The sequence below is a fragment of the Heptranchias perlo genome, chromosome 4 (assembly GCF_035084215.1).
Source record: "Heptranchias perlo isolate sHepPer1 chromosome 4, sHepPer1.hap1, whole genome shotgun sequence".
Lineage (NCBI taxonomy): Eukaryota > Metazoa > Chordata > Chondrichthyes > Hexanchiformes > Hexanchidae > Heptranchias > Heptranchias perlo.
Genome location: NC_090328.1, coordinates 82,998,522 through 83,267,143, shown reverse-complemented (window position 1 = coordinate 83,267,143; position 268,622 = coordinate 82,998,522). Strand labels below are relative to the sequence as shown.

The 268,622-nt window shown below is 43.0% G+C and overlaps 1 protein-coding gene and 1 long non-coding RNA gene across 4 annotated transcripts; one reads left to right on the top strand and one right to left on the bottom strand.

Annotated features, from left to right (window-relative positions):
* Positions 1-41,578: 41,578 nt before the first annotated feature.
* On the bottom strand, positions 41,579-112,509 carry LOC137321071 (uncharacterized). The gene is made up of 3 exons (XR_010962706.1): positions 112,369-112,509; positions 78,566-78,644; positions 41,579-42,253 (listed from the first exon to the last, which is right to left on the bottom strand). It is a non-coding gene; the product is annotated as an uncharacterized lncRNA (long non-coding RNA).
* On the top strand, positions 104,944-253,670 carry cdc42se2 (CDC42 small effector 2). 3 transcript variants are annotated; one of them, XM_067983249.1, is made up of 5 exons: positions 104,944-105,250; positions 214,763-215,050; positions 243,245-243,349; positions 249,250-249,370; positions 251,710-253,670. In XM_067983249.1, the coding sequence occupies exons 2-4, from the start codon at positions 214,997-214,999 to the stop codon at positions 249,349-249,351; spliced, it is 261 nt and encodes an 86-aa protein (XP_067839350.1). In that variant the 5' UTR covers positions 104,944-105,250; positions 214,763-214,996; the 3' UTR covers positions 249,352-249,370; positions 251,710-253,670. The 3 variants fall into 3 exon arrangements, with proteins under 3 accessions (XP_067839350.1, XP_067839352.1, XP_067839351.1); XM_067983251.1 differs by lacking the exon at positions 104,944-105,250 and adding an exon at positions 214,251-214,412; XM_067983250.1 differs by lacking the exon at positions 104,944-105,250 and adding an exon at positions 214,419-214,537.
* The last annotated feature ends 14,952 nt before the right edge of the window (positions 253,671-268,622 follow it).

Genomic DNA, 268,622 nt, shown 5'->3' with positions numbered 1-268,622 from the left:
TTAAAAAAAAAGCCTTTATGAAGGCAGTGTGAGCATGACTTCTGTACAGATCTTTTTCAAAATCAGCACTTCACAACTGAAAACTCTGAGGCTGTGATTTCATCTTGGAAGAGAAGAGGCCATTCTCAGTGGCTCTACTACTAAAAATCCAGACTCTTTTGCTGTAATCGGTTTTACACAAGCAGTTATAATAAAAATGCCTTAATAACCTAACTCCACTTTTCTGCAGGTCATAATTGGATAATGTTAACCAAATTATATCATTGAGTCAGCATTAAGGAATGATAAGTTTATTTAAACTGTAACAGCTAAAGCATTGTTAATAGTATCTAAAACAGTTTTTTGGAAAAAAATGTTCAAAAACTTTTAACTTGTGGCAATTAGAATTTTCAGGGAATGTTTTTGTAAACGTTGTTTATGTTGTTTTCATCCGGGTTCATACAAAATAAAATATTGGGGGATAAGTCACTGTTACCTGGTGGTATTTTTTTCACTTTTTGTCCATTCATCTGTATATTTCCATTATTGTATTGTTTAAAACATTCCTATTTCTTGAGCGAGATGTCTGTTACAGGAATCTTTGGAGCACAAGCGAACTAAAGTAATCTTTACTTGTATTTCAGAACTAAAATTGTTGATTCTACCTCATGTGACCAGTACCCTGTATATGTATTACAGGCGCTAAATTGGGCCGTTTAGAGCCTGTTGTTTTGGCACTATACGGCCTCTCCGACATCCAAGGTGGCATCTTGGATGCGCACGCACGTTTCCAGCATGACGTGCGCCAGACGCCATCTTGGTATAAGAGTTACCGCACTCTGGAACCATGTAAAGTAGGGAGAAAATGGCTTCAATCAGTTTGCAACGCTGATGTAAAGTGATAGACATCATTTTGGTACTTAACGTTCAATTCAATGCACAGTCTTAACCCTGACCATCTGAACGTGTCTTAGAGTGCCAGGAGGGCCCCCCACCAGCGCTATTTAAAAGGACCATGCAGGATTTACAGGTTAGTGGCTGGATTATTGCTTCTGGCTGCTTTTGGAGGTCTCCTACACTTGAATACTAGGACGGGGGGACATAGCCTAACATTTAGAGCCAGGACATGCAGGAGTGAAGTTAGAAAATGCTTCTACACGCAAAGGGTGGGAGACGTTTGGAACGCTCTCCTGCAGACGGCAGTTGATGGTAGCTCACTTGTAAAAGTTAATTCTGAGATTGATAGATTTCTGTGAATGAAGGGTATTAAAGGATATGGGGCTAAGGTGGGTATATGGAATTAGGTCACAGGTCCACCATGATCTCATTGAATGGTGGCGCAGGCTCGAGGGGCTAAATGCCACTGCCACTTGCTGCCTCCTGATATGCGCCACCTTCTCCCGCAAGAAAGCGGGACGTGTGTCTGGGTAATTTGCCTGTCATGGTTAAATAGCTGCCAGTGTGTATGGCCTGTGAGTTGTGGGTGGGTGGCTTGAAACAGTGGTAATGTGTAAGGGTGAGAGGAAGCATCTGGTTGGAAGAATTGAGTACTGATGGAAAGAGTTTGTTGGTATGTGGGTGATGGGGGGTGTGGTGCGTTGGGCAGTTGGTAGGAGACGCCACTTGACAGTTGACCTCACTCACCTTGACCACTCATGTCAAAGCATCGAACTTCTTCCTGCACTGTATCCATGTTCATGCTGTGCACCTGGCATTGACTTCGTCCCCCGCTGCCTCCCACTGCCTTTTGGATATATGTCTGAAGGGCCTCTTGCCGCACCCCCGCCTCCTGCAGATATAGAATGCCCCTCCTGCTGTCCATCTCTTGCACCAAGGTCTCTAGTGCATCGGCAGAGAACCTTGGTGCAAGCTCTCTCGCAGGCCTGGTACCAACTCAGATCGGCAGATTAGTGAGGTCTGGCGTGCAGATTGGAGGATGTGGGATTTAGTACTGCGCAACCTTTATTCAATATTTTAACATAACTCATCAGTGTGTAAACATAGGGATGGGACCTGCATCTGTGTTTTACGTGTGCAATGTCTGATCTCTGTTCAGACTCCGTGCAGACAGTAGACTGTTATTTTCAGCAAATAACAGATACCAGCTCCCTTTAAGAGATTTCTAAGAAACATACTCCCTTTAAGAGATTGTGCTCCCTCTGTTGGTGGAAAGTGCAAATTGTATTGATTCCATGTACAAGGCCTGGAATGGAATGCTGATTGCAGGTAAGTCCTCTTGTGGGCTGAAACTTGTGTCCTGACTGTGCAGGGGCCATTGGGTGTGGGGTAATAGCACATCACACTACCTACGCCCAAAACTGGCCCCTATCCAATTTTTCCCCCTACATGTTCTAATTTATGATTACTTGCTATACAAAAGTACGACTGATTATTTTTAACTGCAAGATCTTTTTTCTTAAGAAATTTATTTTAGTCAGAATTTCTTAATTTACCTTTCAACTCTGCTTGCACCAACATATTATGCAAAGGGATGCCTTTTAGCTGCATTCTTTTTGAATATAATTGCACATTGGCCCAGAGTGCTTTCCTTTGACATCTGTAACTGCTGTTATTGTGTAAGCTGGAATGAGACCTTTATTGTAATATCCAATACGTCACTGAAGTATTTAGAAGCCTTTGGATATGTTGTGCCCCTTCCACCTCAACATGCAGAGCACAAGTCAGAAAATATTTTTATGCATTGGGATAAGCTGTGCAAAATAAATGTTTATAACTGGGCTAACTTGCTAAGAATTATTTTGATGTAGCAGTGAATGGGAGAAAACCTATATTTCCAAACAGTAAAGGATGCGAAAAGGCCATTGATTCAATCAAAGCCTGACTCTCTAATACTCACCCAGCCTCGCACCCAACTTCTTTAACCTTTCCAAATAACTTAAAATCCTGATTCCCAGAATTGTCATCATTGCTTGCCTCCTTGAGACCAATATTTTTTTCATCAGGTGACAAGAATTATACACAGTACTGCAAATGGGATCTGTTCATTGTGTTATACAGCAACAGTTGACTTCTTTAGATTTGACCTCTACTATGCAAATACAACTAAGTAATTTATTTGCTGTTTTTACTACAGCTGAGCACTGTAGTGACTTTTGTAGATTATCCATTATAAATACTTAAATCTCTTTCATGATCAACAAACTGCAACACCGATCCATTTAATACAAGCACTCCCTCATTTGATTCCTTGCTCAATTCCCTGTGTTGTTAATCTGTGATCATCACTGATTTCCAATGATTGGCTAGCTTAAAATTCTGCCAAACCAAAAATGAGACATCATTGGCTTGATGGGAAATTAATGGAGTTAAGTGTAAATCTGTCCAAGTGCTGAGCTTTTTTGGCAAAATGATCACTGAGAAAACTGGAGGGTGAATTGATGTGAGCAGCATTACAAGAAAGCAAGAAGCACGATTCAAGGTTAGTCCCTTTGTCAGCAGAAATGTTGCGGACAAAGCAGTTCAGGTTAAATTTAAAAAGACCATATATAGTGTTGATTTGCAGCTTTCTGTGCCTACTTTCTAAATCTCTCCTTTGATGCTTTAATTTTCTTGGCTTTTTTGTTCTAATAAAGCAATAGAAGAACATCAAAAGCTGCAACTCACTGATTTCAAGAGCTGGTATGTCTTGGGCTAGTTTGCAGCTTCAAATTCATGTGAAAGTTCATTTCAATGAGTTGCAATGCACCAAGTAATCTTGGATTTACCATGAATGAGCAAGTATGTAATATAATTTATTATGGAAAGCTTTAATTTTTTTTTGTCTAGGTGTTTTTGGGAATGGTTTTGAACTAGAGGATGCTGTTTGATTTTAAGCAATAGACAGTGTAAACAATACACTGACCTGGATTCAGCTAGTTCCAGCAAATTGTGGAGCCAGGCGCTAACTCTTGCTATAACCTAGAAAAATCTACATATCAAGACTGGGTCATGTTTATGTATTTTAAGTGTGCAGAAGATACATTATGAAGCACTGTAAAACTTGATTTTTAAAACATTTTGTACAGAAGAGTAAACAGCCAAGTAACTTTATTACTAGTGTGTTTTCAGAATGTTTGTATAAAGACACTTGGGGCACACACCCCCAGTTCACAATTCTTGTCATGGTTTTTGGTCACACCTTTCAACTTTTCCCATTGTAAATTGAAAGATCAACATTACCAATTCAGTTTTCCTATCCAGTTGCAGCATTCCCACCACTGGTGGCGCTGTAGCACCTCCATCACCCAGTTTCTTCACCAATGGCGGTGCTGAAGACCTTGATCTGGCTTGTTTCAGGTGCTCAGAAAAATAACCTCTTTAATTTAAAGTAGATTTTACACATTATATGGATATTTACGGTGGTTCTGTCTAATGCCCTCTCAGGAGTTTCTAAAAATGATTTTCCCTGCAGCCCTCTGTTGATTGGAAAAAATGACACTACTTTTAAAAATAAATACCATTGGCCCCATATGACAAACAGCCTTTGTGGCTCTCCAAAGATCAACTTTGTTGTAGCTTTAAAAAAAAAATCCGCCCATATTGTTCTCCTTTCCACCTCAGAAACTTATAACCTTTGTCTCCCAGTTGATATTCTGCTGCTCTGCTCTGTGGTGTGACCCAGCTCCCATCGCATTTCCTTCATCTGGCAACTCCTGCTTTTTGCCTCTCTTCATTTCCTACCCAGCTCTTTTTATCCTTCCCCTTAGCTCATTTCCCTTTTTTTTTCAGTTTTCAAAGCTCTTACCTCCCTCATCTTATTTGCCTCTCTCTTGTATTTCATTTACCAGCCTCAGTTCTTAACCCCCCCACCCAGTTCACAGTGGTACTCGACATCCATGATGTGCTCTTCACTGCTCATCTTGGCACAGCTCATATCTGATGCTGTTTTCAATCTGAGAGCAGACTCTGCTGCAAGTGGGAATTCCTGGAATTTTGTGTGATGTGGAGGTGATGGTGCTCCTTTGCACCTGCTGCCCTTGTCTGAGGTGGTGGATTTGGGAGGTGCTGCTGAAGAAGCCTTGGAGAGTTGCTGAAGTGCTTCCTGTACATAGTAAGCACTGCAGGCATGGTTCTCCGGTGAAGGGGATGGAGGTTTAGACGAGTGGATGAGATACCGTTCAAGCAACTGCTTCTTCTGGCCTGTGTTGAGCTCCTTTGTGTAGCTGCATCCATCCAGGCAAGTGGAGAGTATTCTATCTCATTCCTGATTTGTGCCTTGTAGATGTTGGAGAGCCATGGGGAGTCAGGAGATCCATTCGTTACAGAAAATCCAGCCTGTGGCCTTCTCTAGTAGTCACTACATTTATGTGGCTGGTCCAAAGTCATAATAAGAATAAAACCGGACGGACCACCCGGCATCGGACCACTAGGCACCGGACACGACAACGGCAAAACACCAAGCCGAGTCGACCCTGCAAGGTCCTCCTTACTAACATCTGGGGACTTGTGCCAAAATTGGGAGAGCTGTCCCACAGACTAGTCAAGCAACAGCCTGACATAGCCATACTCACAGAATCATATCTTTCAGCCAACGTCCCAGACTCTTCCATCACCATCCCTGGGTATGTCCTGTCCCACCGGCAGGACAGACCCACCAGAGGTGGCGGTACAGTGATATACAGTCAGGAGGGAGTGGCCCTAGGAGTCCTCAACATTGACTCTGGACCCCATGAAATCTCATGGCATCAGGTCAAACATGGGCAAGGAAACCTCCTGCTGATTACCACCTACCGTCCTCCCTCAGCTGATGAATCAGTCCTCCTCCATGTTGAACACCACTTGGAGGAAGCACTGAGGGTAGCAAGGGCACAAAATGTACTCTGGGTGGGGGACTTCAATATCCATCACCAAGAGTGGCTCGGTAGCACCACTACTGACCGAGCTGGCCGAGTCCTGAAGGACATAGCTGCCAGACTGGGCCTGCGGCAGGTGGTGAGCGAACCAACACGAGGGAAAAACTTACTTGACCTCGTCCTCACCAATCTACCTGTCGCAAATGCATCTGTCCATGACAGTATTGGTAGGAGTGACCACCGCACAGTCCTCGTGGAGATGAAATCCCGTCTTCGCACTGAGGACACCATCCAACGTGTTGTGTGGCACTACCACCGTGCTAAATGGGATAGATTCAGAACAGATCTAGCAGCTCAAAACTGGGCATCCATGAGGCGCTGTGGGCCATCAGCAGCAGCAGGATTGTATTCCAGCACAATCTGTAACCTCATGGCCCGGCATATTCCTCACTCTACCATTACCAACAAGCCAGGGGATCAACCCTGGTTCAATGAGAAGTGTAGAAGAGTATGCCAGGAGCAGCACCAGGCGTACCTAAAAATGAGGTGCCAACCTGGTGAAGCTACAACTCAGGACGACATGCATGCTAAACAGCGGAAGCAACATGCTATAGACAGAGCTAAGCGATTCCACAACCAACGGATCAGATCAAAGCTCTGCAGTCCTGCCACATCCAGTCGTGAATGGTGGTGGACAATTAAACAACTAACGGGAGGAGGAGGCTCTGCAAACATCCCCATTCTCAATGATGGCGGAGTCCAGCACGTGAGTGCAAAAGACAAGGCTGAAGCGTTTGCAACCATCTTCAGCCAGAAGTGCCGAGTGGATAATCCATCTCAGCCTCCTCCCGCTATCCCCACCATCACGGAAGCCAGTCTTCGGCCAATTCGATTCACTCCACGTGATATCAAGAAACGGCTGAGTGCACTGGATACAGCAAAGGCTATGGGCCCCGACAACATCCCAGCTGTAGTGCTGAAGACTTGTGCTCCAGAACTAGCTGCGCCTCTAGCCAAGCTGTTCCAGTACAGCTACAACACTGGCATCCACCCGACAATGTGGAAAATTGCCCAGGTATGTCCTGTCCACAAAAAGCAGGACAAATCCAATCCGGCCAATTACCGCCCCATCAGTCTACTCTCAATCATCAGCAAAGTGATGGAAGGTGTCGTCGACAGTGCTATCAAGCGGCACTTACTCACCAATAACCTGCTCACCGATGCTCAGTTTGGGTTCCGCCAGGACCACTCGGCTCCAGACCTCATTACAGCCTTGGTCCAAATATGGACAAAAGAGCTGAATTCCAGAGGTGAGGTGAGAGTGACTGCCCTTGACATCAAGGCAGCATTTGACCAAGTGTGGCACCAAGGAGCCCTAGTAAAATTGAAGTCAATGGGAATCAGGGGGAAAACTCTCCAGTGGCTGGAGTCATACCTAGCACAAAGGAAGATGGTAGTGGTTGTTGGAGGCCTATCATCTCAGCCCCAGGGCATTGCTGCAGGAGTTCCTCAGGGCAGTGTCCTAGGCCCAACCATCTTCAGCTGCTTCATCAATGACCTTCCCTCCATCATAAGGTCAGAAATGGGGATGTTCGCTGATGACTGCACAGTGTTCAGTTCCATTCGCAACCCCTCAGATAATGAAGCAGTCCGAGCCCGCATGCAGCAAGACCTGGACAACATCCAGGCTTGGGCTCATAAGTGGCAAGTAACATTCGCGCCAGATAAGTGCCAGGCAATGACCATCTCCAACAAGAGAGAGTCTAACCACCTCCCCTTGACATTCAACGGCATTACCATCGCCGAATCCCCCACCATCAACATCCTGGAGGTCACCATTGACCAGAAACTTAACTGGACCAGCCATATAAATACTGTGGCTACGAGAGCAGGTCAGAGGCTGGGTATTCTGCGGCGAGTGACTCACCTCCTGACTCCCCAAAGCCTTTCCACCATCTACAAGACACAAGTCAGGAGTGTGATGGAATACTCTCCACTTGCCTGGATGAGTGCAGCTCCAACAACACTCAAGAAGCTCGACACCATCCAAGATAAAGCAGCCCGCTTGATTGGCACCCCATCCACCACCCTAAACATTCACTCCCTTCACCACCGACGCACTGTGGCTGCAGTGTGCACCATCCACAGGATGCACTGCAGCAACTCGCCAAGGCTTCTTCGACAGCACCTCCCAAACCCGCGACCTCTACCACCTAGAAGAACAAGGGCAGCAGGCGCATGGGAACAACACCACCTGCACGTTCCCCTCCAAGTCACACACCATCCCGACTTGGAAATATATCGCCGTTCCTTCATTGTCGCTGGGTCAAAATCCTGGAACTCCCTTCCTAACAGCACTGTGGGAGAACCGTCACCACACGGACTGCAGCAGTTCAAGAAGGCGGCTCACCACCACCTTCTCAAGGGCAATTAGGGATGGGCAATAAATGCCGGCCTTGCCAGCGACGCCCACATCCCGTGAACGAATAAAAAAAAATTGAGTTTCTCGTCAATGGTTGTTGTTTTCGTTTTTTCATACTCTTCCCTTGGAGAATAGTGTGAGGTAATGGAAGGATTCGTAGATGGGTGAACATTTCTGACAGGCCGAGAATGAATGCTTCTTCCATGGCCGTAACCATGATTATACCAGCTGATAGGGTGGTTAGTCCTATACCGTGGGAGTGTTTTATTATGGGCTCCCGCAATACATACAATGGGGGGGGTGGCACCCACACCCATCCCACGTGAGTATTCCCACTGCATGTCACCCCAGAATTCAGACCCAGAGTTCCGGTCTCCACTCACCAGGACTGTCTGGAGCAAGGTACTACTAAGCCAATGCCTTGGTCCTGGTTGATGGTGAGCAACTCGGCAATGGTGATGCCATTGAATGTCATGGGGAGTTGGTTGCATTCTCTCTTGCTGGAGGTGGTCATTGTCTACCACTTGTGTGATTTGAATGTTACTTGCCACTTATCAGCCCAAGCTTGGATGTTGTCCAGGTCATGCTGCTTACGGGCTGCTTCATTATCTGAGGAGTTGCGAATGGAGCTGAACATTGTGCAATCATCAGCGAACAGCCCCACTTCTGACCTTATGAGGGAGGGAAGGTCATTGATGAAGCAGCTGAAGATAGTTGTCCATAGGACACTACCCTGAGGAATTCCTGCAGCAATGTCATGGGGCTGAGATGATTGGCCTCCAACAACCACAACCATCTTCCTTTGAGCCAGGTATAACTGCAGCCACTGGAAAGTTTTCCCCCTGATTCCCATTGACTTCAGTTTTTCTAGGGCTTCTTTGTGCCACACTCGGTTGAATGCTGCCCTGATGTCAAGGGCAGTCACTCTTACCTCGCTTCTGTAATTCGGCTCTTGTGTCCATGTTTGGACCAGGGCTGTAATGAGGTCTGGAGCCGAGTGGTCCTGATGGAACCCAAAATGAGCATCGGTGGGCAGGTAACTGGTGAGTAAGTGTTTCTTGATAGTGCTGTTGAGGACTCCTATCACTTTGCTGACGATTGGCAGTAGGCTGATAAGGCAGCAATTTGTCGTGCTTTTTGTGGACAGGACATACGTGGGCAATTTTCCACATTGTCAGGTAGATGCTAGTATTGTAGCAGTACTGGAACAGCTTGGCTTTGGGTGCAGCTCGTTCTGGAGCACAGGTCTTCAGCACTACAGCCAGAATGTTGTTGGGGCCCATGGTCTTTGCTGTCTCCAGTGCACTCAGCCGTTTCTTGATGTCACATGGAGTGAATTGAATTGGTTGGATTGGCATCTGTGATTGGACTTCAGTGATTTGCATTCTAACAATTGAATTTTTACCCAAGGGGATGAAAAGTGTGCGGATTTATGTTAGACTGCACATGCCTAGCTGAGCTGTTGCTCTGTTTCGGGTGTAATGCTAAATCACTTAGATCACTTTGCAAGAACTGGGCAAACATCCCATGTCATGTAGTGTTGTCTTGTGCCAGTAAATGGAACTATTATGATATCGCTGGGGTGCACCCTGAGATAATTAAAATGTGCGAACACTTTAAAGCAAGCCAGTAAAATATCCTTCATTGTACCACGTTGCTTCGTAAGTGATTCCAGCTATTGGTCAGAGTTTAATTTTCAACAGCAGATGGCACTGCTACATTTAAGAAACAAAATGCACACTGGTCCCACTGCTATCTGAGCCATGGGATCATTTTTTACCTGGAAATTATTCATTTGACAACAGTTGACTTTGAATCACCTTGGATGATTTGTATCTCAAAGCAATTTGTATTTTCATATTATTTATATCATGATTTATTTATATTTTTCTGAGATTCGTGTAGACTTCGAGTTACCTGGAGGCATTTGTATCTCAAACTATATTTTTATACTTTCTTAAGATTTTTCGAGATGTAGAACAAAACAAACGATATATAAATGACTGTTGAAAATTAACCCCTCCCCCCCCCCACCTTGCAAAATTGCAACTGCATATCTCCACCCATACTCTGAATGTGTGTGTGGAAGGAGAGGATGAAGGTCACATAGACAATGTCATTCAAAAGATTATTGTTTTTGTTTGGTAAATCTGTGCACAATGTTTTATTTGAAACTAAAATTATAAAGGGGAGGGCAGAAGTTTCCAAAATAGAATCCTGACATCAAAAGTCTGTTTTCAAAACAGAACCTTTTTTTTCTCTACTTACCACTGTGTCTTATGATGTGGAAGCATTAATTACTCAGCTACAGTGACATCATCATCAATCATCAATCATCTCCTTTGCCATGCCGCCATTTTGTTTGGTTCTGGATTTAACAAAAGATGGCAACCTATTTTAGAGAACACAATTCATTGTGGGGCAGATATAATGTATAACATGAAAAGCTGAGAAATTTGTAATAGCTTATTAAAATATTTAGATTAAGTACATATTAACATCTCCACTATTTGGTAAGAATTTGTGCCCAATCTCAGCAGCAATGATCTTTGAATAAATTCCAGTAGCATGTTATGAGGAGAGAATTTTTGTCAGACCGCAATTTATGAGGTTTCACTGCAGCTTTAGGTTAGTCTGAAGCAAGTTTTGTTATTAAATGTAAAATTATATCTGTTTCTTGGAAAATGTTTCTTGTAATACAAGTAGTGTAATCTATGCTTTGCCCAACATATTTGAAGTATGTTCAAGTTTTTGAAACCACAGAAGTTTTGTCCTTGAGTGAAGGAGATTATCAAGCAGCTGTCTTCTGTTGTACAATAACCACTATGGTACCAATTTTCAAAACTGCCAATGCTGCACAAGAGCATTTACAACTCATAAGTTATCTGCAAGTTCTTTCACACTGAGGAATTATGACAGCAAGTGTGATGCTTTGAGGAAAAAAATCACAACTTTATTTTCCCAGAACTGATATTGCAAATCATTCCTGTCTCCTACCATGTACTATTTTCAGATTTGTTTTTTCTCTGCAAATCGAAATTGAAGATGATTTGCGACTATGTTAACTTATTCAGAAAATGTGCAAGGGAAATATATATGGAAGGTACAGGATAGGGGCCAGTGGTTTACTCAGAACAAACCATAAAATGTGTGAGCACTGCAAGTGGTACAAATGGCATATTTCAGATAACCCATCAGTCCCCAGCTTCCCAGATAGTGTGCAATTGAGCCATACAGACCTGCAAAAGGAAGGAGCAGGGACTATCAAGGAAAAAAGCAAGTCTCCCCTTCTCCATTTCCCAGCAGCAGCTATTTTTGAAAACACAAACCTTTTGTTTTAATATATTTGTCCAAATGTAGGACATTCTGTACGAATGAACTGGAAGCCTTGAAATAAATACTGTTAAGTGTTTCGTAACTAGTTGTTAATCACAGTTAATTTACACTGCAAAGCACATTTAGTTTCCGATTGGGGTACAGGTTGCAAATTGTTAATATTTTTATTTTTACTTTACTTAACTTTTGTTTCAATGATGTTTTACAATTAAAATTCATGGAATAATGAACTACTCATGCAATGCTCAACAGACTGTATTTACCAAAGTAAGATCCTTACTTTTATTGGCATTTCACAGTACACAGGGAAGTTTGGTTAATAGTGATCAGGAGTTGCAAGCCTGTTGGAGTGCCATTGGTAAACACTTGAATTTTTTCACAGCTCATTCCGAAAGAGAGTAAAGTTTTACTGGTAGAAACTGAGATACAAAATATTGTGATCAATTTATTAGGCTCCAGAATCTTAATTAAATTAATTAAATTTGGCCGGCGCAGACACGATGGGCCGAGTGGCCTCCTTCTGTGCCGTAAATTTTCTATGATTCTAAATCAAATTGTTATCTTATAATTTAGTTACAATTGTGTGACAACTATTGTTGCTGCCAATGGGTGAATGAAAATAAATAGCAATGCTGTTCCTTGGAGGTTGTGTGCACCACCAAAATGGCTTCCCTAGATGCCACCAAAGGCCACACCACCCTGAACAGCAGCATAAATGGAAGCCTTGCTTGCTGTTGTAGGCAGAGTTGGCCTTGCTTTCTAGCCACTGACTGGCTGTGCAGGTGACTCAGACCACCCACACAAGCCAGCAAAGCAGTTTTGCATTCATTATCATGTAAGAATCTTGCCCAGCTATTCAGGAGGATACAACAGCCAACTACAGTCACTAGTTATGACTTTAAAACTTCATGTGTAGGCTTGCACATATGTGACCTTTTGTGCTGTTCTAAATGATATAGGAACAGGAATAGGCCATTTGAGCCTGTTCCACCATTCAGTTAGATTATGGCTAATCTGTATCATAACTCCATCTATCGCCTTGGTTCCATATCCATTAATACCCTTGTCTAACAAAAATCAATCTCAGTTTTGAAATTTTCAATTGACCTCGACTCAACAGCTTTTTGGAGAAGAGATTTTCAGATTTCCACTACCCCTTGTGTGAAGAAGTGCTTCCTGACAACACCCCTGAACGGCCTAGCTATAATTTTAAGGTTATGCCCCTTTGTTCTAGACTCCCCCTATCAGAGGGAATAGTTTCTCCACCAGAAGAAACAGATTCTAGGAAATAGGAAATATGGAACTCTCCCTGAAATATAATCTGGACAGTTTCTATAGTACCCAGAACTAACACAGCATTAGATTATTAATTTTGAAAGGAGTATTTACATGATGGGTATTCACATAAATCATTTGATGATAATTGACTGCGTACAGTTCTGGTTGCCCTGACGTAAGGGAGCCATCCAGTCCTAGATACGTTGCAGAGGAGAGCAATCAAGCTGATCTCAAATGTTGGATGGAAGAGCTATGAGAAACAATTTGATAAGCTGGTTTTTTTCAGTTTTGAAAAAAAGACCTTACATTTACATAGTTACTGTCACATCCTCAGGACATCCTAAAGTGCTTCACAGCCAAGTGTAGTCACTGTTGTAATGTAAGAAAATTTGGCAGCCAATCTTCACGTGGCAAGGCCCCACAAATAGTAATGAGGTAAGTGACCAGAATTTTTGTTAGTGCTGTTGGTTGAGGGATAAATGCTAGCCAGGACAGTGAGAATTCCCTTACTCTTCTTCAAATAGTGCCATGGGATATTTTATGTCCACCTGAGAGGGCAGATAGGGCCTCGGTTTAACATCTCATCCAAAGGATGGCACTTCTCACAAAGCAGCACACCCTAAGTAATATGTTGGGTTCAGAATAATCCTTATCCTTAACTTTAATACATACTCATGGACTCAAGAGATAGACAGCTGTCTGATTAATGATCTTTATTAATAAACACACCAATACAACCCAGCACAAGCAGTGTTTGAGATCGACATTACTTATATTTACAAATAACTCATTGGGCTTTGTGAACTGTATCCATTGACTGTTCATGATAGTCTCATCAAAACTACTTACAGTTCCTAAAGTGCAACGGTGTGATGTACCTTTCTATGGCTGATTACCTATGGTAAGCGTGATGTTAGTACATAAGTGCATTCTAAATACGTGCAATTAATAATTAAGCATGCAGGGTTAATACATAAGTGCATTCATGGTCACACAGACCACTTCCCCCTCTTGCACATGCTCGTTAATTTTTTTTAATTCATTCATGGGATGTGGGCGTCGCTGGTAAGGCCAGCATTTATTGCACATCCCTAATTACCCTTGAGAAGGTGGTGGTGAGCCGCCTTCTTGAACCGCTGCAGTCCGTGTGGTGAAGGTATTCCCACAGTGCTGTTAGGTACCTTGCCAGTGACACCCATATCCCATGAATGAATTTTTTTTAAAAAGGTAGGGAGTTCCAGGATTTTGACTCAGCGATGATAAAGGAACGGTGATATATTTCCAAGTCTAGATGCTGTGTGACTTGAAAGTGAACATGCAGGTGGTGTTGTTCCCATGTGCCTGCTGCCCTTGACCTTCTGGGTGGTAGAGGTCGCGGGATTGGAGGTGCTGTCGTAGAAGCCTTGGTGAGTTGCTGCAGTGCATCTTGTAGATGCTACACACTGCAGCCACGGTGCACCGGTGGTGAAGGGAATGAATGTTTAGGGTGGTGGATGGGGTGCCAATCAAGCAGGCTGCTTTGCCTGGATGGTGTCGAGCTTCTTGAGTGTTGTTGGAGCTGCATTCATCTAGGTAAGTGGAGAGTATTCCATCACACTCCTGACTTGTGCCTTATAGATGGTGGAAAGGCTTTGGGGAGTCAGGATGTGAGTCACTTGCTGCAGAATACCCAGCCTCTGACCTGCCCTTGTAGCCACAGGTATTATGTGGCTGGTCCATTTGAGTTTCTGGTCAGTGGTGACCCCCAGGATGATGATGGTGGGGGATTCAGCGATGATAATGCTGTTGACTGTCAAGGGGAGGTGGTTAGACTCTCTCTTCTTGGAGATGGCCATTGCCTGGCACTTGTGTGGCGCGAATGTTACTTGCCACTTATGAGCCCAAGTCTGGATGTTGTCCAGGTCTTGCTGCATGCGGGAACGGACTGCTTCATTATCTGAGGGGTTGCGAATGGAACTGAACACTGTGCAATCATCAGCAAACATCCCCATTTCTGACCCTATGATGGAGGGAAGGTCATTGATTGAAGCAGCTGAAGATGGTTGGGCCTAGGACACTGCCTTGAGGAACTCCTGCAACGATGTCCTGGGCTGAGATGATTGGCCTCCAACAACCACTACCATCTTCCTTTGTGCGAGGTATGACTCCAGCCACTGGAGAGTTTTCCCCCCAATTTCCATTGACTTCAATTTTACTAGGGCTCCTTGGTGCCACACTCGGTCAAATGCTGTCTTGATGTCAAGGGCAGTCACTCTCACCTTACCTCTGGAATTCAGCTCTTTTGTCCATGTTTGGACCAAGGCTGTAAAGACGTTTGGAGCTGAGTGGTCCTGGCGGAATCCAAACTGAGTTATTTTGTTTATATATTCTCCAAAAACCCCACACACATGAACAATTTTACTTCAGAATCTTCACTTCCCTATCTCTCTAGATATTTATTACAGAGAGCCTTATTCTTCATTCATCCTCCCATACTGCTCAACAGACACTCTGGCAACCGTCCAGCAATTAACATTCCATTCCCAAACCAGCCTACTACTAACTTCTTGGTCTTATATCTTTGTGTGTCCAGAATGTGATTTAATCTAATTTAACCCTTGCCACTATCACAGCCTCACCCACGTGTCCACATGATTCTATCTATTCTACCTAGCTTACTGATCCTTACATATTGTACTGAAGTGTCAGCTTAGATTACGTGCTCAAACCTCTGGAGTGGAGCGTGGACTCGTGACCTTCTGATTCAGAGGTGAGAGTACGACCATTGAACCAAGCCTGACACCTAAAGGCACCTCAGAGTGGCTCTATAGAGGTCCATTAGCTACTTAACAGGATAGAGAAAGTAAACCCAAAACAATACTTTCAGATATGCCAGGGTGTCAGAACAAGGGGCACATGTTCAAGTTTGTGAAGAGAAAATTTAGGACAAACGTCAAGAAGTATTTATTTACAGAGAAGATGATCAGCATTTGGAATGAGTCACCAAGAAAGGTAGTTGAGGCCAGGACACATTTAAGAAACCGATGTTGTAATGAGGAGACAGTAGGGTTGGGCTGAAGAGCCTTCTTCATCTGACCCTCTCTTGTGTTCTTGTGGCCTGGTGTCCATTTTGGATTTTATTTAGTCTTCCTACCTCTTTTCAAAACTAAAATACATTTTCATCAGTAGAAGTCAGATATAAGATTTGGTGATAGCAGCCTTAATGTCATTGGTGGTCAATGTTCTTATCTCTTTTTTAAGTTTAACCTTATTGTATTCAGTTTCCAAATTACATTTTTATTCTGATTATATTGAATAGATTTGAAGATAAAATGGAAACCGACAGATGCTGTAAATAAAAACAGAAACTTCTTAATGTACAGCATGTCAGTTAATATCTGGGAGAGATAGGTCAATGGGGTGACCATGCCTATTGTGATGAAGGGTCACACCTGAAAAATTAACCTCTTTCTGCTGCTAATGGACCTGCTGTGCATTTCCTGTATTTTCAAGTTTTGGTCATAATTGACAAAGCAATTTCAGTGTTTCTGCAGTCAAAAAACTGAGCATGTTACAATGGTCCAAATATACACTGTGCTTCTACTTGATCCAACATAGTACCAGCATGTTTGTTATATTTATTAAAACTATCAGTGATGTTCTTCTCATAACCAATTTAAACAACTGTTTTAATCACCAATAACTTACTTACCGATGCTCAGTTTGCAGTCTGCCAGCTCAATTTCAGACTTCATTACAGCCTTGGTCCAAACATGAACAAAAGAGCTGAATTCCAGAGGTGAGGTGAGAGTGACTGCCCTTGACATCAAGGCAGCATTCAGCCGAGTGTGGCACCAAGGAGCCCTAGTAAAATTGAAGTCAATGGGGATCGGGGGAAAACTCTCCAGTGGCTGGAGTAATACCTAGCACAAAAGAAGATGGTTGTAGTTGTTGGAGGCCAACCATCTCGACCCCAGGACATCGCTGCAGGAGTTCCTCAGGGCAGCAACCTAGGCCCAACTCTTTCAACTCCTTCATTGATGACCTTCCCTCCATCATAAGGTCAGAAGTGGGGATGTTCGCTGATGATTGCAGTGTTCAGCTCCATTCGCAATTCCTCAAATAATGATGCAGTCCATGCCCGTATGCAGCCTGACCTGGACAACATCTAGGCTTGGGCTGATAAGTGGCAAGTAACATTCACACCACACAAGTGCCACGCAATGACCATCTCCAAGAGAGAGTCTAACCACCTCCCCTAGACATTCAATGACATTACATCATCGAATCCCCCACCATCAACATCCTGGGAGTTGCCATTGACCAGAAACTTAACTGGACCAGCCATAAAAATACCGAGGCTACAAGAGCAGATCAGAGGCTGAGTATTCTATGGCGAGTGACCCACCTCCTGATTCTCCAAAGCCTCTTCACCACCTAAGAGGCACAAGTCAGGAGTGTGATGGAATACTCTTCACTTGCCTGGATGAGTAGAGCTTCAACAACACTCAAGAAGCTCGACACCACCCAGGACAAAGCAGCCCACTTGATCGGCAGCCCATCCACCACCCTAAACATCCACTCCCTTCACCACCGGCGAACTATGGCTGCAGTGTGTATCATCTATAACTTGCACTGCAGTAACTCAATAAGGCTTCTTCGACTGCACCTCCCATACCCACGACCTCCACCACCTAGAAGGATGAGGTCAGCAGGCACATGGGAACACCATCAGCTCTAAGTTCCCCTCCAAATCACACACCAGACTGACTTGGAAATATATTGCCATTCCTTCATTGTCAGTGGGTCAAAATCCTGGAACTCCCAACCTAACAGCATTGTGGGAGAATCTTCACCACATGGACTGCAGTGGTACAAGAAGACGACTTACCACCACCTTCTCAAGGGCAACAAATGCTGACCTTGCCAGTACCACCCATATCCCATTTTAAAAAAAAACTCCTGTTGTCTGTACAAGACACAAGTCTCAAATTGCTGACACCTGCCTCCAAACCCATTTTGTCAAAAGGAATGCTCAGTCTCAATGTTGCTGGCTATGTATTCTGTCACTTAGCAACCCATAAACATTACATCTGTTGTCTTTCATTCTAAATTGAGGACAGGCACTGGCAAGAATGATTTGTACTGGGAGGGAGGAGTTGCAAATTAAAAGAAACAATTATAAAGAATTTTTAACATTTGTTGTGGGACCTCTAATTTTGGGAGAGGATTTAACACTGCATTCAAAATAGAACAAACTACCTTAAAAATCTAATAAAATTATATGTAATCAGAAACAGAAGATTAGTAGGTCTAACACTGATAATAGGTTCCCAAACTGCAAGGTGATGATCCTTAACTGTCAAGTATGAACAATTATGTTGAGTTTTTCATTAGGTTGTGTTTATCGGTTTTACCTTGTTATCTTGAAGCAGATTCCATTAATAGTTTTCTTCTGACATGTATGCCCAATATACACAATGCCTCATCAAAAAAACTTTAAAAGAAGTTGTGTTCAATGCATTTTATTCAAAAGTTAACTGTGATGCATCCACGTGGAAGTGATTTTATTATTGACATTGAATTATCAATGTATTCAGAAAATAAAAACGTGGTCTTGATATTAGGGACCACCGCAGGAAATGAGAAACACATTTTGCATCTCTCATAAAGCCCTTGGTGCACCTTGGTACAACCTACACATTCTGCCTTTATTCTTGTTGCATTGCTGTTTCTAGCAGATTAGAATCTGATAATCTACAATAATGTTATCTAATCATGCCACTGTAAAAGATTTTAATGTCTAAGACTTGCAAGAAATAAATTCCATTTCAAATAATTTAATTTGCTGATGTATGTTATAATTACTTTAGCATGAGAAGAGCAATATTATGACATCTGGTGCTAATTGTCTAATTGGTAGGAACACTGAAACTATTTGCCCTCACCATCTGCAGAAGAATGTTCTACACATTAAATGTAAAGTCCCTTGAAACTTTTGTGGCAAACAGTACATTAACACAACTGTGAGTTACATTTTCCATTTGCTGAACTGTCAACTGGCCAATTCAGTGTTACCACATTTAGGGGATCATTGATCTATTCTTGATCAGCCCTTCATCTTTCTGTAAAAACTACACTGCAGTCGTGAGAAGTTAACTCAAACAACCAATAAGACATCGAAGCAGTTCTCCCTGTCCTCCTTTTCCAACCACAAATAGGTCTGAGATTGGGGAGGAAGAATTAGGTAATTCTTCATGACTAAACCCACAGGGCACCCATAAGCAGACTGCTTATTCAGCACAAAAACGATGCGCCTAAACCATATTTTTCTAACATAAAGAAAAGCTGACTCCATTCTACCCTATTGACTGTTGCTTCACATCTAATGGTATAGCTAATGCCATGTATTGGAGGCAGTGTTATAAGATAATGGCTAAAAACATCACGCTAAATATATCGGGCTAAGAGCTGACTCTGACCTTGTCTAATTGAATAATGCAACCTATTGTTCCAGCTCATACAAACTGCAGCCTAGCACAAATTAGCCATTGGCTTCTAACGAGGAAGCAAGATAACAGATATTAGCAGAACCGAGAACTCAACAAGGACGACTCTTAACCTCGTTAACCTCAAGGCAGACAGCTGCCTCGCAAAAAAGATACACGTGATACCCTCGGCAACTAAGATATAATTGGGTCAGCATAACTATGGGTAGAAGGACATCTTGGAGCTACCAGGAATACCCAAGAGCACTGAGTCTGCTTAACGCACGATCTAGGTTAGAAGCGCCAGGTTGTATATCTGCTTGCTAACTAAAATATAACTGCTTGATAATCTGTACCATACTGCAATACACAATTGGCTACTGATTTGTGCCATGTTGGAGTATCAATAAACTCTCATACCCCAAAAGGAAACTCGTTGTCCAAATCTGTAAATCTGCTACAAATGCTGAGCTTTTATTTCCAACTTTCTCCTCCTCCTCATAAGGCAGTGGACTTATCCTTGGATAAAATTCCAAAAGGGGCAACTGGTCTCCATTACCTCTTCTGAGTGGTCATTTTGAATGTGTGAGGCTGAACAGAGAGTGTTGGGCTTTTCAACATTGATGCCATTATAGCCAAGTCTGATCCTGTCCTTCCCTGGTATCCACTCACAAGCATTTCCAGCAGGGTACTCTAGATGCCAAACAGGAGCAGGAACCCTATCTGATGACTTTCCCATTTCTCTAACCTGGGAATAGTGAGGCCGTTTGTAGCATCCTAAATGTCACTTTGCCTGAAGCTGCCTAATTTAGCACTGACCAGAAATCAATCCCAGCATCTTCACCATCTGACTCCGTAATACACCCCTGGCCAATTGGGGATTCAGCAATGAGCTCTCTTAATCTTTTCATCACCAGTTTCTTGTCACACATATATCTCCTGATGGTACCAGTGATTAAAAACATTGAGTTAAGTACTCACTGTGGCACCGAGGAAGCCAGCTGAAATGTACTTAAAGACGTGGGTACTATATATACTTTTGTGAGTCCTGATTGTGAGATCCTTTTCAATGTGTTACCAGCAGCTTATCCAAGGTGTTACAGTTAGATTGGAGCAGGCACTGCTGCAATGTTTTAGGTTTTTCCCCTTAATATGTGTACCTGTCATCAATTCAGAAAGCATCTTAACAAACCATTATGTTCCATAATAAAGGGCTGATCTTGACCAAGACCTAATTATAGAGCCCACATGTAAACATGTCTGTATTGAGCACTCCCCAGCATATCGTAAATTGTAATTGTATTTCCAGCAGATCCCCCAAGGTATTCCTCTGGAGATCATACTGTCTGAGAATAATAGGCCATTAAAAAGTGTTGGTAATGGCAGCTGTCTGGCTGCATAATCTATCTGGAATAATATAATTCTTTGAAAGGTGTCTGAAGGAAATTTCCCTAAATTAGCGATTATGAAGCTACCAGACACCACCCCTCCACCCACGACAGCTGAAGTTGCTTGAAGTTTGAGCGCTGTTAGTGTCCTCACAATAAGTTTGCTTATACAATGCTTCCCTTTTCTCATAGCCCTGTCCCTGAAGACAGTCCAGCTTTGGCGGTGGCACTATGTGATAAGTAAGTTTTTATGCTGCCTTTTAAGATGCTGAGGCCCTCCTAGAGGTGGTTTTTAGCAGTGATTCCAGAAGTAGCAGTACTCAGTGACAAATATAAATACTACTGCCAGAGGCATAGAGTGTCATTTTTCTTATAGCTGCCTGCCCTATCGGCCACTATTTCATTCTTTTCACTGCTAGTCCACACAGACCTTTTCATATCCATTGGGAAAAATCCAATGGCCAAAAATTAAAGTCACGAATCATGACTTTCAAACATACACACTTGTTTGTCTGTTGCCCCAGTGCTGTGGAATCCATACGATATTACAAATAGGGAAGATTGCACTGTTCTGACAGCCCCTAAGGTATGACAGAACCAATTCGTCTTGAAGCAGTTTTGTAATGTACCAAAGGTATGAGGAGTGTATGAGCTGGTGTCTTGGCCAAAAGTTTTTGATATATCACTGAAGAATGTGTTGAATTATATTCCAATTCAAGTTCAGCAAATCTATTGAAAGATACTGCAGCTTTTTGAGTGAAGGCCTAACTAACAACAATGCTCCATAGTGCATTCCAAAGGTGGTTCTGCTGCCTCCAGAGGTGCTGACACCCACCTAAAGTGGTAGTTTTCACCAATGATTTCAGAAGCACCAGCACCCAGTGGCAAATATAAACATGTTTGGTCAAAACACCAACAAAGCCATCTCTCATTTTTCTGAGTTATTGTTGATGAATGAGCACTTATCCACTGTACTACTGTCAGAGCAGAGTGAAGAACCTTTAGTTCATGAATAGGCTTAAATGTTTAAAAAAATATGCTTTCAATAGAGTTGCTGAGCTTGAGCTGCAACATAATTCATAACATTGTTCAGCAATATATCAAACAAGTTTGGACAAAAAAACAAGGTCATTTTTCCCTTTGCTAGGTTATTGTTGATTTATGAGTATTTATTCACTGTATCAATGGCCCTAGCAGGGAGAAGAACATTTGGTTCAGGAGTAGACTTAAACTTTCCAAACAAATCTTTTAATTTCTATGAGAGGCATATCTGTAACCATCACCAGGGCATGGTCAGAGATGAAAATAGATTCAAATGAAAAATCAAAACATGCTGTTAACTTTTCTTCACACTCTAAATTATTGATGTCTAAATATGAGATGTGGCAGACAGAATAACTCTTTACCAATTGGATGCTATAGTCACAAAATGTCTCAATTCTGTAACATGATATGTAGACCCTGTTTGTACCAGCAGGCTGTATCTGCATAGAGCAGAATATATCAATATAAACTTGCATCATGAGGCATTTATCTTTGCATTGAGTCCACTATCTCATGGAAGAGATATAATCGTGGTGATCGGTGGGTGAACGAAATGTCGCATTTGTTTTGGTCAAAACTTCACTATCTACTTGATACTCTATTTCCATCAAGGTGACATCTGAAATCTTAATTTCTCTTTCTCTTTCATATGCTGACAGACCTGCTGTGCATTTCCAACATTTTCTGTTCTAATTCACAATTTTTCTTCAGCCTCCTCAAACCTGAAATGACTCAGCCACAGAAGCACATTCTGTATTACACAAAAAAATCTCTCTGTAAGGATAGCCTTGTAATGCTATTCTGGACAGATAGCATTGGGCTGGAAATTGCTTTTAAAAATATGGTCAGCCAAACAGCACTCACTGTTATTAAAGGCGAAATCGAAGAGAAATTTCCGGCGACTGCACATGGGCAGTCAAACGCGGAAATCCGGATCTTGCTCTTCCTGGTTCGGCGGCGATGTGAGAGCTCTGCGGATTGACAGCTCACCAGCTGACTCTCCATTGAAATCAATGGAGGAACAAGAACTCGCTGCTGGACGCAGTAAGTACCCACTAAAATAGACTAAAAAAAGGTACACTGGAATATATCTGATCTAAACTAAGTTTTAACAGCGTGGTAAGTCTTAATGACTACCAAGCAACTCTTCTGGCACTGAAAATTAAATTTTAAAAATGTGGAGTCTCATTCATTGCAATTTTAATAATTGTTGGACATTTAAAAAAATAGTTCAAATGTTAACTTTTTTTACTTTTTCTTTCTGTCTCTTTTATCTCTGTCTTTTAATTTGATATTTCTTACCTTCTCTTTATTTCGCTGTCTCTAACTGTTCTTGCAATGATTTTGCTGTTGTAGCTTTGACTTCACGGTTTTGACTTGTAGCTTTCACTTCCTGGTTTTGACTTGTAACATTCACTTCCTAGTTTTGATTTGTTTTAGCTCTCACTTCCTGGTTTTGACTTGTAACTTTGATTTCCTGGTTTTGACTTGTAACTTTCATTTCCTGGTTTTGATTTGTTGTAGCTTTCACTTCATGGTTATGACTGTTCGTGGCTTGTCAACGATACTGCAATCTGATTGGATGAGGGGAGAGCGAGCTCCTCTTGTCAGCCACATAGGTCCTAGCTTTGGGGGAGTTAAAGCTGGACTCTTTTCAGATTCGCATTGGAGGAAGTTTCCGCAGTAAAGACCACAGATGCAATATGGATAAGTTAGTATGTAAGGAGCGGCGAGCGCAGGTCGTTCACCGCTCATGGCGATTTCGGGCCCATAGCCGTGGTTTTAGATGCCATTAACGGTGTGGTGAACATACCAAGAAGTCCAGCAAGTAGTGTTTGTCACATCACGTACCAAATTTGTATTTTTTTCATTAAATATGTTTTGTTCCCCCCCCCCCATTTACATTTTATTCCCAACTGCTGGGTACACTACTCAGTGGGTAATAATGTAACAAGTAGTAGCTTTCAATTGGGCTGCAAACAAGGTAAACATACCAAAGTGAAGATACAATATACGTTGACCATTCCCAGAATGTTCAGGCTAAACAGATTTGAAATTACGTACTTGTTTCTGATTAATAGCATAGATTGAATTGTTCAAGTGTTTCATTAATCGAATACATTTAATTGAGTTCAATTAAGATTCAGAAGAAGTAGCAACAAATAATCAAAAACCTTTCAACATGGCAATCAGGCAATGAAACATGTAATGATAGAGCTGATTGATTGAAATGATGAATTTTAAAGATTTTTTTCAAATAGCACTGAAGACTAATTTGTAGTATTGATTTCTGCTCATGCATTGTTTTCTGAGCAAATCAAATTACATCACAGAGCAGTGAATGAGCAGAATTGAGGCTTCTCGTAGGACTAAATCCTCAGTACTTTTAAATTTAATTTTGCAAATATAATGTCTAAACAATGCTTTATGCAAAGTCAAATACTCATCAAAAGTAATGCTTTAATATTATAAAGTAATCACAATTGAACTTCAATTTATCATTTTTCTTAGGTTTCACGCTACATTGTACACCATTCCGCAACCAAAAATGACTTGCTCCCAAACTTCTTCCATTGGTGCTTTTGAACTAATACTTTTAAATAAACAGAAATAGCTGGGCTCATTTTTCTCTTTTTCTGAGGAAGTTATACTCCAAATTCAGAACTGGCACCAGAATCGATGTCTAAACACCCATTGCTTTATAAAACTGCCCATTTTTGTATTAAGCTGCTGGAATAGGAAACAGAAAAAAGAGCAGCTGCTTTAAAAGTTGCCAGTTTGGGGCCTGATAGCTTCTATCCTTGCAGCTGCCAAGTGGTCTAGTGAAAGAACTTGCTTCAGTTTAGACTGCAGCCATTCTATCAAAGATGAGTCCTGTTTATCTAATTTAGCTATGAAGCAGGGAAATAACATCACCATAACCTCTGAGAAGAAAGGTTTACCCTGAAATTATGAATGGATAAATAATGTCTCTGAGCAGTCAATTACAACAATAAAAAAACAACAACTTGCCTTTATATGCGCCTTTAACATAGGAAAATGTCGCAAGGTGCTTCACAGGCGCGATCATCAAAATTTTTTTGACACCAAGCCACATAAGGAGTTATTAGGCTTTGGTCAAAGGAGGTAGGTTTTAAGGAGCATCTTAAAGGCGGAGAGCGAGGTAGAGAGGTGAAGAGGTTTAGGGAGGGAATTCCAGAGTATAGAGCCTAGGCAGCTGAAGGCACGGCTGCCAATGGTGGAGCGATTAAAATCGGGGATGCGCAAGAGGCCAGAATTGGAGGAGCAAATGGTCATACTTCCTTTCTCCTCTATATCTACGAATAGGTCTTGGGTTGCTACAAACATCAGAAGCGTATTGTATTTGTCTCACTCTCAGATATGTTGAACTTATTTTGTTACAATGCCAATGCTTAATATTCTCTATTTGCTTCTGCAAGGAGGCCCAGTAGGTGGTAAGAAATATTGTCTGGTCAGAGGAATGTTTCTACTGACAACATAAAATGTGGTAAAAGGGTTTTGATTCATTGCTCGTTTCCTGTTCGGCTCTTTGACTATTTTTAATTTCTCTGATCTCTGCGCTATAATTGTAACTATTTAATATGTATTGCTGTAAGGCTTTGTCAATAGCTTGCTCATCCTGTAATTGTGATGTTTCTTTGCTTGACTTTTTATTTAAGATTGTCTGTGCCAGTGACACAGTGGGGTGATTCTTGTCTCTTTATCATCCTGTTTGCACTCAAAAATGGGGCAATAGCAGGCAGAAAATAAGATGTTTGTTCCTCCTGCCCACTGACCACAGCTTTTACCGCAGGTCAGGTTTTCCCCAGAACAATGCAGGATCTGAAAACCTTGGGGCCCTGCTGAAGTTTGTATTGCCCACAGACATCTTTTTGCTGCTCTGTGGTGTTGCTCCCGTGTTTTGCTCACAAAAAAAAATCTCCCCTTTAAGCTGCTACAGCCCCTGAAGTACCCATTGTCCCACCTCCTAATCCGGGAGCTGTCTACAGGGAGCATGTTTTGCGCTGACAGCTCACCTCCACCATACAAATGAAACTGAGGCAGGTCACCTGCCGATTCCTCCAGCTGGCCATTACCTCTCATCCTGCCCCCCACCCCCCCAACACAATTTCTCACTGGGAGACCAAAATCGGCCCCAGTGTATCAGAGCACCAACCTATGGTGGGAAATAACATCAAGCTCCAAGCTCAGCTGAGTGCTTGACCTCAACTGCACTGCTATGGGAAAAATGCTAGAGGCCAGGCACCACTCCTGAAAAGTTGTAGACTCTTGATCCTGGGCCACTCTGGGTCACTTCCCAAAAGCCAGACTGCAGTAGCGTTGATGGAATCTGGGGAGCAGACAATGCACAGCCTCAGGAGACCTACGAGAACTGAGGATCAAATACATTCATACCTTCAAAAAACTGGATGCCAGTGTACCATGATAATCCAACATTTTGGTGCTACATCATACCAGTGATTTCTGATTGTGAGCACTTGAAATGAAGTGTGTTATTAGATACCAGGATAGTCAGGAGGCTAGGCAGTTCCCTAGAAGTAGAGAAAGATAATTAGCGAAGAAGTCACTTGAGTATTGATCTCATACACATCCTAGTGGCCTGCTCAACAAGGTCATTGACAGAGGGATATTGAAGCATAGTTACCCACCCACCCTCTCATTAAGGGAACAATGCATAGCTTTGGAGGAAGAAACAAAAAGAGCAGTGAAGAAAATAATCAGTGGGAGAAGAAATGTCTCAAAGCTACTAAACAGGTTTATTTGCCAATAAATATATGAAAAGCCTGTTTATTATTGCAGCCTTTCTCTTTACCACCTGTTCACTGGCAGCAGCTCCAGGTGAAAATAAAAGTTATCTCCAAACATTTTGGAGTGATCTCCCAGCTGGAATGCTGCAAATCTCCTTCAAATTTTAACATTCTAGGAATAGATCTAAAAATAACAAATGGAATGAGAATAACAGCCAAGATTATTAAATGAAAAATGCCCCTTTTCCTGTCTGTCAGTGCTCTACTGAATGTATGCTCAAGGATTCAGCCTCAGACTCAGATAAGAGGTTGTATATTCAGACTCAGTTAGAGAGTATTTATTTGCCATTATCCTCTGGTTTCTAGGATATATAGATGTGATGTGAAGGTTTAGAACTAAATTTCTTTGTTATAGCATAAATCGTTTTGGAATTTACTACTGAAACATATACGTTATGTTTTTATTTTTAATTATTTAGAAAAAAGACATGTTTTAGTTACTCTAAGCAAAAAGGCTGAGAGTTATGTAAAGAAGTTCTTGGGGAAGAGTTCCAGCTTGTTTACTCTTGTTTTTTAAGTGCAATCCAGGTGGAATCGGCCGAACCAGCGCAAAAGATCAGGGAATTTTAAACCTAAGTGAGTTATGCCTAAAACCACTTATGCTCATGTTTTCCATGATCTTTTACACTGGTTCAAGATTCAATTCGCCCGGATCAGGCCCCACCCACAAAACTGACCACGCCCCCAGGTCAACATTGCGAGATTCCACCAATTGCGCTGGTTTGGGAACACTCTTCAAATTGGGCTCATTTTCTTAGGCACACAGGCACCAGTTGGCACATTTTAAAAGTATGTATACCAATGAAACTATTAAATAGTTCAGTATAGTTTTTTTAAGTCATTTTCAGCGATTTTAAATCAGGTTACTCACAGGTGGATGATTGGACACACTTATTAAAAAAGCTTATTTTTGACGATAAGCCTATTTTCAGCTGCACTAGGTTGGCACTCTTAAAGACACCAAGGAATATTTTTTGTTGGAAAGAAGAAAAAAAGAAACGATTAAGTTCTATTACGCTGCCCAATTGCTTTGGTTCGTGGAAGATTTTATGTTTGTAATTATGCAAATAAATTTTAGCAGCAACTTGAACTGTAACCTAACCAGCACTATTTCGAGTGCATTTTGGACACAATTTCCCGATTGCGCCCAAAGCGGAAACTCTACCCCCTTCTCTTTTAAGGTGTATATCTTAGGCCTACCACTGCTCGGACTGAAAAGGTTTGGCGATGCAAGCTGTTGGATTTGAGGCTTTTGCAGTAAAGGCTTGTTTTTACCATCTCTGCTGATTCTATGTCTTTCCTTTGGTGGTGCTGTCGAAGTTCAGGTTCAATTACCAGAAATAATGAATCTACCTACTCTTCCCTATCTCCCAATGATCTTTTGACCCACAAAGGTAACATTTCAAACCAATGCTGATATTGACCCAGGCTTTCCCATCCATCCTGCAGGATTTCCAGTCACTTTGGGCAAGTTGGAGCCATAAATGTGCTTGGACCATGCTTCGCTGACTCGCTACCTCTCCCTTCTTTTTCGAAGACCCGTCCCGGCAGCATGCAATTTGCCTGCCCATATGTGGGAGGGTGCATGCGTATCATATGATAACGAGGGTAATATAATGTTTCCCGTATTTGTCCAGTTCGAATGCTGGATACTGAGACGCCCCCTCCATCAACCTTTGAACGCCACCTGTTAGGCCCAGGCATCCAGCGTTCAAAGGTTGATTGGGGGGGGGGGTGGGTGGAGAGTCTCAGGGCTTCAATTGAAAAGAGGCCTGTGCAAGCATTCACAGAGCACAGCCGTGCACGGCTCCCATCAGCAAAATTAAAAATTTCCAATCAACATTTTTTTTTCTTCAAGCAGCTCACAGGCCTGCTGCAGCACATTTCCACTCGTTTCTGGTAAAGCTGCCCCGTGGAGGCCAGGGAGCCTGTCTCCTAAATGTAAATTACCCCAGAGTCACAAATACAGCCCAGGTCGGGGAGCATCTCAGGGGTGGGGGAATGTCCCACCCTGCTCCAAATGCCACCTCATGGGAAACCCTAAACCAACAAATCATCTCTTGATGCAATTACTTTCTGTATTCAATGACAACGTAAACGAAGAAAACCATTCGGGATAGAAAACTCTTCAAATATGTTGTTAGATCTAGTCAGTCATGTTATTGGCTAACCCCCATTCCTCTGTCACAGAAACAAAGCAATTTAAAAGAGATTTATTCTATCCATCTAAAGTCCTGTGAAACATACTACAAAAATCTCCCCATTTTGTGACACTGTAATCTGTGCAATATACAAAAAGCCATTCCTCAGCCAAGACCCAAGAGGGAATCAGGCAGTATTCTCTCAAATGTCCTTTTGCGGCTCTTTTGAGTTGTAACAAATATCTAACGACACAGCCAGGGATGTCTGGCCATTTGTTTTTATTTTATGTCCTTCCCTGTAGAGAAGTGCCCGGCCTCAAGCCAGCATCTTCCCCGATGCATAGTTAAGAGCAGAAATTCATCTTCTGAGGAATTTCAAGCATGGACCTGTGTCCTAGCATTCTGTGACACGACAGATTGGCATGTTAATATCTGGTAACAACACACCACCATAAGCAACAAAGTTTTGTGTGCATCATGTAGATCTTGTGTGGAATAAGTAGCTAAAATGTGTATTATGTTTACAGCAATAATTTGAAAAAGTTATTTTTTTTTAATAGTTTTATTAATCGTTGGTACCCTGCTGATAAGCACTGTCTGGGCTCACATGAGCATTAGCAGTAGCAGAATAAGTGGTTACAGAAGGTCAGTAGAAGAGAATGCTGTGGTATCCTTATAGATGTAATGCTATAGTCCTGGGAGTATAAGCTGGAACTCCAGTATGGGATTTCTGGGCACTGACCAGCAAAAATATTAACCACAAGATAAATATGCATGCCACTAAGACTGGACCTAATGATGATAAAGGAGGTGTGAACTGACCAATACCTAAAAGTGAAGGGAAAAGAAGGAACCTAAGATGGAGATAAAAGCAGTATCACGGTGTAGATTTTCCACCAGGGTTCTCTTGATTACCTGTCGTATTTTGATGGAAGCTCCCAGAGAAATGGCGTGAACGGCCATTTACATTGTTTCTCCGGGGTTTCCACCAATCCTCTGCTGAAGCTATAGAGGATGATCCCCCGCAGAAATTCTACCCCATTATTTAACTTTTTTATAATGGAAGAGTTCTGTCATCCAGATTACATTGCACTGGTCTTTGAAGTCTTATAATGCTGATATACTTGTGAAAGCATAGGTAGGCACTTCCAAGTTTAAATTGCAACTATCCACTACAGGAAGGATGTGATCGCTTTGGAGAGGGTGCAGAGGAGATTCACCAGGATGTTACCAGGGCTGGAGCGCTTCAGCTATGAAGAGAGACTGGGAAGATTGGGTTTGTTTTCCTTGGAGCAGAGGAGGCTGAGGGGGGACATGATTGAGGTGTACAAAATTATGAGGGGCACAGATAGGATGGATACTAAGGAGCTTTTTCCCTTCGTTGAGGGTTCTATAACAAGGGGACATAGATTCAAGGTAAAAGGCGGGAGGTTTAGAGGGGATTTGGAAAGAACTTTTTCACCCAGAGGGTGGTTGGAGTCTGGAACTCACTGCCTGAAAGGGTTGTGGAGGCAGGAACCCTCACAACATTCAAGAAGCATTTGGATGAGCACTTGAAATGCCATAGCATACAAGGCTACGGACCAAATGCTGGAATATGGGATTAGAGTAGACAGGGCTTGATGGCCGGCGCGGACACGATGGGCCGAAGGGCCTCTATCCGTGCCGTATAACTCTATGACTCTATGACTCTATTGCCTATGTGCTGCATTTAACCACAACATAAGCCATTTCTCTCTGCCCCTCTTTTTTATTCAAGTCACTCAAAATTACAATCATAATGGAAAGGTTTTCAGCTGAACAAATTGTCGAGTCAAACTATATATCTTGTTTGAAAATCCTTTTACATTTTTAACATAATTTTAGTTCTCATTTCATGAATGGATTTATTTGTTTTACTCCATTGCTTCTGTACATTGGATATTGAAGTGAATGGTGTTCTCAGATGTGTATTGATGTCACCTACAATATTTTTGAATGTAGTGTGATTGTGAACAGTTAGCGAAGGTTAACCTTTTTTCTTACCAGTGAAGAAGGTCCTTTAAAGAACCATCTTTTGGAAAAATGAACAGCAAGGCCTCCCCTTCTTTCACATTCCACAATTCGACTAAAGCAGAATTTGTCTTGTGATGTAATATCCATTATCTGACTTGGAAAAATGTTTTACACACACACAATCACTACAGAGGCCTATAAGCAATAAATTCTGACTCAATCCTAAGGTTATTTCCAATACTGTCAAGTCAGAAACAGTTCAAGAATCAGGCAGCAGTAGGCTGATGAGATTTATTGAATCAGCTAAATTGCTAAGTAATTTTGATTTTTAAATATTTTTTTCATATCTGTTTTCAGTTTTAAGAACTCAGCTGCAGTCTGTCCAACAGAATGAACTGCAAAGTCTTTGTAATTATAACTTCAAACCATTGAATTATTGTTACATGATAAAATTGATAATAAGCTATCCGTATATCATAATACCATAAATGGAAATTTGTTAGAAATATTCCTTTCTATTCATTATTTTATTTCTCCTTTCCCTTGCCGTATAAGGCACCATGAGTACCAGCCAAACCTTGCCAAAGTGTCTGTTTTTCAGATAGCAGCCTAAACACCGAGTGCAATTCGGCTATTCAACCATGGAGGTATCACAGCTGATCACAATCCAATACTTACCCAATGTCAATATGTTCCACCAGGAGTCACTGCCTAGCAATCAGGGACATGGACTTTGATTGAATTTCTTCTTCCCCAGCCAGGGATACTGTGGCCAACTGTAACACCCCAGTGTTCAAACCTGGAACCTTCAGGTCTGTATGGTTTAGTAGCACACCAGACTATGCATTTACCCATTAGACCATTGAGGAACCATTATACTTTATAATAACTCAACAAGCCATTCTTTTGGCTCAAAATATGAAAACTGTAATTACTTTTATTCATTTAAATTAGATTTAGCAAGGGAGGGGTTAAGACACACATAAATTTACAAACAAAATGTAAAAAGAAGCAATATTGTTCAGTTCAGAGAGGAACTGGAAATAAAAGGTTTAAATAGGGATTAGGGGCTGCAAGCTATACTAAAAAAAATTTACATTAATGCTAGGAACATTAGGAATTAACTATTTCAACTGTATGCAGCCAGTAAAAATATTGACTACAAGCATAATATGGACAACAAATGAATCTAAAGTCATAAAGAATGTTTCATAAAGATAGACTCATTAATCCAGTGAGAGTAATATTGTTGGTAGGGATGATGAAGCAGCAATCAAAAGGGTATATGTGACAGCAGAAGGGGAAATAAGAATTATTAAAGGAGGGTACATGGAATCATAGTTTTGATAATCAGTTAAGGATTTTAGTACCTTAAAGGCAAAATAGACAAATCAGAAACAACTGAGAAAGTGAAGTATGAACAATTTCATGGAGGTAATAAATGGTTGCTTAACAAAACTGTGAGCAAGATGCAGCCCACCAGAAATTATTAGTATCTCAAGAAGCTGGTCTCTAGTAATAGATCTGATGGGCAACTGAACTGGATTTGATCAGATGATGCAAATATCAATGGGGAAGATTTGGCCTCTGTGCTAGATACAGTGAAATTATAAATATATTTACAATCTCTCTGTACATAGCAGGCAGGGCAAATCACCCCCCCCCACCCCAGGTATAGATAATTGCGTATTTGTTATCTTATCACCCCACCTATGTTGGGGTCCCTCAGAGAAACATGCTTGGTACTACTGTGTTCCTTATCTTCATCAGTGAATTGGTGAATGCCATCAAAAATTTTCTTTGCTGTGATCATCATCCTCTGCAGAGTAATTAGCTCACCAAATGAAAAATAATGACAACAGATTCGATGCAGACTGGATTGAACAGTGAGTGGCCAAATGTGTTATCTGCAATTCTGAGAAGACCAAACCAATAGGTCTGTCAAGAAAGAAGGACCAACAGATGTAAACCACCCACCTCGTTCTATAAGTAATTGAGCAATTAGATCTTATCAAATATGGAGCAAACATAGTTTGGAAAAGTGGTAGAACGGTAGGAATAAGTATTCCACAAAGCTCATTTCTGCCCAATGTTGCAATATTGCCACCCTGTTTGGCAGCTACAGAGCAAACCAAACTTTTACATTACATAGAATGTACTGCATAGAAACAGGCCATTTGGTCCAACAGGTCCATGCCGTTGTTTATGCTCCAGACGAGCCTCCTCCTACCTTACTTCATCTAACCCTATCAACATATCCTTCTATTCCTTTCTCCCTCATGTGTTTATCTAGCTTCCCCTTAAATGCATCTATGCTAGTCACCTCAACTATTCCTTGTGGTAGCAAGTTCCACATTCTAACCATTGTCTGGGTAAAGAGCTTTTCCTGAATTCTCTTTTGGATTTATTAGTGACTGTCTTATATTTATGGCCCCTGGTTCTGGTCTCCTCTGCAAGTGGAAACATCTTCTCTACATCTGCCCTATCAAACCCTTTCATAATCTTAAAGACCTCTATTAGGTCACCCCTCAGTCCCTCAGTCTTCTCTTTTCTAGAGAAAAGAGCCACAGCCTGCTCAATCTTTTCTGATAGATATAACCTCTCAGTTCTGGTATCATCCCAGTAAATCTTTTCCAGTGCCTCTATATCCTTTTCATAATATGGAGACCAGCACTGTGCACAAATCTCCAGGTGTGGTCTAACCAAGGTTCTTTACAAGATAAACCTAACTTCTCTGATTTTCAATTCTATCCCTGTAGAAATTAATTCCAGTGCATGGTTTGCTTTTTTTATGGCCTTATTAACCTGCATCACTACTTTTAGTGATTTGTGTACCCCCAGATCCCTCTGCTCCCCAAACCCATTTAGACTCTTACTACCAAGCAATATGTGGCCCTCTTATTCTTCCTACCAAAATGTAATACCTCACATTTATCTATATTGAAATTCATTTGCCAATTACATGCCCAGTCTCCAACTTTATTAATATCTTTCTATATTTTGTCGCAGTCCTACTCGGTATTAACTATACCCCCTATTTGGTGTTGTCTGCAACTTTTGAAATTGTACTTCTGATTCCCGAGTCCAAATTGTTTATGTAAATAGTGAACAATAGTGGTCCCAGCACCGATCCTTGGGGAACACCACTTCCCACCTTTTGCCAGTCTGAGTAACTACCTTTAACCCCTACTCTCTGTTTTCTGTTTTGTAGCCAGCTAGCTATCCATTCTGCTACTTGTCCCCAACTCCACATGCTCTGACCTTAGTCATGAGTCTACTATGCAGTACCTGATCAAAGGCGTTTTGAAAATCTAAATATATTGCATCTACTGCATTACCCTTATCCATCCTTTCTGTTACTTCTTCAAAGAATTCAATAAGGTTGTCAAGCATGACTTTCCCTTTCAAAATCCGTGCTGACTATTCTTTATTATATTTTTGGTTTCTAGATGTTTTTCTATTACATCTTTGAGTTAGAGTTCCATCATCTTTCCTGCCACTGACATTAAGCTAATTGGTCTATCGTTCCCTGGATTGGTTCTATCTCTCTCTTTAAATATAGGAATCACATTAGCTGTCCGCCAGTCCACTGGCAATATCCTCTTTTCTAATGAATTTTTATATATATGTAAAAGTGCCTTTGCTATCTCTTCCCTAACTTCTTTTAATATGCACAGGTGCAATCCATCCAGACCAGGGGTTTTATCCTCTTTAAGTTTGATTAGTTTATCAATTATCTCCCCCCTTTCTATCTTAAATGTCTTTATATCTTTTTTGATGTCTTCTCCTAATGTCATGCCCACCATGGTAGTCTCTCTGGTAAATACTGAGGCAAAGTAATTATTTAATATTTCTGCCATTTTGCTGTCGTTACCTATGAGTTTATCATGTGTAGCCCTTATGGCCCTATCCCTATCCTGATTGTTCTTTTGTTATTTATGTGTCTGTAGAATACTTTACTCTTTCTTTTTATATTCTTTGATAATTTAATTGTGTAGTTTCTTTGCATTCCTAATTGTTTTTTTAACTTCTTTCCTAACTTTTTAATTTTCCCTTTGTCATCCTCTCCTTTGTTGTCTATGTACTTAGTGTATGCCTTTATCTTTAGTTTCAATTTTGCCCTTATTTCTTTATTCATCCGTGATGTTTCATGACTGGCTAATTTGTTTTTGCTTTTACTGGGATATATTTCTCCTGGACTCTATTTATCACTGTTTTAAATGTTTCCCACTGCTGTTCTATCTTTTTGTTTATCAGTAAAATTTTCCAGTTTATTTTCCCTAGTTACATTCTCATCCCCTGAAAATCAGCTTTTCTCCCAAATTATTACTTTGATCTTTGTCTTACTTATGTTCTTCTCAGTCTTTACCTTAAACATTATTATGTTGTGATCACTATTGCCTAGATGTTCCCCTACACTTACTTCTCTTACCTGTTCTGGTTCATTTCCCATTACTAGAACCAGCAGTGCTTCCTCTCTTGTTGGGCTTTTTACATACTGGGTAAGAAAGGAGTCCTACACACATTGTAAAAATTCCATTCCCTGTATCTCTTTACCTCCCTCTTCTTGCCAGTTTCTTTGGGGATAGTTAAAATCTCCCATGATTATTATTCTATGTCCTTTACTCATTTCACATATTTGCTTACATATTTCTTCCTCCACCTCCTTTCCACTATTAGGTGGTCTGTAGAATACCCCTATTAGTTTGATCGATCTCTTCTTTTCGTTTATTTCAATCCGTCTGGATTCTGTTTCTATCCTTCTGTTATTTATGTCCCTTCTTTCTATTGCCATTATGTTATCTCTAATTAGTACAGCTACTCCACCTCCCCTTCTTCCCTATCCTTTCTCCATACGTATATCCTGTAATATTTAATTGCCAGTCCCATTCTTTATGTAGCCATGTTTCAGTTATTCCTACTACATCTGGTTCCTCGCTACGGATTATTGCCTCCAGTTCCCCCGTTTTATTTTGTACATTGTTGTACAGGCAGTTTAATTCATCTTTAATAGTTGTTCCTTTTTAAACAGTCCTTTTATAGTTCTGTATTTGTTCCTTGAGCATTTATGTTATCTTTATTCCTTACCCTGGTCTGACCTTTACACTCATCTCCTGTTTCTTTTATCTTTAAGCTTTGTTTATTGCTACCAATTACCTTCCCCCATCTTGCTGGTTTAAAGCCTATTTATCCTTTCCGCTAGGACTCTGGTCCCATTCCGGTTCAGGTGGAGCCCATCCCAGGGATACAGCTCCTTCTTGTCCGAGTACTGGTGCCAGTGTCCCATGAAATGGAACCCTTCCTTCCCACACCACTCTTTCAGCCACGCATTCACCTTTCTGATCTGCCTATCCCTATGCCAATTAATACATGGCCTGGGTAATAATCCTGAGATTACCACCCATGAGGTCCTGCTTTTTAATTTAGTTACTAGCTTCTGATATTCCCTTAGCAGGACCTCCTTCTTGTTCTTCCTTATGTCATTGGTGCCGACATGGACCACGACAACTGGATCCTCCCCCTCCCTTTTTCAGTTCCTCTCCAGTTGCTCCAAGAGGTCCTTTTATCCTTGCACCAAGTAGGCAACACACCCTCCTGGACTCTCGGTCGTGACTGCAGAGGACGTTATCTAGCCCCCTGATTATAGAATCCCTTATGACTACAACCTTTCTATTCTGATCCTCCCCTCCTTGGACTGCCTCATGCTCCACAGTGCCGTAGTTAACATTCTGGCTGTCCACCCCACAGCCTACATCCTTATCCTCACAGGTCTCAAGTACCCTGTATCTGTTGGATAGGACCAGTGTCTGCGGGACCTCCTTCGCCACCTCCCCCTCCCTTATGTGACGGAGTGTCTCTAACTCGCACTCCAGTTCAAAGACTCTTAGCTGAAGGTCTCAAGTCAGACACATTTACTGCAGATGTGGCAATCCGGGACAGTCTCTGTCCACAAGCTCCCATGTATTACAGTCATGACACACAGCCTGTACTGCAATTTCTAGTTTTTATTTATTTATTTAGTAAATGGGTTTAGTTTGATTTCTGAATAGCTAGTAATTACTTAATCTTTTTTTAAATTTTATGTATTTTTTATTGAAAAGTTTATAGATTAGTTTATAATTCCTTGGTTTAAATCATTTAGCACCTATTTCCCTCTCTGCATCTAATTCCCACACTCACCCAAATTCTCAGTTGAAAGTCCTCACACTGTTAGCAGTTCACTCTCTGTCTCTACCAACCTCTTGCTCTTGGACTCAGTACAGTCCAATGCCATATAAAACAATGAACCCAAGGAAAGTGGTCTATTCCTGATGCACTTTCTACAGCAACAATTAAATATGACCAGTCTACCTTTCTTGTACAAAGATTATGACTGGAACAGGACCAAAAGAGTTGCTCAAAATTCAGTATCAATACAAAAATCCAGCAGCAAATCTTCACTCAATACTTCGATCTGTAAAATCTCTCTTTTTGACAGTAACATCACCTGAAACTCCATACTTTCCATTCAAATGCACAGTAGCCATCACTTGCAGAACCAGAGTGCTGAATTTGGCTACAGTAAACCTATTTCCCATTGGTACTGCAGTACAATTTCTAACAAAGTATTCCTGAATTTCCAGCAATGACTTGGAATTTTTGTCATGCTACCTAATATACAAAAATCAATAAGATTGAATAAACACTTAACTTAATTGTCTAGAATAGAAATAATTATAGCTAAGGCCAAAAGTAATTATATAAACATTCAAGAAGAATTTTTGAAAGTGGGGGGGATAAGAAGGAGAGCTCAGGGATAATTAAGTGGGTGATAGCACTATAAAATCATGGATTTTATTTTAGAGCTACGACATGTGAAAAAAAAGTACACTCTATGGAGAAAAATTAAAATAGCAAAATTAAAATAGCAAGATGAAGGCCACATTACCTAAATAAGGTGGGCAAAAATAATCCAAAAGCTAAGATGAATTATTTCAAAAATGTGTGGCATCAATAAGGTACCGTAGCATAGTGGTTATGTTACTGGACTAATAATCTGGAGTCATGAGTTCAAATCCTGCCACGGCAGCTGGGGAATTTAAATTCAATTAAAGAAAATCTGGAATTAAAATACTAGTATCAGTAATGGTGGCCATGAAACTACCGGATTGTCATAAAAACCCATTTGGTTCACTAATGTCCTTTAGGGAAGGAAACCTGCTGTCCTTACCCGGTCTGGCCTATATGTGACTTCAGACCCACAGCAATGTGGTTGATTGTTAATTGCCCTCTGAAATGGCCTTGCAAGCCTCTCTGTTGTAAAAATCTCGCTAAAAAAAGTCACAATAAGAATAAAACCGGACAGACCACCCGGCATCGGGCCACTAGGCACTGGACACGACAAAGGCAAAACAAGCCCAGTTGAGCCTGCAAAGTCCTCCTCACTAACATCTGGGGACTTGTGCCAAAATTGGGAGAGCTGTCCCACAGACTAGTCAAGCAACAGCCTGATATAGCCATACTCACAGAATTATACCTTTCAGCCAATGTCCCAGACTCTTCCATCACCATCCCTGGGTATGTCCCGTCCCACCAGAGGTGGCGGTACAGTGATATACAGTCAGGAGGGAGTGGCCCTGGGAGTTCTCGACATTGACTCTGGACCCCATGAAATCTCATGGCATCAGGACAAACATGGGCAAGGAAACCTCCTGCTGATTGCCACCTACCGCCCTCCCTCAGCTGATGAATCAGTCCTCCTCCATGTTGAACACCACTTGAAGGAAGCACTGAGGGTAGCAAGGGCACAAAATGTACTCTGGGTGGGGGACTTCAATGTCCATCACCAAGAGTGGCTCGGTAGCACCACTACTGACCGAGCTGGCCGAGTCCTGAAGGACATAGCTGCTAGACTGGGCCTGCGGCAGGTGGTGAGTGAACCAACACGAGGGAAAAACTTACTTGACCTCATCCTCACCAATCTACCTGTCGCAAATGCATCTGTCCATGACAGTATTAGCAGGAGTGACCACTGCACAGTCCTCGTGGAGACGAAGTCCCATCTTCGCACTGAGGACACCATCCAACGTGTTGTATGGCACTACCACCGTGCTAAATGGGATAGATTTAGAACAGATCTTGCAGCTCAAAACTGGGCATCCATGAGGTGCTGTGGGCCATCAGCAGCAGCAGAATTGTATTCCAGCACAATCTGTAACCTCATGGCCCGGCATATTCCTCACTCTACCATTACCAACAAGCCAGGGGATCAACACTGGTTCAATGAGGAGTGTAGAAGAGCATGCCAGGAGCAGCACCAGGCATACCAAAAAATGAGGTGCCAACTTGGTGAAGCTACAACTCAGGACTACATGCATGCTAAACAGCGGAAGCAACATGCTATAGACAGAGCTAAGCGATTCCACAACCAACGGATCAGATCAAAGCTCTGCAGTCCTGCCATATCCAGTCATGAATGGTGGTGGACAATTAAACAACTGATGGGAGGAGAAGGCTCTGCAAACATCCCCATCCTCAATGATGGCAGAGTCCAGAACATAAGGTCAAAAGATAAGACTGAAGCATTTGCAACCATCTTCAGCCAGAAGTGCCAAGTGGATGATCCATCTCGGCCTCCTCCCGATATCCCCACCATCACAGAAGCCAGTCTACAGCCAATTCGATTCACTCCACGTGATATCAAGAAACGGCTGAGTGCACTGGATACAGCAAAGGCTATGGGCCCCGACAACATCCCGGCTGTAGTACTGAAGACTTGTGCTCCAGAACTAGCCACACCTCTAGCCAAGCTGTTCCAGTACAGCTACAACACTGGCATCTACCCGACAATGTGGAAAATTGCCCAGGTATGTCCTGTCCATAAAAAGCAGGACAAATCCAATCTGGCCAATTACCACCCCATCAGTCTACTCTCAATCATCAGCAAAGTGATGGAAGGTGTCGTCGACAGTGCTACCAAGCGGCACTTACTCACCAATAACCTGCTCACCGATGCTCAGTTTGGGTTCCGCCAGGACCACTCGGCTCCAGACCTCATTACAGCCTTGGGCCAAACATGGACAAAAGAGCTGAATTCCAGAGGTGAAGCGAGAGTGACTGCCCTTGACATCAAGGCAGCATTTGACCGAGTGTGGCACCAAGGAGCCCTAGTAAAATTGAAGTCAATGGGAATCAGGGGGAAAACTCTCCAGTGGCTGGAGTCATACCTAGCACAAAGGAAGATGGTAGTGGTTATTGGAGGCCAATCATCTCAGCCCCAGGACATCACTGCAGGAGTTCCTCAGGGCAGTGTCCAAGGCCCAACCATCTTCAGCTGCTTCATCAATGACCTTCCCTCCATCATAAGGTCAGAAATGGGGATGCTCGCTGATTATTGCATAGTGTTCAGTTCCATTCGCAACCCCTCAAATAATGAAGCAGTCTGAGCCCGCATGCAGTACGACCTGGACAACATCCAGGCTTGGGCTGATATGTGGCAAGTAACATTCGCGCCAGACAAGTGCCAGGCAATGACCATCGCCAACAAGAGAGAGAGTCTAACCACCTCCCCTTGACATTCAACAGCATTACCATTGCCGAATCCCCACCATCAACATCCTGGGGGTCACCATTGACCAGAAACTTAACCGGAACAGCCATATAAATACTGTGGCTACAAGAGCAGGTCAGAGGCTGGGTATTCTATGGCGAGTGACTCACCTCCTGACTCCCCAAAGCCTTTCCACCATCTACAAGGCACAAGTCAGGAGTGTGATGGAATACTCTCCACTTGCCTGGATGAGCAGCTCCAACAACACTCAAGAAGCTCGACACCATCCAGGACAAAGCAGCCATTTGATTGGCACCCCATCCACCACCCTAAACATTCACTCCCTTCACCACAAGCTTCTTCGACAGCGCCTCCCAAACCCACGACCTCTACCACCTAGAAGGACAAGAGCAGCAGGCACATGGGAACAACACCACCTGCACGTTCCCCTCCAAGTCACACACCATCCCGACTTGGAAATATATCGCCGTTCCTTCATCGTTGCTGGGTCAAAATCCTGGAACTCCCTTCCTAACAGCACTGTGGGAGAACCTTCACCAGACGGACTGCTGCGGTTCAAGAAGGCGGCTCACCACCACCTTCTCAAGGGCAATTAGGGATGGGCAATAAATGCTGGCCTCGCCAACGATGCCCACACCCCATGAACGAATAAAAAAAACAATAAGGACTGGCCTAATGATGGATTACCCAATAAATGCAGGCAGTGATTTTCGAGGGATACACAGAATAGACTGTTATAAAAATCGATTAATGTTATGTTGAATACTCCTTTAAAAAGGAGCCTAACAAAAATTAGTTAAGAACATGACTGAAAGTGTAATTACAGATGATGAAATACTTCTACAGGTTCACTGTGGTTGTAGTCCTGTTGGTACTAATTGGAATGTAACCCATGTAGGTAACTGTGTAGGATTTAATCATTTTGATTGATATGGTAGATTTACCACTCAGTTACTTTCAGGTACTAGGGAGAAATTTCAGAAAGTATTATTTGTTGGTTATTCACCTCCTTCAGGAAACTGTATAAGATTTCAAGTGGACCATTGATAATAGTTAGAAGATACTGACTCAGTGGATCTAATAGCCGTTTCTTGTTTTTTACCCTTTGATCTGCTTGTGTCATCCTCAAACATTACAAGGGTAAAGTAAAATAAAGCTCTATTCAATTTTTTCTTGCTGGGATATATTTTTTTCGACCAAAATGAAGTTTTATTTTTGATTAATTATTTCAATTAGTATGCTTTGTCAATTGTAAAATACAGAACATATGAATTATCACCAAAGAAATTTTATCATTTAAATAATCTTTATTCAATCAAATTGTACATAACGCAATTGAAGGATTCAAGAAGTAAACATTCATATTATAGTCATGAAAGTGGTGTCGGACAAAATACAATGATTATCTCTTTTGGTACTTCAGATGGGAAAAGTAATTACAGTAGCATTCAGGTTATTGCACAGGTTATTGCACAGGTTATTGCAGCACCAAAGGGTCAAATTTCCAAATCTGTGCACCTGGCAGAGCCTTGCTTGCCAGAAGCACCTATTGGAAAATCACAGGCACACTCCCCTTGATTTTCTGTCCATTCATTTGTAATTAATGAAAAATCATGGGGAGCCATCTGCGAATTCCCAATATGTGCTCCCAGCAGACAAGGCCCCACGAGATGAGCGTGCCTGTGGAAATTCAATCCTTTAGTGCTGCAAGGGCAAAATGGGGACTGGCTCTCCCCTAAGCAACCCTGAGCACATAGTCTTGGCCCTTGGAATGTGCAAATCTGTAATAAGCAATCTCGGATATATTCATGCTGTTAAACTGGTAGATTTCAGACAGATTATACAACATCCTCGACCAAATGATGATTTCCAGTTGCAGTCACTGTTGTTTCCGAGTTGTCCCAGGTAAAATATCACATAACGCACATCTGGAGCATGGAGGTTTCAGAAACATGCTTTAATAATCGCTGGTCTATTTTGCTCTGGACTTCATCAGGATTTCTCAGTCATGGTATTCCATCCATTGATAATGCTGAATTGCAAAGTAAAAGTTGTGGATTAACTATCTGTTTCACCAAAGATATTCCTTACCCTAAGGGTCTAGGGGACTTCATGAGATTACCTGCACTAGGAAAGTAAACAATCTGTCTTAAACCCTTAGTATAGTTATGGTCTATTAGTGAAATTGTCTTCCCTTCTTGAATTGTCCTAATGGGTGTCCCGATATGCCATGTGATGATAGAATGAACAAACAGACAATTTCCCAATATTACATCTAATCCTTTTGTGCTGTTTACTTTCCAAATCTAGTCCTGTTTCCTGTGCAGAATAATTTTCTTGCTTCCCATTGGATACTAACCCATATTTACACTGGAGCAGATATATGCCAGTGGGAATGTAGGCAAATAATAGGCTTAAAAAGCTGAGTCATCTAGTTCTCAGTAATGTGGCTTTAGGAAACTCACAAAAGCTTCCATTAAGCCAACTCAGACTTTTCTAGATCCCTTTGAGTATGTTATTTCCTCTGTCAAGCAGAAATTGCTTTCACACCCATGCTTCTGTTGACACTTTGTGCAAATCTCTCAGATATAAAAGTAAAGTCCAGCATTGACTAAACACTCTAAGTCTGAGAACACTGAAGGTACCTAATATAAGATTTACAATAATCATTATCAGAGGGTAAAATAGTAGGTGTTAAAATCTTGCTCCACGCCACCGATTGACAGCAAGGCAAATATCAGCAATACTAAAGTAATGCCAAAGAAGCTACTTCACACCATGTAGACCATATCAAATAAATGCCAATTCCCCGCTGGAAATTGAACTAGCCATTTATCAGCTTTCCAGATATGTCCAAAATTGTACATGTTCTGTATGCTTCTCAATAAACAGCAAATTATACACATTAGACTGTTTTCTGCTACCCAAGGTTTTTGACGAAGGATATATAAGTTTATGTTTTACTGGAGTAAAAAGACCCAACTCCCTGAGCCTATCATAAGAGCTAAGGGTTTTTAAACTAGGTATTAATCAAGTGGCCCTCCTCTGATGTTTTCTAGGGCTTCACCATGTGAGGGGACCGGAACTGGACACAGTATTCTAACCAGGTTCTTGTACAAGTACGCTATGGTGCTCTTGCTTTACATCCTAATACCCTATTTGCTTTCACTATAGCGACTCGATACTGAATGTGGACCTTTAAAGGGTCATGCCCTATAACACCCAGGTCTCTTTCCCTTTCAACAGACTTTAAGCGAATAGCATGGTCCTACACACAAAACACAAGAAATGGGAGCAAGTATAGGCCATACGGCCCCTCGAGCCTGCTCCGCCATTCAATAAGATCATGGCTGATCATCTACCTCAACTCCGCTTTCCCACCCAACCCCATATCCCTCGATTCCCCTAGTGTGCAAAAATCTATCGATCTCAGTCTTGAATATACTCAACGACTGAGCATCCATAGTATATATCACACTATATTTATCAACATCGGTATATATCACACTATATTTATTATTATATTTATATCTTCAGACAAGTGCCAGTCTTCGGCCAATTCAGTTCACTCCACGTGATAGCAAGAAACGGCTGAGTGCACTGGATACAACAAAGGCTATGGGCCTCGACTACATCCCGGCTGTAGTGCTGAAGGCTTGTGCTCCAGAACTATCCGTGCCTCTAGCCAAACTGTTCCAGTACAGCTACAACACTGGCATCTACCCAACAATGTGGAAAATTGCCCAGTTATGTGCTGTCCACAAAAAAAAGGATAAATCCAATCCGGCCAATTACCGCCCCATCAGTCTACTCTCAATCATCAGCAAAATGATGGAAGGTGTCATTGACAGTGCTATCAAGCGGCACTTACTCACCAATAACCTGCTCACCGATGCTCAGTTTGGGTTCCGCCAGGACCACTCAGCTCCAGACCTCATTACAGCCTTGGGCCAAACATGGACAAAAGAGCTGAATTCCACAGGTGAGGTGAGAATGACTACCTTTGACATCAAGGCAGCATTTGACCGAGTGTGGCACCAAGTAAAATTGAAGTCAATGGGAATCAGGGGGATAAATCTCCAGTGGTTGGAGTCATACCGAGCACAAAGGAAGATGGTAGTGGTTGTTGGAGGCCAATCATCTCAGCCCCAGGACCTTGCTGCAGGAGTTCCTCAGGGCAGTGTCCTCGGCCCAACCATCTTTAGCTGCTTCATCAATGATCTTCCCTCCATTATAAGGTCAGAAATGGGGATGTTCACTGATGATTGCACAGTGTTCAGTTCCATTCGCAACCCCTCAGATAATGAGGCAGTCCGTGCCCGCATGCAGCAAGACCTGGACAACATCCAGGCTTGGGCTGATAAGTGGCAAGAAACCTTTGCGCCAGACAAGTGCCAGGCAATGGCCATCTGCAACAAGAGAGAGTCTAACCACCTCCCCTTGACATTCAACGGCATTACTATCGCCGAATCCCCCACCATCAACATCCTGGGGGTCACCATTGATCACAAACTTAACTGGACCAGCCACATAAATACTGTGGCTACAAGAGCAGGTCAGAGGCTGGGTATTCTGCGGCGAGTGACTCACCGCCTGACTCCCCAAAGCCTTTCCACCATCTACAAGGCTCAAGTCAGGAGTGTGATGGAATACTCTCCACTTGCCTGGATGAGTGCAGCTCCAACAACACTCAAGAAGCTCGATACCATCCAGGACAAAGCAGCCCGCTTGATTGGCACCCCATCCTCCACCCTAAACATTCAGTCCCTTCACCACCAGCGCACAGTGGCTGCAGTGTGTAAACATCCACAGGATGCACTGCAGCAACTCGCCAAGGCTTCTTCGACAGCACCTCCCAAACCCACGACCTCTACAACCTAGAAGGACAAGGGCAGCAGGTACATGGGAACAACACCACCTGCACGTTCCCCTCCAAGTCACACACCATCCCGACTTGGAAATATATCGCCATTCCTTCATCGTCGCTGGGTCAAAATCCTGGAACTCCCTTCCTAACAGCACTGTGGGAGAACCTTCACCACACGGACTGCAGCGGTTCAAGAAGGCGGCTCACCACCACCTTCACGAGGGCAATTAGGGATGGGCAATAAATGCTGGCCTTTCCAGCGACGCCCACATCCCATGAACGAATAAAAAAAATCACGCTATATTTGTCACTATATATAGATATCACACTATATTTATCAACACCAGTATTTATCACACTATATTTATCATTATATATATCACACTTTATTTATCAACATTAGTATACATCACACTCTATTTATCATTATATATCATACTCTATTTATCAACATCAGTATATATCACACTATATTTATCACGATATATATCACACTATATTTATCAACATCAGTATATATCACACTATATTTATCAACATCAGTATATATCACACTATATTTATCACGATATATATCACACTATATTTATCAACATCAGTATATATCACACTATATTTATCAACATTGCTATGTATATCACACTGTATTTATCAACATCAGTATATATCACACTATATTTATCACGATATATATCACACTATATTTATCAACACCAGTATATATCACCCTATATTTATTATTGTATATATATCACACTATATTTATCAACATCACTATACATATCACACTATATTTATCATTATGTATATCACACTATATTTATCAACATCAGTATATATCACACTATTTTTATCATTATAGATATACCACACTATATTTATCAACATTATACATATCACACTATATTTATCAACATTAGTATATATATCACACTATATTTATCAACATTAATGCTATTTGCCAGATGTGGGCCCATTCCCCATTGCACCTAGATCGGAGTGCAATCTTTTTTTCTCCTCAAGGGTTCTGACAACAGCATAGATCTTAGTGTCATCCGTGAACTTGCAGACATTACTCCCAATGCATTCATCCTGAACATTGATGTATATCATGAAGAGTAATGGCCCTAACACTAATCCCTGTGGGCCTCCACTTGTAATCGGTCTCCAGGTGGAGCCATTATCATTAATGACAACCCTCTGTCAATTCCCTATCCCACCCAGGACCTGCTCTCAATCCCACAGGACTCTATCTTATAAAGCAACTTATTGTGAGATACCTTATCAAAAGCTTTTTCAATGTCCAAGAATCCAATATCTACCAAACTGCCTTCATCCATCAACCTGGTAACTTCCTCAAAGAATTTCACCAGCTTGGTACAACATGTCCATCTTTTCCAGAACCCATGTTATGTGTCCCTAATAAGCCCTTCTCTGTCGAGCCCCTCCAGTAATTTTCCTATAACTGATGTCAAGCCAATGATCCTATCAGTTCCCAGTTCTGACTTGTTTCCCTTTTTGAATATCGGTATAACATTAGCCTCCCCTAGTCATTAATAATGATCCCCGATGCCAGTGAAATATTGAATATACAAGCAAGGGGTTCACTTAGCACAACTCCCATTTCTTTAAGCAACCTCGGGTAAATGCTATCTGGATCAGGATCTGATTTAAGATCCCTTATTTTCTTCAAGAACAGATCTGCATCTACTTTAACTGTAATAAGTTTCATGTCAACTACAGACTGCATTAATGGTAACTGAGCAGAGTCATTTAAAACCTCCGCATGTTCTGGGAGACTACCTGAATCTGCCCTGAGGAACCCTTTCATGGCCCTATTTAGCCGTTTATCACCCAAATATAACTAACAAAGATTTTACTATTGCTACTGCAGTTATCTGCAATCTTCCTCTCCAGTGACCTTTGGGTGCTGTGATAGCAGCTTTCATTACCTTAAGCTGAGCATGATACTTATCCCTATTCTCTTGAGGGTTATTTACTTTTAATCCTTAAAAGTATTTCTACTTGAGTCTGATTATTCCTCGCACATGACAAGTTCTGGGTCAGGATCGGTTTCCTTTTATTTATGAAGTGCTTTGAAATGTTTTTTTTATCTCAAAAGGTGCTGTATAAATGCAGGTGGTCATTATAGAACAAAAACAAAACAACAGAAACAAAGTTTAAAAAATGGAAAAGAATTCCCAACTGGTTTAAGGGTATGCCGAATGAAGGGAAAGTCAGGGCTCCTGCTACGTTTTGCCCCTAAGTTCTTCCTGAGGACTGTAGTCACCTGTGAACAGAAGTGGGAATGCAAGAACATTATCGTAGCAACGATATTGTTTCATTTGGCAATGATGCGCTTACATCAAATCATTAATTGTTCATTGCAATTCAAAACATTAAAAAGTTTTCAGACTTCCCCTGTCCCCAAAATCTGGTGAGAATAATAGTCCACAGTCAGAAACACTGTGGGAGGCTTTAAAAAAAACATTAAGACTAGTGGACACACAACCATTGCGGTTGCTATACCAACATGTTTTGGAATGTCAACCAGAGCATTTAGAATGATCTGTAGTGTAATGTTGGGAGGAGCCTAAAAGATGTATTTTATTCGTTCATGGGATGTGGGCGTCGCTGGCGAGGCCGGCATTTATTGCCCATCCCTAATTGCCCTTGAGAAGGTGGTGGTGAGCCGCCTTCTTGAACCGCTGCAGTCCGTCTGGTGAAGGTTCTCCCACAGTGTTGTTAGGAAGGGAGTTCCAGGATTTTGACGCAGCGACGATGAAGGAATGGCGATATATTTCCAAGTCGGGATGGCGTGTGACTTGGAGGAGAACGTGCAGGTGGTGTTGTTCCCATGTACCTGCTGCTCTTGCCCTTCTAGGTTGTAGAGATCGCGGGTTTGGGAGGTGCTGTTGAAGAAGCCTTGGCGAGTTGCAGTAGTGCATCCTGTGGATGGTACACACTGCAGCCACAGTGCACCGGTGGTGAAGGGAGTGAACGTTTAGGGTGGTGGATGGGGTGTCAATCAAGTGGGCTGCTTTGTCCTGGATGGTGTTGAGTGTTGTTGGAGCTGCACTCATCCAGGCAAGTGGAGAGTATTCCATCACACTCCTGACTTGTGCCTTGTAGATGGTGGAAAGGCTTTGGGGAGTCAGGAGGTGAGTCACTCACCGCAGAATACCCAGCCTCTGACCTGCTCTTGTAGCCACAGTATTTATATGGCTGTTCCGGTTAAGTTTCTGGTCAGTGGTGACCCTCAGGATGTTGATGGTGGGGAGTCGGCGATGGTAATGCTGTTGAATGTCAAGGTGGGGTGGTTAGACTCTCTCTTGTTGGAGATGGTCATTGCCTGGCACTTGCCTGGCGCAAATGTTACTTATTTTGTCAGACTTGCTGAAATAATACCTGCTCTGTGTCCTCTCAGTTATGGCTAGCACATTAGTGTCAATTATGCCGCAGCTTATGCCCAGAAACAAATTGACTAATGCCCATTAAGAAATGAAGGTCTCAAAGCTACTAGAACCAAGTAATGTGCTACAATAATTGTACACATTTATGCACATCAATAGGGAGTGTCAGATACTCACATTAAAAGTATTACTTGAAATATAATACCATTTGACAGCACTTCCACATTCTAACAAGGCTGTTATTCAATTCAGCAATTTTTATGATGTCATAAATGTTTATGGATGCCATCATAACTCTGAAAGAATTATCACCTTAAACTCACTGCCTAACATTTGCTATTCTTCTAAATTATTGAATTTATATTATAAAAAGCCTTTTACTTTAATGGAATAAATTTCTTTGACACGCCTTTTGTTTGGTAAATGAATAGAGCCATGTATCATTCTCAATAAGAATAATATTTCTTGAGATCAGCCATGATCTTATCAAATGGCAGAGCAGGCTCGAGGGGCCAAATGGCTACTCCTGCTCTTAATTCGTGTGTTCGTACATCCAATGTGATGTATCGCATTGTATTGGCTGTTGGTACAAAAAGATAATCAAACAGTTTTTTACCAATATAGTGCCCTTTTTAAATACCAAAATTGTGTTTCATCTTAGCGATTGACTAGTTATATTGAGTGTGGTAGAGTAGTGTTTTCCAAACTTTTCTGTTTGAAAGCCCCCTTGTAAGAATATTGGAAATAGGGATGAATTGACATCTTTTTCTTAAGGCTACTAACCATCATGCTCTGCAGGCTGCGCTGTGTATTTTGCTGAGTATGCAGCTTATTTTGCCGAATTGCAAACTGTTACCCTTTGATTAGAGACTGACCCACACCACCCTCCTTGCTATACATGGCAACTACATGATAAAAAGAGGAACAATGACCCAAAAAAGTGGAACAATCATCCAAAGATAGCAATTAGACCAGGGCCATGGCTAGATAGCTAGACAATGTGGTCACACAAGCTGGCCACCTTGAAAGCTACATTGAAAAGGGTCTTGTGGTTAAATGAGTAATGTTAAAACAAACTGACCATCTTGAATTCTTTAAAAATGACTTTGCAAAAGGGTCTTGTGGTTAAATGAGCAATGTTAAAACAAGCTGACCATCTTGAATTCTTTGAAAAACAACTTTATTAATCCATAAGGGTCTTATGAGTGTTGTTTCATAATGGTGTGAGTTTCCTGCCAGAGGGGACATAAAATCCCAACGTCTTTTGAGCTCAGGGCAGAGGAATCAGCAAAGACCATCAGCTGTCGAAAGAACACTTCGGTGTCTGAAGATGACACAACTGTCAGAAGAACACCTGACTATCAGAAGACCACCTCACTGTCGGAAAACCCGAAACGACCACATTGCCAACTTAATTACGACCTCTGCCCAGAGATCAAACGGGGCAATATTGTTTTGATTTTTGTTGTCTAAATATTTGAAACATTTACATGTTTGATTTGACTATTAATAAATGAGACATCGATTACCAATTGGTGTCACCTCCGAATCTGTTACACCCTGCAAATATTGACTCCTGGGGACCTCCTGTCGTAACTTATGAAGACAGTGTCAGCTACCCGAAGGAAAACAGTGCTATCATTGCAGAAGGTTTTTTTTAGTAGTATACAACAACAGAAATAACGGGGGCAATTTTCAACTTCACCGCTTGGGCGGTAACCTGGTGGAGTGTTTCGCCCGCCCATTATACAACCCGCCGGATTTCATTCCATTGATTTCACTACCACCAACCTCTCCAGATTGCAACCATTTCCTCCTCTTTCCTCCCCATCACTTAAGTGGTCCTCTCTTATCTAACCCCACAACCATCACACTTACATTGAAAACAACAGAAAAACTGACTCACATAAATGTAAAATTCTATTAATAATTTATTATATCATTTATATACAAAATACTACATAGAAATGATGTATGACTTTAAAATAGGGACTTTATTAACTCTGAATTCCCTGGTTCAACTATTCCTGGCCTCTAACCTCACTTTGCCAAATATACACACATAAAGTAAGGATGCTCTTCAAGTTTCTGAGCACAAGTAACTAGGGAATGTGTCTAGGGTCATTTTTATCTTTCAAGAAACAGGAGAATTTAATTAAGAAAAATTTTAATTGGAATAAAGATATATTGTTATATTTAATACAAAAGGGCTGGTAATTAATGTAGCAAGAGCATGCTAGCCATGTGATATCTTAAACATATTCAGTCCACAAAAGATAATTTATTTCTTGTATTAATGTTGGATTGTCAAGTACAATAGATGTGATAATTACAGTACAGAGGGTAGGAGCCATTCAATCTTTAGAAAACTTCATTTTCTGTGAGTTGCATTGTCACTCAGACCCATTCCTTTAAAATAGATGCTTTTTTTTCCTGAAAACTAACTTGGGTTAAGACAACAAGACAAGTTATTCGTGTCATTTATGGGTACTATTTGTCCTTCAACACAAAACATTTTATGCACCTAAATAAATATTCCTTCTCTAATTTAAATGCAATCTGAGAAAGACACTGATAATAAAATGTATTTACAACACATGGCACAGATCAATTGGTCACCTTTTTTCAGAAGATTTTTTTAAGTTACAAGTATATAAAGAAAAAGAAACTTGTGGATACTTAGCCCATTAGAGGAAGGGAAGAGTAACTTTTTAAACTAGATTTTTATTTTTAAAATAGGCTGTCAGTGCTCCACAGAGGAGTGTAGTATTGTGCAGTATGGTAGAGCTACCACCTTTATATGAAGTGTAACACGTAGGCACCACATTACAGTGGGCTCCTTCCTTTCCTTCATAATGCACTACGAAAGACCTGCATTGCAGCAGATGAGGTGGGGGGCAGGGCAGAATAACACATTGGTCGGGAATTTCCTTAGATCTGATCCTGCTCCGCTGCCATAACTTCGCCTGAAGAGCGGCTGAAACCCCATTTGCGAACTTTAGTGGGGTTTCAGTCACACTTCCAGTGAAGTTACAATGGCAGAGCAGGTCTTGTTCAGAGGAAATTCCGAGCCATTATTTACACTAGTGAAAAATCCATTTGTCACAAAATCTAACATGAACACATCAGGAGGCAACTCTGGTGGAATTTTATCCAAAGTTTTTCAAGATGCCCAAGATAGACTCATGGAGGTTCAATCTTTTTTCAAAAATAAATCCTTTTAAGTAAAGATACTATTTGTGTTACCTTCCTCCCTTCCCATCCCAAAAAGCAGAGACTCAAGCTGAGCTACAGTTCGATAAATTCTTTCCTTTACAAGACTTTTACTTCCCAATTTTTTCTTACAGTTCTCTTGCTGGCAAGTGCAATTTAAATTGCAGCAAACAATTGTTCACGGCGGGAATTCTTTTGGAGCGGAGGTTCCAATTATGCTGCACAATTTAGATGATGAAGATGAGTTCACAAGTGGACCAGAAAGGCAAGTGCAACTCCACCAGCAGATGTGCCTGCCACCATTTTTACTGCGGTGAGTTGCGTGACATGTCTGCGTCCCGTCTTGGAGAGGCAGGACACTTCATTATCATATTTAAATTAGGCTCCCACAGTGCAGTTGGAAGCCTGATTTAAATTTAACAGCTGCCGGTCGGATTTCCCAGGGCTCGGGAAACTCAGCATCAAAATGGAGGCGAGAGCTGCCGTCTCCGGCGGGCGGAGCACTTTTAGAGCACTCCTTGTGGGCCAGGAGGAGCAGGAGTGTTCTCCCCAGCCTCCCTTCTGCTGATCATGGCCTCTCCTCGCTGCCATGATTGCCGATCCCAAGCCCCAATCTTTCCCGGTTGACAGGGACCGTCTCCAACGGGAACCGGAAGAAGAAAATGTTAATGAGGTCCTGCCGTTAATATCAGCAGGACCCCCGCGTCCCCAGCCTTTCCGGGTTTTAGACGTGCTACAGCACTCCCCTCCACCCTCCTCTCCTCCTCGTAAATATCTTGGCTATTATGTCTGTAAAGTATCAGCCTTGGCTCAGTGGTAGCACTCCCACTTGAGTCAGAAGGTTGTGCCTCTAGAGACTTGAGCACATAATCTAGGCTGACATAGTACAGTACTGAAGGAGTGCTGTACTGTCAGAAGTGTCGTCTTTCAGATGAGCCCCTATACCAAGCAGGGGAGTTCTCCCTTGTGGCCTCAACAACATTGATCCCTCAACCAACATCACTAAAAAACAGAATATCTGGTAATTTATTTCATTGCTGTTTGTGGGACCTTGCTGTGTGCAAATTGGCTGCTGCATTTCCTACATTACAACAGTGACTACACTTCAGAAGTACTTCATTGGTTGTAAATCGCTTTGGGACGCCCTGAGGTTGTGAAGGGTGCGATATAAATGTATGTCTTTCTTTCTTTACTTTCTGGACCCATAGGACCCACATTTGCAGACCCAGATAATCCTATTTGGGCATTTCACCACCTCCATTCACTGAGATTGCAGAGCCTTTTTGCACCATGGAGCTGGACATTCTTGCGTGTCTGTACACTAAAGACACTGTAAGGCCAGCAATTAAAACCCTTTTTGATATTGTGAATTAGGAATGTTGGACATTCAGGGAAAGGGTTAATTTTGTCCCTTAAACCTGCAGAACAAGTTTTTGGCTTGTAAAAGGAACTTAGCCAGGACAATGAAGGCAGACAGCTCGGCCCTAATCCACATTTGTAAACAATTTCACAACACCAAGTTATAGTCCAACAAATTTATTTTAAATTCCACAAGCTTTCGGAGGCTTCCTCCTTCCTCAGGTGAATGGTGTGGAAATGAGATTTTCGAATCCTTCGCATTTGAAAATCACAGAACAATGCCTGGTGATTACTGCCCGTTGCCAAGGCAATCACAGTGAGCAGACAGAGAGGTGTCACCTAAAAGGCCACCGAATATACAAACCCCCCCAAAAAAGAGAGAGAGAGAGAAGGAAGACAGTCAATGACCCGTTATATTAAAAACAGATAACATTTGTTCGCTGGTGGGGTTACGTGTAGTGTGACATGAACCCAAGATCCCGGTTGAGGCCGTCCTCATGGGTGCAGAACTTGGCTATCAATTTTTGCGTTGTTGTGTGTCTCGAAGGCCGCCTTGGAGTATGCTTACCCGAAGGTCGGTGGCTGAATGTCCATGACTGCTGAAGTGTTCCCCAACAGGGAAAGAACCCTCCTGTTTGGCGATTGTTGCGCGGTGTCCGTTCATCCGTTGTCGCAGCGTCTGCATGGTCTCGCCAATGTACCATGCTCTGGGGCATCCTTTCCTTCAACGTATGAGGTAGACAACATTGGCCGAGTCACAGGAGTATGAACCGTGCACCTGGTGGTTGGTGTCCTCTCGTGTGATGGTGGTATCTGTGTCGATGATCTGGCATGTCTTGCAGAGGTTACCGTGGCAGGGTTGTGTGGTGTTGTGGACGCTGTTCTCCTGAAAGCTGGGTAATTTGCTGCGAACTATGGTTTGTTTGAGGTTGGATGGCTGTTTAAAGGCGAGTAGTGGAGGTGTGGGGATGGCCATAGCGAGGTGTTCGTCGTCATTGATGACATGTTGAAGGCTGCGGAGAACATAGCGTAGTTTCTCCGCTCCGGGGAAGTACTGGACGACGAAGGGTACTCTGTTGGTTGCGTCCCGTGTTAGTCTTCTGAGGAGGTCTACGCGATTTTTCATGTGGCCCGTCGGAACTGTCGATCGATGAGTTGAGCATCATATCCCGTTCTTACTAGGGCGTCTTTCAGCGTCTGTAGGTGTCCATCGCGTTCCTCCTCGTCTGAGCAGACCCTGTGTATTCGCAGGGCCTGTCCATAGGGGATGGCCTCTTTGACGTGGTTAGGGTGGAAGCTGGAAAAGTGGAGCATCGTGAGGTTGTCCGTGGGCTTGCGGTAGAGTGAGGTGCTGAGGTGCCCGTCTTTGATGGAGATTCGTGTGTCCAAGAAAGAAACTGATTCTGAGGAGTAGTCCATGGTGAGCTTGATGGTGGGATGGAACCGCCAAACAGACGAGGCAATGGAACTACGCTGCCTACATGAAAACCAAGAGCAGGAAGCTTGAGAAACTCGGCATCACCACCAGCATCGACCAAGCTTCCCCTGGTACCACGGTTGCAACCACAGGGAAGTCTATCGTCAATTTGTCCGACCACACCCTTCAACCAGACGAAATCGAAGTTCTCAGCCGAGGGCTCAATTTCTGCCCCACTACCAAAATGGACCCCACTAGTCTCGCGGCAGACACAGAGGAATTCATCAGGAGAATGAGGCTCCGGGAATTCTACCACAAACCCCAAGATTTCAGCAGCGAACCCAATGAGACAATCAACAATCCGGAACAGCAGACAGAGGGATCCGCGGTACAGCAACCGAAGAGGAAAGAGTCTCACTGGACTCCTCCAGAGGGTCGCTGCCCTCAGCTTGACATGTATGCTCAAGCTGTCAGGAAATGCGTCTATGCCAGATTCATCAGCCGCACTCGGAAGACAGTCCAGAATGTCACCCGAGCACAACGCAACGCCATCAAAGCTCTCAAGACCAACCGCAACATCGTCATCAAACCAGCGGACAAAGGAGGAGCCATCGTCATACAGAACAGAATGGACTATTGCAAAGAAGCATACCGACAACTGGACAACCAGGAATACTACAGATGGTTACCCACAGACCCGACCAAAGAACACACCCATCAGCTCAATAAACTGATCAAGACCTTCGATCCAGACCTTCAAAACATCCTACGCACTCTCATCCCACATACTCCCCATGTGGGAGACTTCTACTGCCTCCCAAAGATACACAAAGCCAACACACCCAGACGTCCTATCGTATCAGGCAACGGAACCCTGTGTGAGAACCTCTCTGGATACATCGAGGGTATCCTGAAACCCATCGTGCAGGGAACCCCCAGCTTCTGTCGCGACACGACAGACTTTCTACAAAAACTCAGTACCCACGGACCTGTTGAACCAGGAACACTTCTCACCACGATGGACGTCTCGGCACTCTACACCAGTATCCCCCATGATGATGGCATCGCTGCAACAGACTCAGTACTCAACACCAACAACAGCCAATCTCCAGACGCCATCCTACAACTCATCTGCTTCATCCTGGATCACAATGTCTTCACCTTCAATAACCAGTTCTTTACCCAAACACACGGAACAGCCATGGGGACCAAATTCGCACCCCAATACGCCAACATTTTCATGCACAAGTTCGAGCAGGACTTCTTCACTGCACAGGACCTCCAACCAACACTATACACCAGATACATCGACGACATTTTCTTTCTATGGACCCACGGTGAGGAATCACTGAAGAGACTACACGATAACATCAACAAGTACCATCCCGCCATCAAGCTCACCATGGACTACTCCTCAGAATCAGTTTCTTTCTTGGACACACGAATCTCCATCAAAGACGGGCACCTCAGCACCTCACTCTACCGCAAGCCCACGGACAACCTCACGATGCTCCACTTTTCCAGCTTTCACCCTAACCACGTCAAAGAGGCCATCCCCTATGGACAGGCCCTGCGAATACACAGGGTCTGCTCAGACGAGGAGGAACGCGATGGACACCTACAGACGCTGAAAGAAGCCCTAGTAAGAACGGGATATGACGCTCGACTCATCGATCGACAGTTCCGATGGGCCACAGCGAAAAATCGCATAGACCTCCTCAGAAGACTAACACGGGACGCAACCAACGGAGTACCCTTCGTCGTCCAGTACTTCCCCGGAGCGGAGAAACTACGCCATGTTCTCCGCAGCCTTCAACATGTCATCAATGATGACGAACACCTCGCTATGGCCATCCCCACACCTCCAATACTCGCCTTTAAACAGCCACCCAACCTCAAACAAACCATCGTTCGCAGCAAATTACCCAGCTTTCAGGAGAACAGCGTCCACGACACCACACAACCCTGCCACGGTAACCTCTGCAAGACATGCCAGATCATCGACACAGATACCACCATCACACGAGAGGACACCAACCACCAGGTGCACGGTTCATACTCCTGTGACTCGGCCAACGTTGTCTACCTCATACGTTGCAGGAAAGGATGCCCCAGAGCATGGTACATTGGCGAGACCATGCAGACGCTGCGACAACGGATGAACGGACACCGCGCAACAATCGCCAAACAGGAGGGTTCTCTCCCTGTCGGGGAACACTTCAGCAGTCATGGACATTCAGCCACCGACCTTCGGGTAAGCATACTCCAAGGCGGCCTTCGAGACACTCGACAACGCAAAATCGTCGAGCAGAAATTGATAGCCAAGTTCCGCACCCATGAGGACGGCCTCAACCGGGATCTTGGGTTCATGTCACACTACACGTAACCCCACCAGCGAACAAATGTTATCTGTTTTTAATATAACGGGTCATTGACTGTCTTCCTTCTCTCTCTCTCTCTTTTTTGGGTGGGTTTGTGTATTCGGTGGCCTTTTAGGTGACACCTCTCTGTCTGCTCACTGTGATTGCCTTGGCAACGGGCAGTAATCACCAGGCATTGTTCTGTGATTTTCAAATGCGAAGGATTCAAAAATTTCATTTCCACACCATTCACCTGAGGAAGGAGGAAGCCTCCGAAAGCTTGTGGAATTTAAAATAAATTTGTTGGACTATAACTTGGTGTTGTGAAATTGTTTACAATTGTCAACCCCAGTCCATCACCGGCATCTCCACATCTAATCCACATTGTGTGTGGAAGGGATCGTATTTTCTTCTGAGATGTGTTAATACTCGGGACTAGTCGGAACAGTGGAGGGGCAGAAACTGGAAGATAGCTTTTCAACGTTACATTTGAACAATTAATTTAAAAACTGCAAATAGAAACTACCAGAAGTCCTCTAATGGGTTTTCCATGTGCAAAAACCATTGATGAGATAAAGGGGCCACAGACCACAAGACTATAACATCAGACCAGGCAATCAATAGACTATGGAGATAGTCAAGTCTCCATCACACAGAATGATTAGACAATAGATGTGTGAAGCACTAACAGGACACATTGAAGACTAATTGTCTGCCATATGAGATCATGGCATCTAGTTTTAATCGACTTAACTGTCAATCATTGAGGTATGCTAATGATCAAAGCCTAAACTGTCAATCATTGAGGTCTGCTAGCGCTCGAAGCCTAACAAGAGAAGCGATTAGACATGGGTGATGCCTCCCCCAATTCTACATCACCTTGTTCTGAAACAACATAAAAGACAACCTCATAGCAAAAGCTTGCTCTCTCTTACTATGTCGCAGTCAAAGAGCTACAACATCAAAGAATCATCAGCAAAGTGATGGAAGGTGTCATCGACAGTGCTATCAAGCGCAACTCACTCACCAATAACCTGTTCACCGATGCTCGACTCCACTCAGCTCCAGACCTCATTACAGCCTTGGTCCAAACATGGACAAAAGAGCTGAATTCCAGAGGTGAGGCGAGAGTGACTGCCCTTGACATCAAGGCAGCATTTGACCGAGTGTGGCACCAAGGAGCCCTAGTAAAATTGACGTCAATGGGAATCAGGGGGAAAACTCACCAGTGGCTGGAGTCATACCTAGCACAAAGGAAGATGGTAGTAGTTGTTGGAGGCCAATCATCTCAGCCCTAGGACATTGCTGCAGGAGTTCCTCAGGGCAGTGTCCTAGGCCCAACCATCTTCAGCTGCTTCATCAATGATCATCCCTCCATCATAAGGTCAGGAATGGGGATGTTTGCTGATGATTGCACAGTGTTCAGTTCCATTCGCAACCCCTCAGATAATGAAGCAGTCCGTGCCCGCATGCAGCAAGACCTGGACAACATCCAGGCTTGGGCTGATAAGTGGCAAGTAACATTTGCGCCAAACAAGTGCCAGGCAATGACCATCTCCAACAAGAGAGAGTCTAACCACCTCCCCTTGACCTTCAATGGCATTACCATCGCCAAATCCCCCACCATCAACATCCTGGGGGGTCACCATTGACCAGAAACTTAACTGGACCAGCCATATAAATACTGTGGCTACAAGAGCAGGTCAGAGGCTGGGTATTCTGTGGCGAGTGACTCACCTCCTGACTCCCCAAAGCCTTTCCACCATCTACAAGGCACAAGTCAGGAGTGTGATGGAATATTCTCCACTTGCCTGGATGAGTGCAGCTCCAACAACACTCAAGAAGCTCAACACCATCCAGGACAAAGCAGCCCGCTTGATTGGCACCTCATCCACCACCCTAAACATTCACTCTCTTCACCACCGACGCACAGTGGCTGCAGTGTGTACCATCCACAGGATGCACTGCAGCAACTCGCCAAGGCTTCTTCGACAGCACCTCCCAAACCCGCGACCTCTACCACCTAGAAGGACAAGAGCAGCAGGCACATGGGAACAACACCACCTGCACATTTTCCTCCAAGTCACACACCATCCCGACTTGGAAATATATCGCCGTTCCTTCATCGTCGTTGGGTCAAAATCCTGGAATTCCCTTCGACCACTCTCTACTCTGAAAAGGTTATATGAACTTGTACCAATCATTTAAATAAAATTGTGTTTACTCTTAAAGCGATTTGTTCGTGTATTTCTTTTCCAAAATTTACCGTCTAGAGTTCAACAACCCCTGGACACCAATAGAGACCAGTGTTTGGATTGTGTAGTGACAAACCCTACAGAAATCTGGCAACCAAACAGGGACTCTAACGGATAACTTTGGAAAAGAATAATAGCAGTCACCTCATATACTTAGCTGACGTATTTTGACTGTGCGGTGATAGAACAGAGCTTGTGGAGTAAAGCCAACCCGCCGGGTATGTAGCAGCTGATAGGGAAATAAAATGGAAGAGACCATTAAAACTTATGTGACAAAACATATCAGGAACGATATAACAGAATGTCTCGACCTGGGACAGTGCGAAGGAACGGTTAGGTGACAGATAATTCAAAAGAAACAAGCCAAAGCAGTATGGTTATTAGTATTAAGTAAAAGAAATGTCGACAAGGATAAGCAATGCCAGGACCTGGTAGAATCAGTTAATCGCCTACGCAAGGAACTGGAGGAAGCCAGGGAGGGTGCAAACAGAATAGATGTAGTATTAAAAGAGCAATGTACGGAAAATGGACTTTAAAAAAAGCTGTTAAAAGGTCATACCAGTCACAAGCCCTGGTGAAACACAATTAGAGGAACTAAAACAAAAATGTCATGATTTGGAACATAGGTCTCACCAAAGTGAAGAAAGAGATGACTTAAAGGCTGTGGTTAGAGTACAAATTAATATAAACCGAGAAAATCGTAAGGAAAATGACACAACTTCCCATAAAGATTGTAAAAGTAGGATAGCAGAACTAGAGAAGGAATTAATGGCCAAACAAGGTATCATATGTGCCATTATACAGGTAGAGGATAGTGATGAAGGGGGGATGAGCCTGGACTGGCCAGGCATGAACTATAAGGCCAGCCAATACCGCCCAGGCAATAGTACAGGAGATGGTTTCCATCCAGAGGCTGGAGATCCACCTTGGTGTCCAATGTGCCAGGTAAGGTATGCGGTGGGAAAGGATGATGTACAGGGCGCAGCTGATTGTATATTCTAGGTCCCATGTGGCTATCCAAGATCCCATATGATAGTAAACAACTACAGGAAATGGCAAAGCCCATAGCCAAGTTTGACGGGAAGGGGGATGGAATGAAGATGTTAAACAGGTAGGATCTACTATCAGCGGAATGGATGAGAGAGAGAAAGTGAAATTATTGCTGTGGACACTGGGATCTATAGTGTTTAGTGCCCTTCCCGAGGATAGAAAGACGGGAACGGCCACTTGGGCTCAAACACAGGAGTCAATGTTGACAGCAATAGGGTTTAATAGAGGGGCTCCAGTGGAGAGCCTGACTCGGTGCCGTCAGGAACTAAATGAGCACCCAGAAATGTATGCCAATAATTATGGCAGCATTATGACTATGTATCCGGTCCCAGTCTTCTCCGAGGAGACATGCATGCGCAAGCTAACCCTGCCCATCTGCAATGGCTCAGGACATTGATCAACCATGTACAACCCTATCTACAGGCAGTATTAGAAGGGTCTGATGTAGGAGACAATACAGCAAATGAAGATAGGATAAAACGAAAGATGATAATCAAGCATGATAATAGGGAATTGGTGGGAATGGGCAATCCCATTTGTACCATGGAAGAGCAAAAACCGCAACCACGGAGAAATGAGGGACCACTCAGGGGTCCGTCCATATCACAATATAAGATGTCCTGTAGTTCGGTGGTCCTGTAGGTAACACCTCTCTGTCTGAACACTTTGATTGCCTTGACAACGGGCAGTTGGAATGATTATCTGTAATCACCAGGTATTGTTCTCTGAATATAAATGCGAAAGGTTCAAGGATTTCCTGACATTCACCTGATGAAGGAGGAAGCCTCCGAAAGCTTGTGATTTTCAAATAAAATTGTTGGACTATAACTTGGTGTTGTAAGATTGTTTACATTTGTCAACCCCAGTCCATCACTGGCATCTCCACATCACAATATAAGATGAAATGCTATAGCTATGTAAAGTTAGGACACATAGCCCAGGATTGTAGATTACAACCCAAGGAAAGCCCAGGGGGCTATCAGGGTAACCCAGGTTTACAGGGAGGAGGAGAAAGGGAGCAGGCTGAGTTTAAAACCTTACATCCTGATCTTCAGAGATCAGCCCAAGAAATGAGAGAATGAATAGCCGCTTGTAAAAATGGAGAGTCCAACCCCTCAGCGCCCCCATTAAACTGAGATAGTATCAAACCCAAGCCTCTCTGCCCCCTACTGTATGACAGATATGGGCGCCCGTGTGTGCGCATAGGGATGAGAGAAGAGATTAAAACATTGTTGGTGGATACAGCAGCGTCAAGAACCATAGTGTCAATAAAAGATCCAAGGGAAACCCCCTGGTCAACATGGGAGCCCTCAAGATTAAGTGGGTTCACAGGAGACTCGGAGAAAGGATGGGAATCGATATCCATAGCCCCAAAAATAGGAACCCAACTAATACCATGGTGTTGCGTCCTCATGGATCTCAAAGATAGTGGAGTTTTGGGGGCAAACTTAATAAAAACAAAGGGGCTCACAGTAGATTTAAGTAACCACATAATATGGCAAATGCCAGGTGAACCGGATGAAGAAAAAGTGTTATGCCTCCCCATCCGGGGAAAGCTATGTTGTACCAGTAGTGGAGCTAAGCATAATATGAATGAAATATTTGAATCTAAATCAAAAGTGATTCAGGACATATTGTGGAAAAATGTTGAATCATTTGCAAAGCATAAACATGATTGTGGAAGGACAGCTACAGGGGTAGAAATGAGTGGAGAAGTATTGCCTGGACCAATCCGACAGTATAGATATCTAGGCAAAGCTGAACTGTATCTAGAAAAGGCTATAACCTCTCTACTCCAACAAGGAGTCCTGAGGCCAGTAGCCACGGGCATCAAGTCATCAATTTGGCCAGTTAAAAAGCCAGATGGGTTTTGGCGATTAACAATCGATTACAGACAGTTGAATAAATGTATGAATAAATGTGCCCCAATGGTAGCATCAGCTCCGGAGGTGCTGACGATGACCATCCCCCGAATCACAAGTGTTCACAATGCTAGACATATCAAATAGATTTTGGTCAATCCCGCTGGCACAGGTTTGCCTTTACTTTTAAGGATCAGCAGTACACTTGGACATGTCTGCCCCAAGGGTTTCACAAATCACCGTCGATATTTCACCAAATGATGGCCAGAAGCCTTCGGGATTCGGGAGGCCGGAATATTTGGTGCAATATGTGGACAACCTGTCGGTATATACCCCAGACATGACTTAACAACACATTCGCCATTGTTAGATGAATCGTTGGCTCTGTTAAGGGAAGAAGAGTTTAAGGTAAACCCTAAGGAAGCTCAGATAGCTCAATCAGCAGTAACCTTTTTGGGAGTAATAATCAGTGAAGGGGGACGAGGCATTGTCACAGCTAGAGTAAAAGCTGTAGTAGATGTACCACTCCCTAATTCTGAGTGGAGTCAGTTCATTTTTAGGATTCATAGGGAGATTTTGTAGAAGATTTTGCAACCCTCAGTGTCCCGTTATATGCACTGTTGAAGAAAAATGTGGAGTGGGGATGGATGTGCTTGTACGGAGACAGTCACTAAACTAAAGGAGTCCTTACAGAAGGCACCAGTGTTGTGCGCAGCAGCTGGAGGCAAACCTTTTTATCTGGAGGTAGCAGCTTCAGAGTACGCCATATCGGCAATACTCACCCAAAAGACTCATGACAAACAAAGGCCAGTGACCTACACCTCAAGAGTACTCACCCCCATGGAAGTAAATTACTCCACATGTGCAAAACATCTTTTGGCAACCTTTTGGGCAGTGAAACGCTTCACATGTAAAGTAGGGCTAGTGTCCCTGTACCTGCTAACAAACCACACCCCCACCGAGTTGTTGCTCGATGGACGACGGATCAGTATCAAATGTTCGTCTAGCCCAGTGGACATTGTTACTACAGGGAAGAGATTTACAAGTTCACCATAATCTAGACCCGCCTCAATTGGCAGGGAACTTGTTGAACCAGGGAGAGCCCCACAGCTGTCAAGTATAAACAGGAAATGAGGGGCTTAGTCCAATACTAGCAGGGGAACACACCTCGGAACAAACTATGGATATTTTTATAAATGGCTCCAGCCATATAGAACAGGGAGAAAAGAACTGGCTGCAGCATCTATCGAGAGGAGGGGGAATGTGGAGGACTAGAGATCGCAGTTAAATAACCCCCGACTTTGTTTGCACAAGCTGCTGAGCTTGCGGCAGTGGCATATCTCATAGGTCACCAAGCTGAGTTCCCCACACCATACACCTCCCATTCAGATTCAATGTATGTGTGCAACTCACTCAGAGTACCAGCCTATTTGGGAGAAGTGAGATTTTATCTCAGCAGGTGGGAAACCGCTACCCTCAGCAGGAATGTTGGAGTATATAATGAACCAAGTTAGGGAAACGCCCAGAGTCAGAGCAGTGCACAAGGTCAGAGCCCACACCAAAAACGAACCATTACGGGAAGGGAACCAGAAAACCGATGAATTAGTTAAGAAAGGTGCAGAGAAGGGTATGGAATGGGACCCCAAAGAATTAACACAGTCAGCAGGAATTGTGTGCCCAATCTAATCTACCCAAGGACCCATAAATTTGGAATAAGCGCAAAGGGAGGATAAGGAGTTACGGGAAGCAAAACAAGCTCTAAAGGAGAATAGGCATCCACCAGAAGAGTATGCACACAAAAACCAAAATTGGAATTAAAAGGATATATGAAGGTGGCCTGCTGTGGGAGCATCATGTACCTGATATAACATTTGATTTCTTTGTTCTTTGGGAACCACCTATTTCCCTTCATATATCCTTTTAATCGATTAAAAGACATAGCATGGTGGCCAGGCATGAAGGGGAATATTGAGCACTATTGTCATAATTGTCTAATATGTGTCCAATATAACCCAGGTGCCAATACCAAAAAGGCACTATTGCGTCACACCAGGCCGATGGTAGCGCCATGGACAGACCTCCAAATCCATTATATGGGACCATTACCACAGACGGGCAGGGGGAATCAATACGTATTGGTAATAGTTGACACCTTTTCAAAATGGGCAGAAGCATTTCCCACTACTAGAGCCACAGCACAGGCTACGGCCAAGATATTAGTAAATCATGTGTTCACTAGATAGGGTCTGCCTAAATCAATCGACTCAGATAAAGGAAGTCATTTTACTGGAAGAGTTATGCAGCATGCTAGGAATCAAAATCAGTTTCCATATATCTCGCAATCCCACATCTTCTGGGATTGTAGAAAGAATGAATCGTACCCTGAAAATGAGGTTGAAATAATTAATTAGACAATCCCCAAAAACATGGGATCAATTGTTACCATTGACATTAATGGTGGTTCAATCGCAAGAGAGTTGATCAACCAAAGTAAGCCCACATGAAATCATGATGGGGAGAGTGATGAGGATGCCAGAGCATTTGATGCATGTGGACCTCACCTCTCCGGAGGCATAAGCTCTCACACAGGAGAACTATGTGAAACAATTAGTGAAACAGTTGTGAGACATCCATATGTTTGCAGCAGCGAATATTGGGCATTCTAAAAAAGCAAACAAAATGTATTTTGACACAAAGGTCGAGTGCATGAGTGGGAAGTGGGACAGCAAGTGATGGTAAAACCTTACCAACAGATGGGTCCATTTGCTGCTCCATTGATAGGACCTCATTCCATTGTGGACAAAGCGAGTCCCTCTGTATATTTGGTGCAGTTGCTTAAAAAACCAAGGTGGTTTCACATTAATCAATTAAAAGAATACAAGGGGATAGACCCATGGGGTGGTAGAGAGTATGAGCCAAGAGGCTCTACGCCCCATTGTCTGGGATGACGACGATGATGATGACAAGGACACATCATCCATCCTGCGTCACCTCATAGGAGGCACAAGATGCAATTGAGATCATCACCTATACCAGAACCCCAAATATACAATAGTGCATATAGCCAGCTGTCCCTTACAATAGTGTAAGGGACGGCTGGCCACACCCAAGCATACACAAAGGCCCACGCCCAAAACCAGGAAGGAGAGGCAAAAGACCTTATCGTTAAGTAAAAAGTCAACATTGAATGACATCAATACAAATAACAGATATTAACAAAGAACAGATACTACCCAGGTGTTTTGTTTTCTTGTTCCTGGATCCAAATCGCATATGAAACTGGAACCAAACATCAAGGAAAACAAACTGCCAGAATCAAAAACTGTTGTGATAGATGTGTGTATATTACTATTGTATGTAAGGGAGACTAGTACAGAATGGGACTGTAATTTAACGGCATACCAAGGTAACGACAGAGAGGGTGGTGCACCAAGCCCCTCCCTGGTCTGATTGAAGGGAGAGATCCTGAGATCCTGCCTTGGATAGTAAGATTCCTTAAGACAGGAATCCTTATTGGACCAAGTAAAAGAGTGGGGCAGGTAGGAGTACCGTACTCCACAGATCCCACCACTAATGAGGAGGGTAACTTAGAAAGCGATCTAAATTGGCCAGTGTTTAACAAAAGGCATGAGGAATGGTTTGGTGGTAATACCCGTTCTCAGGTGACTCAAGGTGATAAGGGCAAGGGAATGATGCTTATCAAAATGAAAGTGGAAATCCTGGAATCTCAAGTCCATTATAAAATGCAACTAGACAATGAGAACATATAAAAAGTGATCCACATGCTGGGAGATCACAAATGGTGGGAGATGGTGTATAATGCTGGGGAATCACCTTGGGTCTGCTTGACTTCACATGCATTTTGAAACTGGTGAAGAAATTAACCCAGAAGGTGAAGGATAAGGAATTGATAAGCTTAATGAAAGAGCTGATTTTAAATCCAGGTACAGTAAATCTGTTTTGAGCAGGAATGTGATCAAACCCAGGGGAGTGTGTGGGAACAAACAAAGGCTAAAGAAAGGTGTCACGTTGGGTACTATTAAAGGGTGAACCCTGAGGGGGCATGACAAGGCAAATGCTGAGAGGTTGTTTCCTCTGGCTGAAGAGTCTAGAACTAGGGGGCATAGTCGCATGATAAGGGGTTGGCCATTTAAGACTGAGATGAGGAGGAATTTCTTCACTCAGAGGGTTGTGAATCTTTGGAATTCTCTACCCCAGAGGGCTGTGGATGCTCAGTCATTGAGTATGTTCAAGGCTGAGATAAGTAGATTGTTGGACTCTAGGGGAATCAAGGGATATGGGAATCGGGCAGGAAAGTGGAGTTGAGGTCAAAGATCAGCCATGATCTTATTGAATGGCAGAGCAGGCTCGAGGGGCTGTATGGCCTACTCCTGCTCCTATTTCTTATGTTCTTACGTAATGATCATTTCCCTGTGTATGCTACCGAACAAGACAGTGAGTTGGACATCCTTGTGTGTCTGTACACTAAAGACACTGTAAGACAGGGGTTAAAACCCCTTTTGATATTGTGAATTCGGAACATTGGACATTTAGGGAAAGTGTTAACTTTGTCCCGTAAACCTGCAGAATAAGCTTTTGGCTTGTAAAAGCATTGGAATTTAACCGGGACAATGAAGGCAGACAGCTCGGCAATAATCCACGTAGTGTGTGGAAGGGATCCCATTTTCTTCTGAGATGTGTTAATACCAGAGACTAGCCGGAACAATGGAGGGGCAGGAACTGGTAGATAGCTTTTCAACATTACATTTGAACATTTGGACAATCAATTTAAAAACTGCAAACAGAAACTTCCCCAATCCTACATCGCCTTGTTCTGAAACAACCTAAAAGACCTGACAGCAAAAGCTCGCGCTCTCTTACTACGACGACAGTCAAAGAGCTGCAACATCATTGAAATAAAAAAAAATCAAAGAGGCAACAACCTTGAACGCAGCAGATTGATCACCCGGTAAATTCAATGACCAATCTCTACTGCAAAAAGGTTATATGAACTTGTACCAATCATTTAAATAAAATTGTGTTTGGTCTTAAAGCGATTTGTTCACGTATTTCTTTTCCAGAAGTTACCGTCTAGAGTTCAACAACCCTTGGATTGTGTTGTGACAAACCCTACATCACAAGGGAGGCTGTTACAGACCTGAAGTTGACAGCTTCTACCAAAGGATTGGCTTTTCCTGTCGCTGTGATGCTCAATGTTGCATTAAGGTTTTATGCCACTGGATCCTTCCAGCCACTGCAGGGGACATATACTAAATGAACTAGTCTACATGCTCCAAGGTGCACAGCCATTGTATAAATCTGTCACGCTTTTCTGGAGAAAGGTTAGAGGTGCACTGTTTTACATTCTCATGCAGTGAGTTCTGCGCAGTCTCAAAACTTGTCGTAAAGATCTTTTGCTCATCGCACAACTCGCTTCTGAAAGCAGGTCCAGTAGGAGACCAATCCCTGGCTTATCCAGCCTGGGACTGGAACTCACACAACTTGCTTCCTGGTCTTCTGCTACCACCTCCACTTGCTCTTCCTCACTTGTGATCAGTGCTTCTCCCAGTGCTCCCTCCTCAAATCTAAATTCACTATCTTGCTGGGCAGTGGCACCACACCTCCAAACTCTGTCTCTCCCCTATTCTTTCCACAGACTCAGGACTGAACATGGATAACATCACCTCCTTGAACCTGGACAGCTGTTTGGTGTTGCCAGGTCCACATCCCATACAAGTTCTCACATAATGGTTATGCGCAGCTTCCTCGTGAGAGCACACAGATGCCTTCTCGTGAGCCCATTTCAATGCAGCATGCACATAAGGGCTGATTTTAACTCCCGGCAGGATGCCAGGGAGAGTGGACAATAATCCCGTATGGGAGTCTTTGTCAGAGACCCGGCAGATTTTAACTGCCAGCCCTCATTTGAACGCCACTGGTCAGCTGCTTGCCTGTTTCAGGCGGGAGAGGGGACTAAAGATCGGGTGGCCCAGACGAGTCCCTCTGGCACCAAGAGATGGCTGCCAGCAGCAAGGGAAGTCCAGGAAGGAGTGTGTGTTGCCAGGATCTCGCGGCTGGAGAGGGGGTAAGCCCGGGGCAGCAGAGGCCTGTACTTTCCTTGTGGGTCCTTGGGGAGGACTCCTACTTCCCCTGGCTCCACTAAGGAATTTTATTTTACCTTACATGGCCTTGCTGGCTTCCCGACAGCTTTACCTGGCTGTGTAAGAATCTGAGAAGACCAGCCCTCTGTGCTACTGGCAAAAGCCCATTCATACCAATTTAGCAAACTTCCAAAAGCTGAAAAACAGCTTTGAAAAGTTGACAAAGCCCCTAAAGAGACGAGAGCTCAAAAATAGCCCTGAAAATAAGCCAAGGACCTAGGCTACAGCTTCAAGGTGACTGAATAAGTTAAATTCCCAATTTTTTCTTATATGGCCTTTCAACATTTTTGGCAGTGTTTTGGGAGCCAATTTCTGCAATTATCCATCTGAATGATGTGGATGAACAGAGACCTAGGGGTTCAATTACACAATTCCCTGAAAGTGTGAGTGGAGAGAGATAAAGCCATAAAGAAGGCCATTAGCATTTTGGGTTTTATAATTAGGAGAATAGAGTTTAAGAATAAAGAAGTAAATTTGTACAAAATATTAGTTAGACAACAGTTAGAGCACCAGATTCAGTTTTGGATGCCCCATTGAAGAGAGGACATTAAAGTCGTTGGGGGGCTAAATTGGGAGCATAGCGCCCATTGTGTAGGCATTACACAGACTCCTAAGCCCTGAAAATGGCATCCGTGATGCGCGCAGACACTTCCGGCGTGACGTGCGCAGGACGCCATCTTGGTAAAGGCATTTGCGCACGCGCACCTAACGAACGCCGGCAGCATGTAAAGTAGGGAGATTATGACGTTAATCAGTGTGTAACACTGATTTGAAGCAGCCGGCGGCATTTTCAAATTCCCCCCATCAGCCAACGCACTGTCCTAACCCCACACAGCTGAACAGGAGTTAAAGGGCATGAAGGATCCCCCACCAGCGCTATTTAAAGGGATCACGCAGGAGTTACAGGTTAGTTGCTGGATTAGTTTCTCTGGCTGCTAGTAGAATTGTGGGTGTTTGTGGAAGTTTCCTAAACTTGGAGAAAGTTGCAATATTCTATAGAGAGTGGTCTGGCTGGTCGTGCAGTGTTAGTGGCATTTAAAATAGTGTGCTGAACAAGATTGCTGCCAAACATGGGTGGCCTGTTAGGGCTTTTCTGGGAATTGAACATGACTGGGAGCATGCAGAGAGGCCACGCAGAGCAGGACAAGCTGCCAGAAGAGGGAGGAGGAAGAGGCAATGCAAGGCACTCAGCAGGAGGCCATATCCAACGAGGGCCTTCAGGGACGAAATCTCTTACCTCAGCTTCACCGACGACCAGTGCATCTGACAGCTGCGGTTCACGAAAGAGGTCATGACTGAGGTTTGTCATCTGCTGCAGCCACAACTGCAGCCTCAGAGCAGGGCAAGGGCAGCATTGCCTGTAGCTGTGAAGGTAACTGTGGTACTTAATTTTTACAGCACTGGCTCCTTTCAGGCTGCTGCTAGAGATATAAGCAACACCTCACGGTTTGCAGTGCACTGCTGTGGAAGGGAGGTCGCGGAGGCTCTGTATGCACTCAAACAGATTCATCACGTTCCCTCTTGACAAAGACAAGCAGCAGGAGTGAGCACGAGGGTTTGCTCACATCGCAGGCTTCCCTATAGTGCAGGGTGCCGTTGACTACATGCATATTGCCATGCGCGCTCCATATCTGAACTCGGTCATATTCAAGAACAGATAGGGATTCCACTCCCTCAACATGCAGCTGGTATGCGACCACACGCAGCGCATCATGAAGGTGAATGCCCGCTATCCTGGCAGAAGTCATGACTCCTTCATTCTGTGGCAGTCCAACGTGCCACCTATATTTTAACCAGCATGGCAAGTCAAAGGCTGGCTACTGGGTGAAAAGAGTTAACCCCTGAAGTGGCTCATGATTCCGGTCCGGATACAATGAGAGCTATGCTGCCACACGGAACATCATCGAGCACACCATAGGCGTCCTCAAGCTCTGGAGGAGCCTTGCAGTACTCAGCTGAGTGGGCATCAAGAATTGTCGTTGCATGCTGCACAACCTGGCCATTATAAGGGAACAAACCTATCCGGCAAGAACCTGAGGCAGAGGAGGAAGAGGCGGAGGAGGAAGAGGCAGGGAGACAACAAGGTGCACAGACCCTGTCTGCCAGGTCCCTCAGTGATCAGCTGATTAATGAGTGATACCAGTAACCTCAGCGACACCGCCACATTCACCAACACTCCCACATGCCTGACCTTCCTGCTCCCACATGACCATTAAATCGTCCTCCTTCGGGTGTAAGGATAAACCCGGCAACTACAGGCCAGTCAGTTTAACCTTTGTGGTAGGGAAGCTTTTAGAAACAATAATCCGGTACAAAATTAATAGTCACTTGGACAAGTGTGGATTAATAAAGGAAAGCCAGCACGGATTTGTTAAAGGCAAATCATGTTTAACTAACTTGATAGAGTTTTTTGATGAGGTAACAGAGAGGGTTGATGTGGTGTATATGGACTTTCAAAAGGCTTTTGATAAAGTGCCACATAATAGGCTTGTCAGCAAAATTGAAGCCCATGAAATAAAAGGGGCAGTGGCAACATGGATACGAAATTGGCTAAGTGACAGGAAACAGAGTAGGAGTGAACGGTTGTTTTTCAGACTGGAGGAAGGTATACAGTGGTGTTCCCCAGGGGTCAGCATTTGGACCACTGCTTTTCTTGATATATATTAATGACTTGGACTTGGGTGTACAGGGCACAATTTCAAAATTTGCAGATGACACAAAACTTGGAAGTGTAGTAAACAGTGAGGAGGATAGTAATAGACTTCAAGAGGACATAGACAGGCTGGCGGAATAGACGGATACATGGCAGATGAAATTTAAGGCAGAGAAGTGCGAAGTGATACATTTTGGCAAGAAGAATGAGGAGAGGCAATATAAACTAAATGATAAAATTCTAAAGGGGGTACAGGAACAGAGAGTCCCAGGGGTATATGTGTACAAAACTTTGAAGGTAGCAGGACAGGTTGAGAAAGTGGTTAAAAAAGCATTCAGGATCCTGGGCTTTATAAATAGAGGCATAGAGTACAAAAGCAAAGAAGTTATGTTGAACCTTTATAAAACATTGGTTTGGCTGCAGTTGGAGTATTGTGTCCAATTCTGGGCACTGCACTTTAGGAAGAATGTTAAGGTCTTAAAGAGGGTGCAGAAAAGATTTACTAGAATGGTTCCAGGGATGAGGGACTTCAGTTACATGGATAGACTGGAGAAGCTGGGATTGTTGTCCTCAGAACAGAGAAGGTTAAGGGGAGATTTGAAAGAGGTGTTCAAAATCATGAACGGTTTTGATAGAATAATAAGGAGAAACTGTTCCCATTGGCGGAAGGGTCGAGAACCAGGACACAGATTTAAGATGATTGGCAAAAGAACCAAAGGCGACATGAGGAAAAACTTTTTTACGCAGCGAGTAGTTATGATCTGGAATGTGCTGCCTGAAAGGGCAGTGGAAGCAGATTCAATTGTGGCTTTCCAAAAGGAATTGGATAAATATTTGAAGGAAAAACATTTGCAGGGCTATGGGGAAAGAGCGGGTCAATGGGACAAACTAGATTGCTCTTACAAAGAGCCATCATGGGCTCGATGAGCTGAATGGCCTCCTGCTGTTCTGTAACCATTCTATGATTACACATTGCTTCCTCCCTCAGAAATGAAAACCAATACCAATACAAATTCAAATCCACATTTATAAATTAACACGTAATAATTCAAACAAAATGAGACTATTCACCCTTGTGCATTCCCTTAGTGCCTGTCGTTCATGTGCTTTTACCTTTCCTAGTGCTCCTATGAGGTGCATCCCCAGTGGCTGGAGCATGGGTGGTGGAAGGCTGATGATCTTCAATTGAGGAGTGTGCGGATGACCTTGGAGGTCGACTTCGAGCAGCTCTTGGCTGGGAGAGCCCGGCTTCAGACTGCACCAACTCGGCCTGGGCTGCGGCAGTATGGCCTGGCTGGCTGACAGGCAACAGCAAGAGCACTGGTGGAGTGGCAGGGGTGGGAGCAGGAATTCTGAGAAAGGACAGCAGGTTCATCCTCCATGGCGCCACTGCCACTCACCCAGGGCAGCGAGTCAGCAATCCTGGCGATCTGCTAGAGAACAGAGTGCTGGACTGCTGTGATGCCCTGTTAACCCCATTACACAGTGGAAACCAGAGCCACAATAGCAGCAGTCTGAGCTTCCAAACACAACAGTCAGAACTCGGATGGCAGATGTTGTGCTGCAATGGAAGCTGTTTCATGGTGGGTTCCACAAGTGTGCTGATGGAGGTGACCACCCGTTCCATGTGGGAAAGGTTGGGCTCCAAGCTCTGCGCAAAGCCCTGTGCCAAGTTGGAGCTGGACTCCTCCATACTCCTTGACATTGTGATCAGGCTTTCCGGCAGGCTTTCCAGTGCACCAAGCATTTGGTTGTGTATGCCCATCAGCCATCTTCTGTAGCCTGGCCTATTGAAGTCATCATCTGATTCCTCTGCAGTAGAACTCATGTGCGACCTCACCCTCCGGCATGCTGGCACCTGCGGTATCCCTTCCCCTCCCCCCGTCTCACTTGTGCCCAGTGTCGCACCAAGTGCAGATCCCTCCTCTGTCCTAGTCTCTAAAGTACATGCAGTGTCAATATCTGAACTGGTGGCTGTGAGTGTAAGATCGAGTGACAGCGTGTCTGCATCATCACAGTCATCTTCCTCTGCTTCCTCTGACGGTGCTGGTGCCAGTTCTTGGGTATCTGCAATGACAAAGAGAGCCGGGTTGAGTTGTGGTGTGGGGAGAGGAGAAAGTAAGACGTGCCACTCACACCATCTGTAGTAGGTGAGTCAGAAAAGATTGTGGGATGAGGGAGAAGTGGGAAGTGAGAAGGAGGATTAGGTATGCAGAGACCCTCATCATCAATCCCTCCAGCACCGCCAGTGGTCACAGCGACGGAATGCACAATGATCGCCAGCATGGTGCCCTCCATGGGGGTGAGGACGTGTAGATGTGCCTGTCCCCCCAGGTCTTTCCTGCTGCCTGTTGTTATGCGCCACCTTCTCCTGCAAGAAAGAGTTTGTTGGTAGGTGAGTGATGGAATGGGGTATAGTGCATGGACCAGTGGATAAGGCTAGTGGTACAGTTGGTAGGATATGCCACTTGACAGTTGAAATCACTCACCTTGACCACTCGTGTCAAATCATTGAATTTCTTCCTGCAAGGCATCCATGTGCATGGTGCGACACTCCTGGCATTCACCTCGTGCGCCACTGCCTCCTCAACATGTGCCTCGAGGGCCTCCTGCATCCGCCTCTTGCACCAAGGCCTCTAGTGCATTGTCCATCAACCTTGGCGCATGCTCTGTCGCAGGCCCAGCCATTCTTCAGCCACATCAATTCCAGATCTCCCTGCAGCCACTGTGCAACCCCCCCCCCCTCTAAGAGGGGCAGGCTGCCTTTAAGTAGTGCTAGTCACTCCTGCTATAGGAGACCCCCTGCTCACGTGTGCAGTCAATCAACAGTGCAGGCTGCACACAGCAATCACCAGGCAGGGATTAACCAATTTAGCCCCAGAGAGTGTACTGAGTAGATTCACCAGGATGGGAAACTATAGTTATTAGGACATATTAGCAGGCGGTTAAGAAGGCATGTGGAATACTTTCCTTTATTAGCCAAGGCATAGAATATAAGAGCAGGGACTGTAAAAAAAAACTGGTTACGCCACAGCTTGAGTACTGCGTACAGTTCTGGTCACCACATTACAGGAAGAATGTAATTGCACGAGAGAGGGTACAGAGGAGATTTATGAGGATGTTGCCAGGACTGGAGAATTTTAGCTCTGAGAAAAGATTGGATAGACTGGAGTTGTTCTCTTTGGAACAGAGGAGGCTGGGGGGTGATTTAATTGAGGTGTACAAAATTATGAGGGACCCAGATAGAGTGGATAGGAAGGACCTATTTCCCTTAGCAAAGAGGTCAATAACCAGAGGGCATAGATTTAAAGTGATTGGTAGAAGGATTAGAGGGGAGCTGAGGAAAAGTTTTTCACCCAGAGGGTGGTGGAGGTCTGGAACTCACTGCCTGAAAAGGTGGTAGAGGCAGAAACTCTCAACTCATTTAAAAAGTACCTGGATGTGCACCTGATCTGCCATGACCTACAAAGCGATGGACCAAGTGCTGGAAAGTGGGATTAGGCTGGGTGGCTCATTTTTGGCTGGCACGGACACGATGGGCCGAATGGCCTCCTTCTGTGCCGTAAATTTTTTATGATTCTATTCTATGATATTTGAGATACTAGGACTGATTCCACTGGAGCACTGAAGGCTAAGAGGAGATTTAATAGGTGTTTTTAAAATTATGAAGGATTTTGATAGAGTGAATAGGGAAAGACAATTTCCTCTGGTTGGGAACTTAGTGACGAGGGGTCATCAATTAAAAATCAAATTAATCATCAATTATTCATCAATTTAAAATAGAATTTTTTTAATACAGTGCATTGTTGGAGCATGGAATGCTTTGCCACAGGGAGTGGTTCATGCAGAGGTCATTGGATCTTTGAAGGGAAAATTGAATAAATATTTGAGGCAGAGGAAGATACAGAGGATTTGTTTTGAATTGCTGTAGCAAAGAGCCAATACAGTCACAACTGGCCTAATGGCCTCCTGTTCAGTAAACTTATATGGATCTTGGAGCTAGAATACACATGAAGGGCATGATTTTGACTCCAGGTTGACACGGCTGGAGGGGTCGGGAGTCAGTCACCGGGGTAGGGGGGGGGGAATCAGGAGTCAGTCACGGAGGGGGGGATCGGGAGTCAGTCATGGAGGAGGAGGATCGGGAGTCAATCTTGGGGGGGATTGGAGGTCAGTCTCGGGGTGGGGGATCGGAGGTCAGTCATGGGGGGGATTGGGTGTCAGTCACAGGGGGGATCGCGGGGTTCTGCGATTGTTGGGGGGAGAAACTGAGTTTGGGTATCTGCGATCTTCGGGGGTGGGGGGAAATCAGGTTGGGCGATTGTCGGGGATGGGGGGAGTACAAATCAGGGTTGGGGGTCCGCAATCGTTCGTCAGGGGCGGGATGCTGCATTTCTTTTTTATTCGTTCATGGGATGTGGGCGTCGCTGGCGAGGCCGGCATTTATTGCCCATCCCTAATTGCCCTTGAGAAGGTGGTGGTGAGCCGCCTTCTTGAACCGCTGTAGTCCGTGTGGTGATGGTTCTCCCACAGTGCTGTTAGGAAGGGAGTTCCAGGATTTTGACCCAGCGACGATGAAGGAACGGCGATATATTTCCAAGTCGGGATGGTGTGTGATTTGGAGGGGAACGTGCAGGTGGTGTTGTTCCCATGTACCTGCTGCTCTTGTCCTTCTAGGTGGTAGAGGTCGCGGGTTTGGGAGGTGCTATCGAAGAAGCCTTGGCGAGTTTCTGCAGTGCATCCTGTGGATGGTACACACTGCAGCCACTGTGCGCCGGTGGTAAAGGGAGTGAATGTTTAGGGTGGTGGATGGGGTGGCAATCAAGCGGGCTGCTTTATCTTGCATGGTGTCGAGCTTCTTGAGTGTTGTTGGAGCTGCACTCATCCAAGCAAGTGGAGAGTATTCCATTACACTCCTGACTTGTGCCTTGTAGATGATGGAAAGGCTTTGGGGAGTCAGGAGGTGAGTCACTCGCCATAGAATACCCAGCCTCTGACCTGCTCTCGTAGCCACAGTATTTATATGGCTGGTCCAGTTAAGTTTGTGATCAATGGTGACCCCCAGGATGTTGATGGTGGGGGATTTGGTGATGGTAATGCCGTTGAATGTCAAGGGGAGGTGGTTAGACTCTCTCTTGTTGGAGATGGTCATTGCCTGGCACTTGTCTGGCACGAATGTTACTTGCCACTCATGAGCCCAAACCTGGATGTTGTCCAGATCTTGCTGCATGCGGGCTCGGACTGCTTCATTATCTGAGGGGTTGCGAATGGAACTGAACACTGTGCAATCATCAGTGAACATCCCCATTTCTGACCTTATGATGGAGGGAAGGTCATTGATGAAGCAGCTGAAGATGGATGGGCCTAGGACACTGCCCTGAGGAACTCCTGCATCAATGTCGTGGGGCTGAGATAATTGGCCTCCAACAACCACTACCATCATCCTTTGTGCTAGGTATGACTCTAGCCACTGGAGAGTTTTCCCCCTGATTCCCATTGACTTCAATTTTACTAGGGCTCCTTGGTGCCACACTCGGTCAAATGCTGCCTTGATGTCAAGGGCAGTCACTCTCACCTCACCTCTGGAATTCAGCTCTTTTGTCCATGTTTGGACCAAGGCTGTAATGAGGTCTGGAGCCAGTGGTCCTGGCGGAACCCAAACTGAGCATCAGTGAGCAGGTTATTGGTGAGTAAGTGCCGCTTGATAGCACTGTCGATGACACCTTCCACTTTGCTGATGATTGAGAGTAGACTGATGGGGCGGTAATTGGCCGAATTGAATTTGTCCTGCTTTTGTTAGGCTTGTTGGGCCTGGGGGAAGCGCTCCTGCTCTTCCAGGCCCACAAGCTGTGCCAGACTTCCCCCCCCCCCCCGCCCCGTCCTACCCCGCCCTATCCCGCCCGTGTCTGACCCCCGATTTCCCCCCCCATCCCCCCCCCGTCCCGTGACCTGTTAGTCACAGGCCTTCTCGCGTGGCATGAAAGGGAAGGCCCGGGAATCCCGACCCCCGGGGGTCGAAATTGGAAACTGTGGGAAAATGGAGGCCCGCAGCTCCTTGAAAGATTTTATGGCCCGACCCACCTCCTGGGTGAAAACCGGAAATGGGCAGGTTGGGGTCGGGTCTGAAATGGTTGCGATTTTGAATGCCCCCCACCCACAACCCACCCATTCTTCACTTTTAAAATCTTGCCCAAAATCCTAGATTTGGCCATGTGCCCCTACATCTTCCAGCTTCTTAAATGACTGCTGCGTGAGCCAATGGATTGAGAAACTTAGGAAAAACATAATTGAGTTTCCCCTGAGTCTTATGACACTTAGCAAATTGCATATAAAACCACAACCTGCTCCACACATTCCTCCTATTTCTTTCTGGTTACTATCTAGGCATCCAGAGCATCTAATATGCATGCCACAACAAGCCAAACAATTATCTTACCAGCCTCTGATAGCAGCAAGATTCCTCAGTGAGATTCTTCAGCAGTTTTCAAACTCACTGGGGTCCAGCTTCTTGTGACTAGAAACCACAACTAGACAATGGAATGCCAAAAATATGTGTGTCTCAAACAGAATCCTTTTCACTAGCCTTAAAAGGGGCAGCTGCAAGGTGACTTGGTGGTTCCTAGCACAGTTCTACAAGATCATCGCCATACCCCCTTCACACCACTGAGGGTACCTGTCAAACAATGATGATTGGCGTGTATCTATTGCTGCCCTGACTACGTTTCAAACCATTTGTGCCCCAGTATACAATGGGGTTGAATTTCTGCAGAGTTCTCCCTCTCCTCCACTGTAACTTTGGTGGAAGAGCCACGGAAATCATTGAGAAACTGTAAATTCATCTCCTTTACACCAATCTCTGCTGTATATCTCTTCTTGATACATTTTCCAAGTACAATTCTCACGATCTGTCTGCATTGTATCTCCACCTGAAGACTTGACGTACTTGGATTCCGCTGGGTGCCGCTTAATCACAAGTTAGCGCTGAAGTCACCTGATATTGGCTACTGCACATGTGCCAATGATATTCCTGCAGCATTCAGGAGTGACCTCAGGGCAATAGCCAGGCAGTATGGCCCCTATCGGCCTTTGCAAGCAAATGTTGACTTGCCGATGTTGTGCAAGAAATTCTCACTGTCAAGTGTAAAACACTGTCAAGAAGTCAAAGTTTTCAAGTAACTGTGATAAACTTTAAAATCCTTCATTTATGTCCAACCTTGTTATAGAGTCATAGAGTCATAGAGTCATACAGCACGGATAGAGGCCCTTCGGCCCATCGTGTCCGCGCCAGCCATCAGCCCTGTCTACTCTAATCCCATATTCCAGCATTTGTTGTGATGACTTTAGTAGAGAAGTGGATTGGGGAATTTCTGAACCTGACATTACAAGACAACCTGGATTTATAAAGCCTTTCACACCCTCAGAATGTCCTAAACTGCTCCACAGCCGACGAATTACTTTTCCCAAGTGTAACCCCTGTTGTTCTGTAGGCAACTGCAGCTCAGCAGTGTCCCAAAATCAGCAATGAGATAAATGACCAATTAATTTGTTCTGCTGGTGCTGACTGGGGAATAAATGTTGGCCAAGGCAGCAGCAGAACCCCACAACTTTTCTTTGACTAGTGCAATGGAATCTTTTACGTCCACCTGAACAGACAGATGGGGCCTCGGTTTAACATCGCATTGCCTGGCAACAGCAATTGATCAGGACATTAAACACACTATTCACTTTACTTACCTGCTGTTGGTTCTGATAATGAACCAGTAGAGGAATCACCTCATCGTGCAGCCACATGTGTAGAAAATTCTGGAGCAATCTAAAAGGAAGAACAGGCAGGGTGGGGAGTTCAAAAGATGCACTGATCTTTGTCAGCAAATATTGACAAGCAGACAGAAGTTTGGGAAACACTACTGCCAGTGTGAAATGCTGAGATTTTGCATAAATGCAAAGCTGCCTGTGCGAGCAGTTTTTCTTTATTTAAAATTTTGATGTCACTGGGGCAATCCAGTGTCTCCTTACTGATCAATTAAGAAGAGTAGACTTTTTTCATTTTGTGTGTTTAGGCCCCCTTTTACAAGAAGGGGGGGGGCGTTAGGGTGTGTTTTTATTTTTTAAAAACCAAAATCAAAACCAAATAATAAACAAAGTCAAATAATAATTTTATTATATGGATCGAGGATGCACTCCAGTCTCCGTGGTGCTCACCGGTCACAGAAAGCCTCAAGCGTACCGGCAGACACTGTGTGCTTCATCTCCAGGGCCACCCGGGCGCAGAGAATGCCGCGGAAGAGAGGCAGACAGTTGGAGCAACCGCCCCAAGGGCCGCGTCTAGCCTGGACCTGTAGATGGCCACTCCTGTGCTAGCAGTGAGGCTGACCCCAATCACATCATCAAGACTAATGAGTTTTAGCAGGCTATTTACCCATGGTGTATCACAGCTGAACCCAATCCTGCCATTTACACATTCCAACAGGGACCACTGGTTGGCGATCAGTCAGGCAGTCCGGTAGAGGTTTCCTCTCCCTAGCCCAGGGATACCGAGGCCAATTATAATGCCACATCACTATCCCAATTGACCACTGACGTCAACTAACTCAGCACAGACCAGGGATCAAGTCTGTAACCATTCTCAGTACTACAACAAGTTACCTACTGAGCCACCAGGAGCACCTGTATCCCTTTTCAATGTATTTTAAGGTGTATTGTATGGTGTAGTGAAAATGGTGTAGATGTTATTGCCATTTTCATTAAAGTGTAATTAATCACCAATACCCATAGAATAAAAAGTTCTGCAGCACTTTAAATTCAGAAACTACATTGTTTCTAAGGAAAGGATACTCGGTGAGTAACTTCTATCTCACAAACAAAAAAAAACATATACAGTCTACTCCTCTTAATGCAAGGTTGCTTTATTGGAATTATCTGTTAGTTTGAATTAAACTCATGCATAAAAGCACCTCCCATTGAAAATGTATTGTTTAATTAAAACCTCTTAATTTGAATCATTGGTTAATTCAAACTCAAATTCCTGCCACAATTAAGTCCTCACCAGTAAAATCTGATGCTCAATTCAAATTCAACCTGATTTAAGTAGACCAGAGCAATTAAGCGTCCTGGGCTATCCAGTCTTAACTTGCTGGAAAAAGCAAATTAATTTGTCAAAGAATTTGGAACTGACCCTGTTTCTGCATTATGGATCATGCAATCGAATCTGGGTCCACATAAGGGGAGGCAAGCAGGATTCCCACAGAAAGCATCAACTACTGGATGTGTAATAAAAATGCCTGAACCTCTCCAATCAGATTTCCGCCCCTGCCACAGCACTGAAACAACGCTAATCAAAGTCACAAATGACATCCTATGAGACTGTAACCATGGTGCACCATCCCTCCTCATCCTTCTCGACCTGTCTGCAGCCTTTGACACAGTTGACCACACCATCCTCCTCCAGTGCCTCTCTTCCGTTGTCCAGCTGAGTGGGACTGCCCTCACCTGGTTGCACTCTTACCTTTACAGTCGTAACCAGAGAATCTCCTGAAGTGGCTTCTGTTCCGGCCCCCGCACCGTCACCTCTTGAGTCCCCTAAGGATCTATCCTTAGCGACGGCACCTTCAGCTGTCTAGGTCCTAAGCTCTAGAAATCCCTCCTTAAATCTCTCTGCCTCTCCACCTCTGTTTTATACTTTAAGACACTCGTTAAAACCTACCTCATTGATGTCTCCTTCTTTGGCTTGGTTTTTTCTGAATATGCCTGTGTGAAGCGCCTTGGGACGTTTTGCTACATTAAAGGCACTATATAAATGCAAGTTGTAGTGGGAGTGAGAATGAGGGAGAGGCCCAAGCGAGTGGATCCAACGAGCAGACAGATGTAGAGGAACCAGCTCCCACCATGACAGCAGTGCCTGATCCTGTGTGATTGCTGAAGAAATATCTGACAAAAAGCCAGATGTCATGATGGAACATTTCTCCGCGTTAAGTATTTTGTGGATGAATGTTCTGTTAGCAGGAAGCAAACCACAATCACAGAGTATCATGCAAACTGATTGAGTGTTGCGTGCGTAGATGACACAGTGTTCTGGTTACAATCATGTGCATGCATTTCAATAGATGTTTTATGGGCCCCGATATTTACAGGGAGGAGGGTAAGGGGTTGCGGGGGTGGGGGGGGTGGGGAAGTGTAGCAGCTGGGAAACTCGGAAATGCGGGTTTCCTGGAGGTTCTTGCAAATTTAAAGGCAGGACCGCGTTTAAATTTTTTGAGTCCATTTCCTGGCCAGCAGCCACCCAGATTGAGATGCTGGCTGGCTGTCAGGCAGAAAGGCCTGCAGAACCCGGCCACAGCCAGGGAGCGGAGAGGAGGGAGGGAAGGAGAAATCGTGGGTCAGGGGGACATTGTGGAGGGCTGTGGAGGACATGGGGTGGGGGGAACGGAGAAGATCACGGGTAGGAGGACATTGGGAGGGGGAGCCAGAGAAGATTGTGGGTTGTTAAGGACATCGGGGCAGGGAGGAGGGGAGAATGGAGAAGATCATGGGTCGTGAGTAGAGGGGAGGCCCGGATCATGGTGGTGGGGGTCTGATTGAGGGGTGGAGGTCCAATCATGGGGAGGGAGGCAGATCGCGGGAAGGGAGTAGGTTATCCTGAGGGGCTGTGGGGAAGCACTCCTGCTCCTCCTGGCCCACAAACAGTGCTGGAAAGGCACTTACCTGCTGGATTCAGCCATTCTCGCCCCCCTTCAGCTGCCACATTTCCCGAGCCCTGGGAAATCCGGCCCATAGCCATTAAATTTAAAACTGTCCTAAAATCTGAGGTACACAGCCTCATTAAAATATTTAAATGATGGACCCGCTTCTGGAGAGCAGGTTAGTCACCCACCCCTCAACCCACCTCCGTTACAACCAAAAGTGAGTACATTGGAGACGGGTTGGGTTGGGTTTCCCATTTTTGAATTTTTAAACAGCCCCCCCGCCCCTCTCCTGCCCATTCTGGGGTTCAAAATTTCCCCCATGGTGTTTCTTAGTGTTCCTGTGGTGTTTTAGTGTTTCATTAAAATTGTTTAATAAATCTGGTGGATAATTCATATTTCTTCCAAGTTAAAGTGGCTTTGAACTAACAGGAGCAGGGCACGAGTGACGAAATGACAAGTAAATTGAAGGTTCTCCACACTGTTCTAATACCCATTGAATATTCAATTTATATGACTCATTTAAAAACACTTGCAAATATTGTTTGAATATTAGTTGAGATTATTATGAGCTTCACAGAGCACTTCAATAGTCCCCAAGTTTATGTGAGGCATCTTTCAGCCTGTCTTCTGATTTTAATCTGCTAGGAAAACAAAGAAAGCTGTAATAGCCCTTAAATAAAATATATTTTTATAGTCGTTCACACAGAGCCAGCTAACACTTTAAGTTCCGAGGCTCAACAGCAAATCCGATATATGAAAAATGAGTGTGTTTTGCTGTGAAATATTGATGCGGTAAATGTAAGTATAAAATCTAAGATTAAATTTTGTTTAATTCTTAACCAAATTGCTTTACTCTTGAATCCATTAGAATTAAGGTAGACTGCTATTGATGGTATTAATAAGAAAACTGCCTGGGATTTAAGGAGATTGGCAAATGAACCAAAGGTGACATGAGGAAGAACTTTCTTACACGGCAAGTGTTAGGATCTGGAATGCACTGCTGGGGCTGGGGAGGGGTGGGGTGCGGTGGAGGCAGATTCAATCATGGCTTTCAAAAGGGAACTGGATAAGTACTTGAAAGGAAAAAAATTGCATGGCAATGGGGATAAGGCAGGGGAGTGGGACTAGCTGGATTGCTCTTGCATAGAGCCAGCACGGGCTCGATGGGCCAAATGGCCTCCTTCCGTGCTGTAACCTTTCTATGATTCTACGATTTTAGAGGTTGGTTTTTTGAAGATGATGGGGTAATTTCCAACTTTAACAGGAGCGTAGCACTCGCAGTATCGGATCGACTGCCCATTATACACCCCGACCGATTTTCCTTTGCACTGAAATCTAGTCGGGTGTATAACCGGCAGCCAATCCTTTACCACCAATCTTACACCCCTAAAGAAGTTAAAAGTTACCCCCAATGTGTATTCTGTCAACTTTGTCTCAGTGCTGGATATACTTATCAGATCTCCTGTGGGGTTACCCATGGTGAATTACAGGATATGCTAATGTGTGATGTTGGATGGCTAAAATGGGACAGGAAGTATGTGTGACTTACAAATTTTGGGTCTGCACTAGATAGTCAGTCGGATTCAGCATCGCCAATCTCCCCCATAAGCGGACACCGTGTCCCCAATGAATCTTCACTCCCTAATATTGAGCATGGTCCAGCGGTTGTAACACTGAAAACTCACATTATATGATCTGGACGCTGTAATCTCGCACATAACCCCACGTGCATTTCTCCTATCTTCCAGAAGGCGGACTGATGAATACTCTAGTGAGACAAGGCCAATTATTATGAACCAACAAGCTGATTTATTTTACATATGATATGTGAACAATCAGAATCATATTTACAGTGAATTTTAACTTCTTTATAAATCTCCTCAGAACGTAGAAAATAATGGATCATGCCATACTGCCCCTGTTAGCAAGCTAAATACACTTTTCTGATTAGCAAATTCTCCAAAACTAGCTGGCATTAAACTTAAGAAGCGAGCTCTCAATGTCTATATCTGATTTCCTTTCAAGATCTCTGCAGACTGTCTCCTTTCTTAACTGGGCAGGAAGCCAACGAATTGACCTCTGACCCTTCCTCAGTTCTCTATGCATGGGGATTGGCCATTCAAGCTGAAAATTAAACCAGCTACCATGTCCTGGGTGTGGGATCCTGGCCGCCAACCCCCACTGAGTTCATTCCAATGTATTATTTGTGAATATTTACTGTACTATCTTAACAAATCTCCATTGTCTCAGGCTGATGTGGTATGCGGTTGGCACCACCCTGGATGGATGCTTCATCTAAATTATAATCCACATTCCCAGAAGCTGTATGTTTTGGATTTAATCCATCATAAGCTGAATCTAATTTAAGAACAACATCTTAATATAAATTACCCAAAATTCCTCCTGGGTCAAATAATCAAAATCTTGAAATGTAACAGTGATAATCACAGGAAGTACCTGCTATCCGCAAGATTTTTAAGCCCTGATTTCCCTTCCCCATTTGCCAAGCATAATTTGAGCGGTACGTTTTTTACAAGCTCTATACTTCACCTTGGCTAAAGCTGATCATATTTCTGACAATTTTTTTGGCCTGCTGGCTACTGCCAGAAACAGCAGGTGCACGGCCTCCACCTCCAAAGTGCAGCCCTGAAGTTTCACAGAATGACAGTTACTTCTCTTTAGATGAAGGGGCAGCCCTGCAATATCTAATGCCCAGTTTCCAAGGGTGATCACTATGACGCCACTCCCACATCATTTGTGTATAGTGTTGAAATGCTCCCACCTGATTCAAGTGGGAACTTCCCAACCATGTCAGGGATGCCTCAGGAAATGTACGTCAAGTGCAAATGGGATGGGGTCCTAGTTTTATGGGTTTCCACTCAGCAGTAGACGGGCTGAGGCATGGGCAGAGGCGGTTGATGTTACAGCAGTGGAAGTAGGCAGTGTTTGCGACAGAGAGGCAATGCGGTTGGAAACTCAGCTCGGATTCAAATAGAAAGCAACATGCACGCTGATTGTGGTGGCAGTATTCTTGCAGAGGACATCTTTGAATAGTTAAGTATAAGGTGTTAGTGTGATTTACAACTATTGTGCAAAAAAAAGTGAAAAGGGGACAAGTTATCTCCATGAGGTAAAATTACATTGCTGTACATATTGTGGCTCTTGCTCCTGCTGTGTAAAATTTTGCCTTGTGGTGATGACTCAGAAAGCGATTGAGGATAGGAAAGTTAATAATAAATGCATGCTATCTCCCTGAGGATGCAACAGCTCAACATTTACATTTCTACCATACTTCCTGTGCCCCAACAGTAATAATGTACACAAAGGTGGCTACATTTCCTTTGGCACTATTCCTAATGCTAGTGACAGACCTGAGAGACTACATTAACTTGTTGCACCATCTGTACCCATGCGATTTATACTTATGTTTTAACAGGAAGGTAATCTTCTGCTTCAAAGAGGGCTACCCTCCTTTGCGGCATCATCTACAGCAGGCATTCCAGAGACTCTTGAGTTGTCTGCACTGCCTCATTGCACACATTTTCATACAAAATTTGACCACTCCCTATCCTTTCAAGGTAACAAACAGTCTCCTCCCCTTTAATGGCAAGCAGCAGATGCCTTGCTGGATTTTGCGATCCCCTCCACAGCCAATTGCGCTAAGACCAACCTCCTTGGACTTGTTTTCCACATGCAATGGAAATTAGAGCAGGGGTAGCTTTGCAAAAATCTGTTAGTCCGGCCCTACCCACTGCCAGCCATTGGTGAGCACAGCCCCAGTACAGCTGCCTTTGCAGTATTGAGGCTGTATTCTTCCTTTATCATGTTTTTTCTCTGTACAGGCTACTCTCCTCCTCCTAGTGGCTGATGATTGGCCATTGAACCAATCATCCGATCAAACCAGGTAACCTTTGTTCCCACTTTCCTCTCCCCAGGAATTTTCCACTTTCCACTCTCCAGCTGGCAGAATGGGATTCTTTGGAACAATCTGAGAGGAACAATATAAGTGGTCCTTTTTTACATAGAATTACATAGAATTTAAAGCACAGCAACAGGCCATTCAGCTCAACAGGATTATGCCGGTGTTTATGCTCCACACGAGCCTCCTCCCACTTACTTCATCTAACCCTATCAGCATATCCTCCTATTCCTTCCTCCCTCATGTACTTATCTAGCTTGTTAAAGATTCAGATCCTTTAAATGCTATCAATCTCCATTATTCTCATCACCTGGTCATGTAGTGTGATAAGCAAAGTTTATAATATTACAGAAAATCTTGTCCTCATATGACTCATGATAAGCATGAATAGCAGGAGCCTGAAACAGACCACTCCAGAACTCCACTAATCAGTGCTCCCCCATATAGAGCATGTTCCATTTATCGTCTTTATCACTGAGCCAGTTTTCAATCTAAATAGCTAAGTTGCCATTAATTGAACAAGCCTTAACCGTATTAAAGTCTTGTATGTGAAGCTTTATTAAATGCCTGTTGGAAATTTAAGTGAATCTTATCCCGTGGATCCACTAACTTAATTCAAAGAATTCCAGCAAATTTATGAGGCATGACCAATTATTTATAAAACCCTGCTGACTGTTCCTTGTGGCCTCATGCTCTTTAAATGAACATTACATCATGCATTTTCTTTCAGCAACACAATTTGTGACATGCACTCATTGTGATTTCCTAAGAATGTGAAGCAACTTGGAATACTGGTGATTTATTAGAAGTCAATAATTTCCACAAGTCAAAATAATGGGCAGGAGAACTAAAGTCAGTATTATAATCTCAGACATTATAAATTGCTTAAGCTTTATTCTCATGGCTTATGATATCATCAAAATCCCTATATTGTATTGTACATTCTTTGTAATTCCCTCTGACCATTTCATTACTCTGTATGCGACACACAGGCTCAGTGCTTTTATTCTGCACTGCAAAGACCTGAATATCCCATCCAAGTGAAAACAATTCTCCCAGTTGCTGCCTCCGTAGAGACATTACATAATTCCGCATAAATGGGCACATGCTGTAACAGTGAGACATAGTATGTAATGCATATAGACAGTTGTCAACCTCACTGTTCTTGCTTATTGATTCAGCGGCAACAGCTCCATCTATGTCCAGTGGTCCTTTTTCTTTATTCAGTTTTCAAGTGTAACTAATGAAAAAACTAAGGGCTGGATTTCCCTCTTGCTGGGCATTAAACTTTCTGGAAGTAATCAACAATTGTCTGATTTACCACCAAAGTGATAATGATGTACTTTCCAGTTTTGTTATACTGCTAAATCTGCAACCTTAAAATTTGGACATCTCCTCCTAATTTCTCCTTTCAAACTCGGCGTCCGTCCTGCTTACACCTATTTGTGAATTGGTTTTCTTCTTTAAATGCCGTATAAATGTGAAGGTTATTGTTAACACCAAAGTGAGGGAAAAAAAAGGATTTTTATCTTTTGAGATATGTAAAATTGTAATGGCTGTTCAGAGACAGTCTGCCTACATCAGAGCCCAAGAAAGCTTTGATTCAGAATTAGTCAACTTAAAGGTTACTTTTAAAGGACTAGGGGTATGATGATAATTCCATGATCAGCAAGCAGACAGGTATATTGTTTGCAATTGGTATGCCAATAATGTTAGAGGAGGGCAAGAGTGAGGCCCAGCTATGAGTTAACTGCTGGAGCTTTTGTTCCATAGTTGCTAAGCAAATGGAGATCCATTGTAAATTGTGGTTTAGGATTGGCATCATTGTCGCAGGGCAAGGTACCAATGTTGCATTGATGCTTAATATAATCAAGTTGATGAGTAATACCTCCTTCAGTTTGCTTGAACTTTAAAGAAGAAACAACCTTATAACTAAGAGACCTTTTCTTCAGTCATTTATTTGTCATTTTGCTACACAGGAGGGAAGTGGATAGAGCACCATTAGCACCAGAGGCTGAGTCTTTTTAAGGATGTACTAAGAGAGGCTGGAAGAACTATCAACTATTTTAAACAGACAACAACAAAAAAGAGAGACTTGCATTTATATAGCACCTTTCACGACCTCAGGACATCCCAAAGCGCTTTACAGCCAATGAAGTACTTTTTTGCAGTGTAGTCACCGTTGTAATGTAGGAACACAGCTTGCATGTAGCATGTCTGATGATTGTGCTGTATACAGATCTGTATATTAGAATCATAGAATCATAGAAAAGTTACAGCACGGAAGGAGGCCATTCAGCCCATTGAGTCCATGCCGGCTCTATGCAAAAGCAATCAAGCTAGTCCCACTCCCCCGCCCTATTCCTGTAGCCCTGCAAATTTTTTCCTTTCAAGTACTAATCCAATTCTCATTTGAAGGACATGATTGAATCTGCCTCTACCACCCACTCGGGCAGTGCATTCCAGATCCTAACCACTTGCCGTGTAAAAAAGTTTTTCCTCATGTCACCTTTGCTCCTTTTGCCAATCACCTTAAATCCTCTGGTTCTTGACCCTACCGCCAATGGGAACAGTTTCTCTCTATCTACTCTGTCTAGACCCCTCATGATTTTGAATACCTCTATCAAATCTCCTTGCAACCTTCTATGTTCCAAGGAGAACAATCCAACTTTCTCCAGTCTATCCACGTAACTAAAGTCCCTCATCTCTGGAATCATTCTAGTAAATCTCTTCTGCACCCTCTCAAAGGCTTTTACATCTTTCCTATAGTGCGGTGCCCAGAACTGAACATAATACTCCAGCTGTGACCGAACCAGTGTTTTATAAAGGTTCATCATGACTTCCTTGCTTTTGTACTCTATGTTTCTATTTATAAAGCCCAGGGTCCCGTATGTTTTCTTAACTGCTTTCTCAACCTGCCCTGCCACCTTCAACGATTTGTGTACATATACCCCCAGATCTTTCTGTTCCTGTACCCCTTTTAGAATTGTGCCCTTTAGTTTATATTGTCTCTCCTCGTTCTTCCTACCAAAATGTATCACCTCGCATTTTTCTGTGTTAAATTTCATCTGCCACGTGTCCACCCATGCCACCAGACTGTCTATGTCCTCTTGAAGTCTATCACTATCGTCCTCACTGTTCACTACACTTCCAAGTTTTATATCATCTGCAAATTTGAAAATTGTGCCCCGTACACCCAAGACCAAATTATTAATATATATCAAAAAAAGCAGTGGTCCTAGCACCGACCCGTGGGGAACACCACTGTACATCTCCTTCTAGTCCAAAAAACAACTGTTCACCACTACTCTCTGTTTCCTGTTACGTAGCCAATTCTGCTACTGCTCCTTTTATTCCATGGGCTTCAATCTTGATGATAAGCCTATTATGTGGCACTTTATCAAACGCCTTTTGAAAGTCCATATACACCACATCAACTGTATTGCCCTCATCTACCCTTTCTGTTACCTCATCAAAAAACTCAATCAAGTTAGTTAAACACGATTTGCCTTTAACAAATCCGTGCTGGCTTTCCCTAATCAATCCACACTTATCCAAGTGACTGCTAATTCTGTCCCAGATTATCGTTTCTAAAAGTTTCCCCACCAATAAGGTTAAACTGACTGGCCTGTAGTTGCTGGGTTTATCTTTAGACCCTTTTTTGAACAAGGGTGTAACATTTGCAATTCTCCAGTCCTCTGGCACCATCCCCGTATCTAAGGATGTTTGGAAGATTATGGCCAGTATCTCCGCAATTTCCACCCTTACTTCCCTCAGCAACCTAGGGAAGTATCTGGACTGGGTGATTTATCTACTTTAAGTACAGCTAGCCTTTCTAGTACCTCCTCTTTATCAATTTTTAGCCCATCCAGTATCTCAACTACATCTTCCTTTACTGAGACTCTGGCAGCATCTTCTTCCTTGGTAAAGACAGATGCAAAGTATTCATTTAGTACCTCGGCCATGCCCTCTGCCTCCATGAGTAAATCTCCTTTTTGGTCTCTAATTGGCCCCACCCTTCCTCTTACTACCTGTTTACTGTTTATATGCCTATAGAAGACTTTTGGATTCCCTTTTATTTTGACCATGAGTCTATTCTCATACTCTCTCTTTGCCCCTCTTATTTCCTTTCTCACTTCCCTTCTGAACTTTCTATATTCAGCCTGGTTCTCACTTGTGTTATCAACCTGACATCTGTCATACGCCCCTTTTTTCTGCTTCATCTCACTCTCTATCTCTTTTGTCATCCAGGAAGCTCTGGCTTTAGTTGCCCTACCTTTCTCCCTCATGTGAATGTACCTAGACTGAACCTGAATCATCTCCTCTTTAAAGGCCACCCATTGTTCAATTATAGTTCTGCCTGCCAATCTTTGATTCCAATTTACCCAGGCCAGATCTGTTCTCATCCCACTGAAATTGGCCCTCCTCCAATTGAGTATTTTTACTTTAGAGTGGTCCATGTCCTTTTTCATAGCTATTCTAAACCTTATGATACTATGATCGCTGTTCCCTAAATATTCCCCTGCAGACACTTACTCCACTTGGCCTGTCACATTCCCTAGAACCAAATCCAGCAATGCCTCCTTCCTCGTTGGCCTGGAAATGTGCTGGTCAAGAAAGTTCTCCTCAGCATACTTCAAAAATTCCTCACCCTCTTTGCCCCTTGTATTATTACTATCCCAGTCTATATTAGGATAGTTGAAGTCCCCCCTTAATAATTAAATATTATTTAATTTGTAAATAAATCCAGAATGCTGGTCTAAACTATGTAAGGCCAACTTCAACAGGATGAGACAGAGACTGTTCACAGTAAACTGGGCAAATCTGTTAATACGTAAAACGACAGAAGATCAGTGGGAGGTGTTTAAAATAGAATTTAACATGATATAGAACCAGTTTATATCTCTAAGGGGCAAGAGCTCTACTTGCCAAAAAAACAGCAATGGACAACAAAAGAGGTAAGGGACAACATAAAACTAAAAGAAAAGGTGTACAAAAATGCAAGTAATAGTACAGATCCTGGCGACTGGGAGAGATACAAAGAACAGCAAAGGGTGACAAAACAGATAGTAAGAGCTACAAAAAGGGAGTATGAAAAGAAACTTGCAAGGGATATCAAAATCAGCACAAATTTTTTTTACAATTATATTAGGAAAACTGATAATGGTGATATTGTAAATGAAAATAAGGAAATGGCGGACATGTTAAATAATTACTTTGTGTCAGTATTTACAGTAGAGGAAGAGGATGGCAGGCCAGACACCCCAAGGAAACTAATTTTGAATCAGGGACGGGGACTCACCATGATTAACGTAAGCAAATTAACAGTAATGAAGAAAATAATGGCACTAAAGAGTGACAAATCCCAGGACCAGATGGTTTCCATCTCAGGATTTTAAAGGAAGTAGGTGAGAACATTGCAGATGCTCTAACTATAATCTTCCAAAGTTTTCTTGATTTAGGAACCGTTCCTTTAGATTGGAAAATTGCACATGTCACTCCGCTATTTAAGAAAAGTGAGAGAGAGAAACCAGGGAATTACGGATCAGTTAGCTTAACATCTGTCGTCAGGAAATTACTGGTGTCTATAATTATGGATAGGGTGACTGAAAACCTTGGAAATTTTCAGTTGATCAGAGAGAGCCAGCATGGATTTGTAAAGGGTAGATCATACGTGACGAACCTGATTGAATTTTTTGAAGAGGCGACTAAAGTAGTGGACTGGGGAATGTCTATGGATGTTGTTTATATGGACTTCCAGAAGGCATTCGATAAAATCCCTCATAACTAAAGTTGAAGCTCATGGAATTGAGGGCAAATTATTGACCTGGTTAGGAAATTGGCTGAGCTGCAAGAGACAGAGAATAAGGATAATGGGCAGGTACTCAAATTGGTAGGATGTGACTAGTGGTGTCCCACAGGGATCTGTATTGGGACCTCAACTATTCACTGTATTTATTAATGACTTAGATGGCAAGATAGAGAGCCACATATCCAAGTTTGCCGGTGACACAAAAATAGGCAGCATTGTAAGCAGTGTCGATGGAAGCATAAAATTACAGAGAGATAGTAATAGATTAACTGAATGGGCAAAACTGTGGCAAATGGATTTCAATGTAGGCAAGTGTGAGGTCATCCACTTTGGACCTAAGAAAGATTGATCAGAGTAGTTTCTAAATGGTGAAAAGCTCAAAACAGTGGAAGTCCAAAGAGACTTAGGGGTCCATGTACAAGGATCATTAAAATGTCATGGAAAGGTACAGAAAATAATCAAAAAGGCTAATGGAATGTTGGCCTTTATATCTAGAGGACTAGAATACAAGGGAGTGGAAGTTATGCTCGAGCTACACAAAGCCCTGGTTACACCACACCTGGAGTACTGTGCTCAGTTCTGGGCACCACACCTTAGGAAGGATATATTGGCCTTGGAGGGAGTGCAGCGTAGATTTACTAGAATGATTCCTGGACTCCAAGGGTTAAATTACGAGGCGAGATTACACAAACTAGGGTTGTATTCCCTGGAATTTAGAAGATTAAGTGGTGATTTGATTGAAAATTTCACGATATTAAGGGGAACTGAAAGGGTAGATAGAGAGAAACTATTTCCGCTGGTTGGGGAGTCTAGGACTAGGGGACATAGCCTAAAAATTGGAGCCAGAACTTTCAGGAGTGAAGTTAGGAAACATTTCTACACACAAAGGGTGGTAGAAGTTTGGAACTCTCTTCCGCAAACGGCAGTTGATGCTAGCTCAATTTTTAATTTTAAATCTGAGATTGATAGATTTTTGTTAACCAAAGTTATTAAGGGATATGGGGCTAAGGCAGGTATATGGAGTTAGGTCACAGATCAGCCATGATCTCTTTGAATGGTGAACAAGCTCAAGGGGCTAAATGGCCTACACCAGTTCCTATGTTCCAAAATGTTTTGGCAGAATGATATTTTCCATCATCAGAATTGACAGTAGAACCTAATGGACATCCTATGCATTCTCCAAAAGCAATTTATAGTGATCGGGGTTAATTGTTAGATCAGGGATTTTTGTTAACCAAAGTTATTAAGGGATATGGGGCTAAGGCAGGTATATGGAGTTAGGTCACAGATCAGCCATGATCTCATCGAATGGTGAACAGGCTATGTCAGGGTTAATTGTTAGATCAGGGATACAATCCAAAAATGGTAGACAATAATGATCTAAGGTTCAGTTCTTAAGGGACTCAGTCTGCTTATGGAAACTGTTATTGAGTCATTTATGAGTTAAAAATGTTTACTCTCAATGCAAGTTTAGGCATATGGGTAAAAGTTAATGGCCTAGAAATTTGTTGGCGCATGCCCGCTCTACAGGTGTAAAATGGGCGCCTAAGCATCCAATATGGTGGGTGTCATGCATGTACACATTCTACACTGGAAATGCGCCACCCCTCATATTGATAAAGGCTTCAGTATAGGCATCCAGGGCCTGTGCCTGAAACAGATGTTAGGCCCTTTGCCTATTCAAGTAGGATGCCTGACACCTGTTTTAGGATTCTGTCCCGAAATTGGGCTGCCCTGAACACAGCTGGCACCAAATCTCCACAAGGTCTAACCAATGGTCATTAAACGGACTACTAGAGGCCATCACCAAAAAGGTAAGTTTTGTAAAACTCCTGCTGGCCCCTGCTCAGCCCCCTCTCGATCGCTTCCCCCCACTCCTTTGCAGGACTTAACCGAGGGCTGCTGCCAGCATTGCAGCAGCCCGAAATTGATGTCCACTTTGCCGGCGAGCTGCCTGGGGACGCTCAGCCGGTCTCAATTAAATGAGGCCAGATCGAAATACTTGTTCCAGCACAGGGATCGTTCCTTGTACCCAGTTTGCGCCGGTTGGCCGGCACTATCCAATTTCCCCCCCATTGTTTGCTCAATTGATGCCAGATTACAAAATTAAATCTTAATGCATAATTAAGCATCTTTGCTTGCTCTAATGCACAGAGCAAATTAAACCCAAAGGTGTCAGATTTACTCTCTGATTGTGCTGAGTTCGCTGATTTTAACTAGGGTGGCAGTAAGGATCTCAGGGGTAGAAATTCAAGTGAGCCTGTTTTTTGGTTCCAGACTCGGTGTTGCATAGGCAGTCCGCATCCCAACCGAGAGGCCCAAGGCCAGACTGAAATTCGGCCTTGGGCCTCATTTACATTTTATGTGCTAGCTGCCGGCACCTATTGCATCTATACAGGCAGCTTGGGCATTTGAAGGGCACAAATGTCAGGTCGCTTGCCTTGCCAGCAGCAGCCCGGTTAATTCATGATGGGGGGTTGGATCAGGCAATGGTCGGGGGTGGGGGGGCATAATTATGACAACTGTGGAGCCAGGGGAGCACTCTTACTCCTCCTGGCTCCACAGGAAGGTTTTTTAAAAAAATATTTCTCAAAACCATACCTTAAGAATCCTTAGCGGAACAGGCTCGACAGCTGCTCCACTCATCGCAATTGAATTTCTGTGAGAGGACCTAAAACAAGCTTTAGAACCTTCCGTTACATATTTAAGGGACCTAATGTCTGTTTTAGGCGACCGTCAGGGAACGCCTGAAAATGGCCAATCCAATTTCTGGTCGGACGTTTTTCAGATGTCCTTGGGGTGCAGGTTGTTGGTCCCTGAAATTGGTTCTCGTTGCGCCTCTTTTATGCCCATAAATCGTTCAATCAAGGTCCAATTTCTACCCCTGAGTCTTGAGCTAGAAATGGCTGCCTCATACATGACAAGAAAATTATCTTTTACTTATTAACAAAAGACACTTACAAACAAGTGAGCTTTCTTGTTGCTTTTCTGTAATAAGAGAAAAAAAGTGAGTGGGCAAAACTGTGGCAAATGGAGTTCAATGTGGAGAGGTGTGAGTTATCCCACTTTGGATCCATGAAAGACAAATTGGAATATTTTCTTAATGACAGGAAACTATGAACTGGGGAGGAGCAAAGAGATTTGGGTGTCCATGCACACAAATCATTAAAAGCTAGAGGACAGGTACAAAAAGTAATCAAAAAGGCTAATGGAACGTTAGCCTTTATCTCAAGGAGATTGGAATACAAAGGGAAGAAAGTTGTGCTGCAGTTATACAGAGCCTTGGTCAGACCTATCTGGAGTACTGTGTTCAGTTCTGGGCACCGTACCTCAGGAAGCATATATTTGGCTGTGGAGGGGATACAGTGCCGATTCACCAGAATGATAAAGGGTTAAATAATGAGGACAGATTGCATAAACATGGCTTGTATTCTCTTGAATTTAGAAGGTTGAGGGGTGATATAATTAAGGTCTTTAAAAATAATAAAGGGATTCAATAGGGTAGATACAGAGAAACTATTTCCTCTGGTGGAGAATCCAGAACAAGGGAGCACAATCTTAAAATTAGAATTAGGCCTTTCAGGAGTGAAATCAAGGAGCACTTTTTCACACAAAAGGCACTAGAAATGTGAAAATCTGGAACTCTCTCCCCCAAGAGGCTATGGATGCTGGGTCAATTGACCTTTTCAAGACTGAGATCGATAGAACATAAGAACATTAGAAATAGGAGCGGGAATAGGCCACATGGTCCCTCGAGCCTGCTCCGCCATTCAATCAGATCACGGCTAATCTTCGACCTCAACTTCACTTTTCTGCCCGATCTCCATATCCCTTGATTCCCCTAGAATCCAGAAATCTCTCTATCTCAGCCTTGAACATATTCAACGACTCAGCATCCACAGCCCTCTGGGGTAGAGAATTCCAAAGATTCACAACCCTCTGAGTGAAGAAATGTTTCCTCATCTCAGTCTTAAATGGCTGACCCCTTATCCTGCAACTGTGCCCCCTAGTTCTAGACTCTCCAGCCAGGGGAAGCAACCGCTCAGCATCTAAACTGTCAAGCCCCCTCATAATCTTACATGTTTCAATGAGATCACCTCTCATTCTTCTAAACTCCAGTGTATAGGCCCATTCTACTCAACCTCTCCTCATAGGACAATCCTCTCATCCCAGGAATTAATCTAGTGAACCTTCGTTGCACCGCCTCTAAGGCAAGTATATCCTTCCTTAGATAAGGAGACCAAAACTGTACCCGGTACTCCAGGTAAGGTCTCACCAAAGCCAATTATCGTAAGACATCCTTACTCTTGTACTCCAATCCCCTTGCAATAAAGGCCAACATTCCATTTGCTTTCCTAATTGCTTGATGTACCTGCATGCTAACTTTTTGTGTTTCTTGTACGAGGACACCCAAGTCTCTCTGAACACCAACATTTAATAGTTTCTCACCATTTAAAAGATATTCTGTTTTTCTATTCTTCCTACCAAAGTGAATAACCTCACATTTCCCCACATTTTACTCCATCTGCCACCTTCTTCCTAACTTAGATAGACATTTGTTAGGTAAGGGTATCAAGAATATGGATCAAAGGTAGGTAAATCAAAGTTTTAAAGTTGAGGTACAGATCAGCCATGATTTAATTGAATGGCGGAACAAGAATAAGAGGCTGAATGGTCTACCCCTGTTCCGATATTCCTGTAAAACAGTGCAGAGAAGTACAGACGAATTTCTGCCTTAAATCCACCTGCATGCATCTGCCTTGACAGCTGGCTGTGTACTCACTACTTTGCTATGATTATTGACTTAATTGATTTAGCCAGTCACTTGTTTTAATTACACGAGGCCATTCAGGAATCTTTCAAACTGATACACATTATCAATTCCCTTGTACCAGCACAAATTGTTCTTTCTATTCCAAAAGTACATGACACTGTTTTGAAATTCATAAACATCCACTAAAATAACTAAGTTACTGATCACAGAGCTTTCCTAGTGTGAATATTAGAGTGATGCTCTCCTAGCCCTGGAAAATTCAGTTTAATTAATAGGAACTTAAGAAAGTAAAGGTCTAGAAAAGACTCTGTAGTCCAACAGACCAGTCCCAAATACTAATACATCTCAATTGTCCTTTCCCTCAAATATCTACCCAATTCTCCCTTGATCTTTTCTGCTCTATCTGCCTCTGCTGCCTCTCATACATTTGCCAAATAAAGTAGTCAGGGCTGATATTTGTCTTCAGGTCTAAGTCAGTTCTAAATGGGTTAGAACTGGTGTTGATGCTGCCAGAACGATCAAATGTAAACAGTATCCATTCTCTTTGAATAATTTGAATAATTATTTACAACTCCAGGTGCAAACTGAGATGGGTCTAGGAATGACATTAGTGTGGTGGGCAAGGAAAATTGCATGTAAGTGAAATTTAAAGGGATGGGGGCAATTAAAGAAGAGTATCACAAGAATTCAGCAACCTTTTAGAGAATTTTACAAGACATCTCAATCCATCAAGGCTGAAGAGGGAGGAGATTAAGAAATAGCAGTCAAAAATGTTGGGAAAAGGAACTATAGGTACAGATGTGAATCTGCAGACAAGTGACGGAACAGCCCGGCCCACAGCCCCCTGTGTGATCACTGAAGTTCAGAACGTGCTGCGTGAGGTGCGTGTCAGGAGGGTTGTCCTCGGTGCCACTCCATGGCAGCACCCATAGGTTAGCAAGTCTGCATGGAGGTGAAGCCAAGTTTCAGGCCACAGCTGACCTTTACAACTGAGAAATTTGAATGTAAGGAATCTTACAACACCAGGTTATAGTCCAACAGTTTTATTTGAAAATCACAAGCTTTCGGAGCTTACCTCCTTCGTCAGGTGAGTGAGTCACTAACCTGACGAAGGAGGTAAGCTCCGAAAGCTTGTGATTTTCAAATAAAACTGTTGGACTATAACCTGGTGTTGTAAGATTCCTTACATTTGTCCACCCCAGTCCATCACTGGCATCTCCACATCAGAGAAATTTGAAGACTGATACTTCTGCTTTCTCCTTCTTCTCCTAGGCGATTGCTCCCTCACCTTTCTTTCTCTGTTCCAACTTTTCTTGTCTTTATATCTTATCAATAAAACTACGGTCAGTGATCCCGGGAGGGCCTTGCACACGCCAGCAGAAGGACAGAGTTTTTTGCGGGGGCCAGGGGGAGAAGTCCTGCTTGTCCTCAGCCCACAGAAATAAAAGTTAAGAATTTCTTCGGCAGTTTTATGAGCGGCCTCCAGCGGTCCCCTGAAAGGCCACTGTTTAGGCCGCTTTGCACCTGGTGTAACTGGTCGCAGCCTGCACAGTGCAAGCTCCATCCATTTGCACCTGATCTTTGCAACCAACAACAACAAATTGCATTTATATAGTGCCTTTATCATTGTAGAACATCTCAAGGCACTTCTCAGGAGTGTTACCAAACAAAATTTGACACTGAGCCACATAAAGAGATATTAGGACAGGTGACCAAAAGCTTGGTCAAAGAGGAGCGTCTTAAAGGAGGAGGGAGAGACATAGAGAGGTAGAGAGGTTTAGGGAGTGAATTCCTGAGCTTAGAGCCTAGGCAGCTGAAGGCACGACCGCCATTGGTAAGGCGATAAGAATCGGGGATACACAAGAGGCCAGAATTGGAGGAGCGCAGAGATCTCAGAGGGGTGAGACCATGGAGGGATTCAAGACATTGCCTGACCGGAGCCAATGTAGGTCAGTGAGCACAGGGATGATGGGTGAACGGGATTTAGTGCAAGTTAGGATACAGGCAGCAGGGTTTTGGATGAGCTCAAGTTTCCGGAGGGTGAAACGTGGGAGGCCGGCCAGGAGAGCTTTGTTTAGGACCCCTATTTTCATATTTAAGCAACATATTAAGCATATTTCAGGTGGCTAGGTAGCTCACCAATTTACAGTCCTGCAGCATATTGCATCAGACAGGCCTTATGCGTCAAAGGGTGGTCGAGGTACCCCCCTGATTTTCAACTTCCGGCTGCCTGTTTTTCAGGCCGTAAGTTGAATTTCTCACCCACACTGTCCTACATGTCCTTTCTTTTCCCTGTATCTTCACTGTGTTGAAATCAAAACTCATTACATTGTTTCAAACTCCAGCTTGTTCTTACCCAGGATCTAGTTCCTGAGGAGGAACTCCTTCGACCACAAGGCCGTCAGGCAGTGGTCGACATGGAACGTTCTGAGAGTCCTACAAGAAAAGGAGAGGGTGGATCCGAATGGGCAGTTCCCCGACCAGATGGTCAATGCCATTTGGCAGAATGTCTTGTCACTGGAACTGACCAACAGGCACCAGGATGTAGCCTGGATGGTGGTGAGAAGGGCCCTCCCAACACGCATAGAATCGCAGCGCCAGCGTGAGCTGCCCTCAAGGTTGCAGCGGGGAGGAGACTGTCATCCATCTCTTGATGGACTGCCCTTTCACACAGAGGATGTGGAGAGAGATGTGTTGGTATCTGTCCAAGTTCATCCCCAACAGTTCGGTAATGCAGGACGCTGTGCTCTATGGGCATTTCCCCGGGACCCATAACGAGACAGATATCAACTGCGGCTGGAAGACCATCACCTTGGTGAAGGAGGCCCTTTGGTCTGCCCGAAACCTGCTGGTCTTCCAGCTAAAGGAACTGTTCACGAACGAGTGTTGCCGACTGGCACACTCCAAGATCCAGGAGTACGTGTTGTGGGACACACTGAAATGAGGTGCGACCTACACTAAGGCCCTGTGGGGAAAGGCCACCATGTAAAGCCATCCCATCTTGTATTGTACAGCATGTATAATAAGATATGTATTGTGTTTAAATTGTAATATTGGAACCATATTCTGTATGATCCGTGTTGTATTGTTTTGAATTGTATCACCTTGGAATTGTGGTATCTTTAAATTTTATGAAATGAAGTATATTTTGAAATATTAAAAAAATCTCAAAACTCTGAAACTCCTTAGCTCCCTCAGTCATTTCTCCTAGATCATCAGGCTTTCAAAGCTTCATGCGGGGCAGAAGAGTTGAACATTGCAATTTCAACTAAAAGAACCATTACAACATACATAGTCATGAAAGGTATAAATCAGCTTTGGCTAAGCATGTGATGCAGAAACGGCAACAGCTAAAATGGCACAAAGTCAGGCTAATTGGCTCAGAACATAAACATGGAAAGCACCTTTGAGAAACATATGGACTCACCAGAATGTAATCAATAGAAAAGACTGTGATCAATTTAGGGTAAATTGGAATCCTGTCATGAACAAGATTTCATCCTTGGGACATTGTTGTTTTTATAAATTGTTTGATTTAATGTTCATTTATATATTCATTTTAAACTTATTAAAATGGAATGTCACTACCTGGTCAATTAGTTTCTTGCAAGGTCAAATACTAATCAATCAATTTTAGATAGGCAGTTACTGATAGCATTTAAGGCCATTTTAAAGCAATGACTGGTACGTATCGCACTGAAGGTGGAAGAGATATGTCTTCCAGTAGCTTGAGCAGTGTGTTATAATACCAGTACGAGAGAAAATCTGCCTTTTTTATGCAGTTGCATATTCTGTGGTGTTTACAAACAACAATTTCTATTATACAAGATGCATCCCTTTGATTTCTGGTGTTAATGTATAGTCTGAGAAAATTGTTGTACATCTCCACTTCCCTGTCCTAGTTTTGATAAGTGCCTGAGTCCTCAATAGTATAATGACAATGTTTCTACTATTGCACAGCCTATTCAAAATTTAAATTATGGTTGAGGATTTGCAGAGTTCTGGTCTTGGACTCTATTTATAAAGTCCAAATATATCGGATTGCTCGCACTTACTAAATTCATGCTTACATTAAGTATCCAAACAAAGATTGAGGACAACAGTTTATTTGTTCAATTTATAAGACCGTATAGTTACATTCAGAATGCCACTAATTTATTTGTAGACACCACTGTCTAGGCAAAGTTAAATGGTGTTATTGTTCAACATGATGATTCCAATTTGGAATACTGAAATTCATCATGTAAGACTGTGGAATCTACTAGAAAAAACTAAAGAAAAATTCCCTGAAAGCAGCGACAAGTCGTATTCTCTTAACAATTCTGTTGTAGCAACTTTACCCCAGGATCCTTGGCATTACAATTAACAAGTTTCAATGAAAGGAAGACAGTATATGGTCAATAAATCTGGCTGGGATAAATAGTTGGAAATCTCAGAAAAGCCTTTACTAAAATAATTTTATGTAGGAAGCAGGATCTAAAGTTATATTACTAACGAAGGAATACATTTCTATTCACTTAGAATCTCAAGGTACACAATTCTTCCTTTTCTGTCTTACCTCCAACTCCTTTGCCCTTGTCCCCTCAGATCCCATATGGCAACACTCCCCCGATATAATAGCCACCTCAGCAGCCTCAAATCTGCAGACCATAAACTTGAACACATTGGTTGTTTATCTGGCCTGGCTGTGTGCATTCAGCTCTAGCTGGACCAGGTCAAAGTGTACTGTAGTTTCCTCTCCCTGGTCTAACCGCTTCCTAACTATCAGTTGACCCTTGTGATCTGAAACAAGTCCAAACTCCTTTCTTCCATCACAAACTGCTTCTTTGGAGAGAAATGGCAGCGAACAAGAAAGCTGAGGTATGGTTACGAAAAGGGAAAATGGGGATGGTGGGAATTTTGAGGAGTTGGTGGGAGGTTGGGGCAGTCAGCGGAGACAGTTGTCGCTCTGCAGGTGGCCTCGCTTTTGGACACAAAAAAGTTCATAAGCGCTTTGTGTCTGAGGTGAGGATGAGGGTGAAGTCGGGGGCGAGTGTAAGGAGGCTTTAATGATTTGTGTACATGGATACCCAAATTCCTTTGCTTCTCCACAGTTCTTAATCTCTCACCATTTAGAAAATATTACGATTTGTCATTTTTGGATCCAAAATATCAGAAGAGTATCCCTGCTGCACAGTACGACATTTCCATTTCTTACACCTACCTTCCTTGACTTCAATACACAAGAAGATCGGGCACCATGTAAAACTGGCTGCTGAACCGCCAAGAGCATGTTTTGCATTACTGGCAAATATTAATTTTACCCGCATGGAGCCGTGATGTCCTGCTTAAACCTGAGCTCAGCTTCTTTCCTCAATTCTGCTCTATTATCAACATTGTTTTCTTCCACCTCTACAACATTGTCCCTATCTTCCCCCTTCTGCTGCCAAAACTTTTGTTGTTTTCAAATCTCTCTATGGCCTCACCCCATCATACTTTATTGATCTTCTCCTGCCTTATGTCCCCACTCACACCCATCACTCTTCCAATTTCAAACTCCATTTCATCTCTTGCTCCATCTACCCCACCATTTGGAGCTGTTTATTCAGCCATTGTGGTCCTGCCCTCTGGAACTCTTTAACCAGTTCCTTCCACCTTGCCACCTCCTCCCCGCCCCCACTTTCTCAAAATCCTCTTCTTTAACTATGCTTTTGGTGCATCATCATAGCCTCTCCATTTTTCCCTACTCGCTGTCCATCATAGCCTTTTACTCCTTATTATAAAGCACTTTGAGTTGTCTTGCTACACATGAGGAGTAAAGGGACAAGTTGTGGTTCTGTCAGAGACACTTCCTATCCACATTTGTCCTTTTTAAAGTAATTTTCCGCCTTATAGAAACACTTTTTGCCAGAGATTTATACTTGTGTGAATTTGTGTTTGCATTTCTGGTTTGTCCTTTTTGAATTTTTTGTGATTGTCATGTTATGAGATGTCAATGTTAGGGAATGAAACATTTTTCCAATTCCTCAGGGTTAATACGAAATAATCTCTGGTCATGTATATTATAATTAGATACAGAATAAAGCTCCTGCTACTCTGCTCCAACGATGTATATGGGAATAAAGGAACAGGAGTCGGCCATTCAGCCCCTCGAGCCTGATCCTCCATTCAATTGGATCATGGCTGATCAATACCTGAACTTCATTTACCCACCTTTGATCCATATCCCTTAATACCCTTACCTAACAAAAATCTATCGATCTCAGTCTTGAAAATTTCAATTGACCCAGCATCCGTAGCCTTTTGGGGAGAGAGTTCCATACCCTTTGTGTGAAAAAGTGCTTCCTAATTTGATTCCTAAATGGCTTAGCTCTAATTTGATGATTGTGCCCCCTTGTTCTGGATTCCCCCATCAGTATCTACCCTATCAAATCCCTTTATCATTTTAAACACTTCAATTAGATCACCCCTCAACCTTCTAAACTCAAGGGAATACAAGCCAGTTTATGCAACCTATCCTCATAATTCAGCCCATTAAGCCCCGGTATCATTCTAGTGAATCTATGCTGTACCTCTTACAAGGCAGGTATATCTTTCCTGAGGTTGAGTACTCAAAACTGAACATAGTACTCAAGATGGAGTCTGACCAAGGCTCTGTACAGCTGAAGCATCACTTCCTCACTTTTGAATTCCAACTCCCTTGAAATAAAGGCCAACATTCAATCAGCCTTTTTGATTACTTTTTGTACCTGTGCACTAGCTTTTAGTAATTTCTGTACATGGACACCTCAATCCCTAATCACTTGCCATGTAGAAAATATTCTGATTTTTCATTTTTGGATCCATAATATCAGAAGAGTACCCCTTCTGTAGCAGCAAGGTATTTCCATTTCCGACTCCTGCCTTGCTTGTGGCAGCTCTGAGTGAGATTGTCAATTTAGATTCAATCTGCGGGCAGTTTTGTGTTCTGAACCACATTCATTTAGAAATGGCATTGAAACTGCATATGTATCAAATCTCATAATTTTCAACCAAGCCCTACGCTGTCAAGTTTACATATTGCAATATGAAGTGAAAAGGTCAATGTGGTATTGATGCTTAGGGGAAAAAATATTGGGTCAACCATAATACATAATGTTGAGCGAATCAGGTCAGTTGCGAAGGGTCATGTTTTGAGATTGATGCTGTGTTACATATATACACTGCTGACTGGTACTATTGAAAATAGGCCTGATAGCAAAAATGGCCATATTTTGAGTTTAATGCACTTTGCTTGTGCAGCATTGGAAAAATTGGATCCGCTCAGATAAATCCATATTTTCTAAAGCTGTATCTACAAAAAAATTCTTAACATTTGAGATGTTAAAAATAATAAAACAAAATTTCCTGCATTGAGATAAAACATGGCTTTCTCCCTCTCGTCAGTCCTTCACTCCTTTCTGTCCTGATACATTTTCTGATTTCTGTGGATGCCATGCTGGCCATTCTTGGAAGTCCTCAAAACCTGAGATTTATAGAACTGTCCAAACTCATTTCACGTAAGGTGCTGTTAGCAGGCAGGGAAATAAGACATTCATCCAGGTCCCAAAGATGAAAGGACAATACATTAACATGAAATGACATTATGTATGCAAGCCCAAAGTGCTATACAATCTCTAGTTTAAGTTTATTTTCTTCCTCCATTCTCCAATCTACAAATAATAACATCTAATAGGCAATATTGGCACAGAGCTGTTTGAATTGAAGTGATGTAACTGTACATTGCAACTGGTAAAAGTGAGCAAGCAAAAGTTTAAAAATACCCTGTTGTGCTGTCCCAACTGAGACCATCAAAGGCAAAACAAAGGAAAACATTAGCATTTGCTCTATATACAGGTGTAAATATATGCTATCCATGTTGTAAAGGCTCTGATGACAAATATTTTATTCAGAGAAAACTGTTACTCAGTAGACAATATTTCCATCACCAATAAGGCTAAATAATGCCCACAGCTAATTCCAAATTTTAGATAACAGGTATATGTAATTGGTTCATTATCGGGTTGCTGACCTTTCAGTTTCAGACGGGACAATCTGGTTTTTGAATGGAAAATTTGTACCATGTGAACTGGACACCCGAAGTTTGACTTTTAAAAGATGTTCGTCTCCCCCCCCCCCCCCCCCACACACACATACTCAGGTGGAATTGCAGCGACTGTAGTCCTAAACCCACCTTGGGGTCATTTTATTGTCCAGGTTATAATAACAAAGTTTCTCCCGGCCTCGTGCCATACCATTGTGGCGCAACCTGGCACTGGCTGCTGAAGATTTGAAATTCAGAGGCTTCGCCTCATTTCGACATCATTCCTAGCAGCCTCCGAGGAATGAAAAGCGAGTCTGCAGCAGGCATTCAGCCAGTCTGGTTTTGGACTTAGCCACAACAACAACAACAACTTGCATTTATATAGCGCCTTTAATGTAGTAAAGACATCCCAAGGCACTTCACAGGAGCAATTATCAGACAAAATTTGGCACCGAGCCACATAAAGAGATATTAGGACAAAGGTAGGTTTTAAGGAGCATCTTAAAGGAGGTGAGAGAGGTAGAGAGGTTTAGGGAGGGAATTCCAGAACTTAGGGCCTAGGCAGCTGAAGGCACGGCCGCCAATGGTAGGACCAAAGAGATCAGGGATGCGCAAGAGGCCGGAATTGGAGGAGCGCAGTGATCTGGAAGGGTTGTAGGGCTACCTGGTATTGGAAGGCAACCATTCACATTGGCTCTTCTGGAGTCTTAGGTCCCGCCCCCCTCATCCTAAGATGCTATCTCTCATCCCTCGATTTACTGTGTTTGGCACTGGTAAAAGTGAGCAGGTGAAGGTTTTAAAACACCCTGTGGTGGTGCTGTCCCAAGTGAGACCAGTAAAGGCGCTGCTCTCCCTCCCTCCCTCCCTCTCTCTCTGTCTCTCTCTCAGGGAGGAGGGACTCTCAGTCTCCTCCTTTCTTTCTCATTATTCGCCGTTTCGGTTTTCTTTCAAAGCAGCGGAGCTTTTTCCCAATCTTTTCTACAGTCAGCCCCGAGTCGCCATCTTCCTCTTTAGAGCAATGATTTAACTCTGAGAGGGGAAATAGAGAGAGAGAGAGAGCGATACTGGGAGGAGAAGCACTGTGTGGTTGGAGCTGACAGAAGCGAGAGGGCATAAACCGCACGGATTTCAGCAACGTCCAGAGACCAGAGACCAGAACAGGAGCAAAGAGCAAAAAGCCCGCAGGCTGAGGTGTGTGAGCTTCGCTTTATTTTTCCGACCTCTTCTTTCCAGCGGCTTTTAAAAAAAAAATTTGTTGCAAATTGTCGGCGTTGCTTTAATTGGGTGAGTGATGTGGGGGGAGCGGGTCTGCGGAGCATTCATTCACTTCCAAATCCCACGTCTCCTGCAAAAAGGCGGCTTGACATTCCCAGCAATGGAAATGTGCTGCTTCCCCCCCCCCCCCTTTCCTTTAGAATGAATGGGTGATCTGATTTCTGGTGTCCATTATGGTGACATTACCAAGAATCAACATTTTAATTGGCATTTCGCGTAAAGGAATATTTGCATGTTGCCAGTGTAGACATTAAGAGTCTTTCTTCAGATTTACATGTTTCTTATTCACCAGATTTTTTTTTGTGTGTGTGAGTTTGGGGTCTGATGGAGGTATTTGCATTCATTCTGAAATGCTGCTTCCTAAACTGGACTAAGTATTTCTGCTTTTGATCCTGTAGGGTGGTATTTGAAGCTGATGAATTGAATGCATGAAGGGCTGATGTTGCAGATGAACGAGGGGGGTGTCTGGCTGGCTGGCTAAGCAGGCAGGCATCCTTCCCGAGATCTGTGGGCCTGGGATCAGCCCGGGTTTCAGAGCACGAAACAGACGCGGGTGTGAGATGGTGCTGCAGATTTGTAGCGTTTGGGTCGAGCCTGACTTCCCCGGAGCTCAGACCCCAATTCTCGGGGCTCGCATTTGCACTCCACCCCTCAGTCTTGGGGTGGGATGCTGTGACTTCTTGATGTGCAGGACCGTTAACTACAGAAGAGAAATGCACATTTCCTCATTTGTTGATTTCAGGTCACATATCTTTGGTACAACATGTTTTATTCTTCGTCAGATACAAGGTGATTTATCCAATTTTCTAATTCAATTGTTTTCACCAGCCTAATTTTAAAGAAACATTTGGTTTGTTGTAAATCTCAAGACTGATGTAAATAGAGCGGATTTGATGTTTTAGTTGCTGATGATTGTGAGTGTGTTAGAAGGAGTCCTGAACTCCTTTCTCTCCAGTGATTTATTGCCCAGTAATTAACAGGTGACCCATTCCCTAATTCCACAGTAGCTCAGAGCACTCTGGTGACAGAGATAAGCTCCGATTTTCCGGTCACTGCTTCCTATTATCACTACACCTGCTTTATTATCCCCACCATATATCTCGCTCCCATCCCCCTCAACTTCAGTTTCCTTTCCTATATCTGCTGCTATCCCTGTTAGCTTACACAGACAGTGATTCCCTGTTTACACTAGGGATCATCTAGACCTCTATTATCTCATTGGGATGATTTAAATGTCTACTATCTCATTGTTAAAAGTTGGTCTTAAAGCATGTTCCTAATATGTACATACATACGTCTGTTCCCCATCTTACAAGTCATTTTTAAGTTCAGCCTCTTGACTTTCGAAACGAATGTGGCAGTAAATGGTTATTAAGCTCTGTTGCTCGTGTGCTTCCAAATGTCGCTCGCTGATTGACTTGGGATGTGAGTTTTCAAATGTTTTATTTAAGAATTTGTTTCTTGTACAAAAACACAGAATTCCAAGTATAACAATGAAATTGACACTAAAGGCCCAATAGCAGTAAGAGAACAATAACATGATGATGGAATCTGACCAAAATGATGCATCAAAAATACATGCATTACCCCAAGTCTCCAGGTCCTGATGGACTTCATTCTAGGATCTTAAAAGAAGGGGTTGCAGAGATAGTAGATGCATTGGTATTAATTTTCCAAAATTCCCTAGATTCTGGAAAGGTCCCATCAGATTGGAAAATAGTGAATGTAACTCCTCTATTCAAGAAAGGAGGGAGACAGAAAGCAGGAAACTACAGGGCAGTTAGCTTAACATCTGTCATAGGGAAAATGCTAGAATCTATTATTAAGGAGGTTATAGCAGGGCACTTAGAAAATCTCAATGCAATCAAACAGAGTCAACACGGCTTTGTGAAAGGGAAATCGTGTTTGACTAATTTATTAGTGTAAGGAGTCTTACAACACCAGGTTATAGTCCACTGTATGGACTATAACCTGGTGTTGTAAGACTCCTTACATTTGTCCACCCCAGTCCATCACCGGCATCTCCACATCATAATTTATTAGAGTTCTTTGAGGAAGTAACAAGCAACGTGGATAAAGGGGATCCTGTGGATGTGGTGTACTTGGATTTCCAGAAGACATTTGACAAGCTGCCACAACGAAGGCTACTACACAAAATAAGAACTCATGGTGTACGGGTAACATATTAGCATGGATAAAGGATTGGTTAGCCAGCAGGAAACAGAGTGTAGGCATAAATGGGTCATTTTCAGGTTGGCAAGATGTAACGAGTGGAGTGCCACAGGTAGCAGTGCTGGGGCCTCAACTATTTACAATCTATATCAATGAGTTGGATGAAGGGACCGAATGTATGGTTGCTAAATTTGCTGATGACACAAAGGTAGGTAGGAAAGTAAGTTGTGAAGAGGACATAAGGAGTCTGCAAAGGGATATAGATAGGTTAAGTGAGTGGGCAAAAATTTGGCAGATGGAGTATGATGTGGGAAAATGTGAACTTGTCCACTTTGGCAGGAGGAATAGAAAAGCAGTATATTATTTAAATGGAGAGAGACTGCAGAACTCTGAGGTACAGAGGGATCTGGGTGTCCTAGTACATGAATCACAAAAAGTTAGTATGCAGGTACAGCAAGTGATTAGGAAGGCAAATGGAATGTTGTCATTTATTGCAAGGGGAATGGAATATAAAAGTAGAGATGTTTTGCTACAGTTGTACAGGGCATTGGTGAGACCACATCTAGAATACTGTTTGGTCTCCTTTATTGAAGAAAGGACATAATTGCTTTGGAGGCGGTTCAGAGAAGGTTCACTCGACTGATTCCTGGGATGAGGGGGTTATCTTATGAGGAAAGGTTGGACAAGTTGGGCCTGTATGCACTGGAGTTTCGAAGAAAGTGAGGTGATCTGATTGAAACATATAAGATCCTGAGAGGATTTGAAGGGGTCGATGCTGAGGGGATGTTTCCCCTTGTGGGAGAGACTAGAACTTGGGGCCACAGTTTAAAAATAAGGGGTCTCCCATTTAAGACTGAGATGAGGAGAATTTTTTTCTCTGAGGGTTGTGAATCTGTGGAACTCCCTTCCCCAGAGAGCGGTGGAGGCAGGGTCATTGAATATTTTTAAGGCTGAGTTAGATAGATTCCTGATTAACAAGAGAGTCAAAGGTTATAGTAGGTAGACGGGAAAGTAGGGTTGAGGTCACAATCAGATCAGCCATGATCTTATCAAATGGCAGAATAGGCTTGAGGGGCCGAATGGCCTACTCCTGCTCTTAATTTGTATGTTTGTACACAAATAAAGTCTATGGCCAGACAGCAATCAATCACATACAGCGCTGAAAAAATCAACTTAAACACTAGAATGGGGCTTGCAGCAGATCTGGGCCAGCGTGCTTACAGGGAGGGGTAAAAATCACTCTCGGCAAGCAAATTTTCTCGACCTTAGCAAGAATATCATGGGGGACTACCGAGAGGATTGGCAACACTTTGTAGGCACTCGGGCAAGAAGGTGTAGCTTCTCGGTGTGAAAACTCTGCAGTTTCTCGGGAGCATTTGTCAGCTTTGGGGCCAGGGATGTCCTTCATCTAGGTGTTGTAGACTGTATTCCAAGAAAGGGCCCAACTCTGGAGCAATTTGACTTGCTGAAGATGCAGTGAGTACATAATTTGCTCCATTTGAGGTATTGTCTATAAACTGTGCATTTAGTCAGCTATAGATAGTTGCTAATTTTAAAATTCTCATTCTTGTTTTCAAATCCCTCCATGACCTCACCCCTCCCTATCTCTGTCACCTCCTCCAGCCCTACAACCCTCCGAGATCTCTGCGCTCCACCAATTCTTGCATCCCCGATTTTAATCGCTCCACTACTGGCAGCCATGCCTTCAGCTGCATAGGCTCTAAGCTCTGGAATTCCCTCCCTAAATCCCTCTGCCTCTCTACCCCTCTCTCCTCCTTTAAGACGCTCCTTAAAACCTACTTCTTTGACCAAGCCTTTGGTCACGTGTCCTAATATCTCCTTATGTGGCTCGGTTTGATAATCGCTCCTGTGAAGCGCCTTGGAACGTTTTACTACATTAAAGGCGCTATATAAATGCAAGTTGTTGTTCGCCCCACCTAGAGTCAGATAGCTGGTATACAACAACGAACAGCACACACTGTCACTAAAACAAGCTTTGCCAAAATTCAGAGGTATGTCCATTGACTGCCTCAGAAGGCAGTGCCGTGGGGTGTATTCAGTTATGGCCACAATTCACTTATGAGCAGCTGGCCAGTAAGGTTGAATTGTTTGAAAATTAGTATGCAGTTTGAGGAACTGAAAATGATCCACGTGCACATATATATTGGTTTTCATAATTTCTCCCCCGATTTCTGTTCTGAAAGACTGATTTATGCTGGGGTAAGCATCCAGCTCTATCTCACCACCACCTCTCTCGACCCCTCTATTGCCTCTGTGTTGTCAGGCGGCTTGTCCAACATCCAGTCCTAGATGAACTGAAAATTTCCTCCAATTAAACATTGGGAAGACCAAAGCAATCGTCTTTGGACCCCGCCACAAACTCCGTTCCCTCGCCACCAATTCCATCCCCATCCCTGTCTCAGGCTGAACCAGACTGTTCACAACCTCAGCGTCCTATTTGATCCTGAGCTGAGCTTTTGACCCCACATCCTCTCCATCACAAAGACTGCCTACATCCACCTCCGTAATATCGCCTATCTTTGCCCCTGCTCAACCCATTTGCTGCTGAAACCCTTATCCATGCTTTTGTTACCTCCAGACTCGACTATTCCAGTGATCTCCTGTCTAGCCTCCCCTCTTCCACCCTCCATAAACTTAAGCTCATCCAAAACTGTGCTGTCCAAATCCTATCTTGCTCTAAGTCTCATTCACCCATCACCTCTGTGCTCGCTGACCTACATTGGCTCCCAGTCCACCAACACCTCGATTGTTAAAATTCTCATCCTCTTGTTCAAATCTCCCCATGGCCTTACCTCTCCCTATCTCTATAACCTCCGACAACCCTCTGAGAACTCTGTGTTTCTCCAACTCTGGCCATTTGTGCTTCCCCCACTTCCTTCATTCCACCATTGGTGGCGTGTTTTCAGCTGTCTAGGCCCCAAGCTCTGGAATTCCATCCCTAAGTCACTTCACTTTGCTCTCCACCCCGCCCCACCCCTCCCTTAAGATGCTCCTTAAAACGTACCTCATTGACCAAGCTTTTGGTCACCCGTCCTAACGTCTCCTCTTTTGGCTCGGTGTCAATTTTTGCCTGCTTATGCTCTTGTGAAGTGCCTTGAAACTTTACGTTAAAGCTGCTATATAAATGCAAATTGTTATTGGAAGTGACCAGTTGTTATATTTGTAGTGTTAGCTCCAAGGGATCTGTTTGTTCAGCACAACAGTAGCATTGTAATTCTCAAAGTGCTGACCCAATACTAGTTCCAGATAGTGACTCTTTGTAAGTGAAGCTTCCAAGGTTGGATCATCTTTATTGGTCATTCTCGCAAATATCTGCGTATCTATTTTTGTTGCCTCTTCACAATTATGTATGCATGTACAAGATCTTCTCTCAAACCTTGTCCGCTGTTGATTCAGGGTTCACTGTTTACTCTAATTTAAAGCTCTTACCAAAAAAGATGAGTACAGAAGCAAATACCTAAATGTCAGCTGAGGATGAAATAATTTACCATTGAAGCTTGGGGTGTATATGCACCATGACATGATCATAAAGTACCCGGTGGTTTATGGAGGGTAAAAGTGGCATGGAGAAACTAGCTAGAAGTTATAAATGGCATATTGTTAAATTGTTGTTTGCACTCACTAATATGAGTTTCAGATGCACTTTAGCACCAGACCCAGAAATGCAATTTAATGGGTGCAAAGTTTTACAGAAACATCTTGAAAAAGGGAGCATTAAATCCAACAAGTATACCATCTCTCTATAGCTGCATGTTTTTTTTAATATCAGATTTTAACAAAGAATATTTCAAACTGGAGATAAATGTGGACATTTAGATTTCATTTTCTTTTGAGTTATTTTCTTCGCTCCTCTCTCTCAAAAACCCAGCAAAGAGGGCAGTAGGCACCCTGCCACCAAGCGTCTTGCAATGACGCTCTGAAACTTGTTGGTGGGATTTGCCCGAGAGCGATCCAGACATACACAGGCCTATTTTTAACTGGCCAAAATTGGCGTTAATATGGCCTCAAAATGGCGTCATAGACTTATCGTCCGTTTACGCTGATGCTCTGGCCACTGCTATTTTGAAAAGGGCTTCCCTTGGGTGACCGGAGTGCCCGCATATATAAGACGGGAGGCCTCTTGATTGTGCAAATCGGTGACCTATGACGTAGTTGAGCATGCCTTAAAGAAACCACTGTTGACTGTCCCAAAAATGACCAACGTTTTTTCAATGTTACATTTTTATGGAGACAGAGGGAGCAGGAATGCTCCTCCTGGCTCCACAGAAGTACTGTGGGCCATTAACGACCTAGTGTTCCCCCCAGGACCGGCTGAAATTCCTTAGGACTAAAACCAGCAGGCTGCATTGGGACAGCTGTTTGGTATCTGCAGCTTGCCAGCCCCATTTGACTGAGCCCCGGGCCTCAATGGCTCCGGCCTCTTTGGTGCTGGGACAGGCAAGCGGCCGGTGCGTTCCGCCAGTTGGCAGCCTAAAAGCTAAAATCCACCCGCGCTTTCCAAATTTCCCTTCCTCCTGATCAGGACGTGCTCTGTATCCACCCCGCTCCTCGCAGATACATGGCTGTAGTTAGGTTACGCTGAGTGGAAAATCACAGGCATGAGCCCAATTCCCTCTGCTCAGTAGAGCTGCACCACCATGGCGCTCTAACATGTGCTGGTACTTTAAAATGACTTAACAGATGAATTGAACCTGGGCAAATGACAGTGTATCACTGGGTTGTGTTTAGTACCAATCTCAGTTGTGTAGTCTAAACAGGAATGTACATTGGAACTGGATTTAAATTCAGATCAGGAGCTTGAGTGTTTTAGTCAGAACTAACATCCGCAAATAAATTCTCACCTTTCAGACGTACATTGCAATCCCGAGCAGCTGTAAGTTCCAAACTGATTTGAATTCACAGCTGAAGTATAACATAAGGGCTGAAGATTATCCCCTGTCATCTGTGAAACATTTCTTGTATAAATATTATTGAAATCTGCATGTTCCATTCTGATGCACAGAAAACTTTTGACGGTGTGAAATGAACTGTACTGTGCTGTTGGTTTCACTTTCAGAACAGTTTATACTGAACTGTACAGACAACTGATTGGAAATTGTAAAGAACTAAGGCTATCTTAATTGTAGCCAGTTAGTTAATGAGTAACAGGGTGAACACAGCACCATTTCATTTCCATGTCAGGTCATGACATTGGACAAGAGAATTTTGTAAAATGAAAATGGAAGAAAATTGGGTTTACAATAAACTGTGATTTCCCCCCCCCCCCCTCAAAAAATAACTAATTGCTAGAAATCAATCAAATCAAGTCTTTTATTTTTATTATTTTAACCCGATTATTCCTTTCAAGTGGCAGGCTGTCAAGGGAAAAAGTTAAAAATAATGAAAATTGTGGCTGTTTTGGGCCCAGCCATGCCAAAAAGGATTAACAATGGATACAAATCAGCAGATGAAGCAAAATTTTCTGAGGTAATGGAAAATAAGGATGAGTGTTTATCACTCAGATTGTGGAGATTCTCCCAATGCTCCTAAAATACTTTTTCCCCCCCCCCCATTCTTTAGTCAGTCTTTCTATTCCTACTGGATTAAGTATCCAATCCCGAGTTTATGTCTTGATTTTTTTTGTGTAAAGAATAAACAATAGCAGGTCGCTTTTAAAAAAAAACGCACATCCCAGGCTGTTAAAAAGCAGGAGTAAAGAATGGGAAATTAAATTTGAGTGGTTGATTGTGTACAATCTGATGCCAGAGTGAGCTGAGTGGAATGAACTACTGATCCACAGCTCCAGTGTGTGTTAAAAAGCTAGCTTTTACTATTTGGTTTTTGAAGGATATTTCAATTAATCCTGATTGCTAGAACAAAATTCCCCCATTTTCCCCTCACCTTTTCTGAAGGTGCTGACATCCAGTTCCATGTGACCATCCTTCATGTGTGAACCTAGCCAGTGAGCGTCAATGGGTTGTTCGACAACATGAGGCATCACTGCCAAGCCCAATCACATCCTCTATCAATTTCTACAGCAGCACACATTTTCCAGCAAGGGTCAATTAATAGTGACCAAGAACTGAAGCTCAGTTTTATTCTCCCCCACCCCCAACCCAAGGATGCTGATGTAAATTGTAGCACCTCAGCTGCTTCTCTGGCTGAGATCAGCTAACTCAATACAGAGTAGTAGTAAAACCTCGAATCTTTCTGGTCTGTATGGCTGAGTACCATACTGGTGGTGCAGTTAAGCCACTGAGCATCCAGGGCTAAACCATTTTTTAAACTCTCTATCAATCTATTTAAAATATACAGTTGACCCTCTCTATTACAATGCTTTTGGGAGCCATCATAAGTGTATGTTGAGAAAGGCCGTTTGTATGTTGTTGCTGTATTAATGAGGAAGCCATAAACTCCAAATGTTATGTTTGAGGTGCTGGTATATGTAAAGCTACCAGCATTAGGGAAATTTTAGGACTGAGATTCATCTTCAATCATAAACCGATTTAAACACGAAGCTGTGTACATTTTTCAGAGTGAGATACATCAAAATGCATTAATTTTTTATATAGATTGTTAAGCACATAAATATGCCATTCGCCCCAACTGGTCTACAGTAGCGTTTATGCTGCACACAAGTCTCTTCCCACCCCTGTTCATCTAACCTTGTCAGCATATCCTTCTATTCCTTTCTCCCTCATGTGCTTATCTAGCTTCCCCTTAAATACATTGATGCTATTTGCCTCAACTACTCCTTGTGGTAGAGAGTTCTACATTCTAACCACTCTTTAGGTAAAGAAGTTTCTCCTGAATTCCCTATTGGAATTATTGGTGAGTATCTTATACCTATGGCCCCTAGTTTTGGTCTCTTCCACAAGTGGAGACACCTTCTCTACGTCTACCCTATCAAATCCTTTTATAATCTTAAAGCATAGGGAACATGATTGCTCTGGATGAGTGAGACTTGGTAGGTCTGTAAAAGATATGATTAAAGAAAATAATCAAAGATTGAAATCAAGGCCAATAATGAACTGTCCTTCCATATTCTGCTGTAGAATGGGCAGTTTATTATTGCCTTCAATAACTACCCCGTAAGTTTCTCTTGTTTGGTTGAAAAGGTTGTCACTGTTTAAATTTAGAAATAAAATGACAGAGGTATAATCAAGATCGTGGTCACCATTGAGGACATTGTTGTTGTTCCTCCTTTGACGTAACAGTTGTTGCTGGTCAGCTGTTATTCTTAAACGTTTTCAGAGAAAGTCCACTTTCAGCCTTTGGCCTTCGGTGTTTATAAGATGATTTCTCGGTTTGCCATCTGTTTTATTTTTTCCAAGAGAAAGGGGAACAACTGTGAGGAACAAGCAGATGGAGAATCCTAGTTTTTAAAAAAGACAAGCCACCTACCCTGCTGATCACGACCATGTGTGCGCATGAAAAGAGGTAGAGCCTGATTCAACCCGGAAATGGCTGTTTGTGTGACTGATGGCTAGAATTAAACCTGTCTCGTTATTCAACAGGCATGAGGAAATGGTTCAAGCAAGAAGTTTCCATAAAACTTAAACATGAGTACTCAACGTGGGATGCACGTGGGGGAAGTCCAATGTTTTACAGGAAGAATTCCTGCCCACAGAGATATCAGTTACCAAAATTACTGTCTTGGGAGTCATGTGTGAAGTGTTTTTCTAAAGAAGCGCATATTGCAGAAAAGCTATGGCATGCTGTTTGTGTTGATCAGGAAGCCATAAACCACGTGTTACGTTAGAGCTGATGGTAGATGCACCTTTACTGTTACATCTTTGCTGTTCAGTACAGAAGGTCTGGTTATAATTAGAGAACAGTCATCACTTTGCTCTAAACTTGCCCCTGTCCTTATGAACACTTGGCTCATCTGACATTTCTGATGCAGCACTGTTGAAAATGTGTTTTGGACATGCTGCAACCAGTAAGATTCAGGCTTGTTGTTACATACCTGAAAGGTGAGGGGATTTGAAACTAGTTACAAAATCTGTAGATTGAGCAGTATCTTTTAAAAAAAAAACTCAAGGGCTCATTTGGCAGCTACATTAATATTTTCAAAGAAGAGTTTTCTTGGAATGATAACCTTAGGATTGAGATTCTTTAAATAATAACATTTGATTTTTAGGGATTCCTGCTTTGGACATAATACACAGAATGTACAGCACAGAAACAGGCATTTGGCCCAACAGGTCCACACTTGTTTATGCTCCACACGAGCCTCCTCCCTCCCAACTTCATGGCAAGGAATATCGGGCTGAGTGTAGAACAGGCGGCCAATCCGCAACTGACCCCTTATGTTTGTGGACTAGGTGGTGAGGTGAATTGGCACTCAGCCTACTGCCTGGGACCCACACGGATGCAATGAAAACCCAATCTCCACCAGCAAGAAGGCTTCTACATAGAATCAATTTGAGCAGTCTCATCTCAGATCTCAGTGGATGTGTCCACAGCAAAACAAATCTGGTCATTATTTGCCATTAATTGGCATAATAGCTCATCTCACTTGAGACTAAGGATGACTACTGGGCAAAACTGGAACATTCACACTGTTGAGATAGGGCACCTAGAATGGAATAGCAGTGAGGGCAATTAGGGATGGGCAATAAATGCTGGCCTTGCCAGCGACGCCCACATCCCGTGAACGAATAAAAAAAAATTAAAAAAAATAAAAAGAAAAATAGCAAATGCTGGAAACGTGAAATAAAAGCAGAAATGCTGGAAAGACTCTTGGGGAGACGGACTGGTTAAGGTTTCAGGTGTGACCGTTTGTCACAACTCAAAATGAGTAATTTTCGCTTTCAGCATGGGTGGAAAACTGGCCGAGTGGATCAGACATCCGTTCTGCACCCCGCCCAATTGACTGCAACAGAAAGGAAGATCAGGCGGAGTGTATAACGGGCAGCCAATCCACAACTGCTAGTTTCCACCTGCACCAAAAGTGAGGATGACCCCATAGGTTTTATTGGAGGGTCTTGCCTTCAGTGTTCACCTGATTTTCTCTCTCAGACGCTGTCTAACCGGCTGTGTATTTTCAGTACCTCCTGCTTTTCTTTCAAAGTGGAATAGTGTTCTATTCTCCAGCACTAACATCCCTTAGCGTGAAAAGCAACTGAGATGTCCAGCTGTCAACTGTACTGCCCCTTCCTATATCCCGAAACCAACTGAGGCAAAAACTGTACTTTGTATCTGATGGAATTTACTCTGATGGAGATGATGGAATTTACTCTGGTAGAGGAGCAGTCCAAATTGGCACATTTACATTTGTTTTTAAAAAAAAAAAATTGTATTGGGTGTAGCAAATTTATTAAACTCCTCTTCCCAAAATTGTGATGGTTGTAAATATCCTAGAAATCCTTTAAACTAGTTGAACTCCCATGGTGATGTTCACAGCTAGTCTCCATGGTTGTAATCGCCTCCAAGTTCCCCTCCAAATGACACACCATCCTGACTTGGAAATATATCGCCGTTCCTTCATCGTTGCTGAGTCAAAATCCTGGAACTCCCTTCCTAACAGCACTGTGGGAGAACCTTCACCACACGGACTGCAGCGGTTCAAGAAGGCGGCTCACCACCACCTTCTCAAGGGCAATTAGGGATGGGCAATAAATGCCGGCCTTGCCAGCGACCCTCACACCCCGAGAATGAAATTTTAAAAAAATGTTTAGCTGCTGTTCGGCTAGCTTATCTCTGAGGCCGCTGCTTAGGTACTCCCTTCGAGGAAGTGGTCTAAATAGGTAAATACTGCGAACATTTAGAGCCTAGTTGAGGGATGTTTTTCAGCTCAGTGGCTTTTTGTAAAACCCTGGCTCCTGCCCTCAGGAAGGGGCCAAAATATCAAAGCTTGAAAACCAATGGGAAATATATATTTTTGAAACTTAAGTGTGATATACAAAACTTTTGCTTTTAATAGGTATCGATAAATAAATAAATGTAGATTCTCTCTCAAAAATAATGAAAAGGAATTGAAATGCTGTACTTAACTAGAATTTCCAAATTCTGAGAAATGCTGGTTAATTCTGTGCAACTTTTATTTGGGGTAGAGTGTGGAGGGAGGAAGTTGGATCACTTCAGTAAACTAAATTTGAGTTTTTAAATTTATTTTTGACTAGCACCTCATGATGTCCATTGTAAAAATCAAAGGAAGCAAGGCTTTTAGTAAGTGTTGCAATGAGAGATTTATAACTACATAGGCAGGCCAATGTGTACTTCTCCTTTTGGTTAATTTCCGACACCACCTGTATCAACACTATTTGGATCCTTTTTGTGAGAAGTAGCCATTTTTCTGGTTGTGGCTTTTTCTTGATTCAAGAGAGCAGCTTGACTCAGTCCTTTGATAAAGAATGATGCATAACAGAAACTTTTGTAGCTGTGTAGATCCCATGTCCGGTGTACAAACATGTTACTGAGCGCTGATATCAGAGATGCTCGCTTTTAATTTTGTCTATTTTTATAAGAACATGAGAAATAGGAGCAGGAGTAGGCCATACGGCCCCTTGAGCCTGCTCCGCCAATCAATAAGATCATGGCTGATCTTCTCCCTCAACTCCATTTTCCCATCCTATCCCCGTATCCCTTGATTCTCTTAGTGTCCGAAAATCTATCAATCTCAATCTTGAATATACTCAAAGACTGAGCATCCACAGCCCTTTGGGGTAGAGAATTCCAAAGATTCACAATCCTCTGAGTGAAGAAATGTTTCCTCATCTCAGCCTTAAATGGCTGGCCTCTTATCTTGAGACTCTGACCCCTATTTCTAGACTCTCCAGCCAGGGGAAACAGCCTCTCAGCTTCTACCCTGTCAAGCCCTCTAAGAATTTTATATGTTTCAATGAGATTACCTCTCATTCTTCTAAACTCCAGAGAAAATAGGCCCATTTTGCTCAACCTCTCCTCATTGGACAACCCTCTCATCCCAGGAATCAATCTAGTGAACCTTTGTTGCACCCCCTTAAATCCTTCTTTAGGTAAGGAGACCAAAACTGTGCACAGTACTCCAGTGTGGTCTCACCAGAGCCCTATATAATTGCAGCAAGATCTCCTTACTCTTATACTCCAACCGCTTTGCAATAAAGGCTAACATACAATTTGCCTTCCTAATTGCTTGCTGTACTTGTTAACTTTCTGTGATTCATGTACAAGGACACCCAAATTCCTCTATATACCAACATTTCTTAGCCTCTCACCTTTTAAAAAATATTCTGTTTTTCTATTCTTCCTACCAAAGTGGATAATTTCACATTTCCCCATGTTATTCTCCATCTGCCACCTTTTTGCCCACTCACTTAACTTGCCTATATCCCTTTGTATCCTCCTCACAGCTTACTTTTCCACCTAGCTTTGTATCGTCGGCAAACTTGGCTACATTACACTCGGTCCCCTCGTCAAAGTCATTGATATATATTGAAAAAAGTTGAGGCCCAAGCACTGATCCTTACGACACCCCACTAGTTAAAACCTGCCAACCTGAAAATGACCCGTTTATTCCTACTCTCTGTTTTCTGTCTGTTAACCAATCCTTAATCTATGTTAATATATTACCCCCAATTCCATGAGCCCTAATCTTTTGTAACAACCTCTTGTGTGGCACCTTATTGAATACCTTTTGAAAATCCAAATATACTACATCCACTGGTTCCCCCTTATCTACCCTGCTAGTTACACCCTCAAAAAAACTCTTAATAAATTTGTCAAACACGATTTCCCTTTCATAAGACCATGTTGACTCTGCCTAATCATATTATCATTTTCTAAGTGCCCTGTTATCACGTCCTTAATAATAGGTTCTAGCCTTTTCCCTACTACTGATGTCAGGCTAACTGGCCTTTAGTTCCCTGTTTTCTCTCTCCCTCCTTCCTGAATAGCGGGGTTACATTTGCTACCTTCCAATCTCACAGCCAGATATTTTGTAGCAGTTTTCATTTGCATAGTACTGTGGAATTACCCAACTTTTTAAAAAAAACACACACACACAAATCTTCCAGTACTACTGGCCCTGTCACATGATGCTTTAATCCTTCAGGCTAAATAACTTAATTAGGTTTAATACTTTTTCTGTTCACCACAGCTTTCAAGCCTCCCACACTAATAGGAAAATTAGTGTGCTGGTTGTCATAGCTCAAAGGGCCTACTTTACAAAGTTCAGTTTTTAGTGTTTTATTTATTTTTTTCTTAACTACTGTTCAAAATTAAATTTTTGCACCACATTAAAATGAATATTGAGCCATTTATCTCACTCTCAGCCCAATTGGCTTGGTATGCACTCAGTGCATTTATTTAATTTCTCTCAATATGCTTTTAATTGTTTCATGTTGATATCACTTCTGCCATTTAACTATCTACTGTTTCCCACTTAAGCACTTTACAGGTCATTCTGATTATTTTCCTGCCCCTTTCCTTTGTTCTCTTCCCTTTTCAATGCTGTGTATTTGCGATATCTTCCAGTTTTGACGAAGGGTCTACACCTGAAACGTTAACTCATCTGTTCTCCGCACTGATGCTGACTCTTTCCAGAATTTTCTATTTTTGATTTTCAGCAACTGCAGTTTTTATTTTGCTTTTTGATTACAGTAACGGGCGTCTTTACAGTGTACGGATCAGATAACTACCAGCAACATTTCAGGACGTATTAGTTATTCTCTCATAACTAGTTGTTTATAAATTTAGATGGATTGCCTCTCCCTGCTGCTGGTGGTGATATTCAGCATGTTGTGATCAGAATTGGAATCTTGGCTGTCTCCTAGCTTACGACCCCATCTCAAAATCTTTCAACTCTTTTTCTCTCTTTCGCTGTTGTTTTAAAGTTCCTCTTCTCTATTCCACAGCTGTATTATGGACTGTTTTGTTGTATACTTATAATTTTTCTGTCCTGGTTACAATCCTGCTCTTTCCATTTGAAATGTTAAAGTTGATAACCCAGCAGGCCATTTTCTGCATATGTTTTAATTGTTGGGGGAGGTGGGGCCTTTGCATGTTGAAAATCAGCTGGCAATTTTGTACATATTTCATAGATGTGGTAGTTGCTGTGAAGTATAATATTTAAATTTTATTTTTAGGGATCTATAGTGGCACTCTCATGGCAGCTGTATCTCACATTTTGTTTTGCTGGAATGTAATGGGTTAAAAGGTTTCCTATCATATGATTTGTGACAAAGAAAAAGTGGGTAATAAATATCCAATGAAAACTGCTAAGGACTTTTGAAATTAACCAATCCACAATGATCAGTCAGCAAAAGCTACCTATTAAAGGAGAATGTGAACCAATTAAATCGAAATATTTTTTGAAAATCTTTTCCACTGCCACCTTGTACTCTCTGGAAATTAGGTTTGTAGCATAAAGACATAAAAAGTTATATTTACAAAAATATGCATAAACATAGTGTGGGGCTAAACATTCTGTCAGCTCAGAGGAAGCCCAACAAGGCATACTATAGATCAAACCATACCTTAATGTGACTATTTGTAAGCAGTCTGTAGAGAGAACTTGCAGTTTAAGGCTGTCTTCTTCCTGAGGCTCGTGAGCACAGCCATATTTTGGTGCTTGGAGATATAATTCTCAAGACTGTCGATTGACAGAGCATGCAGATTGTGAATGTTGACCCTTCCCCAACTTCTAATGAAAAATTGTTGTGAACAAAAACCCCCAGGGAAACCAATTTTAGGAATAGTGATAGTAACTGGAATTATTTTTTGAGTAAAATGTCAGAACAAAGTCAAGTATAAAGCCTTAAAACTTTTTTCTGAAGTAACTTTCCTTGAAAAAAGCAGGTTACCACATTCAAGGGATTGTTTATTTAGCAATTACAGCATGATACATGTGTAACAAATGAAACTTCTACACTTTGAAGTTTGGTATTGTTTAATCTTTAGTTTTTGTAATTTACTTTTAAGTGTTTACCAGCTGCATTTCTTTTATTTGTGTCCATCTGAGACCTCAAAACAAAGGGATTAATCAAACAGCAGATGGCTGGAAGAACTGTACTAATATATTTAAGTTTATAGAGAGATTCTGAATAAAAATCCTGAATTCAAACATCTATTATATATTAAAAATCTTATCTGTGCATACTTCCAGCTAACATTTTCCATTGTAATGTCAACGCTGATAATAGAAACTCTCTGTTTTATCACTCACTGGAATCCTGGAACTCCCTGCCTAACAGCACTGTGGGAGTACCTTCACCATACGGGCTGCAGCGGTTCAAGAAAGTGGCTCATCACCACCTTCTCAAGGGCAACTAGGGATGAGCAATAAATGCTGCCCTTGCCAGCGACACCCATATCCCGAGAATGAATTTTTAAAAAAACTCCTGGTACCTGAGACAGCCACAAACAGCAGCAAAGTGCAGATACAGTGAGACTCGTGCAGCCCTCAGAATTTATCAAACACACTATAGGCATCTTGAACAGTGTTTCAGAGACCTGGGCAAGACAGTGGACGTCTTACAATACAGCCCACTAAGGTCTCCAAGATCTTTGTAGTTTGCTGCATGCTTTACAACTTTACTATCCAAAGAGGCATTAACAAGAAGCAGGTGGAGGAGGACAGCACCTGCTAATAACCAAGCGCCGAGCAAGATAAAGGCAAGGAGCCAGAAGAAATTCCTGTTGAATCATCTTTATAGGCAGCAAGAGCTATATGACAGACTCTCACTGATAAGACCGTCACCCATTCACCCAGTGCATTAACTGTCTTCCATATGTGCCCAATTCAGTGGACAAATGCAGCCTTGCCAACATTGGCTTCTGTACTAATTAATTTGCCATGGATCTCATTTCTTTCTTTTGCCATGACTTTATTCCTGGGCATTCCAAGAAAACTTTGAATACAGTTAACATCAAGTGCAACCAGATTTAATACCGTATCAATGATTTATGTGTGGCTAATGTTTTTTGGCTTAGTGCTTCCCTGGGGTTACTCCAGAACCTATCCTAGTGCTACTTCTAAGTGCTGCCATGGTGGAGGAGTAAGTAAACTTAGTGCTGATGGGATCCTCTTGGGATTGCACTGCCTTCTGTTGCTGGATCAAGAGATGGCTTTGCAACTGCTTGTGCCTCATCTGGTGAGTTGGTTGCCTTCTGCTACCTGCTTTCTGCCACATTTAGGTGAGGGAGAGGCTGCAGGGATTGCAAATGATGTTGCTTTGAGCGACATCACCCTCTCTGTGCTTATTGAAGCCATAGCCCTGCTGCTGGGCATTCCTGTCAGGATGTCGAGTTGACCTCTGGGCAGCAATGAGGACAGTTATGGCTCTCACCCAGTTTTAACATGTTGGGTGGAATTGGAATAAGACAGTCTCTTGGAGATAGTTCCTAAATCCAGAGTTACCATCACTAGGGCTGTGCAGAAGATGGCTGTGGAGTTGCCTCACATTCCAAGCTGCACTGCAGCTCCATTAAATGGACATGAACAACTGCACAAATGCAGTTAGTGGCCTCCTCCATAGCTGCCAGCAGACCTCACAGGCTGCTGGACCCACCCATTAATGACCGATGAAAATGTTGGTGCTCTGACAGCATCCTTTTTAAATGCTGGTCCATGGGGTCTGGATCCCAGGGCTCTGCAGCTGAGGAAGGATGTGATCTTGCTGTCCAACCAGTAAGTTCCAGCTGCTTCTCCTCCGTTGCCTCTACCGCCTGCACCTACTGTAGAACAGTGACTGCACTTCAAAAGTACTTCATTGGTTGTAAAGCGCTTTGGGATGTCCTGAGGTCATGAAAGGCGCTATATAAATGCAAGTTCTTTCTTTCTTTACTCATTTATGCTTTGCTTCGCTTGGTGTACCCACCCTGAACGATCTAAATCTCCTGGGTTGGATGTATTTGTAGAAGTGCTGGCTATGGATGGAGTGAGTGACACTGTGTGCGTTTGATGTGCTGATTCCAGAGGTGCCAGTTTGTTCTTTGGTGATGTTTTTAAAAACAGAAGAAGAAAATTGTTGGACGGTGACTGAAACGCACCCACTGAAACAGAACTTGCGTAACTAATCGTGTGTGTCATAGTGGTTTGCTGTAATGTATGCAAGTGGATGAGTAATGGGATGATAAATATGAGACATGGATGATTTACAGGCCCTGAACTCCAGGGAGTCCTTAACCTTCACCATGGCCCACTCCCTGTATGTTCTCAGGTACCATCATAGCCAACATGGACTGTTCCTATTGACTGGGGGACTTTCTCCTCCAGTTTGAGTCTTGCTCCCTCCTGTTATGTGCCATTTAGTCTTGCAAGCAGAGTAGTAGTGCTGAGATGTTGGAAATTTGAACAACACATCATTGAGCGAGAGCCAAATGGCCATTCTGCCATTCTCTTTTGGGTGAGTAAGTGACCATGCAGCATGCAGGTTAGATACATTATTGCTTGCTTTGCAAGGGTACTTTTTCAAATGGTCAAGTAACAACCCTCGCAATGTGAAGGTGTAGTAATAAAGTGGGTCCTGCTGCAGTATGTGAAGCTTGGCAAGAGATTTTTGGTGATGACTTAGAAATCAAACTCAGTCAGTGTAACAGGATGTGAGGAAACTGAATGTGCTGCACGCTTTGCCCATCTACTTAATGAAGTGCAGTGTTGCCCAGCCTTACCATGGCCTCATCTGCCTTCAGGTCCTCTAAGTATTGAAAACAGTACATCCCCTGACAACCAAAGGAGGAGGGTGCTCGGGGATGTCAGAGGGTACCTTCCTCTACTGCACTTCGTTTAAAGAGGACTCGCCCAAACATGTATCCAAGAATAGCGCTGATCTGCTTTTTCCATTCCTCTTTTTTTGCCCAGCAACAATTAATCTGCACTTTAAATACTAGCTGCAGCCTTTAAGAGTTGCAGCTGCTTGCAATTTCCAGCCTCCTACAGATAGCAAACTCCTGCAGGAAGGCCCAATCGAGGTAGGAAGCTTATTGTGGATATAGAGAGAGTCCGACCTCAGGCGATCTCACCACTATGTTTAGTGGTCAGTGGATGGCAGATTGTTGGAGGCTCCCAATTCTCAAATTAGTGAGATGGAGGAAATATAAAAGCCATTTTCCCCCCAATTTTCTCTTCAATGTGATTAGGCTTCAAGAATGGCAGCAGCCTTTGGTCATATTGTCCCATTGAGCATTCTTCATGTGTGGTCTGAGACAATGAATGTCGACAGTGCATTTGAATATGGGGAACATCACAGTCCAACCTGAACAAATGTGCATCAAAATCTTTTAGTCTGAGTTAGAGTTATCAGACCTGGATCCAATTTAAATTTCTGCAGGATAATGTTACCAAATGGGCGACCTCCATCAGAGTCTTCAAACTGTGAACGGTCTGTATTTATATAAAAAAAATGAAGAAAGATGTAGCAAAGAGTTAAAGTTTGAATGGACCGTGCATGGGGCTACAAGTTCTCTTTATTACCGATTTTAAAGACTTCAAGTTTTGAAGCACTGCTGATCCTGAGTGCTAGACAACTCTTAGCAGTTCCATTTAGAGATTCCATTCAACCCCCTCGACTCTGGTTTCCTATCTGTACACATCAGTGTTTTGCGTTTATTTTAAAGTTACATCTGTAATCTAGAGGCAGCATATTTGCTTTCTCCTCCACTCTTGGCAGGCAAGTTTATGTGCCCCATTCATAAGATCTAGATTGGTGTACTTGCCTAATCTTTGCCATTGATTGCATGCTGTGTACAGTAAAATTCTCTGCCTTGCCCTCTGAGCAAAGAAATGCAACACCAGGCAAAAACCTTATCCCAAGCTAGCGATCAATGGAGGGCTGCACAGCAAAGAATGCTTGAACCATTCAGGGCCATAAAATATCACCATGCAATGAAATAGTGAAAAATAATTAAGAGCTCATTTCCAGAGATAAATATAGTGATCGTTATTTTCCTTTTTTAACCAGACATGGGGCTTTGATTACACCAAGGATGAAGTTACTTACAGATTAGCACAGGCCTCCAAATTTAATGTGATGGTTGAAGTAAAGTACACTAGAATTCAGAATTGTTTAGATTAATTCGTGAGTGTTAAGATTTTGACTTGAAAGTTTTAAATATGATTAAAATGGGAGTTTTAGATTTTGGACCATTCTTTTCTCAGGTTTACAGTTCTGCTCTCCATGTGACTGTGCCAATCTTGAAAATGCAACCAACTCGGGCAGATTTCCTTTGTACTGAATTCTTCTGTTTGCAATTAAAATGGCTTCCATGCTCATAGAACCTGTGGGAACCTTCCACATAAAGTCACCTGCCTTTAATTAACCTTTCAGATGGCTTGGCCCTGTTACAATATATCATTTGAGTTTAAGTACTGCAGACATTTTGTTTTGGTGCTGGTATGTACCCCTCTTTTTTTAAAAACTTATTTTCTCCATCTACTCGTCCTTGGCACACTGATTTCTGTGCCAACTGCAGGTGAGGTGGCAGGTGGGCAGGCTGCTCCCATGCTTCTGTCAATGCGGCATTTGGCTGATATAGCTGGCAACTGGGAAGTGGGCAAGAACATCTTGTGACGACGTGCCTTGAGTTTTGACTGTGCCGGTGGGAAGACATCTGTCGTCTTCCTACACAAAGTACCCGATATTAAAATCTTGTTGAAGTTGAGGTTCAAATTTCTAACCTACTCTGTGCTGCTACATTGTAGGGACTTCATCATATAGTGCCACCATCCCTGCAAAGACCCCTTTTTATTTAACATTGAATTGTTTTTTTAAAAAAAATCATGGTGTGGGAGGCAGAAGCCCACTGCAATCTTTCTCCGCAGCAAATTTGAAAGGGTTACACTAGTATGTTGGACAAAAGGAGGCTCTTGCATTTGCTGTCTACTAAGAATTGATCGCCAAAGATTTTACAGTCTCGAATTGCAAGTCCCATTGGGGCTGTAGAAGTACAGGTACAGTGGCAGATGTGACAAAGGGATAAAACCTCAGTACCTTAACTGAATGGCCTTGTAAAAACTATTTACCCCAGTTATGCCGCACTTGGAGAACTAGAACACCTCCCAAATCCAGCTTGCAAATGCTGGATAACATCATGTTTTGTTTGTAAAATAGCCGAGGCTAGAGCAAGATAAACTGTCAGAATGTGCTGCTTTTGATCTGATTTGGCCAGCATCTCGCTGTAGTACAACTACAAGGAGGTCTGGGTTCTGATTGTAAGTCCCAGAATGCATCATGCAGTGATGATCTCATTATATTTTGTTTTGCAGTGCAAACTGGGTAATTCACACATGAACCACAATATTAGTCAACATTTCAATGTAGGTTATATAACTGCCCTGAACTTTAAAGAAAGAACTTGCATTTATATAGCGCCTTTCACGACCTCCGGATGTCCCAAAGTGCTTTACAACCAATGAAGTACTTTTTGTAGTGTAGTCACTGTTGTAATGTAAGAAACGTGGCAGCCAATTTGCGCACAGCAAGTCCCACAAACAGCAATGTGATAACGACCAGATAATCTGTTTTTAGTGATGTTGGTTGAGGGATAAATATTGGCCAGGAAACCGGGAGAACTCCCCTGCTCTTCTTCAAAATAGTGCCACGGGATCTTTGACGTCCACCTGAGAGGGCAGGCGGGGCCTCCGCTTAACGTCTCATCCGAAAGATGAAAGAATCTGTGATTTTGAATGTTGGGTAAAACATGACTGGTGTAACAATCTTGGATTCATTATAACCTGGTTTTAAGTGGGGTAGCATTACATAGCCCCTTCCCCAAAACCTACCCAGCTTGCAATGCTATCCACTGCATAAAAATGATTGCAGTTGAATTGCTGGTGCCAATTGAGCTTGTGCCAGTAATATGTAACATTTAAAATGTGTTTTGTCTTAGTGCTGTGAACATTTTGGGAGTAAAACTACACATTTGACAATTCCTGTTGTCAACCTCTTGAATCAGAGAACGTTAGGAGCAGGTGTAGGTCATTCAGCCCCTCTGGCCTGCTCAGTCATTCAATTAGATTATGGCTGATCTCCACCTCAACTCCATTTTCCAGCCTTTGCTCCATATCCCATGATACCCATACCGAACAAAAACCTATCGATCTCAGTCTTGAAAGCTCCAATTGTCTTATTATCCACAGCCTTTTGGAGGGGAGAGTTCCAAATTTCTATTACCCTTTGTGTGAAAAAGTGTTATCCTGTGTTATTATACATGGCACCTATCAAGGGGTTGCCCTAATGTCTCTCATGTCTTTAATTGTTTGTATTGTGTCCTGGGTTGTAGACTTATGACAAAAAAGATCCTTTTTTAATGATATGAGTGGAAAGATCTTTTTGTTTTGTTTCCAGGCAGTTAGCACAGAGTAGGTCTGTAAGCCCTAAAATAGTCCTGATGTATGGAATTAAAAACTAATCCTTTACAGAACTGGAAGATGGATATAACTCCTATCATTTGTGGGGCAACAGATGCAAAAATAAAAGCCAATTGCTTCCACAGGCTGTAATTAATTGACCTACTTTTTCTGCAATCCCCTCCAGCCTACAACCCTGTGAGAACTCCTGTGTAACTCCAACTCTGGTCTCACACATCTATTCGCCACACTATTGGCGGCCATGCCATCAGCTGCCTATGCTCGAAGTTCTGGAATTTCCTCCTAAGCCTCTTTGCCTTTCCACCTCTCCCCCCTTTAAGACCCTCCTTAAAACCTACCTCTTTGATCAAGCTTTTAGTCACCCTCTTAATATCTGCTGCTTTGATTTGGTGTCTATTTTTATCTGACAATAATCCTGTGAAGGGCCATGCGTCCTTTTACTATGCTAAAGGTGCTATATAAATGCAAGTCGTTGTTAATTTATCATTTTTAATTGCTATTTAAAGGTTCAGGAAGTATATTTTCCAAATATGCTAGGGTTTTATTGAGAGACTTTTACCATATAAGTGCAAATAATGAATTTGGTTCCCCCCGCCCCCCAACCCCCGGCCCCCAGTGTATTTTACATTCAGTCTGGCATATAGATAGATTAGGAATATTGGCAATGTGTGTTTGCCTGTCCATAAGCAGCCATATGGTTAATTCTTAATTGTCCTCTGAAATGGACTGACAAGCCACTCAGTTGTACAATCCTGCTACAAAAAGTCATAAGAAGAAAACTGGACGGACCAGCAGGCATCGGACCACGAGGCACCGGACACGACAAAGGCAAACCCAGCCCAGTCGACCCTGCAAAGTCCTTCTCACTAACATCTGGGGACTTGTGCCAAAATTGGGAGAGCTGTCCCACAGACTAGTCAAGCAACAGCCTGACATAGCCATACTCACAGAATCATATCTTTCAGCCAACGTCCCAGACTCTTCCATCACCATTCCTGGGTATGTCTTGTCCCACCGGCAGGACAGACCCACCAGAGGTGGCGGTACAGTGATATACAGTCAGGAGGGAGTGGCCCTGGGAGTCCTCAACATTGACTCTGGACCCCATGAAGTCTCATGGCATCAGGTCAAACATGGGCAAAGAAACCTGCTGATTACCACCTACCGTCCTCCCTCAGCTGATGAATCAGTCCACCTCCATGTTGAGCACCACTTGGAAGAAGCACTGAGGGTAGCAAGGGCACAGAATGTACTCTGGGTGGGGAACTTCAATGTCCGTCACCAAGAGTGGCTCGGTAGCACCACTACTGACCGAGCTGGCCGAGTCCTGAAGGACATAGCTGCTAGACTGGGCCTGCGGCAGGTGGTGAGTGAACCAACATGAGGGAAAAACTTACTTGACCTCGTCCTCACCAATCTACCTGTCGCAAATGCATCTGTCCATGACAGTATTGGTAGGAGTGACCACCGCACAGTCCTTGTGGACTTCACACTGAGGACACCGTCCATCGTGCTAAATGGGATAGATTGAGAACAGATCTAGCAGCTCAAAACTGGACATCAATGATGCGCTGTGGGCCATCAGCAGCAGCAGAATTGTATTCCACCACAATCTGTTAACTCATGGCCCGGCATATCCCTCACTCTACCATTACCAACAAGCCATGGGATCAACCCTGGTTCAGTGAGGAGTGTAGAAAAGCATGCCAGGAGCAGCACCAGGCGTACCTAAAAATGAGGTGCCAACCTCGTGAAGCTACAACTCGGGACTACATGCATGCTAAACAGTGGAAGCAGCATTCTATAGACAGAGTTAAGCTATCCCACAACCAATGGATCAGATCAAAGCTCTGCAGTCCTGCCACATCAGTCTCAGCCAGAAGTGCCGAATGGATGATCCATCTCGGCCTCCTCCCGATATCCCCACCATCACAGAAGCCAGTCTTCACCCAATTCGATTCACTCCTCTTGATATCAAGAAGCGGCTGAGTGCACTGGATACAGCAAAGGCTATGGGCCCCGACAACATCCCGGCTGTAGTGCTAAAGACTTGTGCTCCAGAACTAGCCGCGCCTCTAGCCAAACTGTTCCAGCACAGCTGCAACACTGGCATCTACCCAACAATGTGGAAAATTGCCCAGGTATGTCCTGTCCACAAAAAGCAGGACAAATCCAATCCGGCTAATTGCCGCCCCATCAGTCTACTCTCAATCATCAGCAAAGTGATGGAAGGTGTCGTCGACAGTGCTATCAAGCAGCACTTACTCACCAATAACCTGCTCAACGATGCTCAGTTTGGGTTCCGCCAGGACCACTCGGCTCCAGACCTCATTACAGCCTTGGTCCAAACATGGACAAAAGAGCTGAATTCCAGAGGTGAGGCGAGAGTGGCTGCCCTTGACATCAAGGCAGCATTTGACCGAGTGTGGCACCAAGGAGCCCTAGTAAAATTGAAGTCAATGGGAATCAGGGGGAAAACTCTCCAGTGGCTGGAGTCATACCTGGCACAAAGGAAGATGGTAGTGGTTGTTGGAGGCCAATCATCTCAGGCCCAGGACATTGCTGCAGGAGAGTCTCAGGGCAGTGTCCTGGGCCCAACCATCTTCAGCTGCTTCATCAATGACCTTCCCTCCATCATAAGGTCAGAAATGGGGATGTTTGCGGATGATTTTACAGTGTTCAGTTGCATTTGCAACCCCTCAGATAATGAAGCAATCCGTGCCCACATGCTGTAAGACCTGGACAATATCCAGGCTTGGGCTGATAAGTGGCAGGTAACATTCGTGCCAGGCAATGACCATCTCTAACAAGAGAGAGTCTAACCACCCCGCCCCCATGACATTCAATGGCATTACCATCGCTGAATCCCCCACCATCAACATCCTGGGGGTCACCATTGACCAGAAACTTAACTGGACCAGCCACACAAATATTGTGGCTACAAGAGCAGGTCAGAGGCTGGGTATTCTGTGGCGAATGACTCACCTGACTGCCCATAGCCTTTCCACCATCTACAAGGCACAAGTCAGGAGTGTGATTGAATACCTGGATGAGTGCAGCTCCAACAACACTCAAGAAGCTCGACGCCATCCAGGACAAAACAGCCCCTTGATTGGCACCCCACCCACCATCTTAAACATTCCCTCTCTCCACCTCCGGCGCACCGTGGATGCAGTGTGTACCATCTACAAGGTACCGTCCAGCAACTCTCCAAGGCTTCTTCAACAGCACCTTCCAAACCCAGGACCTCTACCACCTAGAATGACAAGGGAAGCAGGCGCATGGGAACACTACGACCTGCACGTTCCCCTCCAAGTCTCACACCATCCCGACTTGGAAATATATCGCAATTCCTTCATCATCGCTGGGTCAAAATCCTGGAACGCCCAACCAAACAGCGCTGTGGGAGTACCTTCACCACACGGACTGCAGCGGTTCAAGAAGGCGACTCACCACCACCTTCTCAAGGGCAGTTAGGGATGGGCAATAAATGCTGGCCTTGCCAGCGGTGCCCACATTCCATGAATGAATTTTTAAAAAAATACAGTAGTACAGTATGTGATGGAGTATATCAGGATGAATGACCGAGTTGATTAGCCGGATGGAATATAACCGAATGTCTAATGCAATCATACTAACTGAGACAGGTAAAAACTGGCACTTGGTAACTGTTTGTTTACACTAAACATCCAAGCTGAATATGACTTTGTGCATTTATTAATCTAGTATTGAGGTTATTCCTGTCTTCAAGATTCATGAAAACTGCTCTGTGTAGAAAGAAACTCTTCACAGTACTCATTTAGAATTTAACAATTATTTTTTGTCTTTCACTGAGTTGGCAAACTTGCATGTTTATGTGATATTTAAATTAATTTTTGATTGGAGGGTCTCAAATTACATAGTCGGAGTCTTTTTTTTCCCTGTCTGTTTGTTTTGTGAGCTACTGAATTTGCTTTAGGGTGATGAGCTAGTCTGTTTGTACAATGTTAAGGTGTGGTCATACTGCAGCAATGAAACCTTTCCGTGACAAGTCACCGCAAAATCTTTGCAAACCTTTTATCATGGAATTGAAAGGTATGTGGGCAAGTCAATTAGCACAGAAATGAGATCAATAATCATATGTTGGTGAAGTCTTAAGCAGCATTTTTTGTGAACAGACTAAACAAGGCAGCAGGTTGAATGGTAAGATACGAAACAGTCTTCGGGTATTTCTCTTCATTGATTTTAGAGCTTACACAAAAGCTCTTGTTACAACATTTAAGATCAGTATTTAAGAGGGATTCTGAATGTGACTGTTTTCTGATTTTCCTAAACATTTTTGATAAAAATCTTGTTAAATGCATCTTTTTGATATGACTATCAGAAATAAAATGCCACATAAATGACACCTGCAAACACATGCTCATCCTCGAACTGTACGTACACACATAATGAGTTGGGTACCTTCCACGATGGGGCAAATTCTACATGGCCTTTAGAGGAAACAGGCACTAAATGGCCTAATCTTGTTGCATTCTTTATCTTTGTACACTCATATACCACTTCATACGTGTATTCTATTATACTTACTCATACAGTCTCACTCAAACATAAAATTCAAACAGATAGCTTACCACTGCTGTCCAAGATTTCTGTAAAGCCTGATGGTGGGCAAGTGAAGTTTTTGTACTATGTCAGGTGGAACTGAAACCACCTCATCAGTACAGTGATCAATTTTGAAGCACTGTTGGTTAACTTCTGTTAACGATGATAGCAGTGGGAACAATTTAAGGTTGACAATATTACATGGAAAGTATATTAACATTACAGTTTATTAGCTTAAGTGAGATTTATAGAATATGAATACCAGTACACGAAATGAGTCTAGTGATGACAATCTAATCTGAGAGAGTAAAACTCAGATAGAAAAAAAGAAATAATTTTGCATTTGTATAGTGCCTTTCACATCCTCAGGATGTCCCCAAGTGCTTCAGTCAACTAAATACTTTTGAAGTGTAGTTACTGTTGTTCTAATGTAGGGAAATGCAGCAGCCAGTTTTCATACAGCAAGGTCCCAGAAACAGCAATGAGATAAATGACCAGATAATCTGTTTTAGTGATGTAGATTGAGGGATAAATGTTGGCTATAGTTTATAAAAGCCTTTTGAACTTATGCATTAGGTCATCAACCAATTCCTGGTATATCGTTATTGTAATATATAATCGTTCTTGTTTTAATTTTGTTGCAATTTTCTGGTGAGCTCTAATCTCTCTGTGGTATTGCATATTTATGTCATGACTGCTGATTCATAAAATATACTGGAAATTTCTGTACATAATGCACATATCAGGCTTAAATTCTAGATTTGCTTGTGGTCTTGAATTGACTTGGGTCTCCTGTGCTTTTTACCTTTTTTAAGACACGTTTTAAATTCATTCCAGGAAAGAGAGATGAGCTCCAGGGTTTAAGTTGCTGCAAGCTGAATGCTGTGCTACAACATTGAAACATAGCAGTGTCAGATTTGGCCCCAGTGGACTAGAGTGCACGGCATGTAACTGCTTCTGAATTCAGCAACTCTTTTGGCCATCGCAGCTTGAAGGGGTACAGCAGTAAGAGAGTAATAGCTGAGGAGTGCTTAGTACTTTCTGTAATGCAGTGTACAGATATTTTCTTCAGCACTGCCCTCTTCCTTTACTCTGCAATAAAACACAGATACTTCTAACCCCATGACAACTTGAAGGTAAGAGTTGTACTGTTTTAGTCCTTTGGCACAGCCAGAAGATCCTGTCATATTTATTTATAATCGGGCACGGAAAAGGTTCTTTTCAAGTTCTCAAAGAGGACACTAATTTTTCTGTCAACTATCCATAACACCAAATTTCATTGGTTCACTCAAATTTTGGTTCTTTCATTATAACCATGGGCCAGAATGGCCTCTAAATTAGGTTTTTCTCATCTTCTAGCAAAAACATTCACATAAGTTTGAGGGCAGTAAATCATAACCTCAACAGAGATGAATGGAGAGAAATAAAGTTGATTTTAGAATTCAGTCAATGCAATAAGCTTGAAGTGAAAAGGTTTATTTAAAACACTGAATTCTAATGCTGCTTGCTTGCAGATATCCTCTTGTGAAGGGTCCCTACACACAGCCTTTTCACCTTCAGTATGAATGCATTATTTTAAAAACCTGTAGTTTATATTGAGAATGCTTGTTTGAAAATGCATACTGATTTGCACTTGCTCTCAGAACAGACATCAGTCACATTGTTCATGATCCAGAAGCAGGGTCACTTATAGTATCCGTTACACTCCAACGCAATGGAATGAGTGAGCCTGTTTCCTGTTTGTAATAACTATCAGGAAAGCAGTCTTATAAATCGCTGTTGTATTTTTGGTTGGAGAATCTGGCTTATTATAATAATTTTTAGAAGCTGTTTATTGATAATTAATCTGACACCGCGTAGTTTAGATTTGGAGGTTTCTAGTTTTGCTGGGTACGGGCGCCTGCACGTGTTTCTGTATTTCGAAAGCACAGGCAGCATATTCGAAATACCGAGGAGTGGAGCCATGTGCATCTTGGGCATCGAATCGTGTGTTTGGACAGTGGATTGTTGGGTCCAGATATGTAAGCCCATGTATGAATTTTTGCCAAAATCTGTATTGTATTGTGGTTTGAAAGAGATATTTATATATAAAAAATAATGTACACCTGCACTTTCTCATTTCAAACCCAAAATGGAGATACACAAAGACTTGTAAAGAATTCTGAACATCTTAAAATTAATTAAATGATTAACTTAAGTTGCAGGCAAGAAACAGTGTCTGACCTACTTGCCCTTTTTTCTCTTTCTCTTTTGTCTACTCAGTCCATGCCATATCCCAGGTAAATCCTCGAAGTGTGGCGAGGTTGGCTGTGACTACAATAACAAAACTTGACCATTGCTGTACTGTTGAAAGATTCCAATACAAGCTGTGGGTATCATTTTTGCAGTTTGTTCACTGACAAGCAGTGTATTAATTTTTGTAATTATGTGCCAGTAAATATATTGGAGCACTGGCAGAGGCTTGTTCCCTTTTCTCCATCAAAATGACTTTCATGTTGCTTGAATTGATCTTATATATTAAAATTGCTGAATAGATCACAACATTCCATTTGAAAATACATTGGAAAGTTATATATCATCTTGGCCCACTGGAAAAATGTATTATAAATGTATCAACATTAACTGCAGAACACCTGTAGGTGCTACGATGAGGTTTCCCCATTATTAAATGTCACGTTAGCCATGAAATCAGCAGGCATATTGTGCATTGAGCGGTAAAACCAAAAATTTGGTTGAGTCTGCATACATTTTCATGCTGTGGCCACTGAGTGCATCTGTGGAACAACCTAATTTGTTTTAGCCAACAGCTATGTCGATGCAGGTAAGGAAATGAAGTTTTAAAGTTTGTAACTTCTTCCCTGAGAATCATTTTGGGGCCCTTGTCCATCCCGCTTACACCCATGCCTGCCGACATGATCACCTGACCCCTCCACCCTGCTGAGATGCCCCCTCGACCACCCAGAATTCTCCTATTACTGGCTCTCCACTTTCCTCTGTCCCACCTGCCTTTTGATAGGACACTCGCCTAATCGCAAGTCATGGCGAGTCCAAGGGCAGTTTATAAAAACTCCCTTTATCCTCTCATTGGCAGTCGCTGTCATGCGCCCCCACCAGCACGATTAATGGTTAATGCTTTCTTCATGGTTCATTTCAGATTTGGCATTCTCTCCACGACACTGACGTCCGTTGTCCCCCTCTCACCTAGTAGAATCTTGGTGTCTGCCTACTGGCCCTCCAGTATTTGTAGCTGCTTGTCCATTTAGTAGTCTCATTTTGTAAAGCAAAATACCAACTTAAATTTCCTTGATGACTTGCAGGGTTGCCCATTGATTTGGTCTGTTGTCGGTTACAGCTGTTGTCTCTCGGGCACTTAAAATGTCACGGTAAAAGGGGAAAGGATAGTCTCTAACAAAAATGACCCTTACATTGTGTCTCAAAAAAATCCAAGCAAAAATCCTTACATTCTAATTTGCAGGTGCAAGACCTTGTTGGCTAGGGGCTGCAGAAAGTAACCTGAGACACAACCTTATCACCTAGAAAAGAAGGTTTGCTGTATGGGTTATTTTCTGTTGTTTATTTAAAAGTTTAAATTTAGTACTAGTGGCATTCAGGTATTTTACATTTGAAATGGTCAATGTTATGACGTTTAGTTAAAAATCTGGCCTGGGGTAGAAAACTTGGGCCAGACAGTCGCTTTACAAAAAACAACTTCTCCCTAATCGCAAAGTAAATGAAGATTTTGGAGTCGTGCCCTACTTGGGAATTAGACTCCAACTAATACCTATTTTTTGTTTACGACGTCAACTCATGCTGGGATACTGCGCCAAATGGCTGTTCTTCAGAGTGAGCCTCGACAGTGGAAGTCAGCGGGCCAATCGGCTATGAGTGGCATCAAAGATGAACTTGATCCCCATGTACATGTGTGTACTTGCTGCATGGGCAATGGGTAGCATTTGGGGAAAAGGACTCGTGCTGATATTTGTTTTCATCCCCCTGCCTAGCCCAGAAACACAGAAGTCAATTATAGCACTCTCATCACCACCACATGTGATGACCGAAACTTTGCACTTGTAATTCTGCACTGTTTGTTTATTTTGTAACATCTCCTGAGCGGCAGGATCTCTTTCGTTCATATGTATCTGTGTCTATCTGAAAGATGATGCTTAAACAAGAACGTCAGAGAAAGGGTTAATTTAAAGGAGGGAAATCCTGGATAGACTGTACTATCATTTGATAAGTGGCAAGTAACATTCGTGCCAGGCAATGACTATCTCCAACAAGAGAGAGTCTAACCACCTCCCCTTGACATTCAATGGCATTACCATCGCCGAATCCTCCACCATCAACATCCTGGGGGTCACCATTGACCAGAAACTTAACTGGACCAGCCATATAAATATTGTGGCTACAAGAGCAGGCCAGAGGCTAGGTATTCTGTGGCGAGTGACTCACCACCTGACTCCCCAAAGCAAAAGTCACTGAATAGTGATCAGGAGTGGGAACCTTGCCTGATTTTCTTTCCCCGCTCCTCCACACTGAGGCCAGCTGTAACATTTTTAGCACCAATCCAGATGAGATCAACAAACTCTGTGTAGACTAGGGATTGAACCAGGTACCTCCTTGGTCTAAGTGGTTCAGTGCCTCATTGAGCAGTGCATTTATTAACTGAGCCTGGAGAAAAATCTTTTGATGTCTTAAAACATAACTGTGAGAAGAAAAATTTACGAGTACAGCTCCTTGTGTATTTGCTCAAATATTTTGCACAGAGAAAAAAAGAATTTGCATTTATATAGCACCTTTCACATCCGTAGGACATTCCAAAGTGCTTCACAGCCAATGAATTATTTTTGAAGTGTCAGTTATATGGACAAGCGTGGTAACCAATTTGTGCACAGCAATATCCCATTAAGTCCCACAAACAGCGATGAGATAAATGACCAGTCTGTTTTGGAGATGTTGGTTGAGAAAAAAATGTTGAATAGGACACCAGGATAACTCCTCTGTTGTTTGAATAATACCATGGGATCTTTTATGTCCACTTGAATAGACAGGCAGGACCTTGGTTTAAAGTTTCATCCGAGAGGTGGTACCTCCGACAATGTAGCACTCCCTCAGTACTGCCTGCACTTTGTGCTCACATCCTGCACTGGGGCTTGAAACCATTTCCTTCTGAGTCAGTGGCAAGATTGCTACTACTGAGCTGACACTTGCATGAAAAGCTATGATGTATGTAAAAAAGAATGGAGACAGACAGATCACTGAAATATTTACCGTTGTGTTGCTATCAAGCAATATCCTGTAAATTTTTACCAATGCAAATTCTCATCCTTCAAAGCTGCCAGTTCTATATTCAGCCTTTCGAACTTAACTAGCTCTTTGAATAGCATATTAATTATCATTGATCTAAATGGCAGGAACATACACACATGTATTGTTTTATTATATTTGAGTTGAAGGGTTTTCCCTAAGAGAGACCAGTTGACCTGACCCCCAGTCTCTTTTGGCTTCATGTCATCATGCCTTTGAAGGAATCAAAGCATCAGATAGTAATAATACTGGCACTATGGAACATTTTGTATTCGACCTGCACTAAGTGAGACACGTTCAGGCTGATGACCACTGCCGGCATTGTTAACTATTTTTAGTACTGCTGGCCTTTCTGTGCTTTCAAAATAGAGGCATTTTCCTTATCCTAGCTGTAAATATTTTACTGAAAAAATGCGATTGCAGCCCTAGAAAGGTTAATGTACCTTTTGATCTCCTTTTATAAATATTTGCAGATAAAGCAGCAAATCTTCCTTTTTATAGCCTATTAGTAAAAGCTGATTGTATGGGTCTGTATTCATACGAGCCTGTTGCTGAGTAATTTGATTCTGCCCACTCCTGTACATACGCTGAACCACGAGTGTAGCCCTGTAAGATTAAGCTGCTGGCTTCGGGGAACAAAACTATTCCATACTTCACAGCACTAGTTGAATATTTATTCATAAGAGAGCGAGTCAACGAAATAGTCTGTGGATTAAGCTGATGGATACATTGCTGCCAGATAGTTTCTGGGAAAAAACAAAAATAGCAATATTCCAGTAACTGGAATAGTTCAGTTAAATCTAGATATTATTAATGAATATACAACCTGGTAATTCTGTACCAGATAAATAAAGGACACGCCATGGAATTTATGGAGTTCTTGTGGATTCAACTTCATATTAAACAACTTCGTACACAATGTTCTAGTTTTGCAGTGTACGTCCACTAATTTTTGTGTGGGATAATTAAAAATTAATACTAAACTTACTTGGTAGGAGTTTTCTTCCAAAATGGTAAAGTATTGTTTGTTGTCTGGGTGCAGCCAGAATGCTTTGGTGCTTGTGATGTTATCAGGTGCTGTTTGCTCAGCAAAGAGGACACCGTGATGGAGGAATGGATTTAACCATGGCAGAATTTGGTTTTATCATATTTAGATGGTTGTTGTATACGTAATTAATGGGTCAGTTGTGTGCTGCATTGAGTATTTTATTTCTGTACTTTTGATATTTCAGAATGTTTGGGGCAGTTCTAGTGGCAAATTTACCATGGTTATATCTAATACCTTCAGGCTGGGAATGAACTTATAGCTATGTGATTTATTTTCCAATTGCTGGTAAATGATGTGAAAGAGAATGAGCTGTTGTCTTGTGTTCATGGAATATATTTCATATCCGTCTTTCGGATGAGATGTTAAACCAAGGCCCCGTCTGCCCCTCAGGTGGACATAAAAGATTCCATGGCACTATTTCGAAGGAGAACAGGGGAGTTCTCCCGGGTATCCTGGTCAATATTTATCCTTCAGACAACATCACTAAAACAGATTATCTGATCATCATCACATTGCTGTTTGTGAGAGCTTGCTATGTGCAAATTGGCTGTCATGTCTCCTATATTATAACAGTGACTACACTTTTTTTTAAAAAGTACTTCATTGGCTGCAAAGCACTTCGGGACGTTCTGAGGTCGCCAAAGGTGTTATATAAATCCAAGCCTGTCTTTCTTTACCATAAATTTTAAGATAAATAATGTACATCGCATACAGTCATGGCCCAACATATGCTTATAAAAGTGTGTTGTTAAGCCATCTCCATAGCTCAGTTGGCAAATGCACTGCCCAGTGTGAAACTGAGCCATACAGATGAGGGAGGTCTCAGGTTTGATCTTTTATTAATATTTTGATAAGTCATTGAAGTGTTATTATTGATGTTTCTACATCTACCCATATTACCAGGGCATACCCATAAACAAACCTTTGTATCACACTACTGTATCTCAAACGTTGCATTGTGCTGATTTGACCATAAAATACTGTTGAATTAAATCTTTAGTCTGATCTGCTGAATTTTATTCAATTATGTGGATTCATTACTCACTTGAAGGGGTGCACTGTGCCGTACAGACTGTTTGTTTATTTTTTTATTTTGTCTTTTTAAAATGTAATTTTATTGTGATTTTTCTTGCAATAAGATTCCTCCTAAAAAGCTCACTGGTGTAACCAGAAATAATATACTTTATTAAGGAAAAATTTTGCAGACTGAGAAAGCCATCAACTTCAGTTTAAGGAGAATGGATGACTTTGGACAGTTCATTCACTTTTATCTGTGTAATTGGCCATTTATTGGATTTTGTTTGTAGAGGCATAAGGAGGATCTATCCGTTTTCTTTCACTCACGCTGTCCTTCATTTGAAAAGAAAGCTATGCAGCCTTCCTACAGCTCTGAATATGAATTTAATGCCCTACTTACTCTGAAGAGATCACCACTTCATTAAATCGATGAAAGTGGCAAAAGTGAGTGCTTTGAAAGCTGGTACCGTTCATCTTGTTTATACAGAGACTTAAAACAGTTAATGAGAAGTTTTTAATACGTTTGCATGACGTCAAACACCACCGAAATATACTTGCTGTCTTTAAACTGTTTAATCAATCTGGTTGTGCTGTGTCAATGAGGTATTCTATTGTTTTGTACGATTAGTAGCATTCTGTACAGTTGCTATACAGCGGCATGGAAACCCTATGAACTTGCATAACGTACAGCTATTACAAATGTCAGCTACCCTGCATCACTGCTCTTCTATGATTTAGTTGAACAAATCCAGCTGCAGTACAATAGTGGATCAGAAGGAAACAAAAAAGGCTGTCTGTTTGTTTGGCAGCAAAAGCAAACAGTCTTAGTGATTGTTTGCACTGTGAGTGACAAAAGATGTGCTTTGGCACTGGAACGGCACAAAAGACTAGTTAAATTTTTTTTGCAGATAAAATATTGCTATTGCTGCAGGGTTTCCTCAGATACAATTTTAGGCTCTGAACAGTTTGTTTTCAAACTTATACCAGAGACATTAAATAACATTCTAAATTTCAGTTAAGTCTGACAATATTACAATTAAATTGAAGCATTGATGTTGACTATGATGACAGGATTTCTTTATTTTTCTTGCCAATTTCTCCCCATCTGTCCTGAAGACATTGACTCCCTTGTTGAGGTCAGGTTCCACACACCTCAGCCATCCTCTAGTACCCTGCCCAAGTGGCCATTATTAATGTGAGCCTTGACAGTAACTATTAGCAGGATATCCCAGCATGGTGTTGGGTCACTGTAGACAAGCTAGCTCCAGTACTTGGAAATGATGCTCAGAGATAACACACGTGATGATGTGAAGGCTGAGGGAAACCTCACGCTGCAGTTGCTGAGCTCAGTAGCAGGGTGGTCAATCCTCGATTTTTTTTTTTTCCTAACTTCACATTACAATGGTCCGGTTATTATCCCCAGTTTCAGGCCATTACATCATAAGCCTTCCCTGACCTTTACCCTCAGTTTACATTAACTTCCATTGGCTCAGCATTCCAGAGACTCACTGTCTCTAAGGTAAAGATCCACGGCCTTCACTCATAAGCTGCCTGTCTAACCATATCTCGGGGAATGGGTAAAAGCAACTCCCTTTTATATGGTTGCAAGACAGATCGATTTATTTACCAGAAGGTCAGAACTACACAAAAATCAAACTTATCTTTTATGACTCCAGCTTGTACCAGCCACTAAGGGGCTTTGAGGGTTTGAGCTGATTTGGACATGTTGCAAATACTGCCTGCTTCAGCATTTTTCTGCAGACACTGTCTTTTAATCACAAAATAGACTCCTAACTAGAAGATGGCACCCAAACACAATCTCACTTAGTGTACAGCTTCTCTAACAAGGTCACTGGAAAGGGATTGGGAACGAGAACCAAGACTAATTTCTGCCCCTTAATTCAGGGTGCTGAGGCCAATTGTAGTGCCTCTATGGTTGTTACATTTTTGGGTTTCTTTATTCTTTTTCTTCCTCCTATGTATATTTTTGGCTTCCATGTTTTAGATTACTCTCTTGCTCCCTATGACCCAGAGAATCTTTTTTTCACTCTGCCAAAATATCTTGGTAAATTCATGGTGTGCCCTAGGAACAAGCAGAGAACCAATTTTTAATTTATTTCACTTAGTGATTTTATCATCAACAACAACGTGCATTTATATAGCGCCTTTGCCTTTACAGGAGCCTTATCAGACAAAAAATGACACCAAGCCACATAGAGATATTAGGACAGGTCAAAGAGGTAGGTTTTAAGGAACGACTTAAAGGAAGAGAGGCAGAGAGGTTTAGGGAGGAAATTCCAAAGCTTGGGCCTAGGCAGCTGAAGGCACGTCGGCCAGTGGTGGAGCGATAAAAATTGGGGATGCGTAAGAGGCCAGAATTGGAGGAGCGCAGAGATCTCTGAGGATTGTAGAGCTGGAGGAGATTACAGAGATAGGGAGGGGTGAGGCCATGGAGAGATTTGAAAACGAGAATGAGAATTTATCACATGATCCTCCTTGTCTTTGGAAGGCAACAGAGTAACACAGATTTAATAAACCAGGTTAGAATCATTGAACCTTACAGCATGAAAGAAGGCCATTTGGCCCGTCGTGCCTGTGCTGGCTCTTTGAAAGAGCTGTCCAATACAATCCCACACCCCTGCTTTTTCCCCATAACCCTGCAAATTAGTCCTCTTCAAGTACATGGCCAATTGCCTTTTGAAAGTTCCCATGGAATCTGATTCCACCACCCTTCCAGATCTTAACAACCTTCTGTGTGGAAAAACTTTCTCCTCATTTCCCCTCTAGTTCTTTTGCCAATTATTTTAAATCCACGACCTCTGGTTACTGACTCACTTGCCAGAGGAAACTGTTTCTCCCTACTTGCTCTATCAAAACGCCTCATAATTTTGAATAAATAAGGTTGATAAATATTTTTTTTAAAATGACTTGGATTGAGCAGATTTAAGTAACAGTTAAATTCAGAAAACCTACCAATCAAAGACATATTTGAAGAAATCCCACAAGATGTTTGAATTTAAATTGAATGACTTGCCAACCCCTCGCCACCCCCACCCCCCATCTTTCTCAGATATTGGGCACAGATAAACCAACTAAAATCTGTTAACAATTAAGATGAGCTGGGCCATGATTTCTGTGAATGAAACAATTTTTAAACTTTTTTTTAAACAGTGCAGTGACAGAATTCAAGCAGTCAATACCGTGCTCAATGTCAGAAAAAAAATATTTAATTTTTGTCACACAGCTAACTCAGCATAGATTGAGGACCAAACTTGAGATCTTTCTAGTTTGTACAGCTCAGCTACTCGCTGCATAAACTTGCAGAGCCATCAGGGAAGCCAAATTGACTTGAATTACTCCCGCGCACAGTTCAGCAGGGAAAGATCTGCCAGGCATTGTACTTAATTATACAGAGCTGGTCCGATCCCCAATCTGTGCTGAACTAGCTGTTCTCAGACAGAACAGCAATAGTTTCACTACAATTGGGCTCAGTGCCCATGGATTAGATAAAGGAATGGTCAATCAGGGTTCTCACTACTGATCAACATCCAGTAACCCCCTGCTCCTATGTGCGGACATCAGGTGTCAACAAGGTCAGGTTGGCAATGGTGCCTGAATAGTCTGGTAGCTCACTGACTTGGTTCACACATGAAAATGGCTGGCCGCTTGTTTATCATACTGAATGACTGCTGGCCCCTGTGAAACTGTAGCCCAGAATGAGTCAGCTCCTTCAGGAGAAATAGGGAGGAAAATGAGTGGGTTGATATTTGCTGAGTGTCAGTAGCATTTATAGAGACCTTAATTATTTTTGAGTTTGGGAAATTTGAAACTACAGTACAAAACTCTACCTTCACTGTTTAAATCTTTTTTTTTGCCTGTAACTGTCTTTCACTTGAAGACATTACATTTTCAATGTACAGTAACTCCATTGTATCCCCTTTGATCAGTGTCACCTCACTTCAGACCTACAAGATTTAAACAGTATTGAGTGGAGTCCAGTTTGTGATTGCTGATTGACTTTAAGGGTTTGATAGCAGTCAGGATAATATTTTCCCCTCCTCTGGTGCCTCGCACACACATTGTTTAAATGAAAATACGAGTCCATGGTAACAGTGATTGCTGCAGACAATTCCTGCTTCTCTCTGTTGTTTTTACAATGGGGAGCTGGCACTGGGACATTCCAAACATTTGCTCCTGGAGCTGTCGAGGAATGTGCCCGGGGGCTTTTGCTTCATCCAAACCGAATGTGAGGAAGACCATTGAATTAACCCCCTCCGGGCTTAATTGGAGGGTTTTTTTTTTAATAAAAGGGAATTCCAGTCACTTTTGGGAAATCTGTTAACCTTTTGAGGCACTTGTGTTAACTTGTGATTTGATTTAACTTTTGACTTAAGTGGCAGTGACCTGGTCACTAAGGGAGACAAAATGGGAAATTCACAGACCATTTATGTCATGATAACAAGCCACGTAACAACAGCATGCTGTTTTTGTGATGTGCTACATTTTGATGTAAACTGTACAGCCACATCGCTGTGTAAGAAAGGCTTTCCAAACACCTTTTGAGGATATTTCCCCATTGAATAATTGCTCTTAATCTTCAATCGGGCACTTAGTCAGAGGCATTGTACAGAATCTGTTTGTCCTTACGGAGGTAGAAAACATTAATTGGCACACTGCAAGTTGCACAGAATGTTCATTCCTCCAGGGAACAAACAGGATGATGGTGATGCTATTCTGCCATGGCAGTTGTTGCAAGAGATGATTCTCTGGGCATTGCTCAGAGAGCTGCAGCCTGAACAGCTCGGAGAATTTTGCATGCTAATAATGTTCGTCAATGAAGAGAAAACCCCCAAGCGTTTTTGTTTACTTTTAGAACATTTTCATTACCCTCCCTTTGTGAACATGCATTCCACTTCAGATTGCAACCAGCTGGCTCCTAGATCTTCCACTGCGGTTACTGGGAATTAAGCCCTTCACCAGCTTATTTTGTTCAAATCGAGAGCCCTAGTCCGACCACTAGATTGCGGTGAGAGTCTATTATGCTTAAAATGGGGTCCTCCTGGGAGAGCATGGCTTAAATGGAAGCTTGCAGCACCTGTGTGCTGCTTTCCCCTATTTGTCTTGTTCCCTGCCATTGCTGCAAATTGAGGCCTGTGGAGGCCAGGTACCTATCATTGATGGGGAAGAGGAGAGTAAAGTCTTGATTGCAGCACATGAAATTCTTGGTCTCTGTTGAAATTGTGACTTTGGAGATTCCCTGTTTTGTCTTAGCAAGTGTGGTCGCAGTGGGATTACCTTACCATCAGCATGAACCCTTTCAGTGTAAAAGTCCCTGTGCATTTACTTTTTGAAGTTCACATTTAATTGAATAATCCTTTTTTTAAAAAAAAAATCAAAGTCTTTATAGAATTGCATATGTTTCACATTTACCCTGCTTGGGGTTAGCCTTAGTTAGCTTGTGCAGGGAGTCATTTTTGACTCCCACTCCCAAATCCCTCTGGAGTTTAGAAAAAAGAAAAGTCTGACCTTTTTTATTTAAAAGAACAAGAGGGGGGGTCACTAGTCTGGAGCAAACTTCAGAAGCTGCGACTCTTTGCCAGGATCGGGACAGATATTTAGCTCACCCTGATCGTTCTGTTAACATTTCAGTGTCTTTGGGGTGCTCGCAGGTTAATTTGTTATTCAGACCTATTACGGCTGTTTGACAGATGTAATTGTTTTTGTTTTATTTGTAGTTTGTATCATGCATGTCTCAGGTTTGCACTACTTGCAAAGAGACTGTTGAATCTCTAATATCATGGATAAGTCCCTTTTGTAAGAGACTGTCCAGAAATAACCTGTGCTGCATTTCCAGTTTCACTTTCTGCAGGAGTTTGCATTCCACAGACACAAGTTACATTCACTTACCACTTTTGTAACTCTTGACTTTATTCTCTCTCTCTCTCCAACTTTTTCCCTCATCACTTGAAGGCACTGATGCATGCTGGGGTAAGGTTCCTTGTTTCCATTGGTACCAGCTGTGCCAATGGCCCAATTTTACCCCCCCCCCCCCCCCCCCGTTATTCCTGTCGGGTGGTGGACATGCACTACGGTAATGAGGCCCTGAAGTTAAAATGGCCTGGGCTGCTTGCTGAACCCTTGTCCCGAGTTAATATCGGGGCTTGATTATCAGCAGCTTAATTGACCTTGAAGGGTAATCACAGCAATCCAGCCCTGTCCTCCACCGAGGGATGAATTCCTGCAAGATTCTCCCGAGCGCCTCCCGTAACTTCAGCGGAAAACCTGCGGTAACACAAAGTTACAGCGGAAGAAGCCCCACAGAAATTCACCCCCCTTCGATGTCCATATTCGTGCATTTTCAAACTGGCGTCGTTGAATGGTAGTCAGGAGCAGGAACCCTGGCTAATCTTTTTTTAGGTGCAGGGTATTGAGGCCATTTGTCGCATCTGCCACCCTGGGCAGGATCAGCTTCTCTTTGGCACAGACTGAGAACTGAACCTGGGACCTTCTGCACCTGAATGGCCCAGTTGCACGCTGCTTTAACCAACTGAGTCTTTGCGGGGGCTCTGTCTTAATTGCTATGAGGTCTGTCTGTTAATAATTGACTTAATTGTTGTGGTTTGGTTAACTGGTGCTATTCAGTTGAAGTCTAGTTATTAACTTTTGAAATCTTTGACTGATGGGTCCATTTTTATGAATCTTGTCAAGTATGTAAAATGGTGAAAGTGGAGCAAAATCGCAAAGAAATTCTGGCATTATTCTTGCAGTGTTGGGCAAAATTTGGAGTGTTACATCTGTACATTCTTACGGGAAGAAAAATAATCAAAGAATATTTTTTCTTTTGAGTATTTTGGCAGCTTTGGAGATGCTGCCCTCTCTTTCCAATAACTCATCAGTTTGATTGTTAGAAAATTAGATTTTATTTTTGTGACTGTTCAGATTAGTTCCATTCAACAAGGGGAAGTTATTGTAAAGTCACTTTTCCCCCTTGAATTTCCCTCTCATTGGGGGAAGAAGCCCAGGGCATGGGAGGCCCAAGGTTTCTTTGTGGGACCCAGAGGAGCACTCCTGCTCTTCTTGGCCCAAAAAGAAACTTTAAAAAAAAAATGTTTTAAAACTGTACTTTGCTGGACTCCTTTTGGCCTTGGCTACTGTTCCCAGCAGGTTTTGCATGTTGAGGAACCCACCCCTGCTCTCCTGCTCAGGCCGCAGGTTAAAATGGCTGATCGGGCCCCGATGACCTCATTGAAGCCTGATCTGCATATTTAAAGAAATCGTCGCCGGCTTGATATTGCAGTCGGCCAGTTTAGGGCGGGAAAGGAGTGGGTAAGTCCCCTGCCCCATTTTAACTGCCCCTTTGCCTGGTTTCTGCCACGTGCGGGGAATTAAACCCCTCAGATAATGAAGCAGTCCGAGCCTGCATGCAGCAAGACCTGGACAACATCCAGGCTTGGGCTGATAAGTGGCAAGTAACATTCGCGCCAGATAAGTGCCAGGCAATGACCATCTCCAACAAGAGAGAGTCTAACCACCTCTCCTTGACATTCAATGGCATTACCATCGCCAAATCCCCCACCATCAACATCCTGGGGGTCACCATTGACCAGAAACTTAACTGGTCCAGCCATATAAATACTGTGGCTACGAGAGCAGGTCAGAGGCTGGGTATTCTGCGGCGAGTGACTCACCTCCTGACTCCCCAAAGCCTTTCCACCATCTACAAGGCACAAGTCAGGAGTGTGATGGAATACTCTCCACTTGCCTGGATGAGTGCAGCTCCAACAACACTCAAGAAGCTCGACACCATCCAAGATAAAGCAGCCCACTTGATTGGCACCCCATCCACCACCCTAAACATTCACTCCCTTCACCACCGGCGCACTGTGGCTGCAGTGTGCACCATCCACAGGATGCACTGCAGCAACTCGCCAAGGCTTCTTCGACAGCACCTCCCAAACCCGCGACCTCTACCACCTAGAAGGACAAGGGCAGCAGGCGCATGGGGACAACACCACCTGCACGTTCCCCTCCAAGTCACACACCATCCCGACTTGGAAATATATTGCCGTTCCTTCATTGTCGCTGGGTCAAAATCCTGGAACTCCCTTCCTAACAGCACTGTGGGAGAACCGTCACCACACGGACTGCAGCGGTTCAAGAAGGCGGCTCACCACCACCTTCTCGAGGGCAATTAAGGATGGGCAATAAATGCCGGCCTTGCCAGCGACGCCCACATCCCGTGAACGAATTTTAAAAAAAGCCCGCTGTGCCCGACTTGATGGGACAGTGAATGTTAGTGCACAATGGAATTTTCAGTGACCAGGCCACCAACTGAGTCATTAAGCAAAGCCCCTGCAGATAAATTCTTTCCTGATTCAAGTCCAAATATAAAATCTCAGATTTCTGGTACATTATACGTTTATTTATTTTGCATGGACTACGATGCACTGTTGGTAATTTCTTCCTTTTTAAATAAGTATGTTTATTTATTTTTGCATGGGCTGCTATGCACTGTGTATTTTCTTTCTAACTAAAGCAATGAAAGAGGTTGCTATCAAATGAAACCTCATTTAGTGTGATTTGGATCTTGTTTACAAAGCATTTCCTACATATTCAATGGACACTATTAGCTATCAGGTTATTGTACTTGGGTGGGTGTTGGAAGAGAGCCAGATTCTGAGTACACTTAACTTTCTAAGTGCTTTCTTGGTCAGTTATCACTGTTTGTATATTGGCTGAATGAAAGAACTGCCCTTTGCTAGTACAGATTAGAGCAATTGGCTTTGAGTTCCTGCGAATACTTCATACTATTGCTGGCTTGGAGACCTGAAGATGGTATAACATAAGAAAGTTCAAAGGTGAAAAAGAAACGTTGGGACCACAGAAATTTATCCCTCCAATTTCCTGCTAACGTCCGATGGTGTTTTGCAGGTCCCTTTCCATCTTTTGTTGAGATCTAACTTGATGTAAATAGTTTATATCACAAATGTTGACTCGGGCAAACACGTCTATGGGGAGTGTTACTAATTCAATTGGTGCTCAAAATCTTACTACTTGAGAAGGAGTTGGAGGCAATCTGACATATCAGGGAGGGAGAACGGTTTTTGGAGTGAGAATTTGAGAGGGTAGTTGGGGAGGATCAACATTTGGGCCTACAGTCAAATATGGGGACCCTGCCAGGGAGCAGTTTCATTTAAATGAATTATATTGTGATTTGTTTTATTATTAATGTAGGGGTAGACAATTGTAAACAATTTTACAACACCAAGTTATAGTCCAGCAATTTTATTTTAAATTCACAAGCTTTCGGAGATTTTCTCCTTCCTCAGGCAAATGTTTCAAGATCTCCTTGAAGCCTACGCATTTATACATATTGAACAATAATACATGGTGTTTACAGACTGCCCCTGCAACTGCCCGTTGCCAAGGCAATCACCGTGTTCAGACAGAGAGGTGTTACCTGCAGAACCTCCGAATACACATTCAACAAAAAAACAAACAGGGAAAAAAAACAGAGAAAAAAAAACACAGAGAGAGGCAGAAACATCCGGAAGGCAGAGAGAGCCAGCAAATGACCCATTATATTAAAAACAGATAACATAGGGGTAGAAATTGGTATGTGTTGTCCAGGTTTTTGGGCGTAAAGCATACCAATTTAGCAGTGGGATGGCCTGTGTAGGCTTTGGCCCCAATGCTAAATTCATCAGGACCATTTTATGTCCCGGACGGCTGTTTGAATGGTTGTTTGAACCTTTGAATATGTTAATTGTGGGCCTAACTCCTTTTTAAGAACCCCTCTACAAAATTTGTTACTGGTGAGCGAGGCAAGTGTTGGGAGTTTAGGAGCAGGGTGATAATCTCAGGATTACTACCTTAGCCATGTGCCAGAATCGGGAAGGACAGGAAGATTAGGGAAATCACTGCATTGGCACCAATTATGGGACAGATGGGAGCTATTCTAAAATTCTGAACAGGGAGGGTGCTAATATATTGGCAAAATGGTGAAGCAGGGGGAGTGCCGAGGTATTTAAACTAGGAAGGGGGGGTGCTGCAGGGAAAATAAAAACAAATCAGCATCAGCCAGTCGAGAAAGGGGAAATAGATAAGGATAATATTTATGCAGAAAACAAGTAAGTAAAAGGAATGTGGAGTAGAGGGATTAAAGCAAATGGGCTAGTTATAAATGGGGAAAAGACTAAGTAAAGATTGGGCAAATGGAATTTCTAAAATGTGTACATGATTTCCTCCTCAAACAGTATGTCAGTACAAGGGCAGATCTGGTTATGAGTAATGAAATAGATCCAAGTAGATGAGCTGAATGTGTGTGTGAACACGTAACCACAATATGATAAAGTTTAAGATCCAGTACAAAAGGGAAAATGTCAGTACAAAAACTAGAACACCAGACTGGACTAGGTCAGATTTTAGAAGGATGAGGAGCGAGCTAGCTGAGGTAAGGTGGAAGGAGAAATTGGCACACAGGACTGTAGAGCAACAGTGGGCTGTTTTTAGAAAAGAGATTGCAGAGGTGCAGAATAAGGATATTCCATTTTAAAAAGAAAAGCAGAAAAATACTAGTAGTTTTAGAATGCTACAGATAAATAGAGGTCAGAAACCAATTAAAATTGAAGAAGAGGGCCTTTAAAGACTGTAAGAATAATATTGAAAAAACTAGAGGAGAATATGAGAAAATAAAAAAAGGTGTTAAAACCAGGATAAGAAAAGCTAAGAGGGAGTTGGGGGAAATAAATTCAAAAAACATCAAAAGGAACAGTGAAGTATTTTACAAATATATCATCAAAAAGAGAATTATTAAAAGCGAGATGGGATCCCTGAGAGGAAAGGATTATTAATTTGTAGCTGGTGATCAAAAAATAGTGGAAGTATTTAATAAGTACTCATAATAACCCTTTACTAAAGGGAGAGGAGGTGAATTCTGAAGTGGTTGAGAGTGAGATGAGTAATAATATGATGGATAAATGGAAAAGTTTAGATCTGTTAACTAGACTAAGGAAGACCAAGGCCTGATGGGAGATGTCATAGGATCTTGAGAGAGATGAGGGAAGAAATTGTGAGGCCCTAGAAATGAATTGGCCCTTATTTTAACCCGTGCCGCCTGATGGGCGGGAGGGGGTTAAAATATCAGGATAGGGCAACCCGACCCCATTCCCACCAATATCAGGATAGGGCAACCCGACCCCATTCCCACCCTGTTAAATTTTTAAAGTGCAGGAATCAGGCCATGGACGATGCTCCTGCAAAAGGCAGGCAGGGGCCTAATTAACATACCAAAGTCGCGGCCTGATGACATAATCGGTGCCATGACTTAATTTTAATAATATGTGAGGTGGAGGCGGGAGCTGCTGACTCCCCAAGGTAAGTGGCTCTTTTATCACTCCTTGTGGGCCAGGAGGAGCAGGGGTGCTCCCCTCATATGCCCCCTAAGGAAACCTTCAGCCTCACCCCCGCCCCCCCAGCCCTCCCGATTGGTGCCCGGAGCTGATGCTTCCTTCCTAGTGCCAGGGACCGTCCCCGGCTGTGGCCTTCTGCCGCTGGTATTCCCTCCTGCTGGCCAGGCTGTCCTTTTGGCTGGCTGCCGGACCGTAGGCAGCCCTATAATATGTTAATGAGGCCCTGCTGTCCTGATTGGCAGGGCCTCGCCAGGTTCTTCACTCTATTTTGGCCTCCCCTACACCCTCATTAATATCAGGGCTAATATGCCAGGGCTCTATTGAGTGTGAGTATGCCAGAGGACTAGGTTGTGGCCAATGTAGTATCCATTTTTACAAAAGAAGCCAGAGTTACTCCAGGTAATTCCAAGCCAGTTAGTTTTACATCTGCAATAGAGAAAATTTTAGAGTTTCTAATTACCATTTATCTAGATAGATATGTAGATAGAAGTAGTTAGCACGGATTTCAAAACGGACGAATGTGTTTGACAAACCTCATAGAATTTGATGAGAAGATAATAAACATGGTAGTTGGGGGAAATGCCGTGGATGTAGTGTTTGTGGACTTTAGGAAAGCCTTTGACAAGATACCACACAGGAGATTACGAGAGAAGTTTAACTAATATGGAATTGGGAGATGATAGAAAACTGGATTAAAAATTGATTAGGAGGGAAAAAGTGGAGAGTCGGAGTTGAAGGCAGTTTTGCAGAGTGGTAGTGGTGTTCCTCAAGTTTTAGTTTTGGGGCCAATTCTGTTTACCGCATATATCAATTATTTGAATATAGGCCGAGAGGAAGTGGTGTGAAATTTGCAGATGATATCAGAATAGGAAGAATAGTTACATTTTAGAAGAGCATAGGAAACTGCAAAGGGTATTACTAAAAAGTGGCAGATTGTATTCAGTGTCGGTAAGTGATGCGTTTTGGTTTTAAAAAAAATAGTAATTATCCTCTGAATTGAAGTAGGCTCAGTGCTGTGGAAGAGCAGAGGAATTTGGGATCACAGGTTCACAGGACAACAAAGGCAGCTGCTCAGGTTGATAAGGCCATAAAATTCTAGGTGCTAGCATAAGAGGTATAGAGTATAAAAGCCGAGGTAATGATGAGCCTATTATAAAACCTTAGTCGGAATTCTGTGTGCAGTATTGTTTTCCACACTATAGGAAGGATACTGAGGATTTGGAGAGGGTATAACGCAGATTCACTAGGATGCTGTATGGCATCAGGAAGTACAATACGAAGAAAGACTCAAAAAAAATTAGGGCTTTTTTCTTTAGAACAACGCAGATTACAGGGTGATACGATGGAAGGGTTTACAATTCTGAAAGGATGGGACAAGGTAGATAGAAGCAGACTGTTTCTAGTAGTTGAACGGTCTAGAACAAGGGGCCATAGATTCAAGATTAAATTAAATTTCTGACAGAGAGCAAGAAAAACTTATTTACACAGAGTTGTGAGACTGTGGAATTCACTTCCAGGTTTAGTGGTTGAGGCAGAAACTATGTCAACATTCAAGATTAGATTGGATAGGTGGATGAAGGGACAAGGGAAAAGGGTGAGTAAATGTGATTGGGACATGGATGGGTTGGGTCGAATGGGCTGTTTTTGTGTTGCATTACTATGTTTTTGATTTTGCGTATCCTTTTGTTAGATGCTGCAGTTTGATAGTTGGAGGTTAAGGTTGGCCGAGTGATCAGTTAGCTCTTTGCATAGAGTGACATTAACTGTTAGCGTGGATTTTGGACTGTTGAATTAAAGGCAACGATGAAGTGACTAATGGGTACACGACAGTGGTATTTACCCAAAAACCACACTGAAATGCGCTTTGTGTAGGTTAGTCTAATCTACACAAAGCGCATTTCAGTGTGGTTTTTGGGTAAATACCACTGTCGTGTACCCATTAGTCACTTCATCGTTGCCTTTAATTCAACAGTCCAAAATCCACGCTAACATTAACCATTTAAACATTGGTCATGCAAAGACCAAATATGACCATTGTTAGGCCTTGGGGCTGGCCTTGTGTTTGTTTAAATTTCTAATTTTACTAAAAGAAATTTGGGAATAAAAGAGGAAATGCCAGCTTGTCTGGTAAAATGATCAAACAGAGGAATTTCAACCCCCCGCTCCCACTCCTGATGTATAATAAGTCAGCCTAGTTAAGCACTGATTGCCAGGGCCAATGTGAATAAGAGTTCTCTTGACTGCTTCTGCATTCTTGTCTTTTATTTTGTGGCAGACTGAGAATTTTGGATGGAGGATGGGTCCCATACTCAAGTATTGTCCTATACAGGCTTTAGGCTAGTATGCCTCTCACTATGTCCTAATTTGTCTGAAAATACACCCATATACTCTGGAGAATGTGGGTAGATTCCAAACCCCTAGTTACGCACGTACCAGAATTATTTAGGCATTCAGACGTAGATGGCATGCTGACGCAAGAAAAATAGACTGCTGTGGGGCTTCCTTTCTGAGCACATTCAAATGAGGGCAACCCCACTTAATCCAGTGGGATCAAACAATGGGACAATGGCATATTGTAGGATTGGAATTTAGTCCGCCCTTTTCTTTCAAGGTGTCAGCCTTGGCTCAGTGGTAGCACACCCGCCTTTGAATCAGAGGTTTGTGTTTAAGCCCCGCTCCAGAAACTTGGATGAGATGTTAAACCAAGGATCCATCCTCCCTCTCGGGTGGATGTAAAAGATCCTACGCCCCTGCTCTTTTTCGAATAGTGCCATGGGATCTTTTACATCCACCTGAGAAGAAAGATGGATCCTTGGTTTAATGTCTCATCCAAAGGACAGCACCTCCGATAGTGCAGCGCTCCCTCAGTACTGTACTGGAGGGTCAGCCTGGATTATGTGCTCAAGTTTCTGGAGTGGGGCTTAAACCCTACAATATGCCATTGTCCCATTGTTTGATCCCACTGGATTGAGTGGGGTTGCCCTCATTTGAATGTGCTCGGAATGGAAGCCCCACGGCAGTCTATTTCGCTTGCATCAGCATGCCATCCACGTGCTTTATAAATGCGAGTTCTTTTCTTTTTTTCTTTCTTTTTCTTTCTTTCTCCCCAGCCTAGTCATAACTAGAGACACTCATACAGCAGGGTGAGCCGGCAGGTTATAGTTTGAGTTCAGGCTTCATGCTACTTGTGGTAGTTGGCAGGAAACTCGCTTCTCCCCCCGCAGGGCAGGATTGCAATTCGTAGCCCATAACCCACTTGTGGCAGCTTTTCGTGAGTTACTGCTGAAGCCGAATCTGTAACTAGAGACATGTAAAGAGATTCCTGTAAACATCTCAATGCAGAGCTACTACATTTTGAACTTCTTCAGTGTCTTCACATCACAGCAGACTTTCACCGTGGAGTCATAGAGGTACACATTTGATGCACTTTTTAAAATTGCTGGTGTTTGTATTCTTTGAATTACAACTAGGCTTCAGAAACTATAGGTAATGTGCTGTACATTTTAATTTTTATTCTCTGTCTCTATGCCGTTCTCGTCAGTTAGGGGAAAATGAACGAACCATGACTCCCACTGTCTCATGAATTCGGCTAATCCTGCCTCTTTGGTTGATCTGCTAGGAGGTAGACTTGGGTGGTGTGGGAAGGATTCTCACTGTCCATGGTCACATTTCCCCTCTCTACCTCGCATGATCCATGTGTTAGTGGGAACCTGGAGCTGGAGGGAAAATAAACAAAAAACAAAAAAAAGCGGAAGCTGAAATTCTGAGACACGAACAGGAAATGCTGGAAACACCTAGTGGGTCAGGCAGCATCTGTGGAGAGGACAGAGGAGTTAAGGTTTTGAGTGCGGACTCTTCGTCCGAACTGACCAGGGGTCCTCGTCCAAAACGTTAACTCATCTGATCAATCCACGGATGCTGTCTGACCTGCTGAGTGTTTCCAGCATTTTCTGCAGGAGAGAAAATATTTGATCTGATTAGCTGCATGAAGCTGCTGCCTGATTACACATCCAAGGCGCTCTTATACCTGCTTAAAGGTAATTGTAAACAATTTTACAACACCAAGTTAGAGTCCAGCAATTTTATTTTAAATTCACAAGCTTTCGGAGGCTTCCTCCTTCCTCAGGTGAACATTGTTGGAACAACAACGTTCCAACAACGTTCCAACAACGTTCACCTGAGGAAGGAGGAAGCCTCCGAAAGCTTGTGAATTTAAAATAAAATTGCTGGACTATAACTTGGTGTTGTAAAATTGTTTACAATCGTCAACCCCAGTCCATCACCGGCATCTCCACATCATGCTTAAAGGTAAAATTACCTCTAGTGTTGTGATGTTTCTGTTTTGTTTTCTGATGGGGCAATGGTTATCCTTTTTTAATTGGGGATTGTGGGATCTAGATTTCAGTTGTCCACATCCTCAGGAGTTTTTTGAGGTAGAGCAGAAGTGTATGAATGTCACATCCTGTTGATGTGTTTCTGTCTCTTAAGGTTGAGGATTTTTTTTAAATGTTGACTTTTTCCACTCCTTTTGTTTTATTATGGGCATTTGGTTCTCAAAGAAGATCTTTATCCAGCTCATTCAACATTTCCTTTAAGTACTATTGATATGGTTTTTCTTTTCTCAGCCAGGTTTATAGAGAACAATTTGAAGCAAACTCTGATAAGTTGAATCAGAGCAAACAAAATGGTTCTACTTCACTTCACTTCCTCATTTGCACAAGGAAGCAAACTGTGGGAGGGTTGTTTACACAAGAGGTGCAATTTCATTTTGAATCCTATTGATCTGGACTAGATCCCACCTGTCATTGTGACACTTTCTTATCTCTTTTCTCTCCATACTGGGTCTGGCTTGCATGTAGCATGGAGATTTAAACTGGGTAGTTTTACACCAGGTTGATTTGAATCCAATTGCTTTGCCAGCTGTTTGAGAGCTGTCATTAAGAAGCAGGTTTTCCTTTGCTCCTCATTTCTGCTACCCTCTTTTAGGTACTCACTATGCACTAATCCTCAAACAAGAGGATGGATTGGTTATCTGCTGCCAGCCCTCTGCCAGTGCTACTCTGTAACTGAGTGCTAGAAGGTGTGCAGAGTGACCTGAGTTGATTTCAATGAACCACACAGCACAGAAGGAGGCAATTCAGCCCATCGGACCTGTGCTGGCTCTTTAAAAGCGCAATGTTAGGCTTTGTTTTCCCCCTTTCCTTCTCTCCACCTCCTTGCTATGTGGGGAATTGTAGGTTTCAGTCAGCATACCACACTTCTGTAACATAATATATTAGTCCACCAATATGTTGTACACCTAGACTACCCATAAATTTATTTTTTGAACTCTGAAATAAAATTTGACTAAATAAATGTGCTCTATTGCACATGATGCGCTTCCTTACCATTCTTCTCTTTGTTTAAAGTGGTGCACTGTGGAAGTGGACTTTGGGCTGCAGACCTCATAGTTACACTTCACAGCACCATCCTGACAACATACTCTAAATGGAGAAGTTAAAACTTCTGGGGGAAAATAGTTGTAGACAGAAGTTTTAAGGGAATAATCGGCACAATTTTTTGTGCTTAAATGTTTTTAGAGCCAGTATTGATTGTGCTGGAAGAGATATGAGCTTTGCTTGATTTTGTAATTTAAGAGTAGCTGAAAATTAAGGAGAATCCACATGTGAAGCTGCGTTGTAAACTGAGCAGAAATGAGAATTAGAATTGTGAAACCTGGATCATTGCATGATGCAGGAATGAAATGCACCTAGCAAGATTGGGGGAGGCAGAAACATTGAACCTGACTTTCATTTCGATTACCTAAAGACATTGCAATTTTGACTCTCATTTTGGTTCCATGTACTACAGATAAATGTGGGTTTCTTGACTTAGAATAAGTTTTTACTTCTCCATGACTTGGCTCTAAATTATTTCCTAGTCCATTTTTAAGAGTGTCTTAAACACTGACAGCAATTGTGGGGAGGGAAGAAAAGGAGGTAAAGAGAGACAAATCGAGGGCGAATTTTCAACTGCTGCCTGCCCGTTTCTCACCTGAAAGTAAGCGGCCTGCAGAAGAGGGGGGGTGGTGGAGTAACCTTGTATGCCCATGGCCTGCCTGTATGTGGGTACACAATAAGACCACCTGTTTCGGGTACCTTGCAGGCTTCACCCATTTGTACCAGGTGGTGAGCAGCCTAACCAGTGGCCTTTAAAGGGTCTCTTTTGTGGAGTGGCCATCAGTGGTCCTTAAAGGGACCACTGATGGCCACTCCACAAAAGAGACCCAAACCTTGTTATCTTTTATTTCTGTTGGGCAAGGGGGAGCAGGATATATGGAGGGGTGGAATTTGTGGAGGATGTACGAGGTGTGCTATGTGTGATGTACAATTTTGAATTGGCCTTCCTGAATTTGCTGCAGGTGATGGTGTTTAGGATATTACTCCATACCTTTTATCATTCCTCCTCTCTCAATGGTCAGTTCAGGTTATATTCCCAGGCAACCTTTAGGCTTTTTGTTCCAACTTTGGTAAACGTACGAAAATGACAGACCGGAAAAGACTCACTGGCCCATCCAGCCTCTCCCCTATAGTCGTGATGCCTTGTGCATCACGATACAGACACTAATAGAGGTAAGAATGGTACACAGGGTGGCCATGCTTCTGCAAAAGGCTGTTGGGGATTGGATGAAAAGTTCCAAGAGGGTTGGTTCGTGATGAAGTCTACAAGTATTGCAGGATTCTGGAGGTCTGCAGTGTTTTTTAAAACACTTTCTTGTTTCAACTTGATGTTAAGCCTGTACAACTGCTGGATGAGAGTATATGGATTATACAGTAGATAATTTGTTAAAACTTGTGCTTTAAGGCAGCGAATTGTGTTCTGACTGGTAAGCTACAGTTAGAACAATGAAACATCTCTATGTATTTCCTTGCTCTCTTGCAAGAATTGTTCTTTCTCTTCATTGAAATTCTGCAATCGTTGACTGGTTCTCTTGACGGAGAGGCTATTAGGACCCAATCAGACGAGACAGTTGCTTCTTCCAGCTCATCATTCCTGCTCTTGAGCCCTGGTTTACAGCTACCTACTTGACATTCTCCAAGCATGGAGAAGGTTGTCCAAAGAATGCTGGTGTAATCATTAATGCGAAAACAGCAGAAAGTGCTACAGGTACTTAGCATTTTAGCAAATGGGAGTTTAATCATCCACTTTTGAAGAATCCTGAAATTAATGGACCTGAAAGCATTTTTTAAAAAGTTAATAGATGGTGCAAAGGCATTTACTGTAATAATTGAAAAGTATAACCTGTAGCCGAAATGAAATTACTGACCTCCCTTTGCCTTGTAGTATTAATATGCAATTTTTTACCAATAGGTTTCAAACTTGAATCAACTTTGTTTTGGATCTTACTTTCTGAAACCAATTGTGAAGACGAGTGACTTTGTATTGATTTATTAACAGATCACTTGCATATTGTAAGGAATATTTTTTTTTATTCATTCACGGGATGTGGGCGTCGCTGGCAAGGCCAGCATTTATTGCCCATCCCTAAATTGATTGACCTTATGCAAAATTACACATTTTAGAAACATTTTTAGACAGTACATTTATAGGGAATATTGAGGGATGATTCTCCATAAAAGTCATCATTCTGAACCCTGAGTAAGAGAAAAAAAAGTAATGATAACATGTAGATGTGAATTTCAAATACAAAATATTTTGAAACTTTTTAAAGTGCAGCTACTGAAATATAATTTTTAATGTTTCTTTTTCTTGTATTTGGTAAAGATTTTAAAGTAGTGATCTTTTACTCCATACATAAGGGTAACTGCTTCCAAACAAGTACAGCTGATTGATGAGGCTATTGGAGGGTCCAGCAGCAATTTATTAGAATGCCGCCTTAAATGTACTGAATCATGATTGTGCTTTTAAACAATGAGTTTTTCAAACACAATGCTTAATAAATTAATCAGAATAATTCATGAGCTCGCCCAATACCCGTGACTGTGTTTCTTAAAGTCCTTTGGAGGGCCGGAAAAGAAATTGCAGTTCTACTGCATGAAGTAGCCCTTCATGATGACACACTGATAGATTCCACGCTTGACGTTAGTTGAGATTTGCCACGATGCAAGACCTGAAACTTTATTAGGTGTTGTATGGATATTCAAAGGATGATTTCAATTTTTTTTAATGCGAGCTAAGTTTGTAAGAGATCATGAAATCTCAACAGCAATCAAACTGTCATATGTGGCATTATTGTTTTTGATGGATATTTCTGATTAAATCAAAGTTTTCAATGCAAAACTGCACTGTCATGTATATTTTCTCAAATTAAAAGAAGCAAATGGGACAAGATTATTCATGTGAGAATGCATTTAACCCATGTCATTCATCAACATTTTACAATCTCGATGGTGCACTTTGCTTTGGCACCCTCTTTCACAAAGAAACCAAAGACGACACTGGATGACGGTGACTAGTGTTCTGTACCATGGACTGCAATAGCTTCTTGGCTAATGCTCATGGTTGGGCTTCTGTCAGGTGGCAAGTTAGACTGTTAGCTGTATAGTCAAGTGAAGTCTAGCAAACACCTCAGAGCACTTCACATACAATTAATTACTGAAAAATGCAGTGGCTATTGCTATGTGGGCAAACACAACAGACATTTTTGTACAAACAATGATCCCACACACAGCAATAAGACAAATGACTAGTTAATCTGTTTTTGGCCATAGTTGACAGATGAGTTGGGGGCAAAAAATATCATTTTTGAGCAAACAAAAAAAATGCTCTCTTTGATATTACAACATGAGTTTGGCAAGGCTCCCAAGAACTGTCTTCCTGAGCAGGCCTAGTGTGTACTGCAGTGAAAATTCAGTTAAAAGATTCATCTTCAACAGATGAGTTTTTTTTAGGAATAGCATGTGAAAAATAGGTGGAAGTGAAACTGTTCCATCTTTCAAACTGGATTATTTAATCATTTGAGTGCATTCATAGGCATTGACATTTCGAAAAATGAAGCATAAAAACTGTATGTTAAGAAGGATTGAAGGACCTGATGGCTCAGTGGATAGATGCACTGTGTGGTGTGTTACTGAGCCCATATGGAGCAGGAAGGTCATAATTGTGATTTGGCCTGTTCTTAGTTAACTGATCTCAGCTGGGGCACAGGTGAAGCCTATATTTTGCATCCATGTTTTCAAGGTTGGGGAGGGAAAAATATCAGCTAGGGTACGTGCTCCTGATCATTATTATCCATTGATCCCTACTGGAAAGTGCATGTGTGTGGATGTTGTGAGAACAGGATTGGGCTTAAAATTGCATTGATTTCCACAATTCAATAGCCAACCAGCCAGCACCCATCCATCCAGGACTATATATTAATAATGACCACTTTGCTGAGGTACCAGAGGATTGGTGCCTATGGCTCTCTACCCCAGCATGAATTGCTGTCTTTAAGACCAGAAGGAAACAAATTGGATAAGATTGAAAAAAAATTGTCTTCAAGAAGTAGCTGGGTTGAGACCCTGAAGATACATGAGATTACTGTATAAAATGCCATATTGAGATTGATTGACAGAGATGCCAATGTACGGTGATAATTGTTACCTTTCTATGCAATTACCTTGTGAAGTGGTTTTAAATTTGTCACATACAACTGAAACTATAATGCTGTTGCCGTTGAAAGAATTGCACAAAGTTACAATTTACAGAAGAGAACACATCTGCCCTTTCAAATTGATTATGGAAAGAATTAACATTTTGAATGTGGCTTTGTGGTTCATATCCCCAGATTATTCAAAGAGAAACCTATATGTGTAAAATTCTATTAATGGTGGTGAAGAGGTATTCGTATTCTATCTGAAAGTAATATAGCATTGGGTTAATGACTCTAATTGTACAGATGTTTTAGAAATAGCCATGAATAACTCATGCAGTAAGCCACCAATGATTATGAAAGGAGTAGGTTTTCAGCCAGTCTCTTGTTGCTTCCATGGGTGCTTGCTCAATCATCCGCCATTAGTTTGGTAATAGATCCACGGTAATCCCGATAAACAGTGTTTGCCGTTTCTCCAGGGTTTTCGTGGATCTTCTGCCGAAGTTACAGTAAACGATTGGGAGAACTCCTGCAGAAATTAATGATTTTTTTTGTTGTTTGAGGAGGGAAGAGAGCCATGCATTTTTGTTGTTGTTTCATTCAAGTGATCTGTTTTTAACATGGTTTGTGTGATTCCATCATTTGCAATATGTTCCATGTGTTTGTAAACGGTTTATAAAAAGATATTCTAATCGTTTATTCATGAAGGCAATGCCCTTTTAAAGTTGCTGTGTTTGGGGTCTGTCTGTTAGACCAATCGTGAATGCTTGTTGTCAGGTTGTCATTGCATTATATGTAGATCTGTGATGGTCCTTTAAACTATAAGGGCCACCAAACCTACTTCACCCTTTTTGAAGAGCAACTTCTTATTCAAATCAAATCAAAGTAGTGCATTCACGAACTGAGAGGGCTGTCATTCTATCAGTGTACATCCATTTGCACAGAAATTTGCAGGTCAATGATCGCTTCCTCAGCAACAATCATGATGTCCTACTTAAGGCAATGTATTATTCCCCCACCCCCCCTTACTTGCCCTGGGAAAGAAAAGTGAAAGGTTGGCTTCTAGGAGGCCAAAGCTACCTCCATCCATCATGCATGACACCTATGCAGCAATCTCATACAGCTACTGAGCACAGGTACAGTGAAATGCATACATCCATGAGAGCCATCATTGAGCATATGCTGAGTAGGATCAATGAAGATTCAGTGTCCTTGACAGGTCAAAGGGCATCCTACAGTGCAATTGGCCAAAATGTCTTGAATCACGGTAGTGTGCTGCCTGCTCAATAACTCAGCTGTTCATTGAGAAATCGACATTGACTAGCCCACAAGGGCACAAAACATCATCAAAGAGATGACTTTCAGGAGCCTGAGAATACAGCTTCTGAAGCCTCTCTGCCCATTGAAGGAGTCATTTGGCAGGCTCTTGTTGAGGATGCCTTCTCATAATTAGTCAAGCCACTTTTTGCATGAACAGTCTTCATCCTTCTGACACCCTGAACAAATTCTAGATCACCAACCATACCGTTCTTCACAACCACAGATAAATTTCCCGTAACCATACAAGAACACTCAATGGACATGGTATGACGTAAACACCACCATATTTTGTTCTCCAAAATGTGCTGAGTATGTGATTATGCACAGTTAATTGTCCCTTTTATCTTACTACCACTATGAGCCCAATACCTTAGATTGGCATTCAAGTGTTGTTAAGTAGATTTAATGTGTGCGCAGCCAGGTCGTTCCCACTGCACACAATGGGTATTTCAGTTTCCTCCAAATCTCAGAGGACCACTATGCATGTGCAGGCATGTACAAACAACGCACAATGCTGTGTGTTTAGGACTGCACTGGCACTCTTACGTTTCAGTGAAAACAATGAAAACTAAACCATCTAGGGGTAGAAATTGGTATTTTCGGGTGTGAAACAGGCACAAAGCATATCAGTCTGTGCAGACGTTGGTCCCACAGCCAAATTCGTAGGGCTCATTTTTTAGGCGTCCCAGGCAGATGCCTTAATCGGGCGTGAGGCTCCTTCATTATGTAAATTAGTGGGCTAACGCCTGTTAAAGGAACCCTTTCACAAATTGTTGGCGAGGCAGGCGGCCCAAAATTGGTTTCTCCTGGGGAAAACCATAGCTGGTCGCGCCTCCACATGCAGCTCGCTCTGAGTACGCAGACGAGGCCTGAGGAACAATTTCTATTGCTCCTCGAGCTTCATACTTCGGACAGGCGCTGCCTTTGAGTGTGCCCTGAAAAGGAGCCCAGACTAATTTCTACCCCCTGGCATATAGTGAGTGTAAATTGGCCAGTGCTGGTGGGGCAGCGGTATGTAAGTGGTTCTTTAATAGTTCTATGTGGGTGATAAGTGAGATGAATTAGGGCAATCAACATAATTGGCGCTGCTTTTTCAGACAGGCTCCAGGGATGGTATGGAAAAGGGCAATGTGCTGCTGGTGCAGGAGTACTGTGATTTTGGGGTGAAAGCACACAACTGTGGTAGTGAGGGGGTTCTAACCTGCATGTAATACCTAAGCTTCAAGAGCTTGACTGATGTGAACATCAGGTGAAAAGCTGAGAATATGCTGCATTTCTCAAGGTTGCCATTCATCACCTTGAGCACAATTCACGCCTCCCCCAACAAAAAAATTGGAGTCAATTCTTGTAGACTGCTATGGATTATTAAGGGTTAAGAAACTGGTAGCCATGAAACTGATTCCTCATGTCAGTGAATTGAGTTTCTGAGGAAAGATTGAAAAAACTTGGCATGTTCAGCCAAAACCATGAAACTGTGTGAGAAGAAATGTAGTTTTTCATGCCAAGAGTGATCAACACTTGGAATGAACTTCTGATTAGGGTAGTGGAAGCAGAAAGCTTCGAATAATTTGAGACCATGGATCTCTGCGATGGGTGACTCTCCTTCCTTCTTTGTATTTATCTTATGATCTGGATGAGCAGTTATAGTATGGCTGTAATTCGTTGAGTATTCTGGGAACCAAAAAGGTGCCAAAATTGTGTGCAGTAATTAATTTGTTGTTCACTTTGAGGTTCTGTCAGAATAAATATTGTAATATGCAACTGATTCAGTTATGAAGAGATGCTTTTATTGAGATATGTGCATGTAATTTAGATATTATCAGATCTTGAGAAGTAAGAACTAAAAAAAAGCCTCTTCTCTTCCCTTGGGGCTCCTTGTCCTTCAGAATGAACTTTCCAGCCTTTCTCCAAAGCCAAAAATCTTCCAAAAGCTAAATTTAGATCTAACCCAGGTCAGATCTGACTTCCATACCCTATCAGAACTGTCTGCTTTCAGCCCTTCTGTATGTTCAAAGCGGACAAGAGGCCAGAGCCCATTCAGTTGCCATGGTGATGGCAATAAACCTCTAGATTATCAAGGATTTCTAGGGTCATAGGGTCCTGCTTTTCATAACTGCCCAACTAACTCTTTTTACAACATTCATTGGTGGGGAAAAAAACGGTGAATTTAACGAAACATACTAACAGATTGAAAAGTCTGTTCATTTCAATATTGTAATTTGTATAATAATTTTCAGCCCTTTTTAAGTTGTAGTTTTGTTAATGAGATATTCCTTTCCAAGACTCCAGAAATTTGAACAGGTTTTTATAGTGTTCTATGATCATAAACGGTATGTGCACGTAGTATGAAGTGACGTGTTAGCTGTCGACATTTCTATAGATTGTTACCAAAGGACATCAGTTATATCCAATTAATCTGAATATTTTTGTGCTTTTTAAATTGGTAAATCCTTTAAAGAAAATCCTAGTGGATTTCAGCATGAGTTGAGTCCAGCAGTAGATAATTTAGATCATGTAAGTACATTTTTTTACAGCTCTGGCCTTATTTGAAGAAAGGCAATTTGAATTAGAAATTTGTTGAGATTATTTTGTATATTTTATTGTCTACAGTACAGCATTTGTAAAGTAATATTAAAGTAAAATATTGACAGTTTTTTCCACAGAAATGGCAAAAAAGGTTTTTGCTTATCATTTATTTTATTGTAACTGAGTTGAGCCAAGATGCTTCGGTGCATGACTGTTAGTTATTCAGGCTGTGGAACTTGACCTGATACTATGTTTAGATGATGCTTTATTCTTCCAAGCTGTGCTAGTTCTGACGTGGGAATTATTCGGAAAGTTCTTATTTTTAGCATTGCCTGGTAGTTTTGATGCTCTGAGTGGGTGATGGTGGTGTTTCATAAATCATTGCATTCAGCATTTTAGTGCTGGAACTCTAGATGTTACAAAGGTCTCTTGTGTAACAGGACTGCAATGAGGCTTATTATGCATGTAATTTTAAAAAATGTTCAATTGTACCAATAGGGGAAAAAAAATGTTGGATAGAGTTTGATCTCTGCTGGAAGTGTGTGTGGTGCATGATGAATGCAGACAAGATCTAGTCTGATTGTAATGTGCCACCTTCCTTCAATGTGGTTGAATAGTCTGCTGACACTCGCTGTCAAGGATCACACATGAATAAATGTGGCCTAACCAATGTTTTGTACAAATTTATCATAACATTTTTACTTTTGTATTCTGTGCCCCTATTTGTAAAACCCTAGATGCTATTACCTTTTTTTGTGGCTTTATCTATCTGAACTCTTTCTTACACGGAATTAAGTGACCGAGCAGTTCAGCATCTGACACCCGTTTGATGACTGCCGAAATATGTGTGGTGTTTCATGAGTTGGTTGCAAGGAGAATTGCCCTCTGTGCTGTACAGCAAGAGAGAGGGAGTTAGGTACAGCATGTGTCAAAAGCATCTCTGTACAGAACAGACAGTCTGAGCTAAGTGTGATAAGACAGCTGGTGTAGAACTAACTATATTCCTGTAGGCAATAGACCCTAATATGGAATTGGTATCACATGATTTTAGGAGTATATAAGTCTAGAATAGTTAAGTGGGGTTACCGTGGTCTGGGGGCATCTCTGCCACACTTCTGCTGGTAATAGTGAAAACAAAGTTACACTTTAAGACAATTTTTGCTCTGGGAGTGGAAAGGAAAGCTGAAAATCAATTTGGGATGATTTCTGAGGGGATAACGCAAAAGCAAAAGAACCAGAGGCGATATGAGGAATTTTTTTTAACGCAGCAAGTCGATAATAAATCCAATTGGGAATTCAGGAGAAACTTCTTTACCCAAACAGTGGTAAGAATGTGGAACTCAGTACCACAAGGAGTAGTTGAGGCAAATAGCATATATACATTTAAGGGGAAGCTAGATAAGCACACGAGGGAGAAAGGAATAGCAGGGTATCCTGATAGGGTTAGATGAAGTAGGGAGGGAGGAGACTCATGTGGAGCATAAACCAGTTGGACCAAATGACCTGTTTCTGTGCTGTAGTTTTGGTGTAACTCGATGTTATGATCTGGAATGCACTGCCTGAAAGGGTGGTGGAAGCAGATTCAATAGTAACTTTCAAAAGGAAATTGGATATACTTGAAAAGGAAACATTTGCAGGGCTATGAGGAAAGAGCAGAGGAGTGGGACTAATTAGATGGCTCTTTCAAAGAGCAGGAATAGGCATGATGGGCCGAATGGCCATCTCCTGTGCTGTCTGTTTCTATGATTCTAACTGATAACAGCTTGCTATTTTCTTGCCTAGAAAGGCTCTAATTCTATGACAAGTTTGGCAGTAATAATGAAATAGTGGACAAGACTGGACTGATTTCTGAAGGGCTGAAGCTATCATGCCTGAATGCTGAATTGCAAGCATCTGCATCCTTCTTGTATTTGTCTCGAGTTCCTGTTGTATAAAGTTGTGATTTGACACAGGTGCATGCAGATAAAAGATTTGCATAATACATATAAATTGAGTGCCTTCAGTTTAACACAGCTTTGTGTTAGTGTAATTTCCACAAACACCAATCAGAGGTTTTTCCAGCAATAACCATGTATATTTGCATATTAGACCCAATAAGCATGAAATAAGTAGCTGGAGGGGGAGTAGAAAGAGATGAAAAACATTTCTTTGGAAGGCTAATGATAAACAAAGGCCTCCCTAAAACATTAGAAATACTGTACTGATAACATATGTTTGACCTATGCAACTACATAGCATTTATGAAATTTAGAATCGTACCTGTGGCGGTAAATGCCTATCTGCATTTGATCCAGACATTCCAGTTTTGAGTCAGCTGGCTGGAAATTTTCAAAATGTAATCAGACGGCAAAAATCTAATTGTTAAAAAAATATATATAAATCCATTTTTTCATTCTTCTCATGATGTGAAGCCATGAAGCATCAATGATTGACCTGGTTGCATCCATGACGTGACTATGTCACTTTTACATTTTGGGCTATTGATTGGATGACAAAACAATCTGTAAAACTAGGTTTCAGCTGTCGACAGCCTACTTTTTTGGAAGTTGCTTTTACTGCTCCACATAAACTTTCTTACCCATATTTATGGCCACCTCTTCGATCTTGCCATCTCAACTCCCATGGTCTCGATCACAGACAAAGCTAACTCTGACTACTTCCTTTTATCCTTCACCACCCACATCCCATACCCCCATCCAATCCCACTTCCTTAAGTGTCCACCCCGGGGGGAGAAAACCTCCCTCCATCTCCCAAGTCACTACCACTCTGCTTTCAAAGTTCCAGCGGCCATAGCCTTTGGCCCTCCATTAGCCACAATAAATCTGCAGCCGTTGATCTGCTCAACCACTTCCTCACCTCAGCCTTTGATGCCCTTGTCCGCAGCAAAGCCGTTATTCTCTCCCATCTTGGTCGTTGCTCCTGGAGTGGTCCCCACCTTCGCTCTCTCAAGTCCTAGTGGCACAGAATTGAGCGTATGTGGTGCACAACTGATTTAGCCATCCAGCTCTAGATCTTGCTAGACCACATTAGGGTGCTATCGGGTCTCACTCTCCTGACAAAACTGCCAACTAGCCCAGGATTGTTCTGGAGAGCAAAGATAACCCCTGACTTCTTCTCCACTGCTAACCATCTCCTCAAACCCCTCTCCCCTCACCTTCAACAACAAGTGCAAGGAGCTCATGGACTTCTTTGTCACTAAGATTGACACCATCTATTCAGCAGCCTCTGTCGTATTCCCCCCCTGCCCCTTGCCCATTACACCAAACCTCCCAACAGACTTCCCCCACCCCCCCTTCCTCCCTGGCCCTGGATCTGAATCTTTCTCCAGTTTTTCTCCTATCTCCCGCCACTGCCTCAGGCTGAACCAGACTGTTCGCAACTTCAACGTCCTGTTTGACTCCAAACTGAGCTTCCAACTCGAGATCCTTTCCATAACGGCACCCACCTCCACGCTTACCTCAACTCATCTGCTTTCAAATGCTCTCCTGGCTAGCCTACGATCCTCCACCCTCCGTAAACTTCAGCTCATCCAAAATTCAGCTGCCTATATTCTACCCCACACCAAGTCCCACTCCCCCAACATCTCAAATTTAAAATTTGCATCCTTGTATTTAGATCCTTCATCGCCTTGCCCCTCCCTATCTCTGTAACCTTCTCGAGCCCTACAACTCTCCACAGCCTCTCTCTTCCACTGACTCTGGCCTCTTGTGCGTCATTCCCTTCTTTCACCGCACCATTGGCGGCCCTACAATCAGCTGCCTAGGCCCCATCCTCTGAAATTTCCTCACTCAATCCCTCCGCTTCTCCACTCCCTTTTTTCAGTTAAGATGCTCCTTAAAACCCACGTCTTTGACCCAGCTTTTGATCACCCCTCATAATATATCCTTCTTTGGCTCAGTATCCTTTTTTTCTCTGATTCGGCCTCTGGGAAGCAACTTAGGATGTTTGTCAACTTTAATGGCGATATATAAACGCACATTATTCTGGTTATATCATTCAAGCTTTCTTATGGCAGATGTTGGAAAGCATTCTCATTTGATGAAAAAGGGAAATCTTAATGAAATTCTGATTTACTCAAAACAGTATCAAATAAAAGTTTAAAAATAACCTATTAAGAACATTTTTACTAATCTCTTGATGGACTGCTGTTCCAAACGATGGAAAGAATGTATACAAAGTACCAAATCTAGTATGTGAAATGGTTTAAAGAAAAATGTAATATAAACTCAATAAGTTTTTGTTTTAATTTAACATTAGGGCAAGGAAGGAGTGAAAGAAAATTGTGTTTGTTTTAAATTCAAAATTTTTTTGTAATTAGGCATTGGAGGTGCCGTAGCTTCCTTTTATCGTGATTAGGTGGGGAAGTGGAGTTATCTGCCAATTCTGGATCACAATGTGCAATTCTGGTCTGAAGGGAAATTCTGGATAGTCATTTCCAATCTGTCAGGTGTACTTTGCCTTGACCTTGTAAATGGAAACTGCCCTTGGGGTATCCTTAATGACATGTACAGACTGTCTACATTGTGTAAATAAACCATGACACTCAACTCTGGGACAGTAAGTCGGAACTGGAAAAGCAAAGCAATGTTATCCTAAGCAATTTTTTTTTGTCCGTTTAAATGATGGAAAATCTACAACAGATGAATCCTTTAGGAATGATAAATTGACATGAGTCATGTTCTTCTTAAGCTTTCAATAACAGAGAAAACAAAGAGGCCAAAATCACAAAAATATAATAATTATACCTTCCTGTGAATCATTTCCCTAAGTGATCATCAGTCAGTCCTAATTTAATAGAACAAATCAATTCTGAGCATTGCTGATTTCTTCCCTATTTCTAGCTCCAGTTCATCATCTTGATGCTTAGTTACAGAAGGTGTTTGTTGACGTAGAACTTTTGCTGTCATTACTTTGTAATGCCGTACTGTAGCTACATCTTCCCGCAAAGCAGAGCAGTGAACTTCACTGTGGCTAAAATAGGGCGCAGTTTACTTGTGAACTTTTCATATCCGGTAGTTAAAATTTTTGTCTTGGTAAACATGTCTATTGAAAATGGATGCAGGGTTTTTGAGTTATATGTTGGAATTTCTTCAAAAAAAATTGCTTCAGCATTTTTTCCAAACTAGCTGATCTCCCGTGGCATTGCTCATGGGGAGTCTCGATCAAGGGCACTTCTCACATCAAGCAGGGTCAAAGGGTAGGGAGATACTTAGACCAAAGGGGGAGAGGATGAAGACTGGAGGGGAAATGACGGAAGGGAGAGACGGAGGGATTGAGAATGATGGATGGGGTCGGGAGGGGAGGAGGAGGGCGACAAGGAGAGATGTAGGTAAAGGGACAAGGAGAGGTGGGTGAGAGTGAAGAGGGAGAGAGAAGGGAAGGAGAGGAGCATGGGAAAGAGATGGGGATGTGAAGGTAGAAGGGGATTCCCCCTGACCCCACAAGGAAAGTTTAAAAACTTTACTCTTATGGCCCCGGCTCCTCTTCCTCACGGTATTCACCTGGCGGGAAAACTACAGCGGCTTCTCCATTGTGGCCACCAGTTTAAAATTGCAGTCGGCCCCCCGATGACATCATCAGACCTGAAATGCATATGTAAAGAAGGACCCCATTGGCTTTGGGAGGCTGTCCGTTTGATTGCTCAAAGCAGCAGGTTAAAATCTGGAACGAAGAGTTCAAGATGGCTTTCTGGCAGGTAAGAAACCTGAGTTCCACCCTGTTAAGGTAAAAATCATCCCCGTTGTGTGAATGAGCGAAGAATTTAAATTCATTTATATTGTGTGTAAAGCTTTTTAAAATGCACATTTAAGGAAGTTCTCAATATTTAGAGTGCAGTGGCTTGGCTGTCTCACCTGTTTTAAAATACTCTGCTGTTGCATATAGTGGGTGGGAGTCAGATGATTCATTTATTTTGAAGAATTATTTCATAAATCCGTCCTGTAATACTGTGTGCAGCTCTGCATGTTGTAGGAGCTGTCCAACTTGAGATATTGATAAGTTTCCAGAATTGAGCTTTAATAATCATCATTAAGGGGGACATTTCTGTTGATGATGCCAGATGTTATGGGCAATCTACTGCTGTCCAACCTTCCCTACTTTGTGGCAGCTTTCTTTTCATTGTGGCTTTGCAAATGAATGACCACTGTACTTTTTGGAGATGCTAATTAGTTTATTCACAAAGGCTTCTCTCCATCATTTAACACCTTATTTTCATGGATTAGCTAGTGTATGTGTCCCAGTTTGGAACTCTTACAGGTAAAAAGGAAAAAAAAACACATATGTTGCAAATGCACTGCAGGTCAGTCAGCACCTGAAATAGAAAGGAAGGTTAACATTTTGGATAGGAGAATCAATGAAGAGTTACATCAAAAACATTATCGCTTTTGGTCTCATTCACATGCTGACTGACCATCTGTGCATTTGCAGCATTTTCTGGGTTTTTTGTATATTATGAATTTTCCTAGATTATCCTATTATAACAAATATGACACATCTCAAATGCACACCCCTCTAATGGAATGTGAGATCTGTAACTAAAGTTGACGTATTTTCATTTTTTTCAGTTATTTATAGGAGGGCAGCCCTGCTGTAATATCGCTTTATACCATCAGAAAATTGGTTCTCAAATTGACTAATCGCGTATTACTGGCAACAATCCAATTGTGCTCTATTCTTCCACTACCATAGCTGAAACCTGAAAAACAGTTGGGACAGTGACTGATGATGCATATGTGCCCTCCTAATGTCCATGTCTGGGTAACGTTCACACAGCCCTGCTCTGGCCAATTGATATGCAAATGTACGGTGATGGAGTTTCTGAGCTTGTTTGAACATTTTGTCATGGGCGTGCACTGTCCTCGCTGTTTGTATGCACTGAAGGAAGATAATGAAAGCCTTTGTCCTGACGGCTGCATTTTGACAAGGATCAGCTCCACAGCTGCAACCCTGGCAACAGGGCCTAGGAGTGAAGAATTGGTGCAGTCTTTAAACAAGGCTGCCGATTGTCCCATTTAGAGCCAAGTCAATGAAGCTGAATGTAAAAAGTGGTGTTATCAGGAGTGTGCAGAAGAAAGGCTGAGAGGTAGAACAAAATTTTTCCCTTCATAATTTTGACACATAGCTACATCTTTAGTAATAGAGAAAGATTGCTTTAGGTTGCAGTAATTCTGCAATCTGACAAATGATGTAGGCTGGAGTATATAGATATTGAACCAGAGTGTGTTGGAAAGTACTTTGGCATCCAGCTTTCTGTAGAAGATTATAATGGTGTTGGGGGTTGAGGATCTGCAGGGAGACAGATTTTGAATACCTGGCATTAAATGACCTGTGATTGATGAACGGACAGACACTCCAACACAGATAAAGGCTCTCAGAGTAGTTCTCTTGTAACTGTGGGTCACTTGGTCTCAGTGACTTTGGCAGACAGCTTGCTGCCCAGTATTTAATGGGACACTGTGCGACAATAAGTTGGTGAGCGTAAGCTTTCAAATAAAGTGCACTGAGAGGAAATCACTCCTGGAGTTATTTTTACAAATCTTTTTTCTTTTGAATTAGTAACTGTCTCATAGAATCATTTACCACAGATTGCCTTGAAGCCGAAGCCTCAGTGTGGGGCTATTTGTTGAAGTGCTTCTGAGATCTAGCATTCACTGTTTCTGATTCCTTGGCACTTTCTTCACTTGATTTATTTCTGGCAAAGATCGTATTTGTGCAAGACCAACGAGGCACATATTACAGAAAGAAATATTTGTCTGATTTACGTTGTTTATGAGACGACTGTTTGGTACTCGGGAGGCCGGACGTGCCAGTGTCTATTCATGGGGCGTAATGCAGCTTGGTATGATTCTCTGCCAAGGTTTGGTCCGTAGACAGCTGAGTGCAGGAGCCCGGAATGAAAGGAACTGCTGTGTCACGATTCAAATCTTGAGTTGCTTTAGGTGCAGGGAAGGAGACGCGTGCACCAGTTGAAGCAAATACAGTGTTGGGGCAGCTTCCTTTTAAATAGGTCATTGTTAAACCGCTGAGATACTTTTTTTTTGGTTAAAGCAAAAATAACGCAGCTGGCCACCTCCAGCAAAGCCAGTAGAGTGAAGCACAGTGCCTGAGCTTTCAGTCATGAGATCAAAAAAAAGCCAAGGAAGGAAATGGATAGAACTGATAAGACGCCTTCTAAATTTATCTGTATTCTTCTTTTCTAAATCATTCTCTGTTTACAAAAAGAAGTGTATTTGAATTTCCTTTACAAAGAGTAGACTTAATGTCATACAGTATGGAATGATGATCCACTGCATTTGGGTATGTGTTCATACTTTAGTGTCTCGTCTCTCATCATCAGTATCAATGACATTTAACCTTTAAAACTGAAGTGTCACCTACACAAAGCAGGAAACCCATAGTTTGCATGTGGCCAGAAAAAGCTTTTGCACAGAGTTCTACTTGCAGCATTGATGAAAATTGGGAGAGAAAGCATCAACTCCACAAACCTCTTTTCTCATTTCCCTGGCTGTATCAGAGTATGGATTTTTTTTTCACGGCTTTGTATTTTTTCAACGTTCTTAATGGAGATATCGGTGAATCGGTAACTTGCGAAAGTATAGCATACGACATCTTTAGTTGTCTTTTTTTTTACAGATGAACCTCCTGGATTCCTGTCAGAGTATATACAGGAAGCACTACAAGTATAATAGCTAGCTTGTGTAGGTTCAGTGTACTGTGTAGGCTTTAAAAATATATGTGTTGTACGGTAATGGCTCAATAGCATAGAGACGGGAGCAATTGCCTCCATCGTTATCGATAGTAGCCATGATGTGGAGATGCCGGTGATGGACTGGGGTGGACAAATGTAAGGAGTCTTACAACACCAGGTTATAGTCCAACAGTTTTATTTGAAAATCACAAGCTTTCGGAGCTTAGAACCCTTCACTCACTCACCTGACGAAGGAGGTAAGCTCCGAAAGCTTGTGATTTTCAAATAAAACTGTTGGACTATACCTGGTGTTGTAAGATTCCTTACATTTGTCCACATGCTATCTCTTGGACAATATCTCAAATCTCGGACTCAATGGGGTCAATTTTAACTGGGGGCACGTTCAGAGCGGTTGGGGAGTGCGGTACAGGGTGGGCGGCAAACCCTGTGGGGAATTCAGCTTGAGGCCCGGGTCATTTTAACTTCTGGGCCTCATTTGAATAAAACATGATCGTCTCCTGTTCAAAACAGTGATGCCAGAGCAGGCAGGCGAAAGCAAAAGTCGGGTCGGGACCCAAGAGAACTATCCCCGGCATAAAGTTAACACTGGCCGTCGAGACTGGCGTTGGGAGGGAGAGTGCCCTGCAAGGAGTCCTTAGGCCTCCCCAACCATGCCTATTCCACCCAGCACCAGTATCAGCTGCCAACCACCTTCCCAGCACTAACTTTATGCCGGGGACCATTCCCTTCGGTCCACCAGCATCCTCGGGCTTCCGACACGATTTTCGCTGCCGGCCCTGACATCACTTCTTCCGGTTTCAGTTGGGAGACTGTCCTGTGGGCCTCATGCTGAGCTCCCCATGGGGCTTTCCTCCGCCAAGCACCCCCGCTCACCCTGAACGTGCTCCCAATTAAAATCAACCCCCTGGTGTTAGTGCTTTTGGGGATGGGAAGAAAATTAGGGGTGAGGGGGAGGAGGGCAGGGGTATAAATGAATGTGGAAATGATTTCTGCTCTCTGGGCTTTTGCCACCTTCCTACTCCACGATGGGCTGATGTCCCTATAGTTCTTATGATGTCAGTCAATCTATTTATGTCTTCCTTTAAACAAATTCATAATGCAGGCAGTAATTTACACTCTTGTTCTATCTTTTTGGTGCTGTGATGGATAGGTCTTTATATAATTTACCAAATCAAATTCCAGGGTTGATAATGAAGGCAATAATATAAAAAGCATTTTTCAGAAGTTAGGATTAAGTATGGGAGTTTTCTTTAGAAGAAAATCATTCTACAGTTCATGTCAACCAAATTATTCAAGATTCACGAGTTATGTCTTTAAATCAGAGGAGTCAAAATACCAGGAAATGGTAATTACATTTCAGGTCATTGAATCATTCTGACTCCAGTAAAGATTGTAAACAGCTTTACAGAGAATAGAAGGCACTTTTATGTGAATTGCCATTCAAACTGCATTGTAATAAGCAAGTCAAAAGCAAGTAAAGTTATCTTAATCACCAAGACATCCACTGTGATTGTGTAACATTTCAGACAGAAATCCAAAGTATGCTAACCATTGCAGTGAAAACTTCCACTGAGTAGTGTAGTTTCAAAAAGAACCTGGTATGGATTAGACTGCTGAATTTAATTAACAAGTTAGTTGACATTGACTCTTAAGTCAAAGAACTTACAGCTGCTGTTCAGGGTTCATACATGGGCCTTGGGTGATATGATGCCTTAGTTCTGTGATACATTTACTTCACAATTTTGAATATCCATATCTGTGTATAAGTAAACAGAATGACTGACTAACTGTTAATTCTAAAAAAAAAATGTGAAAGAAAAGCAGAAAATGCTGGGAAGGCACAGCAGGTAAATCAGCATCTGAGGGGGGAAAAAAAATCAAACTTAACAGTTCAGGAAGTAACCCTTTGTCAGAACTGTCATGGGCTAGAGAGGCCCCGAGACAACTGAGGAAAAGAGGGGAATGGCAGGGAAAGGCAAAAGTTCAAATATACAATCTACTATCATGAAGTGATTAAAAATGGGATAGTGCTGGTCAACTGACTACTGGATCATATGGACACAAACAGGTCACCTACAAATACTGCCCCAGATTTGCTTTGTGATGGACCCATTGCAAATTTAAAATCCTTTCTTGATAGCCAAGGGAAGTAACAGCTTCAGTATTAAGAGTTTGCATATGGCCTGTTTGAAGGTTATTCAGAAACGCTTGCAAGATTTTCTTTCCTACACCAGAACATACACGTGTTGCTTTGTATGATACTGGTCTCTGCCTTCAGTTGACAGACATGTATTTGTTGAGGTGGGAGTCAGCTACTCCAGTAAAACACAATATCTGCTGAAATCCTAAGCAATAACAATTTTCATGCTATTGCCTACAATATATTCAAAGTCTGGCATCGCATGCATTTTCTGTTTGTCACAACTAACTTCCTGCATCCCATTTTTTTTATATATGTATATGCTTGTGGTAACTCCTGCCTAAACTGCCTGGACACTAATATATTTACTATTAGTTACCTTGTAGACCTCCCAATAATAAGTGATACAATTGTGGGTCCAAATTTACATCTTCCAACTTCATCCACAACCAGCTACTGCAAAGCTCAGGTTTTATCTCTCCAATTTGAAAAAAAGAAACATTTTGAACCTGGATCGCTCTCCCAGGCACCTTGGTCACCTCCATACTTGACTATTCTAATGCTCTCCTGTTCAGCCTCCCAGCTTCCGCCTTCTGTAAACTTCAGCTCATCCAATACTGTGCTGCCCATATCCTATGCCGCATCAGGATTCGCGGACCTACATTGGCTCCTAGAGCATGATTTTGGCATGATTTTAGCATGGAGCCGGGAACTGTGGGTGGGTAGATTATCACTTGGGAAAGCTGGAAGTCAAGTGAGCGCACTGGATTCTGCGATCGCAACTCAATTGAAGGCAATTGATTTCACTTCCGGGTTTCCTGTACGACATTCAGCCAGATTGACAGACTAGTTGGCTGTCTGGGGGGAAAGCAGCCAGGGAACGGAGAGGAGGGAGAGATCGTGGGCCATGGAGGACATTGGGGTGAGTCTGATGCTGGAGGCAGCCGTTGGCAGCGGTAGGGGGGTCTCGACCATTGGCCGTGGGGCTGGACAGTGGGTGGGGGGGGTGGCTCTCGACTATTGATGGAGGGCAGGTGGTCTCGGCATGAATGCTGGTTTAATATCCTAACCAACAATTTCTGAGATGGGGATGGGGGTGAATGAGAGTTTGTGAACCAATGCAAGAATTTCTGCTCCGTGATGGGGAGGAGACGGTTTGTTGTCCTAACCTGGAATTTCTGCTATGTGTTTGCGGCCCTATGCTGTGGGGATACATTTGGTCTTATGGTCATTTTTTGGGGAGTTGTTCTCTGATATACACTCATTGGTCTGGTTCACAGTCTTTGCTCAGTGGGTGGGTTTTGATTTTTATATTTTTGCTCGTTTGAGTGGGAGCCACATTTATTATTCTACCAGGAGATGCTGAAAGTGATGCTGCGGGGGAGATATTTCTTTTCATTGGATGCAGTTTGTACTAGTTGATCTCCCATGGCATTGCACATGGGGTGTCAAAACCCATGAAACTTTTCACATCAACTGAGGGAGAAAATTGAACCAAGACGGGGAAGGGAGGGATGAGAGAAAAGGAGGGTGAAAACAGAGAAGGCAAACTGAGCGAGGGGGAGAGGAAGGGTAGGGAAGGGAGAGGCAACGAGGGGAAGGAATGGGGAGGAGAGAGAGGGAGGATATAGGGTGAGGACAGGGGAAAGATGAGGAGAGAGGGAAAATGAAAGAGATGGGGAGGAATAGAGAGGGAGGAGGGGAGAGAAGATGATTAGGTGGAAAAGGAGAGAAGCGATTTGATCAGCGCAATATAAGTAACATTCATTTTTTGAACTTCCTAACAGCACTAGCATTAAAAGATGAAAACCATAACTGATGCCAATGGCATTTATATTCTGCTGCATATGGGAAATATGATGGACTCAATCAAAGGGCCTGTCAACCACTGCTAAGGGAAGACTCAGTTACGGAAAAAGGACCGTTGGGAACTCTGGTGTGGAAAGTAGATTTATTAGAGCAGGTATGACTGGGGTGGAATAAATTAGAGAAAGGGATGAAGTATTTACTGGCGGTGAGGTGGGAAGAAACACAGTCCAAATAGTTGTGGGAGTCTGAGCGTGTAATAAATATCTATGGAGAGCCTATTGCTAAAGCTAGAGAGAGAGAATCCCAGCAAAAGGGAAGAGATGGACCACACAAAGGTAAAGAATGGATGAGAAGTGGAAACATATTTGGAGTTCTATCATTTTTATTAGCAAAATAGCCAAGTTCTTATAAAATGTTATTCTTTCAGAATATTCCAATATTTCAGATGTTGTCATTATTCTTAAAAATATAAGCTAGTGCACACACTCAACATTGATTCAGGGTGTTAACAATTGATTATTTTCAGTTTATTTAATTTAATTGAGTGATGGCTGGCAGTGTGAATAAAGACCCAACACAAACAATTCTCAGCCAAACGTTTGCCTGAGAGAACTGAAAGACCAGCTGCAATCCCTGAGCTTTTATTGAGATGTGTCAATCACAGGTTGAAAGGGTCAAATCAACTTCTGCATGAATCTCACCCCCATTTCACTGGCGAGTGTGAGAAGCCATGGGAAACCCATGCAGGTGAGATAAAATTCATTTCGGGTTCAGAATCCACAAAAAATGACCGACCTTAAGTATCTGAAGTAGGTAAATTGCCCCTTTAACGATTTGTCCACCGGCATTAACAGGGGAAGCGACTTCCGTTTCTCAGATACTCGGATGCAACGCACCTGGGTTAAACCCGGAAGTGGGCGCGTTGGCGCCGGGTTGCAGTCCTGCTGATGAAATCAACACGTCTTACTGCCCACCCACCCCCAGCCCACCTATTCTTGGGGTTTAAAATCCTTCCCCCAGTCTCCCAACACTTCCAATTTACAATTCTGATCCTCATAGTCTCATCCCTCCCTATCTCTGTAACTTGTTCCACCCCTACAGTGCTTCCCCAAACTCTCCGTTCCTCTGACTCTCACAGTTAATACCTCTCTTCCCACCTTCGCTCCTTCATTGGGGGCCTTAGCTTTAGCAGTCCAGGCGTCATGCTCCCTCCTTACGCCTCTTGGCCTCTCCTCCTTTAAGATCCTCTTTAAACCCACCCCTTTGACACAGTTTTTTTTTCGCCCCTCCTAATACTCCTTCTTTGGCTCGGCATCCATTTTTGAATAATTGTATCTCTGTGAAGTGCCTTGGGATATTTTTCTACATTAAAGAATCTTTTATAAATGCAAGATGTGGCTGTTATTATTGGTGTGGATTAGGTACTGGCTCCTGCTCCTGTCCAGGATCCCTGAGAAAAACAGTGTTGTTAAAATTTTTCTTTGGCCATCAGCCGGCCTTGGGCTAGGTTCTCCTTTGGCAACTGTGTGTAAAATGTTATGTTCCTGTCAGCTGCCCTCACCCGCAGTTTCCCGACCATCAATCGCGAACAGTGGTTAACATTTTTATTTGGCCATCACTCGGCCTCACTCGCAAGTTTCCTGCCACCGGCCGTGAACAGCATTTAAAACTTCTCTACGACCATCTGCTGGGCTCGGCCCAGTGTTTTTTCAGTGGCGGTTCTCAAGGGTTGTTTTTTTAAGCCTCCACAGTGTGACACCTCCCAAACTTCAAGACCCCGCCTCTCCTGTGTTTATAAGTATATTGGGCCCGAATACCTGCAATCCTGCTCCACGTAACACTGGCGGAGAAAGAAAAGAAAGTCTTGCATTTATATAGTGCCTTTAATGATCTCAGGTCGCCCCAAAGCGCTTCGTAGCCCATGAAGGTGAGGCGAGAGTGACCGCCCTTAACATCAAGGCAGCATTTGACTGAGTGTGGCACCAAGGAGCCCGAGTAAAATTAAAGTCAATGGGAATCAGGGGGAAAACTCTCCAGTGGCTGGAGTCATACCTAGCACAAAGGAAGATGGTAGTGGTTGTTGGAGGCCAATCATCTCAGCCCCAGGACATTGCTGCAAGAGTTCCTCAGGGCAGTGTCCTCAGCCCAACCATCTTCAGCTGCTTCATCAATGACCTTCCCTCCATCATAAGGTCAGAAAAGGGGATGTTCGTTGATGATTGCACAGTGTTCAGTTCCATTCGCAAACCCTCAGATAATGAAGCAGTTCATGCCCGCATGCAGCAAGACCTGGACAACATCCAGGCATGGGCTGATGAGTGGCATGTAACATTTGTGCCAGGCAATGACCATCTCCAACAAGAGAGAGTCTAACCACCTCCTCTTGACATTCAACGGCATTACCATCGCCAAATCCCCCACCATCAACATCCTGGGGGTCACTGTTGACCAGAGCCTTAACTGGACTAGCCACATACTGTGGCTACAAGAGCAGGTCAGGGGCTGTGCATTCCGTGGCAAGTGACTCACTTCCTGACTCCCCAAAGCCTTTCCACCATCTACAAGGCACAAGTCAGGAGTGTGATGGAATACTCTCCACTTGCCTGGATGAGTGCAGCTGCAGCAACGCTCAAGAAGCTCGACACCATCCAGGACAAAGCAGCCCGCTTGATTGGCACCCCATCCACCACCCTAAACATTCACTCTTCACCACCGACGCACAGTGGCTGCAGTGTGTACCATCCACAGGATGCACTGCAGCAACTCGCCAAGGCTTCTTCGACAGCACCTCCCAAACCCACGACCTCTACCACCTAGAAGGTCAAGCAGGCACATGGGAACAATGCCACCTGCACGTTCCCCTCCAAGTCACACACCATCCAGACTTGGAAATATATCGCCGTTCCTTCATCGTCGCTGGGTCAAAATCCTGGAACTCCCTTCCTAACAGCACTGAGAGAACCTTTACCACACAGACTGCTGCGGTTCAAGAAGGCGGCTCACCACCACCTTCTCAAGGGCAATTAGGGATGGGCAATAAATGCTGGCCTCGCCAGCGACGCCCACATCCCATGAACGAATAAACAAAAAGTGTTTTTGACATGTAGTCACTGTTGCAATGTAGGAAACATTACATATTATTGGCAGGTGCCTGTGCCGGTATCAGTGCAGCTCGGATACCTTTTTTTCTTTCCCCATTCTCTTCATCGTATCTGCCCTAACTCCTGCTTTCCCACTCAAACCTCATCCCACCGACTTCTTCTGTGTTCACCAGTGACTGCCATCAAATTTGCTGAAATCCCTAACATACCTCATTGTTTTCCTCTGCAACCTTTCACCACTTCCTGACAATTTTTAAAAAATTTTTTTTATTCGTTCACGGGATGTGGGCGTCGCTGGCAAGGCCGGCATTTATTGCCCATCCCTAATTGCCCTTGAGAAGGTGGTGGTGAACCGCTGCAGTCCGTGTGGTGACGGTTCTCCCACAGTGCTGTTAGGAAGGGAGTTCCAGGATTTTGACCCAGCGACAATGAAGGAACGGTGATATATTTCCAAGTCGGGATGGTGTGTGACTTGGAGGGGAACGTGCAGGTGGTGTTGTTCCCATGCGCCTGCTGCCCTTGTCCTTCTAGGTGGTAGAGGTCGCGGGTTTGGGAGGTGCTGTCGAAGAAGCCTTGGCGAGTTGTTGCAGTGCATCCTGTGGATGGTGCACACTGCAGCCACAGTGCGCCGGTGGTGAAGGGAGTGAATGTTTAGGGTGGTGGATGGGGTGCCAATCAAGCGGGCTGCTTTATCTTGGATGGTGTCGAGCTTCTTGAGTGTTGTTGGAGCTGCACTCATCCAGGCAAGTGGAGAGTATTCCATCACACTCCTGACTTGTGTCTTGTAGATGGTGGAAAGGCTTTGGGGAGTCAGGAGGTGAGTCACTCGCCGCAGAATACCCAGCCTCTGACCTGCTCTCGTAGCCACAGTATTTATATGGCTGGTCCAGTTAAGTTTCTGGTCAATGGTGACCCCCAGGATGTTGATGGTGGGGGATTCGGCGATGGTAATGCCGTTGAATGTCAAGGGGAGGTGGTTAGACTCTCTTGTTGGAGATGGTCATTGCCTGGCACTTATCTGGCGCGAATGTTACTTGCCACTTATCAGCCCAAGCCTGGATGTTGTCCAGGTCTTGCTGCATGCAGGCTCGGACTGCTTCATTATCTGAGGGGTTGTGAATGGAACCAAGCACTGTGCAATCATCAGCGAACATCCCCATTTCTGACCTTATGATGGAGGGAAGGTCATTGATGAAGCAGCTGAAGATGGTTGGGCCTAGGACACTGCCCTGAGGAACTCCTGCAGCAATGCCCTGGGGCTGAGATGCTTGGCCTCCAACAACCACTACCATCTTCCTTTGTGCTAGGTATGACTCCAGCCACTGGAGAGTTTTCCCCCTGATTACCACCTTTTCCTCCACTCGCTGCCACCAAACTCTCCGCAGCGCCACTATTTCCTCCTCTTATGTTTCATACCTCTTCGTCACTTGGGCCAAACTCTCTGACATACCTCCCATTGACCATCACGCATCCAATTCCACAATTTCATTCCATCCAGCAGAGAAATTGAACAGAAAATTCTCTAAATATTTTTATTATATATAATGGATATACAAATTATGTTCAATACTTCATACACCCATATAATCTATTTATCTTGTGTTTAGCATGCACTTTCTGTAAGTGTCACACTTATTTTCTGTCACACTGGGCCTGTCACAATAACACTCCTTGGGCTGGGTTTTCCTCCTCCCACTGGAGGAGTGTCAGGGCAGGACTTGGCCTGCTGCCCCCACCCCAATTCATTTTCCTGGGTGGGGTTATTACCGATGCAGCCAGACTCCTGGCAGGGCACCCACTGTAGTGCCATGACGAGGAAGAAATCCATTTAAAAGAGGCAGGAGTGTCCCAAAGACTTGAGAAAATATTTCAATTTGAGCCTTGAACTGGACCAAAACCTTCAAGTGTTAATTGTTTGGGGTCTTTATGAAGAGGGAGCTGACTACTATTAGGTCAATGAACTAGCAGATCATCCACCGCTGTCTGCACCCACTCTCCTGGTGGCCTATGGGGTTGATTGCAGCAGTAGCACAAGGCTGGGCTTCCAGGCCCTGCCATCATTTATACGCAGTAGGATGGTAAAGGGCTGCCTTCTCTGCTGGGGCAAATAGAGGAAAAGGTAGATCTGGCGGGATACAGTGCTAGGTCTCCCTGCCCAATTTTCCGACGGAGAGAAATCCAGCCCTTACTGTTACAGAATAGCATATCCTCCAATTCACATCCTCCACACCACGGGAGATCTGCCAGTGAAAGTAAAAATCTATCACAAAAACAGGAAGCTGCACTAGAGCCTGCGAGCATTACTAAGATTTCTATTTGGTAATGAGAGCAAATCAGTAGTATAGCAATGCTCAGTGGGCTAAGCAAATGTTGAAATGGCAGCCAGATTGCCAGGTAGTCACTTTTTTGTGAGGGGGCGGAGATGTTTGGGACGACACTGAGGCTCTTCCACTTTCAGCACTGGATTGTGGCAAATCTCTATGCCTTTGGCACTTAAAAAAAAGACTTACATTTATATATTGCCCCTCTCATATCTCCCAAAAACATCTCAAAGTGCTTCATATGCAAAAAATTACTTCGAAAAGCAGTGACTGGTATCATATGGACAAATGTAGAATCTATTCTTAAAAGTTGATTATAACAGGACATAAGTGGCTGATATGGAAATGTCACTCTGTTGGGGTTAAGGTGAATTATTGGGGCAGAGTAGTCGGGCTTTACTCTGCATTGAACCCGTGTTGGACAGCCTGATGCTGACATTGGCTGCAAAATGTGAAGTAATCTTCTATTCCCGTTATGACCTCTTTGTCATGACCGGTGCAAAATCTCTCTTCTGTGACTCTTTTCAAGCAGTGTGTCAGTCTGTTTTAATGGCCTATTTTGGCGATCTATCTTTAGATTCGTCTATCCTGCTTCTGGAGTGGAGAGGATGAGGCTGTTTAGGAAAAGAGAGAGAGAAAAGTCTAAAATGAAGTAACTAAAAGAAAAAAAAATCAACATCAAATTACATTTTGTAAGATTTGCATGTGTTACTCCCTGGGCAATGCAGGTATTGGACTTAATACACAAGGCGTGTGGTAATCTTGCAGCTGTGGAAACCTCTTGAATAAGCATAGAATTGCACAGCCATTCGGCCCATTGTGCCTGTGCCGGCTCGTTAAGAGCTATCCAATTAGTCCCACTCCCCTGCTCTTTCCCCATTTTCCTTTTTCAAGTATATATCCATTTCCCTTTTGAAAGTTTTTATATCTGTTTGGTTAGTTCATGTGATGGAACAGTGACCCCACCACTTCCCATTGAGGTTGTACGAACAATACGGAAACCAGAGGCTTTTAATCTTCAGTTGCTCAATTGCTCAGCTCCATCAGCATGCTGACAGTTTCAGTAGTTCTCAAGATGTTTCCCATTTTTGATGATTAACATTGCAATTTCAACTGCCAACCTCTGCTGGCTGATTGCACGAGATTCCTTGAGAGAAATCTCTTTTTTTTGTCAGCATCATCTTTCAAGAAAATCTGCCATTACTGTTCTTGAAGCATATTGCTGCAGGACTTCCTCATTTTGCCACATCAGCATTTCTTATTTCCAGTAAGCAATTGTGAGATGTGTTCAACACTATTGTGCTAATGACAATTTTCAAGAGATGTTATGTCAGGCTTTCCTTTAACTTGCCTTTTACTCCCCTTTCCCAAAACTAGCTGAAGCATTTAAAGCCGAGCATCTTGAGTGTATATTGAAGCATTATTGCTCTGTAAAAACAGTCCAGTCAGTTTGTTAAAACCATCGGGGTGATTTTAACCCCCCCCCCCCCCCCAGTGGCTGGCGGGAGAGGGTCTGAAGAGGGGTTGAATTGGCAAAAGTCTGAAACCCTCCACCCGCTGCGAACGTGCCTACTTCTGGTTTAACCTAGGCGGGTTTGGGTGGGTCCAAGTAAGTTGCTCTGGAGAGCAGATCAGTGATTATAATATGTTTATGACGGTCCTTTCATGAGATCTTGGCAGCGATTTGAAATTTATGCCTCCTGCATGGGTTTCTCGACTCGGGAAACTCGCCAGTAAACGGAGGTGAGATTGAGCGGCACTTCATGGGGATGATTAAAGGTCAGGTGTCCCGATATGAATAAAGGGTCAGTGCTCAGAGCTGCTTTCTTAGTTCCCTCTGGGAAATAGTTTGGAGAGAGTTCTTGTTGTGAGAGATGTATTTGTACAGTTTGGAGTTGTTCACAGAGAACATCGGGATGGTGGCACCATGGCTGATTTTGATTGGACTTTGGACGAGGAAGACAATCATCATCCTCAGCGGCAAGATCGTGCTGTGGTGGGAGCTGCAAGTGGAAAACGGAGAGGGATAAACAGAGGGGAGCAACAGAGGAGTCTAGGTTACAGGAGGCACTACCCGCCTAACAGGGTACACAGACCGGCTTAGCTTCCTTGACCGCTCTGAAAAGCTGTGCTTCTAGCACACAGCGATCTTGCAGCTGTGGAAACCTCATGAATAAGCATAGAATCACACAGCCATTTGGCCCATTGTGCCTGTGCCGGCTCGTTGAAGAGCAATGCAATTAGTCCCACTCCCCTGCTCTTTCCCCACAGTCCTGCAAGTTGTCTTTTTCAAGTATATAATCCAATTTCCTTTTGAAAGTTTTCATATCTGTTTGGTTAGTTCATGCAATTTATCACATCAGATAGTTACAGACGTCTGCAGCCTCCTAGAAGACCTGCTCCCTGGTGGCCGCACCTTACCAGTGACTGTGAAAGTCACCACTGCCCTCAATTTATTTACCTCAGGTTCCTTGCAGGGCACCACGGGAGACATAGCGAGGGTTTCACAGTCGGCTGCACATAAATGAATAAGGCAGATGACAGATGGATTGTTTGCAATGGCCTGGGAGGTATGTAAACTTTCCCTGTGATGAAAGTAGCCAGAATGAGCGGGCACATGGATTCGCGTCTCTGGCTGGCTTCCCACAGGTACAGGGTGCCATCGATTGCAGACGTGGCAATCCGAGGACCACCTGATCAACCAGGAGTATTTGTCAACCACAAGGGATTTCATTCAATCACATTGTGCACCCACAAGAAAAGGTTCATGCAGGTCTGTGCCAGATTCCCCGGGAGCTGCCATGATACATTCATCCTGCGTCAGTCCAACATCGCCAACCTGTTCGTACCTGGAACTAGACTTAAGGTGGCAAACGAATATCCCCTTATAACCTGGCTGATGATACCTCTGAGGAATCCCACCAATGAACCAAGAGGCTACACCGACAGCCATATGACAACCAGATGTGTCATCGAGCAAGCCATTGGCATGCTCAAGATGCGCTTCACGTGTCTGGACAGGCCTGGAGGCGCCCTTCAGTACTCTCCAGCAAGGGTCTCCAGGATAATCGTGGTCCACCGTGTTCCTCCCAAAATTGCACAGCAGCGAGGATTAGAGGTGGAGGAGGAACAAGCCACTCAGCACTCATCATCTGATGAGGATTCCAATGGAGAGGAGGAAGATGAAGATGGGGCACCCAATACTAGACCAGCCGCTCACATTGCTGCTCAAGATGCCAGGGATGCCCTAATAGTTCGAAGGTTCAGTTAGTCACACTGGACCAAAGTAACTATCGCATCCTCCGCCCCCTTCCTTCCCCCCCACCGCCCCCCACCGCCCCCCCCCCCCCCCCCCCCAAACTCCCATTGACACAAAGCAGTCCTGTAAACAGCCATTCGCCCATTATACATGCACCAATTGGTCTCAGTCAATGCATGTCCTCACATTCATCACCGAGCAACTGAAAACCCGAGTTGCGACTCGGCAGGCGAGAATGGTGAACACAGAAAAGTGGTACAAATTAATAAATTTTAGTAAATAAATAAATGAAACTTACTAATACAACATTTCCATAACCACTCACGTGCATACCCTCTGTGAATGACAGTGTTCATCTCTTCCTTTTCCCACCGCTTCTACGTTGAGCAACCCCTGTGGCTTCAGTAGAGGTAGAGGCAGGCTGTCCTGACCCCTGCTCTGACTGCTGAGAGCTCATGAGGGCCCCGCTAAAGACTACTCCACCTGCACCTGTGCAGGGGAAGACTCGACCATCGGTGGTGGGGGGCGGTGGCAGGCAGGCAATAGATGAGACGTGGAAATGCTTTGAGTGGATATCCCACATCCTAATTAAGGCAGCAGAAATGTTGCCAGCCATAGTTTGCACGGCCGTGATCAAGGCTTGCAAGGACTGATTTGATTGCCGTGAATGAAATTCCACGGAGGAGGCCAGTCTAACCATAGAAGACGTCCTCGCAATGGCTTGTGATCTCAATCCACCAATGCTTGAGCTGGATTCCTCCATCCTGTGTGCTATTGTGGAAAGTGTGCCTGGCAGGACTGCCACTACCTCGCACACGTGCTGCTGACGCTCTATCATTCTCCTTTTCATTGATTGCCAACCCCCCCACCCTGGTCCAGCTGAGCAGAGTGTAGAGAGGAGTGCACCCTCCAACACAAACTCTCTACAGCTGTCCCTGCCGCCACACTCTGCTTGTGCTCACTTATGAACTGTGATTCACCAAGTCCACCTAACGGTCTAACAGGACCCACTGAAGAGCTCGTATTTGCGCTGGTGCCTGGTTGGCATGTGTCCTGTGACGGTGAACCCTCAGAAGGAATGAGTTCCTCTGAGGAATCCTCACCATCTCTGGGCAGGGGCTGCTGTTCTTTGCGTGATGACCTGGAGGAGAGAAGAAACGGATGTGATTTAGTCATGGCAATATAAAAATGTTGCAACTCAGCATGATTAAGGTGATCATATTTTACTCAGTACTGAATTCAAGTCAACATGACTTAGTCTTGTATGAGATGAGGGTCGGAGAGATTAATTCTGTCACCCTGCAGCAACGAATCATGGAAAATTATGACACAGAAGGAGGCCATTCAGCCCATTGTGTTCGTGCCGGCCGAAAAAGAGCTATCCAGCTTAATCCCACTTTCCAGCACTTGGTCTGTAGTCCTGTATGTTACAGCACTTCAAGTGCGCATCCAAGTACTTTTTAAATGAGTTGAGGGTTTCTGCCTCTACCACCCTTTCAGGCAGTGAGTTCCAGCCCCCCCACCCCCCCGCACCCTCTGGGTGAAAAAATTTCTCCTCAGCTCCCGTCTAATCCAATTACTTAAATCTATGCTCCTTGGTCACTGACCCCTCCGCTAAGGGAAATAGATCCTCATGATCCACTCTACCTAGTGCCATCATAATTTTATATACCTCAATTAAATCTCCCCTCAGCCTCCTTTGTTCCAAAGAAAACAACTCCAGCCTATCCAATCTTGAAGTCCCTGTCCCTCCATTTCCGATGGTCAGGGACGCTGATATGCGCTAATCTCCAAAGCCTCCTGTTTGGCATTTGTGAGCTCCACAATTTGTGGGGGCCTGCCTCCGGTCCTCTTCCTCTCCCTTGTATTTTGGGCTCTCTTCTCCTGCAAAGGGGCACAACAGACCTATGAGTGGCTGTAAGGCATGTGTGCATCCGATGGATTCAGTGCATTCGGTGAGGGTGACCATCAGGCGGATGCATCACTGACGTGAAGACATTTGTTGAGAAACGGGGGAGCTGACTGAGATGGTATCACGTTGTATAAGGATTGAGGTGAGCGGCAGTGATGGATGGAGGAACGGGGAGGTGAGGAAGTGCATAGAAAGGGAATGATGGGTGCTGCAGAAACTTAAGTGGCTGTGAGGAGTGATGTGAATGGAGTATACTTGACCAGACAGAGTGAGAGAGGGGTGCACTACACGATGTAGGTGAATCTGCAACTGTGCTTACCTTTCCTGACCTAGTTAGGTCATTAAAATGCTTCTTGCACTGGATCCAAGTCCTCACGTTAACACTCCTGCTGCTCACCTCTTGAGCTATCTCCAACCACGCTTTCTTTGTTGTGGCAGCAGGTTTTTTTTTTCCCCATTGCTAAGTAAGAGGACCTCCTTCCTCACCCTTACTGCACCCAGCAATGCATCCAGGGAAGCCTCATTGAATCTTTAGTGCAGCCTTTGCCCTCCTTGATTCTATCTCTCAACTTGTACTTCACTGAACACAATCCACAGAACTCCAAACCTCCTCCACCATTGCATCTGTGAAGTGGCCCTTTAAATAGTCGACGTGACATCGCATCATGCGGGTGTATAGTATGCCCGCTTACAGGCAGTGGAGACGTGAAACCCAGAAGTAAAATGATAGAAACATCCCTGTTGAAATCGGACATTCCCAGGATGTTGCGTGTCTGTCGCCTGCTATCGCCCCTCCCCCAACTCAGATTCTGTTTCCATGTTAATATCGGGCCCCATGATTGTTAGTTTTCAATTGCTTTTGTTGCCGTTTCTTTTGTTTTCAAAAAGCCGTGCTATATTTTTGTTGTTTGCCAAAGAACAACGTATCAAAGAAGCACGGTCCATCAGACAGCTCTCTTCTCTCAGCAAAAAAAAAGCCGTTGTGGCTTAACTCTGGATTTATCCCAGTTAATGAATACAACTCCAATTTAGCAATCCAGTGATGTGTTTGACATATATCTAGCAGTAAACTGTCACTATAGGGGGAATTTTAACCTCCTGGGAGAGGTTAAAATTTCAAAAATTGGAAACCCATCTCCAACGTGTCCACTTGCAGTTTTAACGGAGGCTGAAGGGAGGCAGCAGGTAAGTGCCTTTCCAGCACTGCTTGTGGGCCAGGAGGAGCGGGAGTGCTTCCCCTGGTCCCCCAAGCAAACCTGCTTCCCTCCCCGTGATCAGGCCCCTCCTTGCAATCTGATGCCCTCTCCCCTCCCCGACCCACGACCTCTCTCGACTTTGCATCCACGATCTTGTCCCGACCTTTCCGGTTTCCCCAAGGCCTTTCCGATCTCGTCCTCCCTCCTCTCCTCTCCCTGGCTGCGGCCTCCCAACGCAGGCCTTCCGGCACAGCAGCCAGCCAACCTCTCAATCTGGCTGGCTGTCGGCCGGGAAACTGAGAGAAAAAATTTAAATGAGGTCCTGTCATTAAATTGGTCAGGACCTCCCGGTTACCCACATTTCCAGATTTCTCGACCGCTATAACCCCGCTCCCTCCCTGCCTCCCCATAAATATCAGGGCCTATGGATAACGTGAAATAAGAATCAATAAAAACACTGGCCTTGCTGTCTCTTGAAAAATGTATCATCAGATTCATAAAAGTAAAGGATATAGATTGATTCCAGGTTAATCTAAAATTGAAATGCTGTACGCGCATATGAGCCCGTGTGCAGAAATGTTGCTTTTTACAGCAGTTGTAATTTTTTTTTAAGTGCGTGATGCTTCTCACTGTTTTCCATTGTGGCTGAAGGAAGTGAGGCCAGAGGCAATACATGTAGTGTTAGGTCAGTCCATGGAGTAGATGAGTGGGTTGCTCTGAGGTATTGGTGTGTGAAGTGGGCAGGACAAGCTCCTCTGCTGCAACGACACATTCTGGTTTAGTGCTTAGAATACACAGCTTATTCTCCGTTCACTGTATCATCTTGAGCTTCTGGCTTTGTGATGCAACAGAGTGGGATTCATGTTCCTTCTCCCAGAAGCTTCATATCCGAAATGTCTAAACCTGTTTTTTTTTCTCTCTGCACAGATGTGGACTAACCTGCTATGTATGTCCAGCATTTTCTGTTTTTATTTCAGATTTCCAGCATTTGCCATTTTTCTTTTTTAATTTCTGCTCCTGTTGATTAGCTGATTTCTGTATTGTTTTGAAATTCTCAATAACGGTATCAACTTTTCGCTTTTGGCGTACCCTCGAACTGCCAGAGAATTGGTCACTTTTACAAAGATATAGCTTCAAGGATGCAAGACAGCTTTTTGCACCCCCTCCGCACATGCCCAGTTTTGTTTACAGCCATACTTCAAAAATGAATAGGTTTTGTCTGTGACAGTCCATGAACTGAATCTTTATAAGAGTTAGCGGATGGAATTAGGATTGTCCAGAACACAGAACATGGCCAGTATGGCTCCTAAACTGGTTATAGGACTCTTTTTGTTGATTAGTTGGAGGTATATTCAAACCATGACTGACAGGAAAAGACACTCTGGTCCCTCCAGCCTGTCCCACACAATTGTGATACCTTTTGCATCACAGTATAGACATTCTCCACCCCACCAAAACCATGTGATCTCCAGGGAGAGGGAGAGGTAAAAGAAAATTAAATTAAATCAACTGGTATTATGAGGTGGATTTGTAACCCACCTCGCCCAGCAAGAATAGTGCGTGGGAGGAGCTAAGATTAGGCAGAGTCCAATTACCAGCCTGAGGCCGCGCCACGCCCGCCTGGCAACATCTTATCTTCACCGACTTTGAAATCAGCCGAGGCTCCCGCCACAGGCAAACGAGGACCTAATTTAAATGTAAAAGTCGTGGCCCGATGACGTCACCGATGCTGCAACGTGATTTTTCGAACATTGAGGGAGGCCCGGCCGGTGTAAAAGAGAAACCTGGCGGCTTGCAGCGGAGTGGTCAGATGAGGCCAAGTTAAGTAATGTTTTTGATTGTTCGGCGGAGCAGGAAGAAATCCTTGGGCCTCTCTTGCCCCAGCCCTTCCTCACCCTCCCCACACCGGCATCTGTTTGGGAACCCCCTCCTCTCCAGCACTTGCCTTATTCCGGGACCCGTTCCCTTAGGTCCCAGGCCATGGCCTGTTCCCACCTCAATTCCCACTCCCGCCTGCTGGCCTTGACATCATTCTCGCCAGCTTTGAACAGGACACCGAGCTGAATTATTCAAACGTAGCCCTTTAGTTAAAATTAGCCAGGCCTCACTTCCTTCTTAACTGCCAGGTGCGCTGTCCACTTTGGGCCTCCCACATACTGTGTCCGCGCCCCTCCCGCCCCCTTAAAATCAGGGCGTAAACGTTTGAGTAGGTTACTTATTTTATATCTGATGGAAACTAATTGTGAACATTTCGCATTATTAAAGCAGAAGTTACTCAGTAACATAGTTAATAGTCGACATCAACCTATTTATAACCTTGACAAGGCTGAGATCTGTTCAGTTTTAGGGGTTTACTGCAATCTTCAATGTTTGTTTCATTTTGAGGCAGGAGACAAAATGTTGATGCCATTATAATATTATAGTTACATCCTTGTTGTTCCTAAATGGTGCATGGCCTATAAAGTCTATCATATTGGGGATGGGCAATAAATGCTGACCTTGCCAGCGATGCCCACATCCCATGAACGAATTTTTTTTAAAAGTCATGTGTGCAATTTGGGAGTCTCAGTAGCTAAGTAAATACTGCAGAGATGGGGCCTGTACAGAATGAGGTCTGCTGGAGTTACTTTGAGTTGAGAAGCAAATAGCATTTTAGAAGCAACTGAATCACAAAGGGGCTTTATCCGTTATACAAAGGCACTGGGTGGATTGTATTGTAACACTAATACAAGGGAATCACACTGCAAAGTTCGTCCTGCAGCTAAACTCATTTATTCTACTACCATTGTATGTAGTGTCAGTTGGGCTTGCAGGTGGTGTGTTGGCCCACTTCTCAGTGGGATGACTTTTGGGGTTCCCTTGAACATGATAAAAATATATGGAATCTTACAACACCAGGTTATAGTTGGACTATAACCTGGTATTATAAGATTCCTTACATGTGTCCACCCCAGTCCATCACCGGCATCTCCACATCATGATAAAAATACTAACACTATCTCATTTTATGTGTGCATGGCATCCATCCGCTAAGTCCAAAGCACATTGGAATCCACGAAGCATCCATGACCTGTTTGCCTTTCTGCAATATAAATTTTGAGACAAGGGCAAGAAATCAAAGCTATTTGGCATTTGTTGGCTGTGCCAATAATATAAAACTTTTACCAGTCTGTTTGCAACCTTGATAGCCTAGTCAACCCGAGGGGAGCATCCGATCTCATATCCTCTCCATTACAAAGATTGTATACTTCCACCTCTGTAACATTATCCGTCTCCAACCTTACTTCAACTTATCTGCTGCTGAAACACTCATTCATGCCGTGGTCACCTTCAGACTCGACTATGCCGATGGTCCCCTAGCTGGCATTCCATCTCTCACCTCTAAACTTGAGTTTATCGAAAACTCTGCTGCCTGTATCCTATCGTGCACCAGAACTCTGCTGCCAGTATGTTATGCTGCACCAAATCCCACTTGCCCATCACCCCTGTCCCTTACTGACCTAATATTGGTTCCCGATCCTCCTGTGCCCCATATTTAATATTCTTATCCTTATGTTTAAATCCCTTCATGGCTTCCCCTCTCCCTAACTCTGTAACCTCCTCCAGCCCTACCCCCTACCCTCCCTTCCCACCCCGAGCTGTCTTCTCCTCGGACTTTGGCCTCTTGTGTGTCTTTCTGTCCCCTCGTACCCCCTACTGTTGGCTGTGCCTTTAGCCGCCTAGACCCCAGGTTCTGTATTTCCCGCCCTAAACCTCTCCACCTCCCTCTTGGTGTTTAAAATCTACTTCTTTGACTAAAGTTTTGGCCTTCATCGTCTAATCTCTCCCTCTTTGGCTTGCTATCCATCTTTTGATTACCCCACTGTGGAGCATTATGGGATGTTTTTCTAAAGATGCCATATAAATGCAATGCTGTTGTAGTATAAGGTGGTCTATAGTGAGTTAGCTGATCTCGTTATAACAGAACAGTGGCAGGCGAACTTAATTTGTCTTCAGTGCACCTGGGCTCTTAGCAGCCCCAGCAGGAAGTTTTGCATGTGTAGATATTGAGTGAGAACAAGATCAGGCTTAACTGTGATGCCAATGCAGAAGAATAGCATGCCAGCCAACAGTCAAAGCCTCCAGGAGAGGAAGGGAAGAAATTGCCAAAAATTATCTGTACATAAAAGATTGGACAATGGGAAAGTCATTAGATCCATGTGGAACTGAGCCATATAGATCAGAAAGATCCCAGGTTCGATCTCTGGTCTGTGCTACGTTAGCTGGTCTCAGCTGGTTATGGTGGTAAGAGCTCCAAAATTGAACTCAGTGCCACTGAAAAAAATCAGCCTGGGTTCCTGCTGTAGATCAGTTTCACAGACTCGTACTCGACATTGTACGTGTGTGAATATTAGACGACAACAGGATTGAGGATCAGCTGTAATCTGATTCTACGATCCTATAAGGCCCCGATGAACAAATAGCCTGCTGACACTCACTGTTGAGGTTCGCACGTAAAGAACAACTACTCTGGTGAGGTGGTAGCAGGCAGAGTGTGCCTCTGAAGCCCCCAGTATGAGTCATTGCCTTCCGCAGAGACGGAGAGAACATTGTGCGGGAAAATTAGACTGGTACTTTAAATGGCCACTGTCTTCATTTAGATTTATTGCTTGAGTACTCCAATAATGTACTGTAGTTCTAGGCTCTCTTCCTTTCAGACTCTTAGCTGGCCGACTGGTGTATCTTACTTCTCAAATGAGTACCATTAAGCAAGTGACTTAATTGTGCTGTTTCTGTACAGTAGGCCATTGTGCAATTGGAGCATCTCTTAGATTGCGGGGTTGGGTACAGTTCCTGTCCTCAACAACAAATTTAGTTCGATCTTAAGTGATCATTTAGTAGAACAAAATATTCTGTGTAATGTGACTGACTTGTGAGTAGTAAATTGTGAAAGAAACATGCCTTTTATAACGTGACAGTTCATTCCACATAATACAGAAGCATAAAGGGGCAGACTATCTTTTCATTCAAAACATTAGTCCCATTTGCACTTTACTGAACATTGGGGACATTGTCAGATCTCGCATCCTCCTACAGACAATTTTGATTTGTGACTGACTGCCCAGAAGCACTTTTATGTCTGTTCACGTTCGACAGTCAGTATAAATAGATCCTTCTACTCAGGCTATATAGTAAAGCTCATTTCTGCAATTCTGCCTCAATTATGCTTTGCAGACACATTAAAATCGCTTTCTAAACTGGGCTAAATGCTGCAGTTGATCAGCACAGTGCGCTTTTACCTCCAGGACTTGTGTTTGACCCCAGTCCAGGTGATGGGATTAAAGATTCCGCTCTGCAGCCTTTAATGGCACTTTGTGAAATGAGTGAACTTATTCAAGTTGCTAGCATGTATGGGTCCATGACTTGAGACAGCAGACTAATTGCCAATCCCACTTAGGGAAGCCATATGAATGTGGGAACTTGAGGTGTCATTGTGCCATCAGGAGTTACTCATCTGAAATTGGTTAAGGTGCACTGTTGACTCAGCATTGGGAATCCGCACCTTGTTGAGCACAAAAAGTCATGAAGTAGTTTTTTTTCTGGTAGATGATTCTTTAGATAATATCCAGTCCTACACCATCATTCCCCTCCCTTCTCCCCTCCACTCCACTCCTGAAGGCACTGACTATTGCTCGGGAACTGTTCCATGGTGACCAGCCTCCTTCCATTACCTCACCCAGGAACATGCTCTTCATTGTGTGAGCCCTAGCGTGTCAGCAGAATATTTGACCATGGGCTACGTACCATCCAAACTCAATCCTGTTCTCATTCAATTTCCACACTAGACGTAACAACAGTGACTACGCATAAAAAGTAATTCATTGACAATGAAGCACTTTGGGACATCCTGAGGATGTGAAAGACATTATATCTTTACGATGCAAGGGATGAGAGACTTTAATATTAAGCAAAGACTTGGGCACTTTTTATTACAGTGAAGATGATTAAGATGAGATCTGATGTTTCAGGAGTTCACTGTTTTGAAGGGTTTTCGTAAAGTAAATAGGGAAAAACTACTTCCGCTGGTCAGTGAGTTGGTCACAAGGATATAACTTCAAGATCATCACCAAAAGAACAAAGGGAGAAGTTAGGAAAAGTTTTTTTTTTAATGCAGATGTTATTAGGATTGGAATGCCCTACCAGAAGCATGTGGTGGAAGCAAAATCTATTATAGCTTTTAAAAGGGAAGTAGATAAATAATTGAACAAGAAAAATTTCAACGGGTCTGAGGAAAGGGTAAGAGAATGAGACCGGACAATAGAGCCAACACAGACATGACTGGCTGGTCTCCTTCTGATTCTATTCTACATCTTTCCTGCTTCCTTTTACAAACGTGCACAGCAAAAATACTGAGGTGGTGGATGTAAAATGGCTAGAGTACACATGTAGTATAAATCACTCCAAATACAAGGGTGGACAATCTTCTATTTTCACTTCAGATGCTGGGTTTATAAGAACATAACAGCTGTAGTCAGCACAAAAAAAATCATTGGGTGCAGTGTTTGAGTCTACAATTATGAAGTTGTCATGCTGTCAGGTAATGTTTAATGAGTACTGGGATTAATTGTTTTCAAACTAGGTTTAAAAGGGAGGAGCATTGAAAAGATGATGGCTTAATTAACGAGTGCAAATAATGATTCGAACCAAGTCTTGCCTCATCTAGTGTCAACTCAAGTCAGCGTCAGAGAGATTGAAGAAATGCATGTGCAAAATTCACAGAGAGCTGGTTCAGGTTCCCCCAGGTCTCACTATCGTGCAGATTGATATAGGACAGTGTGAATTAACTCTCAAAAAAAGTAAGATGCTCAAATTGTTTACGGAAGTAACTGATGCCAATAAACCTGAGAAGGTATCTACAGCAGATCTGAATTTGTAACAGACTATTCCCAAGAAGCTTCCTCAGGTTTCTGAGGTCAAGGATAGTTCTGAACTGTTCTCCATAGAGACAGCGGATGCAGTATAAGAGTCACAGAAGGATATCAATCACAGGCAATACAGAAAAAGATTTACTGAAAGATAAAGATCAGTTATGTAACTGGACAGACAAATAGTTAAGAGGAGATTTGGAGAAGATTAAAGGATATAGGATTAGGGAGAGGGTAGCAAGTTGGGTTAAAAACTGGTTAAAAGAGAGGAAATAAAGTAGTTGAGGGCAATTTCTCAGTAGTTGGAAGTAGGGTTCTGTTCTGGGACCGATTCTGTTCACTGTGTACATAAATGATTTGGATATAGGGCTAGAGGGCGATGTCCAAATTTGCAGACGATACTAAAATAGGAGGCACAGTACATAATTCTGAGGACCAAAGGAAGCTGTGAGAGGATATTGATAAGATGGTGGAATGGGCAATAAATGTTGGATGGAAGTTGATGTCAGTAAATGTGAGGTGGTACATTTTGGTTTGAAGAAAAAAGTAGTAATTCTACTTTGGGGAAAAGCTGGTGATGTGGAAGAGAAGAGGGATTTAGGAGTTCAGGTTCAATAGACATGAAAAGCAACATAAAGAAAGCTAATCGAATGCTGAATAATATGGCAAAAGCTATAGATTATAAAAGTTGAGATGTAATGATTAATCTATATAAAATCTTAATGATACCACAGCTGGAGTGCTGCATGAACTTTTAGGCTCCACATTATGGGAAGGATGTTGAGAGGCTACAGTGCAAATTCACTAGGATGCTGCCTGGTATGAGGAAATACAAATACAAAGGAAGACTTGAAAAAGTCTTTCCTTTAGAACAGGAGATTAAGGGATGATTTGATAGAGATGATTAAAATTATGAAGGGATGTGGGACAGTGTCGATAGGAACAGACTGTTCCCAGTGTTTGAGGAGGCTGGAGCAAGGGGACATAGCTACAAGATTAAATATGAGATTTAGGACAGCGAGACCTTTTTTACACAGAGGGTTATGAGACTGTGTAGTGCACTACCAGAGTTAGTAATTGAACCAGAGACCATGGGCATGATTTTAACATTGAGAAACGGGTGGGGGTGGGGGGCAGCATTCAAAATCTCAACCATTTCAACCCCGCCCCCAACCTGCCCATTTCCAGTTTTCACCGGGGCGGGACGAGAGGCGGGCAACCCAACCTGCTCCCTGGAGGCGGGTCGGTGACTAAAACCATTCAAGGAGGCTGCGGGCCTCCATTTTTGCAGAATTTGCAATTTCAACCCCTGGGGACCGGGATTCCCGGGCCTTTTCCTTCACGCCATGTGAAAGGAGGCAAGATGGCCAGGTAAGTGCCTTGCTGGCACAGCTTGTGGACCCGGAAGAGCCAGGAGTGCTTCCCTCAGGCCCAACAAGCCTACCTGCAACGACCACCCAATGATCGCGAACCTCCCCTACCTCCCACCACCCACCCCCCCCCCCCACCCCCGTGATCTCTGACCCCCCACCGCAATCCCCAACCCTCCCCCCCCCCCCCCAAATGATCGTGGACTCCCATGATGACCCCCAACACCCCACCCCCAATTATCGCAGACCCCCGTGATGACCCCCGATCCCAACACCACCACGACCCCCTATGACTGACCCGCGATCCCTCCCCCATAACTGACTTACACGCACACGCACACTCAAAGACATACCTGAACACGTCCTCTCCCTGGCTGCTCTCCTGTCCAACTGAGGGCAGCCTGTCAATCAGGCTGGTCAGTCGGACGGCAAAGTGACAAAAAATAAATAAAAGACGCCCTTACATCAAAATCGCACAGACATCCAGGCAACCTGTACTTCCGGGTTTCCCGTCCACAATTTGACCCCCCCATTCCAGGCTCGGGGTCAAAATCATGCCCCATGTCAATATTTAAGAATCTGTTAGATAGGTGGTTGAAGGAAACGGGAATAAAAGAGTGTGGGAACAGGGCAGGCACGTGACATTTGGATTATGGCTCATGTGGAAGATAAACACCAGCACGGACTGCTGGGGTCAAACAGCCTATTTCTGTATTGATTATCATGCCACGTGTCGTGTAAAGGGTACAGATAGCAGCTCCTTACTCTGTATCGACAGTGTTGAAATTGTCAGGTAATTTGGGTAGTCCTATACTTCCCTTTGGAGCATCTGTTCAGATTTAACTTGCCCTTGAATTGAGGCTACTTGTAACAAGCCCAGCCACCACCTCTGCCTTTGTAAGTGTTTTTTGATGCAGACCGGATAATTGCACTGTTTCCATGGCAGTGTTTAGATCAAAACAACAGATTAAATTCAGCCAGAATTCAAACCTTTTATAGAAGCTAAGTAGGGCCAGAGGCCATACATAAAAGGCTTTTTTTTGTTGTATTTTGTTTTGCTTTTAGTTTGCTCCTTGTTAAATTTTTAAAATAATTTTCACAAATGTCCTAAAATTTAAAAGGAAAATTCATGTTGTGAATGTTTAATACATTCTGCTGACCCTTGACCTGGTGACCCAAAGTTTGTATCCGAGTCTTAATTGACATTTGTAAGACTTGTCCTGTGTGTGAAGGTTGGAGAGTTTGAGTAAAGGGGGTAGATCTTGACTTTGTGTGATAGTATAAAATGTATGATAGTGAGTCGGCAGCTCGTTTTACATCTCGTCCTATTTTTATTTCCATTGATTTCAATGGTGGTTTCAGCTTCATGATGGTGCTGGCTCTCCTCTGCCAGACAAGCCGATCTTAATTTTCTGTCTACTACTTTGACATCTTGTGCTGTTTGTTTCTGATAATTTACTTTAAGCTGCAAGTTTGGTGTGCAACTGACACTTATCCCAGTTTAAGCAAGTGCCTCGGGATGTTTTACCTACGTTAAAGGTGCTATATAAATGCAAGATGATGTTGTTTAGCTGCCACCAGTTTGTTATAGTTCTGGCTTTTCCCCAATACTACTTGGAATCTGCCCTTTTGCAGTGAATACAAAACATACAACCTGTACATGCCATGCATGGGATACCTTGCCCAGCATCACCAATTACCCACTATTTGCGATATATAGTATACTGGCAATCACTTGGAAAGACCATCATGTTCTCTTGTCTTTCCCGTTGGAAAACAGCATGCTGACAGACCAACGTGTGTACACCGAAACTAATAATCTGATTTATTTACATGTTTATTAATATCCAGAAGCCAAATGATACAGCAAGAAACTGAATCAATGTAATACTTATTAAGATTTAAATCTATCCATAAGGAGTTAAAATACCTTTTTTAGAATTTCTAAAAGTCTGGTTGATTGCTGGGAAAACTCTCCAGATTTTGATGAGCAGGTGCTTGCCCAACATCTGGTGCCCGAGTACCCGGTAAGAACATAAGAAATATGAGCAAGAATGGGCCAAACGGCCCCTCGAGCCTGCTCCACCATTCAATAAGAGCATGGCTGATCTTCGACATCAACTCCACCTTCCCGCCTTAAATGTCTTGAACGTATACAACTGAATTAGCATCTAAAACAGAGCCCTCTTATCTTGACTAATTTCCAGATCATTCAATCTGGCCTGGTCGCATAGGCAATTCATCTCCATTTTGAAATTGAGTAAGGGAAGACAGCTTCTATTTTAACTCTAGTTATTTCAAAACTGTATAAAATGAAAATACAGATCACCTCCATGGAGATGTCAGTGTGCTGGATTCTTACTTTATAGAATTTAGGTTTCTGGTGCCTGAATCCAATTTGATCTTGGCTCCAATGTCAAAATCTCAGTAATTTGGGTGATGAAACTTGCTCAGTGCAGTAGGTGTTTGACCGAATGCCAGCACGGAAACAATTACTGAATGTGGATGTGAGTAATGAAACCCTTCAACAACGACTTGCGTTTATGTAGTGTCTTTAACAGAAAATATCTTGAGGTAGTTTAACATTACCGAGCCATGGAAGGAGAGGTGACCAAAAGCTTGATCGAAAATACGTTTTTGTAAAGGTGTTTATAGGTGAAGAGGGTTAGGATTGGGAAGTAAACTAAGAACAAAGCAGCTGAAGGCTCTGCCAACATTGGTGGGCAAAGAGAGGGAGGTTTGAATAAAAGGCCGGAGTCGGAGGAATGGGAGAAATTTTAAGATGGGGCAAGGATTTTAAGTGTAATGCAATGGGAGACAAGAGCCAGTGTAAGTTAGCAAGGACAGGACAGGACAGGGCAGGTGGGTGAGCAGCACTTAGTGTAGGACAGGATACGTACAGGTGGCTGAGTTTTGGTCGAGTTGGAGTTTTTGAATGATGGAAGATGGGAGGATATTGGAGAAATTGAGTATAGATGTAACAAAATCGTGAATAAGGGTTTCAGCGGTGGAGAGGATGAGATAGGGACCTAGGCAGGTAATGTTGCAACGGTGGACGTGAATCGATTTAGTTAAACAGGATGCCAAGGCTTTGCACAGTCTAATTTATCCCGAGTGATTGGCTGGGGGGGAGGAGGGAAATCAGTGGCAGGGACTGAAAATAATGGCTTCAGACTTTTGGATGTTAAATTGGAGGAATCTTTAACTTCTCCATGATTTGTTGTTGGACAGGCAGTCTGATAGCACAGAGGTGATAGATTAGAAGGAAGTGATGGAGAGGTAGAGCTGGGTGTTGTCAGCATATTCATTGATATACTGTACAAGATAATGTCACTCCCTCAAATTGTGATGCATCATGAGATGCCTAAATCTGATCAGAAAGCAACTTGGAGGTGCACTGCTGTGGGCTTCCAAGAAACACAGGTTTTCTCTGTGTTGGCTTCCCACAGTTTACAATATTTACATGCATTTACATAATGCCTTTAACATAGAAAAATGTCCCAAGGAGCTTCATAATCAAAAAAATGGATACAAGGCAAGGATGATGATATTAGGAGAGGTGATCAAAAGCTTGGTTGAATGATGGGTTTAAGGAGGAATGTACAGGAGAAGAGGGAGGTGGAGAGGCAGAGGGGTTTAGGAAGTGAATTCCAGAATGTGTGGTCTAGGCAGCTGAAGGCAAGGCCACAATTGGTGTCGTTAAAGGAGGGGAAATGAACAAGAAGCCAGAGTCAGAGGAACGAAGAATTTGGGGGGTTGTAGGGCTAAAGGAGGTTACAGAGATAGAGAGGGGCGAGACCATGAAGGGATTTAATCACAACAATGAGATATTTAATTTTGAAGCGTTGAGGAATCAGGAGCCAATATAGGTTAGCAAGCACAGGGTTGAACGATGAGTGGGACTTGGTGCAGGATAGGATATGGGCAGCAGAGTTTTGGATGAGCTAAACTTTATAGAAAGTGGAGGACAGAGACCCGGCCAGGAAAGCATTGGACTAGTTGAGTCTAGAGGTGACCAAGGCATAGATGAGGGTCTCAGTGGGAAATGGACTGCGTTAGAGGCGGATGCAAGGTATGTTATGGAAGTGGAAGCAGGTGGTCTTTGTGATGGAGAGGATATGGGATCGGAAGCTTAGCTCAGGATTGTATAGGATGCTGAGGTTATGAACAGTGTGGTCCCGCCGAGACAGTGACCAGAGAGGGGGATGGAATCATTGGTAAGGGTATGAAGTTTGTGGCAGGGGCCAAATATGATGGCTTCAGTCTTCCCAATATTTAACTGAAGGAGAGTACTCTGGATGCAACAGTGCGGGGCAGGAAGTGAAGCCATTACTTTAGTTGCTCTAGCTGCAGTTGGATAGGTAAGAGTAGAATCAACTGAGTGGAATCCCACAAAGCTGGACTACAGAGGAGAGTCATTGTAGAAGGATGGTTGGAGCAGGACCATGTCAAAGGCTGCAGAGAGGATGAGGAAGACTAGGAGGAATAATGCACTATGGTCACAGTCACCGAGAATGTCGCTCATAACTTTGGTTAAGGGAGGGGTAGAAATCTGATTGGAGAAAATCAAAAAGGGAGTTTAGGGAGAATTGGGCACAGATCTGGAAAGCAACAACACATTCAGGGATTTTGAGGAGGAAAGGGAAGTTGGAGATGGGAAGGTAGCTTGCAAGAACAGGCAGATTAAGGATAATTTTTTGAGGATGGGACGATGACGGCAGTTTTGAAAGGCAGGGGCACGGTACCTGAGGAGACGGAATCATTTGTGGTGTCAGCTAGCATGGGGGCCCAGAAAGATTTATATGTCAAAATGTGTCAGAGCTTCACGTTGTGAATTGCTGTTGAAATGCTGTGACTTGTTACGTGGGCAAAAAATGTGCTGCTTTCCTTTCCTGAAGGTGCTAATTCATGCTGGCACATGGTTCCGTGGGTGCCAGTAACATTTTGCCCACGTGCCTCTTCTCTGTGCAAACCCAGACAATGAGTGTTAGCAAACTGTCCAACCATGGAACATCACAGCTGATCCCATTCCTGTCCCAACCAAACATCTACACAATGCATTTCTAGCAGGGGTTAAAGGAAAGCAGTAAGGAGCAGGGAATCGAACCTGAGACCAGCTGAGGGATCAGAGGAGCAAATTAGTGATGTCCTTTTTCATCGTGATGATGTGTTGTCTTGTTAGCACAAAAAAAATAAGTGTGGTATTTGATCTGCCCCAGAATTTCTGTCTGAACTTATTTGGGGTGGGTGGAGGTTCTACCCTCAAGACCATTAATGCAGGAGGGGCCAGGGCCGGGTATTGTAACTCCCTATGTTGGCAGATCCCACGTCCCTGGCATGAGAGGCCTGATGGTGTATCAGTAGTCAATGATAAGTGGTGAATGTGCAGTCCACCTTGGGGGTCTGGGCCAGGGGCACAGCCTGGACCTCAGAAGAGGAGGATCCATTTTTTCTGGCGGCAAACTTTTACAAAGAGGGCCAGAGGGACAGCTCCACTTTTTTGGTGCTCTCCAATCTTCAGCGGATTTTCTGGCCTCTCCAGAATGGCAGGTGCTCCAGATACACCCTTAGGAGGACACCCACCAGGAACATAGTAATGAGGGAATTTTCCCCCTGACCCCGGAAAGTCTGCTAGGCACAATATCAGTGGCAAGTGCTGAGATCGCTGAAATACAGATTTTTTTTTGGCCACTGAAACTATACAGTCACTACATCATCTTAAAGAAACAGTCCTTGATTTTACAGCTTAATTTTATACCCACAGAGATTGACAATATGTCTCCATTTCCTTTCTCGACCATTGAGATGATATGTTACAGTAGCCGACTGCAATGGTCCTAAAGTGGCTTGATTTATTGTAGGGGTAGCTGGCTCTTTGTACAGACCAGGGAGCTTATCCAGAGCTGCTCCACTCCAGAAAGCCCTCTAGAACTTAAGAACATGGTACAGAATTTTTTGAAGCAAGAAAGGGGCATTAGGCTCGACAAACTCATCTCTTTTTCCATCCAGTACTTTTATTTTTTCTGTGTTTGATAGCTCCAAACTGATCGGTAGGCCAGTTGGAAATGACAGCTCCACTGAGGTCATTGGCACCGCTTTGAGGCATACAGATATCGTTCACAATATATGTCACCGGGGAGGTTGAGAGGGAAAGTGGAGATGTAAAATGTTGGTCTTCATAGGAATAAGAATAAGCTGTACAATTAAGGACATTTGTTAAAAGATACTGACCACAGTTAATCCAGTCAAGGCTGGAGAACCTCCAGTGTTTCATTTTAATATAAAACTTACTTAGTATAATAGATATATTCTACATCCTACATTATTTTGCAGTGTTGAAGTTAGGAGTAAGCACATGACTTGGAAAGGGCCATGACTATTACTTTGGCTGGGAGTAAAGTAGGAGTAAGAATTTAATTACTCCCGACCATCAGAGTACATTTGGTTTATGTATTTGTACGGTTTCATTAAGGAGCTTCTAAATGTGCTTGAGCTACACATCGGTCTCTGTCCACAGCCTGAATTAAGCAGAAAACAACAATGAGGAGCTTACTTATTAAATATTAATCCTTGGGCTTAAACAGCATGTTTATAGGGAAGCCTGTTATGAGTGGCAAATGTACAGAATGATGGGGAAAAGGGGCCCTCCCAAAAATATCACCTCAAACAACTTACTCACCTACCATCTGGACAAATTACTTCCCTGACCTAACTCTAAAGTGATCTCGTTGTCCTGCTGAAGTTCTGCTCTCCAAGGAATCTGTGGCCCACGGTGAATGGGAATGTCGATGTTCAAACAGGTTTTTATTTCATAAAGGAGATAAAATAACAAATTAACACAAGCAATTAAACTCTAAAGATGTGTGTTTTGTATCGATTTTTTTTTTACTGTCAACCTGCTCTTGTAACGTGCAACTAAACCTAAGCAGTCAGCAGCTAGCGTAACACATTCCAGTGAGAAAGGAAACTCGAGGGGAAGGACGTACCATCCGTGGCTAACTAAGGAAGTTAAAGATGGTATCAAATTGAAAGAAAAAGCATACAATTCCGCAAAGATTAGTGGCAGGCATAAGATTGGTCAGAATATAAAAAACAGCAAAGAATGACTAAAAGAATAATAAGGAGGGAGAAATTAGAGTACGAGAGAAAGCTAGCTAGAAATATAAAAACAGATAGTAAGAGTTTCTACAGGTATTTAAAAAGGAAGAGAGTAAGTAAAGTGAGCGTTTGTCCTCCAGAGAGAGTCTGAAGAATTAATAATGGAGAATCTCTCTCTCTCTCTCGCAGTCCCTCAGGGTCAAGGATGACTTGGTGGAAGATGCCTGTGCGTGGATTCTTTTAACGTGGGGTGGTCATTGTACACCAACCACTGCACGGTCCCAGCGGAGCAAAGTCTTGGCCCAATGGCAGGGAAATCCAAGATGATTGGAGACCAGGTTCTGCTGTAGGACGGGGACAGTGCAGCACGTAACTGGCATGTCAGCCTAGATTTTCGTACTCCAGTCTCTGGAGTGGAACTTGAACCCACAACCTTCTGACTCAGAGTCGAGAGTGCTAACCACTGAGCCACGGCTGACACATAATGGAGAATAAGGAAATGGCGGATGAACTGAACGGATATTTTGCGTCCATCTTCACTGTAGAGGATACAAATAACATGCCAGAAATAATTGTGAATCAAGAGATGAAAGGGAGGGAGGAACTTAAAACATTTACAATCACCAGGGAAAGGGTTTTGAAAAAATTATTAGAACTAAAAGCTGACAGACTTTACCCTAGGGTCTTAAAAGAAGTGGCTGCAGAGATAGTAGATGCATTGGTATTAATTTTCCCCAGGTCCTGACGGACTTTATCCTAGGGTCTTAAAAAAAGTGGCTGCAGAGATAGTAGATGCGTTGTTATTAATTTTCCAAAATTCCCTAGATTCTGGAAGGCTCCCATCAGATTGGAAAATAGCAAATGTAACTCCTCCATTCAAGAAAGGAGGGAGACAGAAAGCAGGAAACTACAGGCCAGTTAGCTTAACATCTGTCATAGGGACAATGCTAGAATCTATTATTAAGGAGGTTATAGCAGGGCACTTAGAAAATCTCAGTGCGATCAGGCAGAGTCAACACGGCTTTGTGAAAGGGTAATCGTGTTTGACTAATTTATTAGAGTTCTTTGAGGAAGTAACGAGCAATGTGGATAAAGGGGATCCTGTGGCTGTGGTGTACCTGGATTTCCAGAAGGCTTTTGACAAGGTGCCACATCAAAGGCGACTACACAAAATAAAAGCTCTTGGTGTAGGGGGTAACATATTAGCATGGATAAAGGATTGGTTAGCTAACAGGAAACAGACAGTTGGCATAAATGGGTCATTTTCAGGTTGGCAAGATGTAACGATTACCCCATCCGCTGGTTGGGCAGTCTGCGGACCAGAACATTCAAAGTTCCAATTAGCAGTTGACGACCGAGCTACCTGGCTGACTGCTTTCGTTTAAATGAGTGTCAAACGATGGGTCAACAGCTTGATGGATGTTCCCTATATTGCAAATTCGAGCATCCTAAATTTAAACAATGACAACTGGCTGAGGATGTCAGATTTTCAAAGCTTGCCATTACAACATTTTTGAGGTTAGTTTACTTAAATAACAAACAAACTCAAAAGACCTATATTGAAGAAAGACTGGCCTCTGTGTGGTTTTGATTGATGCCATTCTGTTAATTATAGTTTCGCGTTTGCCGGAGGTAAATGAAAAAGGCGTCTGTGCAGGATTTGGCCCTCGTGTCTAGACATGGTTCATCACACAGTATATTACTGTATTTTATATATTTTTTTTAAAAAGCAGGAGTTTCATATGAAACTACGCAATATCAGAAGTTGTGCAGAGCTCTGTAATTTTTACATTCCAGTACTAACTTACTTTCAGTAAAAGAATGTGTTGCTTCAGATCCTGATCTGATCGAGGATGGATAGCAGGGTGAAAAGTATCATAGAAAGGTTACAGCACGGAAGGAGGCCATTTGGCCCATCGAGTCCGCGCTGGCTCTACGCAAGAGCAATCCAGCTATTCCCACTCCCCCACTCTTTCCCCGTAGCCCTGTAATTTTTTTCCTTTCAAGTACTTATCCAGTTCCCTTTTGAAGGCCAAATCACCAATCAACACTGGGCCACTAACTTGCGGTTGCGAAGGCTGCAGGTGTGAGTGAGTTATGGCATCAGAGTGTTTAAACTGTATTGTCGGCTTTAAATTACTCCTAGTATGTAACCTACTCAGAGATGGGTTACTTAAAGTTGGTTGCAAACATAAAACTTTCCACATCTACCTAGTGAATTGGAGAACTGATTCTGACTTGGGATGCACTATGATTTGTAAGTTTCCAGTCTAAACTTGCAGTTCTATTGTAAATTCATCAAATGTTCTATTCCGACATCTCCAAAAACAAAATTGATCTTAGATACTAGGATACACCTGGTTTTACAGACAATGGTGGCCGTGTAATCGTTCTTGAATGTAAGACAGGATGCCCACCTTGTGAACCTTTAGTGCTGCTTGGAAGTACATATTTGCATTGTGATACATACATGTCATCATGCCAATCTCTATTTTGCGGAGCTCTTCATCTATGATCTGAACTACTCTTCTTGAAAAATTCTGAACAGGGCAATTGTTCCTTATCTTGACTGTGTCCAGATTAAAGTTCTGTGGGGTAACTCCAGGTACCAGTGTAAAATGTGATTTGATCATTTTTCTGCTGCTTATCTGCTCTTTCCTGCTTTCCAAATGAAGGTTAGCTGTGCATTAAATAATGATTAAGAAGGTATATCAGTTGCCAGAACATTATCAACCACAGGGGCTCCACAGCATCTGAACTAATCTTTTGCTGCATTTATAACCTTCATTAAATGCACACTAAATTTTGCAGTAAATACAGCCAAGCTTTTTGCTATGGTATGATGTGCAGCCCATTCATTTTCACCCCTTCAGGCAACACATTCTTTGGAAATAATCCATATTATAGGAAGCAAAACTGATTAAACGTGGGTGAGTGCTAGCACTGTACTATGTGATCTGCATCAGTCAACAAGTCCCACACCAGTTCTACCCTGTGCAGAATTGGTTACTCACAACATCCGGGGCGTGGGCTGTATTTGCACTTAATTCCTGTGAGCTCCTCTTAATGTAAACTCTGAGTTGCTGCTTTGATTTTGAAAGCAAATTTTCCTGGTTTTGACAGTAAACCCTTTCATCCTGTAACAGAGGTAGGACTGTGCAACATGGGTAAGAGGCAGACAAAGAGAACACTCACTATTAGTTCAGTGCAGCTGTATTATAACATGACTGCTATAAATGCTACGAGCTCCTATTCTGCTGATGGTTCAGTTGGAAAGTGCAGTCTTTAGGGTGGAACTGAGCCATACAGAACAGAAAGATTCCAGTTTTGATCCCCACTCTTGAGCTGGGTTGCATAAACTTAGCAGTAGGGATGCTACAATTGGCTTCAGTGCCTCTTGTGTACAGAGAGGAAAAATCAGCCATTCCTGACCATTACCCAGTGACCCCGCCCCCCCCTCCCCCTTAGAAAGTGCACTTGTGTAGATCTTGGATAAAGATTCGGGCCCAAAATCTGTAGTCATTTTGGCATACTGCCACAGTAACTTTGGCGAGATCTGCAAATTGTAAGCTGGGACCCAGAAAAGCCAAGTCCCAGCCTCGTACTAAAGTATCCTTCTGTCGGGAGTTCCCATGTCCCCTGCGGGACCTCAAAGGGATCCTGCGTAGAGTCAGCAGAGGCAGGAAGACCTCCCGAACCGCCAGTAGTCATTGAGTCCCCATGGGAGTCCAGATCGGATCATGGCTTGGACCCTCAAGAAAAGTCTGGAGGTAATAGAAACATGGTTAAAGCTTTCAGTGATGATGGGATTGGCGGAAGGTGGAGGCAGGCAATTTTGGAGGCAGAAATAAACAATCTTGCTGATGGATAAGATGTGGAATTTGGATTGAACAGGATGCCATGGTTTTGCTCAATGGCTGACCAGGGAGAGGGTTGGAATTGGTGACAAGGGAATAGGGTTTTGGGATGTGCAGAAAGTAATGGCTTGAGTTGTCCTGATAAGTTGGAAGAAATTTTGACTCATTCATGGCTTAATTTTAGACAGACAATCTATCAGCACAGAGGTGGTCATGAGGTTGAGGAAAGTGGTGGGGAGTTAGAGCTGGATGTCATCAGCATACATATGGAAGCTGACCCCATTTCTATGGATAAGGGGCAACGTGTAAATGAGGAAGAGGGGGATGGTCAAGCATAGCTCCTTGGATACTTGGAGGTGACTGTGCAAGAGTGGAAAGAGAAGCCATTGCTGACAATGCACTGGCTGCATTGGGACAAGTAGTGAAACCATGCAAGGGCAGTCCCACAGAACTGGTCAGCAGAGGAGAGGTGATTGAGAAGGATTGTATGGTTGACAAGTGTCAAATGCCAAGGACAGGTTGAGGAAGACAAAGAGGGAAATCCATTTCCAGTGGTGTGCCACAGGGCTCAGTGTTGGGTCCCTCGCTATTTGTGATTTGGACTTGCATGTAGGGGATATGATTGGCAAATTTGCAGACCACTCAAAAATTGGCCGTGTAGTTGACAGTGAAGAGGATAGCTGTAGACTCCAAGAAGATATCAATGGATTGGTGGAGTGGGCGGAAAAGTGGCAAATGGAGTTCAACCCAGAGAAGTGTGAGGTAATGCACTTAGGGAGGACAAAAAGTAAAAGGGAATACGCAGTAAACAGGAATATATTGAGAGGTGTAGAGGAAGTGAGAGACCTTGGAGTGCATGTGCACAGGTCCCTGAAGGTGGCAGCACAGGTAGATAAGGTTGTGAAGAAGGCATACGGAATGCTCTCCGTTATTAGCCGGGGTATAGAATACAAAAGCAGGGATGTAATGATGGAACTGTATAAAAAGCTGGTAAGGCCACAGCTGGAGTATTGTGCGCAGTTCTGGTCACCACATTACAGGAAGGACGTAATTGCTGTGGAGAGAGTGCAGAGAAGATTTACAAGAATGTTGCCAGGGCTTCAAAATTGCAGCTATGAGGAGAGATTGGCTAGGCTGGCGTTGTTTTCCTTGGAGCAGAGGAGGCTGAGGGGAGACTTGATTGAGGTGTACAAAATTGAGGGGCCCAGAGAGAGTAGACAGGAAGTACCTGTTTCCCCTAGCGGAGAGTTCAAGAACTAGAGGACATAGATTTAAGCTGATTGGCGGAAGGATTAGAGGGGACATGAGGAAAAACCTTTTTACCCAGAGGTTGGTGGGTGTATGGAATTCACTGCCCAAATTGGTGGTAGAGGCAGGGACCCTCAACTCTTTTTAAAAAGTACCTGGACCTGCACCTAAAGTGCTGTAAGCTGCAGGGCTACGGACCGGGTGCTGGAAGGTGGGATTAGAATGGGCACCTGGTTGTTCTTCAAGCCGGTACGGACACAATGGGCCGAATGGCCCCCTTCTGTGCTGTATCTTTTCTGTGGTTCTATGGATAAATCGCTGTCACTGAGGATGTCATTTAGCCAGGATGCACTTGTTACTGTGAGCTTGGAGGAAGCTGGACGAAAGGGATTTGAAGAGGGAGTTTTGGGAGAGATTGGCACTAGAATGTGACAACACGTCCAAGAACCTTAGAACAAATATAGGTTAGAAATGGGGAAGTAGCTGGAGAGGACGGTTGGATCAAGGGGAAATTTTTGAGGAAGTGGATGATAGTGACAATTTAGAGAGGGAGAGGGACAGGTGCTGAGCAAAGAGGAGCTATTAGCAATGTTGGTAAGCGTGGGGGTCAAGAAAGGCAATTGAATGGCCAGGAGCTGGGTGGGGAAGGGATCATGTGAGCAAGAGCTTGGTCTCATGGAAGCAATATGCTTGGAGAGTATAGAGGGATAAGAGAGAAACTACAGAATGACAACAGATTAGGGCAGGGTAAGTGGGTGCTGGGTTTGGTCAGAAGGCGGGAGCAAGGATGGGGCAGCAGTAGCAGTCGTACGGATATCTGAAATGTAGAAATTAGGAAATCCATGAGCTCCTTGCACTTGGTATTGGAGATGAGGGTGAAGGAGATGGAGGGAAGGATTTTGAGGAAGCGATTTCTCATGTAGAATGGAGCCGTGGGTAGCCCTGTTTTCCAGGATAATCCTGGAGTTAAATTTGTGCAGACACATTTCTTCTCAGGAATATAGTACTACATTTGGTTGTTTTGTATGGGATTGGTTTTCAGGGTGTTCTCATTAATATTTATTTGGGAAAATTTCAGCATTTTTATTTCTGGCTCCACCTGGTTTCCAAAGGACTTTGGGCTCTTCCAAATGCAGATAGAACTGGTTTCTCGCAGACCTGAAATCACCAGTCTGCTGGAAACTGGTTGAAGTGGAACTAAGATAAAACCAGAATGGTCTCCAATCACCCACGATGGATCATCTGGAGACAGCATAAACATGGTATCAGGGACTACAGTACTGTGGTGAAAGCTGCGAGGAAGAAAGTGTTAGCACTTGATACATTGTAATTGTTGTAATCATGCAATTTCAACTAATTTTTACCCGGAATTATGTGATACATGCACATGATGTCAGAAGTTGGTTTTGAAAGGTCTGCCTCATTATATTTTGTTATCCAATTTTGCTAAACATAGATGCAGTGAAGTCCATTTAAAGGAATCAGTTTGGTTAAGGGAATCGTTTATTTTTTTAAAAAAACCCTAGTCCATTCCAAACTGTAAGATTATTTTTTTCTATTTAAGGGAATCAGTGAAACTGATCAATATTATGTCCTGAGATGTAGCTTAAGAGCTCCTGGCAGAGAGAGAATAAGCATTTATACAGCCAACTTATTCCATGGAGCATTTATGTTTTTTTGTATTTTGTGAGCCTGGTAACCTCACACCGAGATTGGAGATTGTGGCATCATAACAACGCCACATCTACAGGCCTCCCTGAGCCGTAACTTAGGTTCAACAGGCTCCACTGTATTGTCAGAACCGTAAACAGCTTGGAATGATCTCTGCAGATGCAGATGGGGGGGTGGTGGTTTTTGTCTTGCGTGGACGTTGGGTGGTTCACCCGTCCAACGTCACTGGCGCGAGGCCCAATCCATTTTTGTTGTCTGGGTCCATTACGGTGAGCTGCCAGCGTTAAATGAGGCAGATCGGGGGTGGAGGGATGGGAAATCTGGCGGTTCGTCCACAGATTTGAGCGGCAGTATATTATAGGGGCTGGGAAAACAGGCAATCCAGGGGGGCACGGAGGGACTGGTATCAGATGGCATGATTTTTGTGGGGCCAGGAGGAGCCCCATGGAAGTCATTTCAAAAACTTACCTGCTGTGCTTCCAGAGCAGCCTCCAGCTGTCTCTGTTAAAGGACCGCTGGTTAGTCAATTGCACACTTAGTTCCACTGAGTAGTGCACGCGCTGCTCAATGGAAGACCAAAATTGCATTGGGGTCCTAAATGTGTATTAGGACCCTGATTTAAATATATTAACGAGTCTCCTGCCTGTTTTGGGTGGGAGCACTGGCAATCTCAATCAAGGCCTGCTCGAAAAGTGAATCAGGCAGGCCTTGGGTGGCAAGTGGGCGGTACATCTTTTCAGATTTTCATCTCGCTACAGCCCCGTTGAGCTGAAAAACAGGGTGGTAGTGAGACAAAATAAATGCCTTCAATGTTTCCAGAAGGAAAGGCGGATAAAGGGATAAGGAAACAGAGTGGGTACATGAGATTAGGACTATTGCTCATGTGGAGGAGAAACACCAACACTGATTGTTTGGACTGAACAACCTATTTGTGTTTTAATTTCTATGTATAGTTAAACTGAACTTTGAAACCCTGGATAGGGGCAGAAATCCTGGCGCACTCAGGCCACAACTCTGGCGGAAGGGCCGAAAAATGGGCCCATACAGCCAGTATCTGGGGCAGAACATCCGTCTCCTCCTTACTATGTCACCCATGTCAGAGGGGGCATGGCTGAGACTGGGATTCCCAAGTTGGGAGTTTCCTCAGCTCCAGCCTCTCAAAGGCCTAGCATTAAATGACAGGATCTCCCACTGGCCCTGCATACATCAGTGGAGTGGGCGCTGGAGGGCCCTGCCAGGTGCCATTCTGGAGCCCAATTCCTGGGATTGCCGCCCGAGGTCTTTCGGGACTGTTGTGTCTAGTTTTGTTCAGATAGATACTTGATAGGATTGAGCTCTATGTATAATCCAATTTTCAGCATTTCATCTGAGAAAGACGGACTTAAAAGACTAATCTTTGATTCCAAGCACCGGTAAAATATAGAAGCAGAGTTCAGGAGATCAAAATATCCCAATACAAAATGATTCCCTTAATAGGGCTGGACTGTTATTTCTTCAGTATGCCCGGCCCATCTGTTCCACTTAATGCAATCGGCAACGTCAATAAGACGTATGTGGAACAAGAGTGATAGCACCTGACATAATATCTAAAAGAGGATTATTATCTGGACAAAAATGTCAAGTGACTTTTCTCCAGGGTTGTTGACACTAGATGGTGACTACACCATTAACTATGAGGTGTCATTGTGTCTGGCATCTGTGTCATCATAAACATGACATTTCTCATGCTTTCCTTAAGTAGCCAAAATAATGATTTGTTACTTTCGATTCCTGTACCAGGAACTGATCTCCCTCTCAAACCTCCCTGCGCACCCCCCTCCGCCATCCCCCAAAATGACCACATGCACCTTCCAATCTAATTACTTTTCTCAAAAGACAAAGTTCACACATGGATTATCTTCATCTGCAGAGTCTGACCTAGGTTTTTATGGCACTCTATTTATTGAGCACTTGGGTTTTAAAATAAAGTCCAAGTATTTGTGTGATAAGTTCAATAAACTTTTTTCCTATGGAAGGTCATGTGCCAGAACTCTGGCTCACAGCTCAGGCTTGCACCACAAGTTCCCAATCTCAGCCTTGTTATTAGAAGGAGCCTCCCCCAGGCCTTGTTAATGCGCCAGTCACAAACCCTTTTTTAGGCTATCTCCAGTGGCCGAATGGAGAGGCCCGGGAGCAGGATCCCTGTTTTCCCTCACCACTGGGGAAAAGAAACCATGCGAAAGATGTGTCAAATAAATCTGTGATCGCCTTAAATCCGTTGAACTAGAATAAGTCATCTGATTTTAGTAATTCAAAAACTCTGCTATTTATAGAATGAGATTTAAACATGGAAACAATTGTTTTTTTTTTAAAAATGGAGTGTTTCTACAATTGTATTATAATGCTACATTGCCTTAGTCTGAATTAGAAAAGGGAAACGACCTAGCATAGGGTGCATCTTAAAACAATCTTTTATTTGTGTGGTTAACCAAAATTCGAGGGATAATTTGCTTGTCCCTGATAAGAAAATTTCCGCTGTTTAACAGCAGAGCAGTCAACAGGTGTGGTCCACAAAACCAGTGCCCTTTTTCCCAAGTTGAGAATTTGCTCTGCTGAATAAGGGTCAAAATGTAAAATGTTTCTGTAAATAGCTTCATATTTTTAATATTTTAAATGCTCTTTTAAAATTATTAAATCTTTTCATCTATCTTTTGTGTTACACAGTACTCTTTTTTTAGATGTCTTATTGAAATGTGGGACAGTTTTACTGGGGGACGGGTCATACTGAAATGAGCCTGTTTAATTGTAATGTAGCTGGTCATCCAAGCGTGTGAGTTAATAAGAATGATTGCTTCAAATATAACCACTGCAGCACTCATTTAATTGGAGAATTTGAGCAAAACATTGCCACTCCTGAATCACAATAGGATTTTTCTCTTAACGGCCTCTTGATTTTGCTTTCTTTACAGCTCTTGAGCTAATTTCCCTTTATGGTATGTAGAATTGCACAATGCCTGCTATTCCCCGCCCACCTGCCCTGCGCGTCTCTCTTTGCAAGCTGCAGTGCAGTCACAGCCTTCCCTCCCTTTAACTCGCTCGCTGCCAGACCCACACAGCGGTCTTCTCAGCCCAAAAGCCTCTGTGGTTTTCAAGCTTTAAAGGAGGCCCGTGTCAATTATTACAAAGGAAGCTTCATACCTGGAATAGTTCCCGGCGTAGCCAAGTGGGAAAAAGGTTTCTGAAGAGGTTATGGTAAAAGATTGCTTAGCACCCAAGTTGAGCTGTTTTCTTAGTTGCATCAACTTGCCTTTTTCTTTCTTCTGCTTTGATGTTTTGAAACTAGAAGCAGGAAACGAGCGAAACAGTCAAGGGACTAGGTGAGCGTGCTTGAGATTTAAAAAAAAACAATTTAGACAAGCTGGCAAACACGCAGAAGAGGTTTCTAGCTGCCTTTTGCCGTAGTGTGTGTGTATATATGGAGTAAACTGTTGCTGTGCTGATAGCTAATGATGATACATAACGGTAATACTCATCAATCCATCACTTCTTTTGTTCATCCTTATATTTTCCAACATCTCTTTTTTTTTTGTTATTTCCTGCAGGTCGTCATTCCTTAGCCCTGGAGGTGAGGTGAAAACGCTGCCCAAATCCGGAGTGAAGTCTTCCAATACGGACCGGTGTGAACTAGCCGCTGGGATATACTAAGAAGAACTTTGCGTTCTCAGTATTGCACACGCTAATCTGCCCAGTGAAGGACAGGTGGACTTTCCCACATTGGGGTATAGAGTCTGGATTCTGTGCCACTGAGGGGACATTTAGGCAGTGGACTGTAAATCATGAGTGAATTCTGGTTGTGTTTCAATTGCTGTATTGCGGAACAGCCTCAACCGGTAAGTGTGACCTAATTCTGACAATGAAAAGTTGTTTTTTTAAAAAGCCTCCCAACCAATTTACCTTTTATTATCAAACCACTGATGCTTCAGAGAAAGAGGCAAAATATTTTGGGTTTGTCAGTTTTTCTAAGTAAATAGCACAAACAGTCTCGTTTGGTGGGGAGGAGGGTTGAATCCCAACACGATCACTGTGCCATTCACAGCATAGTTTCTAATTCTCTAGTTGAAGTGCTGTGGAACTTTCTTCCAGACATTGTCATCACCTGAAACTCTCCCTTTGTACACAAATTTAAACACAGTGTCAATAGTCAGTTGATAAAGCATACGTTAGACTACAGTAAATTTGTTGCTTTTTGGGCCCAGAGCAATCACTGCAAGGATTTCTGTCATCCAACAATGAACAGGCTCCATTTTATGAGACATCTGTGCTTGCTACACTTTCACTTAGTGCATCCTGCTACATAGTAAAGTTCCCCTCCGCCGTCTGGCATCGCTTGTCTGTAGAATGTTTCCTCTTGCCCCTGCCTGACATCACTGTCTGCAGGAATATCCTTGCTCCCCACAATGTCACTGTCCAGAGTAATACTACTTCTCTCCCTCCACCCCACCCTTGCCCAACTTTGCTGTTTGCAGAGTTGTCCCTGCCATTGCTGTCTGCAGTAACGTCCCATTCACCTAGACTACAGTGATCGTCTCCCTCCCCATCAGAATTAATATCAATGTCTGCAGTAACTTCTACGCCAGTAGTTTTACTTTGACATTTGAACCGATTCAGTTATGGGAAATCTTGCTCAACTGCATGTACTATAATTCAGAGCAGTACTTCACCTCCAGCAGACTGTAGTGTCCCATGCTGTTATCTTTTTATTAATTCCGTTAATGAAGTGGGGACAAGTCGAATAGTCCCCTCTACTTCAGTCCTTCATTCCCACAACGACTGCATGGGTTGCTCATCAGATTCGTAATACCAGACAAGTGGTTGTGGAGGCCTGTCCCTCCAAGCCAGCCTCCAGGTGCATTGAACAAGAAATGCCATCAATGATGTCCTTGGAGACACGTAGACCTGACATCTGTATCGCTCACCCACATACTTCTGTCAGTGGTCAGAGAGGCAAACAGTAATAGTGGGGGAAAATAAAACTTACTGTAATATGTGAATCACTGTAGCTGAACATCTGAAAAAATAACTTCATACCATAGAGCACTTGCTAAACTTCCGGCTGACTGCAGGATATACTATCCTGGATTGTACATTGCTATTCGTCAGCACAATGCATGGATTAGTGTTATGGGAATATGCAATACACAGCCATAAATTTATCCAGCTCCTTACTAAAAATATGCACTTAAAAATTGTTTTCACAAGGCTGCACTGAGAATGCCTTTCAAAAAAAAAGTTTTAAAAGTGCATTCCTTAATTAAGCATTCATTTTCTAATTAAGGCCAATCTGGCTGAATGAATTTAGTCAGCTGTCTGTCACGCATCGCCTCCAGTGTGACCTCGTGAACTGCGGTACTACAGGGCTCCCTCAGTCTGTTACGGTGCTGGAGATAGGTGAACTGCCACAAGGAGATTTAATAGAAAGTATCAGACCAAGAGAAGCAAAAATTCAGGTTTAAATTTCAGCTCCATCTAACTTTAAACCAGTCCTTCTTCCACATTCTTTATCATTTGCTGTGCTGTGAGCTGAGTACAAGTATATAGAGGCACTTCCTGAACGTATAGACCACACCACACTGATGTACTTCTCAGAAACTTCCTGCTTTACAAATAGTGTGTCCATTGCTATGTCATGTTGAAACCGGACGAGAGATGTGGGTTTAGCTTTTTTACATTGATTTGAGGTTGACTGGTGGGTCCCTATATTTGTTTTTAGAATTCATGTCTGGTCTTGTGCCATCTGACGCAGATTCCAGTTTCGTTCCACAATGCTCCCGATCGTTGATCGGGGGGACGCTGAGCAGAGGCTGGTGGGAAAATTGGAGGAGTGTGTCGTCTCTGTGTATTTCTTAGGTGGCTGGATATAGGGACGTTGGTGGCAGCCTTGGAGAAGGCCATGCACCTCCTCTCTTGGCTGCAGCCAGCAGTCAAAAAGGACAAAGGCGGACTATATGGTTTTAATTATGATTGGTCCCTTAGATGTTCTTTTTATATCAAATCATCCTAATGAGAGGCTTAAATATCACCAAATTCTAACTTGTGTTCAACATTACCTGCGATATACTTTACTCATCTTTATGGACTTGAAAACATAATCTAGGCTGACATTTCATTGCAGTACTGAGGGAGTACTACATTGTTGGAGGTGCTGATTTTCAGTTGAGATAATAAACCAAGGCCTTGTTTGGACGTAAAAAAATGCACAGCACTATTGGAAGGAGAACAGAGTGCTATCGTGGTGTCTTTGCCAACATTTTTCCCTCAATCAACATCACTAAAAACACATTTAACCTAGAAATTCGAAGGTGCTGCGCCTGTTTTTCAAACACTAAACGAGGGCCTAAGCTTCCAATATGGCGAGGAAGCACGCTCATTACAAGCCAGAAGTGCACTGCCCACCATATTGGTATAGGCAAAAATATAGGCGTCCAGGGCCCGCAGCTGAAATTAGAAACTTTGCATATGCAAATAAGGGACCTAACATCTGTTTGAGGTGTTAGGCCCCTTATTTGCATTTGCAAAATTGGGTTGCCCTAAACGCAGCCAGCGTCTGAAATTCAGAGCCACCAGGTCTACATGTGGCCTAAGCAGCAGTTCCTAAAGGGACCCTTGCAGGCCGCCACCAAGAAGGTAAGCTTGCTAAAAATACTTACCTGAATGTGGAGCCGGGAGGAGCAGGATCTTCAACACTGGTTACTTGTTAATGGGATCCAACCCTACGCTGGCATAAAGTGTGATGGCTCAAAATAGGAAAAAAAAATATACAATCCACTATTTTTGGAATCCATGTATAAATATATAAATATTCTGCTTATATATAAATATATAAGCAGAATATTTAATAGGCAGGATCAGTGGCTTTGTTCCGTTTTCACAAAATTTGAGATTTTCAACGTGAAACGTAGACTTCCTATAGAACCATAGAAAAGATACAGCACAGAAGGGGGCAGTTTGGCCCATCTTGTCCGCGCCGGCTCGAAGAACAACCAGGTGCCCATCCTAATCCCACCTTCCAGCACCCAGTCCATAGCCCTGCAGCTTACAGCACTTTAGGTGCAGGTCCAGGTACTTTTTAAAAGAGTTGAGGGTCCTTGCCTCGACCACCAATTCAGGCAGCAAATTCCATACACCCACCACCCTCTGGGTAAAAAAAGTTACTTGTAAAAGTTACCTGTTTCTTGAAATCTTATTTTAAACATTTCCAATTAAAATTTAGACTTGCTGTTAAAACACTAAATCGGATTATAATTCCTAACATGTAAAACAGCCAGGTAAGCTCCGAAAGCTTGTGATTTAAAATAAAACTGTCGGACTATAACCTGGTGTTGTGCAAGTCCTTACATTCAACCGTGACTAGTAATCCCTTGAGATAAGCCCCGAGCAACCAGGATCTTGCTACATAGGAAATCACAGGCAGGTAACCATATCTTAGCATTCTGTGATAGCACCTTGGTATTCAAAGTTTTTGGGTAGCACATTTTGCACTTTGTTTAAACAGAATCTCGTTTGTACTTCTTTTAGAAGCAAGGTATAACAAAGCAAAGTAATTAGTTTTATTCGTCCTTTGTGGAATGTCTGGACATTTTAGTGTATCAGTAGAAAATACCTTGATTCTAAATTGTTGCTGTTCTGAATAATGCTCATTGTTGGGGGGATACCGGAAGGTGAGTGAATTATAAACCAATAATCGTCAAAAGGTTCAGATAATGTGCTTGATAATAAGAGGAAAGCTCAAGTAGATAATGTTGAATTGAACTCTTAACGTTGTATATCTCTGTTATCATGTATACTAGACAGTGAAACTTTACATTTAAGTTATTTTTTCTTACCATTGCAACCATTTGTTTCTTTTTGTGAATTGGGACGAAATGCATAGATTGCTGTGTGACTTAGGATTTTGATGCGTATTGGATGATGTGACAAGGCCAACAGTGTTATCAGGGTTTTGGCTGCCATCAGTTTTTGTGCAAACTACCATCTGGTATATTTTATGGAGCATTTTTATATTGATGATTTACCATCGGTGTTAAAAGCACAGTACATGCACCATCCATGATATCTGACAATACAAAGAAGGCGATCTTCACGCCTCCAGTAGTGTTCAGGGCCTGACTATTCCTGGGCTCTCACCATGATCATCAGAGACACGGAGAACAAGTTCTTCTTTTCTAGTGACCTTCCAATGGTCCTACAGTTATCAGCGGAAAAATTAAAGCGGTGCCTGGAGGTGGGGTAAAGATTATGATAGAGCAGGATGTACCCAGTCTATGGAAGGAGCCGGCTTGATGGAATGAACTAGCATTTCTTCTTCCATGTTTTCCTATGTTCATTCAATAAGTTTATGGATTTATTTTTATGCCGAGACATCTTTCAGTGCTGAGGTTGACAGCTCAGTGCTTTCTGTATCATTGCTGCATGGTGACATTTACATTAAAGGTTTAACAATTATGACCTAATCACTTAAAGTTTATGAAGAAAAATGTTCAATTAATTTCTGGAAAATAATCTGACCATTGTGTATTTTGTAACTAATGTAATCCCAGGAAGTGGGGGGGATCCAATGTAATTACAAACTGTGACAGTTTCACTCTCAATTCTGGTGAATACTACTTACAAGAGCCTGTGTTGTAAGCATATAAGCGCCTAATTTTCTTGACAAGAAGGCTACTACTGCAAGGCTTGCCTATAAACATGCCTGAACTCTGTGATTGATGGCACTCAGATGTCTTGCCCAAGGCACTTTTTACATTGGCACTTATTTAGTTCAGATCATGGGAGAGCAACATGGTACATCAGCTATCCATGTTTACGTTACTAAAACCAGCGCCCTTATTCCGCATGGACCAACTTGGGAGTGTGTAAATGGATAGATTGCCACTCTCAAAATAAATAAGCACCAATGTAAAAGCGCCTTTATATAACATAAAACAAATTATTTACCTGGTGGAAATCATTTTGCAGTCTTTGCAAATTATCCATCAACAGCAAATTTTTGTCTTCACCTCATGGCCAATAATCTGTCAGAACATTCACCCATTATAGAACCCACCTGATTTTTGTTCCATTGACAGTGTACCTTTTTAAAATGGTGAAAAACTATTTATATAAAAAAGAGTGGCTGCCTGAGAGTGACGGCTAGGTAGTAATCTCACCTAGGAGTTCAGATAATCATTGTCTGATCTCTGAGATGAAATTATAACTGGAAAATCCACCCCATGGAGTTGGTGGAGCCACTGTTCTGTTTTTGCTTTGTTTCCTTTTCAAGTTTATTTCTAGTTTTCTTCCCCTTTTCTCTTCCCTGAGGTACAGTTCCAGGAACAGTTCCACAGGTTCTCTGATCTCTCACCCAAGTGTCCATCCTTCATGTACGAGGCTAGAAAGAAAGCATCAGGCTGTTCAACTTGAAGGGCCTCACAACTGAGCTCAATCCTGTCCTTGCCCAGTACCCACTTTCCAGCAGCAGTCGCTGGCAACGTTCAGGAGCAGGGTCCCTGGCTAATTAGCCCAGAGGCACCGAGACAAATTATAGCACCCAGTTGGTACCATGGCTGAGATCGCTTACCTTGGTACAGACTGGGAATTGAACATGGAACCTACTGGGACATTTGCCTCATCAGCTATGGGGAGGTAACCCACACAAGTTTATCGAATTCTTCCCAGATTATAACATAGTCAGTTCATGTCATATTAGTTTAGCCTGAGAGATTGTTGGTAGAATTGTTTTGTTAATGATTCCATTGCAAACAAATTCTGCATTAAGACCAGCTGATCCTTTAAGACTGATTTTGCTGTGTATTATAAAATTGTACAAGTAGGAATGTGTGCATATCAGGGATTGATCATTTTTCTTGTATTCCAACTGTTTTCATTTTCCTGAATGAACAATAGAACCTTTACATCAGGAGAGCATTAGCAGCTTATTATATTTGATAAAATTCAAAAAAAGTGTATTTTACCATATGGTGGTGGCCTAAAAATGATTCAACAGCCTCCTCAATAGATATGCCATTAAATTTTGACTGGAGGAGAGAGTCATGTTGAATTGACAAGCTGTTGCATCAAAATAGCAATACAGCTTCTGCTCCATAAAACTCCTGACAGGCAGGATGAATGGTTGATAATCTAGGCCACTGAATCCCTCTGGATATATGCAGAACATTTCCACTTGCAGCATCCCAACTATAAAACATTGGCCATGCTGCTTTAATATGCCCTCCACCACATTTCCCATAATGAGAAAGAAACCGAGCTGGAACAATAATATGCCAGTCTATTGAGGGGCGTGCGGTAGGAAAACTAACTGGTCTTCCTAATGATTAGAAATACCTGACATGATACAGAAGCAGAAATTTACAGAAATAAAGCTCAAAATATGCAAGAGGAGGAAGGTAAATGGAAATGTTATGAATGCTGCTTTCAGTATTGAGCCTCTAATTAGAAGATATTTGTGGCTCTTTAAAAGAACAACAGAACTTTTACATCAGGAGAGCAATGGCAGCTTATTATATTTAATAAAATGCAAAAAAAATGTATTAACCATATGATGGTGGCCTAAAATATGATTCAACAGCCTCCTCAATGACCTTTTTGTGGGTAAAGGCACCACCGGGTGCTGTTCCAAGACATACAGACCAGATAGCCCATGTTCAAGTTCCTGTGCTGAAATAGCTGATCTCGGGCAGGACAGCAGTAATTGTTCTACAGCGACCACCTATTGAGTTAGAAACAAAATCAGTCAGGATTCCTGTACCTGATGATTATCACCATAGTAGAATAGCAACTTTCATCGTCTAGACTTACATATGAAGACTGCTCACTTGGTCAGGTACCAGAGAGCTGTCAGCACTCTTCAGGAGGGGAGAAAATAGTGTGGGGCAGTTGGGAGGGAATTTGACTTGTTAATCCAGTATAATTTGTCAGAAGTGCTCAGATTATATTAAAAGATCCTTTAAAAATCCAGCTGGTTGGATTTTAAATTTTGCTTATTGCACGCACATATAAGAAATAGTTTTGGCTGTTCAGTAGATTTACGCATATTGGGGGTAATTGTGCGATAGTGTAAAACGGGTGATAGCGAGTCGGCAGCCCATTTTACATCTCCTGATTTTCATTTCCATTGAAATCAATGGAAATGAAAAGCTTTTTTGAATTAAAAAACAGCTTAACATTCACATTTATTAATATTCATCAATGATAAATCATGGAATGAAGAACCCAGTTGGTCTCATTCTTGTGTAGGTGCCCACAGTCAAAACATTATGCAATCTGGCTTCAATTTATTTTTAAATTGTGCAACAGTGTAAAACGGGTGATGGTGGATCCGCAGCTCGTTTTACATCTCTTTCCATTTCCATTGACTTCAAATCGGACTGCCGATTTGCTATCGCCCATTTTACCCTGTTGCACAAAGTCAAAATTACCCCCACTATATGGAAATCTACTGAACAGCCAAATCTATTTCCTGTACGTGCGTGCAATAAGTGAAGGGAAGGTCCGCATAGAGGTAGATAAGGCTCTGTGTTAGTATTTGGGCTAAACTTGAGCATGTACAGATGATGCAGTTGCTCATGTATGTACAGACCCCAAACCAAACTACGTGTACTTGAGTGATTCGCTCCAACTTCTACTATTTTAATGAGAGTATAAATATTTTTAATCACTTCTATTTTTAAAAATAGGTTCGTATTGAGTAGGAACGAGTAGATAAACTGATGAGTTAAAAAACAGATGAGATAAAAAACAGATGAGATCAGAGCAAAAGATTTCAATCAGTTATAGTACATCAGAAATGTAAATTATAGAAAATTCTCATGTATGTTCTCGGAAAAGAAAATGCAATGTTTTTTATATTAGGATATGTGGATCTGTATACTGGGGCCCTGTACGTATTCTACAGTTGTAAAAACACTTTTTTTGTTTCTGTTTATCGTGGGAGTAAAGTTAATTTTGTTACAATGCACTGCTGATACGCCCATTTGCAGAGTGTTTACTGTAGTGCAGGATGGTGGTTTTGGTGGGTGTATCATCTAAAATTTGGGTGGCTCGTTAATGTGGTCGCCATACTTTTCTGGGTAATGCAGCACAAACTTCATGTGTTAATTCCTTGAAATGTGTAGGGAGGAGGAGGAGGAGGAGGAGGGAGAGTAAATGTAGCACTACCTGGGTATGCCACAAAAAATGCATTCATGCAGTAAGCATATTTTCACAGCAACGCCAAGCAAACAGCATTCTGTCCTGTATGCTTCTTTTGATTTGAAATTGTATTTGGTGAAATGCATGAACAGGACATCGTTCAGTGGAACCTGTATACTGAAATCACCAACTATAGTGTCAACCTAATTGAAATTGGAAGAAAAAATTAAATTGTGTGGGAGAAGCTTATATAGATTGATCTGACTTTTATTTTAATCATTTGCTCAGTGTTGTCTTATCTTCACAATGTGGCATTAAACCTCACAGAACAGTGTGAGAATGTGTCAGATTCTCACAATATCTAGTGATCACTGAGAAATCCAGAAAAACAGTTGAACCTTTGTATATATTGGGGATTCCCAGTCAACTCGGTACTGCTTTAGCTTTCAAACCTGTACGTGCTATATGATGTGTAACATTTATTAATGTGATTTTCTGTGCTTAAATATAATTTAAAACACATATTTATTCACAATATTTTCAAAATCCTAAGAATTTGTAGAATAAACATGTAAAAACAAAATGCCTTTTAAAAAGAAAAATCTGATATGCTTTAAAATTTTATACAGATTTGTTGAAATAATTCCATATAACTCGGTCAATAGTCAGAACAATCTGGAAGGGAAATTTAAAATGTTACAGCCCTAAAAATGCACAGGCTTCAATCCCGTAGGTGCCCACCAGCACTGACCCAGCTGTAATTAGTGAGGTCGGTGGGAGCACGCCTCATTTGCATGAGGCCAGTGGATGCCAACACCACTACAGGTGCATCTCGGGCACCTCTGCCCCATGCAGTTGGAAACCCTAGCACTTGTCTGCCATTGGGCAGAGGTGCCCAAGACCCTCCCCTACCCCCAGAGACCCCATGCATTACATCACTCCTTTAGGCCCCTGTATAAAGGGGTTAACCCATAAAAATGTTAAGAAAAGAAACTTGTCATCTTCAGAGGTCCAGGCCTTTACTCACCCCTAAATCCCTCACCCCCAGATGTGGTCCACTTCCATTCATCTGGAGGGTAGTTTGCTTTATTTCATTGGTGTACCAGCCTCTCCAGTGTTATACCGGGTCCCTTATGGGCCAGGGAAGTTGGAACTCCCAGTAGGAAGTGCTCACTCTTTCCCTGTAGGCGGCTTGCGGAAACTCTGCCCCTTACAAGGCCAAGCAGGAATTCTCAACTAAGATTGGGATCCGGTGTATCCATGTCCTGGTCTTTTCACAAGCCGAAACGGTGGAATTCCAGCAGAATGGCTGAGGGAATTCGGTCCCTGTATTTTTCTTGTGTTTGCTGTGAGCAATAGTTCCTCATACTGTAACTTCATTTGGACATTAAGAAACATCAGGGTAGATCTTGACTTTGTACAACAGTGATAGCGAGTCGGCAGCCCGTTTTACGTGCCTCCCGATTTTTAGTGCCATTGACTTTGATGGCGTAATCGCAGCAGGCTGATCTCCTTTCCTCTGTCTATACCGTAAACCTGTGCACATCAAAATATACCAATACAATTTGACTGAAAATTGGATCTTGAACAGTAGAGTAAGAAAAAGACCAGCGGTGCTACAGATTTGCGCTGAAAATTAGTTGGATAATAATGATAACTAATGAAAGGGTTCTGGAACCAGCCCAAGAAAGAAGTGACAAGGCCAACTATAATAAGTGACATACTATGGGCAAATTATTTGGGTGTTACAGGAAAGATTGTTACTGTCCAGAAAAGTTGAAGGTAATTGATCAAGAGACAGATAAAGACTGGGATGGTTGTAACATCATGGGTATGATTCAATCCACCTGTATAGAGATTGGAAAGTGTGACGTGCACTGATCACCAACTTCTAGAACAGAGAGGCACATAAAGAGTGAGAAGTAGACTGACCGGAATAACCACATTATTAAGGGTAACAGATGTGAATTGAAAAGCCCAGAGAAGCCACTTGGGTGGAGCATTATTCAATATAATGTTACTTCTCATGATCCAAGCAGACAAGATAGGTACCATGAGGGTTGGGTTACAATCAGTTAAGCATTAGAAGCAAAACCCTTAGTGGAGTCCAGCACTATGTTACCCTGCTACTTTAGATTTCTGTCAGTCTGTCTCTAGCTTTATGTGAACTGATGGAGCCCTTCATTCCAAAATGACCCATTTTGTTTCTGGTTTTGTGCTGCTTGACTGTAAAAGGAAGCATCGTGGTTGTGTGTAGTAGCAGACATCCTGTTGTGCTGCTTAAATTTGCCGTCACTTCAAATTTGCATCATTTCCTGTGCTGATATTAAAGCAACTCTAAGAGATTTGGTTAAATTGGAATGTGCTTCAGTCTTCTCCCGACTGACTGTCTCCTACCTGCTGCATTTCGAAAGAATACAAGAATACCCTGAGTAGAATTTCAAAATGCTGATAAACTAGATGAGAGAACCCAAATTGACTCCTCCACTAGCCCATTATGAGTACGATCAGACAGGATGGTCTAGAATTTGGTCTGCACAGCACCTGTTTTGCGGGCGCTACTCAGACTGCTAAGGCCCCAATATGGTGGGCAGGAAGCACGCGCACGTTTCCGGCCAGAAATGCGCCGCCTGCCATATTGGGTAAGGATAAAAAATTTGCGTCCTTCACCCACACCTGAAACGGACGTTAACCCCAGAGCGTATGTAAATAAGGGTCCTAATTCCTGTCTGAGGCCCCCTCTCCAAGATTGGTTTGCCAGCACCAGCTGCACTCAGGAAATCCGAACCTAACGATCGTCTGCTAGGCCCAACCAAGAAGGTAAGTAACTTACCTGCATGTGGGGCCAGAAGTAGCAGGAGCGCTGCTCCCGACCCCACATTAAAGGAACCGATCGCCTATCTCTCTTGGCCCGGCCCGATCCCGGACCCATGTACCTATCTTGTATTCCTCCGTTATAATGAGGCTTGAGGCTCAATATCTGGGGAGCCTCGGGCCTCACCATTCAGGGGCAGCGAATGTACCCTGCGATCTCTGCTTGCCTAGAAATGGGTGTGCCTGAATTTCTGGGCTGATGGCTGGGATTATCCTCTTTGGGGCAGGGTGATGGAGCAGGACTTCTGCCTGCCCCTCGATTCTACCCTAACCCCGCTCCTGGGTCGGGGCTTATTATTCAATGACTGGATTCATTCCACAAAAAGGGAACCCTCTATTGGCTTTGAGAGGAATCGCTACAGCAATCTGGGGAGATTGGATTGAAACTCCGGCACCTCCAACGTGGAGCCCAGCCATTCCAGGTAAGTTGGGGGAGGTGAGTGGGGAGGGGGGGTTCGGGCTTCACGGGGGTTGATTTTTGTGGGGCCAGGAGGAAAATTAACACTCCTCCTGACCCCACAAAAATAGTTTACAAACCTGTTATTACATATTTCTGAGCGACCTGCAGCTGCCACTTTTAAGCACTGCTGGTTAGGACACTCAACCAATGAGCAGAACAAGCATGGCATATACTCCAACCACTGATAGTTCAAAATTGGATTGAACTCCAGTTGACGCCACTGAACCCAGATTTGCATGGATCAATGAGGCTCCTGCATGTTTCTCCCCCGCACGCCCCCCCCCCCCACCACCCCAAGTGCCCCATTGGCCTATTTCAAGGCCTCAATCATAATGGCGGAGAACCAGATATCGGCAGGAACGGGGTGGTAGGTGCTGTGCTGCTGTTTTAAATGCACCAGCTCCTTGTTCCCATCTAGCAAAGGGGATGAAAATTAGCCCTTTAGCTTCAGGACGAGTTATTCCAGAATCTTAATTGATTAATTTAATAGGAAATCTTATATCAAGAGACTGACTTCATATGCTGCCTTCAGACAGTGTGTTGCAAAAGCAGGAAATGACTCTTCAATGTAATTGACATTAACACATTGAATCAAAACCCATTGTCTAAAAACATGTCCTAACATTTAATATGAACTTAGTGTCTGAATGTTGGTGTGTTTATTTCAGTAGAGAAGGTGGTGTAGGAGTTATTCTATTTTTATTGATTCTGTGCTCATCTCTATAATGTGATTTATCTTTAGACACTCACATTTTTGTATGGAGCTGAAAACCAGAAAATGTAACAACCCAAAAGCAGAAGATTTGTGCAATCTGTTCAAATGACGATATTGTCAAAAATTGTGAATAATATAAAATCTTGCAAACTTTTGTTACATTTTATTAAATCGCATTAGTTTTCCAGCTGAGTAAAAATGCATTTAAGTGTGTTGTTGTTGGCTAGGTTTACTGGAGAACGACTCGACTGGTGACCTATCGTGCCGATTTAGATCATATTAGCTGAAGAGTTTAATACCCCACCTGGTGTGTCAGGGCCCATGCCAACCCTGCAGGCACGGAATGCCACTTCTCTCTGCTGAACAAATATCCGCCCAGTTACCAGGAATTTTATATGGCCACACACATCTAGAGGCCTTTTTCCCTCCCGCAGTGAAAACACAGGGGAAAGAATTTTAAATACATTTTTATCAATTATGTGCTGCATGCTGCAAATACCTCACTGCTCCATGTGCCAAGGTGAAAAGATCAAAATACCCCCACAGCTTATCACCTCCTCCACAGCACCACGGCCAATGGGAGAGGAGCAGAATGTCTCTTTCCCCACACCCCCCACCCCCATATTTGCACTGAATTAATGTATTTGTGTCACCACACGGGCTGAATACAATTCGTGCCTGCATTTTGTATCTTTTTCAGTAAACTAAGCAAGGAGTACAACAACAACAACTTGCATTTACACAGCACCTAGAGGAACCGAGAGGGAATATGCAAAATGAGGGAAGGAGAGGGGTGACCGATGGGGGACAAAAAATGAAAGATAGGCAATGAGAGACAGAGAGAGAATTAGAAAGGAAGGGACTGAGAGAGGAGCAGGGCGTAAAAATGCAACCTGGATTTCAAGAAAATAGTTGGAAACAAAGCATGTTAACTTAGTCGACTAAGTTTCAAGTCTTTTGCATGGTGTACTATTTGTAGTTATAGTGAGAATATTAGTGAACATGCTGGATTTAACACTTGTGGCTCAGTGTCAGTATACAATTTCTTGCTCTGGCTCTTGAGCTTTGAAAGGTTGGCCACATCTGACCTATAGAGTCCTTACAATACTAATAGCTGCAGCCATGGTAAGCTGATTTCTATTCCTGATGAGAAATATCCCACACTAAAGGCCAGGGAGCAATGGCTGAGGATCGGTGCATCACAGGAGAGGTAGTTTATCTGAAAATTAGAAGTTACTCAAAACACACCAGATAAACCGTGAGGTGAACAAACTTTGGTGTAGCCAAGATAATTTAGCAAATGTAGTTCTCCAGTGAATGTCCATAAAGCAACAACCGATTACACAGATTATTATGGGTTATAGAGCAACATATGTCACCAGTATACTGTGTTTGCCTACAAGCTAATTATTAATGGAGTCTTAGGTTTGCTTTGGTCTTGTGTTCATTGGATCAAAAGAAAAGGGCTGTTGAGGTGGTATTCGGGAAGTGTTTGTAGATTTCCTATGGACACTGAGTTAATATCATTAACCTGGTGGAAGATTTCTCACATTGGCTATTTCTAGCTCGTAAATTATAAGTTACTCATAAGTTAAATCATAAGTTAATTCTAAAAGAAACAGGTTCATCGTTTTGCTAGAAATGTTTAGTGGAAGAAATCTCTCTGATGGTTAACTGTGTCACTAACAAGTGGCCCCCAGAGGAAACCTATTGGGGTGAAAGAATTTAGCCCCTTTTCTGATGATGTAACATCCTTATGACAGGGATATCACTAAGCATTTTTGTTTTTCGTGTGTATCCGACCTTGTTGAGCACGAAAATAACAAATGTAAGGAGTTTTACAACACCAGGTTATAGTCCAACACCTTCAGGTGACGAAGGAGGAAAGCTCCGAAAGCTTGCGATTCCAATAAAACTGTTGGACTATAACCTGGTGTTGTAAGACTCCTTGCATTTGTCCACCCCAGTCCATCACTGGCATCTCCACAGCATGAAAATAATAGGCAGAGAGGTGGGCCTTGATGTTACCTCCCCAAACGATGGTCAGGAGAGAATCGGAGGAGGGTTAAAAATTTAAAAGCGGGGAACGCGACCCCCAACCCACCGCGGCAGCAGGCAGGGTGTCGTGCAAGGGCGGGACACTTCATTAACATATTTAAATCAGGTTCCCCAAAGTGCAGTTGGGAGCCTGATTTAAATTTAACAGTTGCCGGCCTGGTTTCCCAGGACTCGGGAAACCCTGCAGTAAAAGGGAAGCAGGAGCTGCCGGCTCAAGAAGGTAAGTGCCTTTTATGGCACTCGTGGTGGGCCAGGTGGAGCAGGAGTGCTCCCCCTCACCGAAGCCTTAGGCCTCCCCTCTGCTGATCGCGGCGCCTCTCCCCTGCTGCGATTGGCGACATCTCTTCCTCACCCCCACCAAGCCCTAATCTCTGGCTCCCTCCCTCCCGATTGCTATTCTCTCCCTCCTCCCCACCCCCACCAAGCCCCGATCTCTTCCTCCCCCTTCCCAATTGCTGGGGACTGTCCTCAAGGGTCCCTGGCTGTGGCCTCCTGCTGCTGGTTTTCCTGCCCACCAGCCAGCCTGTCTATTTGTCTGGCTGTCGGGCAGAAAATGGAAGGAAAAAATGATAATGAGGTCCTGCCGCCAAATGCAGCAGGACCTCCACGTCCTCGGCCTTGCCAGGTTTTTCCCTGCGTTCCCCCGTGCCCTCCCCGTAAATATTTGGGGGGGGGGGGGGCGATGTTTGTTTGATTCACAGCAACACGTTGATTAAAATGTTGGATCTGTAAGGATTCTGATGAAGACACTGCAGAGTTAAGTCTGAAATGGATAATTAGTACTGTACCCATCACTTGTTTACCCTTTTGCACGTGAAATCATGCTTCTAGTTGATGGTAAAGGTGAGTGTGTAAAGGTAAAGTTGGAGCAGCTCCCGCCCCCCCCCCCCCGCCCCCCCCCCCCCAAATTGATAAACAGATTGATGGCTGAGTACATTTCCCCATTTGAAGAGAAAATGCATTCTGGAGTTCCACCCCTTTAAAAATGAGACTCCTGCAGCTGTTTATGGAGCTATGTAAAGGCTGTTTAAGTTGTTCTTAACAAGCCTCCTTAGCTTCCAGCATGAAATGGTTGACAATTTCTGTCAGCCTGTCCTCAATTTATGTAAATTACACGCACACAAGCAGTGGCTATTCATTGCCTGATACTAAGGTACTGGAAAGCTTACTCTCCCCATAGAGTCAAGGGCTGATTATGTGAGGCTCTGCTCCCAGTGCAAAGCTTATCCTATAGAGCCAACATCATTTTTGAGTTATCCAGTGTCCCCGTGGACTTATTTATCATACTGAATTTCAGTGCTGGCCAAGACCTGTCTTCTAATATACTGTTTCGCTCAGCCGCCTTCACACTATCCATTAAGCTCCAGAATTGGTGGGGTGGGGGGGATTTCTCTGTCTCAGCCTCTTTTTTTTTCTCTCTGATGCATTAATTGTGCAGATGGATCGATTACACACATTCCATGCCTAAAGGGATTCCCCCCCCCCCTCCTATTTCTACCGCTTCATTTTGAATGTAGCTGAATCTCATCAAGTACTTGTGAGTGATTTTATTGTTTTCAAGCATCTGCTGTGAAACAGGCTGCCACATACTTATACCTGCTGCAGCTGGAAGAAAATCCAGGCTCCTCACAGTCGATGTAAACTTAACTGACACACACACACACATCTCCCAGGGTCAATATAAATCAGAATTTTGACAGAAAACAATATGTTGAGCTTCACAACAGCACACTTACGGACTTGGCAGCAAGTGTGGGAATACACGAGTCTTCCAAAAAAAAATTAGTTATGTGAATCTCATGAAGCAAAACGCCAACATGCACGCAGTGGGGGGTGGCAATAGAAAGAAATTCAATTTTATTGTTCCATTACGAAAAGGATAAATTGTTCAAAATGTCTGGGGGTGAGGGGTCAGAATTGTTTTTCCTCACCAGTTTTCTGCCTTCCTCTACTCTTTTGAAGGTGTGGCTCCTTACTGAGGTACGATGATCAGGAACAGGAACCCTGGCTGACTTTCCCCTCCCTAACCCAATGGTATTGAGACCACTTGTAGCACTCCTACCTCTGCCTGTCTGAGACTAGCTAAGTTGGCACAGTCTGGAAACAAGCCTGGAACTTTCCCACTCTGTATGGCTTAATTACTTACTGAGCTAGCAAGGGAGCCTATTAGCTTTTTTCCGAAGGGAGTTGGTTTAAAACAACATTTAGTTGATTTGGGGGTGGGGGGGCAGGGGATGGGGATTGATGCTCTGTCTCCATAAAACATATAACTGTGGCAAAGGTTTGCAAAGATAAGTATAGATGAGGAAGGCAATTTGGCCCATCGAGCATAGCTTCCCATAGAAGCCTGTGACGCCCCCTCCCCCACCCACCCCGTTACAACATCTTACTGCTTTTTGAATGATTTGAGATTTTGTCTTTGCCATCCTACCCCCTACCTGTAAGACTATTCTTGGTGTTAATCACCCTTTGCACAGAGAAATGTTTGTAACCTAAGTTCTGAATTTGCCTTTAACTAGTTTGTCCCTATGTCATCTTGTCCTTTAGTCATGGTTTAACTTGAAATAGTGCTCATGGTTAACCTTTCTGTATTCCACCTGGTATAAATCTGTAAGATCCCCTATCATTTGTCTCCTTTCCAGACTGAAGGGTCACAGTTTTTCTAACCTTCCCTAGTGCCAGAGGAGTGAGTTAGGAGGAATCAAGTCATGTGGCACTTCTCTGCAATACTTCTGAGTTTGAATGTCTGACTTGTGTCTCTGATCAGAACTGCAGAATTCAAGACACAGCCTGATCAGAACACTATACAGTTTCAACATGACTGCCTCAGACTTGAACTGCACTGATGAACTATATTCTTCTTTGAGATTTGTGGAGATACACTGTGGAACTCCCATCCCCTACAGCAATATAAAATCCTTAATTACGCTGTGAGTATGTAGAAGCATGTCGAGCACAACACATTGATGTTTAAAAGTTACCAGAGCTGTAGCAGCCCGAGGACACACATTGCAGTGTGCCCAGCTTGGTTTCATTAGAACTGTTGACATTGGACAGATCTTAGGTGAGAGATTTTCAGTCACAAGCCACGTACCAAGGACGTTGCCTCATCTTAAAAACATAAACATGGCTAAAAGTGGCAAGTTGCATCCATCAAGTGGCCTGTCGGAGACGGCAAAAAGGCATTAATATATTGTTCTTCTTTGTCGCCCACTTTTCCATGTCTCTTTTCCTCTGTTTTTCGTTTTTTGTGTTACTCTTTCTGCCTTCACCTGGCTGTGAGATTTGGGAAGGTTTTCTCTTTTTTTGCAAAGCAAGACAACCATAGAAATTTACAGCACTGCTGGAAGCCATTCGACCCATCATGTCACTGCTGGATCTTTGCTAGAGCAATCTAAAACTAATCCCTCTGCCCTGTGCTCTCCCCATAGCCCTGTATCTTCCTCTGACACTTTTTAAAAAAAAATTTCCCTTAAAAGATGCAGTGGTCTCTGCTTCAACCCCTCTCTCTGGCAAAGCATTCCATGCTCTAACAACCCATATATCAGTAATATGTAGAGATACTGCTACATGTAGTCATGAGATCACTGTCCTAAGGAAGCAGATCATCACCTCACATATGAGACTGGCAATGAATAGGAATGCTCATAAGCATAATTTCCCCCCTCTTTCCCCCCCCAGAAAGGTACGGAAAGCTCAAGAATATTGATGTACCTGGTACTGTCTAAACATGTAAAACTGCATCATGTTAACTTTCCACTGCTACTCAATGCCTGTGAAGATTGACCTCTAGATTGTGGAGCAGTTATTTTTCCCTGTGTTTTCTCATAGTGTCTACAGTCAAATGATTAAACTATTATGAAGTAAATGATAGGGGCTTGGTGCACTGAGATGGCACACTAAGCCACTGGGCTGTGGCACAATTGAAAGCAGGTTTGCATTCACGATCGTTATTGCCCCCACATTGTGAGTTCTTCGTCTTGTCAGAGCAGGGGGAGGGATATCAATGGGAGGCTGAAAACTTGCCCACAGAAAAGGAGAAAACCCGGATGTTGGAATAGAAAAAACATAGGAACTTTTAATTACATTTTTAAAAAGTAAATTATTGAAGACAGTGCTTATTGTGGGTTTCTTCGGTGTGAATGGCATATATTCAATCTTTATAAGTGGCCTGTATCCTGACGGTAAATTGTAAAACTATCAGAAAAGTGTCTTGAAAACACAGTAAAATAATGCTTGCTTCCTGAAGCACCTCTAGAACTTACCTGTGCTGGATACTAGCTGGTGGTATTGTCCAGCACAACCCACTCAATGCAGGGTTTTCCATTCAGTGAGAAGCTGATGGAGCTACTGTCTGGAAAGCAGTTACAGGAGGTTACTTGTAATTGTACTTGTGTGTTCTTTTTCTTTTACTTCTTGTTTTTTTTTCTCCTGTAAAACCACAGTGAGACAAACAACCACATATATTTTTTGAGAAGTTCCACTCACCATTTGAATTGAACAGGAAGAAGTGTCTCCAAAGCATCAATGCTTTTATAGCATGTTGACCTCACCAGCACGAGTGAAGATGATTTAAGGGGCATTCCATGTAAAAGTAGTTAGTGCGTTAAACAAATTAATCTGTGTCTGAGTTGAGGTTTCTTGTGTTTACAGGCCGTCCCAATGTTTTTAGTACACAATGTCCTTGACTCTTTATCCATTCCACACATCACTAGCAGCTTCATACCTTCCACACTCTTGAAGATCTACTTGGGGGCAGAGAAGCTGCTCATTGACGACTAGGCTTATTTGCCATCTTAGGTGACAGTAATGCCACATATATTCAGGGTCTGACCACGTTGGCTTCACTCTGGAGAAGTGTTGCATAATAAGCATATCCCCATCTCATAGTCTGTAATATGTACAGGGAGGTGAACGTTTGTGTGTCCATTTCCATCAGGCGGGAGGCAGGCCTTGCAAGCCCTCCTGATGGAATCGGTGCAAGGCCCAACCGATTTTCGCGATCAGAACTCATTGGAACAATTTTGGCGAACTGCCAGCACTGAATGAAAGCTATGGGGAAGCCCGCCGATCAGGAGGGGTGGGAGATCTGGCAGTTCCTCCACAGAGCTGAGCCAGAAGTCGGACCCGAAAGGGCGGGGGGTGGCGAAGGGAATGGCAGCGGTTGGGAACATTTTTATGGGTCTACAAGGAGCATTCGTGCTCCTCGTGTTCCCACAAAAATCAGTGCCACAGCATTTGTTTGTGTGTTTTCAGAACAGCCTGCGGCTGTCCCTTTAAGGACCGCTTGTTTGGTCACTCAACGTTCAGGCATCACACTTGATATGCAAAGTGTGTATCCCACTTGCACCTGATTAACTTAAATTTCATAGTCATAAAACAGCAACAAATCACAACCGAAAAGGAGGGGAGCATATGAATCAAATATGAGGAAAGTGGGTCGATTAACTTATTAAACTCCAATAATGGAGAATGGTTTAAATTATCTATACAATGAGGCCGAAAATCAACAGCCATTCCGGCGCATTCCTGTTGTAAGCCTGGCGAGAGTGTGGCAGAAGGGCTGGGTCCCAGTCTTCCCCACCAATTTCCATAGGGTCTAATTTGGGGGAGTTTCCTCATCCCCCGACTTGGTGGAGCATTAAAGGGACGTACTGGCTTACTGACTGGGGAATGTTGGAGTGCACCTCTGGTCCTTGTATATAGCCTGGACATCCAAAGATGTTTAAAATTTTTAAGGTTTTTCTCAGTCCACTTTTAAAGGAGTCCATTGAATGCACTCCAAGATATTTTGGAGAGGGTCAGCACCCCAAACCTCCACTGCATTATGTGGCTTACCCTGTCTGATGGGTGCTCAAAATGTGCCCCTAGTGGTGTGGGCACCCACCGGGCATATTTAAATATAATGACCTCCCCCTGACCCCACATATTTTGGTAGGGTCTGTGCCAGAGGTCTCAGATGGGTGTTCCTTGGCACAACTGCTGGGATGTCGCGCCCACAGATTTTCAACCCCAATAAATTTTTCAGTGTTTGAAGTGCCTGTAACAATGTCCTACTTATTGCACATCTTTGCATGCTTTGGTTTATCTTTAAAATGTCAAACCAGTCTATAAATTTATTTAATGAAAAGTCAAGTCAAGTGTAAAACAGTATTTCAGTCACGTGGTTTTGAAAATGATTTGAATACAAACTAGAAGGTGAATTTAAGAAGGTTTCAAACTAAAGTTTCACATAAAAGCTAATAACTCCTTGGGCTCAATTCTAACAGTTCCCGCTGGGCAGGAAATGTATGACAGCAGGTCAGTAGCCTATTTTTATAACCCGTCCGATTTTCTTTTCCATTGACGGAGATTCTCTAGTATCAATAATATAAGCAGCTTATCTATCTGTCTGTCTTTGTTAATATCTTGGTTGAGGATATTAACATTGGTGAGTTTGAGTTTGAATTTGTTGATAAAATAGAGCAAATTGCTCATGCCTATTTACTTTTAGCCAGTGTTTTGTCAACAATTTTTGAGAACATGAACGACTTTGATGAATCGAGGATCTCTTGACCAGATTTCCTGATAACTATTATGTTCATGAAATCAGGAGAGCTTTCCACTGATGCCTCCTAATAACAAAATTTGTCAAGGAGTTTAATAATTATTTAGCAAGGGATCCACCTTATCTATTGGATTGTTCTATTTATAGAATTAATCATCAGAACTAAAAAGTTGGGTGATAAATCTGTTGCATTAAATAAGTCACTTCACAACCACTTCAAGTCAGTAGCTTTGAACAGGGTTTCATTGTAGAGCTGATGCTGTATACTTGTTGTGCTCATCAAGATGAAGGATGTTGATGCTGAGCAACATAATATTATTCCATTTTTGACACCCGTGGTTGGTATCAGGTACAGCATAGGCTAGAGGCAGAGTAAAGCTTCCTCTGCTTCATTCCAATATGGGATTTATATTTAACTTCAGAATGCTGCCCCTCACTGTTTCGGTGTGAAATTCTGCCAGAATTGTAAATGCAACTACACTCATGTATAAAATCTACTGTCAAAGACTGGAAAGGTGTAAAAGTTTATGCCAGCATAGAATTCCCATTTATTTTTCTACTTCAAGAAAGTATTGTGCAGCTCCCTGAACTCTGCTTCTGGTGCAGTGTATACTTGTCAGTTAGAGCTGCACATTTTGGATAATTGAGTTAATTTCTAATGTTAGTCCCAGGGCTCATCAAGACTAATAACTAACATTAATTGACTGAGCTTGTTCTGTGTTGCTGTAAACATCCTTGTTGAAACAGATCATTTATATTGTGCAGCCCTCTATTAAAATATTTCTAAGATGTGTGATTCTTAGTGTGTTTCTAAACAGAACTTAAATAGGATATGTAATTGGATAAGAAAGCAGTGTACAAAGAGCAATGATTAAGATATCAGCACAAAAAGCAGTTCTGGAAAAAATGATGAGATATTAAAAATAGCAGATGACATCAGGAGTGCCAATGAATAACCTTCGATAGGCATTGAGTTATAAGAGCATTCTGACCAATTCCCTCAAAAGTCCAAACTGGTTCTGTGATTTTTCAATAGATCTCATGAATGATTTCAACACTCTTATAATTCTCTGTACAAAAAAGTACTCAATTGGCTGTAAAGCACTTTGGGGTGTCCTGAAGTTGTGAAAGGCGCCATATAAATGCAAGACTTTCTTTACTTAGAAATAACACATTTTCTGAATTGAAATACCCAGCCTCAAGTCACTTTGTGTAACTGGTCAGCGACAGCTGTCTTTTAGCAATATTGCCATCTCTGCCACTAGGAAACTCGACTCCTTCTTCTGCAGTCAGGAGTGTTTATGATGCAAAGCCCTGGGCAAAGAAAAAGTGGAGGACAATTGCACACAAGAATGTAAACTGTAGCCTCCATAGGAATTACACTCTAGGTATTTCCACAAGAAAGGAAAGTGAATGTATTTTGTAATGTTGCATCACCCACTTTCAGCAGTGTGTCTTGCCCATTTTACACTGCAGTTTTGGTGTAAGTTGTTGTCTTCCTGGCAGCAATCTAATGATAAAGGTCTGATATAAGATGAGCATCGAGTGCTGAAATGTATGGCAGTAATGAGGCCCTGTGGTGGGGATGGTCCTGTGCTAGTAAACAGTGTTGTACAGCTACAGTATAGATGCTGCTGATAGGAAGAATACCAAAAAAGAAGTTTTGAAGGTTTTAAGAAAAACAGGTGGCCAGCTGTACTGCCATTCAGGTTCTAATAAGTGAGCAGAGCTACTTATTCTTAGTTGGAGTCCAGTGTGCAGTGCTTCGTGCAGTAGATTGACTGCCCATGGGCCCAACAGATATATTACTGCTGCTCTGCACAAAAACTTAATCATACATCCACACCACGTCACACAAAAACATGAGTATCTACTTGTCCAGCCAATTTTAACACTTTTTAAAACAAAATAGTTCTACTGTTATTCCGCAATTACAAGCATGTAGACTTGAATGGGTTGGGTTGAGTTCAGTAGTTGTCTTCCTGTCTTTATCACTGTGTCAATCTTAATTGTAGTAACTGGTCTAATCTAGTCTTATATTTTTTTCAAATAATCTTGCAGGAGCCCAATTGGTTCATAATCCTGAAGACAGTAAATTTGTACACACCTCCTAGCGCAGAAGGGCACAGATTTCCAGATATGTGCAATAGGGGATAGGAATTCCATCTCTTGAAATGGCAAGCCCATCTGGAAAGGCAAGGAATGACCATGAGTAACTCTGTTTTTGGCAGTGCATCCATTTTTGGATATTTCAATTTGGTTCCTTAGGACCAGATATTAGAATTAAGGACTTGATTTGCTTCGACAGAGGAATAATGTTTAAGACAAAGTTCCATTTTTCCTCATGTCTGGTTATATAAATTATTCACCTGCAGGTGAATAAGAATTTCCAAATTTTTTTCAAATACTTTAAATTCAGATGCATCACTAACTTTCCTGCAACAACAACTTACATTTATATAGCACCTTTACCGTCCCAAGGCATTTCACAGGAATGTTATCAGACAAAATTTGACACTGAGCCACATAGAGATATTAGGACAGGTGACCACAATCAAAAGGAGCGACTTAAGGGAGGAGAGAGGCGGGGAGGTTAGGGAGGGAATTCCAGAACTTAGGGCCTAAGTTGATGAAGGCACGGCCGGCCACTGGTGAAGCGATGAAAATCGGTGATGCACAAGAGGCCAGAATTGAGGAGCACAGAGATCTCAGGGTGGGGCGGGGGCGGGGTTGTAGGGCTGGAGGAGGTTACAGACTTGGGAAAGAGCAAGACCATGGAGGGATTTGAACACAAGGATGAGAATTTTAAAATTGAGGCATTGCTGGACCGGGAGCCAGTGTAGGTCAGCGACCACCGGGGTGATAGGTGAACAGTTAGGATACGTGCGGCTGAGTTATGGATGAACTCAAGTTTACAGATGGTGGAAGATGGGAGGCCGGCCAGGAGACCAAATGGCTGTAAAGCATGCTGTAGTTAGAGAACTGAAACCCTCTTTCTGCTTTCCAAGAGGTTTACTACAAAATTCATATAGAGAAAAAGGTAGGGAATAATGTGATTGTAAGGAGACCCTCTGTTGTGAAATAATTTGTGAATGGAATCCACAGGCGAAACAAAATCCAAATAAATACATATTTCAACTTTCAATAAGCAGTTGCACTTTAATTTTCCAGGCTAGGAATACTGTATTTAAAAAATCCATCTGGTATTCTTTAGTCCACAATTAAAGGCCTATCCACAAGCTGGCCATCTGCGCTGCATTTGTACAAGTTTTGAGAGTGTTTGTGATTTCCCTCTTAAGACATTGCTGAGTATAACTGTAGCAATCCACAAATTGCTTACTAAGGAAAATGTGCTTTGCTTGTGGCAATTCCGTGGGTGCAGCAGGGAAGTATTGATGTGGGTTTTTACACTTCTTTTTGTCTCTTGTCCTTCCGTTCTTTTCCCTTCCTTTTGTGAAGAGGTGGATTCATGCTGCGATACAGCATTGCAGCATCTCACCCGAGTGCTGGACATTTGACTCTTTCCAGCAGGAGTTAATAAATAGCGATCACAAACAGGAACTTTGGTTGATATGTTTTTTCCCCAGTAACTAGATCAGGGCTGCTGAGGCCAGTTGTTGCACCAGTTTCACAATTCTGTCTGAGTCTAACTAACTCGGTGCAGAATGGCAATCAGACCTGACACCTTCCTGGTTTGTGTGACTCACTGGGACCTATGCAATATGGCAACTAAGCCTGTTAAATCCTGCAAAGGTTGTGTTTTGTATGTCAGATATTGTAAGGTTTATATTGTACGCATGAAGCAATCTGTCTCATGCTGTAGGCTGTAAAAGTTGAGCAAGTTTAATAATTTAGAATTATTTATGAAGCTTTTGTCTTCATAGCCCTCCTGAATTGGAAATCCCAAGCATTGCAGTAAAATTCCTCCTTAATATAGATTTATCTACATTGTCGGGCCAGGCAGTGGCCTGCTCCCTCTTGGCAGTAATGCTGTCAGGAACCAAATATTCAGTATGAATCCCAGAAAATTGGGTCGTGATTTCAGTGGTACCATCAGAATGTTGTCACTGGGAGGACAATCCTGTCCACTAAATCCGGAACATCGACTGTACGCATAAAATGCAGATGGTTGGCATGTAATTTGATAGTTAGGTATGTATTATCCATGCATTTTGCTGTGTTCTCTACCGATGTACTTGCTTATAATTTTATGGTCTTGTGCTACAGACAATATTTTAAAATGTTCCTTCCGTAAACTTCAGCTGATCCAAAACTCTGCTACCCCTATCCTATCCTGCATCAGGTCCTGCTTGCCTTTCATCTCTGTCCTTGCTAACCTACATTGGCTCTCAGACTCCTAATGTCTCAATTTTAAAATTCTGATCTTAGTGTTTAAATCCTTTCATGGCCTAGCACCTCCCTATCTCCGTAACCTCCATTCCTTTGACTCTGACAACACCAGGTTATAGTCCAACAATTTTATTTTAAAATCACAAGCTTTCGGAGATTATCCCCTTCGTCAGGTGAATGAGTGAAAGATTCTCAAATCGCACATCTTATATTAGGCTGGGACAGCATCACACCAATCAAAAGGTGGTGGTGTTGTTCAAACAGGCCAGTCACGGAGAACAGCACGTCCCAGTACACTGGATATACATTGTGTCAATTACACAGACAGAAAGAAAGAGACCCAAATGGCAGAGAGAGAGAGAGAGAGAGAGAGAATATTAAAACACATAACTTTTTTTTCCCCTTTTTGCTGGTGGGGTTACGTGTAGCGTGACATGAATCCAAGATCCCGGTTGAGGCCGTCCTCGTGGGTGCGGAACTTGGCTATCAACTTCTGCTCGACGATTTTGCGTTGTCGTGTGTCTCAAAGGCCGCCTTGGAGAACGCTGACCCGAAGATCAGTGGCTGAATGTCCTTGACCGTCACTCCACATCCTTTGACTCTGGCCTCTTCTGTATCTCCCTCTCCATTTGTTCTACTATTGGCAGCTGTGCCTTCAGCCGCCTAGGCCCCACACTCTGCCTCCCTCTCCTCCCTTAAGATCTTTCTAAGACCTGTGTCTATGACCAAGCTTTAGGTCACCTCTCCTAATATCTCTCTGTTTGGCTTGGCATCCATTTTTTGATTGCACCTCTGCAAAGTGCTTTGGGATGTTTTTCTAAGTTAAAGACACCATATAAATGCAAATTGTTGTTGGAATGAAGGGTCTCATTCTACCGTGTTTATGAATGCACTGCTAACTGTTTTACGTTGTAACTGACAGAAATCTCAGTTGAGATGGCTTTGGGAGACATCGGTGAAAATGTCAATCTCAGAGTTCCTTGCTCATCATTAGATTCTCTTACGGAGAATGTTTTTAAAATTTTGCTGCTGCGTCTTCCTGCCTACCCTAGATTCCCAATGTCTATGCAGAGTTTCCTTAAGGCCAGGGTTTCCTTCAAGTAAAGCAACATATTAAAAAAAAGAAGCATTTATTTGCATTTTAAAATGTGGTTTCTTTCCCAAACTTGTTGCATTATTTGAGAACAGAGAGTAATTGGAAGATGGTGGTGTATCATTTCTTTTCTTCATTGTTCTGTTGGTTGCTCTCCATGTTCAACTGTGAATGGACAGGTTAGAAACCGGCTCACAAAACCTCCTGCCAATAAGGTTTGTAGCTCACCCTGTAGAAAGTGCACTAAAGTGGCTTGCAGAGAAATCCTTATTTTTCTACATTACAACAGTGACTACAATTCAGAAGGACTTCATTGGCTGTAAAGAGCTTTGGGACGTCCTGAGGTCATGAAAGGCACTATATAAATGCAAGTTCTTTCTTTCACTCCCTCCCAACAGTAAATAGCCTGGCCTATGAGCACAGTCATGAGACTGGGATTGGTAATTCAGTGAGTCGGGTCACTGTGCTGCTGAGTGTTGTACAATCCCTATAATCTTTTTTAAAAATTGATTCTGAAAGGCCGTGACACATTCACCTCGATTTTAACTCGGGGCGAGCGTCAAGCTTCCCTTGGCTTGCCAATGTGAGGCCCAGGCCATTTTAACACCCGGGCTCCATTTAAATACACCAGGCCTGAATCTGGCATCATTGACGTCAGGCCGGTGGGCGGGAGTTGGATGAGCGCGGCAGGAGGCCGTAGCCGAGGACCTGCGTTAGCTAATAGTTTTATTAGCAAGATCAGACTTTGTAGCCCTGATTTTAACCCAACCTGCCTGGCATGAGCAGGGTGGACTGGCCGTTATAATGGTGGTGGGTGGGTCCCAGTGTTTTCCCAGCACCTCCGTTTTAACCAGGCAGAATTCAGGCACGGGAATGCCGACTTAACATGCTGAGGTCGAGGCCCGATTACGTCATCGGCGTGCAATATGACTAACTCCAGAAATCAGGAGGTCCGCACGGCGCAGAAGCCGCCAGCAAAACCTGGCAGGAGGCAGCAGAGTGGCCAGAAGAGGCCAAGGTAAGGATTTTGTTTTAATTTCTGTGAGGATTCCTTGTGGGCAGGTAGGATCAGGAGTGATCCTCCAGGTCCCACAAGCTATCCTTGAGCTTAACCAGACCCTGCCTTCTCTCTCCCTTCCAGCATCAACATCTTTTTGGAACCCCCTCGCCCCAACATTAACCTTATGCCGGTGGCCTGTTTCCTTGGGTTCCTAGCGGCATCCGGCTTCTTCCCACATCCTCGCTCCTGCCCGCCAGCTTTGACGTCCTTCCTGCCTATTTCGGGCGGGAGATAGTTCAGAACAATTCAAATGAGGCCCGGGAGTTAAAATGATCCAGGCATCACGCTCAACTCCCAGCGGGGGTTTCCCTCCCGCCCTGAACATGCTCCGAGTTAAATTCGGGGCTGATATCTTGCAGTTCTATGGTATGAGATCGAGTCTCAAGTATCCTGTACCATACCGATTTATGTAGATTTAGTAAACTTGTAGTACATGTACTGGGCCCCCATTAAGTAAAAGCCACACAAACAACTGGCTGGATTTATATACTATAATGTTAAGTGGAAGCCATTAGTTACTTTGTTTCTATAATGGTACAGAGTGCAAGCCAAATACCAGAAACACTGGCACACATTCATCAGGTTAGTAAAGGGATGATAATGTTCCTGCCTGATGGAAGCAGGTACAGTAGCTGTACTTTTAATGGAAACTGGAACAACATCGTTGCTATTGTCCTTTTTTTTGGTTCACCGACCTGTGTGACTGAGAGGGAATTCTGACGACCCTTTCTTCTGTTTCAGAAAAGGCGACGGCGGATTGATCGAAGCATGATAGGAGAGCCGACAAACTTTGTTCACACGGCCCATGTAGGATCAGGAGATGTATTCAATAGTGGAATGAACTCCGTGAGTACAAGCTGTTCCCTATGAAATAATGCTGTAAAAAGCAGATTGGACAGTTTTTTGATTTAGGTTAAACCATCCTTTATATAATTGTCTCTTGGTATTATAATTTTGCTGATTTTTTTTTCCCCCTTTATAATTTTCTCCTGTCCTGAAAACAGATTTATACTGGGCATATGCTCCCATATGCGCTGTCACCTCTACAGTAACTCATCCATGAGCTCTTCATGTGTGAGCTAAGAAATGGAGTGCTGACAGATATCTGAAAATTGGGGGCGTCACAGCCAAACTGATTCTGTTCTCAACCAATATCGTAGGACCAGGAGTAGGCCGTTCAGTCCCTCGAGCCTGTTCCGCCATTCAATTAGATCATGGCTGATCTGTATCTTAATTCCATCTACCCGCCTTTGCTCCATCTCCCTTTATCACTTTCCAGCAGGGGTCGTTGTACGATGATTAGGAGTGGAAATCCTTGCTGATTTTCCTCTTACTTGCTCGGGGCTACTAAGGTCAATTGTAGTACCCTACCATCTCCGTGACCAGGATCACCAAAGTCACTGCAGACCAGGGATCAAACCTGGGACCTTCCTGGTTTATATTGCTCAATTGCTCTGTAGGCAGTGTATTTACCAACTCTGTCTCCCCCCAATAAATGGGTTGAAACTCTGCTGTGCAATATTAGCAAGAATATGTCTGCTATTTTAATGAAGGCATTATTCTAATTGGGTTAGTATCTTTGTAAAAAAAAACATAGTGGACCGAAGAATTTCATATGAGCGCAGCAATGTCTTTGTCAATAATATCACATGACATGATTTCAACCCAATTGTAGAATTACTAGAAATTACAACACTGAAGCAGGCCTTTTAGCCCAACAAGTCCGTGTTGGTGTTTCTCCTCCACATGGGCAGTGGTCCTAATCCCATGTTGCCCACTCAGTCTCTAAATCCCCTTATTCCCCTTTCCTTCACCCACTTATCTAATCTATTAAAGAGTTCCTTCATTTCTATTTTCTATATCAGCTATGCTTGTGCTTTGTGCCAATTTATGGCAAGTTAGAAATAATTTTGTGGTGTAGTAACATGCTCACTGTGAATTGAGTTAAGAGTGACCAAACTGATTTCAGTTATGATTCTTACAGCCAGATATTGAAATGAGGCTTTGATAGATCAATTTGGGCAGGATTCGAAATCAAGTTCGAAGTGAAAGGCCAGTGTGCTAAAGCCCTATACCATCCATACCTATTGTGAATTTAGATCTTATTCTTCCCCCAAATATATAATGTCTTCCAAGTAAATATCTGTGACAAATTGGAAAAAGCAGTGGTAAAATGAAGTAGGGTTATAGCCCTATCACCTAAAAGCTGTTGTGCAGAACATTGTACAACTCTATTTTAAAGGTTGAAGTCTAACTCAGATTGTGGGGAAGTCTGTATTTTCTAATGATGTCTAATGAGTTTGTGACGTTTGAGGCCTTACAAGTCTGATTCACAAAATGATATGAATTAGTATTAGGATTGGCACAGTAGGGTATATGAAGAATGGTGTTACATTATAGCTAAGATGGATTGCTTTTAACCTGAATCAAACATGAACAGTGTTAAATGCTGTCCCATTTCTGCCCTTGTTATGCCTTTTCCAGTATGAGTACACAAATTTTAAAAAGTTTGAGGATCACTCCTGAGAAAAGCCAAAAATCAAGGAAAATATTTTTTCCCTTCCTCTTCTCCCCCCTCCCCAATAAAGCTTCTCAACATACATTTCAAATAACAGGAAATGAAGCCAGTGCCCACTCTGCGTTTTGTGCTTTTACCAGGACTAAACAGTTGTCTTAAACCCCTTCGTATTTGTTTCTGATGACAGCTGGTTAGGAGTTAGGTCTCATTCAGTGGCTACTGTCAGCTACAATTGAAAAGACTGGAATGTGAGTCAACAGTCAGAATTGTAGCCAGAGCTAAGGATGTTATTGGCCGATATCCTTGTTGGTAATTGTAAAGGGGTGTAGATCAGCACTGTATGTGGAAGTACTCATTTAATTCCTGAAGTTAATAAGGGCTCTGAACAATTTTGCCAGCTGTGTTCTAACTGATACAAGCAGGGATTAATGCTGTCAGTCACCAAAGGGCAACATTTAAAATATAAAGAAAAAGGGAGGGAAAGGAGAAAGAGAATCCTTTATTTTAAGAAAAAACAGATCATAAATGCTTTAATAGTCTATTATTCTAGTTATACTGCATGTGCTGGTTTGGCACTGATAGTATTTTTGGAGCAGTAAGCAGATAGCATGGAGTTTACCGCTCTCATAAAGGATAGTCCTCTGCATGTCTGTAAACAAATAGAGTTAGAAAAGAGCTGACTATCCCCTCAGCTCTTTTCTGACAAAGTTACATTTTAAGATTAAATGTAGTTCAGATGATTGCCTGATAGTTTTAAATAGAACTTTATGGGTAGTTAGCGATTCATTCTGCATCCGCTGCAAAACCAAACACTGCAAGGATAATTCCTCCAGGTGGCCTTATGCTACTAGATTAATGCCAAATTGATGTGACATCAGCAGACCTAAACTGCAGTTATGCAGTTTGTCTTGTCTTGTGCCAGTGGAATGTGAAACTGTTTCACACGGGCACCAGATGTGAAGCATAACTGTCCAGTAAAACCACAGTACATTACCACAGCACTGCTGGAAACTGGTATCAACCTGATTGGCAACAATGGGTCCTTAAGCAATCAGACTTGTGTTGGAAGCAGAATGACAAATGGGTGAATTTAGAAGTTCTCTGCTTCGGGTTAGCTCAGGACCAAGATACTCAATTATATACTTTTTGTTTTATTAAATAGAGTTCAATTCAATTTTTTTTGGTATTGCAGCAACCAGTTGAATCCTGTTTTTCTATGATAACAGTAATGGTTCCCCTTTTCAGACTGCTTTTAGTATCTGGTATGCTTTCATGAAGCACTATTTAATCCTTCTGTAAGTGATCTTGTATGAGGAACTAAAATGCTGTTCATTCTACGTTGAAGTTCCTGTGGGAAGTGTAAGTGGCAAAGGATGTTGTGCGCAATAAGCTAGATCATTATGTGCATCAGCCAAAGGATTAAATCTTTACCTAGTACGTTATGTTTGGCCAAGCATTAATTCGATTCTATTCCCAGGTTCCTGGCTGTGCCGCTTTGAACTAGCCTCTAGGAGGTGCAGTAACTTACTTTTTAAACTTAAAAAATAAAATATGGTCCAGCTAAGATAGTTACACGCAGTCTAGGGAATCAACAGTAGACGTACAGTCACTCATCAACCAATACATTAGTACATCAGCTGTCAAGATCAAAGCAAGTCTGCAAAAGATAAAACACAGCATTAGACCACTCATGTTACAACAGCCATGATGTCAGGATTCAGTTTGAAATTTAAATTCATTTGTACATCCTAAGATTCAGTCACAGTTCAAGTATACATGTTTTGAATTTGCTTCATGATAAATAATATAGCTGAAGCAATTTAAGTGTTGTCAATTTACAATTTAGAGAGTGCCACTAAAGAACTCATGCTCTCCTTTTCTGACAGAACTTTATCGATTCACGTCAGACCACCAGAAAGCATAATTGCGATTTTTAGAAACAGAAATAAAGCATTTTGCATATTCTGAAGTAGATAAGAACATTGTAACACTTTTTCTTAAACCCTAACTACTTATAACTTTCAAGGATTGAATAATAAAAAGCCAGCATGTTCTTTATTCATTTTGATCAGGAGAAAATATGGCTCATATTAATCATGCTTGGAAAAGTGAGTCAAAATGTTGACCTGAAAGTCAAGTTAGAGTTATAGAACTTCATTCCCTGTACACTCAAGAAATAAAGTTTTGTTTTTCCCGGCTCAAAAAAAAATGGCACATGTTGCCCTCTGCTCTTTGCCAGACAGACACTCAAAGAGGTGAAGTTGGTGGGTTTTATTACTACTGGGCTGTGGGAAAAATGTGAAAATGTTGTCCATCCTCCATTGGAGCTGTAATGTGATTCCCTCTTTTCCTTCCGGATGAAACTAACAGTAAGTTGGTGTTAGGTTTTCTGGATTGGATTTGCTCTGTAAAATGCTGAGTGCTGTCTCAATAAGGATTTCATGTTTACAATTAACATTTCCCAAGCTTGCAAAAACAACCAGTGAATTTGAAACAGAAGGCACAGCCAAGCTAGCCTCTGAAGTACAAATCTGAACTGTAATTTCTTTTTACCGCTACAATGCATAATTTAAAATTGTAACCCTTAAGAAGGCTGCAGTATTTTAGTGAAATATTTCCTTGCTACATCTGTGTTGCAGTTAATTTTGTGAGCATCCCAGTTGCAGGAATCCTTCACTAACATTCTTTGCTATACTATGGCTAATGATGCAACTATGCAGAGTGGAAGTACAGTGCATCATTGTACCAGAGTGCAATGATAGGTACATAGATTTCCCTTTCATACATGGGCTTGTGTGGGAGATAAGCCAAGCAGATGGAAAGATAAAAATAGAAGTCTGGTGGAAAGTTGACCAAGACTTGCTTCTGCACACCTCCTAAATCTCATCACAGAGTGCCAATGCTGGAGGCTTGGGAAGAGCTATCCTGCCCGAGCTATTGTTTGGGGAATGGTGCTTGGCAGAGGAGAGACCACGTGGCGGGAAGAATAATGTTTATAAAACATCAGTTTTCACCAATAGAAAAACCATTGATAATCCTCTCGGTGAAAATTGGAGGCTTAGAGAGGGTCTAAGTAATTTTTCACAAAAGGGAGATTTCACACTGATTGTTTTTATAAAATGTGGGTAGGGATGCAGAATGGCTCTGATTGGCTGACAACCACTGTACAACTCACAATAAATGTATGTATAGATTGACTTGGAGTCAAACGCTGGTATTCTTCTGGACCCATGGCAGTTACTGGGAAGTCAAGACAGTCTCAGATAACAAGAGAAAAGTTTTTAAAAGATTATAGGGACATTTTTCTCTTTTGCAGAGAACAGAATAATCCTTTTGTATGGATTTTTACAACTGCCAATTATGATGGCTAGGCACAATTCTCCTGTTTTGTCTGGGCAATCACATCACATGTAATAATGCTCCTTTTGCACCTCTCAAGCAGCTAAGTGCCACTTACCTGGTATAACCGATGGAAAGTTTGATAACTCAACTATGGAGTGCAAATATTTGTGTGTAATGGCTTCACGAAAATGAAGAAAATCCTGATTTACCACAAAACTTATTATTCCTGGAAAGATACTCATCTCACTGAGAAACTTCTCTACTAGAAATTAACATTTACACATCAGTGCCTTATTTGTAACAAAATCATAGATACTCCCTGGTTCATTAGTTACCTAATTAGATATATGCAAATTATCTCCAGAGGTATATGTTCTGAGACAATCAATAACAGTTTTTAAAATAAACAGAATATCACACAAGGTGACTGCGCATTCCACTTGTTCATTCACTTGTGAGAAAGTCAAAACGTCCTTCGACCTTCAAAAGGTAAATCAAACACCAAATAATATGAAGAACTCCTATGAAAGACAGACATTATCCCTTCAGGATACTGCAGAATACATCAGCTGCGAGGCACTCAATTTATCTTCTGCTTCAAAACGACCAATTGTATGTTTTAGGACTTCAGCAGAGGTTAATGAAATCTCTGGCCTTTGTGCCATTGATTTCAGCTGTAACCATGAGATGGGAACAAAAGCAGTTAGTCATTGTCAGCATCACCCTTGTAATCTCACGCTGGGACACTTGCTAAGTAAGGGGTTTGTGAAAGTTTCAGAGAACCCGCTGGTGGGCATCTTCTCACGGCACGCAAGGGCAGCTGTGGTGGTCAAGTGCTGTCAAAAAAAGTCAATTTGCATCTGACCTCTTCTTTTTCTGTCTCTAGGTGAGCTCAATTCAGAACCAAATGCAGTCCAAGGGTGGTTATGCAGGTCCTCCCATACCAGTTAATGTTCAGATGCAGCTCGTTGACACAAAGGCTGGATAACATTTAAATAAAACCTGTGGTAAGTACTAAGGCCTAGTCCCCCGGAATGAACATAAATACCTCAACTAAACAGGATGTCACAAACTGGTGAGGAGAAAAAAAATCTCCACCTTAAACAATTTGAAGGTGATCTTTCAGCAGGACAAATGAGATAAATATGTCACATAAAGGACTCAGTGTACAGCCTGAGACATCTAAGAGGAGATTTTAATGGGTCTGAACTCAGGTGCACTGGCTCACGTGGGTGTAGACCCAAAAAAATCTTTCCTCTAAAGAGACCCATATATAGTCTTGGAAAGTTGATTTAAAATGCTATCATCAGATCTTAAGTTATTGACTTCATGTGCATCGATTTATAATTGGAATTACATTTATGTAGCTTTATTCCAAAACTAGTAATGTTCATTGCACCAATACTGTTTATCGGGCATTTTATTTTAAACGCATGTAACTCTTTTAATATTAATACTTTTTTTTACCGTTTTCCCTTCCTTCCAATTTTCTCACCTCCTCTCCTAAAAGCACAGACTTATTAGACACATAGTGGGCACAAAGACCAGTTGCCCTCTCATTTGTCATTTGAATGGCCATTCTTCAAGTATGAACCTAGATAGTGAGTCACGGCAGACTATTTGACCAAGGATAGTATTGCAGTAAAGTCCAATTCTATCTTTGTCCATTGCCCATAAACGTGAACTTTGCAGTTGAGGTCACTGGATGGTGATCAGAAGAACAACTCTGGCTGATTTTTCTCCTCCCTAGCCTAGGAATACTGAGATCAATTGTAATGTTCCTACCGTCTCCATGGATGAGATCGACTAATTTAGCACAGATTAGGGATTGATCCTGCAAACTTCCAGGTCGGTATGTTTGCGCACCAGTTGGGCAGTTTATTTACCAACTATGTCATCAAAGAAGCTCGCTCTCTCTCTCTCCCTCCCTCCCCACTGGCCTCTCTGAAGATGGGTGGAAGAGCAGGTCTCAGTCAGTTAGGATCTGACCACCATGTTATTCCCTGACATCATCTAGCCCAGCTCATTTCAGTCCTGTCTCCTACTGTCCACAGCTGAGCAATATTAATGTCGGGCATAGAACAGTCCATGACCCCGCACACCACCTTTCTTAGAAGAGGATGTTTTTCGGTGAACAGCAGTAAGAGGAGAAAAATGGGAAAAGAAAGCTCTTTTAGAATGACATGAATATATTGAGAGAGATGCACAGTGAACTTTGTGTTGCTGAAAAACATTTTAGCTTACAGTTCTTCTGAAAGGTATAAGATCTAGCCAGTACCTTTTCTGGATGTTGTCAGTCTTAGAGTATCTGGTTAGCATTCAGACCTAATCTTGTCTTTTTGGCGCATTAAAGAATTCTAGCACTGATTGTCCTCTCTCCAGCCCCCTATCTGGCACCATCCACTGCCTCTGCCCTGTCAGATTGCTTGTCTGACATCCAGTCTTGGATGAGGTGTAGTTTCCTCCGGATAAACATTGAGAAGGCTGAAGTCATGGTTTTCAGTCGCTACCACAATCTCTGTACCTTTGCCACCAATTCTATCCCCCTTCCCAGCCAGAGTCTCAGGTTGAACCAGACTGCTCTCAACGTCAGTGATCTATTCGACCCCAAGCTGAGCTTCCGATTTTATATCTTCTCCATCATGAAGATTGCCTATTTCCACCTCTGTAACATCGTCCGCCTCCAACCATCTGCTGCTGAAACTCTCATCCGTGCCTTTGTCACCTCCAGACTTGATTCTTCCAATCCTCCACCCTCCATTACTTTAGCTCATCCAAAACCCTGCTGCCCATGTCTTATCCTGCATCAATCCCGCTCACCCAACACTTCTGTCCTTTCGCATTTACATTGACTCCTGGTCTCCTAGCGCCTCCAATTTGAAATTCTCACCCTCATATTTAAATTGTTTCATAACTCACTCAGCCCTATCTCCATAACCCCCCCAGAAATCTGCATTTCTCCAATTCTGGCTCTTGTGCACAACCGCCACCCCCCCGCCACCTTCTCTTCACCATTGGTAGCCTTGCCTTCTGCCGTTTAGGAAATTCAGATTGTAGGACCTACTAAACTCCTCTGCTTTTCTAACTCCCTCTCTTCCTTTAAGACCCTCCTCAGAACCCACCTTTTTGACTAAGTTTTTGGTCATTCCTTCTTTGGCTCAGGGTCCGTTTTTGTCTGATTACGCCTCTTTGAAGCACCTTGGGACATCTTTCTACATTAAAGGCACTATATAAATGCAAGTTGTTATTGTCCTAACAGTATAATGATGTACCTAATCTGCCTGAAGAGTCGAAACCTAATCACGTGATATATATTCTAACAAAATGTACAATTTATTTTCCACAGATTTCTCTGAGTTCATGTGTTTCCTCCTCTCGTCCCCCTTTTCACTTTGATGACTGCATCTCTGAGTTCTTCATGATGAGAAAGGCCTAACAACAACCCATCACTTGTTCCTGTGGCTGTTCTTCAGCTAGAGTTTCCTGTTCTGCTCTGAAGATGTCATTAATGGGACCGGTCCTGCCCTGCCCCTCAGTGACTTGCATGGATTCGGACTTTGCCGAAGTCATGGACATAGCTTCTCATATTTTTTTAAAAGAATACAAATAGAATTTTAGCATGTTCTTCTCGTCGAGGTCTGCAAGTGCCAGAGCGAAGCATTATTGTGTATTTTTGAATTTGCCCCCTCTTCTCTAATCGTGCAGTTTTCTTTTCATTATTCATTTGTTTTTTGCTCTCTTTTTTATTTGTTTGCAATTTTAGTTTATTACTAAGGATGTCTAAAGGTCTGGAACCTGAAAGCACAATTACATTATTGCGCTCCCTCTAAGCAAGTCAGCATGGTAGATGACTGCATGTAATGTAGCTCAGTCCAGTGGCTCACTGATGCCAAAGTATTTGTTGCAGCGGAATGATGATACTATTGCTGACAAGTTTCTAGCCAGCATGCCAGTTTTGCCAAATGCCTGCCTCTTGCCTCCCCCATTCCCCTCTCCTCTTAGCCTAGTTTTAAACCAGCTGCCTGCATACTTTTACAATTGTTCAGCTTATTGAACTGCTCTTGAAAATAACCGAATACATTAACTGGCATTTTTGTATGATGGCCTGTGGTAAATGTGCAATTCAGCATACTCCTGTATTTTATATGAACAGATTAAAAACAAAATTGCATTTGACCTTGAGCAGGTAACCAGTCCGGTTACACCTGTAACGCAGTGATGTGGTAGTTCTCTGTATGTCAACCTTTAGTTGTACTGCAACAGTTGTTTAAAAAAATGCCTGGATTCTGAATTTACAAACCTGCCAGCACCCCAGAGTGCAGTTCACATCAATTCCTGTACAGTTTTGTAGACTTTTCTCTTGCAGCTCTTAGAGTGAATATCAAACATCTTTTTTAAAAAAATACCTTTTTTGGGGGAGGTGGAGGCTATGGAATTGTTCAAGTTGCCATTGGCAATATTGTGAGCTATCTGAACAAACGCCAGAGAAAATTCTGTTCAACAGGGTGGCTTTCGCTCTCCAGCATAAGAAAGCAGATATCTTGCTCAGGTTTAAAAGGGCATATTTTTTCTCCCATTCCACTCACGTGATGTACTAATATTGCACTGTTTCATAATAATGTAAATTGTGCATGGTTTAAAGATGAAAAAAAGAGAGCTGAATCAAAATTTTGTATTCAGTAGGCAAAACATTGGCTTAACTCAAGAACGTTCTCTGTGAAATGTGACTCGTGATATTTTAAGTAGTTTTAGAGCTTGTATTTTAGAGCAAAGTCATCAGAATCTAGAATAATTTGCTAAGTATTGAATCGCAGGAATCTGTGAGACAAATGTGTAAAGGATAGGGAAACGTTATTACGTGGAGCAGTGCATCACAAATTGTGACGGAACGTCTGACACCAAGATATAAAGTATTTTTGAAATATGAGTGAGTAGGATAATAATTACTTGAACGAATTAGCTGGAAACTGGCTTGCCAGCCTTTGGGGTATGTTGCTATGACTGATCTGAATGCATCCCAGTACTGGCCCTCTAAGCTCTCTGTGGTAAATGTTATGTAAAGGGGTGTGTAAATTATCATCACTTAGTACTGCCATAGCAAGCCATTAATTGAAATATAATTTATCATTCATATGCCGGCAAATAATTTTGCCAGCTAAGTAACTGAGAGGTTGTTTTAGCATATTTTTATAATGCATACAATTTTGTACATGTTCTTCATTCCTGAGTGAAATCGGTTTGGTCCATAATGGCTTATAGTTTCAAAGCGACTTCAGATTAAAATAAAGGTTGTCATTTGCTCTTGCAGATCTCTTGTACACTGTTCAGTCACTGAACTCATTGGCACAAATGTTACTTTAGAATCCCATTCAGCAAAGAACTCACTGCCTGTTGTAACTACAGGAACCCATTCAGTAACAGACTTTGCCGACTCTACTGTAGCAACTTATTCAGGAACTGAAATCATCAGCGCTATTATTGCAGAAACCCGTTCAGAGCAGAACTCTCAGACACGGAAACTACAGAACCATACATACCAACCTAAAAAACAAACAAAAGCTGACCAACTAAAAATAGGCCTCATGACATGTGAAGAAGAGGAGTTAGACTTAAAGTGCAGTGGGATAATGGCTTGTCATCACTCAAGCTGCAGATATACCCAATATTCCATTGTTTTTATCGTAAGGAAAAAAAATACCCTGAAGTACATGAAAACTCAAATTGCAGCAGTGGTGGATTTAGAAATTACTGGAGGAGGATATGACTGCTGGAGGCAACAGGTTTATCTTCTAGGGGAACCTGGGCATCCCCAGAAAATTTTGATTTTGAAACTATCTGCTGCTTTTTCTGACATTTTGAAGCCTATTGTGGTTCTACCTTTCAAGCCAAAAAAGAACTCCTGGAAGGGTTACTGATATTCGAAATATGAAACTAAAAGCAGTTGTAGGATCTTCAGCACAACTTTACAGGGTCCAGTAAATCGGACTCCAAATACATCATGTTAATGTGTGTTAATATATGCAATAACCGTAGCCCATCCAAATTGCAGAGACATAAATTTAAATGGATGGATTATTGGGTGGGTTCCATTATGAGTGTGTGATTATTTCCACGCAATATTCCTCTATCCACAACGCCCAGGCGATCTAGAATGCCCGAGCACAAGAAGAAGAAAAGCAATCTTTTTTCCAACATTTTATATTGTTTAAGACATTAGGGTGTTACTTGGGATGAGGGGGGCTAACATTTGTGCTAGGACCTGAGGGGGATTGTTACTGAGGTGCTTTGATTCTGACTTAAGACATTGCTGTCAGAATCAGTCGGTTGGCTGGGGCTGGATCATGGTGATCGACCATCTATTCAGTTGCTGGTCTTTGGAGATTTAAAGTTGGGAAAAACTTCCCTGGGCAGTGGTACATTAGCAACAGTTTTCACAACAATATCAGTACAGCGTCTAATATTTTTACCTTATGTCAGCCATGTGAGATATTGCTCCAGTAAATTTGCTTATTACAGTGATGGACAAACTGCTACCGCATTTAGACTGCAGCCTAAATGGGCTAAAGGTAAGAATGGGTACCATTGAGCAACACTACAGGACAGCTACTACTATTTTTCATTTTCTAATTCTTTCCACAAGGACTCAGCGTGGTGCAGTATTTATTTCACTTTAAGTGACAGAATTTTTTTTTGTGGCTGGCTGGGGTGTGTTGCTTGAATGTTTAAATGCAACCCTGGTAGGTGAGTTTTGTTCTCAAAGCTGTTGGATTTTTTTTTATTCGTTCATGGGATGTGGGCGTCGCTGGCGAGGCCGGCATTTATTGCCCATCCCTAATTGCCCTTGAGAAGGTGGTGAGCCGCCTTCTTGAACCGCTGCAGTCCGTGTGGTGAAGGTTCTCCCACAGTGCTGTTAGGAAGGGAGTTCCAGGATTTTGACCCAGCGACGATGAAGGAACGGCGATATATTTCCAAGTCGGGATGGTGTGTGACTTGGAGGGGAACGTGCAGATGGTGTTGTTCCCATGTACCTGCTGCTCTTGTCCTTCTAGGTGGTAGAGGTCGCGGGTTTGGGAGGTGCTGTCAAAGAAGCCTTGGCGAGTTGCTGCAGTGCATCCTGTGGATGGTACACACTGCAGCCACAGTGCGCCGGTGGTGAAGGGAGTGAATGTTTAGGGTGGTGGATGGGGTGCCAATCAAGCGGGCTGCTTTGTCCTGGATGGTGTCGAGCTTCTTGAGTGTTGTTGGAGCTGCACTCATCCAGGCAAGTGGAGAGTATTCCATCACACTCCTGACTTGTGCCTTGTAGATGGTGGAAAGGCTTTGGGGAGTCAGGTGGTGAGTCACTCGCCGCAGAATACCCAACCTCTGATCTGCTCTTGTTCGCCACAGTATTTATATGGCTGGTCCAGTTAAGTTTCTGGTCAATGGTGACCCCCAGGATGTTGATGGTGGGGGATTCGGTGACGGTAATGCCGTTGAATGTCAAGGGGAGGTGGTTAGACCCTCTCTTGTTGGAGATGGTCATTGCCTGGCACTTGTCTGGCGCGAATGTTACTTGCCGCTTATGAGCCCAAGCCTGGATGTTGTCCAGGTCTTGCTGCATGCGGGCTCGGACTGCTTCATTATTTGAGGGGTTGCGAATGGAACTGAACACTGTGCAATCATCAGCGAACATCCCCATTTCTGACCTTATGATGGAGGGAAGGTCATTGATGAAGCAGCTGAAGATGGTTGGGCCTAGGACACTGCCCTGAGGAACTCCTGCAGCAATGCCCTGGGGTTGAGATAATTGGCCTCCAACAACCACTACCATCTTCCTTTGTGCTAGGTATGACTCCAGCCACTGGAGAGTTTTCCCCTCGATTTCCAATGACTTCAATTTTACTAGGGCTCCTTGGTGCCACACTCGGTCAAATGCTGCCTTGACGTCAAGGGCAGTCACTCTCACCTCACCTCTGGAATTCAGCTTTCGTTCATGTTTGGACCAAGGCTGTAATGAGGTCTTGTGCCGAATGGTCCTGGCGGAACCCAAACTGAGCATCGGTGTGTAGGTTATTGGTGAGAAAGTGCCGCTTGATAGCACTGTTGACGACACCTTCCATCACTTTGCTGATGATTAGTAGACTGATGGGGCGGTAATTGGCCGGATTGGATTTGTCCTGCTTTTTATGGACAGGACATACCTGGGCAATTTTCCACATTGTCGGGTGGATGCCAGTGTTGTAGCTGTACTGGAACAGCTTGGCTAGAGGCGCAGCTAGTTCTGGAGCAAAAGTCTTCAGCACTACAGCCGGGATGTTGTCTGGGCCCATAGTCTTTGCTGTATCCAGTGCACTCAGCCGTTTCTTGATATCACGTGGAATGAATCGAATTGGCTGAAGACTGGCTTCTGTGATGGTGGGGATATAGAGAGGAGGCCGAGATGGATCATCCACTCAGCACTTCTGGCTGAAGATGGTTGCAAACGCTTCAGCCTTGTCTTTTGCACTCACGTGCTGGACTCCGCCATCATTGAAGATGGGGATGTTTGCAGAGCCTCCTCCTCCCATTAGTTGTTTAATTGTCCACCACCATTCATGACTGAATGTAGCAGGACTGCAGAGCTTTGATCTGATCCGTTGGTTGTGGAATTGCTTAGCTCTGTCTATAGCATGTTGCTTCCGCTGTTTAGCATGCATGTAGTCCTGAGTTGTAGCTTCACCAAGTTGACACCTCATTTTTAGGTATGGCTGGTGCTGCTCCTGGCATGCTCTTCTGCACTCCTCATTGAACTAGGGTTGATCCCCTGGCTTGTTGATGGTAGAGTGAGGAATATGCCAGGCCATGAGGTTACAGATTGTGCTGGAATACAATTCTGCTGCTGCTGATGGCCCACAGCGTCTCATGGATGCCCAGTTTTGAGCTGCTAGATCTGTTCTGAATCTATCCCATTTAACATGGTGGTAGTGCCACACAACACGTTGGATGGTGTCCTCAGTGCGAAGATGGGACTTTGTCTCCACGAGGACTGTGCGGTGGTCACTCCTACCAATACTGTCATGGACAAATGCATTTGCGACAGGTAGATTGGTGAGGACGAGGTCAAGTAAGTTTTTCGCTCACCACCTGCCGCAGGCCCAGTCTGGCAGCTGTGTCCTTCAGGACTCGGCCAGCTCGGTCAGTAGTGGTGCTACCGAGCCACTCTTGGTGATGGACGTTGAAGTCCCCCACCCAGAGTACATTCTGTGCCCTCACATTCTGTTTGGAGGGTAGGAGGCAGATTTTCATGTTCTTGTGCCTGGGGCTATTGAACAGCCTGAGTGCAGAGAATGTCAGGCGGGGAGGACCCCACACCCCTAACGGAGCCCACCCAAATTTCCATCCATTCATTTAAATGATTTGGGCCACCTTCCAGGCGTGCGCCGCCATTTTCCTTGTATTCATTGAGCCCGGAGCTATCCAATAAGAAAATCTGTCTCCAGAAATTTAATGAAGTTGGTTTTAGCGAATGATGGTGGTGCCGTAATATTTTAGCAATATTACAAATACACTTGAAATCATTCATTTTTCAGCAATGGTAATATTGACTACATCAAAAGAATCATTCCTTTTAAACTGTATCACCAAGAGTTGTAGATTGATTTCAACCCAACTGGTCAAATTTTTGCATATCTAGTTATTGGTTATTTCTGTTCTATAAATTACTAACAGATTTCTTGTAGTCTAAGCTGCAATGTCCAAGCTCGGCCTCCAAGCACCTCGTAAATATTCACTCCTGCCCCAGTGCAAACCTCCAAACCATAAAAGCCTCATCCCAAACATTATACTTTTAGCGCAGGATATTTATTTAAGCTGAATTAAATGCTGGAGGAAGATTTTTCCTTGCTGCTCATGCCTGACTTGTTATTTATAAATTTTCTGACCAGTTCTTATGTACCAAAGAGTATAAACTGCCATTCCCATGATCTCCATCTCCTCTCGCTCTCTGACTCTTTCTGGGAGCTCGCTCATAGAATTTCTTAACAGGAACTGGAAATCTCTAGGCCAGTTGTAGGATCCTTTTTCTACCTGGTCGTCATGTTGTACAGTTGCAACTGTGCACTCTGGAAATTGTAATTCCACAGGAACAGGGTAAAAATTATAACTATATTACACGTCTCCCACACACACAAAATTCATCCAGAGCAGCTGGAAAGCCCTTGCACTCAAGGATCAGATGAAATTTCTAACTCTGGACTGAAGAAGAACTCCGGCTAACTGTGGGCTGATGAGGGGAAAGCTTCTTATGGGGATTTCCAATATTAAATTATTAATTTTAAACAAGTTTAAAGATTCCTTGTGAATAATTTAAGTTTCTATGTCCCTGAAAACCCACCGTCCCATCCGTCGCCATAACAACGGTGAGCGAGACTTGTGGAACGCCGTAGTTATGTGCCTAGCGCCATCAGAATTCATAGGGTCAGGCTGTTCACATACTGAAATTGCAGTGTTGGCAAGCAGCTGTGGAGCGATAGCAGTCGGTCTCACAGAAGAAAGGGCAGAAGAAAAGATTGGCTCTAATCCGCAAAGGCTGCTTTCCTTACTGCAGCCATTTTTTCAACCGGCCTATAAAAATCTGGTGGGCACACCTACGCCTTTCTGACAGTACTTTACGCCTGCTTCTTGCAGGCATACAATACATTGGGGGGGCACCAAAGGTGGGAATTGTGGCAGGTCATGGTATCTTACCAGAACCCCTCCATCTTACAATTGTCACTGGGCCTAGTTCTATTTGGAGGAGTCAGTGAGCTCCATGCTCTAATGGTTGAAGATATGTCAGTCCTTCATCCTTAACCCAAAGTTTTCGAATTTCCTTTTGCTCAGGTAATAAAGCTGCCTTTTCAACCAGCACCCCAATTCCAAATAGAGGATTTATTCTACTATTGAATGTGGAAAAGGACTCTCTCTCCAGCTATACCTCCTGGTGGGTTAGGCCAACTCGCCGTCTTATGTTGAGTATACCTTACTTTGAAGGATCACTATTGGATGTAAAGATAAGTAAATCTATCTTTTTGAACCTCAGGAAGGGGTGAGAGTTCTCCAAGGAAATGTTACACGTCTCCGTCCTATTTTCAAAAGACATTGTGAGGATGCAACAAAGTAAGTTGCATAGTTTTTGCAATGTTTTAAATTTGTTGGAAGAGTGAGTAAGAATGGAACTTCATGGATTTGTGATATTCTCAGATTTCAACATCCACCATCTGTACTGAGAAACATCACTGGTATTTTTGTGATATAGTTTTCACTGTTCCTGACACTTTGAGCAAGTGTGGTATTTTTGAATCTCCTACGACTGACATCTGTTATGTGAAGGCAATAAGACTGGCAGTGTTCAGCACTAGAACTTCTGTTCCCATTTACAATCATTTTGGCTCAGAGACTTTGTATATGGAGTCTCTTGAAGTGGTTCAGAACAATGACTATAAAAGGCTACAAATCACAAAAACACCGAGATTTCTTTGTTTTTCTATTTGAAACAACATGTATCACACTAGAACAAGTTGATCGTCCTACAGCAAAATGACATTTGCTAATACATCTGTTTTGAAGCAAATTGATAGATGCAATGGCCGTTTTCTCGTGCTTGTTTTAAATGCCCAATTACCCAACTGTTCTGCTTATTGTCACTTACAGATTGAGTTTCCTCCCCTTTGAAATCATTTTTTTATTTCCCTCCTATTGGTTTGCATGCAATTCAATTAGGATGGCTTTTAAAAATAGCAGACAAAGAACATAATGGGCCAGAAATTGCTCAGAGCAGCGAGGCAACACTCACTGCCACTTCTGCAAATTAAATTAATGAAATGACTTACTGCGGGCTCTGTGGCGTCGCATTGCTTGAATTTGAACTTTTAAAAAATTGTGCGCTATCAACCCAGCCTCTGAGCAACGTGAGTTGCAAATGCTGGAAAAGTCTGAGAGGAGAAGACGCACGCACAAAATCTGTCAGCAAGAGAAGTCACGCCCACAGATTCAGGCTGCATTGCTCAAACAGGTAAGCAGACTTCATTCATTGAAAGTTAGTATTTAAATAATTGGGAAATTGTATGTAATTGGAAAAAGAAAAATAATTAATTTTTAATTTAAAAAATTGTTTTCTTAATGACCAAAAACCATTAAAATAAGGAGTAATATGAGATTCCACATTTTTAAAAGTTAATTTTTAGTTGTTTGGCAGCCATTAAGACTTACCACGCTATTAAAACTTAGTTTAGACCTGGTATTTTTAAGCGTACCTGTTTGGTGGCGTAATTAATTACTTTCCAGCTGGGCAGACAAGCAAGTTTGCACTTTCTCAATGATTTCCCTGATTGCAGCGTACGATGGCCCTTTAATTCGAAGCTATCATATCGCTGGCGAACCACTAGGAGCGAATTCTGGATTTCCGGGTTTCACTGCGCAGGTGCAAATGCTAAAACTTGCTCCTTCAATTCGCCACTAACAACGGAGAGCGCTGTTGAGCTCCTCCATTATTTTGGGAGCAATTTGTGCTCCAATTTCTAATGTATGACCCTTGGTTATCCAGCTTAAGTGTGTGTTTATATCTGTTTCACAATTTATTCCTGTATTTTTCATACCTATCATAATTTTCACTACTATCTCATTACAACTGAAAATACATTAGAAGTGGAAAAAAATCTCTCTGATTTTCCAGGTGCAAAAAAAATAGCTGAGCTCAGAGGGCAGGCTACAACATGTTGCATTTTCCAACAGGGGTCACACCTCCTACTTTGAATAGGCTTCTAGCACATGAAAAACTTGCCCAGGAGCTTGGCTTGTAGCACTCTGCCAGGACTGAATTCCTGTCCCACACCCGCAGCCAGAGGCGCCTCGGGCCATCAGCCCTAAACTACTTCAGAGTTGTATTGAACATAAGATTTGGAAAAATTCGCCCCAATTTCTGTTTGTTTATAATTCTGAATGAGAGAAATGTATAAAACCACAGGGCAATGTTTGATAGAATTTCATGGATAAACTGTAAAGAAGGTTCTACTTTTCAGTCTTTAACTTTTTGTTTACTGAAGATGGATGAGGAGGAGGGGAGGTGGACCCTACTGAAACTGTTCCTTCAATATCGGGTGGGGAGAGGGAAACAACAGACAGGGAAAGAGAAAGCTGCTAGGCTCAAGTTGCAGGATTTTATTCATGAATGCAACTTTGGTGAGGCTATCAAGGTCAAACATGGAAACCATGAAAAGGATACATCAGGCAGGAAGTCATGATTGTGGAGAGCCCCTGTTGTGAAACCTCCCAAAGTTCTGCATTACACTGGTATTTTTCAGCAGTCTAAATAACTTTCTAACCTTTTCATGTTATACAAAACCATCTTTAACTTATTTTTATAACATTTTTAATGCAGACTTGTTTTCTCCCCTCCAATTCTAATCCCTTTTCTCCTGAAGGCGTTGACTCATGCTGGGACATGAGGGGTGATAATTGTGATCTGACGCTCCCAAGGGGGGAGTGATACTTCCGACGCATTCGAGAGAAATTGTAAACAATTTTACAACACCAAGTTATAGTCCAACAATTTTATTTGAAATTCACAAGCTTTTGGAGGCTTCCTCCTTCCTCAGGTGAATTCCTCCTTCCACATCGTTCACCTGAGGAAGGAGGAAGCCTCCGAAAGCTTGTGAATTTCAAATAAAATTGTTGGACTATAACTTGGTGTTGTAAAATTGTTTACAATTGTCAACCCCAGTCCATTCGAGAGAAAGGCTGCGATCGGCAGAAGGGAGGCCAAAGGCTTTCTTGAGGGGTCGGGGGGAGCACTCCTGCTCCTCCTGGCCCACAAGGAATGCTGTAAAAGGCACTTACCTTCTTGAGCCAGCAGCTCCCACCTCCATTTCACTGCCAGGTGTCCCGAGCCCTGAGAAACCCGTGCGGCAATGGCTAAATTTAAATCGGGCTCCCAATTGCACTGTAGCAGCCTGACTTAAATATATTAAAGTGATGTCCCGCCTCTCCATGACGGGACACTCGCACGCCAAGAAATCCCCGCCATGAAAATGGTGGCAGGCGCGTACTCAGTGGGTTGGGGTTGCGTTCCCCATTTTTTCATTTTTTATTCTTTCAGCCTGTAAATCTATTCAGTTGATCTAAATTCCCAACTCCTATACAAATTTTTGTGACATCTGAAATCTTGTGAATGGTTCCATTAATACCCTCATCCATATAATTTACGAAGGTGATAACCTGTCCTGCAGGACTCCACTCGTGGCTAGGCCTCATTCAGATCCATTCCCATTGATGACAACCCTCTGCCTATGAGATTGCAACCAATGTCCTAGCCAGCATAATATCTGACCTCCAGTCCCACAGTCTAGTTGGATAGAGTACAGTTTTCATAAAGGCTAGATTTATTATCTCCCTGTATGCCAATTATGTAGTATAATGTGATATCGTAGGTAGTTTACAAAACTCACAGGTTGTTTATAAGTTCCAAAACTCCTGTATGATTGTTTTATAGTGATTGAAAACAAATGCTGTTAGTTGTATAAATCACAGTAATTTTACTCTGGGATGCCACTTCACTGCAGTACTGAGGGAGTGCTGCATTGTATGAGATGCTGCCTTTCAGATGAGATGTTAGACTGAGGCCCTGTCTGTCCTCTGAGATAGATTGTAAAAGATTTCCTGGCACAATTTGAGGAAGAGTAGAGGAATTCACCCTGTGTCCTGGCTAATATGTATCCCTCAACTAACATCTAAAACAGATGATCTGGTCATTTATTTCATTGCTGTTTATGGGACTTCCTCGGTGCAAATTGGCTGCAGTGTTTCCCTACATTACAACAGTGACCATATTTCAAAAGTACTTCATTGGCTGTGAAGTATTTTGGAACGTCCTGAGGTAGTGAAAGGTGCTATATAAATGCAAACACTTCTTTCTTGTTCCTGCTAAATTGCAAATACATTGTCTTACACACTCCTTCACTATAATAAAATTAAATAGAATATTAGGATGCATAGCTAGGGCGATGCAATATAAAATCACAGTGTCCATGTACAATACCTTGATTAGTCCCCATCTAGAATACTGTGTCCAGTTCTGGTTCCTTCACATGGTGGGAGATATTGAGGCCCTGGAAAAATATCTAGTTTAAAAACCCTCAGCTATCATGATAGGCCCAGGGAGCTGAATCATTTTACTCTAGAAAAATGTAGATTTTGGGAGACTAGGTTAATCATTTTAAATATTTCAAAGGACTAGATTGTGTACATGTGGACAGATTATTTGAATTAGATAAGTAAGGGAGAACAAAGGGACATGCATGCAAGCTGCCTAAGCATATAACTAGATTAGATGGCAGGAGGTTATTCTTTTCTCAGAAGCATATTTTGACACTCCTGACTCTGACACCTGATATGTAGAACGTAGTCAAAACTTTTAAATAAACTGGAAAATTTCCTGAGGAACTAGTGTGCACGTATATAAAGTTTATCTAATAATGTGTAGAGACAAATATAGATATTGGAATAGGTTGCCAGTTTGTGCAGTGGATGTAGACGCACTGCAAACGTTCAAAAGGAAGTTGGACAAGTTCTTGGAAGAGGATGATATCGCTGCTTACAAGGTGGGATGTTGGGTAATGTACCTTGTCATTGTTATCTCCTGGAACCTCATATTGATGAGGAGGTGGGGCGGGTGCGGGGGAAAACCCGGCAAGACCGGGGACACCGGGGGTCCTGTCGAATTTAACGGCAAGTTCTCATTATAACTTTTCTCTAACGTTTCCCGCTCGGCCAGCTGCCAGGCCGGAAAACCAATGGCAGGAGACCGCAGCCGGGGTCCATTGGGGATGGTCCCCAGCAATCGGAGAGTGGGGGAGCTAGAGATCGGGGCTTGGGAGGTCAGCCATCGCTGGAGCTAGAGATCAGCTTGGGAAGTCAGCCATTGCGGGAGAAAGGGAGCTAGAAATCGGGCCTGGAGTGGGGGTAGGTCTGCGGTCGTGGTGGGGGTAGAGAGAGGCCGAGATCGGCAGAAGGGAGGCTGAAGATTTGCTTGAAGTGCCGGGGGGAGCACTCCTGCTCCTCCTGGCCCACAAGGAGTGCTGTAAAAGGCACTTACATTCTTGAGCTGGCATCTCCCGCCATCATTTCACTGCTGGTTTTTTCGAGCCTAGGAAACCCTCACGGCATCTGTTAAATATAAATCAAGCTCCCAATTGCACCGTGGGAGTCTGATTTAAATATGTTAATGAAGTGCCCCGCCTCTCAAAGGCCATTCTTTCTCAGGACCTCAACCCTGCGGAATTCTTTACGAACATGCAAAAAATGATGTACAGGAAAAGACCCACTGTTCCATCCAGCCTATCCTGTACAGTTGGGTTGCACCCCACCCCACCTGAAGCCTTATGATCTCCTGGGAGAGGCGAAAAAACAGATAAAAATCCAGGGCAATTTGGGGAAAGAAATCTGGAAATTTTCCCTCCAACACCCTTAGGCGATCGAAACTAGTCCAAGAGATCACCCTGACCCTGATCAATGTTTCCAAGTTACCTGCCTCTTACACGAGGTGACCTCCACCCCAGCCAGAAGCAGGTGCAGCTCTTGCTTGAAGGAATTCAGTGAATCAGTGTTCACTGCACGAGCCGGCAGCCTGTTCCACAGGTCCACTATTCTCTGGGAAAAGAACCACCTCCTGACGTATAACCTAGTTCTGCCCTTACATTACATGTAAGAGTGACCCCTGGTCCTCCCTACGTTGGCAGGCTCACGTATAACAGAGCCGTGCTACGGCTCGAGCACTAGTGAGCAGGAGCCTCACACCTACATGTGCATCATGGAGGACCCAATCACAGCAAAGCTGTGTGGGCCCAGGAATCATTGTTTTCAGCTAAAATGATTGATCTTCAGAAGCACAATCTCGTCCCTTCATCTTATAAACCTCAATCAAATCACTCCTAAGTCTACCCTTTTCTAACGTATGGAGACCCAGCTCTTTGAGTCTATCTGGGTAGCTAAGATGCTTGAACTAGGAATTAATCTTGCGGCCCTCCTCTGCACCCGTTCCGAAGCATCAATATCACCCACCATGTGAGAAGACCAAAACTGAACACAGTATTCTATCTGAGGGCTAACTAAAGTCTTGTACAAGGACAAAATGGAGTGCTCTATTCGCGTTTGCTATAGCTTGGTAGCATTGGTCATAAACCTTTAGAGATTGAAGTACTATAATGCCCAGAACGCTGTCTTTCTCCACTGGCTTCAGTTCTTTTCCCTGAAGGGTGTATGTATATCTTTGTTTGCGCAATTCTCCAAAGGACCTCCCCAACAAGTGACCCGCATACTCCCTGTATTGCGGCCACTTCCCTATTATGTATTTTTGGAGGAGTCCCTTCCAGTCAAAACAGTCCAAGTCCCCAGGGCTTGGAGATTTCCCTTTATTCGTCATGTTATGTTAGTAGCTATGAATTAACCCAAACTCCTGTTCTCTGTGTACTTGCCAATTCAGTTTGGCTCGAGTCTCCCGCTGACTCAACGGAGAGATTTATTCTCGAGGCCCACCCAGGGATGCCAAATATGTTGTCCGGAGGTCACCGGTTACGGTTACTGGCTTAGTACACATAGGAGAAGAGTCAATTCTCTCTTAACTCTCAATTCACTTTATTCACGCCGTTAGATCATATACATATAGCTTATATGTCTGGTTAGATATAGGCATGCAGTTTACACCAGGTTATACAGTCTTATACCCAAACTAAGATATAAACGCACACCCACTAGGTTTCTCTGACACTCCCTGAGTGGTCACAGGATATAAAGGATAATACCCGAAAAGGAGAGCTGACGCTGGCCAGGCGTTCCGTTCTCTTGACGTCGTCTCTACGTCCCTGACGTAGGGTCTTCCACTTCTGCGATGGTTGGTCTCCGGAGTCTTCGCTCTGGCTCCACGCCCCAGATCCTTCATTTTTATTCCGAATCTTATCTCTTCAGGCTGTGCTGTCTCTCTTTTGTTGGTTTAGGCTTGCTCGGTTACCCTGTGTCTTCTCCTCATTGGCTCTGTCCCAAGGACTTAGGTAGCATTACCTCATTACTCCTTTTCTAAATAAGGACTTGTGTCTTATCACAGTTCCTTTGTCTTTCACAAAACTTGGTTAATTCAAACCGGTTCCAGCCAGCCAAGGCCAGGACTGAACTCAGGTTACTTTAGTTCAAAAGTCGTTCCTGCCTGTGTATCAGCAGCTGACGTCTCAGGTGACCTTCTGCAGACCCTAGCCAACAGTATGTTCAGCTTTTGATCTGCCTACATGATAACACTTTTCTAAGATAAACGTTATTTGCCAGTCATGGATCCACCTAAATCTGCTTGTGGTAGTCGAGCATCCTCAACAGTCCTAACTCTCTCACATATTTTGGTATCATCCGCAAACTTGCAGAGCATTCCCCCGATACCTACGTAAATAGCAACGGTCCTAACATTGATCCCTGCTGGACACCACTGGTGACCGGTCCCCAAGCAGATCCAAATCCATCAACAACCACCTTCTACTTACGAGCTCTCAGCTAATTCTCAATCCAGCGTGGTAAATTACCACTAATTCCAGAAGATCCTATCTTGTAGAGAAACGTCTTGTGTTACGTTATCAAAAGCTTGATGAAACTCCAGGATGATGATTTCCCTCATCCAATTTTTGTCCCCACCCAGTAGAGTTGATCAATTGACCTGTTCCAAATCCTGTGCCATTTTAGTGAAGTTCACCCTTCTGAAATCTGGAATTAATTGTAGGTTTTCAGTACGTTTGATTCTACCTGCCAAATGAAAGCTTATAATATTGTAATCACTGTTTCCCAGGTGTTCGCCCACATGGGGGTCTGATATCAAGTTAGGCTCATACTGAACACTAGATCTAGTATATGGTTACCCCTGGTTTCCTCATTGACGTGCTGAGCCGGGAAACAGTCTTGTGTAATTTCAACAAATCTTTCAGTTGCATGTCCCACTACATCAGATGGTAAACCATCATGCCTCTGAATTCCTGGAAAATTAAAGTATCCCATCAAACAGCTCACATGCTTCAGCGTCCGCGACTGGTGCGCGTGCAAGATGTTAACTGTATAATTGATTTCGACAACAATATCTTGATTTAGTTTTATTTTAAGTTTCTGTCTTGGAACTCATATTAGAGTAGTGTATTAGTGGTGTCCTGCTGGAGGGGGCATTTGTGGTGATGTTTTCTGTCTGGTAACACTGGAGCAACCCAGTGTCACCCCTAGTGGTCCAATTAAAATAGACATGCTTCAGAGGCTTTAGAAACCTGTTTCTAAGGAGCTGCCTGTATTTTACCAGGATCTGATTAGGGTCTGGAATATGGTTGCCTCCAGCCGGAGTTCTCCCCCAATAGGGACGGTGGCCGTCCTAAGGGAGCCGCTGCTTTGGAACCTGCACCTCCTCGTGTTCGGCCTCTGCGACACATGGCTAGCGGAGAAGGGGGCCCTGGCTGCCAAGGTGACCAGAGTCAAGGACATACTGGATGGTGGAGGAGCAGGCTGGATGTCGCCAGAGGCATTGGCAGCCTGGAAGTTCTGGTGCTACGTCCGGCCCCGCGGCCAAAGCCATCCAGGCGCTAAAAGCCGCACTCAACCCTGACTCCACTAGGTGTGTTGAGGAGGCTCAAGCACGTGGAGTGATCCCGACCAATCTTACTCCCATTTGGACGGAATTTCTCATCGGCACAAGGCCCCGCAACCTCCCACGGGATCCTGAACCTCACAATTTGAGCCAACTCTCGGAAATGCCCTCCATACCATTTCATTCTGCACGGGGAGATTTCCTGAATGGGCTGTTCGTGCACACTCTCCACTTCCTCCCCCTCGTCTTCCATCTGGATAGGTGCCAACTTGCCGTACGGCGGAGACGGGACCCCAATGGATGGCTCTCTATGCGGGAGTCTTCCGCTGCTCCATTGGGGATTTGGAGTGAAGAGTGTTGCATGGAGCAGTAGCAAACAACCAGTTTTCAAGCCACTTCACGGACTGTGACTATTGCGGCCTGGATGAGTCCATGTTTCATTTATACATGAAACGTGGGAGGTTGCAGCCCCTCTTCCACTATTTGAAGTGGCTGCTCCTCAATTTCTGGCTGCACTCCAGTCCCACGCTCCTGATCTTTGAGCACCCAGTGAGGAGTGGGGTGGGCAACTCGGAGGACCTCCTCATGGGTCTGTTCCTGGGCCTGACCAAGGTGACCATCGACAGGTACAAGTTGGACCCGGTCCCTTGGGGCGGTTGTTCCGG

Excerpts from the sequence above, each read along its gene's own strand:
- cdc42se2 (XM_067983249.1), top strand. The coding sequence starts at position 214,997 with ATGAGTGAATTCTGGTTGTGTTTCAATTGCTGTATTGCGGAACAGCCT. Across the intron at positions 215,051-243,244 it reads TTGCGGAACAGCCTCAACCG|AAAAGGCGACGGCGGATTGA; the intron begins GTAAGTGTGACC and ends CTTCTGTTTCAG. Across the intron at positions 243,350-249,249 it reads TCAATAGTGGAATGAACTCC|GTGAGCTCAATTCAGAACCA; the intron begins GTGAGTACAAGC and ends TTCTGTCTCTAG.